Source organism: Megascapheus bottae, chromosome 1, assembly GCF_031878675.1.
Source record: "Megascapheus bottae isolate mThoBot1 chromosome 1, mThoBot2.hap1, whole genome shotgun sequence".
Lineage (NCBI taxonomy): Eukaryota > Metazoa > Chordata > Mammalia > Rodentia > Geomyidae > Megascapheus > Megascapheus bottae.
The window spans coordinates 99,421,141-99,709,498 of NC_143509.1; positions in this window are offsets into that span (position 1 = coordinate 99,421,141).

Sequence of the window (288,358 nt, forward strand, 5' to 3'; positions counted from 1 at the left end):
ACACACGCACACATACACACAAGCTGAGCTGAGCTTTCTACTAAATTTTAGCAGTATTGTTAAAATGGTTCAGAGAACAATATTCATTAGTCTTTTATTACTGAGATAGTATTCAGATTGTGCTGACTTAGATGATAGACTTTGATCAGAATTTCAGTGAGGAAATTCACAAAACATTATTTCTATTTTTTATTGTAATTAATAGATGGGTTACAGATAGAAGGTGCCTTACTTCACAAACATTGATACCTCTTCTCATGTTTTTGACCCCATTTCCTTTCCCCATCTCATCCCCTCATCTTGTTTTCCCCCTTCCCTTTCCTATCTCAAATAAACAAACATATATACAATATACCAGAGAACAAGGTAAGATACTGTAACAATATGAGAATAACCAAGGGGCAACAAAAGAGATGAGAAATAAGTACATTAAGAGCAACAATCACACATTTTATGGCTCTTGTTTCCATATCTTAGAGGTCCTTTCATTTAGCCTCATCCAATATGGCCTTAAATATCGAGGTTTTTGCCCTACTGTAATCTTCTGCTAGGAGAATCCAAGGTTTATACTAATTATGACAAATGAAGGAAACTATTGAGCCTTTTCCTTTGAGTCTGGCTTACTTCACTTAAAAAAACATTATTTCTATTATTGTCACTAATTACCATTTTAATCTAATTCCTTATTTTGTTTTTATTTCTGGACTTGAAATACTTAATATGGATTACGTTAATATGGGAAAAAATTTAACTGCTCTCTTCACTCAAAAACCTTTAATAATATGGAATTTAAAAGACCCAATCATTAAATTGGAAATTCAATCTTCCTCCTTTACCAAGAGTTGTTACATATACGGGCTAAGAAAAGAAAACTTCCAAATATATTTATATTCCTCTCCTTGTTAAAAAAAATCACTCAAATAGCCATATCCATTGTCCATTCAGTTTCCAGAATATACAATCTTATATAATTTATAGTTCTAAAAATTTTCCCCAAATGCCACCATCAAGCAAACTAGTAAATATCTATTAAACTGAAACACACATATGAACCGGGCACGGATAGCTCATTCCTATAATCTAGCTACTCAGAAGGATCAAGACTCAAAGCCAGCCCAAGTAGAAAAGTCTGTGAGACTCTTATCTCTCAACTCTCCAAAAGGGAAGTGGACGTAGTCCCAGTGAATGCCTGAACCCACAGACACTACTGAACATTATGCATGTTATTTCTTATACAAACATACTCAGAATAACATTTACTCTACAAATTAGGTACAATAAGAAATTAGTAACAACTGGGAATATAATAAGACATTTAAAACATAAGTAATAATCTAACAGTTGATCAGGTAACGGAATGATGACTCTTAAGTACCTAATGGGCAGATAGCATATGAAGAATGTGACCCTCTCCAGAGAATTCCCCGGAGTGTCAGATGCCCCACACCCAGTGAATGCGTTCAGAAGAAACCCCGGTGAGTCAGGGGTGCAAGAGAATGACAGACAAATTCCACTCCTCAGCTGGAGAACAAATTGCTGTTTCCAGATCCCCTCACATCCACATCTCTCAATTCTATTTCCCACTCTGTTCTTTAAAGCCTTGGAACCGTCGAGAGTCACTTTCTTCTTGCTCTTTCATGCAACGATAATATTCTCCCCATTTTTCCTCCGCACATCTATGTCTCGTTGCATCTCTCATGTTAGACGTGGTCTAGAAAAATGCCTCAGAACACTCCACATAACGCCTTTTTGCCATGTGGAATCTACATGCCCAAATATTTATCCTCAAGCTATGACCCAATCAAGCGCTGGGCATCATCAGAAGGCTGTCAGTACTTCATCATAAGCACCAAGTCCTTGCATTCTAGTGCCTATTTCAAGCTGTCATTCATCTAACCAGACAGTGTCATTACCACTTCATGGCTACCTGTTCTAACTTTCAAGCTCCACCTCTCCTTTCTTATCTACGTGACAGAACACAGGAGAGCCTAGAGCACTGACGAGCCACAGCAGTCATCTCGCTCCAGCATCCATGGTCGTCCCATGAGGATACCAGTCTTGAGGGTAGCCTGGGGAGGAGGCATCATGGCGGATGGCAGTGTTGGGAGCATTGTAGGTAGCAGATATGACTGGCAGACGTGAGGGACATTGAGGAATAGAAAAATGTCTAGAGTATGTGAAAAGTATCGATGTATCCATTCTCACCTGCATGCTCACGCGCGTGCGCACATACACACACACACACACACACACACACACACACACACATCTGGGATACGCGTATACAGAAACAACCTGGGTACTTGTGAGCTGAAAACAAGAAGACAGTAAAGTCTCATCTTTCTGCCCATACTGAGTCAGCCGTCCTTCCTAGAACTTGGCCTCCTTCCTAGAACTCAGCCCGGGGGCATTTGCTGCAGGATTCTTGTCCATTCTGGCCAATCAGACATAGCTGAATTTGCATATGCTCCTGGAACATAGGTGAAGCTCTGTTCAGAGTCGCCTCTGATCACAGCCCTGTCTGGCAATACCCATTGGCTCCTCAGCGCTGGCCACATTCTGTTCCACCTCCTGGCATTCCTTTGTCCATAGGATGCATCACTGCTGACGTCAGACGGTCAGGGTTCACTAGATGGTGAGATTTCTGTCTCTCAGTCTGCATTCCCTCCCCTGCTCTGTGGAAGCACTGCTCATCTCTGGCTGTCCTGTACACCTACTAGATGATGCTGGACCTAAATTTATGGAACTCCTTAGTTAATCTGTTTACTATACAGAGTCGGGGGAAAGGCCCCAGAAGTAGAACAGCCCAGCCAACGTTAGTCAGACAGTAGTAAAAACTGAATCTTTTATTGAGTCCATAATCCTCTGCCTTCAAACATTGGCTCAGAATTGTTTTATTTTGTTTCCCTGAAAGAAATATTAAAGTAATTGATGGAGACTCTCCCCCCCCCACCACCAAGGGAATCTCAGAAAAAAGCAACTGTAAATCCTGCAAAGAATATAAACATTTCTTAGTCAGGAGCCAGAGATTGTCCAGTAATTCTCTGGAATTCTCAAGGAATTCTGGGTTCTGACCTTCCTCTTCCCATGTTGAGGTAGACTGTGGGGAACAGAGCTTTGATAATGAAATCTGAGGGTCCTTTTCTCCATCCAGCCCTGCTACTCAGCTGTGCTTCCGAGAGACTCACAGGGAAAACCTACACTTGGATTCCATCCTGCTTTATCCCACGGCCTTTTCTCTGAAGGCTCTCACACTCTTCTGTCTACTTTCTATTCATGTTTCTGGTTCTTCAATGAGCCTCCAGTGTTCCACCCTCTTGCTGGGTTGTATTTTGGGTGTACATAAAGCGGGCATGCTAGATTGGAGGACTAACCACTGATGTTTCAGGTTACAAAGTTGAGTCATTTAATCATCCCAAGAAAACCCTCTGTCAGTATTTGTCCTCCAGTTTTAAAAATTAGAAAAACGAAATCTCAGACAAATCAAATAATTTGTCCCTTGATAATACAGCTTGCCACCGCATCCTGATCCAGGAGGGAAATCCTTCTCTTTACTTCATGCACTTGCATGAAATGTAAGTAGAGGGAGATGAGAAACCAGGGAAGAGACAGCACCAGCCAGGAAGGGGTCAGGGCTGAACTTTGGATTACATTTTCTTTTTTCATATCTTCTTCTTCTTTTTTTTGGCATCCCTAAATAGGGTCAGATGGAGTACATTTTGATTTGAAGCTTTGTAAACTGTTGGCCAGGTAACACTCCAAGTCTTACAATGAAAGAGACAGACAGAGAATAGCATTGCTCTTGTACGGCTGGTATAAGATTAGATGAGACAATATATGAAAAGCTCATTCTCCCTGGGCCTAATTAGTTGGTGATACTGTAAATATGGATTTCCATGTATGCTATGGCTAAGTGTTTAGAAGTTCTGGTGTCAGGCCTGTGAACCTCTGTGCAAAATCTCTAAGCTGGTTTGTTCTTGGGTCAAATCTTGGATCTTCAAGTACAATATTTGTGAATCCCTTCAGACCCAGCAAGTCCCAGACATTGAGAGATAGAATGTCTCAGAAGCTATGCACTAAGGATCTGCAGTAGCTGACAGCAGGGACAGGTGATTCAGAACATTTCCAAAGCCAGGGGAGAGCAAGTTCCATCCTTTCTATGAAAATATTTTAGGGAGTTTTAGGGGCTGTACTTGATTTTGAACTCAGGGCCTGACATTTTCTTGGCTTGCTTGCTTAGCTAGTGCCCTACCACTTGAGGGACAACTTCAATTGAGCCTTTTTGCTGGAGATTGAGTGAGTCTCAAGGACTTTCCTGCATGGCCTGGCAGATCTTAACCTCCTGGGTAGGTGGGATTATAGACACGAGCCACCAGCACTTAGCAAGATTTGAAGAGAAGTCTTAAAATCCCAACTCTCTCCAAATGTAAATTATTTCCTTTTTTCCAATAAGTAGGATTGCGGGACTTAGGAAATAAAAATAGTATGGCTTGTTACATTCCAAGATTCCACAAATGCTGACTCGAGTTTTACTATAAGTATCTCCATGTCCTATCTGGCAGGTCAGCTCTAAGCAATGCAGTATTAGGATCTCTACATCAGCTCAGCCACTGTCCCCAAGTTCAGAGTAGCAAATGTGAGGGGTGACCCCTCCCACGGGGAACCAGAAAAAGGTTTATGAAATCACAACAGCTTTGCATAATTTGCCCTGCAATGGTGATGGAAATCTCTTCATCTGGACAATGTGAACTATCTCTTGAATATAAGTTGTTAGTTGTCTTCCATTTTCCAAACTACATATTCTTCCCATTAAAATACCAGACATTTGCAGAGGTTGTATTTCTTTCTGCTAAGTGAATAAAATAAACATTTCTATTTCTGTTTTTAATCACTCTATCTCCATGTAGCCTACTGACGCATCCTGGTTGAAATTTCCCACAGAGCCAGGGTTGTCCTGCCTTGTGCTATCAAAGCTTCTCGGATGGCCTTCAAGGAATTACAAATATTTAAAGTTTTAGAAGCACTGTAAGTTCTTAAGGAGTCTGCAAATTCCAGATCTGTACAAAAGATTAGTTTGAACGGTTTGAAATAAGTGTCTCTGAGTCAAATATTATACAAAGGAGTCAGAGCAACTCGTTTGAACAGGAGAATACTACTGCAGTGGTCCTCTCTGCCATCAGCAAAAGCCTATGGACCTGGAAAAATAAAAGCCAAGTGTAACTGGAAAAAGCCAATGAGCAACATGCATTGGGGTAGGGGGGTGATTCTTACTTCATCTCTGTTTCCAATGCACATGTGAATTCCATGTGAAAAGACTAGCTCCCATTCTTGGCAGGAAATTAGTGATGGGTGCTCACAGACCCAACACTGGCCCATCACAGGAGCACTCAGCCAGAAACACATTCGAAATTACGATGAACCAAAGCTTGTGTCTCCACAGACTAGCAAACCTTAGAGTTCCTTTGGACATAGTGCAAAGAATCGTTTGAGTTGAGTCACTTAGGGCTGATCTTCCAGGCCTGTTCCTAGCTGAGCTGATTCATTGGGTGGGAGAAGAGAACAGAACAGGAGCCCATTAAACAGCTACCCATCTGCCCCAGTGCCAGAGGCCCTCTAAGAACCAGTGCTGTCCCATCTATTAACTGCTCACACATCCATAAAGATACTGGCTAACCTCCAGGGACAGCTTGCACCATCTCAACAGGAAGATCCCAACAGAACTTCCATCCAGAGTGAAAGAAAAATAAGAACGAAGTTCAAGAGTTAGGTTTCAGGTGTAATGAGCTAGGATCACTTCTCATGTCTCTCCAATGCCTGAGTTTTGCAGTGAATGGAAAAGGTGAAGCTTAAGAATTAAAGATGGATCTTTGAGAAACGTTGTCCCTTTGGGGCCTGCAGGTGGGTGGGACTCACCATCACCCTGGCTCTACACCCTGGCCCCAGAACACAGTGTGTCTCCTGGATGAGGCGTGACATCTAACAACACAAAAATCCCCCTTGCATTTGATCAGATCTTTCCAGCTCTGATGCTTTCTGCAATCAGTTTTCAACCCCTCTACTCTTTCAGTGTAAAGAGATGACTTACAAAACCACCAGGGCAGCTTTGCCTCACCACTCACAGAAGAGCTGAGCTGCTGCTGGCTCAACAATAGCAGAGGCAGGACCCCACTCAGTCACCTGCAGTCTTCAGAAAAGTAACGTCTTCTATAGAAGACACAGCTTATGATTTGGTCCCAATAGAAAACCCATCACCAAGGACAATAAAAGCCTTGGCTTCCTTCAAATGGCAAAAGTGAGATGAGAAATGTATCTTCACAACTGACTGTACTGGCATAAGGGAATCAACCCCTCTGTGCTTCCATTTTCCCCATCTTCAATCCAAAGAAAGTCCCAGTACTTACTTACTAGAGATGCTCAGTAAATATGCTCAGTAAATATTAGGTGCTCAATAAATACTGGCTATCATTATCACCACAGGAAGAGAATATTCATAAAATATGGATGCCTCTAGCCAATCATAATAGTGGCTGTCTTCTGATGTCCCACTGCTGTCCAGGTGCCATCTCTTTTTCTCTCCCTAGAACATGACCATATCTCTGCTTCTGTGTGGACCTAAACCACCTCTGAACCTCTCTCTGAACCTAAGTCAATCCAGGCACCAGTGGCTCACACATGTAATCCTAGCTACTCAGAGGATTGAGACCTGAAGTTTCCCAGTTCAAAGCTAACACAGGCAGAAAAGTCTGCTAGACTCCATATCTAAAATAGCCTGCTAGGTTTATGGCTCAAGTTGTAGAGCACCAGCCAAACAAGCAAGCAAGCTGAGTGAGGAGAGGGCCCTGAGTTCAGCTCCAATACCAGCAGCCAGAGAAACAAAAGCAGCAGGAGCAGAAGGAGGAAAAGAAGGAGAAGGAGATGAGAAGAAAAGCCAAGTTAAGTCAATAAACAAACTATACATATATTATAAACTGGAAATTAAATGTGTAATGTGTGTGTATATGTGTGTGTACTTCAAAGCAACTGTTTTACCATAATTAAAACCAGGATTAAAAATTTCAAATTTCTCCTATCACCTCCACTCTGATTATTCTACTTTACCTTTCCCATTTTCTCTCTTATTTCTCTTTCTCTTACGCTATTTTTTAAAAATATAATGTCTAATAATTGCTTTACAGAAACATTCTCTAAATCAAACATTTCATTTTATTTCTTGGACCACCCATGCAAACAGAATTGAGAAACTATATCCCCTGGAGTAAGTTAAATTATCAGAAGTGTGCACACAATTACCAGTCTTACAATTTATCCTTTTATTCCTTCTCTACTTTTTGTCCCTTCTCCCTAAGCACCAGACACAGTACCGACCATCGTGAGGGCAGAAAAAGAGCAAATCCATTGTTCTATGGAGAAGCCATGCTTTCCCCACACCTCAGTTGTGTGCAGGTACTTTAAGGCCAATATTCAATGGAACAAGCTCATGACTTCCCTCCCTCGCCACAGCACCCGCATTTCTGTGCCCTCTGCCAACAAGGAAGGAGATCTGCAAAGGCATCCATCCATCCTTTGGCAGGAGCTGCACCTGTACACATTGGGCCTTCTACATGGAACCTCAAAGGCTCACAGTGTGGGGTGGCAGGGAGAAACGCAGAAGTCATCTCCAGATGCCGTGAGAAGGACTGGGGAGCCGCAGCCTACACTGAGCTTGTTCAGAGGGAAAAAGCAGTTGGGGAAGAGAAAGAGGAAGAGAGAGAGGCTGAGATCATAAAGTCTCATTCCGCTGAGAACAAAAAACATTTCCTAGAAGTCAGGATGGGAAGTCGGTTTTTGCAGGTTCTAGCATTGCACAACTTCTGAAGATGTGCAGGTGGCCTGAACAGACTTTTTTTCTTCAACATTAGCTGCCTGGCACGTGGACTCACAGGCCTACCAAGTCGGCTCCCCCCCCTCTCTCCCCCTCCCTCCCTCCCTCTCTCCCTCCCTCCCTCCCTCCCTCCCTCCCTCCCTCCCTCCCAAAACCAGCACTCTGGAGTCCATGGCATTGTTTTCCAATAACTAAAGAGTAGCTAAGCACTCTGAAAATTTAAGAATGTCAGAGTAATTAAAAAATTTTCTTCACTAAAATGTTCCTATAATGTGCAATGTTGAGTTTTAGAATTACAAAGGAAAGAAGGCCTGAGAATTTACATGCATATAGGAAACTAAATAAACCTTCCGTACCTTATGTTTCAAATACCCTTGAATTCTGAGACTTTGTTAGAACTTCATATGAAAAATGAAATGCTTTCCCTACTCCAACAAGAATTTCAAAAATAACCAATCGAAATAGAATAGTTCACTTACTATATCATAAGCATCTTCATATCTATAAATTTATTTCTCAAATGCAAGTTATTTATCAAATGCAACTTGCAATTCCCTCCCATGTTGGGTATTTGTAATTCCTATAGTAAGTGGAAACCTGACATTGTATGTGTACTCTAGTAAAAATCTGAGTTGAAATGAATTTAACTGAAAAAACCAAATGCAACGTTAGGAGAGATTTATATTTGAATTGTTTCCCTAAGACAGTAATCTGCTAGAAACTTCTAGAAATGTAATAGTTGGAGGAAAATGTTGCTTGTTCCTTAACTTGTATTGTCAGTTCATACTGCATTGAAAATGGTAAAACACAATGGATGTCAGCTTCACCAGGTGGGGGTGGGGGGTCTCATGTGGAATGCCTGGCTGTCCCCAGGACCTGTGAAATTTGTAGCTGAAGAATTTCTCTCTATATAACAAAGTCCTCCAGTGAGAGAGAGGTGAAGACAGGCCACAGAGAACAAAATTGGTTGGCTTTGTAGAGGCAGACAGGGTTCTTTTACAGTTGTTTTACTTCCTGCAACTTGATGAACTTCCCAAGCTCTTTGAGGAAGTCAGGATGCTGGGTGATTTCAGTGACATGTGATGAGCGTCAGTGTTCTCTGCCTTAGTCACTGCACGGTGGTGGGGGTGTGACCAGAGCCATCCTACCCCCCACGCACACTTCCCACCACACTCATCTTGTTCACTGCCTCCGAAGAAGAAAATTCCCTTCCCTCCTCTACAAAAAATAAAATGGGCCACAGAGCAGAGCTGTCTGTGGCTTTGGTAAATGTGTTCGTCTGGTGCAATTTTTACACACTTCAGTTAATTCATTGTACTCTTAAATTTTAAAAAATAGATTATACTTGTGGTTTACTTACTACTTTAAGCAGGAAACGAATGCTACCAGAATAGTCAGACCTTTATTCACAACTTTAAACAGCACTCTACTTCCCCACCCCCCAAAATGTACAGAACACCCAAACAATTTACCCACAAATTGAGGCCAAAAGTGGTGGGTAATCTATGTACTACTTATTACTTCATTGCAAGAATTCATTGCATATTCTACAAAAATAAGCAAAGTAAGGGAAAGAGTGAGACAAAGTGGTGAGAATGTTGATAGGGAGTGATACTGGTCAAGAAGTACTGTATGTATGAAGTGCTTTGTTTCATGGCACCTCCTTTGCACAACTGCTTAAAGGTAATAAAAAGAATTTTTAAAATAAATAACTAAGACCTAAGAGGAATTGTTACAATGCAAATGAAATTTTGAATAAATATATTAATTTTTAAATGAATGAATTATGCCCCCTCCAAAACATATATAAAATTAGACAGTAGCAGTAAAGAAAATATTATAGAGATAATATACATGGGTTGGGGTGATTCTTTTTTTCCAAAACTTTACAAAGAAAAGAGACTAGAGGATTGCCCAATCCTGGTATCATGTTTCCAGCTGCGACAGGAAGAGATAGATCATAATAGATAAAAATGGAAAATGTTGTGTGGTGGGCGGGGGTGGATCAAACACTTCTGAGAAAGTCAAAATGTAAGATCAAGCTGTGACAAATGTTAAAGGAAGTAAGTGTCAAAACTAGATGAAGCTCAAGATATATATTTAAACATGTCTTAATGGAGGAACAAGGATGCAGAGAGAACAAACTAAAGAAAGCCAGGCCTCATGCTCTTCTCATAAGCCCAGCAACTGGGTAGGCAATGTGATTTCCAACACACCCCTCTAGGAGGTAGAAACTATATCCCCTTCTCTAGACTATCGGAGCTTCATGGAAATGAAAATAATTCTTTGTGCCTTCGGTTCACCTCTGAGTGGCCTGTCCCGGGGAGCTCAGTTTATGAAACAGCCATCCGCCTTCCCAGTGGAGCCATTCTCCAAATCCTTTTCTTGCACACCAATTTTGATAATCAAGCCCCCAACAAATACATACAATAGCTGGATGCTGGGGGCTTGCTCCTGTAATGCTAACTACTTGAGAGGCTGAGATCAGAGGCTCGGGGTTGAAAGTTAGCTCAGGCAGACAAATCTGCAAGTCTCTTATCTCCAGATAACTCGAAAAAGCAGAAAACAGAAAGTATGGCTCAAGTGGTAAAGTTCTAGTCATGAGTGGAAAAGCTAAGCAAAAGTACAAGGCCCTGAGTTCAAGGCACAGTAATGGCATTTAAATTTTTTGCATATATTTTTATTGTAATTAATAGAAGGGTTACATGATATTTGTCAGATAGATGGTGCATTAATTCCCATACATTGATACCCTTTCACATGCCTTGATCCCCATTTCCCTCTCCCCACCCCCACCCCCATCTTGTTTTCCCCCCTTCCCTATCCAATTTCAAATAACCAAAATTTTTAAAAAAGAAAAACTCAGATATACCCCCCAGTTCTTCAAAAGAACATAGAATATTTAGTAACAAATCAAAGATGATTCAAGTGCTTATTTGCTTATGGTCTTTGCTGGAATTTATCCGTCATAAAAACACGAAGTTGCTGGGTGCTGCTGGCTAACATCTATAAATCCCAGCTACTCAGGAGGTTGAGATCTGAGGATCCCTGTTCAAAGCCAGCCCAGGTAAGAAAGTCTGTGAGACTCTTATCTCTAATAAACTACTCAAAAAAGCTGTAAGTGAAGCTGTTGCTCAATGATAGAATGCTAACCTTGAGCACAAAGCCTAAGACACAGTGCCTGGGCCATGAGTTCAAGCCCCAGAAAATAAAATGTCTGCCTGTCTCAACAAGGCTAACCCAAAGTAATCACTGTATAGATATTTGCTGTATGTCTGGATCACAGAGTAAATGAATGAAACAAGAAACGTTATGTAGGTAGAATTTGCTTTTTTTTTTTTATAACCCTGTTTCTTTTGTTACCACGGGGCATACACTTCCCACAGAAGTAGACAAGTTACTATTGGGAGCTAGGAGAGAATGTGTTCTTGGAAAAACATGATAGTGGCAGAGGAAAAGGAAATGTGGGCATCATTTGCTCTGAGGGAACTAAGCCTAAATCAAACATGTCTGAGGACCCAGATGGGCTCCAAAAACAAATACAGACATATTTATTACTTGAGTTGTTAAGACAGATTTAGGACAAGCTGGCTTGTTTAGGCTGCCTTTTCTAAGTAGAGTGAAGGACAATATGCTTCTTCAAAAATACATTTAAAAATGGTCAAGAATCTTGAGATGGTCCGATAGGAGCAAAATCATTTTTAGAAGTAGCATGCCTCGGGACATGCTGTACTGTTGACTCACAATTTCTCATCAAAACATTTGGGGATAAAATAAATTAACATTTATTTTTAAAAGCATGTGTGCAAGGGGGGTGGGGGTGTTGAGGTCGAGGGGAATGGAGAGAAGACTGAGGAGGGAAGGGAGAATGCAGTGAAAATATTCAATTTTTATATGTCAAAATGGAACTAGGAAAATAGAGGTGATGGGTAGGTTTGGGAGAAATGGAGGGGAGATTAAAGGGTGCCATTGTCCCTGTAAGCTGACTTTTGGAACTGACCCTCCTTGCTATAACTACTCAATTTAAAACAGAGCAGGGAGGGGCACTGCTCTTATAAATTGACATGTTGCATTGAAACCCCTTTGTACAGCTACTTAAAACTAATAAGATAAGGCCAGGAGTTTGGCCTAGTGGTAGAGTGCTTGCCTAGCGTGCAACTCCTCGGTACCACATGCATAGAAAAAAGCCAGAAGTGGTGCTGAGGCTCAAATGGTAGAGCTCTAGCCTTGAGAAAGCCCAGTGCTCAGGCCCTAGGCTCAAGCTCAGGCCTGGCAAAATAATAATAATAAAAAAATAATAATAATAATAAGCAAACAAATCAATAAACAAACTAAATTATGCTCATCCACATCCAGGCAAGAGTCAGTTCCCTGAAGAAAGTTTGTGATGTGGGACCAGTGACAGATGAAGAACGGGGCATTCGAGATCACCTTGCTAACAGAGTCAGCAGCCACTTCCCACCTGACAGGTTGTGACCTTCCAGTCATAGTCACCTCAAAGGTAAAAAGCCATCCAAACACCCTCCAGTATCCATAACATCAGGTTAGAGTTTACAGCTGAGAGCGAGCACCCACAGTTCCTATTTCCCTCCCAGACTAGGCCTGCCATCCAGAACCAAGCACTCCTAGACCTCAGAACATCTTACCCACGCCGCAGAGGACTGTCTTGCTGGGACCTCCGAGGACTGGGTGTGTTACCTATGTCTCAGAGAACTGAGCGTCTTAGTGGGGCATCAGAATTAGCCCCACAGCTTCATCTGGCACTCTACTAAAGATACCTACCAGAAATTAGAACCTAGCTTATCCCAATTTCAAGTAGCAAAAAGTCAATTAAAAGCTGGGCACTGGTAGGTGATGCCTGTAATCCTATCCACTGAGAAGCCTCAGATTGGAGGTAGGAAAACTTTTTGTTTCCAACTAGACAGCAAACACCTGGAAATGGGATGTGACTCAAGTGGTAGAGTACCAGCTTTGGATAAGAAAAATTGAGGAAGAGCACCCAGGCCCTGAGTCCAAACCTCACAGTACACACACATGAAAGCCAATCGTTTAAATGAAACGTTAGAGACAGAAATAGTGCCTGGTGACTGTGTCTCAGTTTCCCCATCAGTTCAATGGCTAACTCTGCTGCTGACTGTACCTGTTGATGGGAGGTTTACAGATCACAGCAGCCAAGAGCAGAGTAATCAAAGGAGGCCAGCGACCTCCCAGACAGGCTCACCAGGCCACTGAAGTAATAGATGCTTCTGTGGCTTTTCCTTTCTATCCAGCCTGAGGTGAATCCCAAGCCAAAATGGAGCAATGATGAAGAGAGCGACTTGTCACCACGACCATCAGAGGGCTTTCCTAAAATTACATACAGATTTAAAACAAACCTGCCTTGAAAAATCGCAACTCCTTTGCATAACTACTTAAAGATAATACAATCCTGTTAAAAATGGAACTAAAGGGCCGGGAGTTTGGCCTCGTGGTGGAGTGCTTGCCTAGCATGCACAAAGACCTGGGTTCGATTCCTTGGTACCATATGCATAGAAAAAAGCTGGAAGTGGTGCTGAGGCTCAAGTGGTAGAGCTCTAGCTTTGAGAAAGTCCAAGGACAGTGCTCAGGCCCTGAGTTCAAGCCCTGAGTTCAAGCCCAGGACTGGCAAAAAAAAAATTAAACTAAGAAAGAATGAAATCAGGGGCCAGGAGTGTGGCCTACTGGTAGAGTGCCCTCATAGCATGCAAGAAGGACCAGGTTTGAGTCCTCAGTACCAAGCCAGAAGTGGTACTGTGGTTCAATTGGTAAAGTGCTAACCTTGAGAAAGCCCAAGGACCATGCTCAAGCCCAGGACTAGCAAAAAAAAAAAAAAGAACAAAAGCTGGGCACATGCTTGGAATTAAATGACAGTATGGCCCTAAGAACACAACCCCTGAGCCAGGCACTGGTGCCTCATGCCTGTTATCCTAGGTGCTCAGGAGACAGATCTGCGTGTCACAATTTGAAGCGAGCCCAAGCAGGAAAGTCCATGAGATTCTTCTCTCCAGTTAACCAGCAAACACCAGAAGTGGAGCTGGGACTCAAGAGCAAAATAGCCCAGAGACAGCAGCCAGGCCCTGAGTTCAAGCTATGGGTCTGGCACTAAAAGAATGGAAGGGAGGGAGGGAGGGAGGAAAGAAGGGACGGAGGGTAATCTGTGCTACTCCTTTCTGGATTGAATCAGAGAAGCTCGGACCTTATAGACCCTGCCCGATATTCCCTATCCACTGCAAACTAAGACGTGATGTGTTCCTACTTCCCTCTTTGTTCAGGAGTGATGCTAAAGGCAGCTCCTTCCTCTTCTTTTCTGAGAAATCTGGCAGAACAGAGACTTGCTTAACTCGGTTTAACCCCTCCCTGTCCAGAAGGGCATAAACACTTAGTTTAGTTTCCACAAACAGTCTTGGAGTGACATCCCAGAGTGCAGAATGCACTGGCAGGCAGGATCTTCTAGGATGCCACTGAAAGGCGACACTGCTAAAGAAGAGACATTTCACTGACAATGGTCTTGTAAGAAGCCCAAAGCTGGTTAGTCCCTGACAATGTGGAAAAAACCTTAGACCCAATCTTCACTCAAATTTGCCATTAGAATCCTCTCAGTTAATTCTAGTTCTGGCGCCATAGGAAACCAATACATTATGGAAACCCTGATGGAATGAATTAATCAAAATGCTAGCTAAAATAGCAATATGAAGTCAAAACATAACTCTACACACAAGACAAAGAGTCAAATCAAAGTTTCCAGAAATGAAGAGGGAATTGAAATCAATGTCTGAAACTGAAACTGGCTGTCTTGCTAAGGAAGGGAAAGAAGAGAGCTCTGAGGAGAGATCTTGGTGACATTCACATGAAAATGCCCAGGATTTCAGTACCAGAGCTTTTGGCTCACTTGATATAGAACATTGCTGCTGAGACATTTGAACAAACCTAGAATGATCCAGTTGTCCCCACTCCGATTTCTCCTTAACCACCAACTGAAGACTGCAAGAAAGTTATCTATGTTCAGATTTCTTCAATGAAGATAAAAAGTCTACATGCAAAATTCAAACTTTAGCTGGTAAGATGCAGAGGTTGAGAGACTGCATTCATCACCTCTGTGGTACACAAATCCACGGAAGGAGAATGGAACAAAAAGTTTTCCCCAGCCCAGTGAGATTCTGGCAGGAACAAGGACAAAACTACACCACAGAGACTTTCCTTCACTCAGCCTCAATAGAAAGTTGTTCTCACTAAAAATGAGTGTACAATAAAGAACTTTAAAATAGGAACTAGAAGCATGGCTCAAATAAGAGAGCACCAGCCTTGAGTGAATTAAAAAAAAAGCCAACAGAGAGATTAAAACCTTGAGTTCAAGACCTAGTACCAGTACAAAAAAATAGAAAAGAATTTTCAAATACATCAAGAAATGATCTAGTATAAGCAAACTCAAAACATAAATATGTGAATTCAAAACACAGCTGGGGGAACATCAGAGGAGAACTAGAAGTACAAACCATTAAAATAGGCTAGGAAAGAGAATGAATAAATCAAATAAAATAAAAACAGAATCTTATTTATAAGAAAATATAAATGTTTCATGAACAAAGGAAAGCAAATCGAACTCCAGACATTGAAATGAATTTAATAGATAGATTAACCTGGAATTAGACAAAGCTTTAAAAAAAAAAAGAATTAGTGTCATAAAAGCCAACACTGAAGAAAGTAGAATGATAGAAGATTGATAGTCATGAGAGATACAGTAAGGTGAATAAGTACAGCAAGCATGAATCAGGTGAGAATTTTAGAAGGAGTATACAATGAAGGAAAAGTCATATTTGAAGAGTCAGTGGAAAATTTTCAGCATTGACAAGAAATGTGAGTCTTTAGATGAAAGGAATCCCAAGCAGAGACAGAAAACTGCACTTGCACCAAACAGAGTGAAACTAAAGAATAGCAATGGTAGAATGTGTTTTCCAAAAGTGCATAGCTAGGCATATTGGTACATGCCTGGGTCTCAGCCACTCAGCAAGTGGAGATCAAGACCGTCACGATTCAGGGCTAGCTCTGGGGCAAAAAGAAAGTATAATCTCACCTATGCAAGAGATGTGACTGGAGGTATGGCTTACATGGTAGAGTGCCCACTCAGCGAGTGTCAGGGACAGACGCCATCAACCCTCAACCATTAAAATGTCTACCAAGAGGTACATGAAACAAGTACACTTGGAGATTGTGATTAAGCTCTGTGGCTCAGAGAATTTCCTACAGAGGATGGCCATACTTAAATATCCCATCACCATCATCTAAAGTCAATCTCACAATGTCCTGAACCTGGGCGAGATTTCCTATCAGCTTTAACCAGTGGGAGTTCACAGGGAATTCTCAAGGCTCTGTCAGTTCCCAAGTTTACTCTCCAAAACCCTCATGCACTTCTGCTTTGGTGTCTTGTGAGGTTTGCTCCAGGAGCTCCAGCCATGTGCAGAGGTCACACGTGGAGTTCCCAATTGATAGTCTCCAGTTAGCCCCTAATCAATAGCCAATGGTAGCTCTCAGATACAAGGATGAGGGAGGGAGGAATTGAACAAGGATTTTGTTGACCTTGGCCCCAGCCATATCTGATTGCCCCCACATAAAACACCACGTGTGAGTCTTCTAACTCACAGAACCCACGAGGAAGTAATAATAAAGTCACTTATGGGTTGTGTGAAAATAATTTGGTCGCAATTTGTTGTATAGTAATACATAACTGAATTGCCATCCAAAAGTCAGGAAGAACAATACGAGGAAGTCAATAGAAAAATGGACAATAGATAACAACAAGCAATTCACAAAAGAGGAAACACACATACATATTTAATTCTCATTAAAAATCAGCCATGCACAAACTCAGCCAATAACATAAACCCATTTTAGAGCATCGGATTATTTAAAACGTAGGCCTCTTTGAATTGCAAATGTTCTCAGAAGCAATCTGTAAACTGGTGGGAAGGCAGGCTGAATGGTAGGGTCACCAATCATCTAATTTCAATTTCATGGAGAAAACAGTATCTCAAGCTCCTCAGCTAGAAAACAGGATTTTTCTGAAAAATAAGTTCAAGCTCCTTAATCATACCTTTCGTGGGAAGCAATGATGACCATGATACAGGAGACCAGAAATCATGGACAGCTCTGGGGACTGAACTAGAAGTTACTATAAACACGAGTTAAGGAACAATTTGCCTCTTCCCTTAAGTTTCAGATGTGGATCCCATTCTAGTGAGGTATTCCACCCTGGATCTCTGGTGTGGAGACATAGCAGAACAGATATCCTAGAAGACATAGACAGGTATTTTCCCTGTGGCATCTGCTCTATGACAATAAATCAGGGAACAACCTGGGGGAACACAGCAGTTTTTAAGAATAGAGTTGTGGGGACCAGGAGTTTGGCCTAGTGGTAGAGTGCTCGCCTAGCATGCACGAACACCTGGGGTTCGATTCCTCAGTACCACATACATAGAAAAGCCAGAAGTGGTGCTGTGGCTCAAGTGGTAGAGCACTAGCCTTGAGGAAAGTCCAAGGACAGTAATCAGGTGCTGAATTCAGTCCCCAGAGTTGGCAAAAAGAAGATAGAAAAAGAAAAAGAATGGAGTTGTGTGCATTAGTCCCAGCTTCTAGAAAAAGGAGTCTCTGACTTTGAGAACATCATTGGGTTTTAGAATGATGACGGAGTTTGAGGCACAGAAAGGTAGTGGGGGCGTAGAACCAAGTGTGCGCCATTCAGTGGTCTCCTGGGATCTCAGGAAGAGGAAGGAGAAGAGAGGAAAGGGTGATAGTATGACATCAGGGATCACAAGACCCTTGGTGGAAAGCAGAGTGGACAGGCTGGGCCTGTGCAAGACCAGTGCCAAGCAGGTCAGTTCTTGTGGTCCATGGCTAGTCCACCCCATCCTGTCCTAGACTTTCTGTGAAATGTGTTTTATACATTGATATGGAAAGGTACATGAACCCTACATGTGAATCATCATTGAGTGACATGTAGAAACCACCTTTAACCCTGTCCTTCTACTTTCTATGGTCAGAGAGCCTCAGCCAGGGGGTTGAGTCCTGACATAGGCCCTCTAGGTTTGTTAGTAACCAGTATCCCAAACACATTGCCTGTCTGGGTGCCAGCACTTTGAGTTCAAAACCCAGCTATGCATCTCTAGTAGGTGAATTTCCTCAAAAAAGGATAATTATAAGGGTCCTATTCCAACTCCTCTAAGCAAATAACAAAACTGTTGTTAAATCCCCCAATAAACTGGCAAGTCAGCAGCAAAGTTTACCAATATGCCATGAGAGAATCCTGGCACCTCTGAAAACCAGCAATTTCATATTCATTACGATACATAGATGTATATTTGCAGATCACAAATACCAATGAATCTGAAAATGACTCAGTATGACCTGAGAGTATGACCCATTAAAAATTGTACATAGTCCTAATTTTTGCTCCACACAAAATAAATCTCTGTAATAGTCATTGGTCTTTGAGCAATAGAATTCTTAAAGCAATAGCATTAAAGCTCTTAAAGCAATGGAATTCTTAATTAATTCAGTGCAGAGTTTATCAGTTGAGGATACAAAGCTTACTCAGGTCCCACTACATCACCCATAGTGTGTAGAGTTGGATAAAGTCAACTCCCAACAGTACAAACCTTATCTCTTATCTCATGCCCTGAAGTTTCCAGAAGCAATTCTTCCAAAGCTGGAGATTTGTTATCTGCTAGTTCCTTTGTAATACATTTCCTGGAATAGGTCAAGAGTAGTTGAGTCAAAAGCTTCTACCGAATTAGCTGGCTACTAACAGAAAAGTGGGGTGGGGTGTGGGGGTGGGGGTCACTCTGCCTCCAGGACACTTGCAAATGTCTGAATGCCCATGTTGAAACTAGACCTGTAGTGGTTCAAAAAAGGACATCATAATTAAAAGACCATTTTTGGAGCATTTGTTCCCTATGTTTAAAAAAATCTGTAGTGCCAGAAGCGTTACATAGGGTATGTAACCATAGCAAAAACAAAGACACACATATTTTTCTAAGTAATAAAAATAGACCTATATAATTCATTTTCATTGCATAGCATGTGTTTCCAGTTTCAGTCCATGCACAAATCTAGCTCCATGTAGTGAGTTTAGAATGTTTCAAATGCAGGAGATGTTACATGCCCTTCTATGTCATGTAACATGCTCTCCTGGAGAGGGAGTTGGGAATGGGGCCTTAATTCGTTACCTAGACTTGGACAAGCTCATCCGCTATGTGTCATCCTTTACTCTGCCATCAATCCTTTGCGCTGCTTCAATTTTTATAGGAAAACTCAAAACAAACAAATGAACCAAAAAGCTAGGATTCTCCAGAGAAGGTTATTACCATTGGTGTTTGTATTGATCATAATATACTTGTTTCGTCTGTCTAGTATCAGTTTCCATATCTCCTCTTACCCCACTCCTCTTGCCCAGGCTCTCCCTGGTCCCAGCACCCCAGAGAAGACCTTACCTTTCTTTTAACCAAAACCCACACACCATTACAGCCTCCCCATCTCTAGTTTCCTAGCTCTGATTGTACCCGAGTATTGCTCACTGCTTAGATTTTGAGTTCTACCACTTGAGCCACATCTTCACTTCTGGTTTTTTGCTGGTTAATTAGAGATAAGAGTCTCAAGCCAGGTAGGTGAAAGTGGTTCATGCCTGAAACCCTAGCTACTCATAAGGCTGAGATCTGAGGATCATGGATCAAAGCCATCCAGAGCACTAAAGTCTGTTAGACTCTTTTCTCTAATTAACCACCAGAAAACCAGAAGTGGTGCTGTAGTTCAAGTGGTAGAGCACTAGCCTTGAGCTGAAGAACTCAAGGACAGCGTCCAGGCTCAGAGTTCAAGCCCTGCACCCCCCTCCCAAATAAAAGAGTCTCTTGGATTTGTCTGTTCAGCCTGGTTTTGAAACATGATTCTCGGATCTCAGCCTCCTGAGTAGCTAGGATTACAGGCATCAGCCACCTGCTTCTGGCTCTACCATAATTAGATTCCCTTCCTCTTTTCCACAAGACACACCATTTTAGTAGATGATACTTCATCCAGGCCCTCGATTTTGCCCTTCCCATTGCTTTGCATGTTTTCCTAGAAACCAATCCCTCCTGCCTTACATCTCCATTCTAAGGCAGAGGCTCCCACCAGCTCTTCGTCTTCCACCTACAAGTCCTGTTCGCCTTGTCCACATGGTATTTTAACCATACTTTATGTGTGTGTTTGCATATATTCACACCCGGTCACCTCTCCTTTTACAGGCCCCAATCCTGATCTGCCTCTCTTCCCACATCTGCTTCAGGAGGCCATACTTGAGAGAGACTGTACAAGGCAAAGCACGGGAGGAAAACACACTTGCCTAGCAAAACATTCTCCTTTTGTACATATGTAGCCAGAAGTAAATGCTACCAAGTCTTCCTGTCTGGATTATTTTTCCTTTCCTCTTCCTGGGGAGTGGTGGTTCCATCTAAAGCCCAGGACAGTGAAAGGAAGCTGCATCTCACTGACGACCCCAGAAGCATTCAAGGACACAAATATATCCACGGAGGAATGTTTAGGGGACTTTTGTTGACTTTCAGCATAGGAGGAAACTAGAAAACTAGAGTAGGAAGTTGTCCCTCTTGTGAATTAAGAATTAAAATTGGTTATCTAATAATCATATTTGTTATTGACAACTGTTATTAAACAACATAACAAGCTGAAAGTTATTAGAGACATATGATGTACACACTTTTTTAAAATACACTCCTTTATAACTTCAGATATTTTAACTCCTCAAATGACAAATTTGCAGTGAAGTTACCATCTCCATATGAAAACAAATTGACTAGTAGTCTGTATTGTCCCCCTGCCGAGGAATAAAGTGTTTCTCTTTCCACATCTGTGACAAGTTGGATAAAGCTGCCATGGAAGTGCAAACAAAACAGATTAAACTAAATTCAGATTAAACTAAATACAGCCAGAACCTCCAATATCGTGTCTCCAGGGATAGCCAGTGCATGACAGCCATGAAGGGAGACCACTTGGGCCACCCACATGCAGTAACACCACTCCAAGACAACCACTGATGTGCACCTGACCTCAGCAAGGAGCGTTTTTCATTTGTCAAGCATTAGATTTATTCGCCCATATTTGTTTACTGAACCCGGCTTCCTGAATGTGATCAGCCGTTCTCAATCCATAGCAAAGGCAAGATGACCGGCCACTGACCAACGCAACTCAAAACCCAGTCAGGACTCTTCCTTTCCAGTGTGACTTCCCCCGGTGCTGATGACATGGTGTTTCCATGACAACAAATGGCAGCACAGCCCTAGCTTTCCAAATACATCCCACCAGTCGGCTTCTTCCGGAAAGTCAGGGAAAGGAAATGATTAGGACAGATGGACAGATGGTGGGCAGGTGAGTTCCTGCAGTCTTCATGTTCTTTCTCATCAAAGTTCTAGAATTAGATGCTTCAGCATTCCAGAGTCAAAACAGGACCCAAAAGGCAAGAAGTCAGAAGGAAGGGCAGATGTAGCAAAGGAGCAGCCATATCCCATTTATTCCATTTCAGTGTTTTCTTTTCTTTCTTTTTCCTCTCTTGAGTATTAGAAAATGAGAAAGGGGCATGTGGAATGAACCCCTGAAAGATGGATTTTTAAGTGCTCTTCCCCCCTGAGAACATGAGATGGAGAGGAAGAAGAGAGTGTGCATATGTAGTGAGGGGTGGGCCTGGGTGGTTGGCCATTTAAAAAGTGATTGCTTGTCCCTGGGTAGCTGAGTGATGTCAGGGAACCAAGAAGAAAGGCTAAAGGGCAAGCTAAACATTCAGCCCCAAACTCTCTCATGTGAGAGAAAAGCTCTGGGGTTACTTCATGAAAGAATCAAATCAGGATTTCCAAATGGCTTCCCATTTCCAGTGTATCCCATTCAGTCTGAAAACACATTTTAATTGCACTAACAATTAATAGGGAACATTTTCACCGGGGAAACTTAAATTTTTAATCTTTTTTTTTCTTTTTACCTGGGAACAGAACTAAAATAACATCTTAATTCTTTTTTTTAAAGTGCTCAAGACCTCCTGATGCTGGCCTTTCACCTGGGGAAAATGACCTTTATTGGTTAGGACCTTAAGAGCTTCCCACATAAGGTCTAACACAGAGCAAACACTGAGTGAGTGATCCTTGAAGGAACCAATGAAGAAATAAGCTCAAGGAATCAGCCAAGCCAACCCGGCTTTTATCACATGAGAACTATGAGTATCATACCAAAGCCATTCTTACTGCAGAATTCCTCAAGGAATCCCCATACAGTTCCTCCAACTTCACGCTGCAGCAAAAAGCAGCTTTCCCATGATGCTTTACACTCTTTCTCTGAGAAAAATGATCAAGAGAAGAATAAAACGAAATGGAAGCGATGGATGCCGCTTAGCTGGGGAAGACGGGATCCTATTATTTTTTTAATATCTTAAGAAATCATTATGTTGCATTGCTGATTAAGACAGGGTATTTTCTCCTGATCTCTGCTATGCTCACCATATCCATGAAATCCTAAGAGGCCATGGCACCCTCGGAAGAAGAGTGGGCTGGCTCCAGTGGCCGGCAGCACACACCATTAGAGAGAGCGCTGCGTAGCAGTGGCCTTTACGGCAGCTGGTGTCATTAGAGGATGAGATGGTTCCTAATTGTGCTATTGATTTTTTTTTCTTCTTTAATGGATTATTCTCCCAACACACTCCAAGTTTGGGATACTACACATAACACAGACACATTGCCAGGATGTGTGTGAAACTGTGCAGTCAAAGTACACGCTTTGTTCAGGGGTTTCACACACAGTGCTTAACCTGTCAGTATTATTTGACTCATTTTGTCAATGTACAGCTGAAGCCCCGAAAGGTAAAGACACAGGCTCAGGGTGATACAAGGAAGAGCGGTAGCCGGAATTAGAATCACAATGTTTGGAAAGCAGAAGGCAGAAAGCAGTCTGAAACCTGGACAGCTTTCAAATAAGAATTTTTTGAGTGTTTCAATGTTCACATATGGCCCCAGATTCTTATACTGAAGAATTACTAACCTCAGTAACTGTCAGTAGAAATAGCCATTTGGGAAGAAAATGAAGGTTATAGTCAAACATTGGAGTATATCTCTGATGATACCGTTAGTGAACTTATAAGAAGAAAGAAAAAAAGAAGAAAGACATGGGCTCTCTCTCCTCTCCTTCCACACAACAATGCAATGAGCAGAGCGGTCATCTGTAAGCCAGAAAGAGAGTTCATAAGAGAACCTAGACCTGGTAGTATCCTGATCTCTGCCTTGCAACCTCTAGAAATATAACAAGTAGATTTCAGTTGGGTAAGACATTCATTCTAGGATCTTTGTGACAGAAGCCTGATCAAAGTAAGAACTCGCTCATATTTATAGGAATGGCAGGACTTTAACATGACCCCTACTGCAATAGCTGATTATCCAGTCCCCACTCATTGATCTCATTCTACCTTGCTGAACATATGTAAATGAATCTCATTAGCTTCTCTTCTGCAGAGAGAAGAGTGGACATTGACTTGTGAACTTTGAACAAGTTGGCATCAAATATGAACAGAATAGATTCCTATGTTGTAGCAGCAAAAGAAAATTCCTACAACTCAATTTCCCTCTGTTACAATGAAAGGAAAGGATAGAAAGGAGAGTGAACAAGGAACTCACCAATTTTATACTGAGAAACCAAATGTATGGTATAGTTAGATATATAATTAATCATTATAGTACATTTCAGTTATTATTGAAATTAAGAGGATTTATCTGAGTTTTATTCCATGGCTTTCTTGTGTAGAGGTAGTTTATTTATAAGACACAAAAAGAGGAGGATGAGGCAGGAAGGAAGAGAAAACCAAAGCAGAATGATATTGAACTTAATCTCACTGTGGATTTCAGGGGACCCTCTGAGGTACCATTCAGAAGCTGCCCAACAGATTACTTTGAAGGATGTAAGGTAAAGATATTTAATAAACCCCTGCCTTCCATGCCTGTAAGCCATAGTACCCTGGAAAGTATAGCTACCCACATTTCAGAGCTGCCTTTGTCTGGATCATGACACTCCTGGCAGCAGAGAAACCCCTGAGAGAAAGAAGTCCAGAGGTATGGGAGGTGGCATTTTAGGCAGGATTCTATCTGCCCACCAGCTGGCCAGTCCAGCTGCTGCTAAAGTCAGAGGTGGACCACATAGCCACATGGAGCTGACATAGAAATGCATCTTGAAGCTTGTCCTTGTCTTGAAGGAGAGCTGGAATGGAGCCAGTGGGAAGATAACCAGGTCCTACACGGGCCTGGCAGACTCCTGGGACATAATGTAGATCATAAGTCGCAACACAGACTATACCTTCACTTACTTAGGCCATGTTCATGTTCATGTTCACCAGTTTTGGGGTACTCAAGGCCTTAATTCATTTGGCTTCACTGTGTGTCCTTCTTCAGTAAGAACAGACAAGGCTGGGGGGCAGAGAGCAGGCGAGAGTCCCACTTCCTAGGAAGGAAATGAAGACTTAGAAACAGTGAGCAGAGTCCCATTGAGACGGCACAGCCCAAGGAAACTGAAGACAGGCAATCAAGGAGAGGACGGACACTGTCTCCAGGACAGAGTGGGGACTTCAGACTGTCACCAACTACAAGGCTCTTACACCCACAGAGACTCTAGGGGTCGAGCTTAGCACCTGCAAATTCTTAGCCTGCTAGGCAGTTGCTAAGATCATCACACATAGAAAGCACACCAAGGAAACAGAGAAGGTCAAATTCCAGAGCCCCCCCACCGTTCCAGGGGACAGTGCTTGTCTACAGCAGGGTGCCAATGGGGCACTGAGTGGTTGAACCTCAGCTGCAGTGTCTCCTCCCCAGTTCCTCAGTCAAATCGTAACTGCCTAGACCTCACAAATGGGCCTGCAGACATCTCTTGAGCTTCGATTTTTGATATCCAGGATTGGGAAAAAAAAATAAAATAAAATTTTTGTTCTTTGGCCACTCAATCTATGATATCTTCTTAGAATAGCCCTAGTAAACATTTTTCATACACTGTTTTTAATAGAAAAAAGAAATAATTGTAATTAAATTTAACAATATATTCTTAATCTAATATACCCAAACACTTATATTGACCTTCATCAATATAAAAATTATTAATGAGGTTGTATTATTCTACTATTCAAAGAAATACATCTAGGCAAAGGCTTTCTAAAGAAAAAAGGTAAGGACAAGTGGGTAGCATTGGTCCAGCTCTGGTGAACTTCTTACCACCAGAGTTGATAACCCAGTGGCCTATGCCACTGTACGAGATGAAGAGATCACTTGACAAGAAGGCCTGGAGGGCAGGCTTGAGTTCAGAAGGAATCTATCCCTCTAAAGACATGCCCCAATAACCTAAATGCCGTTCATCTCCTCTTAAAGATCTCAAGGCATTAACATCTGAGAACCAAGCCATCCAAACATGAACCTGGAAGATCTCAAACTATAAATGATATCCAAACCATATCAGATATTTTACATTCTTTTTAAAAACATATACAGTGTGGGCCAGGAGTTTGGCCTAGAGTACTTGCCTAGCATGCACAAAGACCCAGGTTCAATTCCTCGGTACCACATACATAGAAAAAATCTGGAAGTTCTGCTGAGGCTCAAGTGGTAGAGCTCTAGCCTTGAGAAAAGTTCAAGGACAGTGCTCAGGCCCTGAGCTCAAGCCCAGGACTGGAAAAAAAATTTAAAAAAAACATATACAGTGTTCAAAGTTTCTTGATTTCCTTTCCCTTCTCTTCTTAAGGTGCTCAGCTTGACTCCTCTCATTCTCTTAGTCCTCCATCACTGTAGACACCCCAGTAAGAGCACAAGTCTGAGAGCCAGGTAAAGACAGTGAACATCCTAAGTTCACTAACATTTAATATTGACCATTCCCAAAAAGTTTAAACTGTACAGAGGCAAAAACAAGCCTTTCAATTTTAGTAAGTGGAAAGAACATTGATATGAATTTCTCTAATGCAGGAAAGAATGAAAATTTATAGATGAATGAATGAACCCAGGCTTCTTTAGCATCCCACAGTTAAGCTAATTTAGAAATTTAAAAGACAGAAACTTTTACATTGAAGTACAATAATAGCTTTTTCCATGCATGAGTTTCTACTTGAACCCATTAACTTAAAAAAAAGAAAATTGAAACACTCTCTTTTATTATTAATATCTTATTATTTTACATTTGTTAAAACTAAGCCAATATACAATAGTTAACTAAAATCTACATTAGGTGAAGAGTCTCTATTGGTGAAGAGCCTTCTCTTGGCTATGATAAACGCACACTGCCCTACATATCCTCTTACAGTGCCATTGTGTCTTATGCAGTCGTGTCCCTGCCCACACAATATCCTCGGCTCCATTGGTTCAGCCATCTCTCACTCTCTTCTCATAACCACTGAACATTTTTTGTGTGTATGTGTTGGTACTGGGACTTGAACTCAGGGCCTGGGTGCTGTCCTCTAGCTTTTTCACTCAATGCTAGTGTTCTTCCACTTGGGCCAGTGGTGGAGCCAACCACTGTTTAGTTCCAGCCAACCACTGTTTAGTTCAAGTTTTTTTGGTGGTTAACTGAAGATAAGCATCCACTTTCCTCCCTTAGACAATTTTGAAGCAAAACCCTCAGGATTACAGAGGTGAGACAAACTTTTTATCATCTCCCTAGTTTTGTGTTTTCCAGGAACACACAGACTTAGAATAAGACATTATGCGGACTTTTATGGTTGTTTTTTTTGACTTAGAAATGTATATTTAATTTCCTCTGTGCCTTTCACAACTTAATAACTTCCATAATAAAAATAAAATTCAATATTGCACGAATGGATATACTACAATATATACTACAATTTGTTTATACATGGGAGGACATCTTAGTTGCCTTTTAGTTTGGGTAATTGTGCCGAAGGATGTTATAAATTTTATGTAGAAGGGTTTTTGTTGTTGTTGTTTGTTTGTTTGTTTGTGGATGTAAACTTTCAGCTCATTTGAGTAAATATTGTTCCAAGGAGCATCATAACCAGATCTCATGGTTAAGACAGTTGAGCTTTACAAGAACCTGCCAGAACATGAAATGTATTAAATTGCCATCATCATGTTGTCTCCTCTTTATTGGAGTTACGATGTTTGTGAATTCATCAACCCCGCCCCCTACCCTGGTCTTGTTATACCCACAAAAACAATGCTGTGAGACAGAAGTTGGGGGGGGGGGGGGGGTTTATGGGAAGGGAAAAAAGGAGCAGCCATGAGAGCCTGAGCTACTTCTGTTTCCAGCCAGTTTGGGAGGGGTGAGGGTTTCCTGTTTATCTCCCTGCCTTGCAGACCAAATGTCTCTGGTCTCAGAATCACAGAGAAAGGGGAATAGCTGCCAGGACTATGGCCCAGCCCTCAGTGAGACACACACACACACAGCACTCACTTGGGTAAATCCAACTACTCTGTCCAGAGGGAGGTGTGGACTCTCATCCGTCCTTTCTTTTCTTCCTTCTTTTCCTCCTTCTTTCCTTCTTTTCCTTCCTTCTTTTCTTCATTTCCTTCCTTCCTCTCCCTTCCATTGTGTCTTTCTTTCTTTCCTTTCTTTCTTCCTTTCTTTCTTCCTTTTTTTTTCCTTTTCTCTTTCCCTCATTTCCTTTCTTCTTTCTTTTACTTTGTTCTGGTACTGGGATTTGAATTCAGGATCTCATGTTCTTGCTTAGTTTTTCCACTCCAGGCTGGCACTCTACAACTTAAGCCATGCCTCTGCTTCCAACATTTTACTAGTTACTTGGGCACAGGATTCTTGATTTTTCTGCTTGGGCTAGCTTCAAACTTCAATCTTCAGATCTCAGCCTTCTGAGGATCAGCTAGGATGATAGGCTTGTGACCTGAGTAGGAAACGCCTTTGTTTGGACCCAATGTAGACCCTGCAGGAAGAGTCTTTTGTCTGCATCTTGGTTGATAGGCATTTTCGTACAGGTCTGAACCCATGTCTGTGAGCCACAGGGGCGTGTGGAACCAGCTAGCCCTGTTCATGCCCCAAACTTGACAGCTCCAAAAATCATCTTCCCTAAGCCCCTTGGGGATAGAACTTGAAATTCAGGCCCCATACTGGGAGAGGAGGGCAGAGCACCAGCCACTCTCAGTTCTGGGGTGGCTCATCTCGGCCTCCGAAGTGCCTCTCCTGCCCACTCCATCAGCAAACCACCTTAAAGGTGAAGAACACTGAATCCCGTGTGAGCCACGCAACAGCCCTCCAGTTACCATTTTTCAGTCATAGCCAGGCCACACAATGTCCTTCCAACACATACTTTCTCACCTTTCCCGATCCCCATTAATAGTCAATCCACAGAGACATTGCAAAACCTTAGCAGCAAACAGGATGTAGCTCCCAGCCCAGCGCTGTCTTCTTGGTATCAAAATGTGGTTTATGGTCTCAGAAAGGTTCTTTCCAAGGGACATGGGCAGTATGGCACATTTAAGGCGGCGACAAAAGCCTGGTTTACAAGGGTCCCTTCTGTGCTGTTGATGCTGTCCTAAACACCTGAACACCCACCAGGGTTTTAAAGGGCATAGTCAGGTGGCTCCTGAAGACTGAGTAGAAATTAGAGACAGATCCCAGGACTGTGTGTCTTACCTCTCATCTCTTTTGTGAAGACATTGTCTTTACATTAAAGACTAAAATATTCCTGTCTTTTTTTCCACGTGCCAGTTCTAGACCTTGAACTCCAGGCCTAACCCTCTTGCTTAGCTTTTTTACTCAAGGCTGTTCGTCTACCCCTTGAGCCACAGCTGTACTTCCGGCTTCTTGCTGGTTAGTTGGAGCAAAGAGTCTCACAGATTTTTCTGCCCAGGCTGAATTCAATCCTCAGAAGTCTGTCTCCTGAGTAGCTAGGGTAAGAGATGCAACCCATGGGTACTCAGCTTAACTTCCTGTCACTTTTGGTTTTGTTTGGTTGTTGTTCTTTTGGCTGGTTGTGAAGCTTGAACTCTGAGCCTGGGTGCTGTCCTTGAGCTATTCAGTTCAAGGCTATCCCTCTACTACTTGAGCCAGAGTGCCACCTCTTCCTGCATTTTTATGTCTGGAAAAATCCCTGTGAATTTTCAGAAAGACTTCCACCCTGTTTCTAAGCTACAAGAAGCCCAGGCTTTCTTGGTGGCCACTCTCCATCTGCTGGTCTCAGAATTCACAGGCAGGCAGATGATGAAGATTCATTTCTGTCTCTCCTCTTCCTCTACCCTTTCCCTTTTTTGTTTTTCTTTTAATTTCTTCTTGTCTGGAGCTGGAAGGAAACTATATAGCCTGGATTCCATGACAGCGAACACAGAGCTTCTGCACTGATTCATTTCTACTCTATAAGAGAAAATACAGTTACTGTGTCCAGTTCACGTGGGTCACAGGGACCTGCCATCCCCCAGGGAACCATGCACACACAGTCTTTTCCTAGCAATCCCTCTAGGTCCTGGGACACTGGAGGACCTGCCAAGCTATTTCCTAGCTCAAAACTTGCCTGGGGTTTACCCTACTATATCTTCTTTCTCTGCTCACCTAAGGTCTTGTTCTACTCCTAATAAATCCAGTAACATTCCAAAGAAGTTGCTAACATTCAGTATCTCTTTGCACTCTGAATCTTCAGGCTCTCTATCATTAGATTCAACTATACACCAACCAAAACTCAAATATATTTGCTGAAAGAATTTATCCATCCTTAACAAAATGGACTTTTTCTTGTCATCAGTCCCTGAGCAATACAGTATAGCATCTATTTATGTATTGCTTACATTGTATTCGAGATTATACATAATCTACAGATGGTTAGAATAGAAGGGAAAAGGTGTGATGATGTAAATACTATACTTGTTTATGTAAGAGACTTGAGTAGCCAAAAAGGTCCTGGGATCAATCCCCCAGGGACACTGTGGGCTAATTACATCAGTAATTTGTCATCACCAAATGTAGGCCACAATGCTGATATTGTGCAGACACATAATTAGCATAATATATTGTTGTAATTAGTGTAGTTATCAACTCCTCTTAGTAAATTGGGGGCCCGAAGATTTACATCAGATGGCCTTTGAAAAATAATTAGGAATGCACCTTTATTTAGGGTTTTTGAACATGTAACATGATTGGACCATTGTTTCTGTGGCCTACTATTTGGTCAGCCTCCATACACATGGGTACATTTATTCCCTATTCGAGACCTATATATTTCAATCTTCAGCTGAAGCCTTTGAATTTCTTTATAGACAAAAATAAAAGCACAGCACTTTGAGAGTTATTTTCCCTTTACAGCCTTGGCAAAGCAAGTGTCATTGATTAAATGTCTAAATTCCAGGAGAGACAAACTTGGCACATTTGTTGCTTCCCAAAATGTTGAACTGGTACCAGCGAAAGCTGAGATTCCAAACAAGGCTGCTTCTTTTCATGCTTATCCTTCATGCTTTTCAGGCTTATCCATAGAGTCTCAGTGGCAAAATACAAATACAGAGGGCAGTGAGCAGAAGGGGTGCAGGCCTCTCTGAGGATTGTGGGTAGGAGGGAAAGGATGCCTTATAGACAAGAGCTGGCATTTTTCATTCCCATCCTATATAGCCAGTTGCAGTGGTTCAGCCCCCAAATGTCCCCAAATTATGATTCACTTGTTGCTTTAGAGCTTCTTGAAAGCAAAGGGCCAAGTCTATGACTTAGGCCAAGATCAGGAGGGGAAGTCTTTTGTGTTTTGACATCAGCATATCCAGATGGACGTAAGGAGATAGCACCCTTCTATAATTCCCACTGCCATCCATTGCAGTTTTGATTAATTTACTAGCTCAAGGTTTATGGGGAAGAGGGAGGGGGGAGGGCAGAGGAAACACCTGAAATTCTTTGCTTGCCCACTTCAGCTTTGGTCTGCTATTCATAAAAATTATTGAGCCTTGCATTTCCCCTATCTTTGATTGCCAGCAAAGTCAAAGATACTTTTCAAAGTGTTTGAAAACAAGGTGGAACAAATGAGAGTGAAATGTATTTCACACCTGTGCATATGCGCATACACACACACACACACACACACACACACCTTACCCATTACTGATCCCAGCCAGTATTGGCATCCAGAGGCTGACAGCTCAAACATTCCCTCTGACCTCCTAAATTATGAGAGGTGAAACTCCTTTTTCAATATGATACATAGCTTGGGAGCTTCTTTGTAGTGTTCGTCCTCCCTGGCCTAACTGTGGTACAGAAGTGTCAGTTTTATGGGTTGTTGAAATCTCCCAGGACAATTTCTACACACATTGCTTTTTAATTTTTTTCTCCAGGAAAGCATTTGCAAATGTTTAATAATAAAAGTGAAGTAGGTGCAACAGGCAATAATAAAGACCTCCTCTGACAAGAAGCATACAACTCTTGTTTTAGTAGGGTCATCTCCCCATCATCACAGAGACCCCTGCCCCTACTCTACCAGGGAAACAATGGAGCAGACAAAGCTATATCTGCTATGCAACCACCAAAGGCCCAAACTACTATCTCCCTAATTCAAGTCGTCAAGAGGCCATCATTTTCTGCTTACACCAACTCTCCCATAACTGGAATTTCTCCCGGGAAAGATAATATTAAATTAGAAGGAATGACTGCATTTTACACAGAAAGTCTATACTATTATGGTGGCATAACTATGTACTATATTTGGAGAAACACTAAGCCTATGTGTATCAGCTCAGTCCCTAGAAAATTCCCCTTTGCAAAAAATAAATAAATAAAAGATAGGAACCTAGCAGGTTCCAGTGGCTCACATCTGTAATCCTGATTACTCTGGAGGCTGAGATCTGAAGATCACCATTGGAAGGCAGCTCAAGCAGGTAATTTCGTGAGAGTCTTACCTTCAAGTAACTAGCAAACTGCCAGAAGTGGAGCTGTGGCTCAAGTTCGTAGAGTGCTAGTAGCCTTGAGCATAAAAAGTTCAGGGATAGTGCCCAAGCTCTGAGTTCAAGCCCCAAAACAAGCACAAAAAGAAGTCCTGGGATATAAATTATTTGGAGCGATGTGGGAAATTAAGTTAATTGCACATTCCCTGGGCAAGTTTTTGATTTTGTTTTCAAAGCATTGGCCCTTAACCGACTGATACAAACTATGCATTAGCTTAGCAATAATGGTATTTTTATAATACAATGAAAATTGATCAGAAAGCAAGCATGTTCTAGCATTTTAATTCTTTCTTGGCATTATCAAGTTGAAACTTGGAAACCGAAAAAATTCTAATCAGCAAGGCGCTAGTGGCTCATACCTATAATCCGACCTATTCAAGAGGCTGAGATTTGAGGATCAAATTTCAAAGCCAGCTTAGGCGAAAAAAATCAGCGAGACTCTTATTGCCAATTAACCCACAAACACTGGAAGTAAAGATGTGGCTCAAGTGGTAGACAGCCAATTGTGAACAAAAAGAGCTAAACAAAAGTACAGGTCCTCAGTTCAAGTCCCATTGTAAGCTTTTTTTTTTTTTTAAGCCATGACCACATTGTAAAATAGCATTATATTTCCATCTCCTCTATGGCCAAAAGGGATCATTAAGAATCTACCTTGCTACGTGAACTTGAAGGAAATTAAGCCCAGGGCAATGGGTAAGAAAAGTTGTTCCATTCTAACACACAGGTAGCCCATGTCAGGCAGAGACCAGGAAAACTCCACAGTGTTTCGAACTGCTCCATACAGCACACAGTTGTGTGAATGCAGAATTCCAATCAGACAATCAATCAGAAGGAAATTCAAAAGTCACTGTGTCAAACCAAGGTGACATCCTTGTATAACCCTACCCCAGGCCACGCCTCCTGAGGTCTGATGGAATGGTGCCCTCTTGAGGTGTGCACACAGAGCCTGTGCCACTTGACAGACCAACGTCCAGGTGAGCTGACGCCTTTTATAAAGAAATATAAGGCAGCCAGAAACATATATACCTGCATAAAGTAAAACAGTCAGACAGATTTTAACTCGATATGATGAGATATGCCTTTGAAAGAGGAAACTATCAAAGATGGAATCAGATGACTTCAAAGGTATGAAGAGTGGACGAAGTTTGCTCCTGCTTCTCCCTCATCTCACAGGGACCTCCAAAGGAGGTCTCAGACATGGACGTGGCTGGGCTGGCCCCCTCGGAGGCCAAGCTTTTTCTCCACTCTGGAAATCAGGAAGGATCCAAGGCATAAAACCAAGTCAAGATTTGCGACACCTGAATATTAACCTTAGAAAGGAATTTTGAAAACGATTCTGTTTCAGTGTGACTTTTCATCTATTTACTTATTTTTATTATCTTAAGCAGTTGCACAGAAGGGTTTCAATTCAATATGTTAGTTTGTGAGTATAATGTATTTTGAGCAACGTCTCCCCTTTGTGTACCTGCTTCTATTTTCTCATGTGTCTTGAATACTATGACCGCTTTTGCCCACCTTTCCTCACTGCAGTAGTATATTTCTCTCTCTTTGATCCCCTCTCCCCATCACTCAACAATACAGGTGCTAGCTTTCCGGTATTCATTTGGTTAAACATCATTAGAGCTTTCCCTGTATATACGATCCTTGAGTTAATATGTTGATTATATGTGCATATGGACTTGTATGAGTTTACACAAATATTTATAATTTAGATCTAACTTCCACATATGAGAAAAACATACCTCTTCTGCCTCTCTGAGGATGACTTAATTCACATATTCACATCTACATTACATGATAGCCAAGTTACGAAACTGGCCAGATGCCATCAAGAAAATGTGAGATGAATAGAAAAATGCATGAATAGGGAGATGACAGATAGATAGATAGATAGATAGATAGATAGATAGATAGATGATGACACGAATAGATAGATGATAGACAACAGACAGAATTTTACTCATCTATCAGGAAGAATGATATTTTGTCATTTGCAAAGAAATGGATAGACTGCAGAAAAAAGTTACCATTCGGGGTACGGAGGGAGAAAATGGGGTGAATGCACATCCCGTCCTGCACCACTTTCTCAGTCCTTCCAGGCATCACACCCTGCTCTCCCCACCCCAATATCTCAGCAGCCATTTAATGACCACGCCACATCCACATCCCTTAGGAGAAACTCAAAAGGTCCCAGCCAAGACCTAACAGGAGACAGAAGTGGTCAAAAACATCAAACTGCGTGGGGATTGAGAGGTCACCTAGGTACCCAAGCTGCCTTTGCAGAGGATAAGAGGTTCTTCTAATGCCGCCAGCATGTTGGCTGCCTCCACACACTTCAAACTAGACACAAAGACACAGCCGGGAATGGCATGTCATGCGGACCCCCGTCTGCTCTCCTGCTTTTCCTTGCCACAGGAAACGGGAATGACTGGAGTGAGGGAATTGTCTCCTGGCTGCGGATCCCCTACAAACCCTTCAGCCCTGGCCAGAGGACCAGAAGGACAGTGGGGCCTTTCTAAAGGCCTGAGTCCCAAGTTCCAATCCAGTCACGCTACCTCATAGCCATGAAAAGTCAGCAAGTCCATGTAGAATGGGGAAGAAGCTCCTTCCACCCCACCTCCCCATCCCACCCCCACCTTCGCTGCTGTGGTCTTTGTGAATCAGTCAGGTGAACTCTGCCTATCAAGGGGAGGCAGGTACAGGGCTTTGCACTTTACAGCTGCCCTTAAGTCCCCACCTCCCCCTGCACTTACCCACGTTTGGTTGCCTCTTTGGATAAAGAATTCACTCAGTGGTATCACGAAATGAAAATATCTTCACACTCACACCCCTCCCCTACCACCAAATTGTGCAATTCATCAGAGACCGTCTCCAGATGCACACTTATAAAGTGAAGCTATTTCCTGGCTAATTTAAGCATGCAGTGAGTAAAACTTTAAAAACCCCAAAACATTAAAAGGCACAGTTTCCTACACATGACAGAAAGTCTAACTTGGATCCCAGCTCAAATATGTACACAGGCTTCCAGCCTGCCATGCCACCTAAGTAAACTGTGCCAAAGGGGACAAGAGTAATCCATAAAAAGTAACTGGTTTGCTGAGCAAGCCAAATGAAACAGCATTCCCAAATTCCCATGATAGAAGATGTCCTATACAATTCTTTGCAGTGCCAGTGAGCTAAATTCTCCTGGAGATACAAAAAAATGTGCTGTCCAGCAGTCCTGCCCAGGACAGGGGGAGACAGGCCCTCAGCGGGGCTGCCAGGCCAACCTCCAATTCTTCCAGGAAGCAGGGCCCCAGTGAGCAGAGCCTGGGGTCCTGTGGTAAAGCTGGAAGGATCAAGGCAGGGTGTGGTGTCACGTGACTTCAGGGTTGTAGGCTCCAGGATGGGAGAAGACAAGAGTCTAGAGAGGAGGGAGAGTGTCAGGAAGCTTCCAGAACAATGAGAAAACAAATCCACCTTCTCCCCCCTTCCCGCCCCCACCCTCAGCTGCCTTTATGACTGCAAGAGGAAAATAAAAGGCAATGTTTCCTGTGCATGGTGAAGTGGATTCCGCTCATTTTCCAGGGTAAGAAAACACTAGGTCCCTGGGAACCCCAGATGTACCTCTTCTGATGGAACCCCTGGGAAGTTTTCTGAAAAGTGCTCATAACAACTTAGACACTGTCAGCAACGGGAGCTCCATTAGGGTCCCCTCCCTCCCCTCTCAGCCCTGGAGACACATGAAGAGTGGATCTGCTTATTTGCTTGTTGGGGGGGGGGGGCAATGTTGATCCATTGAGATGTGGGTGGGCTTGGGCTCTGGAATGTCCTATAGCAATTAGTCCTCACTCGGGGAATTTTTATCCCCCAAGATCAGCCTTATAATTCTCCTGTCCCTGCTACCTCCTCCCATCCAGTCTACTACATTGTACAAATAATAGCCTTCCTTCTCTGACTCATGATGAAAAATGTGAGCCATTCAGGGAGGTATGAAGACATCTACTAACCCATGCTCAAGTTTAAAAACTTTTTTTGCCAGTCCTGGGCCTTGAACTCAGGGCCTGAGCACTGTCCTTGGGTTTTCCCCAAGGCTACCACTCTACCACTTGAGCCACAGCACTGTTTCTGCCTTTTTCTATGTTTGTGGTATAGAAGAATCAAACCCTGGTCTTCATGCATGCTAGGCAAGCACTCTACCACTAGGACATGCTCCTGGCCCTAAAAACATTTTGTTTTAATGTTAAACAATGTACTTCCACACACAACCCAAATTGTCTTCTATATCTTTCTAGATACATTTATACAGCTAAGCTCCTGTTGTGTATATAGATAGATAGATAGATACACACAAATAACTTTTGAATGCTTTTCTTTCCATTATCACTTTATTAATCAATTTTTTCTCTTGTCACTAGACCTTGTTTTCTGTTTGTAATGATACTGAGGTTTGTGTGTGACATGTGTGATGATTTAAATAATGCCTATAATAACCTCTTCCTTTGTTCATGACAAGAAAAGCAGCACTTACAATTGTCTGGATCAGACATCAGGGAAGGGCCAGATCCCAGCACAGGACCAATGAGAAAACTAAACCTGGAAAAATCTTTCTTGATGAATCTAATAAGCAACTATATGAAAAAGCTACATGCATATAAACATGCAAAAACTCACAGCTGGATTTTCTGACTCCTTCTCTGAACAATGTGTAAAGTAGATCCTTGAGTCACTGAGCCACCATGACAAGGAAAGGAAAAGCTCTAGAAAAGGATATACAACCTACTAAAAAGCTGGAATGACTCAGGCACAGATAAAATGCAAGACTCTCGCCACATCCATGGCAGATATGTTTTATTGCAAAGTACAATCTTAAGGAAAGAAAAGAAAGCTTCCGAATAAAATGATTTTATGATTGGTAGAAGACAAAAATCTCGGGGCTGGGAGTTTGGCCTAGTGGTAGAGTGCTTGCCTAGCATGCACGAACACTCGGGTTCGATTCCTCGGCACCACATACATAGAAAAAAGCTGGAAGTGGTGCTGAGGCTCAAGTGGTAGAGCTCTAGCCTTGAGAAGAGAAAGTCCAAGGACAGTGCTCAGGCCCTGAGCCCAAGCCCAGGACTGGCAAAAAAAAAGAAGACAAAAGTCTCAAAATTTAGAAACTGATGATCTGTAGTTATATTATTTAAAGATAATTATCGAAGAATATTAATGGTTTTCATTGTATCTTCATATGCAAATTTGAATCACAAAACCGTATTGTGACTAAAATTTTTCACAAACTTTGCTATAATTATTGCAAAATATTCCATCCTTGAGTATGCACAAGAATTGATGCTATCGTGTTGAGGGGTTTTAGACAGCTTCATAAAATACCAGTATCCCAATAAGTTTGAGATTCTCAGTACTTCCATATAATTCTGGCAGAGGATTCTGGGTAAAGGGAGGACACTTAAAGGTTCTAGCAAGACAACTTCCAGAAAGATCACTTTAGCACCTTGCCATGGCTAAGAATCTCTACCTCAAGATACCCTTGCTAGCCATGGTTTAGCAGGACTGATCTTCTATAATTTGATATTCAACATGTCAAATTATGGTTTTCATTTGCATTTCTTTAATTGCCGTCTTGGTTTGGATTTACAAGTTTGAGGGAAATTTCTTTTTTCCCCTGTAGTTCTCTGCTATTTGAGTTTGTTGTTTTGTCTTGTCTTGTTTTTTATGACTTGTCTGTATACCTTGAGTCAATATTGATCTTGGGACTTCCATGCCTTTTTTAGGAATGGTATGCATTGGTTTTTGTTTGTTTGTTTGTTTGTTTTAAATAAGAAAGGTCATTAACTATTATGTTTGTTACATTTGATGTAAATAGACTGCTAATTTGTCTAATAATGTTTAGAGTATTTGTGGCACTCAAATGTCTTTTTTTTTAATTTTTTTTTTGGCCAGTTGTGGGGCTTGAACTCAGGGCCTGAGCACTGTCCTTGGACTTTCTCTTCTCAAGGCTAGAGCTCTACCACTTGAGCCACAGCACCACTTCCAGCTTTTTTTTCTATGTATGTGGTACCAAGGAATTGAATACAGGTCTTTGTGCATGCTAGGCAAGCACTCTACCACTCGGCCAAACTCCCAGCCCTCAAATGTCTTTTTACCAATCTGGTTTCTGATCATTTTTTTCTATTAACTGATGCTTGGCTAAATCTTGGGTAATCCCAACACATGAGGCTCATGTCTTTAATCCTAGCTACATGGAATGATAAAATCAGGAGGATTGAGGTTAAAGCCAGCTGGAATAGAAAACTCTGGAAAACTCTATCTGCATTTAAGGAAGTTGAACTGGAGGCATGTCTGAAAAGGTAGAGGCCAGCTTGGGAACATACACAATATCTCTTCTCAACCCAAACTGGTTGTGATGGCTGGCTCCTTAGAAGTTGGTTCGCTTAGTTATAGTTCTGTTTCTAGTGTAGCACATGAACCTTCAGGAGAGGCAATTTCCCAGATGATTCTCTGGGATTCTTCAAGACGTACCATGGAAAACTGTGTAGAGGTGCTCTGGGGTCTGGAAAAAGTCTTTTTCTTTTCTTTTCTTTTTCTTTTTCTTTTCTTTTCTTTTTTTTTTTGTTGTTGTTGGTCATGGAGCTTGGACTCTGGGTCTGGGCACTGTCCCTGAGCTCTTCAGCTCAAGCCTACCACCCTACCCCTCGAGCCACAGTGCCATTTCTGGTTTTCTAGTTAGAAAGATTCTCCTGGTCTTTAGTGCCCGGGCTGGCTTTGGACCGTGATCCTTAGATCTCAGCCTTCTGAGTAGCTAGGATTTCAGGCGCAAGCCACCACGCTCGGCTACTTCCGTTAATTTCTGAGTCAACTATTGAGTCTCTCTGGTGATACTGTACTTGAAAAACAAACATTTACATACACAGAAGCCTGTGGGGCCAGATTCTGAAGAAGCCCTTCTGCCTGGGAGAAGACAAAGTCAGAAGACCCAGGGACAAGTGTCCAGGCAGCCTGCAGAGATCAGTCTTATCTACAGGAAGGGCTACTTCAGCCTTACAAAGAGCCTTGCTGAAGCAAGTGGCTAGCAAGTGGCCAATGTGAGATAGATAAAGAAAGCCCAGAGGTTGAGCTGCAGGCACAGGCATGCGCAGTTAGACTATAATTACAGAAGGTGGCTCTGGGAGAATTCTCTCAGGCTGTAGCATTCCAGAACACTGGTCTGGATGAGGGCAAGTTACATTTATAAATAAGAATAATGGAATAATAGTAATAAAATAATAAGCCTGCTTGGTAAGAAGGACAAGTTGCCAGTGCAGGAGTGGGGCATGGTGGTGTTGCCTGAGCTGGTGGAGAGCAGGAATAAAGTCCAAGGCTGAGTTCTGAAGGATGTTGCTGTATTGTCCCACTCAGGACACAACACAAGCTGTGGAAGGCAAAGGCAAGGGAATACTGAGATCCCTGTCACAGGAGAGCCACAGGGAGGAAGCTCAGAGTGGAGATGTGAGACCAGAAATCTGGGAAGAGAAAAGGAGGATCTCAGGGAGAATGAGGAAATGCAGCCTTTTCCAGAACCCCTGATCTGGCCAGATTAAAAGCAGGAAAACTGAATCCATTTTAATGGAAAGTCAACTATGGATAATCTCATGGTCTAAGTCTATCCCACACAGTATGTAGGACATACTTACATACACTCACACACATACACATTCACACACACACACACACACACACACACACACACACACACTTTTTAAGGATTGGGCACTAGTGGCTCACACTCGTAATCCTAGCTACTCAGCAGGCTGTAATCTGAGAGTCACCATTCTAAGACAGCCCGGGCAAGAAAGTTTGTGAGGCTATTATCTCTAATTAACTACAAAAAGCTGGAAGTAGAACTGCTCAGGAACAGTGCAGAGGCCATGAATTCAAGCCCCAGGACCACGGGAGGAGAGGGATAAAATAATGGGTGGCCCTGCCATTTTTGTTCCGTCTGGAAACCGTCCATTGGACATCCCAAGAGCCCCCAACGGAGGAGGAGGTGATAAAAGAGACTGAGATATAACATTTGATAGGAATGGAAGGAAACCAGGCTGGTGTTTTCATTTTTTGTGTGTCAGCTGGGCTGAGGCACAGTGCCTGGATATCTGGTCAAATGTGAGTCTGCATGTTTCTGAGGGACTGCGGGGGAATGTGATTAACATTTAAATCAGTGATCTTTGAGAACACAGATGCCTTCTACCTTCCTGTGGGTGGCCCCTTTCCAATCAGTCCAAGATCTAAATAGGAAAAGTCAGTTGATTTCCACTAGGAGAAGACTTTTGGCCTTTGAACTGTAGTATTATATCTGCTCCGGTCTGAATTTCCATACTGCCATCATGAAGGATTTGAGCTATCTAGCTTCTACAATAACAAGTCAATTTCTCAACATGTCTTTCTCTTCTTTATCTTTTAATCAGGAAGGTACTCTCTGACAAAAAAAGAATCACACAAGCAATTTTGTGGCTTCTACTTATATACTTATACAAATGAATATACTTATATAAATGAAAACAATGTCAGCAAGGCATCTCATTTTCTGAAACCAGTCACCTCTGCAGCCTTCCACTCACTGACATGTATGAGGCATGTGTCTGCTCAGGTTCCCTCACTCTAACATTTCAGCCTGCCCGGTCTTTTTTTTGCATTTAGAAACCTTTTCATGCCTGGTACTGGTGGCTCACGCCTGTAATCCTAGCTACTCAGGAGGCTGAGATCTGAGGATCATTAATTCCAGGCTAGCCCAAGCTCTAGGCGGTCCATGTAGCTGGAATCATAAATGTGAACAACAGCACCCAACTTTTTTGCTGTTGTTGTTGTTGTTAAGCTGGAGAGTCTTACTAACTTTTTGCTTGGGCTGGCCTTGAACCAAGTTAAGATTACAAGTACACAATGTCACACGTGGGTGGACAGATGACTTTAACACTCTAAGGCTGGTAAATAGCTGCTGCGCTAGGTAGAGAAAAATATTCTAATGGAAAGCAAGATGAGCAGAAAATGACCAAGAAAAACTTCTATTGCACACAGTCATCTGTGACGAAGGGACATCTGAAAAAGACCCAAAAATATAAAGCAATGAGGGATGCCCTATTTGGGGCAAGATGACCATCAAGCAAAGCAGAATGGGGCAGGAACATTAGGCAGGCAGTGTGGACCTTGCCATCTGTCAGCCGCGTTCGGTGGAACAGCTTCTTCTCTTCTTTCTGTACCCATTTCTTGATCTGAAAAGTCACAGGAGAGGGCAAACAGTCCTCACACTGAAATGCAGGCCATGTGCTTCTCATCTTCATTTCTGCAGTGCCTTCCACTTTGCATTTTCTGCCTACTTGCTTTTGCCAACTGTGAACAGAAATTCTTTGTTTTGAGGCTGAATCTTGTAAATCTTGGTAGTGAAGGACTGAGCTTTCCGCTGCACAGATGGGAAGGCGGGCTGTCTCAGCTCACTGCACTCTCTGTGTATTCTCACATATCCTACAAAGGGCTGGACCCAAGGAGGACTGGAAATGTTTTCTCCCAGAACAACCACTAGACTGTGAGAAAAGTGTGGAGCCACACAAATTATGGTGGAGTCCACATGCAAAGCCAATGCCAAACAACCCATTCTCATAACAACGAGGGGATCACAACCCAATTCTTCTCCTGCATCATTGCACAAATAGGAGCTATAGAGGAAAGCCAAAGGCACAAGTGCTTTTCATTCTATTTTATGTTATTTTTTTTTGGTGCCAGTACTCAGGCTCAAATTTAAGGGTTTAGTGCTGTCCTGGCATTTGTCTCTTGAACTATAGTTTTTTGATGGTTAATTGGAGAAAAGAGTCGAGAACTTTTCTATCTGGGCCAGCTTCAAACGGTTTGATCCTCATAGCTCAGCCTCCAGAATATCTAGATTTACGGGAGTGAATAACTGACACAGCCTTTTTCTTTCCTTCTTTTCTTTTCTCTTTTTTCTTTCCATTCTTTGTTTTTGGGTGTTTGAACTTAGAGCTTCATACTTTCTAGGCAGGCACTCTTGGCATCAAGGCATGCCTCCAGCGTGTGGGGGGGGGTAGGTTGGGGGTGGTCCATGTATTTTTGAGATAGGATCCCACTTCCATTCTGGGAATATCTACACAAAGATTCACCTATTTTAAACTTCCTGTCATAGCTGAGTTGACAAGCTCATGCCACTTCTTCTGGCTATGGATTGAGAGAACATCTCATAACACTTTTCTGCTGAGGCTAGCCTCAAAGCTCAGTCCTCTCTTTCTCTGCCTTCCATACAGATAGTATTACAGGCCCAACCCACTAATACCCAGATCTCAAGTTCTTTTTAAAGACTGCTACTTGAATCTCTTGGCTTTGTTCTATGGTCCAAAACATTTACCAAAACACTGTGGATTTTTTTCTAATTTTTAATGCTGCCAAGGTTTAAAAAAATAAAGAAAAGTATCCTCACAGGAAAGTTCTCACAACTAATTTTCTTTCATGAAGTAATTCAGAAATGTAGAAGATACACGCAAGTTGTCAGTACGTGAGAAAAAATGTATTCATACCATAGGGCAGACAGACAGAACAGCAAAATCTCCACCTTCCTCTAGGCCCCACACATTCTCTTTAGTCAAAACCTGATGACGTGACCCCAGGGAAGAGCAACATCAGTCTAGTGGTCTGACAAGTTCGGGTCGTGAGGCAGGTCCAAAGGCAAGACAGGAGGGGTCTGTGGATGCTCAGAAACCTGGCTAGATACTGCGAGGTGATTAAAGACTTAAAATTTGCATGCCAAGCAGTGGATATTCAAGCCCTGCCTGACCTCCTCCTGTAACAGAGAAGATAAAAGCTGTTGTTCCTATCAGAGCTTCGGGTTGAAGATGGGGGAATTCACCAGTGTGTAATCCTATAGCAGACACTCTGGAAGGGCTAAGAAAGGAGACCAGCTGATATCACAGTATCAATCTGTGCTCAGGAAAAAAAAAAAAATTAAACCCTGGAAAGAAAGACTCTGGAAAGGCAGGAAATGTCACTGCCTGAGGCAAAGGCTCTCAGAAAAGGAAATAATTATTTTGTTCCCTGTGGGAGCCCCTGAAGGTGACGGGGACATTTTGGGTTGTCATAAAGAGGAGGTCATAGGTCAGGGCATTTCTGGCATCCAGTGGGTGAAGGTGGCATCTAAAGGGTATCAAGGACCTTGCACAGGGCAGTTCCAACAGCTGGGAAGGTTGAATGTGTTGGAGTTGAGATGCATGGGTGGAGAACTCCTGTTTCTATCCATTCATCTTCCCAGCCAACACAGCCACACTCAACAGACCCCAACCTACCCCAGGGCTTAATCCAGCCCAGCATTAGCACTAGACCAGCAGCTACTGTGGCCAAGGGTCACACATCCAGGGCTAATTGATGTCCCCAAAGAGCAGAGATTTGTACCCACTGTCTTTGCAGCCCACAGGAGAGGATTTATTAAGCATGTTAAAAATCTGTCTGTCTTTATAATAAATTGTTTAGCGTGTTCAGATTTCCATCTCAATAGCCGCAGACTCTGCAACTATGTTGTTTCAAATAGTATCTCCCTATTATCAATAGACGTTTGATTTTAGAAATGAGACAGCCAGAAACCATTTACCCTCACTGAGTCAGGATCCACTGCTCAGGGATGTATCAGGAGGTGCTTGACTTTACGTTGTCAATTGTATTGTTCTGGTTTGGTTAGTTTTGCCTTTGTTTTTCACTATATAACCTCACTATATACCCACTCTAATACCTCACTGTCTGGCCTCACACCACCATGAGCCTTTGGCCTCAACCTCCAAACTTCTGGGATTACCAACATGTGTCATCATACCTAGCTATGTTTCACTTATACTTTTTAAGTTTATTCTTCATGGAGCTTTGTAAGAACTATAGGGAAAAAATTAATTATCTGCTACAGAGATGAGGTACTCAGAATTTGCCTGTTTACTCTAGTTTTACCTGTGGATAATATTTATCCACAGGAAAACTTTGCTGCCTTTACTTTCATTTGGAACAATTTTTTATGCCATTCTGTACATTTTCATAGCCTGTTTCTTATGGACTCACAATAGTTCATCATAATAGAAGCTATCATTGGAGGTAGGCTATTAAGTTTAAACAATGGGTTTCATTGACTGCTTGAGCTGATCTATCCCTATTAGAAAATCTTGAAAAGGAATCCAGCAAGAGTAAGTGGTTCATTCCTGTAATCCCAAAGGTGGAAAGCAGGAAGATCAAGGTCTGAGGCCAGCACAGGGAAAAATAACTGAAGTAAAAATGGCTGCCTAGCAAATGTAAGGCCCTAGTTAGAATGTCAGTTGTCACATATGTATGTTTGTACATATCTCAAAGAATAGCTACGGTAGATTATTAGGGAGTTTTGGGGTCTTCTTTTAAGAGAACAAGCCAGTATTTAAATGATATATTATTAAATGAACCATTAAACAAAGCAAATTAATAGACCTATGTGCTTGTGTGTGTGTGAGTATGTGTGTATGTATGCATTCTCCTAATCTACACTTCAATTCAATACATTGCTTAAAGCAATGTATTCTTAAGTGTGACTCTGGGAACATAAATTTCTTACCTACCCCATCAGACAGAAAGCCTCAGAGAGGAACACACACACACACACACACACACACTTTCACAGGCTCTGTTATGCATTATGCTAATTTACTCTTCGGCCAAAGTATACCAGAAGTCCCACAGGTAGAACAGTTCGGTTCCCTGTGGGATCACATAAATAGGTTCAAGTCAGCTCAGCAAATTACCGTAAGTATTTCCTCAGAGTCCTCTCCCCACCCCCAGAATGTCCCAAGTTCCATGTGGTTGGCACATATCAGGAATAGAGTCTCCCTTAAATCTGTAGCTTGATCACAGTTTCTATTTGGAAACATTCCTGGAAAATCCTTTATTGGCTTTCTCAACTCCTCGACAATCTCACACAGGAGGAATCAAGTCTAGTCCAGACTCCCAGAACGTGATCCCTCTAGCCTCACCCCCATTTCTGTGTGTGCATGTGCATACATACACACATGGATATGTGTGGCCAGTACCGGGGCTTTAACAAAGGACCTGGGTAGCATCCCTTAGTCACGTCACTGAAGGCTAATACCCTACTGCTTCAGCCACAGATCCACTTTTAGATTTTTTGATGGTTAACTGGAGATTAGAATCTCATGAACTGGCTTTGAACCTCAATCCCCAGATCTCAGCCTCCTGAGTAACAGGATTACAGGCATAAGCCATTGCAATGAACTCATTTCTTTTAAAAATAGTTTGGAAAGAATACATTCATTCTATTTCTATATATTTCTTAAGTACCATTCAAATCTAAATATTTGCAATATTACAACTAGATGGCTGCTTTTAGCTATACACTCCTGTGGGTTGTAATTACATTCTCCTGCTGTCAGTGGGTGAATTTTGTGTCCAAGTTATATGTACTTGTCTGTCAGTTAACGTCTACCTGGGCATTTCTAATCATCATGATAGCGACTGTGAAAATAATTCCAGATTTTAAACACCATTGGACACCTCTGTTAGTGTCTGAAAATCAATGTCTGTTGCTTAATAGACCTTGGTTATGGTAGCCCAAGAAGACTCACACAGAAGAGTATTTAAGGGATGGAGATTTAGGCTTACCTGTGGCACCTGAATTGTCAGTGAGTTTACTGACTGTCCAGATTTATTTTTCCTTTTTTCTTTTTCTTTCTTTCTTTCTTTCTTTCTTTCTTTCTTTCTTTCTTTCTTTCTTTCTTTCTCTCTTTCCTTTTTTTTTCTTTCTTTTTGCCAGTCCTGGGGTTTGGACTCTGGGCCTGGTCCCGGAGCATTTCACCTCAAGCTTAGTGTTCACTGTTTGGGTCATAGACCTCTGAATGTTCTAGAGAGGTGGCAGGCACTGGTTCCAAATTGTACGTGACATGAAGTCAAAAAGTCATCAAACCTGGGCTAAGTACAATAGTTCATGCCTTAAATCCCAGCTAAGTAGGAGACAGCCCCTTCAATTTGAAGCCAGCCCCTTCCCTCCACTCCCCCCCCTAGAGAGAGAGAGAGAGAGAGAGAGAGAGAGAGAGAGAGAGAGAGAGAGAGAGAGAGAGAGAGAGAGAGGGAATGAGAATAGAGAGAGGGAGGGAGAGACTACCTTGAAAATATACTGAAGCCAAAAAAACTGGGAACATAGTTCAAATGACAGAGCACCTACCCTGCAAATGTGAATCCTTGAATTAAAATGTCCAAAATAAAGGTACTGAAGGCTACCATGGCTGCCATGTTGCTGAACGTGGGCCAAAAGGATCCTGAGCTGCAACATCAGCTCCCAAACTGATCACTTCCAGCTTTGCAATCATTTTCTCTAGAGTCGTTGGTATCTAAAAATGTCACCTCCCTCCTGAGCTTTTTACCCAGTTAGGCCGATAAGCTACTAAAAAAAAAAAGGAAAGAGACAAAGTCGTTGAGGTCCAGAGCCAGAAGCTGGGGTTTTGATGTGAGGCTCTGGTTCTGGTTGAGCACCTCCTGTCAGGATGTGAAGGCTGCTGTCCCCCAGGGCATGGGCAGAGGGGCTGGATGGCCGAGGGGTCTCGGCAGCCAGCCTCCCTCCCGGTTGGGCTCATTTATAAAGCATCTCCAAGAGGCAATCATGGGGAAAGAAGACGTGCAGAGTGACGACCCACATGGAGCCAGTTCTCTGCAGCCCAGGCAGGATAGGGCCTGTCAGCTCCCTTACCCTTCCTGGGGGGGGGGAGTGGAGCTGGTGAGAGTTCCCCCACAGGGTGTGCTGCAGGCCCTGCCCCTTGCCCTGTGTGTTTGGGGGTTGCATTGCCAGGCGTGATGCACATGCTGGGGATTTCGGTTAAATGGGTCTCCAGTGGTCCAGCATTCCCAGCAAAGGCCAGACCACAACAATCAGCAGGCTAGTTATTTACCATAACTGTATACAAAACCACAAAAGCATCAGCCTCTTCTCAAATACATCCGAGATACTGTATATCTCTTCATTAAAGCCTGCAAGAGGATGTTAGGGGACAGCTTCTCCTCCAATCCCTCCTGTCCTCCTCCCGCCTGCAATCCCTCCTTTTCTTCTCCCCTCCCCTTGGAATTGATGTTTAACTACACTTATATATGGTAGCTCATGCTGATAGATGGCCGTACAATATTTCAATCATTCATAAATAAAGTATTTATCGCATGTAATTTCTCTGGTCTCCTTCACGTTAATGAACTTCACAGTGATCCATTATTATCCATCATGGTGTCAGCTTAGAAGTTCTGCGCCATCCCCTCTGGGCCTCCTAAGCCGGGGTATCCCTGCTACTCTCCCTCACCAGTCATCCTTTCTCCTCTTGGTTCCCAGGCTCTTTTTCTCAAAGAAGTGAGCACTTCTCTTACACTCGTGCCATTCTGAGCTCTGAGGCCTGGCAGTTATGAAAACAAACACTAGCCTGGCACTGTAATCCTAGCTCTCAGAAGGCTGAGCTCTGAGGATCATGGTTCAAGGAAATGTCACTAAACTAGAGCTGCCACCCAACCAGGTTCTCTAAGGCTGGGTCAGCTGCTTCACATACCCTAGGAAGCCACAGCAACAAGGAGAGAAACAGGAGGAAGACTGATTGGAAGAGTTGTTCTCCATCTCAACTGCCTGTCCACATAGCTTGATGAACTTTAAGGACCTCCGCATCTGAGCCACACCCAAACCACCAAAGCCAGGCTGTCCCAGAAGGAGATTTCCATCTGTGCGGGAGACAATCCCAGCAGCCACGCCAGCGTGGGCCTGGGGTGGAGAAGCACTGAGCCCACACTGAGCTGGCTCAGCACACACTTTGTTCCACAGCCACTCCTAAAATTCTCAGAAGTCCTCGTAACCATGGTAGAGACAGGACCCAGAAAGTCATCTGAGCAAGAAGTCTCTCAGATGCCATCGCATCATCTCTCAGGAGATTTCTCCAAAATGGGCCCCGGACACCACCTCACACACACACCCCAGTTCATATAGGGGGATATGACTATGAATCTACAAAAGAGACGACTTTGAAAACAGGTGATAAATACATCCACTCTAACGTAACTAAACTGTCTGCCTAAAATTCTGCCTTGGTTCCTCCCACAGATTTACTTAATCTAGTCTCTACGTGACAGAGGCAGACAGGAGTGTTTGGAACTGTGCTAGGAATTCTGTACATGAAGCCTAAGTCTCAATAGCCTTCTCTATTTCCAAAAAAATTAAAGATACAAAAGAACAAGTCTGTCTTGTAGAAAGACTTGCATGCCTAGCCCTTGCTAGTCTCTAAAGCAGATAATTTCATTCATGTAGGTTCCTTCTTTATTTTAAATAAACCTTATGGTTTGGACATGACTAATTTCCTTCCTTTCATAGTCACAACTTCGACAAAATAGGCAACCTTAGGAAATTCTACAATCGATTATAGGAAAATCTACAATCAGTTTCATTAAGGCATTAATAATTATATTCCTATGTCAGACCAAAGTTCTCCTTTAGGTAACGTTGAGGGAATTCAACTGGATACCATTAGCTGGCAAATAAAATAAAATATGTTAGCCAAATGTTTTAGAAAGCAATAGAAGATGACATGATCCTGTATTTAAAGAATCCTATAGACTCTACTCCCAAGCTCCTTGAGCTGATTCAAAACTTTGCAAGGGTAGCAGGGTATAAAATTAACCCTCAAAAATCAACTGCCTTCCTTTACGCCAACAGTGAGAGGAACGAGGCAATAATCAGGAAAGCAACTCCTTTTGCAATAGCCTCAAAGAAAATAAAGTACCTAAGAATTACCTTAACGAAGAATGTAAAGGACCTTTTTGATGAAAACTTTAAAATCCTGAAAAAGGAAATTAAAGCAGACCTGAGGAAATGAAAAAACCTCCCATGCTCCTGGATTGGAAGAATCAACATCGTGAAAATGACAATCTTGCCAAGGGCTATCTACAAATTCAATGCAATACCCATCAATATCCCAATGCCATTCTTTAAAGAAATAGAAGAGGCAATCCAAAATTTCATATGGAATAATAAAAGACCCTGTATAGCAAAAACACTTCTTAGCAGAAAGAACAGCGCTGGAGGAATTTCAATACCAAACTTTAGACTCTATTACAGAACTATAATTATCAAAAAAGCTTGGTACTGGCACAAGAACAGGCCTGAAGACCAATGGAATAGAACTGAAGACCCAGATATTAAACCATAGACCTATGGCCACCTAATCTTTGACAAGGGAGCCAAAAATATAGAATAGAAGAAAGATAGCCTCTTCAACAAGTTGTGCTGGCAGAACTGGTTAAGCACCTGCAGAAAACTAAAGTTGGATCTTTCTTTGTCACCCTGCACTAGAATTAACTTCAAATGGATCAAAGACCTAAAGGTAAAAGCCGACACACTGAAAACTTTACAAGAAGGAATAGGAGATACACTAGACCTCCTTGGCACAGGTCGAAACTTTCTTAATAAAGACCAAGAATCACAACAAATCAGAGAAAGTCTGCATAAGTGGGACTGCATTAAACTGCAGAGCTTTTGTATGGCAAAGTACATAGCTAGTAAACTAATCAGGAAGCCTACAGAGTGGGAGAAGATCTTCACCAACCATACAACAAAGGCCTCATATCTAAAAAATTGAATCAATCCAAAACTAATCTCCAAAGTAACAACCATCCCATTAAAAGATGGGCCAAAGCTTAAAGAGAGTCTTCTCTGAAGAAGAAACAAAAATGTCCTATAGACACATGAAGAAATGCTCAACATCTCTGGTCATAAAAGAAATGCAAATCAAAACAACTTTAAGATCCCACCTCACTCCAGTTAGAATGGCGAGGATCAAGAAAACTAATAACAACAGATGCTGGAGGGGATGTGGCCAAGGGGGATCACTACTGCACTGTTGGTGGGAGTGCAAACTCGTTCAACCACTGTGGAAAGCAGTATGGCAGTGCCTCAAAAGACTAAACATAGAGCTCCTCTATGACCCAGCAATTCCACTACTTGGCATTTACCCAATCATCCAGAAAGAAGGACATACTAAATCCACAAGCACCAACAATGTTCATTGCAGCACTATTTACATAGCAAAGATGTGGAACCAACCTAGATGTCCCTCAGGTGATGAGTGGTTCAACAAGTTGTGGTATTTGTACACAATGGAATTCTATGCTGCTGTCAGAAAGAATGACATCACCCCCTTTGTTAGGAAATGAAAAGACTTAGAAAAAAATCATATTAAGTGAAGTAAGCCAGACTCAAAGGAACTTAGGCTCAATGGCTTCCCTCATTTGTCATAATCAGTAGAAATCTTTGGCTCTCCTAGCAGAGATTTGCAATAGAGCAAAACCTTGATACAAAAGGCCATATAGTAGGACGCTAAATGAAAGGATCTCTAGGATATAGAAACATAAGCCATATAATGACTGATTGTTGTTCTTAAGGTACTATGTTATTTCTCATCTCTTTTGCTGTCCCTTGGTTATCTCATATTGTTACAGTATCTCACTTTGTTATCTGATATATTTGTATTTGGTTATTTGAAATTGGATAGGGAAGGGGGGAAAATCAAGAGGGGGGTGGGGGGGAGGGAAATGGGGACCAAGACATGTGAAAGGGTATCAATGTATGTAAATTAGTGCACCTTCTATCTGGCAAATATCATATAACCCTTCTATTAATTACAATAAAAAATATATGAAAAAAAGAAAGCAATAGAAGAGAACATCCCTCCTTCAAAAACAATTTCCATAAACACTAGAAAACATCAAGAAAGCCAAACCCAAAGCTGTATTGCGGCAATGTCTACAGCTTTCTTGTATCGTCTAGATCTATAAGTGCAAAGCACTCATTATTCAGAATTGTCTCTTTTCTACTAGTGGCATCCAATTAGATTTTCTTCCTGACAGGAGTTGGTTCCATCGAATAAATTCATTAAGTGCTGTCAACACTTACAAGATAAGATTTGCAAAATCCCCCGAGGACTCCCATTATACCTTGTCAGTCCTCAAGAAGAAAAGAGATGCTCAACAAAAACACAAAACCCCAAGCTTCTTTTCCTAAGAAAAGGAAGTTCACATTTCAAGAGTCAGAAAGATTAATATTTTTCCTGCTCTTTTGTAGCTGGTGTCACACCCTAGGGGCCTCATTTTCAAACCAGCTTTAAAAAAATTCAAGAGATGCCACAGTCCACACGTGTGCACATAATTAGTCTAGATCCTCTGCCATGAGACATTAAAAGTCGATAAGCATTGTTGCTCGTAGCTTCTCTCTATAGATGGCAGAGCAGGAAGGCTCTGCAGGGCCAGGCCTGACAAAGAGATCACGCTGGCTAGCTACCTATCTTCCAGGATACTTTAGTGTGTAACTGAAAAGGATGTTTTGGGGTTTCAGGAAAGGGAAATCCTCTGGTTGACATAAAATACCTATGGGACCCATGGCTATTTGTTAGCAAGCTCTGGATTTGAACTCTAAAATTCACACATGTACTAGTTCTTTGTTGTCTTCTGTGGATCTTAAGTGCTCTGGCAGCTCTGCTCTCCTGCTGTGTACCACTGGACCTCTGCACTGTATCACAGGCTCACGTGCTGGTGTATAGCCTAAAGTCTGGATGTTCCAGATAGACAAGTCTGGTTCTTGGGAGGGAGAAAGCAGATGTATATTGCTCAGTCTATGCTTAAACCAGACACAACTAACCAAACTTCTAGGCCCTCAGTCCATCCCTAAGGCTCTAACATGCCCAGTCCAGTCACTGAGCCCAAAACACAAATAAATAATTAATAAATAAATGAAGCAAGCAAGCAGCAGTGGCTAAGGATAGAGAGATTTATTATGTGGCCCAGGGTCTGTGCAGGAATAAGAAAGTAAGCATGTTAGACATCTTCAGGATCCACACATCCCTGTTAGGTTTCAATAGATGAAGCATTGGCTGAAAGCAATGCCATGCCCTTCAATTTCCAGAAGTATGATCTACATGAACCTTTTTTCTTTATAAAGTATCCAGCTCGGGGTGTTTTATGACAGGAACAGAAAAAAAAATTATAGAAACATCAGTATCCCTGTGGAGGTTCTAACACGATCTTCTCTCACTGTTGGAGACCCATCTTTCCTGTCTACTTCTTTTCATCTCCTCCATCATTGGAAGGGGAGGGTGGAGAAGGGGTAAGAGCAGTATTTCACTTTGGACTTAGGGCCTCCTACTTGTGCAGCGAGCACTCTACCGCGCAGCCATTCCTCCAGGCCTACTTTTGCTTTAGTTCCATTCCGGATATGGCAGACCTCAGATTGTGGTCCTCCTAGCTATTCCTTGGATACAGGTAGCGGGATTGCATGTGTGTATCAGCAGGCTCAGCTCTTCTCTATCCATTTCTTACTATCTTGCTACCAATCTATGTGTGATGTTCTCCCTGACCAAATTCTTTTTCTCTCAACATGTTCCAGAACGACGCCTAGCCTTTGCTCAGTAGGTCCCATTCCCGATGTGTAATATTTCCAGCCATGTCTTCTCTTTATCTACTCTAATCCACTCTTTGATATTCTTCATTACAGCTTTTATCTTAATAAAGGCCAACTTCCCCCAATCTCCATGCTTGTCACACTTCTTCTTGAGTTCTTTTCTCACAATTATTCCATATTTTCACATCAGAAAATCAGGGCAATGCATGGTTATAAGGAAGGGAATTCTTGCGACTGGCATAGAATATGTATAGTTTTTATGGCCAGTGAATGAATTACTCAGGTGTCTCGGAGCCTCTATTTTCCATACATACAATGAGTCCAGAGATCACATTCATCTACTTAGATTGCTTTGAGTTCTAAGCAGGAAAAATCTAAGTGAAATCGTCAGTGCAGCCCTGTCAAACAGAACCCTCTGACGTTACAACACCACAGAACAAGAAGCCCCCAAACTCCCTCAAAATCACTCATGGTATGATGTGTGCGTCCCTGCTATCTTTTTTTCCCTTCCTCCAAGTTACAGAGTCCAGAATATTCCCCCTTATACTGTGCATTTGACATGACACCTGCCACACCATTAAAATGTGCCTGGTCTGTGCTTCATTCCTCTAGAATCATACAATCTAATCAGCTTGTTAATTAGAAAAGAATGTCGGTGGCCTACCCTGCTAATGTGAAATATCAAACTACTAATGACAGCCAAGCCATGTGAACAAAACAGGCCGGAAGGTACAGGACAGGGTGGGTCCATTCGAATAACTCTTAAAGTATATCATTTTGCAGAAAAAGACCTCCCCCAACCCACAAGTTTCTACAACTATATGTGTCTATGGCGCGGATGCATTTTCCATATGATTTTAAGCACAAGGGTAGATTTAATGTGGCCAGTTCCTATGGGGCACGTCACATCAGGGAAATGGGCTCATTTCCTGGTTTGGGGACCCAACCTGCCTGTCCCCTGGTTGGAAGGCTTGGCTGTGGTTTGTGAGGTAAAGTAAGGCTGCCTCTGGGATTGGCCCCGAACACTTCTGCCCTCTCAGAGAGCACATGATTCCCTTCTTTACCTGCCTCCCCCTGCCCTGACCACCTTTGTGCTGATAGGCTCCTGCATCCCCTACTAGGTAATTGTACTTCCTCAATAAACGAGTTCCTGTCTTGACGGGTCTCCCTGACGCGTCTGATTGTCCTCCAGCGAGGGAGGGCTGGGGGCGGTCAGTCGGCCCTCTCCTTTCTCGGCCTCGTCTTGGTCAGGGCGTGTTCTCTCTATCCCTCCTGCAGGTCGGGAGGGACGAAGGACTAAAAACGCTGACAAGTTCACATGTTGTTAATTCTATCCAATGATGCCAGGAAGTGTTGAGTCACTATCATTACCGTCATCATCACTAACACTATCATCATCATCATCATCATCATCACCATCACCATCATCACCATTGCCAGGAGAAGCTCAGTGATAACAGGCACCTCTCCTTATCAATATCTAGATAATGCCTGGAAATTTTACTTAAACCACCCTTGAAAACGTGGTGAGATCAAGTGGAAAAAAAAATTGTTGCCACTCCTACCTTGCAGAAAACGTCTAGATTGGCAAGCTGGTCTTCGTTATGGAGTAGGAAATCACATTGGCCACATGGTGATAAGTAACCTTCCAGGCCTTAGTGTAGCCATGGCAGCATCATTCAGAGTCACCCAGGCTTCTCACCTGTGAGAACGCATCAGTATGAGCTCTCAGCTGTCCACAGTTCTAACAGAGCGGCTCAGCCAGGGATGTTCCACCATGTAAAGCTGGCTGAGCCAGCGGGCCAGTTAGTCTCCTACTAGACTCTGAGGTGAACTCCCAAAAATGGGATGGGAGAGGGTGAACCCGCAGCCACACACGGTGTGATCAACTGACCTTAAGTCTACTCACAGAGACTTCACCCACGGAGAACCCATGTCTGTACAGTACTAAGATGTTACAGTTTAACTGCAGCACTAGTCCAGAGTCTTTGTCTGACCCTGCGCCAGGCCCCCCTTGCCTGGTAAATGGAAGGATGATGCATGCCCAGTGCATTCTGCATGGGCTGGCACACAGGGTTTCCCACAGGCCTGTCAATTCTTCCCTGAGGGATTTAGTGAGTCATTTTAACAACTGAAGAAAAGGATGCCAATACCTGACTTATAAAACCAGGCCTAGAGGTCTATGTGGGAACTTCAGACTTACAAATAGCATCTGCAGTGCAAGCAGTCTAGAGGAACTGGGCCCTCAATCAAGAATGGGACAGGATGGGATGCAATTGTGGGACCCCCAGATTGGGTCGTAGGACATGCAGTTGGTATGGAGAGACCTGGAAATTTTGTTGCTCTTGGAGGTGGTGGTGGTGGTAGTGATAATTTGTATTAAGGTAAAGCATAAAAGATAGCAACACCCCCCCCAAATACTCATACATTTGGTATCCAAAATTAGTTTGGGCTGCTTGATTTTTACATCCTAACGTGATGAGATTTACAAAACAGTACACCTTGGATAAATACTCTAATCTAGACACTGCAGTGTCTATTAAAAAGTAGTTCATCCCATAATTACTAACCACCAGATATGTCTAAATAATTAGTGAGTTAAATTTACAACGTATAGAGAAATTTCAACTAAAGCTTGGCCGAAGACTAAATCAGGGTGGCACCCCATCTTGGTAAAAGAACCTTCCAGGGTTGCAGAACACAGTTCCATGAATTTCCTGGAAGTTCATCAAAGTGGCAGAAGGGCAGACAGGAAGGAAGCACGTGTCTGACTCAGACAGGGGCCCAAATGCAGCGCCACTTCAGCTCATTTGAAGACCCCCTAATTATGTGAAATTACCATCCCCATTAAGTTCCAGCCACTGCCATTAAATATCATCAAGGCTAAATTGGTTCTCTGATCACATCCTGAAGACATGGATTTTCCAAATGGGGACCTCCCAATTAAGAGAGTTGTCCTGTATCACAGGGCCTAAACATGATTCCTCAGTCGCCACTTAGTGACAATATCTGCACACTTCCACCGGGCTAATAGAACGAGTCTGGCAGACAAGTAGAGAAGAGGCTGGCTCCCGGCACTGGGTGTCGGAGATGAAGCCCAGTATAACAGAGCAGCGCTTGTTCTCAGTCCTTTTACAGAGTCTGCAGTGCTCATGGGCCCTGGATCCCAAAAAAGCTTCTGAGATGACATCATCAAGTCAGTGCAAGGCACAAACCCAACTTCTCCAGTGCTGCCTTGACTTTTGTCCTAGGGTCTTCCTTTATCCCTATTGCCAGCCCAGAGCATCCACCTAAGTCGGAAGAAAGAATTACCACAGCCTTGCCAATAAACATCTAAGTGCCAGCAAAGCAGGTGTCTGATATACCACTTCCTTACATGGATGTTTTGTTTTTCTTTTTGGAAGGGCACTAATCCTGTTAATGAAGACTCTGCTCTCATAATCCTAATTACTTCCCCAAAGATTAACCTCTTAATGCTTTCACATTAGGAGTTGAGATTTTAAATTACAACTTCTGTCATATCTTGCTGTTTTCAGACAGTGTTTTCAGTTATGAATTTCCATACAAGACATAGTTCTTACAGCTCTGGTCTCTCTTTCAACACTTAGCACTGGGGCTCGCATAGAATAAGCACTTAGCATGTTTTATGAGCGATCAGGTTATAAAGATGAATTTGTGATCTAAACCCAAAGATTTAAAGAATGTGCAAGTTAAGTCACTTTGGGGAGTGGTGTTCCATTGAGATGATCCTTAAAAAGCTGATGAAGCAGAATGAACTTTTTGACAAATCCCAGAGAAATCTTTTAAGAATGCCTTATTATAATACAGACTTGGATCTGCATAAGTCTATATAATATCTCCCCAAACACAATTAATTACTAGTAAAAGCCTAACATAATACAAGTAACTTATAACCCATGACTTTCCCTCAGACAAATGAAACTCAAGTTTCTAAACCAGTAGGAATTGTGGGTTTTTGTTTTCATTCAGACCCGTCTCTCCTCATTATCCCAGTCTTTCTTAATGAAGTTGTCATTTACCTACCATTCCTTCTCATCTCCTGTCTGTTCCTCCTACCTCTCTTCTCCAGCCCCGATCGCTCTTCACATACAACACAGTTTCCTCTGTTATCACCTCAGAAATTGATCTGGGATTCAGCCCATCTTTTCTTTCCATGCTCAGTTCAGAACTAAGGCATCTTTCATTCAGACGACTGCTCTGCCTCCTTCCCCTCCACAGAGCCGGCCCTGCTACAAACAGTTTCCATCTATCAACCACAACAAAACTGAACAGCCTGATCACCTCACTCTCCTGAGTTAAAAAAAAAGCTAGTGCCAAGAATATTGAAACCTACAGTCTTTAATCCATCATCAAATCCATTCTCAGCTCTACCAAGACAGACTCAGATATGTGTCTCCTCCTGCAAAATGGAAAGGGAGTGGCTAACTCAGTCTCCCTGATAGGCACTCTGATCCTGCTCCATCTTAAAATTCAAGTAAGAAACCTTTTTCAGAGATAGATAGGTTTTTAGCAGCAGGTCCATTTCCCATGTTTCTGCATGTTTTCCCACAGTGCCTTTACCACACATCTGGACTTTTTCCCTCCTCGTTGATAATTGGAGACATCACCCATTGATCTTCTTTGTTCACTTGTTCACTGTGAACTGGCCACGTTCCCTTCTTGGATGTGGAACAGAAGCTCAAGGTAAACAAATGCAATCAGCAACTGGCCCATCAAATTGTCTTGCCATCAGTTAAATCAATATATTCATTAAGGTCTAATTTCTTCCACTCAAATGCATATATAAGACATAATGAACTTTGAACTGTGAACATAATGAACTTGGAACTTTGACAAGAATATGCATCCATGAAACTCACACCCTTACCAAGCTAAAGAACACCTTGTAATCACAGATATTTCCCCACTGCCTCTTTGCTTTCAACCCTTTTCATTTCCTATCCCAGACAACCACTCTCCCACTTCCTATCTTAGTTTCCCCTCCCTTAGAACAGTCATACAGAACGTGATCATATGTGGTACGCAAGTGTGATACAGATGTATTAACTGAAATGTGGTAGATTCAAAGGAGAACTCAGTATAGTTCCATAGAAAAGCAAAGCTGAAGTTCAATAAAAATCACCACCAGGAAGCAGATACTTGCAAGGGGTGGGGTCAAAGATGAAGGAGAGAAGAATGAAGATGAAAAGATGGGGAGAATATAGTCAAGAATTCAATGTTTCGCCTACAAAATCAAGAAGAGTGACAGAAGTGGAAGGAAAGGGACAGATGAGTGAGAATATGAACGGGATGGCACTGATCAAAATGCATTATATTCATAAACTGCTGTTTTACCGAGCAACTCCTTTGTGCAAATACTTAGAGATAATAAAAACGATAGGTCTTTAGTGCTGTGCTTCTTCCAGAGTGAAGTGTTCGGAGGTCCACCCACGTCATTGTATGGACTGGACGTCCATTCCTTTTGTTATTCGGTGATAATCTCATGTCTGGATGAGCAGACCACATTATCCATCCACCCCTACTAAATGACAGTGGATGGCTCCAGGCAGAGGGAACTAGAAGATATTCATTTTTCTAGAAAGAGAAAAAAATGACAAATTCATGTGCTTTTCCAAATTCAAACAAAAAAAAAGGACAAGATTTTTATTTGATCCATTTACTTTCTTTGTCTCTTGATGAAAATCTAGTTTCCCGGTGCCATTAAAAATCACTTATTTCCTTTTCCTGTTATATACATACATTTTTATAATTGTTTTACAATATTGTTGACATTAAATCTAAAAGCCAAAGTACAGTTCAATGTTAACATTCTCTGCTTAGTACAGGGACCCACATAAAGAGTTCCATTAAATGTCTAAGCTAGAAACAAAATAATTTTTCTCTATGTGGTTTTATTTCATCATTTGAACCAGAATCAAAATCACTGCTTCATTATCACTCTGAATTTTTCAATTTTCTTTTCTATGTGTGATGTAGAGTTACATAAAAAAAATTCATCTAGGAGCCGGGAGTTTGACCTAGTGGTAGAGTGTTTTCCTAGCATGCATGAAGACCCGGTTCAATTCCTCGGTACCTCATACATAGCAAAAAATCGGAAGTGGTGCTGAGGCTCAAGTGGTAGAGCTCTAGCCTTGAGAAAGTCCAAGGACAGTGCTCAGGCCCTGAGCTCAAGCCCAGGACTGGCAAAAAAAAAAAAAAACCTCATCTAGTCCCCAGTCAAATCTAGATAATGAGACTGACTCAGAAAAGTCAATGTCAGCTCTTCCCACACTTTTTTCATACTCTATCATTCCACTGATTCTCTTAAGACATAAATATGTAAATAGCTACTTGAATCTCTCCACTGGTTTGCACAAAATACAAAATTCTTCATCATGGAAAGCATGAAAAAGATTGTTCCCTGAGAAGATATTCTTTTCTCCATAGTGTGAGTCACATAATGATGTTCCCCTTGATGTTCCATTGCATAAATGTGTCACAGGGTATTTCACCAATCAACTCCCTGAGGGATATCTGGGCTGCCTCCAGACTTTTGTCATTATTAGCCATACTTACCATTTTTACTAGATTAAATAAACAATCTAATACAAATGCCATTTCCTATTTTTCCAGTATCTCCAAGGCTTGTCTTCCTGAAATGGTAACATTGCTCTGTAGTATAAAACCCTATGTAGGGCTTCTAGATCCTGTCAAGTTCCCCTCTCTACTGTGTTGTATTGTCACTATCAGTAAGGAAAGTGCAGCTTAAATCCACATTTTGGCCAGTTTCCTTTTAAATTTGGGACCAAATCATGTTTTCCCCAGACATCTCCATTCCCAGCTATTGACATTTTCTCATGACCTGTAGACAATAGCTCCTACCATCTTGGACAGTAGGAATTCCCATCATCTTTCAGTATTTTCCACCCCCTTGGAAGCACCAAGGGAAAAATCACCATGTGACTCACATTAGGTCTCCCATCCATGGTGGAACCAAAGTGGCCTCAGACCCAGTTATCCTGGTGGAACCATATTCTGAGATAGAAACAATTTGAAAGGCAACAGGTCCATCCCTACCCAAGTCCTTCAGAAATGTGCCCTTTCATAATTATACATGCCATCACTTTCCCTTTATATCTACGGTGTTCCTTCTAGTACTCAGAAGATACTACTGTCACAGAATCACATATTTTGGAGACAAGTTGTCAGAAGAGAACCAGTTTATGGAAGTCAACATTCTAACACATAGACTCTGAGTTTGTTGGCCCTGAGTTTGTAAACTATGACGCATCTAGGTTGGAGTTCATCATCTATATTAGCTAGGTTCAAAAGGACATCTCCTGTTTATATTCTTTTTGTATTCATAGACTCTGAGCTGGGAGGGGAAAAAAATCTGGATTAACTATTGCAGAATTCAGCCACAACTTACCATCACGATGGCGGAATGTGAGAGTCACTGTAAATGTGAAATTTAGAAGAAAAAAAAAAACTGCCGTAAAACAAACGTCTATGCCTCCTCATTCTCGTTTTGCCAGGTCTTTCTGGGAAACCCCATTCACATGGCACAGGCCCCCTCTGCAGGGGAAACAAGTCTCTGGAGCTCTCCAGGCACTGACAGGAATTACAGGCTGACCAGAACTCCCCCCAAGGGTCCAGCCACAATCCCTCCACTCCACACATACTTGGGCTCTCTGCTCTGTCTTACACTGTCCTCTGAAGAATTTTAGACTCTGGAGACAAAACTCTCACCCTTTTCCCCACACCAGGTTTGTGATATTTTCATGTCATTTCCCTGAGCATATCGAGGACCAAAATAACAGCCACACCCAGGAGTCTACTTAAAATATCAGCAAGGAAGGCAAACATTTCACTCTCTCAGTAGCAAAATCCCATTGCACTTGTCCAAGAACAAACCAAGAAATCATCTCAGAACTAAACAAAAACATCCACAGAGAATTTCCTGTGGAGATGTTGCCCATGGTTCCCTCACAGTGGGCACAAGAGTCCAGAGGTCTGGCCTCACCTGAGCTTTGGTGGTGGGAACAAAGGAAAATGCAGGGCCACAGCCCAAGCCCGCTGGGCAAAACAGTACAATCATAAAAGCTCGGGATCAGACAGTGGGTTGGCAGCAAATGACATCTTTCCCATTAAGGAGATTGTGGGTGGAGGCAGGTCTCCAAATACTTTGTGGCTGTACCACTGAGCAAAGGCTGGCTTGTTCTTCGATTGGTTAATGCCGATAGTGACACATTTACCATCCCTCTTCTGTGAAAGGAGAAATACTGTCCTAACATTATTTCGGTGTGGATGAACTGAGACCTTTCTCTGGATGAATTATTTAATCTAATAGGTTCAACCAATATGGCCCACAGGGGTGGCAACAGTAAAGTGGTGATATTTTCATTTATTTGTGGTTTGCTCTGTTTTCCCCCAAGCCAACAGAACATTTATGACTCCTGGGAAGCCTTCACCAAACCCCAACGGCAGCTATCAGCACCAACTATTTGTCTGGACTGGGACATTCCTATAGTGGCTTCCATAGTGGTAAAATGGTAACTTCTGTGGTCAGCTCACATTGGTGGAACAAGTTACACAAGATACATACCAAAGGGACAGGTTCAATTTCCAACCACCTAATGACAGCTGTGCCCAAGAAGGACAATGCCATTAGCAGGGTCCCCTGAGAATTATATCTGATTGTAATCAGAGAATGGTTTCAGACATTTATAGACAAAAATAAGGACAGTCTGTGGTGTGACATTCAACTCAAGAGACTACAAAGTATACCCTTCCTGTATGTGTGTCACATGGGGGGTCTTGGTTGGACCAAATTTAACCAAGTCTTGCTCCCATCTCTGGAGCAGAAGCTGAGACCTTGCATTTCTAATGTGTCCCAGTGCGTGCCCCTAAGACTGGCCCACGGCCACGCTTGGAGAAGCAAGACTGGAAAAAACAGCAAGTGCATAACTCCAACATGGCAGTAATTGTTCTCCCTTCATGCTAGCCACAATTCCACAAGCATGGCCATTGTTTACAATGGCACTTAACTAATGGTCTGCTTTAGAGTTTAAAACATTTTCTCTTTTAGACACAATTTTGAAACGTTCCCAAAAATCCATTCTGGGATTATTTTTTAACCTTGCCTTTGACTCATGATGATAATGCCCAGTTGGCCTCTTCAACTCTTCAACTTGCCATAGTACCCAAAAAGCTGTACATTCAAAAACATGACCACCAGAGTCCTTGGCCTTTGAACAGATTTCAGTAGCTGTTCTGAACAAAACTGTAAGTTACATAAAATGTAAAAGTCAGATGCCTTGGTTAAATATGTGTTGGTGATTAGCTACCCTATACAAAATTACTAATGGTAGCAATAATGGCCATGGTCATAATAATAATTATAATAATAATAATACATGTAGTGCCTAATTGTGTTTTTACAATGCACTCAGCCATTGGTTATAAATATGTTCTAACAGCAAGACCCCTTGTCATTTCCAGGAAGCATCTGGGAAGTTTGGGGTGCCAGCTCAATCCAACCATGAAAAAATAATAATGGTTATGTTACAGAGAAAGCTGTTATTTATATTTAATGTGTGAGATTCACCAAGTGTCAGACATTTGAAAGCTATTTCAACATATCCAGTCATCAGATTGCCAGGGCAACTCCATAAACAAGTTACTCTTCTCCCTACGTATGCTGAGGGGACTGGCACCCACAGGACTAGGTAAAGGGGGGCAGTTCCACAGCCATCTCAGCTCAGAGCTCCTGCTGGCTGTCCCTGGGGCAGCAGCACATGCCTGTAATCCGAGCTGAGGAGGCTGAGATCTGAGGATGGACAGTGGTTCAAATCCAGCCCAGGTAGGAAAGTCCATAGACTTTTATCTCCAATTAAAGTAATAGAGTACCAGCCTTGAGGACAACAAAGCTCAAGGACAACACCCAAGCCCTAAGTTCAAGCCCTAGGACAAGAACACACACACACACATACACACACACACACACACACTCACACACACACACACACACTCACACACACCTGTTTAGTATTTTTGTGTTGGTTCTTCCAACCCCTATACCCCTTTGGCATCATTGAAAGTCTCTGCAGTCCTTTCCTTACATGGGCCCCTCTGGTGGGCTCCACAAAGCTGATCTAATCCAAGGGACTACCAGGAGGTTTTCCACTGTATCAGAGCCTCTCAGCAATCATTACCCCTGCAGAGTTCCTGGTATACATCCAAGAGGAGGAATGTCTGTTTGTAACTATCACTGGTTCTCTAACAGAAATGGACTACACCATCCACAAGCAATTCATTACAGCGAGACACTCCCCCACTGTGCTGTAGGTTAAGAAGTGACTCTTTAAATGTCAACAATTCCACACTGACTGGTGACGAAAGATATAAGCTCTTTGGAAGAGATCAAATTCTCTCCTCTGGCATTCCATGAACAAGGGTCAAATGAGTGTAAGCAGTACCACATTCATAGTCTAAAGATCTCAATGTGCACTGTATATGAATTCAAGCATTGGCATGTTTCAGAACCTCAGCAATGGGACCTACAATGTGGAAAAAAATACTGTCTCGGTGATGCGGTTCAACAACAAAAGGAGGCAAATAGGTGAGCTGCTGAGAGCACCATAGCATCATGGGCAAAAGGCAGACATTGTACATCATTCTCATTTCCCATGCCTATGCTTTGCCTATTCCATCCTTTCACCTACAAATTGGTGGCTGGTGTGAACTGTGAAGCTCACCATTGGTATCATGGCCTTGACTGCTAACCAGAGCACACAGGACAGCCCAAGGGTTATGTTACTCAAATCCACGGGGAAGGACCCACACGCCAAAACTAGCCTCTGATTTTAAATTCTGCACGTACGAAAGAATTTTGCTTTTCTCTGATAACTAGTTATTTTTTCTAACAAGAAATAAGATACTGTTGTTCAACGGCTACTATGGGTTACTGATCACTAAGAAGATTCTTTTTACTAATAATAATTTCATCAATTATTTTAAAATGAAAAGTCATTCTCTTAGAAAAATAAAATATGGCTGCAAGCCAGTTCTCAATGCTTTAAGAAGTCCAGATGAGTGAAAAGCCACACAATATTAAGAAAGCACTATTATATGTGTATGTATTTGGTTTAACCATAGTGGAGTATTGACCATTTTCATAGTGTTTATACTGAATAGAAACATGTATAAATACGACATTTAATATTTAACCAAATACTTTCAAGAATGAACTCCAAACCAAGTTAATATTCACTATAGAAGAATAAAATACAGTGAATCCTCCATTATTCATGTTCACAAAGATTCAGATGAGAGTTTTTTTTAAATTCAGATTTTGTTTGAAAGAGCATTATATGGTGATTTCACAACATGGTTGGTTGTGCTGAGACTTCCCATCTAGAACAGATGGAAAAGCATCCATATCCAGAAGGAGGAGACACCTGGGAGTGAATCAACCAACAAACTACAGCAGAGGCGTGTGAAACGGTAAGATCATGAAAACTAAACCATGACCGTTTTCCATGTGAGAACACTGAGATTCAAGGTAGGATGCTGTTGAAGACAATAGCAAATTTCCAGTACCCTAAACTACTGTTGGTGGGAATGTAAACTAGTGCAACCACTATGGAAATCATTATGGAGATTTCTCAGAAAACTGAACATAGAATTATCCTTTGATACAGCAACGAGACTCAGGCATTTATCAGAAAAACTGCCTTAGGCACTTGTACCCCATATTCACTACAACACAGGTCATAGCAGCCCAGTTATGGAAACAAATACCCTACAACAGATAAATGGACAATATATATAATATATGTATATTACACACACATAGTATATTATTTAATGTAGCCACTAGAAAGTCATTGGGTAGAATGAAACTGTATGAATTATAGGAAACAGATGAATTATTACACTGAGCCAAGTTAGCTAGGCTCAGAAAGAGAAAAGGCCATTATTTTCTGTCATATGTAGCTCTTAGACCAAAAATACAACTTCCCATATTATCACACAGACAAACATATGCTTATAGATATGATTTAATTGCTTGCAGTATAGTATATACAGGAGTGAAGCCCCATAGAGTTCTGAGTAATTAGCAGATAGTTTATCATAAGGAATATCAGGAGTATAAAGCAAGACCATGAGAGATGGAGGCAGGGAGAGGAATAGATGAATGAAAAAGGGAACAGAAAACAAATACTCAGTATACATGTGTGACAAAGAGAATGGGAACAAACATAGGAGGGGGTCAATGAATGGGCTAAATGGCAACCCACCTTGTATGACCTTTTAAAGTTCAGACAATTTAAAATTAAATTAATATATAATATACAATATTTATATAATATGTAAATATATAGCAAATACATGTATATAAAATATTTGTATATAATATATAAATTAACATATATTAAATATAGTAAGAAAGATTTTATTCTAAAGAGATGATTGCCAGAAGTGAAAGGGCCATTGAGGGAACTTTGCAATGAGAAGAGAAATTAGTATCAACATGGAATATGGCATATCAAGTGGAAATCTTTAGCCATTGAGAAGGGCAGGAGATTTTGGTGTGGAAAATGACCAAGACAAAACATCAGTAGTGATAGGGGAATTTCAATTCAACCAATCTGGCAGGAGCTTGGTAAAGATGAGCCAGGGTGATTTGACATTACCTGATATATTCAACACCTCACATTGACGATGACCGGATCGTGGGACAGCTTAATTCTTGCCAAAACTGGACAACAAAGGGACAAATACTGAAGTCTCAAAGTCAAGCTTTCATCAAGTAGTTTAGAAAAAGAGACAATCCACAAGTGGTCAAATCTAAAACCCATTTTTTACTATTCCCAAGACTGCTCTCATGTTGCTTTTGTTTATTTTTCTTTAACAACTAATTCATTTAGTGCTATGTGCACAATGTAACAAGTATAAAAGGGTATATTATAGATGTAAGGGGCTTTTCTATATCACGTCTTTTTATTGAACCTGCAGAAGTTCATCATGGGACTAAAGACCAAGGAACCCCATAACCTTCCAACATTTTCACAGCTGTAGGTAATGGCAGAGGCACAGAATGAGTTCAGATCTTGTAGATCTGAGGTTTATACAATTTAGGGGGTTCTCTGAAAGAAAAAATAACGCAAAATTACAAAAAAAAATTGGGCATGAATTTTTAACAAATAATAAATAAGACTTTGGTACCTGGCATATTGTATATATGTTTGTTTATTTGTTACTGAGTGAGAAGCGAAAGGGATAAATGAGAAGATTGGGAGGGGGTGAGGGAAAAGTAAAGAAAAATGTGGGAAGGCGTATCAATGTTCAAGAAGTAATGTACCCACTACCTGACAAATGTAACTGTAACCCTGACAATAAAATACAATTAAAAAAAGAAAGAATAAATGACTAGATACTCAGGGATTTGTATTTCTGGTGAGATATCAAGTCAACCAACTCAATTGTTTGATAGCTTCTATAGCAGAATGACCCCTGGAGCCCATGAGTGGCAAATGCTTGAACAAGAACCTCTTTGTCTTCCCAGGCGTTGACTCTGGATTTGCTATCCACCCATTCCTGGCATCTGTCAACTGTCCCACATGGTGATCAAAGAGTGATTGATATCTAACTTCCAATTCAGTACCGTAAAACCATGGCTGTTGACTTTGCTAGGCCTCTCCCTGTCCTTGGACTTCCCGCCATCTTAGCCTGCTAAGATGACCTGTTGACCACCTACCACCTTGTCCTTGAGCTCACAAAAGGATAGCCTTGCTTTTTCTTCTCTGGTCTCTCCCAAGAACATTTCCAAACTTCAAGTTGTGACTCATCATTAAAACCCGACTGAATCAAAGGGAGAGGGGGCCAATCCATCACTGTCGGCCATGATTTGAGCAACCTTCTCCTGCTAATTGACAGCCCAAATGTATTTTTTTAGTTAGCATCCACTTTTAAATAAGTCATCAACTTGCTTACAAGAATTACTGTTTTTCAGTGTGTATATTCTTTTAAATGTACAGGAAGCATTCATCAAGAAATATATATTATAAATCACATATCAGAAATCTGCTGGGAATCGAATATGTTCTCTGACAGAGGATTAAATTAGAAACCAAAAGCATTAAAATATCTACAAAATACTTAAACATTTGAAACTTGTAACACACTGATAATGAACTCCAAAAGGAAGCCACACATTCAAAAACGTCCTTTGTTTCAGCAAACAAAATGTATTTGTCATCACAGATACATGTGGACATAGTTGGTAGATTTATAAATCTTTCCTTATTTATATCATAGCCATTAATCAATGAGCTCTAAGTTACTGAATGAGTAACTCCCACCTAATGTACTTCTCTTGTAATATATATCTTGTAATTTAAAAAGACACAAAACCTTCATAATGTAAAAATGGTGAAAATGGAGTACGCCATTGTGCATGTAACGATATCTGCCCTAGACTCTGTATCAACTCTACTCCTTACATTGAGCATTTAGACAACCCATCTGAACCTAGATGCAATCAAACTAAGAATCTAAACCTGCACACGTTGCTTACCACTGATCCATGCAGAAGATCAGAACCTCACTCCTGTAACTTCTGTACGGTTCTTCATACAGTGCCTTTCACAACTGGATGTAATGAAGAGGTGCACAGGGGAGGGCAGTGACCTCTTTATATAAAGGCAACCATGGGCCAGCTAGCCCAGTGTCTAGCTGGGAAGATCTAAGACATAGCTCCCATTTCTCACCTGGCTTCCAAAGCTCACAGCACCAGACAGCTCTCAGCCCTAAATTGCAATTCTGCATACTTGCCTGCTACTTCCTAGGAGTGGCTTTCAGATAATTCGATGGGAAATCAGAACAACAGAGAATGGAATTCCTTTCCTGGACATATTCTATGATGCACTGAACCGTGTTCCTTGTCCTTGTGCCTGAGAGTGACATGGCACTTGGTCACACCTCTGCTAGATAGGACTGAATGTGATCACTTCCAGGGATCATAGCTATGCCATTTGCCAACTCCACTGAATGGAGTAGCTTACCAGTCCTACACGAAGATTGGATTGGAGCCACCTTAACCCATTAGCTCAGAAATGGCCATATTAAAACATCTTAAACTAGAATGTATGGGCATGAAGTCAATAATCCATAGTTTTTTAAGTTTAGAGAGATGTTTTACATTGATAGGCAGTTAATCTCACCACAGAGCAATAAGGAAATTTTCTGCTGAGTTATAGTCCAAAAGAAAAAAGACCTATTTTAAAAATCAGCTCATTAGCAAAGGATACAGTCTGTTTATACAATTGGCTCTATAGTTTCTGTATAGAGAATAAGTTCAGTGTACATTACAGAGATTTCTGAAAGCACCATATGTGGCCACATTTAATTTTCTGATCAATAAATCTCATAGGGTGCATTATCTTTCTTGTTTAATATCGTTTTGTTCTGTGCTAGGATTTAAAATCAGATCCCCATGCTTTCTAGGCTGGTATACTCACACTTGAGCCACGCTACTGGCGCAGCATTTTTCTGGTTATTTTGAAGGTGAAGCCTAAAATTTTTCTGAAAATTTGGCTGAAAACTCCTGTCTATTCCTGAGATCTCAAAGATCTTAGCCTCTTGCATTGCCTCATTACAGGTGAGACAATATTATTTATAATATTTATTATTGATGTGCACGCCACATCCATCTCAATGCCTCTGTATATATTAGATACGCACAGTTGATTCCTATGGTATGAACAAAGATCCAACTTTCTTTCCATTGCTAATTCCAGTGCTTTAGACAAATATCATGAGAAATATTCATCCTTGGAGCAGATAGATTTTGCAGAAGGATCTGGGTTCAAGACAGTCCCCCAAGCACTCAAGCTCCGTTGCTGGTGTTATAGCAAAACTCCATATGGTGTTAGTGAATGTGGATACTTTATTCCTAAAGGGTAGTTCCAAAGTAATGGGTTATGATTTTCCAATTTCATTTAGAACTTCACAAGCAGTGAAAATAATCAACATCTGCCATATTATTTCCATGCATGTGAACACTACCTGAACAGTCTCCACACTGTCCCTGAGGCATCTATAACAGAGGCTGAGAATTACATGACATGGGGAGGTCATGAACCAGGAAGGCTTAGGTGATGTCATATCCTATACTCCCCATAAACTCCAGCCCCAACACACAAGTTGGTTTTACTTATGTGTGTGTGTGTGTGATGCTAGGCATTGATCGAGGGACTTCACCAAACACACCCTCAACCCACAACCCACAGTTTTGATAGAATTAGTAATTCTTTTTTCAGATGGTCCTCTTGGTCCCCTCTGAAGGACTCTGCCCTTTTTTCCTCGTTATCTTCCTACTCATAAGTCATGGGGGTGTAGGGTATTATTAACCACAAAGAGTGAATTTTATCAATGGAAAAACTAAAAGAAGAATCAGATTTAAGGGCACTTAATTTAAAAGAATAAATAAATAAAGCCAGGCACAGTGGCTCACGCCTGTAATCCTAGCTACTTAGGAAGCTGAGATCAGAGGATCAAGGTTCAAAGCCAGCCCAGGCACAAAAGAACCTGAGACTCTTAGCTCCAATTGACCTCTAGAAAATGGGAAGTGGGGCTTGGCTCAAGAGTAGGGTGGTATCTTTGAGCTGAAGAACTCAGGGACAATGCCCAGGCCCAGGGGTAGGGTGGTAGCCTTGAGCTGAAGAGCTCAGGGACAGCATCCAGGCTGAATTCAAGCCCTATGAACCACAAAACAATAAAAAAATAAAGACCATTCTGAACCATATATCATAAATGCTGATAATAAAAAATTAAAAAATAAAGACTATTCTGAACCATATATCATACATGCTGGTGATATATAAGATGTATTAGTGGAAATGGTTTACAGTGAATACATTATGCTATGAAGTTAGGAGTCATGTTAGATGTTGTGTTATGTCATGTTATGCTGTATTGTATTCAGTTCCTTGTCAGCATCAAGGACCACTCCTTTGAGATAGAAATGGTGGCATGTGCACAAATGGAGTTACAACAGTCATAAAGGACCCCAGCAAGCTAACAAGGCCCTGGCCACCTCCTGTCCACCACTCTACAGCACAAGCCAGAGAGGATATTATTGCTTATGCTAAAACCAAACACCCAGAGCACTTGACTAAGCAGTGTTTTGAGGAGCAATGTCTGGAATAAGTCCATCTATCTTCTGGACCTCTTCATTTACTTATCGGTTCTGAAGAAATTGGTCGTATATACTAAATTCTCCCACCATGACAGATATCTACCCTGCAGAATGGGCAACAGACAGAGGAGCGCTGGGGACATTCAGACTGTATTCAAGGGAAAAATGTAGAATATCTAAACAATGATCTTGAAAACCAGTAGCAAATTATCTTTAATTAATTTTTTAAAGGAGGCAATCTACCATATGTCCTTTAACTCTATCTCGTCTGACAAATTGCCCAAGTATCTTCCATGTGTCTAAAGAGCCCGTGCACGGGAAGACTTGTTTAGCCCATCGCTGGAGACTCACACCTGAACCAGCACCAGGACTGGGAGACGTGCTCAGGAAGTATCTCTGATTGAATATGTCCATAACTGTAAGAAGACTTCAGGATGAAGGGTCATGACAGCAGACCCGGAGACAAAAAGGAGTGGAGCAGAAAGGAAGTTTGAAAGAGGCAGACACAAGGAAAGAAAGCCTGGGAAAAGAGGAAGGGGAAGAAAAAGATAGAGGACAGGGAGAGGGAAGGGTAGAGAAGGGGCGTGGTCTATGTGCAGTATATACACTACTCAAAACAATTGAAGCAAGAGTTTAACAAAATACATGATAGACTAAACTTTTTATTTTCTTGATATGCATATATGTATATATGTACATATATATACACACATGTGTACACACACACACAGAAATAGTCTCCCCTTTGAAAAGCTGAAGAAATAAAGCCTGCTAACTTGATGAAGCTTCCAGTAACCATACGGTACAAACACTAAAGTAAACTTTTTGCTGGAATGAAAAGCAGACTCCTGCTGTTTTCTGTGCTACTGCTCACCACAAACTCTCACCAGTGGGCACACAGTAAGGTCTTCCTTCATCCGGTCTGTCTCCTCCCTGCCTCTCCGTCTTAGTGCAGGATCACTGGGCATATGTCACACTCAGAGACTTCATTGTCATGGAAGCAGCCAGACCTTCAGCTTTCTATGCCCAGCCAAGGTCCTAGTTAGGCTGTAGAATTCCAAGGAAGGGTCTCACAAAGGCCAGAACCATATCTTGGAGCCATGGTGCCTAGGGCTGGTTTACCAGCCTTTCCTTCTGCCGTAATGAGCCTCCTCATAGGCTTGCACATCTCTATAGGCTGCAATACCCTCTGCAGACAGCAGTAACTCAAGGTCATTAGCATGTGTCTTGTCCTTGAACTACCTTGGGAAAGTTATGGAAAGTTATCTCATCCCTTCAAAGACCAAAGTAAGAAAAGAGCACTTGGCTTAATGAGAAGCCTAGCAAGAAATTTTCTCATTACCAAGGGTAATTACTTGTATTTTCTTTTTAAAGAAAAGAGGGATAGAGATAGAAATCTCTCAAGTAAAACCATGTCAAGTGAAACTGGGTACCAGTGGTTCACATCTGTAATCCTAGCTATTCAGGGAAGCTTGAAATCTGAGGACCAAGGTTGAAGCCAGCTCCGACAGAAAAGTCTATGAGACTATTATCTCCAATAAACTACCAAAAAGCCAAAAGAGGAGCTGTGACTCAAGTAGTAGAGCATCCGCCTTAAGAAAAGAAGTCCAGGGACAGCACCCAGGCACTGAATTTGAGCCCTAGGATTAGCGGAGCGGGGGGGGGGGGGAAGCAAAAAACCAAGGTCAAACGACTCTATTAAAAATAAGCCCAGGGGAGTGATGAAGGCAAAAATGGGAGAAAAATTAAAAAATAAAAATAAAAAATAAGCCCATGTTACTAAAACTAACAGATTCCTATTTGTAAGGAAAAAAATACCCTAGACTAAAATATTTGAGTGCATGCATGCATACATATAAGATTCCAACCCTTTGATTTTTGCCCAAGACACATTCCTAGGACAACAAATATTCATAAGTATGCAAGTGCTGTCCAGTTGTGGTTAGTTATACACAGTAAGTAACTGTGGTTTTGTTCTGATCCTTAAAAATATTATTTCTAGCCTATCTTCCACTTAAAAAATGTATTTCCACATTCGTACCATTCAAATACTTTGAAATGCTTCTCTAAAGATCGACATCAAAAGTGTCAAAATAAAAATGATAATAAGAGTACTGGGAAACAAAAATGAGCCCTAATGGAATAATGTTCTGGCTGGAAAGATTGCGTCAATCTGTGTGCGTTTCTTCCAGACCTATCCCTAAAATCTCCAGGATGGGCTTCAAATAAACTTAGATGCTGAAGGACCTGAAAGAATGCATGTAAGCGGTCATCTCATACCCAATGGCTCTACCACCATCCATCTACAAGTGCCGGCATTGAAGGCCTGCGATACTATATAACTTTTTGCAATGTATTAACCATTCTGCTTGTCAAACATTCAAACTTGTCAATAGGTGTCTACGCTGCCCTTAACACAATGTCAACACTTCACACAAAGATGAGCTCAGCCAGCGATATTTATGGTCATTTCTCCTCTCAAGTCCTCCTTTCACCTCTCTGCCTGCCCAGCTTCTCGCAGTCCTGTCTGCCTGCGAGGCCTCACTCTGGAGTCTGCACACGCCCGCATCTTTTATCCCATGCATGGAAAGCAGATGTGCCACAGCAAAACCATTTGCAGCAGTGTCACTGAAACCATTCCACCCAGCTGAGAAGCCGAGGTCAGCATCCCGTGGGGGGCTTCCACACAGGATGCGTGTGTTGTTACAGAATTCCTCTCTGCCTTGTTGCTGCCTCCCTAATGACCAGTTAAGCGAGTCCCCGGAGGATGCTTGAGTCAGCGCCAGCTTGAAAACTGCCGAGGAAACATCCTCTTTTACTGGAAATGATTTCCATCAAGCTGCCATGGGCCATATTTAGACTCGTGGCTTAGTAACACCCAACAGAAGGAGCTAAGTCTGCAGGATGAGAGGCCTTGGTGCTGTGAGAAAAAGAACCCACTTTTGTCTGGATTGATGACCACAGGGGACAGAGCTGGTGAGTCTGGGGTGGCCTGTGACTCGAGGGACAAAAAAGCTCCTTTCTTTCTGGGTAGACAAGCTTCCTTTCCACAGAGACGGGTGACTCTTCCCATACTGCCTGGCCTACAAACCCAAGCTGGGAACGGGAGGCAGTGCTCTGAGTGCAGACAGCATCTGCCAGGACCAACGCTAGGGTACAAAATTACACAAAAGGAGGGAAATCGGTTCTGGTGGTCTAGGAGTCAACTATTGACTTCGAGTTATCAGGAGTCGATGATAGTTAACCAAGTTATATTAGATATTTCCACGGAGCTGGAGGGGAAGACTGTGAACGTTCTCACCACAGAGGCATGATATTTCTAATTGAGGTGATGGGTATTCTAATGACCTTCACCTGAACATTATTACAATGTACACACAAACTGAACATTATACACACAAATTGAACACTACTACAATGTACACACAAATTGAAACATCTCGTCCTACTTTTGGAAATAGAGATATAGTTATGCATTCATTGGAAATAAAAGTATAAGAGAACAATAACTGTGGATTTGAACAGAAATCACTGCCTTATGAATTGGTTTTTGAACAGCATTATGAAAATGAGCTATATAATTTCAATAAATAAGTAAAAAGTGGGAATCACTAATAAAATAAATAAAATATAAAGATTCCTGGTTCAGAGACAAAGGACATAACTACTTGACGGCAGCTTGAGCAGTGTGTGTGTGTGTGTGTGTGTGTGTGTGTGTGTGTGTGTGTATGATTGAATTTAGGTCCTGGACCCTGTCCCTGGGGGTTTTGCCCAAAGCTTCATTCCACCACTTGAACTACAACTCCAATTCCAGTTTTTTTGGTGGTAAATTGGCGATAAGAGTCTCACAGAATTTTGTGCCTGGATTGGCCTTGAACCATGAATAGCTAGACTTACATACATCCACTGGCACCTAATTTGCATACCCAGTGGATTGGGTCACAGCTGAGAAAGCACAGGATTAGAATTCAGGCTTACAGTTCTTCTAAGCAAACCTTTCCAACTTTTGCTCCATCAGGAGATTCTACTTCTATTATCCACAGTGTTCACAATATAAACACTCAAGTTACATGTGTATATTAAATATAATGATTATATTTGCCCACTCTCCTCTTGGTAATATGGGTAAAGTTGGGCAAATTGGGTGAGAATAATAGAGTGGGTGACAATGATGGTGATATATTATACTTATAAACTGACTTAAATACTACTTAAATATAATAATTTCTTTTAAAAGCTATGTATACAAATTAAAGAGCAATAATGACTATGTGATGTTGCAAGATACTGCTGAACTTCAATGAACAACTGTGGAAAAAAAATCAATTTAATTCATGGGCTCCTTTGGACATCCAATGCCACAAGCTAGAATGCAGAGACACAAAAATGTAGATCCTTGCAACTATTAAAAATGATAACTCACCATGCACGAACATATTATTGCCCCAAATTGAAGAAAGGAATAACAATTCTTTGTTTCTTTCTCTTAACCCTCTGTACCCATCTCCAACAATGAGAGCCAGAGTCACATAGAACAGACAGCTAGTAAGTCACAGAACATGTGAAACACAACACACACACACACACACACACACACACACACACACTCATCATTCAAGCTGGGGAACAATGTCTCACATCTATAATTCTAGCTACTCAAAGGGGCTGAAATCTGAGGTTCATGGTTCAAAGCCAACCCAGACTAGAAAGTCAATAAAACTCTCATCTTTAGCCATCACGAAATTTAAAAGTGGCTAGCTAGGCGAGGTGGCTCATACCTGTAATCCTAGCTACTCAGGAGGTTGAAATCTGAGGATCAAAGCCATCCCAGGCACAAAAGGACCTGAAACTCTTATCTCCAATTAACCTGAGGAAAAGGGGAAGTGAGGATTAGCTCAAGGGTAGCGTGGAAGCCTTGAGCTAAAGAGCTCAGGGGCAGCACCCAGGCTGAGTTCAAGCCCCATGACTCACAAAAAAAAAGAAAGAAAGAAAGAAAAGAAAAGAAAAGAAAAAAGAATTGAAAAGTGAAGCTGTGGCTTGAGTGGCAGAACACCAACCTTGAAGGGAAAAAAGCTCAAGGATAGATAGTATTCAGAATCAGAGTTCAAGCTCCAGGACTGGTGCCAAATAAAACACCCACATTTATTAACCACTTCTGGACTCTGTTATATTTTGCTTTTTTTCTTGAGCTCAGGGCCTGAGCACTGTCCTTGGACTTTTTCAAGGCTAGAGTTCTACCACTTGAGTCTCAGCACCATTTCGGGCTTTTCTTTCCCTATGTATAGGGTACCTAGGAATTGAACCCAGGTCTTTGTGCATGCTAGGTAAGCACTCTACTACTAGGCCAAACTCCCAGCCCTCTCTTTTACTTTGAGCACAACAAGAAGAGACCTGGACAAGTGTTCTCCTGGGACCTGAATGATACTCATTGCTGAAGATGGCATTTTAAAAATCACACCTGTGCCATGTGCAAGATTTCTATAGTCACAGGTTTCTCACTGTGGCAAGCTTTCTTTCTAGTCTCTACAGGAAATAATTTCCATTGTGTGTATCCTTCTTTCCAGTAAGTCACCTCTATTCTTCCTCCACTTCTTATTTCACTCACAAATATCTACTGGGAAGGCACCAAGTGTCCAGAGCTCCATCAGGCAGAGGAGGAAGACAAGAGACGAAGTATAAAAGAGCATAGCTCTCCACGTCCATCAGGACAGACAAAGCCCACCTCAGATGGTGGGACCAAGGACAAAGGCTGTGTTTATGGAGCTCAAAGAGAGAGGAACTTTCTTCATTCACCTTGTGTGCGTGTGTGTGTGTGTGTGTGTGTGTGTGTGTGAGTGTGTGCGTGCATGTGCGTGTGCGTGTGTGTATGTGTGTGTGTGTGTGTGTGTGATGGACAGAAAATGGTGAACATTATATGTAAATACAGAGGAAGAATCATCATGCCAAGTTCTTACATCTTAGAAAACAAGTTTCACAAATCCTCACAAGTTATTCTGCTTTCAATTTAGTAGTAGAAGTTGGTCATAGTTCCTTTAGAGATACTGACCACAATTATACTACAAACTGCTGGCGTCTCCTATCTCTAATCCTAGGTACTCAGGAGGCTGAGATCTGAGGATTATGATTCAAAGCCAGTCTAAGTGGGAAGTTCCATGAGACTTTTATCTTCAATTAGCTAGCAAAAAAAAGCTGAAGTACGGTTCAAGTGGTAGAGCACTAGCCTTCAGTGAAAAATATGGGAGAATATGAGGCCCTGAGTTCAAACCCCAGTACCAACACACACACACACACACACACCAACACACACACACACACCAACACACACCAGACGTGAGTGAAAAATTCAAGTGACATAGTGAGTCCCTGAGTTCAAGCCCTAGAACCAAAACAAGGAATAGGCAGTCCCCTCAAGAAGCAGGCAGTCACAACATCTCTACTTTTCCAACATCAGATCGATCAGGAGACTCACTCTGAACACGGGCAACGAGGGATACACTGCAGAGGCCTCTTCTGCCTGGGGCGCAGATGGCATTGTGCCTTGGGCTATTAAGCTGGAAATGCAAACCACTTTTTGTGGTTCAAATAATCTCCAGGAGATAGTTTCCTGGAAGTTTTAAGTCCTGTTTCTTCTATCACCTCTGTCTAAATTGATGATTTCTCTGACCTTTTCATCTAATTACACTAGTATTTTGTACCTATTTTTATTAATGGTTCCATTACATAACCCATTATGGGATAGTTCCTACTTGCTGCTCACCTAATGAGCTTACTCAGTCGCTCCTTCAGTTTCCCATCAGGAACCATGTTCTTAATTTGTCCTACTTGCTAAGATGTTCACAAAGCATCTCACCACCACAGAAATGAAGCTAGATACCCAGAATTCCACCATTCCACATACTCCAAAGACAATGGGTTAGAAGCCAAGGAAGATGGGAGCACAAGAAAGCAGCGAGGAAAGGGGGAAGGGGTGACACTATCCAAACAGAAATGTACTCATTACCTTACTTACCTAACTATAACCCCTCTGTCTATTACCTTTACAATAAAATTTAAACTAAATTTAAAAAAAGAAAAGAGAAATACAGAGGAGAAATTTTTAATGGAAAAAGTAGGCAGAAATTAGGGAAAGGATAGGAAGAAACTGAGTCTGTCATCAAAAGACACTGTAGTGAGAACTGTGGGTAATTCTAGCCAGTCCCCACCCTCCTTGTAATCATAAGAAACCACATGACACTAAACGAGTGTTCTCCTGGTGTATATAACAATTCTGTTGCACCCTAACAAAAGGTGGGATTGAAATCAACAAGCACTATTTAAGGGAGACCTGGGCTGTGAATTATCGAGAAGTGAATTCTTGTTTATAATCGTCTCCATATTGTCATAACATAGACTGGCTCCTTCCTGCTATGGCTGAGCGATAGCATACTATTTTGATTTTATAGTCTCCCTCAGTCTGCTAAAGTCACTGAATCACCTAGAATAGTTGCCATATTTACGACAATTATCCAGAGTCATATAACAAAATTGCATAGCAGCACGTGTGGCAGTTGATGACATTGCTAGACGCATCCATGGAGTCCTGTAACGAAAGTCAGCCCATCATGGCACCCAGTATCTTCCTGATTTTAAAGGAGAGTTTTCACTGAGGGCATATTAACAGCAATTGCATTACTAATTGCATTTAGCATTTGCATAATCATTATGTATTAATTACCACAGTGAGGCCATAGCAGGCTCATATCCAAATCTGACAAAGTCAATTCCCTGAACACATTTTGTGGTTGCTGAATGATTATTGCTCAACAGTTTGTTGCTTTGGATAAACCCAAAACAATGCAAGCTTCCCAGGACACAGGACCCGTCTGTTGGCACAGACTAGACTAAAATGAAACCACAATGCCTTCAGACACTTGAAAAGAAGAAAAGAATGGTTGCTGAAAAGGACGCATAGACACATAGACTTGATGATTCTTGTATTCAGTATTACCAAGTTTATAGAAAACAATCCATTAACAAAATGGACCAACCAGCTGCACAGTATAACCAGTGAGAAGATTCAGAGAGCTGTTAGTTGAAAAGAACTCAAGAATAGTGAGCTAGCTGGGTGCCAGTGGCTCAGGATCAGTGCCCAGGGCCTGACTTCAAGCAAAATTAATTTATATTTTGTATTATCCTTAAGTAGTTGTACAATGGGGCTAACATACAACATATTATATTTATGAATATAATACATCTTGATCAATGCTACCCCTTTCATTTTTCTGTTTTATTTTTTCTGATAGTATCTCAAATTTTGGTCTATGACCCTTCTTCCTACATCTATTGCACTGAGAGCTAAGATGACATGTGCACATGACTCTGCCTAGCTTATGAGACGGGGTCTCATAAATGTTTTGCTCTGGCCTAGCCAGGAACTGTGACCTTCCCAGTCTCCACTTTGCAATCTCCAGTTGCTGGAGTGACAGCAAGAACCGCTCAGCTCAGCCTCATGATGCTTTCTAATCACTGATTTTCATTGTATCTCAAAGAAGTGTATGTTCTCTGTAGATTCAAATTTTTTAAAAAATAGACTTTCACTCAGAAAGCAATGATCTAGTCACTAATTTGAAGTTCTAAAAGCTCATTTCCATTCCAAGATGATTGGGAGGGGCTGGAGGAAGGGAAATGGGGACAAAACCATGAGAAGGGGTATCAATGTGTGAGAAGCAATGCACCCACTATCTGGCGAATGTGACTGTAAACCCTCTCTATATATTACCCAGACAATAAAAAAAAGCTCATCTGCCAATTGACTAAAGTTCCATCTATACTTTAAGTCACATACAACTAGCATGCAAACCTTATAGACAGAAGTACATGGCATAAGTACCTAGAATAGAAACAAAACAAATACCTGCCATCCTCCAACTCTAGACTATTACCCATAGAGATGACAATATCTACAAAGCATAGTTTTATACTAACATCTGAATTGGAGAGTAATTGGTTTTCTAAGAGAAAACAATTTATCCTACATACACGTGTGCATGTGTGAATCTCCATTGCAGGAACACTTATCTTCTCATATTTATTTTTCATCTAAATCTACTTTTTAAAGTTTCTTCCAGGGGTAAGTGGCTGAGCCTCTGGAAAGAGTCTTTTGTTAATAGTGAAAGCATTTTGACTCATTTCTTTTGAGGTGAGGTAAGGGAAAAGTGAAAACTCATAGCTCTTTATACTAGAAAGCTTTATTTTGTCCCTAGAGAAAAGCAACCTGTTTAAACTCTGAACTTATTGTTATTTATTATTTTATTGAGCAATAAACTAAAGTGTGATTGAGTCACCAGTGCCTCTGAGATATTGTTACCTCTAGAATCACATGGTTGGCCTGGGACTTGAGTAATTCAAAGGATGCAGAAGACAAATGAGCCAGGAGCAGAAATCACCCAAACTGATGGAAACCAATTAACTGCAACAAAATCCTGTGAAATTTATTGTTGCCTGGCCTCTGGAAACAGTGGAACCAACCTTTTTCCTATGCCTGAAGGGCACATTCGTTAGATGGAAAATGGCACTTGTTAATGTAAACAAGGGGGCAGTGGCTGGTCCACAAGACCTACGGTGTCAGCCTGGAGTCTGGAATGAGGGAGAGAAGTACTGGCCTAAGGTGACAAACCTGTGAGGTGACTCACAGGCAGAAACAACGTCTTGGAGTCCTCATGCAGGAAATGACATAAAACAATAACTATACTATTTTATAAGAGAGAAACAGACTGAGAGACAGATTTAACCTGCGGGTTGAAAAAGACCCCCATCTTTTATGCTGGTTTGGATTTAGGGCTTAGAATAACTGATTTGGGCTGCTAATTCAATGTCACCTATGTTCATATCTGGTGTTGGTGTTAATTGCCCAAGTGACAAATCTGAGCGTGAGCGATTATGGAAGGAAACCAGCCTCACTGGCCCCCAAAGTCATCACCCCAACATTCTCACTTCCAGGCACTGTGCCACGCCCACCCCTGAAGCATCGGTCATTTGCTTGAATCTGAAATGCTCTAGAGCAGAAGGACATTATTGTCTACGGGGTCCTGGGATGGCGCCACTTCTGAGATTTGACTGTGACATGTGTTACCCCATTGATGGTCAGGATGGCAATAACTCATGCAGGACAGTTCAACAACATTCCCCTTGTTCAAATGGGGATGATCAGTATTGAAAGGACAATTTCACAGAGGGTTTTGTATGAAGAGACTTCCCCCAAGGGCCATTGTACACACACACACACACACACACACACACCACCACTACCACCACCACCACCACCACCACCAAACAACCAAACAGCATAATCATGGATTATCAAAGAAACTGTTTTCTCTCACAAAGTCTTATTCTGAATTCAATCAAGACCTTAATGACTAATGTCATTATTAAAATAATGTCTCTATAAAATAATAAAAAAACCTATTCAAATGGCATCCCAAACACAACAAATGCCATGCGGTCAGCACTAAAAAATGCCATATTACCTCACTGTTTGAATCTTGAAAAGGAGCATCACTTGTTGATGAAGCTACTTTTTGTTGTACAAGTTGCTGGCCATGGCTGATAAACAGTCAGCCAATGATCAGGGTGGATGGGTTTGTGCTGCTCAGGTCTGTTAGTAGAGCATGTATTTCTTTGTGTGCTTGTTTATTCTCTTTCCATTTTCAGTGTGACCATCACTCTGAAGGTTATCTTGGAGAGAATGACAGATTTATAGAAGAAGGGTAAAAAATATCTGCTTGAGAATGGCACCCAGTTGAGATGTAAAAGATGATGGGAATTTGAGCTACTCAGTTCCAATGTCTTCGCATCCTTAGGTTTCCACTGAGTCTCACAGAAGTCTTTAGGGCTAAGAAAAAAATTAATGAAAAAATAAATAAATGAGGCCTGGTACTGATGAGTCATAACCATAATCCTAGATACTCAGGAATCTGAGATCTGAGGATTGTAGTTTGAAGCCAGCCGGGGCAGAAAAGTCCCTGTGAGACTCTTATCTTCAAATAACCACTCAAAAACTGGAAGAGGCACCATGGCTCAAGTGGTAAAGCTCTAGCCTTAAGCAAAAGAGCTCAGAGATACCACCCAGATGCTGAGTTCAAGCCCCACAACTAACATAAACAAACAAATAAGTAAGTGAGATTCTGGTCATTTTTTAGCATTCTATGCCAAGGGGCTTCAGCTATATAGACCTGGACTAGGAAAAATGGGAAAATAGTGGAAATAGGGTTGGAAACAGGAGAGCTAGCTAGCAGGCAAGGAGAAAGAAGGAACAACCACCTAACACACATCCATTAAGACATTAGAGACAAAATGAAGGACTTTCTAGTCTCATCTCCATATGAACCTGCTTGGTGCCCTCTTCCTGTTGTCTTGAACTCCTGAGCCTTTATTGTCCCACCTTTTTCTTTCATTTTACATTGTTTCACTGCTGATTTTTTTTCCATATTGCTTGTTCATTCTCACTCTGGGTACACTTATTCATGATTATTGTCAGTGGCAAGGAAACTAACTGCTCAACTCCTTACCAGCTGATGCAGACTCATTAGCCCCAGGAATGCAGATCAGCTTTTCCAAAGGAGAGCCTCTGTCCTGAAGAAGTGACGCAGGCAGGGACCAGGAGGGTCTTAGGAAGGTGAGTCCCACACAAATGACATATCACAAACTGGGGTCCACTTGCTGCCTCTTGGCACTAGTATTCTCTTGAATCCTAGAAAATGAAGAAGGACGGAGATCAGATTTGACACTCACCCAATGTCCTCTACCTCCATCCTGGCATAGCTGGGCTCAGCAGCCAAGGTGTGTATCGGTTCTAAATGAGAACTGTCATTGAGATTGGCCTGTGGTCAGGGATGCACAAAGTAAAGCCAGAAGGAACAATGTCAGAAGGACTGGAGAAGTATCCGCAAGTCACATCAACCAAGAGGGTGACCGTGGTACTGTACAGTAAACTTTCTCTTCTATAATTTGTTTCATTTTGGATCCGCCTTTCAATTGTCCCCAAGACTTAAAGGAGCCTAGCTGAGGCCATGCTGAAAATTCATGAGGTGAATGCCCCAGTAAGGCATATGCATGATTATTACAGGAAAAGGACCATTGGGAGTGTTTCACTCACATCTTGCATTTCGCAGGAACTGATGCAGAGACACAGAAGGGGAAGAGAGACAAATTGGGATGGGGAAAATTTTCTAATCTTAATAAAATCGGTTTGCCTTTTCCAGTAAGTAAAGAATTGAATGATTACATGCCTGGTGCTGCTTAACATAGTGAGAAAGACCTGAAAAAAAATAATTAGAAGGAAAGAATCTATATTATACCATGCCTGGGTTATGCCTTAATACAGTCTCTCATTAACAATAAGCCAATTCTCCATAAACAATGTTTTCTCCACAGGCAACAGCAAGTTAATAAGGTATTCTTGACCCCTATTGAAGCACACTGGCTGCAAGAGCATAAAAGGAAAGTGTGGTTTCCTGGTTCTGGGTACATATGTCCATGGGGAATAAATGCTAGTATGTGCTGCTCTAAGGATCAATTTCTCCCAACCTGTTCCTGTGCTCAGTAACAGGAAGATGTAAGCAAAACAATCACTTGGAATAGGGCACCCTATATCTTCAAACAAGGTATATCTATAAAGATCTAGTGTAAGTTTTTTTTTTCCTAAATGACTCTTTTTTTGTCTGTCTTGGGGCTTGAACTCAGGTCCAGGGCTCTGTTCCTGAGCTTCTCTGTGCTCAAAGCTAGCACCCTACCACTTGAGCCACAGCACCACTTCTGGATTGTTCTGAGTAGCTTATTGGAAGTAAAAGTCTCATTGACTTTCCTCCCTGGGACGGCTACAGACTGCAGCCCACAAATCTCAGCCTTCTGAGTAGCTAAGATTACAGGCGTCAGCCACCAGCACCTGGCTCTAAATGACTTAACACAGAAAGATGTTGTATGTTGTTTCTTCTAAACACATGTCACTTTAAAGCATGCAGATAAGCCATGTAAGTTTAGAAACACTGTCATTTTCAATTGACTTAATTGTCAAAGATTTGACAGACTTCCAAATTGGACACCATTGCTTTTTTTTTACCTTGCCAACTTCTCAATCAGTTGGAATGATTTGTTGGAACCACAATTTCTCTTTCCTTGTCTTTCTCTATTTTTTGATATTGCCATGAGAAAAAGTGGTCACCATTTGCAAGGACCAAGGAAATCCCTTAAATATTTTCTTGTACGAACTTGACATTTTTACCAACAACACTGAGCCTGAAAACTCATCACTAGTTATTGATTCTTTGGCTTAGACTGGTTGACATTACCAGTACAATTTCATGACTAAGTATTTTGGAATTAATAAGAGTGATGATTTTGGAAGCCCTTTGTAATGTACTGTAATATGCAGATCAAAAGCCAACATTTATAATTCTGTACTCCTCTGAGAACTACATCAGGTTAGCTACATTTGTAAGTGTAAACACATGTAATCACCATAAATAAACAACCTAATTGGCACACAGGACATCAGTTACCCCCTCAAATCATTCAGGAATGTTTCTTTTGTAAAGCTATCTACCGTAGGAATGCTTTCTGCTGATTTAAAATAGATTCCATAACAGTTGTTCATCTACATCTAAATTTACCTTCTGTTTTCTGTTTCTTACAAAGCCCCAAAATTATTTTTCAACAAGAAGCTGTTGTTTCTCATACTTTCCTAAATAAATCTTAATTTCAAAATAACAAGCTCAAATTTAAAATTTTTCATTAAATTAGTAAACAAATTCACTTCTCAATACATTTTACATATTAAAAGATTATTTTTATATCTAATAAAATGAAATTAATGAGTTAACTTTCATCAAATTACCTTTTCTCCCTCTTAAAATATTGCTGCTTCTCTGTCTTTTATGACATGCCATACTCTGGTATTATGTATGTATTTTTAACCTGAATAATACTAGAGCACATTTTGAAAATTGAAAATCATGTCCTTCCTTTAAAAAATTCAATATTCTCAAGTATGTCACAAAATCAGGATTAGTAGCTATTAGTCTGGGGTCATCTTATTTCCATCATTATCATTTTTTTTCGGATAAAGATCTATATCATCATACAAACTTAACGAAGAAACACATATTTTCATTATTATACTTCCAGTCGTTAAATAATCTCAAACCCAAAGAAATACTTGAACTCATGGATCAGAAAATGGAGTTCCAGTAATATAACTTGTTAAAAAGCAAGCAGGTAGCCAGCTATTGATAGCTCACATCTATAATTCTAGATACTTCAGAAGGCTGAGATCTAGAGGTTTATGGTTCAAGATCATCACAAATTTGAAAGTCCAAGAGGTTCTATCTACCCAAGTAAAAGTCTGACTTGAGGTGTGGTTCAAATGGTAAAGCACTAGAAAGTAAGCAATTGGAGCTAGTTTAAAACCTAGAGTTTGATCTCCAGTACTGCTAAAAGAAAAGAAAGAAAAAATATATCTTGATAGTCTTTAAATTTACAATAAGTATGTTAAAAAAACAATACTAAAACTGTAAAATGCTGAGAATATTGGCAATGCATACACATACAAAAAATGCAATGCTTTTGAGGTAAAATAAGTTTATTTAAGCTACCACAATTGTTCCTTTTTTATCAGAAGTAAGCACTGTAAGCCAGGAAGTTATTTCTAATCATACTTTTCCAATGTCTCCATGAGTCATAAGGAAGAAAAACTTCACTTTGACTTAAATATTAATCTACACATTTGGGAAACAGTAGTTATCCAAAGAAAGAAAAGGACAAGGAAGTTACTGTTTTTTCTGTCAATAACAATAATTTTAGAGTCACACAATTTATTTTTATTTTAGTTGATTTTATTTGTCGTTCGTGAGGCTTGAACTCTGGGCCTGAGCCATTGCCCTGTGGTCTTTAGCACAACACTAGTGCTCTACCACTTGAGCCACAGCACTACTTCCATGTAATTTATTTTTTTAATTGGCAACACTGTAGAACAGATATTAGACGTTCATTCCAGTGATGTCACCTCTGTGCTGTATGACCTTAAGCTTGACCTCGCTTGACCGGTATCACCTAATCTGAATATAGGAACAGTTGTACTGATCACAGAACATTGTTCTGAATCTTCTCTGTAATAAATATACAAAATCATGTTTCTTCATGCTAACCCCACTGTGAACTCTGCTGAAAGAATACCTATTATAAAAGACAAAAGCAAGAGACTGAAAGTCTTTAGAAAACATGAGTTTTATTACAGAAATGGTTGGAAGGATATTCATTCTAGAATAAAAATTTGAAAAGAAAAAGATCTTAAATATTAACATTAATTATGAATTATGATAGTGAGGTCAATCTCAACACAGCCCAAACAATCGAGAAATTGAGGCTGTCTGTAGATATTTATGGTACTAGTCTCCTCTCATCCTATTAGAAGTTCATGATCTCTCTCTCTTAGGTTGCAATGTACTCTGGAACTTTCTAATGTTCAAGTTATCATCCTATATTTACTAGTTTTAAAAAATGGTCTTGGAGTTTCTGCACAGTATAATTTAATGCACACCTCCTCCATTTTTTTCAGTAGGATTTTCCCCTGACTTTCTTGTTCTATATATCATTGTGTTTATTTTACACCCCTCCAGTGGGTGGGCCCCACTGCATTTTCTATTAACAAGTTCTGTATTTTCAACACGTTTCAGATCTTATTTACCAATCAGAAGAAAGCACTTCAGCTCATTTACCTTTCAGCATTTTCATTCCTCATCCAGGAAGAATATTTGCTATTATATCTTAAGCCCCAAGACCTGGCTAATGAGTTTCTTTATTTATTTGAATATTTTCTCCATTTTGGTTTCATTTGTTTACATCTCAGATAGCCCCTTAGCAACTTCTTTCATGTTTAAACAGTGAAGAGAAGGCAAAGGTAAGAATATATTATAAGGTATAGATAGCAAAGAATAAACTTTCAAAGGTATCGTAGAGGTTGGGGCCACAGAAAATCTGGCACTGTTCCTCCACTGGTAAAAATCCTTTATGAAGATGACACAGTTACTTTTACCCCTGATCATTTTATCTTGACTATTATTCCAAATGTGAATGAATGGCTCCCATTCCCTAAGTCTTTTAGTCCAGGACAAAAAGGGAGACTAAGTCAGTGAATTCCTCCACTGCCACTCCCTCAAAGACAAGCACAATACACATTCAGGTTCATTGTTCATGGAGGTCAGAGAAGATAAATGAGCAGAAAACACTGGAAATATCTCTATGGAAAGGTACCAAGAATATCTATATATTGTAACACAAAATTTTTTTCAGGTCCTTTTTTTCTACCATTTCCAGACCCAGTGAAAATTCTCATGCCAACAAAGTTCAATGCAAAAAAATTTTTTAAAATCACGTTTATGATGTCAGAAGAATTTTTAAGACTAAATGAAACAATAGCATTAAGCATGATTTACAATAAAACCTTAATGAAACTTTTTTAAACAAATGCAAGCAGGCTTTAAGGAAATTGGTTGTCTGAGTGTGTTTACTCTTTGAGTTAAGTGTTAAAGGAAAACAGAATAATAATGTAGAAAACACAGGGTTCCTGTAACTACAATAATTATGATAACTAACATCTGTATATGGCTTTACAAGCTGAAGAAGGCTTCCTCACTTAGTGGATTGAAAATGTTTAATGATCTGGAGTCTTCAAATGCATTTCATTAATAGTATACATTTTATATTAATAAGAACATCTAGAAGAAACTATAATCATAGGGTTTTGGAGCTAAGCATGAACCGAAGGCTGACTGGGAGATGCTGAAACCCAGTCTGAACCCCATAAATCAGAGGCACATCAAATAAAATCTGTCAAACACTTCATAATGTTATGTGCATGTCATCAGCCTCGAGGAGAGTCCTGCTGGGTCACCTCAGAATGATGAAGAGGAGGAAGGTGTGAGAACATGGGGTTAGAAGTTTCATTAAAGCCTTATTTACTAGTTCGGAATGAATTTACATTGATCTTTTAAACTATTGCTAACCACAAATGCATTAAACCTAAACAGTCTTCATTTACTGAGAAATAAACGTGTCAGCAAAACCATGACTTTTGTCCAATGTTGTTCCGGCATTTAAGGCATTTAATTCACAAAGGCTCAGTGTTAAGCTTTTTATTGCTTGTTGTGCTAAAGCATGTTCGTTTAATTGCAAATATATTTCCTTCCTGCATCATTATCAAAATTGTTATCTTAAGGAAATATTGTTTTTAAATAATCTGGTGGAAAACCAGAGCAGTACTGTGGGCTTATGCAGAATAATTGTTTCCTGCTACAGATGGGCTGGCAATTAAGTTGCAACATTGCTTAAACAACTCTAATAAGAGTTAAGTAGAAAAGGAATGGGACTGTGCTAAGCAGGGTTATAAGGAACACTGGTATTTTGGTTTTGGTTTTTTTCTTTTTTGTGTGGAGTCAGTGTGCACTTGTGGCTGATTTAGTCAATAATTTACTATTTACATTTTTAAAGATATTTGTTAATGGTTCCGAGGCCTAATCTAGTAAATAAGTCATTGCACTGTATTTTAAAATTTGTAAGACAGAAATCATCTCAAAGATGACCTTAGTATTTCTGTCTTTGAAAATGGAGACAAATGTCGTGGCTTTTAACTTTGACCTTGACCTTTGCCTATATTAACTTAACAAAAGAAAACAACAACAACAACAAAAATGGATATTCAGGCTTTCAGATAAAGGATGCTAGTAACACTGTCACCAGCTGACCATACAAAGAATGAAGCACAGAGACACTATATTAAAATACAAAATAACAGAGTAGTGTTGGGCTCTGTCATGCCAGAACCAAGATGTATTTCTCCACACCCTTGCTTTCTGGTAGCTAAATACAATACGCATGACATTTCCACATCCCTGGCTGCAAACTCAGCAGTGAAAGCCACAGCCACACTGCTCGTATCATTTTGTCCATAAAATGGGACTCGGTTTTTAAAATGCTCACTAGATGACTGGCTTAAATTCTCAAAAACCAAGAACAACCCAAGTTTCTTTACTGGAGACACAATGATGAGGATGGAAACATGCTACGAGGGTTCACCGTTCCTGGAGTCCCCTAGATTGATAAGAATGTGGGAGGGGAACACCGTTTCTATCAAGGCAACCACCACAAGCTGTAGCTTCCAGGAGACAGCTGCCAAGATCACATCACTACTGGAGGTGAAAAACCAAAGATGAAACAGAAAAAAGGAATCCCACTGCATGGCCAGTCCTTGCTGTGTGAATAGAAGTGAGGGCCCCTCCCTGACCCACGAGGAAACCTGCCTCAGTTTCTTTCAGAGGTGAAACAAGAAGAGAATAAAGGAGAGTCAAGGGCCCCGAATGGGTGGAGCCCTGCAGCAGGCCAATGAGAGGTTAGCCGGGCCCCCACCCAGGAGTGCGGGCACAGGACACGCCCGGGCACGGGAAGAGACCAGAGCGCACTGCCCTGCGTCCACCCTGTCCTCCCAGGACAACGCCCTGCCCACCCCGGGGCCACAGGCAGGCCTGGGCCCCCCACCTCCCCACACCCACCCAGGCCCTGGGCCCGCGTGTGGCTGAGGGCATCTGCATGGAGAGGGGGGGCAACCATTAGGCAGACCCAGAATGGAAAGCAGGAGGACAGCATGTCGGTGTCCGCAGCTGGCCGCACCTGAGGCGCTCCCCGAGGCTGGGTTTACCTGGACAAGATGGGGACGTCCACTCGGGCCCTGGCCGCTGTCCCCCTCCGCCTCTCCCAGGTCGCCCTGGCCACCAACATTGCCATCGCGGGGCTGTGCGCGCCCTTCCGCCCGCCCCAGCACTCTGGCTTCGCTGGCTCACCTCCGCACACCTCCCATCACTTTGTCCAGACACTACCTGTGGTTTTTCCCTCGTAGTTTGCACCATCCATTTAGGTACTCCAAAAGGCCTGGGGTGATTGTCTTAAATGCCTTCTTAAAATCAAGGTCTGATGCCTTTCTGAGGTCAAAGCTCAGCCTTCGGGTTTGCCCACAGTCACCTGCTCGCGGGCAATCTCCGGCCCTCCAGGAAAGCAGACTGCCTTGCGCTCCAGTGGGTGGTGGAGGAATAATAACGCTTGGCTCCTTCAGAGCTGCTTGGAGCCGGGCTGGGACGCACCTGGCCTGCTCCAGGCTTCCTGCGATCCTGGAGGGCGTCCGCTGTGTGCAGGTCCAGAATCCAAGTAGAGAAGCATCAAACCACCTATCCACCCTCGAGAGCTGCTAAGTTGGGAGGTGCAGCCAAGCAAAGGCTGGAACTATTTGGGTAGGTGGGCAGGTGGGTGGGTGGGTGGGTGTCACTGTGTCTGTTCTGAACAGGCATCGTTTGCTTGTCATGGTTCCCTCGACACTACAGTATAACAGCTATTCAACACAACTGATATGTTCTTAGGCACTGGGTATCATCTAAGTTAAACCACAAAATAAGATTGAGTCCACTATATGTGCAAACACTGTTCCCTTTACATAGGGTATCCTGCGCTGTTCAGATACCGTGTGTGCTCCTTCAGGTTTCTGAAATCCCAGCTCATTTCTCCTGAAGGCTTGTTAGTGGATTTGAGGTGGGGGGGAGGTGGGGTGGGGGAGGAGAATGAGTCTCCAGTTACTGAGACTGAAATTCAGAGCCTGGGCACTGCTTAGCTTTTTTCACTCAAGGCTGGTCTTCTACTACTTGAACCACAGCTTTACTTCTGTCTTTTTTGGTTATTAATCAGAGATGAGAGACTCATGAGCTTCCCTGCCTGGAATGGCTTCAAATCATGATCCTCCAATTTCAGTCTCCTGAGTAGCTAGGATTATAGTCATCAGACACCAGTGCCCATCAGATTTGAGTTTTTCAAACCCTGGTCCATGAACTTAATTAAGGAATATTTGGATAAATGAAAGTCAATATATTTTTAATAATGAGCCATTTTAGTGTGCTAACTTTTCAGTTCACTTTTTTTTGTATTCTCTTGATATCCTCATCTACATTATGTTCCTACATCGGGCTGTTTTTACAAATGATAACGTGACTCCTTTGTTCTACCTGGTATCTGAAAGAACCCACGAGCATGCCGGAAGGCATTGAACTCCAGCCTCACGTGCCCTGTATGAGTTAGGGGTCACCAGTTGACAGAGCTACCCAAGTGTTGGCCCATAAACAGTGCCATCATCTTGAAGATTACAAAGTGTGATTAAGCACAAGAAACCACAGGCAAAAGCATCTTCAAATATCTGCCAGCCTCAAACATTCATAAGTTTATGTCTTTGTCAACTTGTCCATTTGGCAGGCATCCATTTTTTGATGAGTTTAGGATGCTTCAACCCCAGAGCTTTTTATTCTCATCTAGAATATATATATTTCCAGATGTAACATATCTAGACTCTTCAAATATTAGCACTAATAATTTTATAAAAGACTTACATCATTCAGTGGAACAGATCTCACTTGAGCAAGACTAGAAGAAAATAATAATGGCCAGAAGACAAAGATGACCCAAACAAAACATCCTAACATGATAATGGCCATTTGTTAATGAGTATAAACCATACTTATACATTAAATCATTCTATTAACTTTCAGTGAATGCATTGCTGTAATGCTTCCTTCAATACTTTACGTTCATGTGATGCTTCTTTGCCCTCAGAATTCCTTGGGAAGGCATATTCTTTGACAAGACAAGGTCAATAATATCATCATTTCAACTGTGCTTTCATTTTCACGGGTCCATGTTGAAATGAAATCAATTATGAGAACAAATAGCCCCCATTTTATCACTAATGAATGGATTTAGCATTGTTTTCCATATTCCTACCACTTAAAATGGAAGAAATAGAGCAAATGAGGTACAGAGAAAGCTCAAATAGTCCAGGCTAATGGTGGAAATACTTAAGTATCATCGGTATACAGCTAATATAAACCAAAGTGGTTTCTCACCACTCTTTGGTGATTTATGACTCACATTATGACTTTATTTTGAAATGGTTGCATGAAATATTAATGTGTGGTAAAAGTACACACAACAAGAAGTAGGGGTCATGCTTTATCAGATGCAAGGATGATCCGTGATTTATTCTTCATAATAATACTGAGCTCAGGTCTGAGCTTCCTATCAGCTCCCCATTGTAATCAGCCCCACATGTTCAAACTTTTCAAGGTGAGGTAGCTCTACATTTATGTACTGTTAATTTTTAAATGGCTAGAGTCTTTTATAACAAATGTGAATAATTTATAGCAAATGTTCTCAGCATTGATTAGTGTTCTTTTGAAATAGAATGTCTTCTTGATATGGATCATTGCACTAATGTCTTATGAAAAGTCAGAAAACCTGTTACTGCACTGCTTAATGGAGAAATCAACTTTAATTTTAATCATATGTAATATGAAAGATAAGTACCTATGTTTTCCCCGGTTTGGAATTTGCCAGGCATTAACACTGAACATTAGCTCAACACAATCTAAAGAGAAGTTAACAATAGAATTATTCTCTCTTAGAATTTACATTTTGTTTCTCCAAACTTTGTAGTCATTGCTTCCTTCGTCTTTTAATGCACTGCATTTTCGGTCCTTCCACACCCCACTTTGCAAAGCCCCAATCTGGGTGGATTTGTTTAAGTAACAAGTTCTACCACAACTTTACTGTACATAAGTAACTTTATACCAAGTTCTTTAATTTGATTGGCTTTTATCTGATGTGTGAAAATGGAGAACCATTCACAATTTCAATGAAAGATAATATGTTTCATTGCTATTATGCTGATTTCACTAACCATGACCTTAACACACTGTTAACATATTTTGGATGTCAGGAGGTATAAAGAAAATGAGCACAAAAGTTAGAGCTCTCCTTCTTATTTCTATGTGTGTGATGTACACTTTCTTATACATATTATGTACACTGAGCTTTATGCATAGTAAACCTACTTTATTTTCTCAACATACTGTAACATGCATACTATTCTAATGCCTAGTGTATATTCTGAGCTTGGTGACAGCCCAATAGGTGTTGAGTCAGGATGAAGAACCACAGTGGTTTAGCTTCAGAATATGGGCTATCATTTCTATTGTCAGAAACATTTGCTGTTGAGGCCCTAGGTATAAAAACAGAAACAAGCAAAGGTCCTTCAAATTGCACCTCAAAAGTGCAAAGTCTACCTTTATGAAGGACCAATGGCTAGAACTATCTGTCCTATCTTGTTCCAATCTGTGGATGTTCCGATGATGAGGTACTGCACCAATGTTCCCTGAAATGACTTCCTGTGGAGAAACCTCTCCTGACGTCCTCCAGCAACGGTAAAATGCAAAGCAAAGAGTACTTGGTCAACTACTTCTGACTTGGATAATCCAGAGAGTGTCACTGAACTTCTTAGAGTCAAGATATTTGTTTCCAAACTGAGCAATAATATCCATCAGTAGAAGAGTTGCAAGATAAAGATTATAAGGGGTCTGGCTTCATTATGATAGATAATAACCATTATCACTGTGTTGGCTCCACCATGGTGACTCTGCAAGTTTTACCTTCAGAAGGAGTCACTGCCTGGGCACAGGAAACGCTGTGAACATAGTTCATCATGAACAGAGTACATAATATTATCTCTTTAAGGACTTCAGTCGACAACCTTGTCTCTCACTTGTGCCATCAGACTTCGGCTGGAATTCATAGAACTAAACTCATATGCATTTTTAGCTTCTGTCATTGAGAAAACTGAGATAAAAAGCATGACATTTTTAAGGAATCAGTAATATGGCTCCACACAGACACACCCACTGAGTGAAACTCGTTTTATTTCATTCTCAATTGCATGGTTCAATTTATAAACATACCACATCTGGTATTCCCAATCTGTTCACAAGTCCATTTCTATTAAGATAATGGCATGGTGAAATAAATGGAACAAAAACTAGACAGGGGACCACCTCAGAATCCCCACGGTTTGTGAAAACAAAGGCAGATGGAAAGAGAGTAAGAAAAATGAAGAAAGCTTTTTTTTCCCTTTTAGATAGAAAGCAAGTTAATTGCAGACAGTCCTGTAGAAATTAGTCATGGTGGAAACAGAGTGGAGCCTGAGCCAGGGTTCTTTAGTCTTCCTGGGACTGGGAGATAGTAAAGAGTGGGATCAACAGAACTCTGTCTAGACACCAAATCCCTCAGAGCACAAAAGCATAATTCCATGGAATCCAATATGGAATGGGTAACTTTTTTTCTATTTTTTTCAATGACATAGCGCATTACATCCTAAGGACCATTTAGGTTCATAACTTGATTGTTCCAGGATAAGTAGAGAGAACAAAAGCGCTCCCCTTGGCATCAGAGATGGAGAGAAGTACAACACACCACCCACCTGCAAGGCATTATTCCAAACACAGAATTCTCAAAGTCATTTCCACTTCTTACAATATCTTCATAAAGTAGCCAAATGTTGGTGCCTCATGCCCATAATCCTAGCTACTCAGTGGGCTGAGATCTAAAGATTGGAGTTTAAAGCCATCCTGGACAGGAAAGTCCATGGGACTCATCTCCAATTAACCAAAACAAAATCTGGTAGTGGAGCTGTGGCTCAAGTGGTAGAAGACTAGCATTGAATGGTAAAGCTCAGGAACAGCACATAGGCCCTGAGATCAAGTCCTAGGATTGGCATGTACACACACACACACACACACACACACACACACACACACACACACACACACACAAATGTCTTCAGAAGGTGAAAACGGACCTCCTGGGAATAATTGTCAAAATGCTGATAGTTTTTTATATCTAACATGAATGTTATATTTCTCTTAATTTTTAACCCACCTGGGCCACACCTACTGTTGTCATGTTTTTCAAATTCAATTCCCACTTTTCCCTTGTCTTTCTCTTCCCAATTTCCATCTCCCCTGACAGTGGCATAGTGCCTCCGACCAATGTGTGTATCCAGCTCCCTTCAGCTCTCTCTTTATAGTGATCTACATGCCTGGCTATGACATAAGTAAATATATCACATAGAGGATAGAAATAGCTATTCACATGCGCTCCACAATGGAAAGCCTTAAAACACCCAACAAGACTATCGCATATAGAATCCAACATCCATTAGTAGACATGCTGTTTTCTAAGCACCATCACTCATATATGACCTCAAATACTAATTCTGTAGATGTGGTTCATATGTTTTTATTCTGCTATCCCTAAGCAGGACGTTGTTAAGTATTCCCAGTTGTCTTTACATCACCCACACACAAGTTGCAATCAGGCGAATGTATATCATCTCCTAGATGATATAGCTACTTTTAGACTTTTGCCTTTGAGTTATTAAAAACAGAGATTGACTTTTGTAGAGGAAAGAAAATTTGCTAGGATAATTGGAATCGCATGCATTCTAGACTTCGAATGTAGTTCTACATTCCACTAAAAGTCTAGCAGTTAAATAGGAATCTAGAAAAGAAAAAAAAAATTCCCAATCCTGTGGCTTGAACTCAGGGCCTGAGAACTGTCCCTGGGCTTTCCTCAAGCTCTACCACTTAAGCCACAGCACCACTTCCAGATTTTTTTTCTACATATATGGTACCAAAGAATTGAAGCCTGGTCTTCATGCATGCTAAGCAAGCACTCTACTACTAGGCCAAACCAGTTACACCAGGAAGTTCTACTTTCTTGAGAAGAAGAAAACATTCTTAAATCACAATCACAAGACCAAAGCTTGAGTTTAGGGACAAATTTGGAGTTGAATTACAGAGATAGTCTCATTGTACAGAAAATAAAATAAGGGAGAGGCAAAGAGAAATATATATACATAAAATACCTACCACCTAAATTTCAAAGATGTTGGTATCATTTTTTAATTAGTTGAGCAATTCTGGGAGATTCTTCATTGGGTTACAAGGAGACAGAAAGTCCTAATCAATTATCAATAGCATCTAAAGTTACTATTGGAGGAAAAGAGATTGCATGGCTCTGTTTATGGCTTCAAAGATGTCATTCCTTAAACAAGAGTCAGATCAAAAATGTAGTATTTGTTTTGGTCATAGGAAATCACTGTGGTCAGAGGCAAAGCCCAAGAGAGAATTCAAACTTAGAATAACTTTATTCTTTGCTGGATGACTACAGGAAATAAAAGGGCTACTATTATAGATATACTTCTCCAATATATGTTTTCTTCTATTTTTTTCTTTCTGGATACTACATGTCTTTGTAAACTTTCCAGCCTATCTACTTCTCTCTCAAATAGCTTCCAAAAAGTAAACGATGGCTATACACCAAAATTGTCACTTTACCAAGTAGCACCACAAGGGTTCACAACCAGCTGCTTTGAAGTACAATGCGCAGAAAAAAATACTTTTCTGATGGTTCCCTGTAAGATTTATATCCCTAAAATGTAATTAAAAAGTAGATTTTGAAATATACTCAGCAACCAAAAAGATTAAATATTAATGTGAAATGTAATTAATAAATTATACATCTCTTGATTACTAATGGCTTATTGACTGTAAAAGCAGAACATTATGGAATATTAGGGCAAATGAAGGCTTTGGGGGAATATTGCTCAGCTTCAAAGAGGAAGCTACTGCTTCTCTTAAATGTTCGGGAGAAAGACTGATTTGGGCAGAGAAAACAAAAATGGGCTCAACTGTTGCCCTTTGTCTTTATTCATGCATTCTGTATGATTCAAAGTCTGTTAAGTTCTAAAGTCTCTTAAAGATAAAGCAGCCTTTCCACTGTATGTGAGTTTGGAGTTCTTTTTCCAGGTGTATAACATGGCATTCAATGGCAAAATAGGAGGGATAACTCAAGCCTTCCCTAAATGCCATTTCAATTATTTTTTCCTTTAGTTTATGTAATTATTGAAAGACTATCTAATGGTCAGATTTGTCAAGGATCTTAAACTACGAATTCTCTGATTTCTAAGTATTTTGCTAAGAAGTTTAATCAAAGTGTGCATAGGAGCAAGCTATGTCCAAACAATAAAACTAAACCTCAAACAACCACTTCTTTCTTTAGGATTCCTTCCCCAAATTGACTCCCAGCATTGTTTAGTTTAAGACAATTAATTCTTTATGCCAAAGCATCTTTAAGGGAAGAAGAATGAGACCACAGATCTAATCTCATACCTGCTTTCCTGAATTAAGCTACAACATACCATTATCACTGTCCTCAAAAGGACAGGGGAGAGTTGATGGTTATTGGGCAATACTGTATAACTAGGTGTTCAAAAGGACAGGGGAGGAGGTGGGGCAAAATCTTCAAGTTATGGGCATAACTTCAAGTCAATCTCAGGTTGAGGACATGGCTCTCAAGTCAGTATCCAACGCAATAAAAGAAGGATTTGACAGGAATAATATCTTGACAATGTTGCTCAATAAGTTTTGCTCATGACATTTCCAGATACTGTGAAGTAAATCCTAAAGAAAATTAACCTGATTCGTTATTCCAAAAGTGGACTCCTTCCTAGGACAGAGCTCAAAGAGAAGGAAATCTTATCTCCTATCTTCCAGAAAGCCCATAAACTAAGGTAAATCTTGGCTCTTGCCTCACATTCAGTAATTCTTTGGCAGGCATCTCTACATACACACTGTCCTCACAGCATGCATCCCATCTATATTTACCCTGTGTCTATTTGTCTAATAGTCTTCTGTATCTATTGATTTATTTTATCTACACAGGTAGTTATTTAATACTTTTCTCTCTTAGAATTGACTCTAAGCTCCATATGGGAAAAGAGGTTTCTCCTTGAACAACACAGGATACCACCAAACTACAAAAGCTGAATGTTCCATATATAGTTGCCAAAAAAATAAGAGAAATAGCCAACAAAGACTTCTAGAAAAACTCCAGGCCTGCATTAGCCCTCTTATAGCAATATGCTTCCATCTCAATAGTGGAATAGCTTCCATTTTCCAATATGTGAAAGAGAAGATGGAAGACCCCCCCCATACAAATGGATGGTTATCAGCAGTATGAAAAATTTTGTGATGAAAACAAGGGTGCTATGCCCCAGAGCAATACTCAATTTGCAGGATTCCTTGATTATTAAATTTTTAAACCTTCAATGTAAGTACAAAGTTATACTAACTGTTAAGTAAGGGGAAAAAAAGACTAGTTTTGCCAGCCTGAGATCATGTTCCTTCTTGAAGGGTGTTCCATGGTTCATTCATTTTCCTCTGAACTATGTTTTAGTAGCTTCCCTTCTTTCACTCTTAGTTCAATAGCTGACACAAAACACTCAGAAAACAGCCAGGCACGGTGGCTCATGCCTGTAATCCTAGCTACCCAGGAGGCTAAGATCTGAGGATCATGGTTCAAAGCGAGCCCAGACACTCAAAAGTCCATGCAATTAACCACCAGAAAACTGGAAGTGGCACTGTTGCTGAAGGGGTAGGGAAGGAACCTCCAGCTAAAGAGCTCAGGGACAGTGACCAGGCCCAGAGTTCAAGTTCCAAAATTGACAAGAAAGAAAATTGTAAAGTTTGGGCAAATTCACATGAACTCAAAACCTGCAAAATACTCACAGTTACTCAGCAGTAAAGGACAAAAATATTGTTAGTGAGACTTTATCTTAAAAAACAAGTTTAGGGACTCTTCAAGATGGTGACACCCTGGTAGGTAAATCCCCGATTTAGGGGCTAAGGGCACACCTTCTACTAAGTATTCCCCTCCATCAGACCTCCAAACAGATAAAGACTTAAGCCAACTAAGACCTAGCGCCTTGGACAGCCAGAGAAAAGGGAAAAAAGACAAAAACAAAAAACAGATAACAAGCAGACCCCTGCTCTGCAGCAGCCATATGTTTCTGGCAAGCCACTCTGAGAAAATCCACCTGCGAACCTGAGTCAAACAAGTAGAAGGAAACAAATTATTAAAATTAGACCAGAATTAAATAAGAGTTCAAAACAATGAAAGAATCAATAAAGCAAAGAGTTGGTTCTTTGAAAAAAATAACAAAATCGACAGACCCCTAGCAAATAGGACCAAAAAAAACCCAAAATCATGGGTGAGAAGGGTAATATAACAACAGAAATCACCAAGATCCAGTGCATCATAAAGGAATATTTTTCAAACCTTGACGCAAACAAATTTGAGAATCTAGACGAAATGGATGAATTTCTACCAAATATTGACATACCCCAACTGAACTGAGAAGATCTAAACCTACTAAATAGACCCATTTCAAGTAATGAAATCAAAATGGCATTAAGAGATCTCCCATCCAAGAAAAGCCCAGGGCCTGTTGGATTCCCAGCTGAATTCTATAAGGCCTTCAAAGCAGAGTTCACACCACTACTCTCAAACTCTTCAGTGAAACTGAAATCAAACGCTCTTTGCCAAACTCATTCTATGAAGCCAATGTAACTCTCATCCCAATACCAGACAGGGACTCATCAAAGAAAGAGCACTGGACATCCATTTCTTTGATGAACATTGATGCAAAACTTCTCAACAAAATACTGGCCAATCATCTTCAAAAACTTATCAAAAATTTATATACTATGATCAAACAGGATTCATCACAGGGATGCCAATCTGATTCAATATATGACAGTCAATTAATATAATTCATCACATCAACAGAAGCAAAGACAAGAATCACATGATCATCTCAATAGATGCAGAAAAGGTATTTGATGCGATCTAACACTCTGTTATGCTAAAAGCTCTGGAGAAACTAGGAATCCATGGAACATTCCTCAGTATAATAAAGGCTGTGGATGACAAACTTACAGCTAGCATTATGGCAGAAAACTAAAGCCATTTCCTCTAAAATCAGGAACGAGACAAGAATGCCCACTCTCTCCATTCCTCCTCAAGATAGAATTTCTAGCCCGAGCAATAAGGCAAAAAGCAAACATATAGTGAATCCAAATAGGGAAAGAAGAAGTAAAACATTCCCTCTTTGCAGATGACATAATTCTTTACTTGAAAAACCTTATACACACTTCTCCCAAGTTACTTGAGCTGATTCAAAACTTTTGCAACATAGCAGGGTATAAAATTAACCCTCAAAACTCAATGGCTTTCCTATATGCCAACAACGAGAAGAGTGAGGCAGAAATCAGAAAAGCAACTCCATTTGCAACAGCCTCAAAGAAAATAAAATACTTAGGAATTAACTTAACTAAGGATGTAAAGGACCTTTGTGATGAAAACTTTAAAACCTGAAAAAGGATATTAAAGAACTAAGGAAATGGAAAAACCTCCAGTGCTCCAGAATTGGAAGAATTAACATCTGAAAATGGCAATCTTGCCAAGGCTATCTACAAATTCAATGCCATACTCATCAATATCCCAGTGTCATTCTTTAATGAAATAGAGGAAGCAATCCAAAAATTCATATGGAATAATAAAAGACACCAAAACAATCCTGAGCAGAAAGAACAGTGCTGGAGGAATTTCAATATCAAACTTTAGACTCTATAACAGAGCTATAGTAATCAAAACAGCTTAGTACTGGCACAAGAACAGGCCTGAAGACCAATGGAATAGAACTGAAGACCCAGATATCAACCCACAGACCTATGGCCACCTAATCTTCGATAGCATGTAAGAAAGCCTCTTAAACAAATGATGCTGACAGAATTGGTTAAGCACCTGCAAAAAACTAAAGTTGGATCCTTCTATGTCACTCTGCACCAGAATTAATTCCAAATGGATCAAAGACCTTGAGGTAAAAGTAGATACCCTCCAAACTTTACAGGAAGGAATAGGATATACACTAGGTCTCCTTGGAAGAGGTCAAAATTTTCTTACTAAAGGCCCAGAAACACAACAAATTAAAGAAAGTCTGGACAAATGGGACTGCATTAAACTGCAGAGCTTCTGTATGGCAAAGGACATAGTTAGCAAGTTAAATAGAAAGTCCACAGAGTGGGAGAAGATCTTCACTCTAAAATATACCTACAGCTAAAAAAATTGAATCTCTCCAAAACAAATCTTCAAAGAAACAACCATACCATTAAAAGGTGAGCTAAAGACAGAGAGACTTCTCTGACGAAGAAATAAGAATGGCCTATAGACACATGAAGAAATGCTCAACATCTCTGGCCATGAAAGAAATGCAAATCAAGACAACTCTGAGATTCCACCTCACTCCAGTTACAATGGCCAGGATCAAGAAATATAATAACAATAGATGCTGGCAGGGATGTGGCCAGGAGGGATCACTACTACACTGTTGGTGGGAGTGCAAACTCATTCAACCACTGTGGAAAGCAATATGGCAGTTCCTCAAAAGACTAAACACAGATTTCCCCTGTGATATAGCAATTCCACTCCTTGGCATTTACCCAATTGTCCAGAAACAAGGGCATACTAAAGCTACTAGCACAAGGATGTTCATTGCAACAATATTTACCATAGCTAAGATATGGAACCAACCTAGATTCCCTTCAGTGGATGAATGGAGCAGGAAGATGTAGTATTTATACACAATGGAATTCTATGGTGCCATCAGAAAAAATGACATCACCCCATTCATAAGGAAATGGAAAGACTTGGAAAAAATCATATTAAGTGAAATATCAGTCCCAAAAGAGCATAGGCTCCATAGTTTCCTTCATTTGTAATAATTAATACACATGTAGGACTCTCCTAGCAGAGGATTACAATAGCTCAAAAGCTGTGTAACATAAGATGGTACAGGATGAGTCTAAACAAAGTGAACTCTAGATTAATGAAACAAGAGGTTTATCTTTGTGATTGATGTATTTAATGTACTATGTGAAGTTATTTCTTTTCTTTTCTTTTTTTCACTTATGATTAATCTCATGAGGTTATTGTATCTGAATTTGTATACTGGTATACTGTATATATACTTGTTTATTTGAAATAGAGAAGGGAAGGGGAAAACAAGATAAGTGGGGGGAGGAGGGGAAGAGGAACAAAAACATGAGAAAGAGTATCAAGGTTTCAGCAGTAATGTACCCACTACCTGAAGAATATAACTGTAACATTATCCCGACAATAAAATTCAATGTAAACAACAAAAACAAAAAACAACAAAAAAGCCCAAGCTGAGAATGCTGGTGCATATCTGTAATCCCAGTTACTCTGGAGGAAGAAATAGGAAGGGATAGGCCCTGTCTGAAAATAACTAACACAAAATGGCATAGACTGTGGCTCTAGTGATAGAATGCTGAGCATGAAGCCTTGAGTTCAATCCATGGTACTGCAACATATATGTACACACACACACACACACACAGAGAGAGAGAGAGAGAGAGAGAGAGAGAGAGAGAGAGAGAGAGAGAGAGAGAGAGAGAGAGAGAGAGAGAGAGAGAGAGATACATGTATACAGCAAAAAAAAGCCAGAAAACTTGTTAGTATGGCTCTAATATATAATTTTAAATTATTTTATTTTATAAAATTGTATTATGGCAAAAGTTTCCTGATTAAGAATTATTTCTTTGTTTTCCTTTGTTCTTTTGGCTTATTGCTGTTCAATTTTGTGGTGCTTGGGACTGAACTAGGGCCTTATGCATGTCAGGCACGCTCATGTGACATGAGAATTAATTTCTCTTGCTTATTGTATTTTTATGTGCGTGTTTCTCTTGGTACTGGAGCATGAATTAAGGGCCTGTATGCTGTCTCTTAACTCAATCTCTCAAAGCTGTGCTCTACCACAACTCCACTTCTGGTGGGTTTGTGGGGGAGGTATTTATTTGAAGATAAGACTCTCATGAACTTTCCCATCCAGGCTGGCTTTAAATTGCAATCCTCAACCTCTTGAGGAGCTGGGATTACAGGTATGAGCCACCAGCCTTGGCTCTGCTTTAAATCTGATTTCAAAAGACATTGCATAAAATAACACTCATAAATAAAATACATAGAAAAACTTCAAATTTTAAACATCAAAAGATTGATGTCTACACTTTTAAACAGGTTTAAAGAAAAAAGCACGAGCTTTTGTTCTCGTCTGTTAAAAAGCTCAAATAGTACAATTGTTTAGAAAGACAAAATCAAAGTCTAACAAAATTAGCACCAGGACATGGGTACTTGCCTGGGGGGTGGGGCCAAAGGGAGAGACACCTCCTTTGTACAACTACTTAAAGATAATTTTAAGAGAGCACTGTCTTTCAAATTCCTACCAGCACACTATTAGTCCAAAAATAAAATGATTTAACACACTTAAGAACACATTCAAGGCTGACCATTCTGAACAGAGATTCTAAATGCTTTGCCCAGTTGTCCATGAAAAGTACAAAGACCTGTGCACACTCATCGGGCTTGCACACTACAGGAGAATCACCAAGGCAACCACAGAGCTCTCTGGAGGAAACTACTCCTGGGTAACTCACACATTTTGGGTAACATATTAGCTCTGGAAGCTTCTCCAAGGCTATTTAGCATATTTAAATAGTAAGTCAGGAAATCAACATCAATTAATATTTTCCCTGTGCCCACAGGGTACTTGGCACCATCTCTTGGACTCGGTGGGAAACAGTCATTAACTGTCCCTGTCTCCAAGGGCATTTTCCAAACAGGAGAACACCCATCGGGTTCTTTACCAAACTGCAGAATGCCAGTAGAAAATGCACTGCTGGCAAATTAAGAGACTTGAGTTGGTTTGTTTTTCTTAGTGGCAACTTCACATCAGCTGATTAAAATCTGTGTCCTTGAGGTGGCAAGATGGGGAGAAACAAAGCGAGGCAGGGAACTGGCAGGAAAAGAGAAGGCAGGGCGGGGCAGGCTCTGGTTCCTTGTGTCACTTCTTTATCAGAGCAGCCAGGAAATCCTGCGCCCATGCGCCCACCATGCGCCCTCACCAGCTCAGCTCCGCCCCAGAATGCGCCCTGTGAGGCCCACTGTCTTGGTTTCTGGATACAAAAGAGGACGCACATAGCCCCTGTCCTCAGAACACCAGGGGGGCCTCTCTGGGGGTGTCCACCTGTTTGAGTGGTTGTGACGCAGTCAGGGTGCTACCCTGTGATATTGCCATTGCAATGACGTTCGGCACACGTGCGATCTTTCTGGAGAAGGGGCTCCTTGCAGGGTGACAGACGATGCTGGGAAATCAGAGACCCCTCTCCCCCCGCGCATTGTGATGGGCAGGTCAGGAAGGGGTTCCTGCAGCCTGGATGCTCCAGGTTCCACCCCCAAGCCTGAGAACCCGAGGCCAGCACAGCACTGGGGCAGGCTCCCGGCCCAGGGCCCTTCTTCGTGCATCTTGGTCAGTGTCTCCCCATCAACGTTCTCAGCCATCCCTCCTCTCAACCCATCCCTTCCCTTGCTCTTCTTCACTTTGTGGTATATACAATGAATTCTTAATGTCATGCCTGCCCCCCTGCATTCCTCTTCCCCTCTCCTCTTGGCACAATAACATTATATTTTAAGAAGGAATTAACAATCTGATTTTTTATGGAAGGGCCAGATCATCAAAGGCTCCAACTAGGAAAGTTTCTACAGCTTACCAACTGTTGCTTTTACTGTTGAAAGAAAAGATTTAAGGACAAGCATTTTGCTGATGATCAATAAATCAAGAACCTGGAAAATGCCATCATTTCTTGGCATTCGTTTCAATTCTTGCATTATGTGTAAAAAGGTAAAAAAACACTATGCAACTATGCTCCCAAGGCATGTTAGTTGTCTACTGGTCTGAACTGCAGACTGCTTTTCTGATTCGAGTTCCTGATAAAACTGTAGATAGGTAACTGGGGCAAAATCACATACCACCAGCCAGGCCATTTGTGGTTCACACCTGTAATCCTAGCTACTCAGAATGGGAAGCTGAGATCTGAGCATCACAGTTCAAAATTATTCCAAACAACAAAGTCCATGAGTCTCTTATCCCCAATAAATCAGAAAAGAAAAGCCAGAAGGGTAGCTATAGCTCAAGTGGAGCACACCAACCTTGAGTGTAAAAAACCCAGGGACAAACCCTCAGATCTGGAGTTCAAGCCCCAAGACTGGCACCAAAACAAAACAATAGCAAAAATAAACACCATCCATGTCACTGGTTGAAAAACCAATGGGCTAAGTCAGTGATACATTCAGGGTTCTGTTCAGACCAAAGAGAAGAAAAAAAAACTTTACTAACCACTGGAAAATATTTTCTCCTTAGCAAATGAGATGTGCAAAAGATAAAGCCCTTCAGTGCCAGCTCTCCCAGCACCCTGGAGGACTGTCATGTGAGGACACTGCACATATTCAAAGGACGACAGGATCAAAGAGAAAACATGCTATGTCATTAAAAGCCATTAAATCTACTCTGGGACCACTTACTTCCAGATTTTGTTTTTAAACATAATTAAGGTTTCTTATGGCTTATACCACAATCAATAAGTTTCCTACAAATCAAAATCATCCCAACTTATAAAATTATGAAGTCAAATCAAATGACACTTTTTAATTATTCTCAAAATAAAATTAGAGTGGATTGGACTACTCACTGAGTTCTTGGTTCTGAAGATGGCTCTGGTTTTCAAAGTTATCTCAAAGAACAATCTGTGACTTAGAATTCTGACTCATTTTCTTTTTCTTTCTTGGTTTCTGTAGGAAAGCAAAACCTTTTCCTCTACCATCTCATGTCCTGTCAGAGGCCTGTGAATTAAACTGAGGGAAAATCCGCGGGAGAAAAGTATTCAAGATGTATTTGTCGTGAATGTTTTCACATGACAGAATGAGCTTTGGGCTTTACAGAAACAAAGTAGAAGCCCAAAGGTAATCAGGGGCTTTGTCACCCATGTGAACAAAGGGTGATAAATTCGTAGAGAGATGACAAGATAATGGAAAGGAACTTGAGCTTATGGGGGCAGTAAATTGTGGGAAAGTGACTTGAACATACATCCAGAGCACACTGGAACACATGGGTTATTTTCACAACGTTTATCTTTGCATGTTCACCTTGGCTTCAACTTCCCATCTCTGGTGATAAGAATTGTCTCTTTTTCTTCATACTGAGGGCACCTTCCTTACAGGATATTTATGCCTTGCTTGTAGGCAGAAAAGATAGCAGATAGTTCTACCTCCAGTGGCTTGTTCTTAATTGCTTTCCGCTCAAAACAATATGTTAAAGCAGAATATTTGGGAATGGTATAATGATTCCTTTCACTTCCAAATAAATATCTATTATTTTGCTTTTATATTTAAAATATAAACAAATCAAACTTTATGTATGTCACTTATATATGCATAAGAATATTCAGTTTTATAATATTACAACCTCACTAGCATTTGCTCACAGTGCTTATTGCGTTTTACCTTTGAATTTTTAAAAATGAGCATATGGCTACTATAATTTAATGTTTAAAGCCACCAGTAAGAATGGTATCTGTCCCAGAATAGCAATGTATTGAAACTTCTTTCAATAATTGCATAATTCATTTCCAGTGTATCTGAGCTTCCACTGTGTTGTGTGTGTCAATCATCTATTTCTTTTTATGAATGAGAGAAGTGTAATTCACCATACACATGTATCACAATTCTGTTATTGATACTCAGGTGATGAATATTTAGGGTATTTCCAATATGAGGGTATATGAAGAATGCTGCAATCAATACTCTTGTACAAATGGAAGGTGCTTTTTCTGGACCTTGCAAACTAAAAGCCCCCTAACTTTATATCTGCATCCTGTGCTCTGAGCTATTCTCAGCTCTGACACTTTGCAATCACCTTGTGCCCCAGGAAGAAAGAAACCTCACTGATAGTTCACCCTGTGTAGAAAGCGAACTGCCCCTCAGATAGGCTGTGTCTTCCTGTGGTCTTAAAGAAAACAGCCCAACACTCAGAAAAATGCCTTGTTCCTTGCTTGGTTCTGCTCTGTTCCTGTTCTGTTCCAATGGTAAAGTGTTAACAGATTTCCAGAACTCTTCAAGGACAAAGACTGAGCTACTGGCCTATGGAGCCACGCCCCTGTGGTTTGGGGTTGTTGCAGTGGTGCATACCTTTCTCACTCCTTGCCCCCAATTCTCCCCATTTACCTTGAAGCCAATGTCTGGACCCTCAAGAGAGCTTAGAGATGTATAGAAGTGCCGCCTGTGCATGGCTACCAGGTACCAAAACCTCTTTCTCTGCCCTTTCCCAGGTCTCCTTTGTGGGCATAAAGGCTTGAGTGGCCAGAGCCAATGTGGGACACCTGAACTTTGAGCCCAGGGTCTAAAACTCTGGTTTCACAAATCAGGAAGAAGAATTCCCCCTCCACACACACACACACACACACACACACACACACACAGATGCTGTGCAGCCACTAACCTCACCACTCTGAATCCTGCCTGAAGAGTTCCACTAGTTCTTCATATTCCATAGCTTTATGCACGATTTGCACAAGACAAGCGAGCAAAGACAGCTCCCACTACTCAGAGCGCTGCCGATGAGAGCAGGGCCTTGGGAGATGGGAAGAAGATAAAATAGTCTCTAGGATTTATCTGGCTTGGCATGGAGATTCTCAGATCTCAGCCTTGCAGGTAGTTATGTTCACAGCCAAGAATCATCAGCACTCTTAAGGATTCTTCAAATGGGAAAATGATCATAAGAGGAAAATCTTTTTATAGCAAAATTGTTACTTTTATTTCAAAAAAAGTTTCATTTCTAATGAAACCATGTGTTTAATATCTTCCAATTGCCCAGCCTGGACACCAGTTCTTAAAACAACATTTATTTCTTCTATGAATTGTTCTGGGAACCAAGACAATGAATAAGAAAGAGAAAAGAAATTATATAAACCAGAAATTGACGGACAACTAGACTACTTCATTCATTTCATTAGAGGAAAATCTCGCTCCTATGCCAGCTTAATTGAAAACTTATGTCAACATTTGTACTTTAAATTTCATTTATTATTACAAAGGTAATATACAGAGGGTTTATAGTCGGGTAAAGAGTACATCTCTTTTTGGGCAGTGTTAGCTCCTCCCCTGTTCTCTCTTAGGTTTTCCCTCTCAATTTCATTTTTATTAGCATCACCTGCACAAGGGGATTCATGTCGACATGCCTGTTTATGGATATAATATTTATGCATATAATGCTGCTTAATCAGATCCATTTCCTCTATGTCCTCCATTCCCCTACTCCCTTCCCCAAACAATCTCAACAAGCTTCCTTATTCTATTTTTCACACGTGTCTACAAAATATCTCGACCAGATTCCCCATGCTTCATTTACCACCCATCCTCCCACACACCCAACCAGGACACCCTCCATCTGCTCCATGTTCACTTCTGCTAAAGTGCACATGACCTGTCCAAAAGGGCTTCACCATGGAAGCTCACACGTGCATATTCCCTGCTTAAATCAGGTTACTTCTATAAGTGAATATGTACACTCACACTCATACACACGCATACGTGCACAAAGTCTTGTGTGTGCTTAAGTATGTATTTATCTGCATATGGAAGAAATCAGGAGACCTGTGTCATTCTGAACCTGGCTTGCTCTGCTTAATATGATGGTGTCCATTTCCCTGCAAATGACATAATTTCATTCATCATGGCTGAATAATACTCCCTTGTGTGTACAGACCATATTTTATTGGTCTGCTCATTTGCTGCAGGGCATTTGGGCTATTCTGCATCTTGGCTGTGGAATAATGCTGCAGTGAGGATGAGTACACAGGTGACTTTATTATTTCCTGGCTACCAAGAATGATATCACTAGATGATGCATTAGTTCTATTTTCAGGTTTTTGAGGCACCACCATATTGGTTTCCAGAGTAGTTTGCACTCATTTGCATTCCCACAATTGTGAATAAAGGTTCCTTTTCCCCATACCCTCACCAGCAGCGGTCATGGTTTGCTTTCTTGATGGTGGCCATTTTGTTCAGAGTGAGATGAAATCTCGCTGTTATTTTGATCTGCATTTTCTTTATGGCTAAGAACATTGATCATTCCATCATATATTGATTATTCATCTGTACTTTTGAGAAGTATCTGTCAGGGGTTTTTTTTGGCCCATTAAGTGAACTGGGGGTGATTTAATTTTTTTTTGGCCTGTCCTGGACCTTGAACTCAGGGCCTGAGCACTATCCTTGGACTTTTTCAAGGCTAGAGCTCTACCACTTGAGCCACAGCACCACTAATGGCTTTTTTCTATGTATATGATACCGAGGAATCAAACCCGGGTCTTCGTGCATGCTAGGCAAGCACTCTACCACTAGGCCAAACTCCTGGCCCAGATTTAATTTTTTTGCGTTGTAATGACCACAGGAATACCTAGTAGCTCACATTGCCATAAACTTATCACTTCTTCCCTATGCTATAGGTGATGGGTAGATAATAGATGATAGATTCTCTCCCCCTCCATGCCAATCATGCTCATGGAAAAGCAGCAGACAAAGGTTCCACCCTCTACATCTGCCTCAACGAGGCAGCAAGACCTTGCATGAATTCTATTTTGTCCCTAGATCTCTATTTCTGCTTCTCCTCATTAAAGATACCATGCTTCCACCCTAGTGTCACACATGGGTCCCTGTGTGCTATCATCTTCGATGACAGCATAGAGACTGGGGAAGAACTCCTAAGTGTTAGGCCCTGAGCCCGAGGGACAAGGATGAGTAAGAAGCCAACAATGGTAGACCCTCACAAGAGCAAGAAACCCCCACCTCCAGTGTTTTCCTAAACTTTTGAGAAAGTTAAAACAAGTCTCTCCTTTCAAACACTAGCTGGGGAGAAACAAAGCCTGACTGTCTGCCGGTGACTAAATATCAACACACAGTGCAGTAAGCCTCATTAATTTCCCTTAATTGGGTAGAAAAGTTTTGAAAAAGTCTAGAGCAGGAAAAAAAAAAACATTTTCAAAAAATTCAGCTTCATTTCAAATTCATGTGGTAATAAGGATGACAGGCCCCCAAACAGGAAAAAGCAAATTGTCCTAAAAATTCTTAAGGGTTTTAATGATATTTTTAAATGAGGAAGCAGAATGTCCATAGATTTACAGAAGCATTTAAATACAAAGTGGTTATATAAGTACTTAGAAATATTTTCATAGGGCCCTCACCCCCATTTGCCTGTTTATATTTTTAATATGCTTGGTAATCCCTGTCCCCACTTCTAGCCAAGATGCATCAATATATTTCTCCAAGTACTGGTAGCTCGGGCCTGTAATCTTAGCTACTCAAGAGTCTGAGATCTGAGGATATCAGTTCAAAGCCAGGCTGAACATAAATGTCTGTAAGACTCTCATCTCCGATTAACTACCAAAAGGCCAAAGTGAAGTTGTGACTCAAGTACCAGAGTACGGACCTTGAGGATGGAGATTAAAAGGTCAGTGACAGCACTTCAGTCCTGAGTTCAAGGCCAGGACGGGCACCCCCCAAAAATCAATACATTTCATTAGCACATTATGTGTATTCCAGATTCTGGATTAGAGGACCACTTCTGAGCTAGCTCTTTTCTAAATATGTCCTATATGCTCCCAGAAAATGTACCTGTCAAAGTGGCCTGGGCATTCTCTCATTTTCTTAAAAGCAGGAACTCAGTTTCATTTTTCACCCTTCAATCTTAAGTAGTTGGAAAGCTTGAAAGAGAGGAGGGCTGACCAGGGAAGCAAATAAATCTAATCGCGGGGAAAGGTGATGAAAGACCTGTGCTTACATTTCCTCAATTTGTTCTTAAAATAATCATTGACACACTCTTTGATTGAGAACCCGCTCTTGATTTTCCAAGGCTGGGGTCATAGAGATTGCCAACAAAAGATAGAGTTATTTTAAAGCACAAATGTGAGCAATTAGTTCCCACCTTTTCCTCTCAATATTTTCAAAGATGTTAATAAGTAGCTAAATGGACTTCTTTGAATTCTATTTTTGTTCCTTTCTCAGGCCCTCCCTTTAGGATGCTTACAGTTGATCAGTTAATTGGCCAAGAGGAATGGCATGAGCAAAGTTCCTGAAAGTATCACCACTAGCCCTGAAGACCTACCAGTTAGCCAGGCACACTGGTAGCTCACACCAGGAGGCTGAGGATATCAGTTCAAAATCAGCCTGGGTAGAAAAGACCATGACACTCTGATCTTCAATTAACCAGCAAAAAGTTGGAAGGAGAGGTATGGTGCCTGCAGTGCAGTGCCAGTATTGACCTAAGAAGCCTCAGTGGATTCCTCGGGGCCCTCCTCTTCCAGCATGAAGGCCAGAAGGGCTACAGCTGATGTTTGTGGAGTGGCGGCCAGCCCATCACCAGTGGGGTTGGAGGATAAACATTCATCTTTTCTCCCAGCTAGTGAGCAGGCTCTGAAAGCGTGTGTGTGTTCTGCGCCACCTCTCAAAGGCATGTCTGGCCAATGAGTCTCTGACCACTCTGCCTGGACCACCTTTGCTCTTGGAGATGGAGAAAGAGCTCCCTCTAGAGGACAGGGCAAGCATGCTTTCTGCCCACTGCATAAGATTTGGCTTCCTCACACACAGCAAGCCATGCCATAGCAATTGTGCTGACAAAGTCAAGGTCCAGCTGCACTGTGAGCATGAGACCAAGGGACAGGGCTGGCGATGGCAGCGATGGCTGTTGATGGTGGTGTTTGAAGACCTCTGTCCTGGTTGTGCTTGCATACCCCCCGCCAGCCCCAGGACACCATGGCAGGCCACCTGGTGGTAGGCAGAGTGGGGATCTCAGACCCTAAGCACCCCCACTGACCTCACACCATGGATAATGATCAACTGCAGGACTGGACTTAACACTTGGCCCACAGAGAATAATCATTTTATAAATAAATTCTCTCTTAAAACTTTATTTTGTCCTATTGTATAGCTTAGGATTATAAGTAAAATGGAATATTTTGGTAACTAAAGCTCCAGTATCTCTGATGCTAGGGATCCCAAAGCTCGACAGTAAAGCACCCCAATCCCCAGCATTCAGTGGGTGTATTGAGGGTAACTAGGAACTCATTGTCTTAGCAAAGTGCTTCAAAGATCAGGATGGTAATAAATACAGTTCTTTCCCCCAGAGGACACATGCATCCTGAATGCCTGAACCACTGGGTTCCTGGGTCCTCTCTGATGGCTGAATCATTTTGATTTACTTTCAATAAGAGTTCTCAGGCCAGGAGTGTGGCCTAGTGGTAGAGTGCTTGTTTAGCATGCACAAAGCCCTGGGTTCAATTCCTCCATACCTCACACACAGAAAAAGCCAGAAGTGGTGCTGTGGCTCAAGTGGCCCTGAATTCAAGCCCTAGGAGTGACAAAAAGGAAAAAGAGAGTTTTCATATATGGTAATTACCAAAAGATACTGTTTTTACTCTCTAGGTATAAGAATAAACTCTATTATCACTGTTTCTCTAGAATCTGCTTACATTCCTCTCAAGCATATCAGTAATAAAGCATAGTGAAGACATGATTGAAAAAGAGGAGGGTGTTTCTCTGTGGATGCAATCACGTGCGTTTCAAATCAGAGACCAAAGAGACCTAAAGTCAGGAGGATAATTTCCTCTTGTTTACTATGCTTTTCAGATTAATCTCAGAATGACACCAAAAGGCCAAGATAAGAAATGCAGGCACTCACTGAAGCAAACTCAGTTTTGAAACAGCATTTTGATATCAGATACTAACCTACTCACATAAATAATAAAATGGTAGGTACCAACAATATCCTAAACATGTCCATTTTCCATCACTTTGTTTGCTTAAGAATTTTTAGTTTCAAACAAAATTAAAATGAACTCCCCTCACTAGAACATTCATTGACCTGATTCTGACACTGAATCAGTGAGTTATTTGGACAAGGCCTAACATTGTCAGACACAGTCACTCTCCGAGGGCCTGTGACCCATCAGGCTTTATGCTTGTTGTTACTGATTCAGAGAGGAATAAGCAGAGCCTTGAGGAGCTCAAATTTGGATAGATAATTTTTCCAAGACAGAAAATAAATAGGTGACTTAGGATTTTTTTCTCAAAGTCTCTGTAAATTGGATCTTTTTCCCAAAAATTCCTTACAAAGTAGACATCCAGTGAAAAATTAAGGCAAAGAGAAGACTTCTATTTTACTTTGCTTTGTATTGTGCCAGTACCAAACAGAGCTTGATTTCAGGGCCTTCAGCTCTCCTGTGGCAGTTTTTGCTCAAGGCTGGCACTCTACCACTTGAGCCATGGCTTCACTTCTACCTTTTCCGCAATTAATTGGAAAGAAAAATCTCATGGACTTTTCTGCCTCAACTGGCTTTGAAGCATGATCCCAGCCTGCTGAGTATCTCGAATTACAAGCTTCAGCCACTGTGCCCGGCGCGAGGCCAGGTTTGATTTGGCATATTGACTACATTTGTCAACCATGGTTGGAAGCTCTTTGCTCACTGGAAGGGAAAAATCCTCTTTCCACACACTTATTTTAGAGTCCTTCCACTTCGCTTGCTTTGTTTCTTGAAGTTATTCTACCAGAACAAAGACAGTTTTGGTTCTACTGCTTAATTGGGTCTAGATGGAGCAGTAAAAGTCAAAAGCAAATTAAGGGTGGGAGTTTAGACTCTTCATGCCTTACCTAGAGGCCAAGGACAGAAGGCTGTGGGCTCTCGGGTACCAGACAGCTCACCTCACCCGTGGTGTCCTTAACGGACAAGATATGTGAAGCACCCTGTGAGTCTTCAAAGTCTAATGGCCATCCATCATCTGCAGGAGATGGGAGAAAGACAAAGAATCTCCAAGAATACACAAGCTTTCTTCAAACCTTTACAAAACTGGGCCACTTTTCACACAAAAGAAGATATATATTGGATCTGTCATACTTGGCAAAAAAAAAAGTCACAAGCGATTGTCAGAAGAGCCGATGAGTCTGGCTGATAAATGTTAAGCGCACTAGCAATTAGAGGGATCTAATTGAAAAACAAGAGAGAAAATGCAAAGGAGTCAGAGAAAAGAGGAGAAAAAGATCACTGTATCATCACTGGACTGGAGAATAATTCTAAAATTCTTAGTAACTATGAAGCCATCTCAGATCTCTCACAAGCTTCTCATATCCAATACACTCAACACTAAGTTGAAAGGAAAATATGTTACATTATGACTTTGTCACACAGAAATAGATTAATATTCAAAAATCAAACATTCTAATCACTAACTTAAAGTTGAAATTATGATGTGACCCTTGAAAGAAAGGGAAATATTGAATCAAGTATCAAAAATTTAAAAAAACGAAACCAATAAAAAAGAAAGGAAAGAAAATATGAGAAATACTTCAACAGACTTATCAGTCAATAAAATGAGCTTGGAATCAAAAATACAAAAGAGCCCTAACAAGTTAGAAAGAGGGAGCAGAACCCTTCTGAACCTATAAAGAAAATCTATAACCAATCATATACTTTACAGTAAAGAACTGAAAGCTTTCCTTGGAAATCACTAACAAGTTCAAATGCAGGTTATTAAAATTTCCATCAAGCAGTTCAATGGAATTTCTAGGAAATGCAAGAAAAATAAGCTAAATGAGGACAGACTGTCACAAACGGAAGGGAGCTTTCATTATCTCAGATGAACTGATACATATTAATGTCTGTCTTACATTTATGCGTAAATTTGACTCATGACTTTCCTGTTATTCTTGTTAGACCAAACTTTCTCCGTTCTTTAGGACAATTCAGCTTCCTCTCATCATTTCCATGTGCTGATGTGGTGGTGCCTGGCACTTGCTAGCCCCGGAAAGACCAGCCCTCGAGCTGATCCAGAGCTTGCCAAAGTCTACAGGCAATGATCACTTCACACACACACCATGGAATCCAGAGCCCACACCCCAGCTTCCTTCTTTATGTACACCGACACACTGAACCACGATCCATCTGCTCTAATCACCCCATGGCTGAGTGCCAGAAAACTATAGAAAGTTCGGTGCCCCAGAATCTACTGAAATTTCAAGCTAGCCAATTCCAAATTGCTTTCCCATTTGCCCGTGACTTTCTTGCAGACAGTAAGGACTCTGGAAATCATTCTTCCCCTCCTAATTAGTCCATCCATGTTTTACTGCATGGCCCTTGCTCTTGGAGTGGTGTGAGCCACAAATGGACTCTTCACTTTCACTCATCTCCTGGCTTGCCATGGTCAAAGAATAATACGAGAGTTTCAACCAAGAATTTATAGAAGTTGGTAGAGAGTTCCTCAAAGAACCTGCACTTTTTTTGGTGAAAGTATCTTAAACATTTATTTTCCAATGTTTGTACCATTATTCAAGTGTTCCATTTCTTCCTGAGACGACAGTCAACAATATTGTTCCATTTCAGTGGCTTCTTCCGTTTTTATTATGGGGCCTGCAGCTTGCATTCTGTGTATCCTCCATGTGACAGTGCAAACACACTGATCCTCTTCCTCCTGATCCCACATGGCCTTCTCACCTGAGCCTCCCTTAGCCTCAATGTTGTTTGACCAGAATTTTCATCTCAAACAGCTCTTCCCTGGTAACTCAGTCTAAAGTCAAATTCTCCAGTGCAGTCTTCTGCTTTCATTATATCTCTATTGTACTTTATGTGCTTTATTTTAATTTATATTATATCTTTTATTACAATCCTAAATTGTCTGGTTTCTTGTTGTTGTACTTTCTTTTACTGCTGGGGGAGGAGAGGTGAGTTCTGGAGATAAAACCCAAGGCCTTGCCACATTCTACCACTGAGCCACATTCTAACCCTTTTTTACTTTCTTATCTATTTTCTTATCAGTTATTAGACAGAAATTCATTTTGCATTGCACTTGTTACATGGAACTGTTCATTATCCTTTTCTGAGTAAAGGATGAATAAATGGGCACAAGAATCTGTAACTCTTTGAGCAACTAAGGGGCTGTTTAACAAAATGGATACTACTCTATCTGGCGAATGTAATGTAACCCTTCTATTAATTACAATAAAAAATATAAGAAAAGAAAAAACAAAATGGATACCAGGAACATGTTCAGCAGGGAAGCGGGGAAGGGGAGTTCCACAAATGAAGGGAGGAAGGGAGAGCAAATGCAGTCATTATATTCAATGTGCAGTATGTAAAACTATGCAAAGAGAAGAGAGGAATGGGAGGAGAAAAGGGGGGAAAGACGGAAAGAGTGACACTGAACAAGATGCATTGTACTCATAACCTAATATATGGAATTGCAACTCATCAGTACCACTTAATAATCATTATTTTATAAAAGAGTTATCTAAGAAGCCACAAGCTCCATGTATCACTGAGAACAACAACAACAACAAAATAGACTTAAGGCAGACCACAGGGGAATTGTGAACCTGGTTTGGGAAAACAGAGAGAAGACAGGAAAAGTGTAGCTTAAGAAACAGGGGGTTTGCAGGTTCAAAGCTGTACCCACCAGTGGGTGAATCAGACACATAGAAGTACCAACACTCTCAACACCCTTTTAACAATACCCCTTTTTTGTCAGTTGTGGGGCTTGAACTTGGGGCCTGAATGCTGTCCATGAGCTCTTTTGTTCAAGGCTAATGCTCTACCACTTTCAGCCACAGCACCACTTCCTGTTTTCTGGTGGTTAATTGGAGTCATGAGTCTCATGGACTTTCCTGCCCAGGCTAGCTTTGAACTGTGATCCTCAGAGCTCACCCTCCTGGATAGGGAGGATTACAAGTGGAAGCCACCAGTACCTAACAATTTTGAAGGAAGTAAAAGCACACAGGCTGAAAGTCTGAATACATTTTCCATTCATCATTGCTTAGTCACCAGTACTGTAGGATTCAAATCACCAACTGGGACTATTGTTTAAAAAATTGATTATTTTAAGCTCTAGGGAGCCTCAAATGTGACTTCTATTCTTCCTCTTTAAAAAGGCATCTTAGAAAATGAGGAATTTAAGATAAATATCACTATGCGTCAATTTGGGCACTATATGAATTCTGTCATTACAAGTGAAAACAATTTCAATTCCACTTAAAAAGATGTCAAATTCAGGCAATTTTACAACAGGAAATGGGGAAGGGTCATGGCTTAAGCTTGATTCAGATGTCATTTGATATATACACATAGGAAATTAGGTCACTGAAAATAACTTTTTCCAATCAAGAAATTTACAGCCTGGAATAAGATGACATTTGAATCCAGTTTAGCCATGCTTCTCCTCAGTTACACTTCACTTTATCCCACACAGCAACTCAAAAGCTACCAACAGAGCTAAGTTGAAAGGCGTCTTCCATGCTTGTTTCCCTTGCTCACACTTTAATAACAGTAAATTGAACTAAAGGCAGTGGACACAGATATGTTCATGAAATAGAAAATCAGAGACTGACATCTGTACAAAAAAATTTAAAAAGCCACTGTTGATGAGATTCACACAGGGAGATCTGGCAGCATCCATCTTAAGCAGGTTCTCTACCAAAGTAGCTCAAGGTAAGCAAGCCAGAAAAGTGTATAGGAATCTGGCTGTTTCTACTATTGCTTTACAACAATCTATGCAAATATTGCCTTCTAACACAAAACTTTGCCTGTCTCTTTAAAAAATGGATTGATAAGGCTGGGAGTTTGGCCTAGTGGTTAAAGTGCTTGCCTAGCATGCATGAAGACCCGGGTTCGATTCCTCGGTATCACATACATAGAAAAAAGCCAGAAGTGGTGCTGAGGCTCAAGTGGTAGAGCTCTAGCCTTCAGAAAGCCCAAGGACAGTGCTCAGGCCCTGAGCTCAAGCCCAGGACTGGCAAAAAAAAAAAAGTGGATTGATAAATATTCCCTCTTTGGTATCCACTGTGCAAGTCTCTATTCTTAGACATTGTGTAGTAAGTAAATAGATTGCCCCCCCAGCTCAAATTTACATTTGTTAAAAAGACAAAATGGAGTGAGTGTGCATGCACGCACAGGAACACTCACCCAAAAGAGCACACACACGTACACTGATCCAAGGGCTTAAACTCAGGGCTTAGGGGTTGTCCCTTAGCTTTTTCTGCTCAAGTTGGTACTCTATCACTTGAGCTATATTTCCACATCTAGTTTTTTGCTAGTTAATTGAAGATAAGAGTCCTGTGAACTTTTCTACCCCAGGCTGATCTTCAGATCTCAGCTTCCTCCTAAGTAGTTGACTAAGATTACAGATATGAGCCACCAACACCTCTGAAATTCTTTTAATCAATCTTAAATCCCTAGGCCCAGTATTCAAGAAATATGTCAAGATGTCAGCATTCAAAAAAGAGTTGCACAAAAAGGAAAACTAATATTTTAATTGAGGACTTCTTATATAATAAGTATACATTACAATCTACTTAATAATAATTCTTTTTTTAGGAATCTATTTTCCTTTTGCCCACAAGTGCCTGATATTCTGGTGGTGGAGTTTAAGAGGAAAGGCTTGCCTTCTATTTCAACAGACTTCACTCACCTCCATTTTTCAGGCATATGAGTGATCTATCTGCATCTTTTTCTGGGGGGACGGGGAAAGCAAAGCACAAGGTTCTTATACTCATTCGGGGTAATTTCTAATCCAAATGTCTGATATCCAAATTGCTCCACAATTCAAAGTGTTTTCAATACCAAAATGTTTTGTGTTGCCACAAATGGAAACCTCACAGCTGGTGCCAAGTTACAATCACAGACAAAGGTGGTATTCTAAAAATTTTGTATAAAATTAGCTTTGGGATATATTGGTATAAAATAGCTTTAAAACATAAATAAGCTTTGTGTTTATACTTCTGTTTTATTCCCTAGACACCTCTATATCTATATACAAATAACTCAAAAACCTAAAAAAACTCAAAGCCCTTTCACTCCAAAGCATTTTGGTTGAGGGATATCAACCTGTATCCATATCAACATACAATAGTCACAAGAAAAACATATGGAATAATTTCTAAAAATCATCTTTACACAAGAATATTCTGACAGTCCCTTTCAAAATTAAAGAAAAGTATGAAATTCCTACATGTTTTCTGAATTAAATTCTTGGCTTAAAAAATGTTTGGAAACCACTTGTAATATTTCCAAAGTAAGGACAAAGTTTAAATATAACATGTGCAAGTCACTATACTAATTTCCTTATAAAATATATCCAGTAAAGAGCTGCTTCTAGACATAACTTATACATTTAATATGTCCAGCCATAAATCACAAGCACTCACCATGGGCTTTTCTATTGAAATTCTCCCACTCCCCATTAATTTTGCTGACTGGAATTTCAGTCCAAGATTAAGCAGTTAATTTTTCAAGCATTAACCCAAGTTCTTTTTTCTCTTAATGGGAGATGGTGAGAGAAGAGAGAGCGTGCTCCATGCGTCTAGCCCCCACGTGGACAAAGAGCTCTTTTTGTACCAGATTGCAAAGGAATGACTCCTGTTTGAACAGATTGTATTTATCAGCCTCACAGAATGGTTGACTATCTTTCTTACTCAAATAAGTTACAGAATACATATTTTAATGGACATACTCTAGGACACTAGAAATATGAAAGTCATATCTCATTTGTGGGAAATAACTGTGCTTTGAGACTTTTTGCTCCCTTATCCAAACCTATCACACATTGAGTTTGCTCTTGGGTCTGGATAATAGACTGTAATAATCACACTTGATCATCCGAAATGATATAGAATAAGTGTGCAGTGACACAATCCGTGGCAATTAGTCCAGTTCTCTAATTCTCCAAATTTATTAACATGCTTCAGTCTATTTTAACTATTAAAAATGATATGTCACTACTTAATAATAAAATAAGGTAAATTTTAAGTATGGATCAAATATTCCCCACTGGATTGTCTTAAAATGTGACTATAAAGTGTTCCACAACACAAAACTTTATGGCAATATTGTTATATGTTTCCTAATTCTGATCATCTGGTAATGTCATTAAATGATATTTATTAAATATCAATCTTCTGTATTTAACACTGGCTTTTCACAATTGTTTTCCTAATTTATATGAAAAACATTTTGAAATGATGTCTTACGGAAACAAGGGACAAACCTACAACGTACAAGTAAATATTTATAGTCTGCTTTTTACCTGTCCCGAATACACTGTTCTCTTCCAGTCTAAGGAGAGAATGATTACACTTTCAGTTATCTTGAAATAATTAAAAGGTCATCAATTTCCTGTCATGGATGTGATATGGTTTAATTACATTCTATGACTGTATCGACCAGGCCATCAGGGAAAGGCTCTCCTGCTGAGAGATTATTATCTTAACAACAATCTCACATGCATTGAGTGGAGATGAGTATGTAGGTAGAGATTTGTGCATATGGGAGGGCCCAAAAACCATCACAGAGAAGAATGGCAGTTGATTAGAACAAAGAGAGCTTAAGGTTTGCTTATATTTTCCCAGTCAAATATTTATTCAGAGAAATACAGAATGTATATTAATCTGTAAATGTTTGCCTTGGTAAGAACTTTCACCCACATCAGTGTATTAAAATTAGGCAGAGAAATAATACACAAAACTTCTCTTCAACAGACTGTCTCACAGTTAGTTATCCCATCAAGTCTGAAGAAGGGAAGGGAAGTATTGATAAGAGCACTGGAAGGCTCAAGGATGCATTCTACCATTGCCTAATCCTGATTCCACAATGGCTAAGGGATTCTAATGTAGTTCATGTTGTGAAAAATCTGCATCAACTGCCTACAATGTCAAAATGTCATGTCCTCGCTCAACAGTTTCATTGCCACCAGTAGTACAAGAGTGTTCCAAGCAAGGTTAGAATGTTAACGTATGATTGCCAGCTCATGAACTAATGTGTGACAACATAAACCTCTCTTCCCTGCACAGATCCATGTCTGCAGGCTGTCAGGTTCCTTGGGTGGCTCTGCAGGAGCCTTTTGTTCCATTCCTCTGCTCTGGACCATCAGCCTCTGCCCTCCTCTCTCCCTTATCCTTGATCAAATGTATATATTCCACTCTCACACTCAGCCCATGTATTAGCATTCATACTGAAGGCCCAGAGTTGGGCATTTCTTCTAGTACTTTCCATGGTTACTTAGAGCCATGTCTCTGTTGTTTAGAGGCAATGACACTGATAAACGCTCGACTTCCTGCTTGTCTACCTACTGGCTTTCTGGTCCAAGGGAGCTTCCCTGAGCTTTGGTTTCTTACCTGTAAAATTGGAGTTAGAGGGGGCTGGGAGTTTAGCCTAGTGGTAGAGTGCTTTCCTAGCATGCAGGAAGACATGGGTTCGATTCCTCGGTACCACACACGTAGAAAAAAGCCAGAAAGGGTGCTGAGGCTCAAGTGGTAGAGCTCTAGCCTTGAGAAAACCCAAGGACAGTGCTCAGGCCTTGAGCCCACGCCCAGGGCAGGCCAAAAAAAAAAAAAATTGGAGTTAGAACATGTAAGTCAAGAAATCCTGTAACTAAACACGAAACAGGAAATCTATTTCATCTGCATTCTTTCCTGGCTGTTCCCTGAAGCCAAATATATTTTCACATATATGTCTATACACAGAGGCACACATATGTAAAGGGTAAGCATGCAATTCTTCTTGCGCGTTCCCTTTCTCCTCTTTGTTTATCTGAACTTCTTACTTGATTCAGATAGAATGCAGGTGGAGATCAGGGCATGGTCGACTCTGACAGCTGCTACTGGTAAGATAAAATGGAATGAGGCCGTGGTTCACTCCTGTAATCCTAGCTGCTCAGGAAGCTGAGATCTGAGTACCATACTTGGAAGCCAGATCAAGCAGGAAGGCCCCTGAGACTCTTCTGTCCAATCAGCCAGCAGAAAACAGGAAGTAGAATTATGGCTCAAAGTGTCAAGTGCTAGCCTGTAGCATAAAAGCTCAGGGCCCTGAGTTCAAACCCCAAAACTAATAAATAAAAATTATTTAGTAATAAGAAATAAAATTGAAAAAATAGAAATAAGAGTAACTGCAATAGAAGGCAGCAAGTGATGCCATTTTCCAAGGTCAGATGAAACCTGTGGAGAAAAGAAAAGGGACAAGCCTTTTCCTTCTAGAGGGGTCAGAAGGCTCTGGGAGATGGAGGGTGGCCTTGATCGGGTTTGAAAAGTTTGAAAAGAATGTGATCAGAAAAAAAAGTCATTTTTCAATAACCCTCCCATGGTAAGAAAGAAAATGAAACACTTTTATGAAAAAGAACATCACTGGCAACATAGGAGTATTTTAGATCTAACAGCCAATATAATCAATGACAAATTGATAGTTAAGTAAAATATCGAAAGGGATTTTTAGTTTAGCTAAAATAAAAATAAGCATCAAAGTAATCAAGAAAGGGGCTTAAATTGAAATTTTTAAGAAAATAAATATAATACATACTAAAAAGATTTTTTATTCTTTAAGAAATATTTTGAAGATGAAATCTGTCATTTCATAAAGAATCTTGGAAAAATTGATTGTTTGCCAAAATATTTTTGGTAACACAGGTATAATCATTTATGAAAATAATCAACCTAAGGAATTTAGAAGTAAAATGTAGATATCTATATGTAAGAAATCATGAAGAAAAAAAGGAATATTTACCATCACTGGAAGATATATAATTTTCTAAATTCAGAATAAAAACATTAACAGGTTTTTTTTCTTCATTAAAAATGTGGTATACACATATAAGAAATATTATTCACCTATCAGGAAGAATAATATTACATCATTTTGCCAAGAAATGAATAGACCTCAAAAAAACATGTTAAGTGGGCTGGGAGTTTGGCCTAGTGATAGAGTGCTTGCCTAGCATGCATGAAGACCCAGGTTCAATTCCTCAGTACCACATACATAGAAAAAAGCCGGAAGTGGTGCTGAGGCTCAAGCGGTAGAGCTCTAGCCTTGAAAAAGAAGTCCAAGGACAGCGCTCAGACCCTGAGCTCAAACCGAAGACTGGCAAAATAATAAAACAAAACATGTTAAGTGAAGTAAGTCAAACCCAGAGAGACATAAGGTGGGACATAACCACATACCAAAGTATGATATGTGGAGTGTAGAATTCAAATGGTGTAATTCTTTAGAGAAACCATCTCATGGTCCAACAAAATGAATAGTAGGAAGTCAGTACTTGAGATGGGGTGGTGAGTGGCAAAGGGAGAAGGGAGAGAAATGAAGAGAGAAAGCGAGGAGAATGCAGTCATAATGTGTGATGCACATCCTACAAAACTAGGAGAAGAGGGGAGGGCTGGGTTGGAAGGGGCATGATGAAGGGGCAATATTGATCAAGATGCATTATTCTTTAAAAAAAATCATCTGTGGATACTGGCCGGGTTGTGGAGAAAAAGGAGCCCTACTACATTGCTGGTGGGATTGTAAACTACTTCAGCCACTCTGGAAAGCAGTGTGGAGGTTTCTTAAAGAACAGAAAATAGACCTTCCTTATGATCCCGCCATACCACTTCTGGGCATCTGCCCTGAACATCATAACCCAAGATATGATAAGGACACCTGCTCAGCTATGTTTATCTCTGCACTATTCACAATAGCCAGATGATGGAAACAACCCAGATGCCCTACTGCAGATGAATGGATACAGAAAATGTGATATATATATATATATATATATATATATACACACAATGGAATTCTACATAGCCAACAGACAAGATAAAATAATGGCATTCACAGGGAAGTGGATGAATCTAGAGCGAATCATGTTGAGTGACACAAGTCAAGACCTAAGGATCAAAAGGCTCATGGTATCCTTAAGATGTGGCTATTAAATCCAAAGAGTACAAGAGCAAGGACTCAATATTTGCATACCCAGTGCTATGGACATGGTAAAAGAAATATAAACACAACTATATAGACATAAAAACCTATGACTCTATAGACATGTTTTATTACATTGATTAATATGTATCTATGACATACAAACCCTTAGCCTAATTTTGATTATGTTCTAAAAACTAAGTGCCTGTGATTGTATATAGAGATTCCCTTCCTGAATACTTGTTTAACGCGTCATTTGAAATATGATGTAAAAATCAATGTTAATAAATTCTTTAATAAAAAAGGTGAAAAAATCATCTGTTGGATCCCTTTGTATAGCTACTTAAAGATAATAAATATATAATAATTTTTTTAATGTCCAGCTCATCTCAAATACATAGAGAGAAGATAACTAAAGAGGAAACATTATACTTAAGGGGAAATCGGCCCAGGAAATACTACATAGAAAAAAGTATATATTACCTTTATTTAGGAAGAGGTTCATGAAATTGAATGTTAAAATAGTAAAGCCCCAATAGATAAATTGACAAAGGAGGTGAATAGGCAATTTCCCAAAAAGAAATATAACTAATCAACAAATGTGCGGAAAATGCTTTCTTTCACTAGTAATCACAGAATGGCACATTACAATAACAATGCAGTAACATTTGACCCCTATCAAATTAGCAAAGATTTTTTTAAATAATGATATTCCCTACAGATGAGAAGTGAAAGAGGCTCTCCTATATTGTTGGCATTTGGGCATAATCTTTTTGGAAAGCAATTTGGCAAAGAGCCTTGTAATGTATATTCTCTCTAACTCAGTAATTCCACTTTTGAGAATGGAGCCCAAGAAAATAATCCTGAATATTGAGAAGCATCATTTATAATAGCAAAAGAGAAAAGAAAAAACAATAAGCAAAAATCTAAACCCCAGACCAGAACATGATATCAATTATATATATTCACTCCATTCATTATGTGCAACTTTCAAAAATTATATGTGGAAATACAGATATAAAAAATGCAAGTGTTATAACAGTAAATATAAAAGCAAAATAAAAATATGCATGACATTTGCATTTAGATGGAAAACAAATAGAATAAATTTGAAAAGTGAAATGAAATATTAACCTCTCTGGTTAGCTCAATCATAATGTACATATATGTATACACAGGTTTCTATCATACATACTTTTATAAATTTCATTTATAATTCAAAGACCTTCTCACTATAAACTATCTTTTTTTGGCATTGTCAACATCTTACAGAATGCCCCGTAAAATATTACTAAGAATTAAGTCTCAGGCCAGGCATGGTGGTTCATGACTTCATCCTGCTACTCAGGAGGCTAAAGTCTGAGGATCACAGTCTAAGGTCAGCCTGGACAGAAAACTCTATGAGATCCTTATCTGCAATAGAAAAAAGCCAGAAGTAGAAATGTGGCACCAACCTTGAGAAGAGGAAAAGAAAAAATATCTCAAGAGAGTTCCTTGCACTGGCACCAAAAATAACTGTTAAAAAAAAAAGAATTAAATGCTCTAATTCCCAGCTGTTTTATTCTCTTTGAGATTTGAAAGAACTAATCTTCCTTTAGTACAATAAGAATTGGCTTTTTGTTTCTAATTTTATATTGTCAGTTCAGTATGTTAACAGCCCAACAATGACAGTTTTAGCATTTTTCTCAAGGGCACTCTCATAAGATACAGTTCTCTGGTAAATCATTCATTTTCACAATCACTACAAAGTGTTTCTACTTTCTGTTAACTTCTTCCCATGAACTTTAAAATTCAAGTGAGAAATGATGTTGGTTTTAAAACATTGTAAGTTTCTGACATATACCCATTTAGAACTAAAACGCAAATTGATTTCATGTTTATAAAAACTCTCAAATATCAGGGCCAGGAGTTTGGCCTAGTGGTTAAAGTGCTTGCCTAGCATGCAGGAAGACATGGGTTCGATTCCTCGGTACCACACACATAGAAAAAAGCCAGAAGTGGTGCTGAGGCTCAAGTGGTAGAGCTCTAGCCTTGAGAAAGTCCAAGGACAGTGCTCAGGCCCTGAGCTCAAGCCCAGGACTGGGGGGAACAAAAAAAAAACTCTCAAATATCATACATGCTCTCATCTCATTAGCAAACTAATGAACTAACATTTACAAGTCACATTAAAAAAATTTTTTTTCCAAATTATCCTAAAAGCCAGGATCTGGTGGCTCACACCTCCAATCTTAGCTCCCTAGGAAACTGAGATCTAGGGATTTCAGTTTGAAGCCAGCCTAGGCATAAAAATTCCTGAGACCTTTTGTCCCGTTTAACCACACAAAAGATAGAACTGCAGGTATGATTCAAGTGGCAAAGCACCATTCTTGAGCAAAAATGTCAAGTGAGATTGTCCTGGCCCTGAGTTCAAGCCTCAGTATTGGTAATAAAAACAATAACAAAAATCATCTAAGCAACCTATTAAATGATTCCTTATTGTTTAATTAGGCAAAATGGAGTTTGAGATTACATGAAGGGATGAAGAAGAGATAAAAAATTTCAAGGATAGAGCCAATTCTTGCACCAGAAATAAACAGCCCAAGAAGAGGCACTGGTAAGTCCTGATTCTGGAAGCCTAGGGGCCATTTGCAGGTAAATGAGCCATTGGGTCTTAAAAAGCAGCTCTGGCCGAGCACCACTGGCTCATGCCTGTAATCCTAGCTACTCAGAAGGCTGAGATCTGAGGCTTACGGTTGGGATCTGGCCCAGCTAGGAAAGTCCATGACACGCTTATCTCCAATTAACCACCTGAAAGCTGGAAGTGGAGCTGTGGCTCAAAGCAGTAGGGTTCCAGCCTTGAGTGAAAGAGCTCAGAGCAATGGCCAGGCTTCGGGTTCAAGCTCCATGACCAACAAGAAAAAAAGGGGGAAAAAAGAAAAGAAAAGAAAATATCTCTGGATGCAACAGAACAGCTGACCTGGGTGTGTGTGTGTGTGTGTGTGTGTGTGTGTGTGTGTGTGTGTGTATTAGGAACAGTACCATGTGTGGCCCAGGTCCTGCTCCCTCTTCTGCTCAGGTTCACTTCACCAGAGCCCAGCAGTCAGGTCCTCACGCCCATTGTAAGATCAGACTCTCATGGCCCTGCAAGGCCACTGTAGTGAAGCCTGCCACCATTGCCTTTAGGATGTAGGAAGCCATTGGCTATCACATTGAACTTCAGTGGTTTGTGGCCCTGGTTTGGATTAAGTGAAAGAATGACATCTTTGAAACACAGTGTACAGCTCTATATGATATTTCAAAAAAAAAAATCTCAATATTCTCAAACTGGGCTGCCCAATTTGGAAGAAACTAGCCACCGATAGCTCATTAACTTGACATGAAGTAAAATTAAAAGTTCAGTTCTTCAGCTGCTCAAGGCACCTTTCAAACTTAGCCACAGGTATTTCTTGGCTGCCATCTTGGACAGACAGTGAACATTTCTGCCCTCTGGAAACTTTCTGCCAGACAGCACTCTCACAGAACTTTTTTTGCAGATAGTTTCATGCCCATAATCCCCTCCTCCACATCTCTAAGACAGAAATCCTCAGCTGATCTGATCAAAAAAAAAAAATAACAAGAAAATGAGGCAAGAGACATGAAGATTGAGAGCAATTAGTATTAAATTAATTAAAATTTATCTTGAGCCCCCCCCATATATATATAATATATACCCCAGACTGTGGTCAGCGGTTGCCCATGCACTTTGTCATTTTGCTGACAGACCACACATTCTCATTGATCAATTCTAAATTGGATTATTGTTAGTTTTAAAAGCGCCTGAGCAGCAGAAAGTGTCGGTGGTGGCAGGCAAAGAGGAGATTGATAGCAGAATGAACCGAGAAAGTGACAAGATTCGCGGCTGAATTGATCACTGTCAACGCGCCAGCGGTCAACTGTCTGCCCTTTAGAGCCCAAAGTAAACATCGGAATAATGTTTAGACAAACACATTTGATTTTGGAGGTAATGGGTATGTCAACTAAATGACAAACCTTAGAAAGGTCAAAGGGATATCTATTTTTCTTGGACTTTTTCAGCCATTAATCGTTGATTTTTGGTAACGATGCAGTTTAGGCAGAGTGCGGGGAGAACATTGGCTTGTGTGAGATTGGCTACTCACAAGCAAGCATGCATACACACACACACACACACACACACACACACACACACACCTCCAAGGATTCACCCATCATCAATATTTGTTTCTCCATAATAAAATTGTGATCTAAGCAGTGAGTTCATTCTCTTAAAAAGGCAGCTTTGCCACATGGAGAACTTTGTCTGAGGACAACTGCACATGTACCCATCACTCAAATCCTTGAAAGAGACAGAATCTCCCAGCAGCCTTTGCTGCCCCTTGTCTACAGTAAAGCAGAGCATACAAAATCACTCCATAACTATCCATTAGCTCTAAGGGATTTATGTTGTTCCTAAAGCAGGATAGCATTAAAACACACACACACACACACACAAGTATGCCAAATTGTGATTTAGTACAATTTTCTATTTTCTGGGCAGTATTTTTTACGGGGTGGGGAAAGAGATAGTACTGGGATTTGAACTCACAGCCTTAAGCCTCCTAAGCTGACTCAATACAAAGGAGCCCTGGCATGTACCTGAACTCAATCTGGCTTATTTTAGACTTCTTCCATCCTGAGGATCTCATGGGTGTGCTGCTTCATCCAGCTTCCTTCCATGGGGGTGGGGGTCCCACATGCCTTCCCGCCTGTGCTGGCCTGGTAAGCTCAGTTCTGATCTCAGCCTCCCTGTAGCTTGGATGGCACATGTGGACTAGCACAACTTATGGGTCAAGAAGGGGGTCTCAAAAACTTTTCTGCATAGGCTGGCCTCAAGCAGCAATCCTCTATATCTGCTTTCCAACTAGCAAAAATGTTTAGGCACAAGCCATGGGTGCCTGGCTTGCTGAATTATTTTTTTTATGTCATTTTGTTTTTCTTTTAGCAATGTCACCCATTAACTTTAGCCCAACAATGATGGTAACTGTATTAGTTCCAAACTTAAGTTGGCTTTTCCTATCCTATTCAAGGTTTGCTTTTTGTCCCAAGAAATGTGACAAATAAAACCAGACAGGCATAGAATTTTGGTATAGAAATCACCCAGCCCGAAGAAGAAGAAGAAGAAGAAGAAGAAGAAGAAGAAGAAGAAGAAGAAGAAGAAGAAGAAGAAGAAGAAGAAGAAGAAGAAGAAGAAGAAAAGAGGAGGAGGAGGAGGAGGAGGAGGAGGAAGAGGAGGAGGAGGAGGAAGAAGAAGAAGAGGAGGAATCAATGTTTTTGTTTCCTACAGACTTTCATGGCACAATGGACAGCTGCTTCTTCTGTATCATAACCTAGCAGTGTTGTGATCACGTCACTCACAACATGCTGAAACTATCCCAAGGTACTAAACACATAGATACACCCTGGGGGTCAGCATGTGATGGGTAGACTGGATGTCAAGGCTCCAGAGTCACCACTGTCCCTGGAGAAAAGTGACAGAAGACCAGGCAAACCACACAATTTCCCAGCTGAGTAAATTCCAGCGGACTTACAGTACTTCCAAATAAGTCTCTGATGGCACCTGTACATGAGAGCTGTCTTCACCCCACTGACACACACAACACCACAGACAAGGTCTGCAGCAGAGTCTTTGTCCTCCCAGTTCTGAATTGTGAGAGTTTAAGCTGCTGTCATGGCCTCTTCTTCACCCCATTCAGCCCCCATGGGCAACAGCAGCCAGGGAAATCTCAGAGCAGGGAAATGAAAGAAAACATCAGCCAAATGGTTCATACCACCTTGTCCCCCGCCTCCATCCAGTGGCCACCACTGGGGAAGATGTCACGTCCTGCCATAACTCTGGCCAACCCTCTCAAAAGTCACCATTCTGGGGCTATCACACAGTGCAGAAGAGAGTTTTGCTTGTTTCAAATAAACCAGCCAGCATCTGACAAACTGCCAAAAAGGGAGGAGGAAAGGGTGGGGAAAGAGTACAAATAGCAGGCCCGACCATAGGATGTGCAGCCAGGTCCTGGGTTCCCTGCTCACTCTCCTAAGCGGTCTTTTCTTTCTCTTTCTTAAATAATCTCTTTACAACTGTGGGAAAAAATTAAGATACCAAGAGCAAGACTGGTAAGGAATCGTCTGTCTTCCAGAAGGCCGTTTTCTCCCTTTTTTAAAACTTTTATTATAAAGGTGATATACAGAGGAGTTCCAGCTGCATAAGTGAGGTAGAGTCCATTTCTATATGGACAATGCCACCCCTTCCCTCCCTCCCTCCCAGATTTTTCCTCCTGGCACCCCCCCCCCACACACACAAGTTGTGCAGTTCATTTCAACATAGCAGACAGCAGTTTTCTTGCTGCAGTCTCATTTGACATGGAGAGAAAGTGGCAGGAACAGAAGCCAGTTCCCTGGGGCCTCATCTTAAATACAGCCACTCATTCTATCATGAAGACCCTACCCTCATGACCTCATCCAGCACTATCCAAATATTATTACAAGGATGTAGGGTAGAGACAGAACACATGACTGTAGTTACCAGCTTCCAGAGATATCCAGGAGATTCATCCGTTGCTACTTCTTATGTCTAGTGTGGTACTACCTACACTTTTCCACAGCCACAGACTGACCATGTCGGAGTGAAGACTGCCACCTGAGGTGTGTCTCTTGGGACATTTTATTGCTGGTGCTCAGCTCATTTGCCAGCCCCTGGTGAAGGAGATTGTGTCATGAGACAACATCTTTAGTCACATTACCATGGCTGCAGAATAACTAAGCAGATTGGGCTTCATGGACCAACACATTATTCTCTAGTTCAAGCTGCTGCTTTACATGGGAAGACTGACTTTGGGTGCCTCTAAGGCTGTCTTTTGAAACATATGGTCTGACAGACCATACAAATTCCACAGTGACTATCCAGACTCAAACAAACAGACACTCACTCATTCTCACGGAAGAGTGAGGTCTGGTAGGCACTGGTGGCTCACACCTGTAATCCTAGCTACTCAGGAAGCTAAAATATGATGATTGAGTTTGAAGCCTGCCTGGGCAGGAAGGTCTGTGATAGCCTTATCTCCAGTTAACCAGCAAAAAGCTAGACTTGGAGGTATGGCTTCAGTAGTAGCATGTAAGTCTTGAGCAAAAGACTCAAGTGAAAGCACATGGAAGCCCTGAGTTCAAGCCCTACACACACACACACACACACACACACACACACACACACACACACACACACACAGAATGAGGTCTGTAGAGAAGACAGAACCCACAAGATCTGAGTCAACTATAGTATGTGCTTCTCAAAGCTAATGGGAGAATGTGGGGGGGGGTGAAAGGGGAGTAAGGAATGACAGCTGACTGAAGATGAGGTTTCTACTGAATGGTGAGAAGGTTCCGGAAGAGGAAGAATGGTAGTGATGGTTATGCAACACCGAGAATGCACTCACAGCCATTGGCATGCACATTGCTTCATGATGAAAAGGTAAATTCTACATTATGTTCGTAAGAAAGCTAATATGCCACCCAAACATAGTACAGAAAAACAGCGCACTAAATCAAAGAACTACCACCTGATACTTAGAGCCCTTAATTAATATTATTGGGTAATCCAATTACTGGCTACAGTGGAGTTACAAAACACTAAAATGACTGATTGAGAAATTAAAGAGCAATAAAAATAATGAAAAGCCTAGAAAAGGGCCGCCATGCCAGAAAGTGACTAGAGTCAGAATGATGAGAACTCGTGGCTGGCCGAGGAGATGACAGATGTGATTCCTTGCAGAGGCCCTGTGATCGGGACAACAAAATTCAGTTCTGTGTAATTCTTCACATGCCGCCTATCTCAAAACCACTGGGACACTCTAGGCCAATTAGCAAAACAACTCCGTTTTCATTAGTGTTTTTTTAATATATTTTTATTGTAGTTAATAAAAGGGTACATGATATTTGCCAGATAGAAGGTGCATTAATTTGTACAGGTTTGATCTTGATACTGTATTTTCCCCAAACGTAGGGAAAGTGGACATTTCGACCACTTGGAAGCTAGTCAGGAAGGACAGGTAATTTTTGGAAAAGAATTCTCACCCAAGGTCATTTCCCAGAAGCCGTGTGCAGAGGGGAGCTGCCACCCACAGAGAATTCTTGGCAGTGTAGGGAAGCCCTATAGATGCCAAGGACAAGCGACTGACTACACACCTATCAAGACACAAGCGAGCAACTTCCTACCTCGCCTCTGTATACCTCCCTCGCTTCCCCAATCATGTGTGTGCAGCCAGCTTCCCGATGCTGACGCTTCATCCATGAAACACTGAAAGCTATTACTCTACCTATATCTACGCTAAAACGTGACTGGAGCTAAGATCACTTTTTAAATGTTTGTCTTTGAAAGTAAGAATTGACTTTTTCCCCCTTTGGTATACAGTTTAGCTTGAACTCAGGGCCTGAGCACTGCCCTTGGGCTTTCTCAAGGCTAGTGCTCTACCACTTGAGCCACAGCAACACCACTTCTGACTTTTTCTGTGTATGCAGTACCAAGGAACCAAACCCCGGTCTTCATGCATGCTAGGCAAGCACTCCACCACTAGGCCAAACTCCCAGACCTACAGTTCCATAAACTTTAACACATATATCAGTTTGCATAACCACCATGGTAAGTAGAGTACAGTACAGTCTCAGCTTCCAGAGGAATACATAGTTACTATCCATCTATGGTAACTTCTTTCCCGTGTTCCTCTCCTTATATCTCTGACTTGTTCACCAGCTCTAGTCCATTCTCATCTAAAAAAAAAATCACATCCCCATAATCACACAGTATGCATCCTTTTGAAGCTGGCTTATTTTCATCTCACACGCCTTTGAAGATTATCTAACTTGTGTCAATGTTCCCTTCCTTTTGAGTGCTGAGTAGTATTCACCAACATGGACATACCACAGTTTAACAATTCACTGTTGAAGGACATCTTGTATTTAAATGAGTGGTCACTACAGGCCCAGGTGCTAGAAAGGCTTCTGTGTGGCCATGTTGGAGGTGCTATGGACCTTTAAGAGATGGAGACTAATGAAAGGTCCTTAGGTCATTTGGGGTGCATCCTCTAGGAGACAATTTTCTCAGTTCTTCCTCATGAGTGATTTTCTGCCATCCATTGACTTCATTAGAGGCCCAAAGCAAGACTGGCATTCTGATCTTGTACAGGTACCTCCATAACCATGAGGGAACGGAGCCTTGTTTCCTTTATAAGTCATTCAGGAATTTCACTTACTAAGAGGAAGCTGACCAATACATCTGGTTTATTTCTAGGTCACAATGAGTATTGACACGCAAGAGTGGGTTGTGTGTTGAAGTGAATTTCTTTCACTCTAAGGTAAACCATGAATGACTTGAAAATACCAACAGCTCAATAGATGTCATTGTTAAAACAGATTAGTATCACGATGAATATTCATAAACTAAAGTGTGTGACTTTCTCAAAACTTTCCAGTTTTGATGTCTGTAATATTTACATTTTGGTGATTCCATTGAATCTTTTCCATTTTTGTTCATGAAAACATTATTTTATCAGTCATAAAAACATTTCAGTGGTTGTATCAAGTTAATCTTATCAGCTGAGACAAATTTAATTTTCCAAAAACAAAGGAGTTGAGTAGGAAGAGATCTAGGCATGCTAAACAGAGCATATCATCATCCCTGCCCATAGCGCCCCCTACAGCGCTGGTGGACAACTGGGCTACTGGCCCAGATTCTGCCTTTTCGGTTTGTTAAACAGTCCTACAGAAAACACCTGTCATGAGAGATCTGTGAGACAACAAGCAACCAGCTCCTCACAACCTGACCATCTGGAGTCTCATGGGCTCTGGAACAATCTATATTCCAGAGCCTAGAGATGATAGCATAATGTCAGTATACTTAAAATTCAATTTCACCCTTTCTAATCTATGCTCCATTATGCAGGCCTTTGAAATCATCTCCAAAGCAGGTTGACTTTATATTGATTCTCATTCTCCTACATGGCAACTGGTGGGTAGCAACGAATGGTTTCACAGGAGGGGGAGAAATTATTGATTCTAGGAAACTTAATATTATTAAAAGACAGTTGTATTAAATCTCTTTCCTGGACTTAGCTGAGCGCTTTTTTTTTCCTTTCCCATTTTCAGAAAAATCAATGAAGCAAATACTCTTGTTAGTTTCAGAGTTTCTATAGCAGCAGGTTCATGTCATCGTAGGACAGACGGGAACTTTGTAGGCTCAGCACTTGAGGCCTGGAGCCCTTGCTGATAATAGCGTTTCTTCCATTATTCCCCAGCTTGATGGAGGCATGTTGTGTTCAAATTTCCTTTTCCATGTTATCTGCTTTCTTCAGTGTGTAAAAGTCTCAAGGGACTTCTTGCCTTAGTTATACAACACTTAAATACACATGATATAGTTCATGTCACAAATGCAATTTTCAGTTGGAGAGAAATCTAAAGAAATAGAAATCAATGTGAATCAACTCTGAAGGCCCCACAGTTTACTACTGAAGACTATAAAATACAATTTCTTTCCTAAGGACCACCCAAACTTGAGCTTCCCTTTTTATAAGGAGCTCTGCTTCTGATTTATAACAAGCTTAAAACAAAGATTCTGATTTGTAATAAGATTAAAACTCTTATACCCCCAGATATCCAAGTTATGATAAAATGTCTGTGACATCATTATCAAGTGTGACAAAGATTCGATATGGATACAGGAGTCAATGAACCAAAGCCTGGAATCTTCTCATTAGAGCATATAAAATTTATTTTACTTCTGATGCCATGAATTTGTGGTACAGAGAGATCTCCTAATGAAAGAAACCATGTTACCATATTGAAGACTTCTGTGGGCTTAGCACTGCCTGTTAGAGAAAATAAGTGCTCAGCATTATTCTAGGAAGGCTTGGAATTAAGAAATGAGGCAGAAGAGTGGTCACCAGGGAAGAAATACCTAGATTATATTTGAGTCATGATAAAAAAAATTACCTTAAATGGATTTTTTTTCTAAGTGACAACAATAGAAGGTAAGAAGGCATAGGCCAATAGAGAGTTGAAAGCCTGAGACCTTTTTCTACTTTCTACTTCTAGCTACTTTGTGAGCAGAAATGGCAGGTGAAAGTCAAGTCCACTCTAAAGAAAAATCAATTCAAAATGGATCAAAGATTTTAATGTAAGATCTGAAACTTTGAAACCACTCTAGGAAAAAGAAGGAAAACATTGGAAGTTGTAGGCATAGGCAATTATTTTCTGAATAGGACTCCAATTGCCCTGAAAACAAGCACAAGAATTGACAAATGGGACTACATCAAATTAAAAGGTTCCTATATATGAAAGAAACAAACGGAATCAAGAGATAACCCCCAGATTGAGAGTGAATAGCTCTGCCAGCTATGCCACAGATAAAGACTGAATATCTAGAATGTATAAAGAGCTCAAGAAATTAAACAGCAACAAACAAATAAAACCATTAATAAGCCAACAAGCGAACTGAAGAAATACAAACAGCTATTAGAAAGATGACAAGATGTTCAACATCCTTAGCCAGAAAGGAAATGCCAATCAAAACTATGTTCAGATTCCATCCCACCTGTCAGAATGGCCATTACCAAGAACACAGAGGACAGCAGATGCTGATGAGGATGTAGAGAATAACAACCCTGATAAGTTGGTGATGGGGATGCAAAATGGGATGTCACCCCTGTGGAGATCAATACGGAAGTTCATTTAAAGGCTAAAAACACACCTATGTCATGATTAGCTAGACTGCTCCTAAGCATATATGTGAAGAAATTTAGAGCAACATTCAAGAGGCACACCTGCATAGCCATTCTTAGCACAGCTCCATTTGCAATAGCCAAACTTCGGACTCAACCTATAGACCCAAGAAACAATGAAGTATTACTCATCCATAAAGAAGGATTCAACTGTGTCATTTGCAGGAAAATAGATGAAATTGGAGACCATCCTGTTGAGCAAGATAAGCCAAATATGATGTTTTTCCTCATAAGTGCAACTTAGACCTAAAGTAGTGATGATGATGATGATGATGATGATGATGATGATGATGCTAATGAGGATGACGAGAATGATGAGGATGTTAAAAGTAGCAGCAGGGCCAGCAGTTTGGCCTAGTGGTAGAGTGTTTGCCTAGCATTTATGAAGCCCTGGGTTTGATTTCCTGGTACCATATACACAGAAAAAGCTAGAAGTGGTGCTGTGACTCAAGTGGTAGAGTGCTAGCCTTGAGGAAGGCCGAGGACAGTGCCCAGGCCCTAAGTTTAAGCCCGAAGACTGGCAAATAAAAAGCAGCAGCAGTAGTGGGACATGAGTGCAAAAAGGAGAACAGTCGAGGACAGAAATCAGTAGGAAGGAGAGGAAAAAATGGTGAAGAGAATCAAAGGATGTTATACACACATATACCTAAGTATGAAGATACATATATATGAATACAGCAATATGAGACCAATCTAACACTGTCTGAGAAAGGTGGGCAGGAGGCAGGAGGTGCTAAGGGAGTCCACTTGAGGGACCTCACTTTTTCTTTTTTTTTTCCTTTTTTGTTTTTTATTGTAATTAGTAAAAGGATTACATGATATTTGCCAGATAGAAGGTGCAGTAATTCACGTACATTGATACCCTTTCACATGTCTTGGTACCCATTTCCCTCCCCCCCAAACCCCCCTCCCATCTTGGTTTTCACCCCTTCCCTATCAAATTTCAAATATCCAAATACAAATAAACTCAATATATCAGATAACGAAGTGAGATACTATACCAATATGAGATACCCAAGGGATAGCAAAGGAGATGAGAGACAACATAGTACATTAAGGACAACAATTATTCATTATATGGCTTTTGTTTCAATATCCTGGAGGGGACCTCACTTTTTCAAAGGACTCTGTACACATCAATGAAATTATCACACACTTCATCCTTCAGTCTCCTGAAATGCAGTAGCGCCTACATCCTTCAAAGATGTTTGCTGAGTTCATGCCATGCTCTTCCCTCCAACAAAATGATCATTTACAAATTGGCTTTTTCATGTTCCATCGGTGAACAATCTCAACTTCTTTCAGCCCACTCCTTCATTTTAGGGTTTTAATATACTCTTCCTAAGAGTAAGTCACTTATTTACATTCAGAATTGGGTGCAGGATTTTGCCATCAACTCAATGCGTCTGGGGAATGCAAAGAATAGAGAATGCAGGGCCTGCCACAGAGCACAGCTGTGTGAGGGAACACCTGGACACTCGTGGAGACTGGAGACTGTGACTGATAATCAGCTGTGGGAAAAAATTAACAACACAGTACCGAGGTTATCGCTCCTCAAACCAACTAATCAGCATTCGTAAGCCCGTACCTACCTGGTTCCAATCAATTACCAATGTGGAGAGAGCAGGAAATGAACATCTCATGGCTTTAGGCATCAATAATTTAAATAAAAGAGTCATCTAAAGCCATCCTTCTTCCTGGAGTGTAAATGAATGTGATTCTAAGTGTATAGTAAACAGGAGATAATTGCCAGCAAATTAACTCCCAATGAAGATGAAGAAGGAAATCCATCTCTGTTGGCTGTCACTATTTCCTTCCAAAGGGATTTTATTGCACTACATTAGAGGGGAAAACTGGGCTCTGGGCCTCATGCCTGGGGTGGAATGGGACCCCCTACAGGCATCAGGGGCTTCTCTTCTCCTTGGTGGAGTTGATGGCGGTGTGCCCTCTGCAGATATGATTCTCACTAGGAGAGGCTGGTCCAAAGGTGACTTAGATTGCAAGGAGACCGCTCTTCTCTGCCCACATTCTCTTTGCCACACTGATTCTTGAGAATAGGGTGCGGAAAGCTTTGACTCTAGGTCTAGGAATGGAATGTATTTGTTCAAAGAGTCCCCAGAGAAGGAAGTTCTCAGAATTCAAACTACAGGCAGCCCTCCACTAAACCTCAGGAGGCTGTCTCACTGTAAGTGGAAGCATCTCTGGACCCTACATTTTTTCTAAGACTTTTACACCAAAGTAATTTTATGAGACAACCTTGTTCGAACTACGATATTGTGATGCTATGTATAATACTCCCCATTTGAGGGCATCATTTAGAAATTACTTAAAATGGAGTTGGTATATATAATACCAATTTGTTTATGCACCTCTATGATAATGGAGGTGGATAATAATAAAAGTAATGAAATACTGATATATGCTGCAATGTGGAAGAATGTCAAGTTCATTCCACTAAGAAGGAGAAGCTGGATACAAAAGGCCTCCCCTGTATTATTCCCATTTATAAGGAAGTGCCCAGAAGACGCAAATCTACCCAGACAAAATGTAGAAGGGTAGTTAACAGAGGCAAGAAGGGAGGGAGTTGGGGAAAGACAGCTTAGCAAGGTATGTCCTTGTAGGACAAAGAAAATATTTGATACTAAGTAGAAATGGCAGTTGCACAATATTCTGGACCTAAAGATACCTTTTTTTTTTTTTTTTGGTTCCAGTCCTAGAGATTGACCTTGGGCCTGGGGCACTGTTCCTGAGTATTTTTTCTCAAGTCTGGAATTCTACTACTTGAGCACAGCTCCATATCTGCTTTTTAAAAGAATGTAGTTTATTGGAGATATTTTCACATACATTCCTGCTAAGCTGGCTTCGATCCTCAGAACTCAGCCTCCTGAGTTGCTAGGATAAAAGGCATGCTGCCTTGTTTCTTCCCTTTTGAAATGACCAATTTTGTCATGCAAATACCACTTTAATTTTAAATAGCAGGGATAAAAGAGAATCTATAGATAATCTTGTGTGTGTGTGTGTGTGTGTGTGTGTGTGTGTTTGCATCTTCTTTATTTTCTTACCCCTGGAGCAATTAAGTGGCATGAAGCTAATTATGCTTTCTTTGAAGTCTTAGCAGTGTAGTACATTAAATGTCTACAGTCAGTCTATAGATAATATTATATATATATATATATATATTCCTTTTGTGAGGAAAGTTCAACAATAGAAAGAGAGGTTTCCTATAAACTTCCCAAAGTTCTCGGAGTCAGTTGAGAAAGAAAGAAGGGGTGGGGGAAGGAGAAAGGGAGGGAAGGAGAAAGGGAGGTAAAGAAAGAGAAAGGCTAGAAGGATAGACGAAGAGTGGAGAGAAATTTGGGCATCTGATATCAAAGAGATGTTTTTAATTAGCCATATGGGTAAATGCTTTCTTTCAGGAGTGGGCTCAAAACAGAGTCCCAGCACTTAACTACACTTCACACAAAGCCACATCTTCAGCACTTATTACATCTCACTGGCACTGGGTAGCTAATCTCCTCATCTGTGAGCAGCTAGGTCTCCCTCACAACAGCTTCTTCACCCACACCATCTGCTATCTCTGGGTAGCAGAACTCAGGTCTGCAGGATAGACCAGAGGGACACCTAAGAGCCATCTTTGTCTCCAGCCAACACAGGTCAGATAGAAGTACCAATTAGTAGTTGAGAGCACGGAATCCACAGCCAACTTTCTAAGTTCCACACAGCTCCACCAGTACCAAGCAGGCCAGATTTCTTGATGTCAGTATCTTCACCTGTAAAATGAGTCCCTTGGAACATATGGCCTAGCTGTGGGGCATTTCAGGGTACTCAGTGAACCCCCAAAGTAGCTAATGTTCCCCCTGAGATTCAGTTATTTCCCTTTCAGATATTGGGACCATTTAACTCTTTCCTGCCAATGCTGATAATTTAATACTAAATATGCATAAATTTAAAATAAATTGTATTTTTCCAGTCTGGGTCAGTCTATCCTTCCATTCATAACTTCCTGCTCATCCTCTACCCCAGGACCACACTCAATCATTCTAAACCATGAAACAAGTAGAAGTGACGTCTCAAATGGAAACTGTTTCTTGTCCAAGAAGGAACGAGTGGATGGATTTAAACCAGAAATTAGAAAGTCCATCAAAATACGAAAAACTCAGGAGAAACAGGGCAAAAGAATGCCAGAGAGAAGTTACACGTAACCAGCTCCAGATTGTGAGCATTTGAAAGTAAATATTGCTTCTCAAACTGGCATCTGCTCTTGTAATAGTGATTGAAAATTTGATGCACAATTTTTTCATATATTTTTATTGTAATTAATAGAAGCATTACATTATATTCACCAGATAGAAGGTGCATTGCTTCACAAACATTGATACCCTTTCTCATGTCTTGGTCCCCATTTTGCACATTTTTTTGTCTTTTCATTTTTTGGTATTGGGGATTGAATCCATGACACTTGGTAGGCAAACACTTTGCCACTGAGCTACATTCCAGCCCTACAAATCTGTTTTTTTTAAATCGTTATTTTTATTGTTATCATAAAGGTGATGTACAAGGAGTTACTGTTTCATATGACAGGTAATGAGTACATTTCTTTTTGGATAATGTTATCCCTTCCTTTTTCTCTCTCAGTTTTCCTCCTGGGCCCACCCACAAATTATATAGTTCACATCATTTCTGAGTATCACTGCTACACTTGTTCACCTTATGTCTCTCCATTTTTGTTGGACCCATAAGTTTCTAAAATTAGTTTTAAAACATGCACAGACAATAAATCTTGCAAATCCATAAGACTTCCTGAAAGCTATCCCTCTGTTATAGAATGTGCCGCTCTGGTCATGGATGCATAACTAGCCCTTGCCCTGCTCCACTCTGCATCTCAGGTGCTAGCATCCTCTGTTGGGTAGCTTTGCCTAATGTGAACCCAGTTCTGAGCTCTTCATCTATACTTGTGGGGGACCAAGATGGCAGCCACCAAACCTATGTGACTAGCAATAGCTGATAAATGGCAGCTTTACATTGACTTATGCCAGACCCAGGGTGACAGGAATCTAAAATGTCTCATTAGTTACTTGTTTTCTATTGATTACATTTTTAAAATTGTAATATTTTGGGATAATCCATTTTATCTGCCTCCTTGTACTATAAAATTTTATATTTCATCATCTGATTGACTAGGCCACATGATTCTAAAATTTAAGGAAATTAAAAACTTAAAACCATTTCTACCGTTCTCCACCTTTACCAAGGGAATCTTATTGAAAAACAACAATACTGACACCTTGATGGTTAGGGTGAAGGATGCAGAATTTATAGAAAAGATGGATGTGTTTGAGATTCAACTTGCTGATACCCAAAACAAGTTCCTGCCTGTCCAGAAAAATCACAAAGACCCAACTAATTGTGTTATATGCTGAAGACAGCATTGTTGTATAAACAGCTTTGATTTTCTTCAGAAATTCAAAAGATAGGAACTTGAAATATTTCATTCTTATTGACTGAAACTTGAAGAAAATAAGGACCTCAGGCTTATTCCTTGCTCTCCTGTCTCATTACCATTGAAAGCCTTCTTACAACGTGACAATGAAAATGGACTTATCAGGATTTTAACCAAGTGAACATTATACAGCTCAGTTGATTCAGAGAAATTATTGGTCCATCTAGTGCTGTCAGTTGTGTTTAAATCTTGTGTGATCTGCTGAATATCTCCTTGCCCTTCACTCTACAAAAATGCATAACTCCCAAAAAGCAAACAATACTGTAAGAAGGCAAAGCAAAGGTTACTGTGCTTCATGGAAGTGATAAAAATGGACCTTTTAACTTAGAAAAAATCATAGTAAGTGAAGTAAGCCAGACTCAAAGGAACTTAGGCTGGTTTTCCTCATTTGTCATAATCAGTAGAAACCTTGGGCTCTCCTAGCAGAGATTTGCAATAGAGCAAAATCTTGATACAAAAGGCCATATAGTAGGACGCTAAATGAAAGGATCTCTAGGATATAGAAACATAAGCCATATAATGAATGATTGTTGTTCTTAAGGTACTATGTTATCTCTCATCTCTTTTGCTGTGCCTTGGTTATCTCATATTGTTACAGTATCTCACTTTGTTACCTGACATATCGGAAATATTTGTATTTGGTTATTTGAAATTGGACAGGGAACGGGGGAAAACAAGATGAGGGGTGGGGTGGGGGGGAGGGAAATGGGGCCAAGACATGTGAAAGGGTATCAATGTATGGGAATGAATGCACCATCTATCTGGCAAATATGGACCTTTTAGATTTGTTGGAAGGAGGTATGGATTTAGTGGAAGGGGGGAAATGTTGCAGGGAATGTGAATCAAGTATATGCAATGCCATATTAAATGAATGCTCTACCTCCTAAGCCTGCATGGTTCTTCCTCATGTCGTCTCCGTGGAGCTCTATGTCCACAAATGCCATGGGCCTTTTGTACACAGGACTTTAAACAGCTAGGAAGGTCAGAGAAGATTACATGTATATGCCAGGATGTTCACTGGACAGAACAAATGAGCAATCACACACACGACAATGGCGGCTGGGACTTGAATCTGTTCCAGTTGTTTAAAACAAGAAAACAAAGTTAATTTAATTTTTTAAAAAATAGTCACTGCAAAAACAATCAATAGCAATGTCACAACCAAAAGCAATGTCTCAACTACTGACAGGATGAAAAGATGGTCCAGACTCAGCGCTCTGGTTGTTGCTCCAACAACTGGTATCTTGAGAATGTTGTGGTGACCACCTCACCAATTCTCTATAAAAGTCTCCCTATCATCTGGGTCTACACTGCTTCACATTATTTGGACCAAGGATTCTGTGCTGCTTACAAGGGGAAAAGAATCTATCTAAACTTCCTAAAGTTTCTTGGAATGAATGTGAGTACTGACGGGTCTCAGGGCTTTGGTTAGATAAGACCAATAACAGGAATTGCTAATGTGGCTTCTATTGGCTGAGATGGATCTATTAGGCAGAAGCATTTGATAAATCAAGAGTAGTACATTTTGGCTGCATTCACCATGCCTTTGGGGTTCCAGGATGACACAGCTGACAGTGCGGCTCCCCCACCAACCTTCCTCAAAGCTGCCGGCTCAGGAGCAAGTACTGCAGTGCCTGCTTGGGCATCTGCAGTGCTCACTCAGCACCCTCAAGTCACAACTAACAGACTTCACAGATGTGCCCCCAACCTGCCCCCCCCCCAACAAGCTACAGTGATAAGCCCCATTTCTTTGGGCATTTCCTCTCTCCTTCCCATGAACCATAATTTGGGTACAACTGATATGGTCTATTAAAAAAATCCCATGACACGGTGTCCCCGCCCCACAAAGTACATGTCTGAGTCCTGTATATGTGACCTTGCTTATTTGCAAAAAGGGTCTCTACAGACATAAAGGTAAACATGAGATTATCCTAGATTTAGAGTAGGAAAATAATGACAGGTTTCCTCAAGGAGAGAAGCAGAGGGCGTTGTGATACACTGTGGTGGTTGGCTTCCCACTGCTAGGATGAAGCACCTGAGATAATTCACACCTAAAATGGCTCAGCTTTGAAGACTTAGGCCTATCACTTGACCTCACTCTGCTGGGCCTGTGGCAAAGCAACCCCGTAGCCAAAGAGAAAGAAGGAGACCAAGTCCCACAAAGCCCTCCGGGTACCTAATAGCCTCCCCCGGTGTAGGTGAGGGGTGGGCCGAGGATGGAATGGCAAAGGCAGGCGACAGTGACAAAACCTAGGCGGGGGAAGTGAGGCTGTGGCTCAAGTGGAAGAGCGCCAGCCTGGAAGGAAAAAGCTAAGCCAGGGTGCAAAGCCATGAGTTCATGCCCCAGAAACTGGCACAAAAGAAAAGCTGAGGAAGAAAGCAGTCGGGGCCGGGGGTTTGGCCTAGTGGTTAAAGTGTTTGCCTAGCATGAATGAAGACCCGGGTTCGATTCCTCGGTACCACATACATAGAAAAAAGCTGGAAGTGGTGCTGAGGCTCAAGTGGTAGAGCTCTAGCCTTGAGGAAGTCCAAGGACAGTGCTCAGGCCCTGAGCTCAAGCCCAGGACTGGCAAAAAAAAAAAAAAAAGAGTCTGACAAGTGTGCAGACAGACGCCTCCTTCTCCACTTCCACAGTCACCAGGACGGTAAGAGCGCCTCAGCACAGCCTGGAGGCCGGATGACTGCGGCCTGCACACCCAGGCCGGGCGGGGCCGCCCCTGGCGGGTGGTTCCTTCCCGACAGCCCCAGCGCTCCATGGCCTGAGCCACCGAAAGGTCATGTCCTTGAAGATGAAGCTGAACAAGTCGGGAGTCCAGTGTGACATGTCCAACGCATGCGCAATGTACACCTGCGGGACGCACGCCTGCGCAATACGTGCCGGTGCGATGCACACCTGCGCGAGGCATTCGCACGCATGCGCGAGTCACACGCACGCATGCGCACACTCCCCGACTGACACACTTTCCTCCCCGGCCTCCCTTCAGCCCACGCCGGGTATCTTCGTTCATGTTCTGATGCTCTCTAGAATGCCACTGACGGAGTCTTTGAAATGGGTAGGTAATTGATGGTGGATTGGGTGGGCTTCGAGGCCCGCTTCCCCGTGGGGCGTGGGGCGTGAGGTCGCGGGCCGCCCGGTCTGCCCCGGAGAGCACAGGGCCCGGGCCTCTAAGGCGCCCCTGTGGGCTCCTTGCTTGGCCTTTGCTCTTGGAGGGGAAAATTTTTCCTAGGCTAATGACTGACTGCATCTTCCTAAAAGCATCTTCTTCTTTTCAAAGAAGCTGGATCCATCTTAATAATTCCCCTGCCACAATTGCCCCAGGCCAATTTCTCCTAAAGGAATTAAAAATGCAAATCTAATAGTCTAATTGCATCATAGGATAATCTTGGCAGGTCGATCAATACAGTCCCCCCCCGCTGTCAATAATATGGCGGGAAGGCGTGTATGTCAGAGCCACCGGTCTCACTTTATCACCGGCCCCGTGGCCCATCCACATCTATGAGATGTGACATTTTATTAGTGGCCTCTCATCCATCAGCTCTAATCTGTGCATCCTAGACATGCATTCCGTCATCTCAGCATCCACGCTGCCCTGGGTCCCACACCGGGCTCCAGCACGACGTTGGATGGCAGGCCTGGGTGGTAACCACATAGAGATGCTTTTCTGGCTACTCCCCAATAGAATTAGAAGCAAGGACCTACAATGACTAAACTCAGAAGAGTTTAGGGAATCTGGAAGATTCCACCCAAGAAACGCACAATGCAAACCTGAGGTAAAAAAGCCCTCCCTAGCTTTGAGGTTCAGCTTAGCTGTGTCTCTCAGGGTCACCTTGAGAAAGTCACTACGTCTCTGTGTGCCTCAGTTTCCTCTTCTGTAGAACCTAAAATCAGTTTTACTTATACAGTAGAAAAGACCATACCCTGTGTGGTGTCGATGATGACGTTAATTAGTTTGACTGAAATCAGGGTATCCCTGCTACTTCTGGGCAATATGCCAGTTAGCAATAGGAACATCATAATTAACACTTATCACCATCCAAACAACATTTCCACTGAGAAGAGCTTTTCTAATCGTTTTTCTCCACGCTAAGTAAATGTTTTACTTAGAGGCTGAATTTATTTTTTCAAGTTTCAAATCTCATACTGTTTCATCCAAAATGATATCATTTAGTTTATCTATTTACCCAACAGCAAGCCCTTGTGCAAATCATTCAATAATCATAAATTTCCGTAAGTAGAATGTAGTCATTTGGAGGTAAGAAACATTATGAGTTCTATAAATCTGATTTATTTTCGGGAAACTAATTTCAGAGTCAAGCAGGCAAAAGATTGAACTCCGATGAATACTTTTCTAAATTTATGACAGTAACATTGGAAATCTGAATGTGCTATTTATTTGTCTTTATAGAAAGTATTTTATATGCAACTCCCTTGTAATTATAGTAAGATTTTTTAGCTTACATTGGTCTTTGTACTTTCCTCAACTAAAAATTATCCATGAGGTATGAAGTATTATGTAAAAGCATACAGACATATTTTTAATTGTTGTGCCAGTGACCTGGAGTTGGTGAGATTAGGATGATTGTCCCAGCTTAAAGTGAGCTGGAGTCATCCTAGAAATTCAGTGACAGGAGATTGGAAGATTATTCAAAAAATAGCAAGAATGAGAAGTATTCTTGAAAACTTGAGCAACAAGGTCAATTGTAAAAGAGTAAGAAGGCTTGAAGACAGGACAGGGATGAAGAACGGAAAGGAAGGAGTACTGGGTGAACTACAGACCAAGGATTTCATATATTGATCCTTGGCAGAATAGGAGAAGTAATCACTGCTGGTTGATCTGTGAGCTCGGGGACAAGGAGACAGCGACTGCCAACAGGCCAGCTGCCCCTCCACCAGTCACCCTGCTCTAATCTTGTTTCCTGTCCCCATGGGGTTGTTAGGCTGGATGATAGGTGGGTCTCGATTTCAGTGAGACACTTGACAGAGCTGTTCAGGAGATGCCTGTGGACACGATGGAGAGGCAGGGATGGGACAGAACACTCTTAAGTGGATTTGTAACTGGCTGAGCAAGGATATCTTACGTGTTGATGACTAGAGTGATGTCAACCTGACAGGAAGTCAGTCTTAGGCCTCCAGGCTCTGCATTTGGTCCTGTCCCTTGGGACAAGCTCACAGGAAGCTCTAGGCTTGCCAGAACACTGACTGCCACCGAGATGGAAGAAATCAGTGCTATGTTAAACCAACGAAACAGAATCCTTTAAGGTGATGGGGTGGAGGAATGAGGAGAGTAAATACAGTTGTAATAATCAATTTACAGAGGTGAAACCTTGAGCTAGGTAATTGGGGGGGGGGAGTAGTGATGTTGAGATAGATAGAATGATGGAAGGGGCAAGCCTTATCAAGATGTGTGGTACACAAAAATTGGCACGTGGAAACACTTCATACAACAATTAAATATAGTTCAAAGATAAATGTCAAGAAATTCCTTTGAAATAGCAGAATCCTAAAGGCTCTAATCAAAAAGAAAAGTAATAGGAATGAACGTGATGTCATTTTATTGATTGCAAAACATAACTAGGAAGAGAGTACAGAATTTTTGGCTGAGGAGTAGTTCATGGAAAGAACTTCCCTAGGTTCAATGTGCCCCCCCTCATGCCACCAGGTGCTATAGACAATATCAAGGGTCTTTTGGGCAGAGCCCACTCTAAAGGCAACCTGGATCCCACTACATACTGGGCTAATAAGTCTTGGGGGAAGTCAAGTGCTGCATTATAGAGCACCGTGGAGAAGTTTCAGGGGAGAGGGGTACAATGAAAGATGATGAGACTGATGGAAATGGCTGATGATTGTTAGGATTTGAATAGAGTTTGACTACTCCCTCACAACTTTGTGTGTTGAAATTTAACCCACATTGTGAGGTATTAAAGGTGGAAGTAAAATGATTATGGCATTTGTAGGTGGGGCTTTGGGGAAATGATTAGGATTAGATAAGTAATCAGGATCCCCCTCCCCACATGATCTAATCTGAGAGATTTAGGGGCACAGAGACACTCACATATAGGCATACGTATGTGCATTCCCCATCTAGTGCCATGTGATGTTCTGGCCAGCTCCAGGCTGCTAGCAAGAAGGCCACCGCCAGATGACTTTGCAGCTCCTGCATTGTGAGCTAACACAACCTTCTTTTCTGTTGGTGTGGTTGCTTTTGCTTTTGGTTGTTGTTGTTTTGTTTGCTGGGCTGAGTTTTGAGGGAACATGATCCGACAATGCTGTGATTCTGGACATGTGCTTCCTGTTTTCCTTATGAAATAGCAAGATCTGGTCTTTTGCTGGGAAATAACAAAAAATAAATAAAACAGATTAACGTAGTAATACTTAACATGGGGAAAGGCCAGGCTGCCATTTCACAGTACTTAGAGAACTGACATAGGAAGAAAAAGAAAACAGAACCAGAGCTCTAAAGGAGTTACAGAAACTTGAAAGAATCTCATAGTGACCCAAAGAGCAACTTAGTGTTCAGTACTGAGGACTCAGGCTGGACTCTTGCGGAAGCATTTCTTTTTCCAGAGTGAGACATTTGTTCTATGAAATTCTACAGGAACACCTGACTTTGATGTGTACAGATGTGTTGAAAAGAGAATCACAGGGGCTGGGAGTGTCGTCTAGTGGTGGAGAGCTTGCCTGGTGGGATTCCTCAGTACTACATACACAGAAAAAGCCAGAAGTGTTGTGGCTCAAGTGATAGAGCACTAGCCTTGAGAAAGCTCAAGGACAGTATCTAGGCCATGAGTTCAAGACCCAGGACTGACAGAGACTGACAGAGAGGGGATGAGGGAGAGGGGAGGGGAAGAGTGAGCAGGAGAGAGAGAGGAACAGGGAGAGAAGGAGAGAGAGAAAGAAAGAGAATCACATACTCAGAACTTGCTGATTAAACTTGAGACCCAAGAAGCCTGGTCAATGGATGCTTTGAGGTTCTTTGTATACACAAATGAGTTGTATACCCATCAATATCCCAATGTCATTCTTTAAATAAATAGAAGAGGCAATCCAAAATTTCATATGGAATAATAAAAGACCCCATATAGCAAAAACAATTATCAGCAGAAAGAACAGCACAGGAGGAATTTCAATACCAAACTTTAGACTCTATTACAGAGCTATAGTAACCAAAACAGCTTAGTACTGGCATAAGAACAGGCCTAAGGACCAATGGAATAGAACTGAGGACCCAGATATTAGCCCACAGACCTATGGCCACATAATCTTTGACAAGGGAACCAAAAAGATAGAATGGAAGAAAGATGCCTCTTCAACAAGTGGTGCTGGCAGAACTGGTTAAGCACCTGCAGAAAACTAAAGTTGGATCTTTCTTTGTCATCCTGCAACAGGATTAACTCCAAATGGATCAAAGACCTTGAGGTAAAAGCAGATACACTGAAAACTTTACAAGAAGGAATAGGAGATACACTAGGTATCCTTGGCTCAGGCTGAAACTTTCTTTTATAAGGACCCAGAAATACAACAAATCAAAGAAAGTCTGAATAAGTGGGACTGCATTCAACTGCAGAGCTTCTGTATGGCAAAACACACAGCTAGCAAACTAAATAGAAAGCCTACAGAGTGGGAGAAGATCTTCACAAACCATACAACAGACAAAGGCCTCATATCTAAAATATATCAACAGCTCAAAAAATTGAATCATTCCCAAAATCTCCAAAGAAACAACCATCCCATTAAAAGATGGGCCAAAGACTTAAAGAGAGTCTTCTCTGAAGAAGAAATAAGAATGGCCTATAGACACATGAAGAAATGCTCAACATCTCTGGCCATAAAAGAAATGCAAATCAAAACAACTTTAAGATTCCACCTCACTCCAGTTAGAATGACCAGGATCAAGAAATCAAATAACAACAGATGCTGGCGGGGATGTAGCCAGGAGGGATCACTACTACACTGTTGGTGGGAGTGTAAACTCGTTCAACCACTATGGAAAGCAGTATGGCAGTTCCTCAAAAGACTAAATATAGAGCTCCCCTATGACCCAGCAATTCCACTACTTGGCATTTACCCAATCGTCCAGAAACAAGGATATATTAAATCCACTAGCATAACAATGTTCATTGCAGCACTATTTACCATAGCAAAGATATAGAACCAACCCAGATGCCCCTCAGTTGATGAGTGGATCAACAAGATGTCATATTTATACACAATGAATTTCTCTACTGCTGTCAGAAAGAACAACATCACCCCATTTGTAAGGAAATGGAAAGACTTAGAAAAAATCATATAAAGTGAAGTAAACCAGACTTAAAGGAACATAGGCTCAGTTATTTCCCTCATTTGTCATAATCAGTAGAAACCTTCGGCTCTCCTAGCAGAGATTTACAATAGAGCAAAACCTGGATACATAAGGCCATATTGAATGATGCTAAATGAAAGGACCTCTAGGATATAGAAACAAAAGCCATATAATGAGTGGTTGTTGTCCTTAAGGTACTATGTTATCTCTCATCTCTTTGCTGTCCCTTGCTTATCTCATTTTGTTACAGTATTTCACCTGGTTATCTGATATATTGTATATATTTGGTTATTGGAAATAGTATAGGGAAGGGGGAAAGACAAGATGAGGGGCAGCGGTGAGGGGAGGGAAATGGGGACCAAAACATGAGAAAGGGTATCAATGTTTGTGAAGTAATGCACCTTCTGTCTGGTGAATATAACGTAACCCTTCTATTAATTACAATAAAAAATATATGAAAAAAAACAAATGAGTTGTGTCTGGAAAATAAAAGGGACTACAACCTAGTATGTCTCTGGAGGAGCTTAGCATCTGAAAACAGATAAGTAATTGATTTTCAGTAGAAGATAAAAAAAATATGTATTATGATAGAGGCATACAAAAGACGTGTGGGATAAAGGATAACCATTTTAAGTTGGATTGGATGATGATCAAGAAAGGTTTCACAGAGCAGGCACAACTTAACGTTTCATGTCTACCAGTTTCCAGCCCCCAGGCAGCTGGGCACTGCCTCTGAATCTTCCTCCCTACTTCATCTTGTCTATGCTATTACTCAGAAGAGATTTTGATCTCTGCCCACACTCATCATCTGGACAGTCTAGAACTTTGCCTCCCACTTCCCTCTTGCCTTCATGGTTGTGAACGGCAACCCTCCCATTCTTCTGTGCCCTTCCCTTTTTTACCTGTCAACACAATCAATCTTACATTTGCTTCATTAGGGAACCGGATCATAGCCTGATCTCAATGCCATTCCCACACTGGAACATCCTCTTTGCTAGAAGGAAATCAGAATCTCTCCCAGAGTTAAGAAGGGGATTGCACAGTGTAACGATGAGGTTACTTTAAGGTCTGTCTGACGTGTCAAACAAGAGTCAGTTACATATCAGAAACCAGATATGTGGCCAGTAGAAAGGCAAAAGGGATAGGCCAGAAGAGGACTTCCTGCCCTAGGGAAAGGCCACATCTGCCTTTGTGTTTCTCTCTGCTCACTTCTGGACAAGTAGCTGTCCTGGAGCAGGGGATCAGTTTAGAGCCCAGGTAGTCCCTCTAAGGACATGGTCAGTTCCTGGTCATGAAGTCCACCTGACAGTTTAGGTAGGAGTGAGTGCCTCCTAAGTCACTGTGAGATCAGACAACACTCTCAGCCAACAAGGCTGACCTCTCCTTTTCTGGGAGAGACCCTGCTAATGTCTCCTCAGGACACTGGTACAGCCCACTGCAATGGCTAATCCCACTGGGATTCACTAGCACCAGTCACAACATAGGCCTCTCAGCCTACAGTTACGAAATTATACCCCAAAGCCATCTGCTTATATGGAAGAATTCCTGGACATGACCATCTGCTGAGATGTGCAATTTTATTTCCAGCAATGGAAACTTTGCATTCACACAGAGCTTATCTCACCAGAGCCTCTCCTTCAGCTTTATTATAATGCAAGGTGTCACCTCCCTTGAGAACCAAATGCTTAAGAATTAATTGCCAAATCAAGTGCTCCCCGCAGAAATCCCATTCCATTTATTTCATCTTCAGACACACCCAGATGGCAGGTGTGCACTCACCTCACAGCCAGGCTGCCAAAGGGAGGACGACAGAAAGGAGGAGCCTGAGCTCCTCTAATCTCCTTCAAGGGCATGTTCCAATGAGGTAACATGGTCATACAGACCCCTTTAGTGAATCCTAAAGCTTCACGATACCTCCAAACAGTACCAAGCAAGAGACCAGCCTTTGGGAATGATCCCAGATGCCTACTTTGTGGCTTCTTCCCCTCAAGAAGTTGCTTGATCTTCCATGTGCTTTGTTGTTGTAACTTGTTTTAGACCAAAAAAAAAAATGCCATGAAAGTAAAGGTATGTCCATTTGAGGCCTAGATATCAAGAGCCCTTACTCGCTTCCAAACTCCTACTTCTGAAAAATTTTCATCTCCATGGCAATAAGGCCAGGCTACCCTGCTAGAGGCTGAGAGAGAGCATATGGAGCAGGGACTACCCACTCAGTCTAATGCCACTCTCAAGCAGCCAGCCTTCAGTTCACCCAGCATCGCACTGCAGATGCGTGAATAAACCCAGCTAAGATAGCCACACTGCTAAGCTAAATCCAGTCTGCTAAGCAACATATTCAAGTAGTTACTACTTCAAGCCACTCCATTGTAAGGTAGTTTGTTACCCAATGAGAATTAACCAAGACAGGCTCCAGACTTTATCAGCATAACCTTCCACATCGCCAGTGTCAACGGTGTCGCTCCCTGGCTCATTTCCAATGTTCACCTTCATTTCTTCCTTCACTTGATCTTTTGAAACCAGTCTCTCCAACCACAAGGGTTGACACCTAAAACTGAACTAGAAGGTAAAGGCCTTAGGGGATGGATTGAGTTGCTATCTGTTTCTCTCTCACAAAAGCCCTTGCAAAGCATATTTCTTTTATTTCATCGTTGGATGGTTGCCTTCAATAACTTTGTTTCATATGCTTCTATTCTCCCAAAGAGCCACCACAGCATTGATTGCAACCTGTGACTGCCAGTGAAATATTAAACCCTATTGATTTGAAGTTCAGGATCCATTGCACATTGAATACTCTGCATATTCTGAAGATGGGCGATTTTACTTTTTCAGGCTAAAGAGTAATTGCAGCTACACAATTTGAAGGTTTTTTTTTTTTTGCAAGTCCCGTGCTTGTGCTCAGGGTATGAGCACTGTCCTAGGGTTTTCTCAAGGCTAGAGCTCTACCACTTGAGCCATAGCACCACTTCTGGCTTTTTTCTATGTATGTGGTACTGAGGAATCAAGCCTGGATCTTCATGCATGCTAGATAAACACTCTACCACTAGGCCAAATTCCCAGCCCTGTTGAGGTTTTTTTTTTTATGTAGTCCTGCAAATCTGCTTTCTGTTTTGTCTTCCCCCCAAATTGTATAATGTGCTGTGCTGCTCTTCCAAAAAAGCCATTCATTTTTTTTGCTAAGATGAATGCCACTAGAAAAATTGCATATATTTCCTCCATTTTCTCTACATAAAATACTGTCACTGGGATTCTCCCACATCCCAAAACACCAACAAAAAGCTCACTGGCTACAAATAGACATAGTGTATTTTGGAGAAGTCAGTAGAATCACTTTGATTTTCATGATCAGATCTTGTATCATTAAGAAAATGCCATTGTGGCCAGGACTCCCACAAGCCTGAAATTCAACCCTGTATCACCGAACTAAAATACTAGCAGAAAACAACTGCACACTGCATATGTGCCACAAGTTCTTCATCCCCAGCTGTTATTCGTAGCTTCTCCAACATCAAGCACTTGAAGTGGAAATCATCCTTCAGTAGACACTCCTCTAGATCACAGTTGAACTCCATTTTCTCAGTGTTTGCCCTGGTATCCTCTAAATAAGAACAGATCATCTCCTTTCTTGGTGACATCCACTGTGCTCAGAATCACCCCTCCCTCAGAATCATCCTTTCACTGGATCACTGCTCCCCTTCCTCCCCCCCCCAGCCTCTGGTAGAGACTTGTCATTTCATGCTAATGTTCATCCAGGAAAGGCCCAGTGACAACTCACAGTCTCATACTGTGAAGCAAATGGAATGACAGAAAATACTGTGGAAGCACCACAACCCCAAAGCTTTAGTCATCTTTTCCTCTGCCCCATGCCACAATTGCATCAGCCTTAAAAGCTCATTCCACTAGAATGTAGGTCCATGTAAAAGTGCTTGCCTTGCAAGTATGAAGCCCTGGGTTTGATCCCTAATACAAGGCAAAGGGAAGAGAAAAGGAAAGAGAGGGGAAGGGGAGTGAAAGGAAAGAGAAAAAGAAAGGAGAGGAGAAGAAAGGGGAAGAGAAGGAAAAGAGGAAGAGGGAAAGGAAAGGGGAAGGAGGAAAAGGGTGGGGAAGAAGAGGGGTAGAGGGAAGGGGAGGGGAAAGAAAAGGGAAAGGGGAAAAAAGCGGTAGGGGGCAGGAGAAGGAGAAGGGGAGACAACCAGTTATTAAGTAGTCTCAAGATACATATTTCTAGTCTCTTAGATTTCATGTGATAACATTTAGGATTCTCCTAACAGAGGATCATAATAGCTCAAAAGCTGTGTAGTTGAGGTCATACCGGATGAGTCTAAACAAAATGAACTCTAGGTTAATGAAACAAGAGGTTTATCTTTGTTACTGTTGTTCTTAATATACTATGTGAAGTTATTTCTTTTCTTTTCTCTTTTTTTCCACTTCTGGTTAATCTCATGAGGTTACTGTATCTGAATTTGTATACTGGTATACTATATATTGGTTATTTGAAGTAGGGAAGAGAAGAGGGAAAACAAGATGACTGGGAGGGGGATGGAGGGAAGGAAAGGGGGACAAAACATGAGAAGGGGTATCAAGGCTCAAAAAGTAAGGCACCCACTACCTGACAAATGTAAGTGTAACCCCTATACAATATCCCAACAATAAAATACAATTAAAAACTTCATGTGGTAAGAGTGAATGGTGGACTAGTACAAGATGCAGCCTCTGTCTTGACATCATTCTCACACCTACTACGTAGACGAGATCTGAGAGTAGACAGAGAAGCTGCTAGTAGGACTGACCAGCTTGGTAATGCTCACTGCCCATGCCAGCTGAGCTCCCTCTCTGCTGGGAGGGGGTAGGGGTGACACATTTACTTGCTTTTATGGCTGTTAGAACATCCTCTCTCACGTGCCTCTCACAGCCTCCCCTCCAAGGACCAGCACATACACATTGCCCTTCAGAGGAGTACACATCTGAGTCTCTGGCATGTCCTTTCTCTACTGCCACCTACCACCCAAGTGCCTGGCTCTCATGTCACCTCCCTCATTCCTCTCCTGTGGATCCCTATACCAGGAACAAATCATGTAGCCTCTCCCTCCCTCCTTCCTTGTGCCCAATGACATCCTCTTAGTGGGTGCCAAGATGGCTCAAGCCCAGTTCTTCCAGGGTACCCGCTGGTCCCCAGAAACTCCAGCCTCTGCTTTGTAGAGTGGTGATGAACTTGTGTGGGACAGTGTTTACCCCAGTGTGATCATGTGACAGAAAACGTGCTTGGTGTTTCCAAAAGGGACAGCAGAGTCAGATGCTTGGAGACATGCATAACTCCTTGAAGAGCATCAAGGCAGCACTGAGCTCTGCACACAGAGGGAGGCTCGGGGAAGAGACCTGGGCAGTACTCAATTACTGAATGAAAACCTGACCCCTGGAAATTAAGAGCTAAGGAATACATGTGGCATTAGGCTACAAAGATCTGCCAATTTCTTATGCAGCTTAGAAACCTAATAGACACAAGGAAGTGAAAAGGAAAGGAGATCCAATGAATCCCTGAGCAGACAGAGCCAGAGAGGACTCAGAAAGAACTGGTTTGAGGTGCTGGACAAGTAACACTTATCTCAAGCTACTCCATGCGAATGCCTGTATTAGAGCAATATAGAACTTAAGCAAACTCACGACATACAACTATATAATTGTGCACTGCACAATGGAACAGAATATGGAAGATGCCTGCATGACTAAAGTCAATCCAGTATTCCTTTGTCGTTCTTCCACATCTGTGGCACAAATACCCTGTGCCCTCTGGAGGATCTTGAACCATTCCTGGTTCAAGCAATTTATAAATTGCTAAATGAACTGTTTGAGACATTATTGCGTTTTGTTGTTGTTGTTGTTGTTTTGTGTTTGTTTGGTGCCAGTACAGTGGCTTGAACTCAAGAGCCTGGGCACTGTCTCTGCGTTTCTTCACCTAAGGTTAGCCCTCTACCACTTGAACCACTGCTCTACTTTTGGTTGGTTAACTGGAGACAAGAATCTGATGGAATCTCCTGCCCAGTCTGGCTTCCATCTTCAGATCTCAGCCTCCTAAGGAGCTAGTTTTAAAGGTGTGAGTCACCAGTGCCTAACCATCAGTCTAACTTTTTAGCAATCAGGTCTGTACAAAACAGGAATCTATCCTGCAAGGCAGGCACCAGGAGGCAGGAATCTAGCAGGGGGCTCACCGCAGTCTAGGGTCCTGGTTTGCAGCTGACTGCACCTTGAAGAACAGTCTGATCTGACTCTGATCATGCCAGGAATGCCGACACCCTGTTTAACCTTCCATAGATGTAAGGCCACATGAGAAAACTCCAGAATTTTCTCTTCATGTCCACCTCTGCTTCTGTACCCAGGAACCCTTGCTCCAGCACTTCCTTCCCTGAGTGACTGATACTAACCCTGATGGATGAAAATTAGTTTGGAGGCAGGACAAAAACATCTTTCTATGCATGCAGCACAGCTATACATAGAAACAAATGTAATCTGTAACGCTATCATGTTATTGGAAAACATTTGGAAAGCAAGGTAACACATTCTGATCCAAACAAAAGGAAGATACTGTGAGTACTCTGTCTTGTCCTGATTGATAATGATGTGGGTGTGCTTGCTTGTGAAAATCCACGAGGACATGCTACATACATGCTTCCGTGGATTCACCACACGCTCCACCAAACAGCAAAACATTCCAACAGTTAGAAGACTAAAAGGCCAGAGTTCTAACATCTCTAACTGAAGATGCTGCTGTGCAAAACACATAGACTCCAGGAAGTCTCTGCAAGAGACTATACCAATTCCTCCTTTCCATGTGATGTGACAGTGTAACACCCCAGAGATTCAGAACATGCATCTGGAAATTGAGCGAACCATGCAATCTACATCAAAAGGGAAAGGTATGAAATGGAAGGAGAGGTTATATGTGCAAAGTACTTAGAATAGGGTACTAAAAAGCAAGAAAAGTCCATTTTACTGTCTGATTTTACTGCAGATCTTTCTACCTTCTCTCTCTCTCTCTCTCTCTCTCTCTCTCTCTCTCTCTCTCTCTCTCTCTCTCTCTCTCTCTTTCTCTCTCTCTGTTTCTCTCCCTCCCTCCCTCTTTCCCTCTGTCTCTGTCTCTCCCTCTCAATTTTAAATTTCTGAAAAGCAAGAGGACAAGAGGAAAACCACCGTGGTTTTTTTCCCCCCGTCCTCAGTATGGAGTGCAAACACAGCTAGCAGTTCTGTGTGTTGTGGTTGGAGTTGTGGAATCATTTACTTTCTTTGTGGCATTTTGATACAGTTCAGAATTATTGATCTTGGTTTCTGGGAACAGTATGGTTACATATTAGATACTCTCGGGCCAAATTTTGTTTTCTCCTATAGAGATTAGATAAGCGGCCAGAGCCTCCTGGTCTTGATGGAAAGCAATGGCCAGCTAGGAGTTAGGAGCCAGGGTTTCTCAGTCCCTCTCCCTTGGCCACTATTCCCACTGAGCCCTCTCTTCCTCCATCCACACGATGCCAAAACTAGACTAGATGACCTCTGAGGTAAGGACAAACTAGGCATGAGCCAAATGATTTAGAATTGTACACTCCTTCAGTATTCAGAACAGAAATACTAGATGCAGATGCAGTGTTCTTAACCATTACCCCTTAGGTGGGATCTAAAATGCAGGGGAAAAAAAGTATTGTGCTTCCTCAGAGCCCAGTGTGTAATAGTCCCCTATGGCATCCCTAAAACCATCCTCAGCTCACCTTGCAACCCAAAGTACAACCTTTTCCAGAGCCTCTCTGGATCTTCCTACCAGCAAGTCCCACTGCAGTTATGCAGCTCAGCTCTGGACTCCATGTCAGGCTGTGATCCCCCATGTCATGTTGGCCACGGTCCTTGTTCCACCTCCCCCACAAGTCACCCCAGGCCTGGCTCCTTCTACAACATCTCCCTGCGGGAACACCTGGCAGAGTTCAATAGATGTGCTCACACTGCACGTCTAATACAATCTACAGGTCCAGCCACAAGGATGTGGGAGGGGAATGAGAGGAAGGCTATCCCCCACCTCCGGGTTCACCGTTGAGGAATGGCACTGGCAAAGGCAAACATGTGGGCAGGGAAGACAAGAGTAAAACACAGATGTGAGGCCCTTGTACCAGACCTGTACCCTGTTACCATGGCAAAATCCCAGAAAACCCCTTCCTCTTCCCCCAGCAGTCCTCCTGGAAGAGTGATGCATCATTAGCAATGTCATTTCCATGTCTACCTTCCTGAATTATTAACGACCCTGTCTTCCCTCTGTTGTGCTGACCCTGGACACTGACCAGATCCCTAGAGGACGCAGGGCCACTGCAGATGGACTCAGAGCCCAGGATTGAAATTCCATCAGGTCTCTGGATCAATGGAAATCCTTTATGCAGTGACAGTGATGTGGGCTGAGTTCTCCCTTCACTTAATTCCAGAGGCTCCGTGGAAGTTCCACTTCAGTTCTAACCCCCGCCATGGGAAGAAGGCTCACCCGCCCCATCTGCTGTCTCCTTGAGCAGGCCATTCACTGCCAGCGGTAGCTACAAGTCCCACCTCCTGACCCCAGCTGCTCCCAGCCCAAATGCATGAGAGCAGGACTGAGATTTACAACAAACATCCCACATTTTTTTAAAATATTAAACTGTACTCGAAGCTATCTTGGAGGCAGAAGATCACAGTTTGAGACAATCCTAGGCCAAAAAATAAATAAATATTAGTGGTACACTCCTTAGCATTTACCCAAATGTCCAGAAATGAGGGCATGCTAAAGCTACTAGCACAACGATGTTCACTGCATCATTATTTACCATAGCTAAGATATGGAACCAAAAAAAGACAGCCCTCTTGAATGGATCAAGAAGATGTGGTACTCATACACAATGGAATTCTACGCTGCCATCAGAAAGAATGGCATTGCTCCATTCATAAGGAAATGGAAAGACTTGGGGAAAAATCATATTAAGTGAAGTAAGCCAGACCCAAAGGAACATAGGCTCCATGGTTTCCCTCATTTGTAATAATTAGTACACATCTAGGATTCTCCTAGCAGAGGATCACAATACCTCAAAACTTATGTGCATATGATCATACAGGGTGAAACTAAATGAAATGAAATGAACTTTAAGTTAATAAAACAAGAGGTTTATCTTTGTGATTGTTGTTCTCAATGTACTATGTGAAGTTATTTCTTTTCTCTTTTTTTTTCCATTTACAGTTAATCTCGTGTGGTTACTATATCTGACTTTGTTACATGGTATACTGTATATACACTTCTTTATTTATTTATTTGAAATAGGGAAGGGAAAGGGGAAAACAAGATGATTGGGAAAAGAGGGGAGGGAAATGGGGACAAAAAACATGAGAAAGGGTATCAAGGTGCCAGAAGTAATATACCCATTTTCTGATAAATGTAACTATAACCCCTCTATACATTATCCTGACAATAATATACAATAAAAAAAATCTGTGGGATATTCTCTGAAAGAACAAGCTGAGTGTGGTGGTTCATAGACAGACTGCCAGCCATATGGGAAGAACAGGTAGAAGAATCGGAGTCCAGGAATGGCCTCGGGGGACAAAAACACAAGACTGAAAAATAACTAAAGTAAAAGTACTAGCAGCATGGCTCGAGTGGTAGCGCACTCACTTGCTTAGCAATGTCAAAGCCTTTAGTTCAAACCACCAGGAAATAAAAATGGAAAATCTATTTCTGACTTTGTCACCTTGAACAGCTGAATCATACTTATTCTCAAATTGCTTGGACCTTACTCCTATCTCAAGTTCTGTGCGAATTTTTCCATTGGGTGCAGATGTATTCTCCCCCAACCCCCACTCTCTATCCCACACACCTTTGTGTGTTAGAATGTATTTCATTATTTGAGAAAACTAAGACTGAACAACCTAAACTGGGTGTGATGATTGACACTTTCTCTCCAGCTTCTGGGAAGGCTGAGAGAGGCTGATGGTGAATTCCAGGTTAAACTGCACTATATTATGAGACCTTATCGCAAAAACCAAATGAAGACAAAACCAAACAACACAAATGTATAACCTTGCACAGGGTGTGAGATTTAAGTGTATCTTTGGAATATGTTGGCTCATGAAGAAATTGAACCAAAATTAGTGGCAGTTGTTTAATTTCGGTTGCTGCAGACCCAGAGATGCCCACCAGTTCCAGGCTGCATTTTACATTAATATCAAGGTTAGAGTGGTTCCTTATGGGATTTTCTGGTTTGGAAAGTATCTAGGTGAATTCATCTCACACTCACAGACTGCCAGCTTGAGCAATCTGATTTCTCTTCAACAACTCTTTTTTGAATCCAAAGTCCAGAGCACAAAGCCCTTGTGTGGGACTGGTTGACAAAGCTTTTGTTCCCTATTTCAACGGCAGGACAGCCTGATTCTGGGAGCTTAGGCCTTCCTCACCCTGAGAGACCTCAGAGTCATGATGGCTTCCTATTCCAGCAGGTCAACATCTTTTCCTGATCTAACTTGGCCTTTTTTTCATATATTTTTATTGTAATTAATAGAAGAGTTACATTATATTCACCAGATAAAAGGTGCGTTGCTTCACATACATTGATACCCTTTCTCATGTCTTGGTCCCCATTTCCCTCCCCCACCCCTATCCCTCATTTTGTTTTCCTCCCTTCCCTATCCGACTTCAAACAACCAAATATGCATATATATACAATATATCAGATAACCAGGTGAAATACTGTAACAATATGAGGTAACCAAGGGACAGCAAAAGAGATGAGAGATAACATAGTACCTTAAAGACAACAACCACTCATTATATGGCTTTTGTTTCTATATCCTGGAAGTCCTTTCATTTAGCATCATACTGTATGGCCTTATGTATCTAGGTTTTGTTCTGTTGTGAATCTCTGCTGGGAGAACCCAAGGTTTCTACTGATTATGGCAAATGAGGGAAACCATTGAGGCCATGTTCCTTTAAGTCTAGCTTACTTCACGTAATATGATTTTTTCTAAATCTTTCTGTTTCCTTACAAATGGGGCAGTGTCATTCTTTCTGACAGTAGCATAGAATTCCATTGTGTATAAATATGACATCTTGTTGATCCACTCATCAACTGAGGGGCATCTGAGTTGGTTCCATATCTTTGCTATGGTAAATAGTGCTGCAATGAACATCGTTGTGTAACTCAGCCTTCTTACATCTGGTACCTGGAGATCTTCCATTCTGCCTAAGCTCACCTGTGGAGCTGTGGATTTTTATCTGTGGGACTTTCCAATTATCTCATTTGGCCATCTTGACAAAAATCTAAGGTTACTTTAGAAATGTAGAGCTACTAATTCATAACCAGTGATTTCCCCCCCAACTTTTAGTTAGGTGGCCTTTCATTCACACATCTCCACAGTTAAGTCACACTGTGCAAGCCAGACAAAAATACATTCCCTAAGGAAAAATTTCAACCTTGTAGAAACTTCTTGGGAAAGGAATGCCCCCGTGTGCATAGCAAGTCTTCTTGAATACTAGTTTCCTTGCTGTGAGCTCACAAAACCTTTCGCTAAGTAAGAGGCAACTTGGCATCTCTGTTTTCTGCCTCTTCAGTGCCAGGACTCATGTTATAAGAAGCCCCAGTTTTCTTGGAAATTCAATTCTGAAAAAAGGATTCCTTCTTTGCAATCTCTCATACTCACCCTATTCTGCTCAAAAACTCAGAACAGTTGTGTATATTCAAAGTTGAATGAGCCTCAGATCCAACCATTCAATAACACACAATAGAAATGTTAACTGCAGTATTGATTTTTTTATTCTATTTGTATTGCTTGTTTCATTTTCTTTGCTTTGCAGGAAATATTTTTAATCAAAAAATCCAGTTATTGAAAAAAAGCTTCACCAGCTATGTGTACTGCTTTTCAGGAAACATAGCCATTCAATCTCTTCTAGCTGTGCTGTCTTCTACCCTGCCCACCCCCCTCCCAAAGAGATTTCAGAACTAAAATCTTCCCCTTTCCAGCTGAGAGTAAATGCGTGTGACCTTTGGTTCCACAGAGGTTAACCTACTCTGATTAACTTTTCCATGTTATTCCATTAAATAAAAACAGTTTTGACACCCAGAGACTAAAGCATCCTAGAGATAATACAATAACCCTATGCAATCATTTCAAATTGGATTGTAATAATTCATTTAGGTGACCATACATATTTGTTATATGTAATATGAAACATCGCAAAATGAAATCAATAGAAATGTTTCTTGTTAATGAAGATATACTGGGCTGCTGTGTGTGGGTTGGGGACTTAGTACCACTGAAATCTTATTTGTATTATAAATTTCATGGTATCCTAAGCGTTACAAATGAAGATAGCATTTCTTAGAGAAGTGATGGCTGGTCATTTAGAAAATTATATCATAAATTTCATGTCATTTCTCGGTCTTTCAAGGTCTTTGCATAGTAACATAGTCTTATAATTCAGGTTTAAAAAAAAGCTAGCTGAGTATTACACTCAATTTCTTGCAAGTGAACTTTTACCCAAACTTCCATTTTAAAATTTTATATTTCAAAGGAATTTAGTGTTGGTAAGTCTGAGTATTTTACCCCATAATATTTTAATAGCTGTTTCAGAATATTCCTTTCTGCTTAACATAAAAGCTGAATTTGTTAAAGTAAAGCTAGATAGATAGGTATTGGTATTAACATTGGTGTAGATTTTAGGTTTATATATATTACACGTATATGCAAACATATATACAATATATACAGATCCAGATCAATCAATGAAACTTGCTAGAACCTCAGTAAAATGTGTGCTAACTTCACATATGCAATATGTGCATATGCACATGCACACACACACATACACACATACACACATACACACACACACACACACACACACACACACCATAAAGTTTTATAGTAGAGCATGAGTCTGAAATTATTCACATTGTGCTGATTTGTGGATATGGGTTGGAGCAGGGAGGAACTTGGCTACTCAGATAGGATGATGGGAAATGCAGGAACTAAAATCTTCTTCTAAGTGGCCCTGGCTCCAAATGACCAAAGTCAGTTCCCTGAGCTCTTAGTGTCTAGAAGGTAAGCCTTCTTTTCTATCGTATAAAAAAATATTGAAATCCCCTACTATTTTTATATAGTTACTGGAAGATAAGCTGTTACTTATATTAATAAGCTTTAGCTCATGATGTACTAAAACTGAGTAGTTAGTATGACTTCTCCATAGATTCCCATGTAATTGGCTTATTCTTTGTTCTCTCCCAACTCCATTCTCTGCCTTTCTCTTCCCTGATTGGTGCCCTAAAATGCTAGCCTTATGAATGTGTCTAACAAGCCTCCTTGCCCTGAGGCCCAGGGTTGGTTCAATCAATAGGAAGGGCTGACAGGAGACTCGAGCTGGCCAGTGAAAGACCAGGGCACTGACTACTTTCATCCTCTCTGACAACTCTCAGCTCTATCATGACTACTTGCCTTGCCTCCCATACATCTCCTTGCAACCATCTCCCTCCCCTTCAGCGTCTTTCTGATACTCTCCCTGGATGCAACATATTTGTGATTCCTTTACCCTTTTCTCTGAAATAGTGTCTTCAGTGAACCCCCAGAGTAAGCTATCTGTTTCCTGCCAGGAACCTGGAGAAACCCTCCTGTGGGGCTAGAAAGCCCATGCACATGTGTGGGACAGTTGTGTTTGGGGCTCTCTCTGCCTGTCATTGTTAAGCCCTAAGTCTCTCCCTCTGTTTATTGGTCAGGATTCTCCAGACACAACTGACAGAATTAGTGTATATGATTGTGGGGAATGATAAGACTAACCCCAAAAAGGGAAGTCCACAGGCTTAAGTAACCGTGATGCCATCTTAAATCTGAAGCCTGAAAACTCAAGCAGAATTTCTGTGTTGCACTCTATACAAAGAAGCCCTTTGACTGAGAACCTCCATCTTTGTGCTTACAACCGTCAATGAATTGGATGAAACCTCTCCAAATTATGGAAGACAACATGCATTTCTTTTTTTCTTTTCTTCTTTTTTTTTTTTTTTTTGCCAGTCCTGGGCTTGAGCTCAGGGCCTGAGCACTATCCTTGGACTTTCTCAAGACTAGAGCTCTACCACTTGAGCCTTAGCACTACTTCTGGCATTTTTCTATGTATGTGGAACCAAGGAATTGAACCCTGGTCTTTGTGCATACTAGGCAAGCACTCTACCACTAGGCCAAACTCCCGGCCCCCAATATGCATTTCTTAAAGTCAATTGATTGCAAATGTCAGTCACATTTAAAATACACCTTCACAGTAACATCTGCTCTTTATGTTTGACCAATAAAACTAATCATCATAAACACCTATCATACAGATTGCATTTCTGTTTCAGGAAGAAGGTTTCTCTTTACCTTAAAATCTAGTGAGGAGCCAGCTATTAGTGGCTTATACCTGTAGTGGTTGTTACTCAGAAGGCTGAGATCTGAGGATTGTGGTTTAAAGCCAGCTCAAGCAAGGAAGTCTGAGATTCTTACCTTCAATTAACTACCCCCTAAAAGCTGGAATTACAGGTGTGGCCCAAGTGATAGAGTGCTAATCTTGAGCAAAAAAGGTCAGGGACAGTGCTCCGGCCCTAAGTTCTAGCCCCAGGAATAGCGCACATGCACACCCAATTCTAATACGGGCTTAGAAAACATCTGTGCTTAGTTTTGGTCTATGTTAGAAAGGATGAAGAGCAGCTACCTTCATGTCACTGAATGTGACCATCTAAAAAGCCTTCAGTCTCTGCCCAAAATAGAATCTTGCTTAGTTTGGTTATTTTCTTGATTGACACTGATTGGCGTCTGCTTGAATCTGGCCAAGAAATTCAAAAATATAGACAATAGAATTAGGAGGAGTTTGAACTATGACCCAAAAGATCAAACTCTGACAACTCGGTATGTTAAACTCTATTAAAATGTATGGCTTTGGAGGAAGGAATCAATAAATATTCCTTTTCTGCTTGTGGAAAGTCTACACTAAATGATCGTGAGAAATCAGTCAGAACACATAGCTGTAGCCTCGGAGCCCCACAGCTCATGCTCGCCCAGGTAGACCGTCTACGCAGAGAGGGAGGACGCGCAGCACTTCCCAAAAGAACAGCCAAAACACCTGTGTGTTTATTGTTAAAACCAAGACAGCATTTGCTAGCCACCTGAATACCACTGGGAGCCCAAGGGTCTCAGACTATGCAGCTCAAGAGGACTGGTAGGAGGCTGCAAAATTGGAGGTAAAGTTTGGGGTGCTCATTCCTGCCTCTGTAGGCAGGGCTCCCACTCTAAACTCTATCTGGAGCCCCACCCCTCCTCCAGGGGCTCTTCCTGCCACCATTCCCATCCCTTCCCATACCCAACCTAATCTAAAAGAAACAAGGCACAGAACAGAAGGGCCTTTTAAGTACTCAGAAAAATCAACATTATTAGTCCTTTATATATTTTTTCCAATGTGAGTTGGAGCCTAAATCCTCCCTAAACCAAGCTCAACCAGGAGCTATGTGGTTATGCTCCAGCAGTGCTTCCTCTGAACTGTGGTCATGTCCTCTCACTCTTGTTCCTACCTACCTCCCATCCAGATTGCTTTCTGCCTCGGTGATCATCTAATCTTCTCTACAATTCTGTGATCTATTTCCTTTCTCTGTAGACAAGTGTTTTTCCTTAGTGAAACCATTAACTGAGGTCAAAGGAACCTGCTTACCATGTATATCTACTGAAGCATCACCAACTCCAGTGAAGAGAATTCAACTGACTTGTACTACTTAAGAACAATAGAGTATAATAGAGAACTCTCTCTCCATGAGTTCAAGGCCCAGGTTCCCTTCCCCAGGGACAACAGCAAGGGATATCTGTTCAAAAGCACACACTGAAGGGACTGCTAGGAAGTGGCTCAAGTGGTAGAGTGCTAGCCTTGAGCACGAAGATGCTCAGGGACAGAGCCCAGGCCCTGAGTTCAAGCTCCACAGCCAGTAACAACACCAACAAAAAAAAATGAAGGAACTGCTAGGGATGGATAGGTGGCTCACACCTAAAATCCTAGCTACATAGGTAGCTGAGATCCAGAAGGTCAAGATTTGAAGTCAATACAAGCACAAAAGTTCTCAAGAGTCAATCTCCAAAATAATTGACAAAAGCCCAGGCTGCAGATAGGACTCAAGGTTATAGTTTCCATTCCCCCCCCCTCTCTCTCTCCCTCCCTCTCTCTCTCTCTCTCTCTCTCTCTCTCTCTCTCTCTCTCTCTCTCTCTCTCTCTCTCTCTCTCTCTCTCTCTCTCTCTCTCTCTCTCTCCCTCCCCCTCCCTCTCCTCTCTCTCTCTCTCTCTTTTCCTGTGTATGTATATGGGGTTTTTGTACTACAGTTTTAGTTTGTCCTTCAAAGTTCATGTGTTAGAAACCAAATATCCAGGCAACAATGTTGGGAGAGGAATTCTAGTTGCAGCTGACCAGATTATGAGAGTTCAGAAAAGAGTTAATGAGGGGTTAGGAGTGTGGCCTAGTGTAGGATGCTCATCTAGCATGCATGAAGCCCTGGGTCTGATTCTTTAATAGCACATACACAGAAAAAGCCAGAAGTGGTGCTGTCACTCAAGTGGCAGAGTGCTAGCCCTGAATAAAAAGTATCTAAGGACACTGCCCAAGCCCTGAGATCTGGCCCGTAGGCCAGGCCCCAGGACTGGCAAACAAAGAAAGAAAAAAAAAGAGAGAGAGAGAGAGAAAGAAAAGAGTTAGTGATCATAAGGTTGAATATTGCAAATCTGAGCTTCTTTGTTCATTTGTTTTGTGCCCAGTCCTGGAGCTTGAACTCAGAGCCTGGACACCCACCTTAAGCTTTTTTACGCTTAGGACTAATGCTCTAGCACTTGAGCCATGGCTCCACTTCCTGGTCTTCTATATGTTTTAGGTTGGTTTGTTGTTGTTTGGTAGTTAATTGGAGATAAGAGTATAAGATTTTTCTACTCAGGCTGCTTTTGAACTACAATCCTCAGATCTCAGCTCCTGAATAGCTTGGCTTACAGGAGTAAGCCATTGGTACCTGGCTTGAGCTTCTTATAAAAGCAACCACCTTTCCCTTCTACCTTCTGCCATGGTTAAGAAAACCCACACCAGATGCTAAGTTTGCACCAAGACTTCCCAGATTTCATGACTGTAGAAATAATCATTTCTTCTGTTACACCTGGCCTTGCCTGTGGCACTTTGTTATAGAAGATAGACAAGCTTGTTGTTTCAGCTTGCACATCATATCATTTTCACCAATCCCTCATCACCAAACAAAGCCAGGATGGACTCTCCATAGAGTGCATGAGGGCATTGTGGAAAGAAGGTAGACCGTCCTTTACTTCTGCAATGAGTTAATAAACAGGAGCCAGCAAAGGGAACAGAGAGGTGGATGAAAAATGGTACTTTGGGACTAGAATCTTCCTTGAGACATACAGAGAACTAGTCAAGGAGCAGGTCACCTCCCTGGGTTAGACCCACAGATAATGGTTTTGCACGTAACTTTGTCCCATGCAGCAACATGATTAGGCTGACCCAGGTCCAGAGTGTCTATTTGCTTTCACCCCTAAATGGGTTGTCTAACGTGGCTGAGAAGAAATACCTGTGTGAGTCAAGAACTGGGGAAGGGGTGCTGTGTCCTTGGTCCCTAGCAGACTGGCTGCAGATAAGCACATGAGCTTCTTCCTTAGTCACCTGCAGTCTTCCATGGTCCTGATAAGGCACATCCAGGTGTGAGCTCCCTCTGTGCCCTCAGAGTCCAGGAGAAAGAAAGCCTCATCAAGCTATCCTTGCATTCATGCCTAGCAATAGTGGCTGTAGCTCCCATCTCCTAGAAGTACTTCATCTGCTCTTTGCCCTCCTCCCCTGCTCCACATCTCCAGCCATCTTCTCATTCACTCTCACGTTAATGCCAGCCAGAGACACCTTAGAGACCAAACAGACTCTGCGCCAGGCTTCCCCGAGTCCCTGCTTCCTTGTAGGCCTGTACATTCTAACTGAATTCTGACAATGTTTCCATTTCTTTCCTAATCACTTGTGCTCAGAGTGCTTTCAAGAGCATTTTCTACTCTGTCCCTTTTTTCCCCCAAAGTGTTTGTTCAATATTCCCATTTCTCTCAGAATCTCTTGAGGTTAGCCTTATCTCATTGGCTCACAGCTGGGCAAACAGAGGCCTTATCTGACTTGTCAAGAGTCACTCAGCCACATGGTGACAACCCAAACTACAGATCCTTTATTAAAATTTCCCATTTCAACTATATAGCCACTCTTGCTGGTGCTATGGAAATACAAATCATTTTGATAGATTAGCAGTGGTATGTGGTGTATTATATATAGGTTGGTGCCTAAATTCTCACTGTTAGCACGCCACAGATATATTTCCATCTGATTCATATATGCTGTGGCTGGAATTTAACATATAGCTGATAATTTACTTAACATCTCTGAACCTTAATTCTCTCACCATTCTACATAAGAATAGCTACAATCATCTCCCAAAGTTGAGAATTTAAAATAACAAAACTGTCAATCCAGTGACCACACAAGATGAATTAGCCCAATAATAGTAAACATCACTATTAATTTAAATGAAGTGGTTACATAGCTGAGTTTACTTGGATGTTTCAATTCACAGGCATTTGATAGCAAATGCTTTAGAAGCTACATTCTCTCTGTCCACAATCTCTGCCTCCCACATCTCCTCCTTATCACCTCAATCTTCCCTAATTCAAGCCCAGCTCCTCTCCTGTACCCCATCCCCCATAATTACTTAGAGGAAGAGTTCATGTGCCTTAAGAGTTCCATTCTTGGACCGGGAGTTTGGCCTAGTGGTAGAGTGCTTGCCTAGCATGCACGAAGACCTGGGTTCAATTCCTCAGTACCACATACATAGAAAAGGCCAGAAGTGGTGCTGTGGCTCAAGTGATAGAGTTCTAGCCTTGAGAAAGCCCTGAGTTCAAGCCCCAGGACTAGCAGAAGAAGAGGAGGAGAGAGGAAGAAGATCATTTAACAAATCTCTTTAAAAAAAAAAAGAGTTCCACTCTTTTTGTTCTTCCTGATTAAACTGCACAACCAACATCTTCTTCCTACTTTTTAAGATATCTTTGTATGTGGCAGTGTTTCCCCAAACTATTTGGTTACAAACATCACAAAGTGGAGACAGGAAGACACCTCTTGAAAGTCTCTGAACCCTTAAGTCTGCAGTATGTTTGGAATTCTGGAAACCTCCAGGAACCCAGTGTGAGTTCATTATTATCAGAGGCAGTAGGAACCAAACAACTCATTAAGCATAATGAACCCAGAGTCCCAGTCCCACACCAAGTTGCATGACTAATAAAGGAATTTTGACTATTTTTAAAAGGAAATATCAAGTACCTAGCAGGTGAGAATAAAATTTACATACAATTGGAAACTGAGGACATAGATCAAGTGATAGACACCTCTCTCTAGCAAGCATGAGGCTCTGAGTTCAATTCCCAAAGCACTGCAAAGACAAGGAAGCTGGGTATGGCAGCACATTCCTATAACCCCAGCTACTCAGGAGTAGAGGTTGAAAGGTCACTGCCTAAGACCAGCCCAGACTATGACCTTGGCAAAAAATGCAGGACATGTTCTGAAAAACAAATGAAAGGCATAGCCAAAGAAAGGCTGGACATTGATGCCTCACACCTTTCATTGTGAAGATCACAATTGGAAGCTAGCCCAGATAGGAAAGCCCCAAATCTCTTATTTCCAGTTAACGTAAAAAGCTGAAAGGTGTGTGTGGCGGGGGTGCAGGGAGGAGCTGAAAGTGGAGATGTGGTTTAAGGGTAGAGCATCAGCCTGAGCCAAAAACTAAGGGACAACACCCGGGCTAAGAGTTCAAGCCACTGTATCAGTACATGTGTGCATACACACATGCACACACACACACACACACACACACACACACACACACACACACACGGACAAAAGCAAGGCTCAGGTAGCAGACTGCTTTCATAGTTAGCACAAGGCACCAAGTTCAATTCTTCAATTGTCAGTCTCACCAAAAATGAAAGTAACTAAATGAATGTTGTGCTATTGGAATAGCTCATGAAGGCAGCAGGAGAAACTCTTAAAATTGGAATTTTCTTGATGACTATCTCAAACTAGTCATTTTAATTTTTAATGAATATCAAAATAGTAGAAAATGAGTAAGTATTTCATAGAAAGAGAAAAGGGGCATAAAAATGGTAAATGGGGGCCAGGAGTTTGGCCAAGTGGTAGCATGCTTGCCTAGCATACACGAAGACCAGGGTTCAATTCCTTGTTACCACATACATAGAAAAAAAGCCAGAAGTGGTGCTGTGGCTCAAGTGGTAGAGCTCTAGCCTTGAGAAAGTCCAAGAACAGAGTTCAGGCCCTGAGCTCAAGCCCAGTACTGGCAAAAAATAAACAAATAAACAAAATTGTTTAAAAGTCTAAAAATGGTAAGTGGTATATTGTATATACATTAATTTGTTTATTTGAAATAAAAAGGGGAAGAGGAAAAGCAAGATGATTGGGAGGGGGAGGGAAAGTGGGAGAAAAGTATGGTAAGGCATATATCCATGTTCAAGAAGTAATGTACCCACTACCTGATGAATGAAACTATAACCCCTTTAATATGTTATCCCAACAATAACATTTAAAAACAATAACAATTTAAAAAATTAAAAATAAATAGAATAATAAAGGAAAAGAAAAAATGGTAGAAGCATAGCAAAAAGCAAAGAAAGGTGAACCTCAGTTCTCTTAGCAGTGGTCTGAAAATTGGATCTAGGATTTATAGTGGCCAAAGTAATGAGTGAATTAACTCTAAGGACTGTGGGGAATAAGAGAGGACCACAGTTCTGAGACTTACTCCTTATTCAGTATCCAAGAAACTCCTACAAGAGATGAAATGGGGAGAAAAGGAAAATTATTTTGTTGGGTATTTTTTGTACCAGTCTTGAGGCTTGAACTCAAGGTCTGGGCACTGTACCCCTGCCTTTTTGCTCAAGGCTAACATTTGACCATTGGAGCCACAACTCCAATTCTTGCTCTTTTTTTTCCACCTGTGGTGCTTACTTGGAGACAGGAGTCTCATGGACTTTACTGCCCAGACTCATTTCAAACACAGTCCTAAGATCTCAGCCTCCTGAGTAGCTAGGGTCACAGGCCTTGAACTACCAGAACCCAGATCACTGAATATTCTTGAAGACACATAGATGGCCTAACTTGAAAGTATGAATTTCAGTATAAAAAAAGCCATTTTCTGAGGAATCAATAAATTTTAGCCACGAGTAATGAAGGAAGCAAAATGATGTCATTTGGCTGCCTTTCTAATTCATAACTTCATGAGTGGTCCATTTTTCTCCTGATGAGGGGACACACATGAAGGTGCCTCTTCAATGCATTTTTTAGAGTCGTCTTTTTTTAATCGAAGCTAGTAACTACTGCTAGCCATCCCCTGCTACCCACCATCCCAACTCCAAATGTAGCTTGAATAAGAAAGCTGTCAGCAGCCTCTACAAGTCCCTGGCCACAGGAACAAAGAGTTCCAAAGAGCAGCAGAAATTCACGCTGCAGTGGGCATCTACTCTCCTTCTCTCTGGGCACAATGGAGGAACTGGGATTTTTTTTTCTGGTGTCTTTGCACAGGTGCTTTTGTGCTAGGTGTTACTTTAGTCTAAATAGGCACACGTGTGGCATCTTCTGTCCAGTACAACTGGAATTCCAAGCTTAAAAAGTACTTTAGGGTGACTGTGGCTAATCACACACCACATGAGTTCAAGTCTCCTGAGAACATGCTAATTCCCCTGATCTGATCATTCTGAATTATATACATGTACCAAATAATTATACTATACCTCCTAAATAAACATAACTCCTCTATGTCACTTAAGTATAAAATAAGAAAATGAGAACAGTCCCCAAAACTAAGTCTACACTGGCTAAGGGAACTCAAAAGGCAAAGAAAGCTACCACCAGTGCCCAGATTTTTTTGCCTATAATCCTAGCTACACAGGAGGCTGAGATCAGAGGACTGTGGTTCGAAGCCAACCTAGGAGGAAAAGTCCATGAGAATTTTATTTCCAACTCATCACCAAAATCCCATAAGTAGATTTGCAGCTCAAGTATTAGAGTATTAGCCTTGAATGAAAAATTCGAATGAGAGCACAGACTGCTGCGTTTAAGCCTTAGTTCTGGCATACATACATACACACACACACACACACACACACACACACACACACACACACACACACGCAAAGGATTGAAACATCTTGTCTCTAACTTTGGACGGATGATTTATCTGCTTGAGGTCAAGGGTACAAAACTCTCTCGAAGAAGCCACACAAAACTGAATCAAATGAAAATCAAAACATGAGAAACACAGGATTTCCCTGCTGCGTTGAACAGATAGATTTAGCAAGTAAACTTCAAGTGGGACAAGGAAAGAGAAGAATTATACAGATTTTCAAAGAAAGGAGTCTTTCTCATGTGAAGTTCAGCAGAGCTAAAACATGAAGGCTAATTACTGTCCATGCATACGGAGCCTGATGCACACTGACTCAGGGGACAAAGGTAGGCCATCAAGGGGAATTATGGGAGAGAAATCTCAGGAGATAGGTTCAGTGTAAACTGTCTATCCCCCACTTGCTGTAGTTTTGGAAGATTCACAAAGGGTGAAATCAGCATGCACCTGATAGCCAGCCATACACCAAGAAGACAATGCAAATGTCTCATGGATCAAAAGTACTTTGCCCAAATTATTTTTGATCTATGGGCACATCTCTTGTGATCTACTAAAAAATTAAATTTTTCATTCATCTATTGTATTCAACAAGCACACGTTTCAAATCCAGATTATTAATGATGTCAGATCTTGTATTACTAAAACAAATGCATAAGGGGGTTCCATTTCTGATGACAAAAAGAGAGTCATTTGTTTCAATCATGGAGGACAATCTTATTAAACATTGACAACTTACTGCCAAGCTGGCTGGTCACCAGTGCTCAGCTGCAGGACAAATGGAATCAGAGGACTGTCAATCTTCAGAGAGTGTCACTACCCCAAAATAATAAACTTAGAAGGAGATAAATCTGCCATGACTTGACTACCTTGGCTTTCTTAACTCTGGAGACTTCAAATGGAGCATCTCATCATAGCTTCACACGCAACCACTCTGTTGGGTAAATGTGAGGAAGAGCTCAGGTGATCCCCCAGAAACAGATTCAGTCTTTTCAGGGAAGTACTTTAGTGAAATAAATAAAAGGGAAAAAACCTGGTTTGGTAAAATAGTACTGGTCAAGTTTTTCACACCTCTTTTTGTCATAGAGATATTTTATAGAAAGACTTTGCTTGTGCCTGAGTTACAAAGTTTCTCTCTAGTATTTTCTTCTAACATCTCTACAGTGCTGCCTTTTATATGAAGGGGTTGTTTAGTTTGATACTGTTTTGCTTTCATTTGGAGTGTGTGTGAGTATGTGTGTATGCACACATGTGCAGTACTGGAGCTTGAACACAAGGCCTGGGCTCTGTCCTGTAGCATTTTCACTCAAGGCTCTTACACGATAGCTTGAGCTACGCCTCCATTTCTGGCTTTTTGGTGGTTGATCGGAGATAAGAATTTTACAGACTTTCCTGCCTGAGCTGACAACAAACTGTGATCCTTATATCTAAATCCACTGAATGGCTAGGATTACAGGCATAAGCCACTGATGCCTGGCTTATAATTTAGGTTTTCCAATGACCTGGAGCCCATCTCTATATATGGTATAAAGTTTAATTCTCTTTCATAAAGGGAATTTGTTCAGTAACAATGGAGGGAAAAAACAGCAATAGCTCTGCATGAGGTGGTAAAGCTGAGATAGGTGGGGGGAGAGGCATAGCAAACAATTCATAGGTGTATTATTCAGCAGACAATTAGAGAACAGAAGGAGACAGACGAAGTGAAGGAGGGGATAGGACAGGGATAAGAGCTTCTCATGTACGTTCTTCTTATACTTTCAATTATCTAATACATCATAACTAGTGTTATTATAGATAACTATTGTTAATATTGCTGACTACACAAATATTTATTGTGCTGAGGTTGCACTCCAGAGCCTCACACTTACTAGGCAGGTGCTCTACCACATGAGCCAAGCCCTCCAATGCTTCTGAGACAGGATCTCTACCTCCCAAGGAGCTGGGATTCTAGATGTACACCACCACGCCAAGCCCCCAGGTAAGATCTTCGGAAGCCACGCTTGGTACGACTTCTTCCCGTGCTGACTCTGGTTTCTTCAGCTGAAGTCCCGTTCGAGCTCCAGTGACAGTTCCCAGTGACTATTCTTTCTGTCTGGGGTGACGATGCAAACACACACCTCACCCTCAGACTTCCTTGTGGCTTGTCAGGGATAAGAGGTCAGCTAGCAAAGTCAGGAACAGTCTCCCAGTCGGAGAGGTGACATGGCTGGCAAGGGTGGGGCTTGCTACGGGTCTTCACATCCCTGTGTCTCCCCGCAGTGATGCCACTTGCAGAGCAGGAAAGAGCACATCCTTGAGCTATTCTGCAATACTTAATCTGAGGATCCATAATCCTTTGTGCCACCCCCTCAAAAATAGTTTTAAGCCAGGCATGGTAGCTGATGCCTGTAATCCTAGCTACTCAGGAGACTGAGATCTGAGGATCATGATTCAAAGCCAGCCCGAGCATAAAGTCCATGAGACTCTTATCTACAATGAACTACCAGAAAACCGGAAGTGGTGCTGTGGCTCAAGGGATGGGAGGTAGCCTTGAGTAGAAGAGCTCAGGGACAGCACCCAGGCCCAGAGTACAAGGCCCACAACCTACAAAACTATCACAACCTACAAATACAAATTACCCAGAACTATAGCTAGAATGGAACACGGATGCACTTCACTGATGGTGGGAAGGGACTCATGTGTCCCAAACAAGGGAAAATGAGCTTCATTTTAGAATCTTTTCTTTCTCACTCCCTTCTACAATTCAGATCAGAAGCACCCCTCAAAGGCCCATGAATGAAAGGTTTGGTTCCCAAGCTATCACTCTTGGACAGAGAAGGAATCCTTAAGGAAAGGGATCCTTGAGGGTATGTCCCTGAGGAGATCCTGCCATCCTGATCTTCTTTTTCTCTTGTTTCCTGTCCTTGAAGACAGCAGATTAGCTTCACTGCCCACTGCTGCCACGCTGTGCTCGCGCACAGCCAGTCCATCATGGGCTGGACTGCAGCCTCCCAAACTGAGCCAAACCAACCTTGAATCTCTGTGTGCTGGTTGTCTTGGGTAATGTTTGGAGTGATGGAAAGATGGCTAGCATGCTACCATATGGCTAGCTGGTTTATATATACATATAAACATACAGGTATATATGTATATACGTAAAGTATTTATGTATACATGTATATGAAGGTTAAGTATATACATGAACTCAATCAGTGCCCCCTAGGGAAAACATCAGGTGACTTACAATCCATACTGCAGTGAGTCATGATGATTGAGAATGTTTTTAGAATATGATATAAACACATACATAAAACAAATTCACAGTAACCTAAATGCCCATCAACAAGGGAATGGAAAATGAATTCTACTATATCCATATAGGAAAACCATTATCAGAGTCACAAAAATCTGCCATATGTGAGCTTTTTTACACTTTATACATAAACTATAAACTAGGAAGAAGACACACCAAATATTTAAAGCCTATAGCCACCTGAAGAATAAGACCAAAGAGAAAAGGTTGCTTCTTTTGCTTTTAGTATTTTTCCCCATTTCTGTGCCATTAATTGTAAGAGCAAGTAAGAGATTTTTAAATATTTGAAGTCAATAAAAATATAAATGTACTTGTTACATTTGAAGACTTTTGTTAAAGACTTGTTTGAAGACTTTATTTAGGAATGTTTCCATTCTACTTCATAACATTATAAATATATATGCCTAAACGTTAGCAACATAGCATAATGTGCTCCTTGGCTATGTGCTTACAAAAAGCAAAATCTATAACCAATTCTTCATATTTTCCAGAATGTTTTGCGTAACATTTACCATACATCAGGATTACTTTTTATTTTAAATTCCCATAATTTCTTCCAGTCAACAGAACCTAATGGAACATAGATTGGCTCTAGAATCATCTCTAATGCCGTCGCTAGGCATATGTATTACTATAGTTTTTCATACTTGTCCATGCAAATATGTATGCAGACCACGTGGCAGATGGTCTGCACTCTGTGCCATATTGTCCGAGAAACCTGACATGCCCCCCGCTGTGGGAAGTGAGGACCACCAAGTGCGTTCAAGGACAGAGCTATTTTACAGGGCTTGGAACGCTGTTCACACTGGCATGAGCTGCTTCCTGTGAGTCTGCCCCATTCTGTGGGGAAGGGGGAACCCCATCTCATCCAGAGGCAGAAGGTTCTAGGAATCTTCACAGGTGAGGAGGCAAATGTCAGAACCTGTTTTCTCAAAGAGAGTGTGGGCTTCATCTTTAGGCTTCCAAAATCCTGCCCAGTGAACAGCGGGCGTGAGGTGGTGCTTAACTGAGTACTTAAAATGATATAGAGACGAAAGCAATCACCAGAGAAAAGAACAAAGAACAGCAAGCTCAGCCTTTGCCCCAGGGCAGTTGATTTCTCTCCTAAACCCAAGTCTAGAAAGAGAATCGACATGTCTAATCTCTTTTATAACTATGTTCTTACTCTAACCCATGTCATCAGGGGAAGTGGCTGAAAATAGTGACAAATACAACATCAATAAACATAATAATAATTGATTTTTCAGGGATGAAAAATTTGAAATTAGTGACCATTTCCCCCCAGAGCATTGGTTGATTAATTTAATGTTCACCTTAGTCTTTGAATGACATCCTCTTACTGTCTCTTACTGATGATCTGCCCAGCCAGACTTGTGATGGGCTTTGTGGTTTAGGACCCCGTGGTTAAAATATATTGCCAACTTCTGCAGTTTTTCCAGAGAATCTTGATAGTTCAAAGAAGCCCGCAGACCACCACAACAACAAAAGTTAAGACAAGTAAAGCAAAGAAGTTTCTAGAAATGGAAATTTGAGTTTTCAGATAGAAATGGAGTTCAGGGACTGTACCACTCAACATTTCCTATCTCATATATTAAAGATACAGATTTGAGATATACTACATATATGCCCCCTATTGTACCCTAATTCCTAGAACCCCGAAAGACCACCAGAGGCCACAGTCAAAGCTAAAAAGCAAGGGTCATTTATTACGAGTTTAAACTCGGACCTCCACATACCTGTAGCTGGCAACGCTAAGAGGTCCTGAACAAGGATTTTACACAGCTTTTATAGGGGAATTCCATAGTTAAAATCACCTGATTGGCTGGTTGGTAACTCAAACCATTTAAGATTAATCAGGTGTCTAACCACTGAGCATCAAGCTGTTGCCACCTGGGGTTCAAGTACATGGGCCCTGAGCAAGGGGGGGAGGGAGTCATTCCCAGAACATGGGACAATCTTGGCACAACATTCCCCCTTTCCCATGATACTTTTAGAGCCAATCTTGGATCTATCTAGTTAAAATCACACAAGGGCCTAAGGGTCCAGCTAAGACAGAAAACAGGGTTGTCAACCAAGGGGAAAAATTCCTTCACTTTGCTCCCTTTCCTGTTTTAACACCATTAGGTGGAAATGCACAACTATGAGTATTTGTGCACACAGAGTCCCTGTCCAGATACTACCCATAACTATTCCTAGTTTTGGCGGCACAACTTAATTTTTAACGGGCTACTTTTGGTCTGATCAATCTTCCAAGTTGTTTCGACTGAGGGTTCTATGAAGTCTGGAAACGGGTCCACTGGCTTGGCGTGGGTGTAATGGATCCAAGAAGCTACTCGGTCTACCTTGAGGGCGGTGGGTTTTGTCAGGATGACCTGAAAGGGTCCATCGTGGCTCCAGATTTTCTTGCCAGTGGTGTTTCACGAGTACCCAATCACCTGGTCTATAGCGATGAGGCACCAGAGGTGGTTCCATCTTGTACAGGTCCCTCAGCCTGGGCCAGACTTCTTGGTGAGCCCTTTGCAGGGCTTGGAGTGAAAACAAAAGTTCAAAATCACCATCCTCTTCTTTTTTAACAAGATTTTCTTTAAGATTGAGTATTATAGGGGGAGGTCTAGCAAACATTATTTCATAGGGGGTAAGTCCTAGTTTAAAAGGGGAGTTTCGAACCCTGAACAGAGCACAGGGGAGAAGAGCTACCCAGTTTGTGCCAGTCTCCATGATCAATTTAGTTAGGGTCTCTTTTAATGTTCTATTCATTCTCTCTACCTCTCCGGAACTTTGTGGTCTATAGGCACAATGTAATTTCCAATCTGACCCAAGTATGGAAGCCAGTCCCTGACTTACCTCTGAAACAAATGCAGGTCCATTGTCTGAACCTATCATTACTGGAAGGCCATACCTGGGTAAGATATCCTCAAGTATCTTCTTGGCCACTATCTGTGCAGTTTCCCTTTTAGTGGGGAAAGCCTCGACCCATCTTGAGAAGGTATCTACAAAAACTAGCAAATAATTATATCCATACTTGCCTGGTTTTACTTCAGTAAAGTCAACCTCCCCATAGGCTCCTGGCTTGTCCCCTTGCTGCCTTGCCCCTAAATTTTGCTGATTTCTCCCTACATTATTTAGCTGACATACTCTGCAACTTGAGATAATCCGATCAATTTTGATGGCTGCCTCCTTAATTCGTAGTCCGGTTTGTCTTATTAAGTCTTGCATCTTTCTGGCTCCCAGATGAGTATTATGGTAAATTTTTTGTAGCATCTTTGTCCCTAATTTTTCTGGGAGTACTGTGTGACTCCTGGAATCTCTCCACCATCCATCAAGGAGCTGTACCATAGGTAGTTTCTCAATCCATTGCAAGTCTTCCTCTGTATACCCTGGGATCAGTGGTAAGGCTCTGGGTCCTGGGTCTGGGAATTGGAGGGCTAGAGCTGGAGTTGAAGATAAAGCCACCTCCCGGGCAGTCTGGTCAGCCAGATGATTGCCCCTGGACACAAGATCTACAGGTTTCTGGTGTCCTGGGCAATGGACTATTGCCAGTTTCTTTGGTTCCCAAAGAGCAGCCAGGAGTGCCAATATTTTGATAGTCTTTCCTTCTGCTGTGAGAAGGCCCCTCTCTCTGTATATTGCCCTGTGTATGTGGGCGATGGCAAAGGCATACCGACTGTCTGTATAAACTGTCAGTCTTATCCTTACCCAGTCTTAGAGCTTGGGTTAAAGCCACCAGTTCCACTCTTTGTGCTGACGTTCCTGCAGGCAGGGACTCAGCCCAGATTACTTCAGTCTCAGACTACTGCAGCCCCTGCATACCTCTGTCGTTGGTGCATAAAGCTGCTTCCATCAGTGAACCAGACAGTCTTGCAAATCCTCTCTTACTCCATGCACTTGGGCCAAAACCTCAGCACAATCATGAAGCGGGGCTTCCAGGTCTGGATTGGGCAGTAGCGAGGCTGGGTTAAGCTGGAAGAGAATCTTAAGAGGGTTTAACAATAGTCCTTGATAATGAATAAGCCGGGCGTAACTGAGCCATCGGTCTGGGGGCTGTTTGAGAATGCCCTCGATAGCGTGAGGTGTTGCGACCTGTAACTCCTGCCCCAGGGTCAACTTATTTACATCCTTTACCATCAGTGCCGTGGCCGCAATCATTCGGAGGCATGGAGGCCATCTAGCAGCCACGGAATCAAGCTTTTTAGATAGATAAGCAATGGGTCGTCTCCAGGGACCCAGATGTTGAGTCAGAACTCCTTTAGCTACCCCTTTACTCTCATCCACAAATAACTGGAAGGGTTTGAGAACATCTGGGAGTCCCAAGGCTGTGGCAGAGAGTAAAGCTGTCTTTATTTGTTGGAAAGCCTGTTCAGCTTCTTCTGTCCGGCAAAAAGGTTGCTGATCCTTAGTAGCCAAATACAGGGGCTTGGCCATTTCCACAAACCCAGGAATCCACAGCTGGCAGAATCTGGTTCTCCCCAAAAATTCCCGCACCTGTTGTTGTGATTGTGGTCTGGGGATGTGGAGCACGGTCTCTTTGCGGGCAGCAATTAGCCAGCCACCTTTGTCCTCCTCTCAGTAGGTACCCTAAATAGGTTACGTCAGTCTTGCAGATCTGTGCTTTCTTAGCTGAGGCTTGATAACCCAGCTTTCCTAAAGTCTGTAGGAGGTCCTCTGTCCCCTGGATACACCCCTCAAGAGTCTGTGCCGCTATTAGATCATCGACATGCTGTAAAAGGGCCAAATCGGGGTGTTTTTGTCTGTACTCACTTAGATCCTCATGGAGGGCCTCATCAAATAGTGTGGGTGAGTTTTTAAATCCTTGTGGCAGTCAGGTCCAGGTCAGTTGTCCATTGATGCCCTTCTCTGGATCAGTCCACTCGAACGCGAAAAGTTCTTGGATTTTAGGGGCCAAAGGCAAACTGAAGGAGGCATCTTTTAAATCCAGTACCGTATACCACTGTTTTTCAGGGTCAAGAGTACTCAGGATTAGGCACAGTTGGGTGTATGTCCATAACCCACTTGTTAACCTCTCTTAAGTCCTGCACTGGCCAATATTCTCCCGTGTGAGGCTTGCGTACCGGCAGTAATGGAGTGTTCCAAGCTGACTGGCAGGGTCATAGCACTCCCTGATCTAAGAGTCAGCAAATGTGAGGAGTTATTCCTACCCGAGCCTCCAGGGACATGGGGTACTGTCAGACTTGAACAGGGTCAGCCCCAGGTTTTATTTCTATGTAGAGTGCTGACCGGTGCTTAGCTAATCCCATCCCTCCAGTTTCCGCCCATTCTTCTGGAAACTGTTTGAGCCAAACATCAATCCCCGAATCAGGGGATTCTGCTGCTGCTGAAGGCAGTACTCATCTTCTAGTGCTAAGGTCAGTATTGTCAGTGGCCCGCCCTGGGAGTTTGTTACCTTAGGTCCGCCTGGCAGAAAGTAAATCTGAGCCCCCAACTTGGTTAATAAGTCTCTCCCCAATAAGGGGTAGGGGCTTTCAGGGATGACTAGGAAGGAATGTGACACTTTACCAGCTCCCAGGTCCACCGTCCTTTGAGTTGTCCAGGGGTATTTCTTTATTCCTGTAGCCCCCTGCACCCACGATGTAGCTGTGGAGAGTTTTCCTTGAGGCTAAGAACGGAATGCTGAGCACCTGTGTCCACTAAAAACTGGACAGGAGTCCCCCCCACTTGCAAAGTTATCCTAGGTTCGGGGAGGGGATCCGAGCCCCGTCTCCGCTAGTCCTCCACGTCATGAGTGACTAACGCAGAAGTTTTTCATTGCCACTGGTCCAATCTGTTCTTTTTCTTTTTCGGGCATTCCCTAGCCCAGTGACCAAACTCTTTGCAGTAAGTACATTGATCGTTGCTCAAATCTCAACCTGAAGGCCTCGAAGAAGATTGTGGGCCACATGAACCTCTTTGTGGTGGTCTTCCCTGTTGAACTACAGCAGCCAGTACTTTAATCATTCTCTCTGTTGCTCTCAGCTGTTTCTCCTCTGGAGCATCCCTATTATTAAACACTGAGCAATCCTGAGTAAATCTTGGATACTTTTTCCTTCTAGGTCCTCTAATTTCTGTAGCTTCCTCTTAATATCTGAAGCCGCCTGGTTAACAAAGGACATGACCACAGCTGCCTAATTTTCCGGTGCCTCGGGATCCATTGGGGTGAACTGTCTAAAGGCTTCCATTAGTCTCTCTAAATACTCAGAGGGAGTTTCTGCTTTACCTTGAAAAACTGAATACACCTTAGCCAAATTAGTGGGCTTGTGGGTAGCAGCCCGGAGACCCGCCATTAGAATCACCCATAGCCTTCCCCTACCTTCTGTCGTGTTGTAGTCTCATTTATCCTGGGGAGGTCTAGTTAAGGGAAGAGTATCATTAATCAAATCTGGATTGACAGTGGGCTGCCCATCGTCACCAGGGACCAGTTTCCTGGCCTCCACTTGGATCCTTTCCCTCTCCTCTGTGGTGAACAGGATTCAGAGGAGCAGCTGACAATCATCCCAGGTGGGCTGTGAGTGGACATAACACTGTCTAGAAGACAGATCAAATCTTTGGGGTTATCAGAAAAATGAGCACTCTGGGTTTTCCAATTATAGAGGTCACTGGTGGAGAAAGGCCAATACTGGAACCTAGGATTCTCAGTGTCATCTGGAAAACCAATTTCACACAGCGGGAGGGCCACCATGGAATCGGGAAAGCGTAGGCTCGCTGCTCGTTGGGCATGTCCCCGCATCCTGCCCACTGGGACTTCAGCATTACTCAAGGCATATGGAGCGGCCACTTTCACCTCCACCTCGCCCAAGGAAGGAGCCTCTGCTCCTCCTGCTGGCATAGAAAATTGTGGATTGAAAGGAGGAGGAAAACATGGAGGGGGTTCAAGGAGTAGAGGGTCTGTACTATAGGCCAGGACCAGGTAAAGGGGAGCTGAGGGCTTAGGTCGGGGGGCATCAGCCTGGCGCAGGGCCAAGACATCACTTGTTGAGCGAAGAAAGGGAGATAACCAGGCAGGGGGATTTTCTACCAAATCCTGCCAAACAAGAATATAAGGAATCTGCTCAGGGTGGCCAGACCGTTCTGGTATCTTTTCCCTTACCTTCCGTATTATGGGGAGGCTAAAAGTGCCCTCTGGGGGCCATCCAACATCAAATGCCGGTCATTCCGAATTACAGAGTAATTAGTTTGTCTTTACTCAAATCAAAACCCCTACTTCTAACATCCTTAAAATTCATCATTAGAAGAGTAAGCAGAGTAGTAGTCTGTATCTGACCCATCTCGGAGAGAAATACCCAAATCAAAAAACAAACAAATACCCAAATCAAAAGACACACAGAAATTGAATGAACAAAAACACAGACCACAAGTGTGCTTCAGGCTAAATCCTGCCTAACCACACGGGTTATTATTCCTTACAGATAGCCCCAGATGGGGTCCGGAGGACGTCTCCCACTGGCCCTGTCAACAATCCTATAGCGCGTCCGCCAGGACTCTTCGTTGACCCAGATACAGAACCTATAGGCAACTCAGATTAACAGATTAACAGATGAAATGTAATACACAGAGACAAACGAAGCTGGCTTATTTACCGTGGTTTTTCCACGACCCATGCACCAAATGTTCCCAGCCCATGCTGGGAACCAAATGTTGTACCCGAATTCCTAGAACCCCGAAAAGACCACCAGAGGCCACAGTCAAAGCTAAAAAGCAAGGGTCGTTTATTACGAGTCTAGGCTCAGACCTCCACGTACCTGTAGCCAGCAATGCTAAGAGGCCCTGAACAAGGATTTTACACAGCTTTTATAGGGGAATTCCATAGTTACAATCACCTGATTGGCTGGTTGGTAACTCAAACCACTTGTCGCTGTAAGATTAATCAGAGCTCAAGTGTCTAACTACTGAGCATCAAGCTGTTGACACCTGGGGTTCAAGTACATGGGCCCTGAGCAAGGGGGGGAGGGGGTCATTCCCAGAACATGGGACAATCTTGGCACAACACCCTCCATGACACTTATCTTTCACCCAACCAATTGGCTTGGTAACTTCACCAAAACTCTGATATGGCTGCTGAACCCCAGTGGCCTGGTCCTGTCCCTTTATGGTGACCCTTACTATCTGCAGCCTTAATTTCAACAGTATTAGTCCTCCCCCTTCCCCCCGATGGATTTACCTGTGGAAAGTAGCAAGAGATACCTGGGAATTGAACTTCCCTTTGACACTTAGCACATGAATCAAGGTGAGATGCAGCACAGACTTGCTTTAAGCTCCAGCCTGATTCAGGTCACAAGGAGGCATCTATAGACGTCAATAAATAATGAAGCCATTCCCCCAACAAACAGGAAACGATCACTTCCAAACAATTTGTTTGTAAGCTTTTCTTATTAAGATTTCCTAAAACCTATCAGAAACAAGGGGTGGGGTGGGGGAAACCTCCTTGCTGCGTTAACCTGTGTCTTTCAGAACGTGTGGGGCACAGTAGAGCTGGGAATCTTTGGAGGTGAGGAGGGCTGAGGAATCTAGTTAGAATGACAGACATGGCCCAAGCCACTGAGTCATGGTCCCCAAACACAGGCCCCATTTATAACCTGTTCTTTAACTTTGTTTGTCTTGGTAGAAACCCGCAAAAAGCATCTTATTTTCCAGAAGTTGAGGCCCTATAATCATTACTTGTCTTTGGAGAAAATGTGATTTCATGCCTTTAATTCCTCTTCTCAGAAAGTTGACGTTGTAATAGATAGCTGCTCACTGACCCCCTCCCTGAAGCGGGCAGCTGGGTTACACATTTTGGCCCTGGCACTCTGAGAATAACCAACATACATGGCATCCTTCATCCTTATTCACAGACAGAAAGGGAACTGGGGGTGAGGGGTGGTGTGGGGAGCCAGCAGGGCTCCCCTCCTCTGACGAGTGGGCCTGGTTTCCTGGAAGCTATACACTTAGACTCTGTTAGGGCTATGATAGCAACGGACAATGGGCCAGAAAGCCAAAATTCCAGGCACACATTTACACATTGTGTCCTTGAGACCTTAAGATCAAGGTGTTGGTTGGTTCCTTCTGGGCTGTGATGAAGAAATCTGCTTCAGGCCTCTCTCCACAGCCCACAGGAGTCCCTCAGCTCCTCTGACCATGGCCCAAAGAGGCCCATCTGTTCCCCTAGTTTCCTTATATCTCTGCATCTTCCTTCTGAGCCCATTCCTCTCGGTCCCTTACTTTCTGTATAAAGACTGTTTACCTGTTTTAGGGAGGGTAAGGGATGAGCACAGAAATAGTGAGAGAAAGGATGAACAAACGCAGCAGTGATATCACTAGTCACTATGTTGAAAATGAACTATACAATTGTGGAAGGACCAGGAGAGAAATCTGGGGAGAAAGTGAGAGAAGGGGTCACACTGTTCAAAAAGAAGTGTACTCATTATCTGACTTGTATAACTGCAACCCCTCTATACAATAACAATATTTTTTGCCAGTCTTGAACTCAGGGCCTGAGCACTGTCCTTGGCTTTCTCAAGGCTAGAGTTCTACCACTTGAGCCACATCACCATTTCTGGCTTTTTCTATGTATGTGGCACCAAGGAATCGAACCTGGCTCTTGGTGCATGCTAGGCAAGCACTCTACCACTAGGCCAAACTCCCAGCCCCGATACAAAATATTTTGAAGACCATTCCTCCTATCGTCAGAAGTCTGTTGAATTAGTAGTGTCTATCTTTCTTTTGACATGATTTTTTTCTATGAAGGACCCAGAGCCAAAGCAGGTCCCATTGGGATAACATTTCCATTTGGGAGAACATCAGTCAGTCCAAACATGGCTTAATTAAACCATCCCACGCTCTATGCTCAGATAAACAATGTTAAAGAACAGGTTATAAACAGCACCAGCATTTGGGTTTTAAAACGTTTTTCCCCCTAGGTCAGGATGTGCTGTTAGTCTCCTGGGCTGGTTTTACTCTGCCGTCCTCTCTCAGCTGCTAAGGGAACATCTGGCCATCTCACATGGCCCCAGGCCCGTGACATTAGAGGACAGCACCCCTGCCAGGGAAATGCTTTGCTTTGTTAGAAACTGTATCCCAGGCAAACAACTTCATCACCATCAGTGAAAATCCTGTGCAGACAGGAGCAGGGCTTCCAGAAGAGATTGTCCATTACAGCCTTCAGTAGTGGCACTAACTCCTCCCTGTTGTTGCATTCCTTGGCTCATGGCCGCTCCTCCTTTAGTCCTCAAAGAGAGTAGACTAGCATCTTCAAGTTGTTCTCTGACTCCAACCTCCTTCTTCCATCTATGGCCTGTGTGATAACTGAGTCTGACTGAGATAACCTAGCCCATCTCTTCCTCTCAAGGTCAGCTGATTAGCAACCCAGATCCCACTCCACTATGTAATAGGAAATAGCTATGGGCTCAGGAGGTTAGGGTGGGAACATCTTAGAGGAGATGGAGCATTATTCTGATCATGCTAAGTAAGCAAAGACAAATCCATTCCTATAAGGACTTTCTGGTAGCAAACGGAAAGGGAATTCTGCGAACTAACAATGCAAGACAGCAAGCTGCAAGACTTCAACTTTCAGTGACCTATTTCACACACCACAGGTCCAAGGAATGAAAAATTCTTCACTCCACAGTCCTCACTGATCAGTATTCTGGAGAGATTTGACACAGAAAGAGGCGAGAGAGTCAAGGGTCCACAGTCCCCTGGCGTGCTTACCAGGGATTGCAGGCTCATTGAAACTTTCCTAGGAACTCTCTGTTCATAGCCCCATGATCCGAACCCCCCAGGGCCTGGCTCATGTGCTCTCCTCAGCCCCTCCCTACTGGGCCACATGCTCCCAGGACATCTGCCATTGCCTGGCTCACAGACTCTGCTATGATTTAGCACTAGCTCAGGGCCTTCACGAGGGAAGGTGGGAGTTCATCCAGATGGGGCTCTCATTGTCTTACAAGGGACTGAACTCCAGCATTGTCTCCAAGCAAAGGACGGGGACAGTCCCAGCTCTTCCCAAGGGATTTGAAGGGGTAGGCTAGAACTTCTGCCACCCTGACTTCAAGGTTTTGAGGGCACCAATTTAGATATCTCCATCAGACCAGGCTGGGGCCAGAATGAAGTCAACAAGACATCTAGGAAACAAAATTTCAAAGAAAACTCTCCTCATATGCATGAATCCAAGAGTGAGCACTTCCTGACAATGTCTACCCTGGCTGCCTCATCCTCGGTGTCATTTTCCACCAATGTCACAATCCAATCTTTCCCAACCAGGAACATGACCTACGCATGGGAATGGACCTTGCTTGGAATTTAACTTCCTTCATCTAAGAATACTAGGAGATTGAATAATTGGATATTATGATGGGGCCTTGACTCATGAGAAAAATAACACACCATGGACTGTGCTAACTCTCCTGCCCTCTGTCCTGCTGGGTGGTCGATGTAGTAGCAGACAGCCAGGCGTCCCACAAAACAGCACGCTGATCCACTGCACGCTGCACAAATGGTACCCCTCCTGATCAAGCCAGAGGAGCATTAGCTGACTAATCTATTGAAGGCCTCAGCCCAACATCCCCATTTCAGAAGATGAAATGAACTCCGCGAATCTTCAGGGACTCACTGCTTGACTAAAAACAAAGCAAAGGAACCAAACATTACACCTTTCCTCTCCCACTACAGCAAAGGATTTGAAAGGTGACTTTAAGACTTGACCTATACTGCTCCCATGGGAATAACAGAGGTGACATCAACAACGCTGGACTTTCTCAACAGCCTGGTCTGAACTGATGCTCTCTAGGGAACAAAAGGATCAGAGAACGTGAAAGTTGCTCACATTTCCATGTTAGAGTATCACTTCACTATTGTTGCATTGAAGCTACCATATGGCTTTTAAATAACCACTCTATATTGAACTCATGACTCAGTCAGCAATTTTAGCTAGGCGCTACTCAATTTTGGCTGAGCTTGAGCCTACGTCTGTAATTAGCTGCAGAGTCAGCTAGGGACGGCTGGTCTGGGTGTCTTAGTTGGGGTCAACTGTGTTTACACATTGTCCAGTGAGCAACTCTGGTCTTGTCACAAGGCACCTGGGCATGAATCTAAAAGCAATAGCAGTTCATACGAGCTCTCGTGGAGCTCTCAGAAATGACACATGATCACTTCTGCTACTTTCTATTGCACAGGTTACACAGCCAGCCCAAAAGCAAGAACAGTGAAGAGTGACTCCTCCCACCACCCCCAGAGAGTGAGAAAGCCACAAGGCCACCTTACAAAAAGAAAACAGAGGCCAAGGGAAGAGTTTGGCAATCTTTGTAACCTACCAATCTGCTAGGTTACCATTTGTCAAGGCTCCCAAAGAGAATCCCTTAAGACGGTGAAGAGAACTGGGGACCAGGACACATGTGTAGGCCAGTTATTTCAAGGCAAGAGGCAGAAATTCCTAAGCAGATCTGATGTTTCCTCTGAGAGACCCAGAAGGACAAGGAGCCCCAGCCATGGCCTGAGCTTACTGCCCCTCTCCCGGAAGTGACCTCTGTGTGCCCTGTCTTCTTGGAGAATCAATTTAGAAATGACTCCGTGACTTCTGCCTTCTGAAGAGAGCAAATATGTAAACATGTTGAAAGGGTCAGACAATTCACTCATGCTAAATAGGAACAATCGCCTATCATCTGCCTGCCCTTGCCCTGCATAATTTCTATGACGAGGAGTTATTCTGATGCATAAATGGCACTGCAATGCTATTATGTCTGAGCACATAAAGAAAAAAACAGAAAGAAGAAATCCCAAAAAGATTGAGGTTGGGGGCAATCATAGCATATGGTTTGGGAAGTCCAGTTTATGCCACAAAGCCCCCAGCCAGCTGTCAGAATGAGTTCTATGGGGAGGCAGATGACTGGACAGGAAATGGTACATGTCAGCCTCTAATCCTGGCTTCATTACTCGAATAACCCTGTAAGGGTTGCCATCACTCTCCTTTAAACTCTGGCACTTAACAATTCAAATTCCAAAGCCCATTTTTTTTCCAGTATTGGGGCTTAAACTCAGGGCCTAGGCACTGTCCTTGGACTTTCTCAAGGCTACCACCAAAGTCACAGAACCACTTGCAGGTTTTTCTGTGTATGTGATACTGGAGGAATCGAACCCAGGATTCTGTGCATGGTAGGCAAGCACTCTACCACTAGGCTTCGCTCCCAGCCCTCTAAAATCCACTTTTTACTTTTATTTCCAAAGTTCTATGTCCTATGTTCTTTCACTTTTTCTTGTTCCCCCTTCTCTGTCCTTTTCTTTCTTCCTTCCTTCCTTTCTTTCTCCCTTTCTTTCTTTCTTTCTTTCTTTCTTTCTTTCTTTCTTTCTTTCTTTCTTTTTCTTTCTTTGTGGGTCTTGGAGCTTGGCCTGGTCGCTGTCCCTGAGCTCCTCAGCTCAGGGCTATCGCCCTACCCCTGAGCCTGGATGTTGTTCCTAGTTCTTCATCTAAAGGCTACAGCCCTCTCCAAGCCCACTTCCCATCTTTTAGAGCTGAATTGGAGATAAGAGTCTCAGGTCCTTTTGTGTCCCGGCTGGCTTTGAATCTTGATCCTCAGATCTCACCTCCTGAGTAGCTAGGCTTACAGGCATGAGCCCCCATGCCTGTCTCTGCCCTTTTCTTAAGGAACAATGGTTTTTCAAGCTATGATCTCTTATCAAGTTAAAAGTTCAAAGAATCAGCACATACACAGGCCTTTTGAATTCCTTCTGTTCACCCTGAGGCTGAGCTGGATGTGGTGAAACACACCTGGAATCCCCACTCTTCAGGAGAAGGAAATAGGAGAATCACAGTCCAAAACCACCTTGGACAGAAAGTATGAATCTCAACCTGAAAATCGGCTAAAGTAATAAAGGCCGGGTATGGCTCAAGTGCTAGAATGCTTGCCTATCACATATGGGGCTCTAAGTCTAATCCTTGGGGCTGCAAGGGAAGGGAGGGAGAGAGGGAAGGAAGGAGGGAAGGGAGGAAGGGAGGGAGGGAGGGGTGAGGAGGAAGGGGAGGGGAAGGCCTTCTTTCTATCTGTAAACCAGCCTGGTCCTCCTAAGGGAAGCAGGCCTGCATCTGAGCTCAAGAAGTTGTTGTGAGCAAGGGCATACACACCAATGGCAGCTCTCGGATAAGAATCAATAAGAAACTCCTAAATTGAACTTATCTGATGAGCCTGTACTCAAGGACAAAAGATATGAGTGGCACAGAAGGCCATAGGAGCATAGGCCTCAAGCCAAATGTCCTGGTTTAAACACGGGCTCTACCAGTGTCACAAGTTGGATGGTATCTGCCATCTCCAAGGCCCCCACCACCTTTGAATGTGGTCTTGTTTAGAGACAGTGTCTTTTACAGAGGCCACCTCGTTCCACTGAGGTCAGGAGAGTGGGCCCCAGTCCCAAAAGACTGAGTTCCTCATAGAAGGATAAATGTGGACGACACACAGGAAGGATGGCCCGTGAAGACAAATGCCACCAGAAGCTAGGAGAGAGGCTCAGAACAAAATCCCCTAACAGCCCTCCAGAGGACCAAACCCAAATTCTGCCACTCGAAACTGAGACGGCACCCAGGCAGTGGCATTTCATCCAGCAGACCCCAAGTTACCATCTTTCAATCCTCTACCCCGTGCTTCTCCTTAGCGCCTCTGTACCTCCTCCACTCTGTTTGGCTGCTAACCATGGGTCTAGCTCATCTGATGGGTTAGGAGGAATTAAAATGTACCCAGGTCCAGGAGTTTTGAATAGATATTGATGCAAAGAAAAGGGGATATGGATATTTGTTCACTTGACAGGTTTTTATCCAACATCTGCATGAGTTGTTCTAGGAATGATTGATTGCTATGACCCGTCAGCCAGTCTGATATTAGAGGAGAAATAAGAAATCCAGTTAAAAGTCTGAATGTTATTACTTATTCCAAGCATTGTCCATGGATTGTTATAATTAGAGATCTATATTGTTTTCTTCGTTTTTTTTCACTCAATAGTGTGATCTGGCAGTGCCTGGGGCCTTTAGGCTCATAATCAATTATTAATCTGGGAGTTAATAATTCATGTTAATTGGTGCTATAAGCACTTTCTCTGGCAAATGTTGAGCAAAGGTCACCACTTTTTAACAGCAAAGGTGAACTCATTCTAAGTTTCTTTTTCCATGGCCTATCATGTAATGTTAAGATATGGAAGACAAAATTTAACCAGAGCTGGGAAAATGAGATAAGTTCAAGGGTAAGAGTCTAGACTGCCAGTCCGACCACATGGACAAGGTCTTCTCTCTGGCTCCCCTGGAGAAAGAGGAGATCTCAGGAGAGGTAGAGGACTCCATCTTCCAGACCCCAGGGAGGGAGGAAGCTACACAGGTCTGTGAATGTGTAAGTGTTGACTCCTTATTGATCAGCCAAAAAAAGGGGGCGGGGGAGAAGCTTTCCATTTTTTCAGAAAATAGAAGGCCTTTGAGAAACTAGCTCCTTATTGAGCTTTTTCTAAAGAATGATAAGGTTTGGGGTTTTTTGTTTTACATTCCAAGATGCAGAAGAAAGAATAGAGGAGATGCAGAAAAGGAGGGAGGGAGGGAGAGAGGGTGCACAGAAGCAATTGTGCCACTCAGCAGAGACTGTGGAAAATGAGAGGGTGAGAGCAAAAGACTGGGGGAAAGCAAAGGAAAGGGTAACATTATCCAAAAAGAAAAAAGAAATGTACTCATTACTTGACTTATGAAATGGTAATCTCTCTATACAATATCTTAATAATAACCATAAAATCATTTTTAAAAGAATAGAGGGAAAAATAAAGAATAGAGGAGAGCCATTCCCTCATGGAATTCTAAGTAAAATCCTAACACTATGGACTTCTTTGGTTTTAATTTATGTATTTGTGTTTTGTCAAGATTTTTTTTTCATTATTGGAGTTTGGGTTGAGGGTAGGGATAACCTGACTGCAGACCATAGGGAAACAAGAAATAAAAGGCTTCTAGCTTCAACAAATTTGTGTTTCCTGTCCTGAACACAGCTCCTTACCTGGGTGTGTGAGGCAACCCCAGTGGTTCAGGTGAGCTTGGCATTTATTTCTTCTTTCACCTTGATAAGAAGGTAAAAGATTAATGTCAAGTCACAGAGGGGATGATACGATTTTTTTCCATTTGGAGAATAAAATATTCTTTGTAGCTTTTTCAGCCTTGATTAAGATAGACATGAGGCCAGGAGTTTGGCCTCGTGGTAGAGTGCTTGCCTAGCATGCACAAAGACCCAGGTTTGATTCAGTACCACATACATAGAAAAAAGCCAGAAGTGGTTCTGTGGCTCAAGTGGTAGAGCTTTAGCCTTGAGAAAGTTCAAGGATAGTGCTCAGGCCCTGAGTTCAAGGCCCAGAACTGGCAAAAAAAAAAATAGACATGAACTATGCCAAGAATGAGCCTGAGGACGGGATAAAGCTTAAACAGAAGCCACTGATTTGAGGGTTTGGGGGCTAGCAGTCCAGTCCATCCACCCTTCCTTTGCCAAGGCCAACATGGAGATCATATGGTCTTCATTGTGCCCTTTGCAAGCTACTTACAGACTCAAGAAATGGATATTTGGCAACATCTTAGTTTTAGGAGTCCTTGAAACTCGTCCTTTGAAAATGTTTTCATTTCTGGCTCATATGAATGTTTTAAAGCAGAATGAAAACACAAAGAGAAAGTAAAGAAAAATGTGCACCGAAATGATTTTTCCAGCTCCCAGTAGCACAATAAGAAAGCCATCATTCAGGGGTGACTTTAAAAATGGATCTTTGCCTAGAGTTTCCAACTCTCCTTCTAAATGACTGTTTCTCTACAGAACTGAACTAATGTAAAGAGACCAGTTGTTCTGGTGCCAGAACTGAACAAGCATGTGAAGGCCTGAGGTTGTATTTGCAGTGGAGAAAACTTGGCAAAATAATGCCTACTCTGTCTCCTGACCGCCTCTGAGGCACTTGCACCAGAAGGGACCAAACGGCACCAAAGTGCAGAGCAAGCTTTCCCAGCCTGACCCTTGAGCACCGCTCAATTTCTATTATTTGCAGTCAGTAACAAAGATTCATCCTTGTGTCAATCATGCAGCAAGGGGAGTCTTTGTCACTCAGTGTAACTAATAGCCACACGGCACATAGGCATACAGTTAAATGAGGTTTGTGGGGACCTGGGAACCGGGGTGTGCTCTGAACAGGCTTGGTGGGTTCTGGCTACCTTTTGAGGAACACAGCAGTGGTAGGGAGAGGATAAGCAACATGTCCCTCCCTTTAGGCCCTGCTGCTATAGGCCAAGAAAGGTCCCTTACATCCAATCATATTTCTACTCCTCTGTCCCCACTTCATCAGCTCTACACATGGTAGTTCTCCTCGAGTATCCTGGCTTCATCTCTGAAGGATCTCCTGTCTTCGTGACAGGCTGCAGCAATGACTAGTTAGGGAACCTAACCATTCACAATTCTGTTTTGGTTTTGTGCCTAAGCTCCAGAGTACACCAGCTACTATGAGCTTGGTGGCACTATGGTTTCTTCTCATGGTAAAAAAAAAAAAGATATTTGCTGACTGAATTATTGCGCAAATTAATTAGTTGGGCATTGTGAGATAGACCTTATCATTTGCAATGCATGTTGATTTAGTTATGATCTGTCTTTGTACCAGGGTGCATTAATAAATATTGCTTAATAAGGAAGAGCCCATAATGCTTGTTTGTATTTTAATTTGTGTCTTATGAAATTAGTCTTAACCAATTTTAACCTAAAAAATACCAGTCATAGAGAACCTAATACATATGTAAACGTGTGTGCATATATATTATGCACACATATAATCAATTGTTTGTAATTTAACTTGTTTTGGCCAATTGTGGGGCTTGAACTCAGGGCCTGAGCATTGCCCTTTGGATTTCTCAAGGTTAGAGCTCCACCGCTTGAGCCACAGCACCAATTCTGGCTTTTTCTATGTGGTACCAAGGAATTGAACCCAGGTTTTTGTACGTGTTAGGCAGGCACTTTACCACTAGGCCAAACTCCCAGCCTGTAATTTTTTATTTACTGACATGTACGCAATTAGTTCTATAAAGAGTTTTAAAGCAAAAGGTCAAACATGATGAATCAGCATGATTACATAAATATCAATCTATATTTTATGAAACCAGGGAAATTTCATCACTGTTGTTAATCTGTGAATCACAACAGGAAAAATAACTGATGAGCTGATTAAAAAAAAAAAAGGTCCATTTCACCTGTCCTTGAAGGAAACACCCCCTCTCCTCTTTCATGAATTATTAAAGTCAAGAGGCAGAAGTTGCCATTCTGGAAATGGAGGTATGCTGTCGGAGCTCGTGAAACATGTTAGATCATATGTACTTTTAGCTCATAGTTTCCTCTGGCATACATTGGAAGACTGAAAAAAATCCAGGGATCATTAAACATCACTGATTGTGATGGTATCTAAGCCTTTAATGTTTACTAATCCCATATTTGATGTTTAACCTTTAATCTCATGTTTTACATATTAAGGAAAATGTGAGGCTGAATTCCAGACTCCAAGTCCCTATGAAGTTGGTGTATAAACTAATCCAGTGAAGCTGAAAAAGTCGTGCAGGGATGGTTCAATTGCCAGAGTTGCTTAGCTTATTCCATGTTACACTTGACTCCCACAACAGGTCGGAGGCACTAAGAGCCATTTGTTGCAAAGTTTTAGAGGGAGCATGCAGAGGTGTTCTCAAAATTACATCAGCCTCTGAGCCCCTGGAAAGGAGATTCAAAGTCTTAGAATACTTTGTCCTCCAAGGTAGCCATTTTCTAAGGCAAATATCAAGTCTGCCAGACCAAAACTTATCAGTTCAAAATGACCACTCACAGAATTAATTAAAAACTACCATTTCCTCCAGATAAAAATGAGTTTAACAGATAAGAATTCACTGACATCTGCCTAGCAAGTGTGAAGCCCTGAGTTCAAAACCCAACAATACTAAGAAGATGAAAAAATTTCACAGCTGAGAAACTAGCATTGTAAGGAGTCCACATGGTATATTACAGCTTTCTCTGCCTCATCCTTGCCTCAGCCCCACTCCACAGCCAGGGATCAAAGAAATTCTCCATACTCTCTCAGACTACGAATTCCAGAACTTCCCTTGATTCTAAGACTATCTTCATCTTGATCTAAGGTTCAGATACCAGTTCAATGCCCTGATGCTTTTCTTTTTAATCTCCAAAGTACTTTCCTGATTAGTGACTATGGACTCCACTCATTCAGGAGAAAATGCCACACAACGTTTTCCCCTTTGGATTAGTTATTTGAAGACTGAAGAGCTGTTACAGCTCCATTCTCTTATAAACTAACTGATGATAACTTCCAAAAACATTTAAACTTTGAAAGGTTATAAAGAAATTTTCCACTTCATATGTGCATGCATGCACATGCTCTCTCTCTCTTTCTCTCTTTCTTTCTCTGCATCTCTCTGTCTGTCTCTCTGTCTCTCTGTCTGTCTCTCTGTGTCTGTCTCTCTGTGTCTGTCTGTCTCTCTCTCTCTCTCTCTCTCTCTCTCTCTCTCTCTCTCTCTCTCTCTCTCTCTCTCTCTCTCTCTCTCTCTCTCTGTCTCTCTCTCTCTCTCCATTGCTCCATTGCTACCATGGAAACTGATTAAGCCAGCTCACTGCCTGTCAATCGCAGAAGACCGTGTAATAACTGCTCCCAGGTCTTCACACACACCTTTTCATACAGGGAATTCATAAAAATGCAAAGCCAGCTGACTCTAAAAAGTTCAGGGAAAAAGGCAAAGGAGTTTCCAGCCATTACTAATGACAACACAGACCTCAGCCCTTACAATCATTTTGTATAGCTTTGTCCCATTCTTCAGAAGAAGATTTGAGTGACTTATTTCACAGAAATTGAAAGGTACTTAAAACTATTACTCGATTGTTTTTGCATAAAGAGAAAAACCTGAAAAAAATGTAGATTTCATCCTATCTACACACTGAAAGATTTCCCTGAAACTCACTTCATTGTTACCTGAACATCTCTCAAGCTAAAACTGAGGAAGGAGTTCTTGTCCTCAAGGTCATGGGTACCAGGACAGGCCCGCTGGCTAACTAAGAAAACTGAAACACTTGCTTCTAAATGGTACCTAAACAAGTAAAATGTTCTAAAGAGATGGCTGTGTTCTTGCCTTTCATTTTAGCATCAAATATCAAGTTGGATTGCTCCTGTGATGGAGAGGAAAGATTGACTTTGTCCTCCACCCCATGCAATGTCTCATGCCTGCAATCCTAATCACTGGAAGGCAAAAACCACAGGCTCCTGGTTCCAGGCCAGCCCAGGCCAAACAATTTCAGAACACAAACATCTATGGGGAAATCCAGCTGACCCTGTGGCCATGCTAGAGTTCATGTTCAACCTGTTGGTTTCCAGGAGTGCTAGCACCCCTCCCAAAGGAGCTGGAACAACCAGATAGCATCTGCCACAGATGACTGCCCTCTCCACCCACTGTGACCCACCAGGGGACCTGGGGCTGCCGTCTCCCTTCACCCCGAAACACCCCTTGCACAGTCATTCTTCTGTGATATTAGCTGGCACATTTCACTCAGTGCCAAGCACTAAGTACCTCACCTCATTGTATCCCTTTGATGCTATCTACCATCAGTACCCATTTCATAGATGAGCAGTCGAGGCAAAAATAATGAAAGTGTATTGACATTCCCAGCCACTTGGTATTGGTCAGCTCATTTAACCACTATGACACATAGCCCTAAACTCTAGCAGCTCCACTTAGTGATGGTTTATTCCCTACCCACGTCACAATCTGGTCAAACATTCACACTGCCTCTCGCAAGATGATTCAGGGATCGTGGTTCCTTCTTGTGTGGCCCCACCAGCCTCTGGTCTTCGCAGTGCTCCTTGGACCAGTGGGTGGAAGAAATGATGGCTGGACCATATTAGAACAGAGCAGTGGGGTGCACACCTATCTGTGGTGCCCCAGGGCCCCCCAGAAGCATGGAGGAAGTGTGGATGTAGGAAAGGGCACAGGAGGAGAAGACTGATCTCTGCCCGTCTGCCCATGTGGCAGGTGACCTTCCTGCAGCCTGCTCCATGCTGAGAGGCAACCAAGACTCACACAAATCAGACTGTGATTCAGAAGGCATCCATCCTCTCAACCTTCTAGACGAGGCTCCCTTCCCACAAGCAGGGGACAGGGAAAAAACAGGGTAGGTGAGGGCCAGAGGTACATGAACTTTCCCTGACACACCTGAGCTTTGGCCTGCTGGGATCCAAGTCCTGACATGCTGTGAGGCCCTCACAAGGCAGGGCATGGTTTCAGGTGAGCCTGCTTCTTAATGTTAAGACAGGCATTGGCCAGTCCAAGTCTACCTGTGGCTCCCATCACACACCTTATTTGTTCACAAGGTCATAGAACCTTCCTGAAGCTAAGCCAGGCACATTAGGGCTTATCTGACTCTGGCTACAGGCATCAGGAAGCGTGGGGGAGTGAGAACGGTACTGTGGAAGTTGAACAACTTCCAGTGTATTTCAGCCTGTTCCTTCTGGATTGCCTTTGGCTCATCGGCCAGTCGGAGTCTGAAGACACTAACTGGCCTTAGGACAAATTTCAGGTGTGCAGTCTCCCATTGGTCCAGACACAAAACCTCATACTGCCTTAAAATAGCTCTTAAGAGTCTCCCCTTTGCCAATTTTGTTGTCGGAGAAGCTACCTACATAGTCACACCACATCTAAAGGTATCTTTAGTGGTACTTCATTAATTCAGACTAATTACTTCTCTTTAGAAGCTCAGAAAGTCAAGCTTCCTTCTTGACATCTTTGTCTCTTATCAGGATCGGCCAGCAGAAGCAAAGTTAAACTGGGATTTTTACTGTTGTCAGGACAGATAAGCTGTCTCCTTAAACTCCTATGCTCTTTTCTTCAAGTTAAAGATACAACTTGTTTGCCTAGGAAAAATAACAATATTTAAGAACCACCAGTTCAGGTACTGTGGCTCTTGCCTATAATCCTAAGTACTCAGAAGGCTGTGGATTGAGATTCAAAGCCAACCAGAGAACAAAAGACTAGGAGACTCTTATCTCCAAGTAACTAGCTAAAACAAAGATGAAAAGTGAAGGTATGGCTCACATAGTAGAGCACCACTGTTAAGACCAAGCAAGAATGTGAGCCCCCAAGTTCAATTCCCAAGCCAAAAAGGAAAGCTGTAATGCTTGCTGCAAATATGTACCACAAAATTCTAAATACTAAGCAAATGTAATCACTCCGTCTTTCTCTCCTTCTCTCTCTCTACCTTCCTATCTTCTTCCCTCTTATCAGTGTCTCATCAATTTCTCTTTCTTTCTCTACCTATATCATCTCCGCCCTTCCTCCTTCTTAGAACTTTCAAGGAATTGAGGGAGAAAAAAAAAAACTTCCTAAATATAACCCTACAAGAAAATCCATAAGGTTCAGTGTCTGTGTGATTCCATGTGAAAAGCATCAAGCCTGACTATGTTAAACAGTGTGCTAGATATGCAAAAGGAAGGAAGTGAAGGAAAGAAGAAAAGAAGGAAGGAAGGAAGGAAGGAAGGAAGGAAGGAAGGAAGGAAGGAAGGAAGGAAGGAAGGCAGGCAGGCAGGCAGGCAGGCAAGATGCTTAAAGACTGGAATGAAATCTTAAAAATTGATGTTATAGGAGTAATGGAAATACAGCCATGATTAAACTAAACCAGAACTGTAGCTCAGGAAGAAGAAACTTAAATCAGTATGGCTCAGTTCCATCCTGGTACTAAGTATCTTCTAAAATGGGATGCTGGCGGGGAGTTTTGCCTAGTGGTAGAGTGCTTGCTTAGCATGCACGAAGACCCAGGTTCAATTCCTTGGTACCACAGACATAGAAAAAAGCCAGAAGTGGTGCTGAGGCTCAAGTAGTAGAGCTCTGGCCTTGAGAAAGTCCAAGGATAGTGCTCAGGCCCTGAGCTCAAGCCCAGGACTGGCAAAAAAAAAAACAAAACGGGATGCTGTGCTGCACACTGACATTGGAGAAATCAAATCAGAAGTGGTTCCTGGCCTTGAGGAGAGGGACAGGCAAAAGATCCCGGTAACATAGTCAATCTGGTGACCAAGATGGGTAGGGAAAAGGAGAGAATGGAGGAGTGCTGGCCTTGGGAACAGGGAGGGGATCTGGGACATGTGAGGAGAAATCATCACAGAGAAGCAGAGAGAAATAGCAATCAGAAGAGGAAGTGCTGCAAGTTGTCACAGTGGGAGCAGATGGGTAGATGAAAGGCCAGGGAGTAAGGATGGAAGAACCTGGATTGGTTAAATCAAAGGGCACACAGAGTTAAGGGCAGGAGGCCTTCCTGCAGCAAAGCATTTCAGAAAAGACTTCCACACTCCTCCCCTGGCTGGAAATCTTGGGCATTCCTACCCAGACCACATTCCCGTGAGTCAAGACACACTGGGCCAGTGGAAGAAATAAAAACCCTTTGTGGATTTTTACAGCCCTGTTTTAAACACCAAGAAAAAGAAATTACATAGAATTTCTTAAATAAAGTCATAGGGTTGGGAGAGAGGGAGATCATTCCAGAAAAATTCAAGGTTCTGAAAAGTAAAATTGTTTGCAATAATATTATCAGAAGAACTGTCAGGTTACTTCCTTGTATTAAAACATTTTAAAAATTAGAAAAAGTTGTAACAATGAAACTAAAAACAGTCAGAATTCCATTAACCAGATATAGTACATTTTCTGTAATAAGTGTACAATAGGGAAGTAATATACTGCATCCAGTTTATTCCATGTAATATAGTAGAATAATATTCCCATTAATTTTGTTTTCTTGGGAAATCTGACTTTCCATACCTGAGAAGTACCTATTATGTGGTTGATTTTAACACTGGTTTATTGCTAAAATTGTCATTAGTAATTTATTGCTATTATAGCATGACTGATAGCTTGTGTCTATAAAACTAGCTATTCAGAAAGCTGAAATCTAAGGATTGTAGTTCAAAGTCAGACTGGGCTGAAAAGTCTGTGAGAGTATCCCCAATCAACCAGCAAAAAGCTGGAAATAAAAGCTGTGCCTCAAGTCATAGAGTACTAGCCTGAGTTAAAAAGCCAAAAGGGCGCTCAAGGCCCCAAGTTCAGACCCCAGAGGACTAGCACGTGCACACACACACACACACACACACACACACACACACACACACACACACACAAAAATAATTTATTGCTACTATATATAACACTGTGCTTTAAGATTATAAGCGTCTTTTGTTCTTCAATTTCCTTACAGCCTGGGCTGTTCGTAAGTTCCTCTGTGCATAAAAACTGCCAATTTTCCTACTAGGACTACCAAGAAAATATTACCAGCTGACTAAGGCATTTGTCTTAGAAAAACATCACAGAATTTTCTTTCAGATATCCTTGATAATGAAGGGGGAAAGGAGATGGAAAACAGGTCCGATTTCATGTACTTTATACTTTGCCTGAAAATGCACAGGCACAAATCCAAATTCCTAGACACAGTGGGTGGCTTTGGAGGGCTATTTTTACAATAACCAAGTTGGTTCACTTTTCCTTTAGACCAATTGGAAGCTTAGATGAATCCGTTTGCTCCTTCTCCATTAGTCTGAGACACTGGATGTGTGTTCTAGTATCTACAGACTGCTTTTCTTTATACAAATATGAGTAAAGATATAGACAAGACATAGAAACACCACTCATTTTGTTCAACCCTTAAGTTTGCCAAGCCCAGAGGAAAACAAAAAGCATGGTTGGGCAAAAAGGCAGAACTGAGATCCAGGAGATTTGGTGGTATGTTAAGACAGTTGCACGCCCAAAAAGGATTTAGATAGTTGTAGCAAAAAATAAAAAATGCAGCCATAATCAAGAACACAGATGAAGATGGCTCAGTTCAACAGTCTGTGGGAGGGACCAAACTCTGTCCCCATTCTGTACCTCTTCTGAGGCAACTTATCTACAGCTGGAAACTTTCATGAGACTACAAACTGATCTCTAAGGAAAACATGCATGGTAAGCCGACCAAAACCTTCAGTGAATTGCTGTCTGTAATTCCGGGCTGTGGTTCACACAGGTTGGAGTACATTATCATTGGACCTCACAGAAAGAGGGCCCTGCTTATCCCCACACACCTCCCACTTAGCTTGGGTTCCTTCGAGCCCAATAGAGATCAGAGTCCTTCCCAGTAGTCTTCGGGCTGTCCTGCATGGCTCTGAGATGGTGGGCTTCCATGAGCAGGAACAGACACAGAGCCCCGACCATGAGGAAGTGCACTGTCCAGGTGCCAGATGCATGTCTCCAAATAATGTGATGTCTTCCCAAGGAGAAGAAAAACCACAGGTGAAGGGAGGGAGACTTTGAGCTGTCTGGCTGTGCAGGGAGAGAATTGCCTGTGCAGACAATTTGCCCATTTGCCCCCGGAGGCCAGCGGGGTACCATGGAACAGCAGACCACCCCCTGGGGCTATGGGGTGAGCATCCCCGGGAGAAAAGACAGAGCCCAGAATTGGAAAGGAGAGACAGAAGAACGAGCAGGCTCAAGTAGCAGCCTGCTCTCTTGGCTCAGGCTATTGCTTTTTTTTTTTTTTTTTTTTGGCTGACTCTCACTACCTGTCTGAAAGCATTGCAAGGCAGGAAGGAAATTTTTCAAGAGATTAAACTATTATTGTTTCCTGTGTGGCTGTCTTCACTGGTGTATGAAAAAAGGCTTTAAGGGCACTTGAAAAGAGATTTGTCTGAATAGCAGGGCTGTTGGGGCTCCCGGGCTCCCTCCCTCAATCCCTCCCTCCCTCCTTCCAGTCAGGACCTGGCCAATTTCCTCAGGAAAGTGGTTGGTTATTAGGACCGGGATTTCACCGTGGCCTAAATATAATATGTCGTAAAGGTGGATAATAGTGATCTCATCATCAGAGAGAGTGAAGAGTTTATAAAACGCTATTTTTAACAGTTTGGAAGGAAGGGTTAAAAAAAAAAAAACCTCATTTGTCATATTGCCAACGTGTTTTCAATAGTTAAAACCCTCTTTGGCACAACCTGATCGTTCACGCTACCCACTCTCAATAGTGGGTGTGTTTTCTCATTTAGGAAGTTTGTTTGAAAAGCAGATTCACTGTGTTTCAGTGTTTATAGAAAAACACATGAGGGAAGGAAAATACATAAAATGCCTTTCTACCATGATGAGTGACAGGCTCACGGTGACACCTATGTACAATAACCTCGTTTCTTTTTTTCCACTCTGCCTCTGGAGAGAGAGAAGTGACCTGGAAGTATATAACTCAGCTGTATAAATAGCAATGGGTGGAAGGTGTCTGAAAGGACAACATCTAACATGGTTTCGACATGTCCCATCACCAAGAGGTACTCTAAAACATTCCTTTATTATGTTGACAATAGCATAGACTCTATCCACGCTTATAATACTGCCCTTTCTCCCTAGCCACAAACCAACTCAGTTGACAGGAGCAGATGATTAGTCTGTTCTTGAAAGCTCCATTTCCTGCTAAGAGATCACCAAATTCTTTGTACCTGTATTGTATGTAATATAGCTCAGTAACACTGATGGCAATTCGTTATGAATATGTGCTGACTACAAAAGGTTATCGCTGTTGACTGGAGAGCTGGGTGTTTTGTGGGTCCTGGATACAGGCTGGCATCGGTGCATTCTCCAACATGAGGTCTGATATGGGAAGGACTTGGTGACTGAAATGCCATCAAGTGTTACCAACAAGTGTGCCACTGGCATATAGGAGATAGTCTCTGCGGTGCAGTCTCTGCGGTGCTTGAGATGTTGGAAGACAACTCCAGTGACCACAGGAGACCCCATGTTGTGCGGAGTATTCCCCTAATTCCTTCCTTTATTTAGCAAACAATTATAGGATCCTCTAATGCAGCAAGAACACTGGTGACTGGAGTGGTGAATGTGAGTCAGACTCCAGGAATCCTGGCAGACAAAGGAGACTCTTGCACAGCAGGAGATACTAGATATGATTATATATTTGTATGCACTGCTTCCCTGGGGTCAGGGAGAGGTAAAAGTTTTCTCCTACAGGGCCTACAGAAGTGGAGAAGTGACCTGCGTAGGCCCTCTCTCCAAGTCAGTATGAGCTTCTTTGTTCAAGCCTGTAGACTTGAAGCTAATTTCCTCCCCTTTTATTCTTCTTGCACTTAAGAAAACAAACAAACTAGGACGTTGGGGAGAAATCCCATTTGGCTTTTATTGCTGTTGACCTTAAAAGCAATCTAATTTAAAATTAGAAAATAATTTTAAAACATATATATGAGAATAAACATTAAATGCTATTATAAATATCTGCATATTCACACTGCACAGAATTAAAATCAAGTTTAACTCAAAATAACAGCAAAGTTATTGTTGTTAAGTAGGCACTGCCCCATGCAGCTTGTGTGTCCCCCAAAGCCAATCTCCGTTTTTCCATTTAGTAATAGAAGTTCTATTGTATTGGGATTTGGGGGTGGGACAATGCCTGCTCAGCTAGAGACTACATTTCCCAGCTTCCTTTGCAACTAGGGGCACCAATAACTTCAGGTCAATGGTTTTTGGAAGAACACTATTCTGTGTTCCCTTGAGGGGAAGCTACAAGTTAGCTATTATCACTTCTATTATCTCCACTTCTATGGCCTCTTTGGATGTGGGGCTGCATCTTATTCCCTTGGGTGACCCCAGCACCCAGGAAACTTCATCTCCTGGAACTTTTTACCAGCTCTTGTTAACACCAGGGAGGGAGGAAGAATGCGTTACTTGGGTCTTAAATGACAGATAAATGTACAAGGTCCATCTCTGAGGGACCACTTGGTGCTGAGTTGGTCTCACCATCACAGTCTTGTCAGTCTATAACTTTAGTCTCATGCTGCATGGCCAGCCACCAGGGTGTCATACAATGAACTCAATCTCATGAGCCCTATAAATATAAGAGGCAACTTTTTAAAATGCTTTTTCTGGATCCTTTTGTAACTAAAAGTCCCCCTAACTTTGCATCTGTGCCCTTTGATCTGAGCTATTTTTTTTGGCTTCAGGCAACTTTGCAATCACCCTGAGCTTCAAGAAAACCCAGATTCAGTGCTTAAAAAGAAAAAAAGATTCAGTCTGAAAAGCAAGCTGTCCCTTAAACAAGCAATGTCTTCCTATTATTATCTTAAAGCAAACAGCCAAACACTCAGGAGACCATCTAGTTCCTGGTCTGTTCCAGTAACAAAATAATAACTTCTCCAGAACTCCTCCAAAGACTAAAACTCAACAAATGATCAACCAGACCACACCTGTGACTTGGAATTGTTTCAGTTCTGCATGTGTTCTTTATCTCTTGCCCCAATTCTCCCAGTTTAACCTGAAGCCAAGGTCTATACCTCAGGAAATGGCTGGAGATGCACTAAAACACTGTCTTCCAATGGCTGCTGCAGAACTGATCTCCTTTCTCTGCCATCCACCAGACAGAGCAATGCTGTGCCACCCTTCCCCTGCCCATCACCACCACCAGCACCACCACCTCATTTTCTATGGCCCATCCCTGGTGCCTCTGAAGAAGCACAGATATCATAAATGAGAAAAGTGGGAGGAGGAAATTCTGGAGTGGAAGGGTAGTTCCTAGATGCACAGGAGCCATGAGTTAGAGCTCACCTTCCCGAGATCCCTCATGTTTGTGGACATACAGCCCATCGGCCATCAGAAGCATGGTGCATCCCCACTCCCCTCCCAAAGGCAAGCGCATCTCTTTACAGAGACAAAAAAAAATGTATCTTGGACAAGGAGCTTGTTTGGATAAGTCAGTTGTTTCCAAACATCATTTCAGTAGCATTGAATGGATTAAGTGTACATTTCAACTCCTTGGTAAACCCAATACTTCATAAAGCATTTGGAACAGGACAGATGGAAATGAGTGTTCGAATAGGAAAAGAATGTGCAGACATTCAAGAAAGGCTTTTATTTTGTGAACTGACTGAAAAACTGATAGAAAAGTAGAGAAGGGAAAAGACATGTCCCTAGATGGGAAATGTTTGCAGGCAGCCTGGAACTAGCCAGCCAAACCCCAAATAGTCCTCTTCTGTGGTTCTGTGGTCTTTCAGCAGAAGCTGAGTTTTCTGGCTCTGTGTTTATAACCAGACTCCAGTGTGGAATATTGAAAAGAACATGACTACAGAGGCCCTATTTAGACCTTCCTGGCAAGAGCCAGTTTGGAGGCAAAGAGGTGTAGGTCTGTGTATCCTGACAGAGGATTTCCTTACCACAACGTGGAAAACATTCTTCATGTCAAATATGGTTCATAGTCACCCAGCAACACAACGAGTGGTTTCAGAAGCTTGACATCCACTCCAGGCAACTGGAAGCCATCGGACCCGGCCCCCAGTGAGCGGAACATGAGCTAACGCATGGCCATGCCTTGGACAGGGGGTGTGCTGTTGATGAGTGCATAGAAATATCATTACCCAACACTCTTTCCACCAAGGAAAATGTTGTCACCTACTTAGTAGGGGATGGAGACCTGCCCAACCATAAGCAAAGCAGCAATAGTAACTCAACCTCAAAATGCCTTGAAAATCCCAGCTGCCTTTTCAGAAGGAAGATCGGGACAGCCCTCGTGTGAGCCGGCTGGCGGGAGTGGCCAGCTGTGGCAGCATTTTCGACTGAGATCCTACACGAGGCTACTTATTTATTTCCTAGGAAGGTAGGGGCTTTCGATGCAAAGCTTCTATGATGTAGGAACAGGTGAGGACAGACATCTTGCATTTGAGACTCCATTCTATAAGGCTAGTTCTGAATCTGCTACAGGTGATCTGGGTTTCCCAAAATAATTCTGAGCCTTTCTGAGGTGCCTTGTAACTCCAGCATATAAAAGATAAATCCAGAGAATCACAAAGTTCCTCAAAGTCCATCTATTTTAAAGGCAAAGGATAACCTGCTAGATTCAACCACTCAGAAAGAGATGACACTCTTGTTTCATTCTTCAAAAAAATGTCATCATCAGTTCAAGGTACAGTTCTATATTTTATTAGCCTTTCCTTCTATCCATACTCCTATACCCCTCAAGTCAGTTTCTTTTCTTTTCTCTCTACATGATCACCAATTTATTTATTTTTGTTTTATTTCTTTGCCAACTCTGGTTGTGGGCGTTGTCCCTGAGCTCTTTGCTCAAGGCTGCAGTCTACCACTTGAGCCACAGTGCCTCTACTAGCTTTTTCTGTAATTTAATTAGTGATTAAGAGTCTTGTATACTTTCCTGCCTGAGTTGACTTTGAACTGCCATCCTCAGATCACAGCCTCCTGAGTAGCTAGATTTGCAAGTGTGAATGACAGGTGCTCAGTTCAGTCCCCAAATCTGATTATATATATATGTATGTATATATATTTATATATGTTATTCTTTTTTTTTGTCCATCATAGGCTTTGAACTCTAGGCCTGGGCAGTATCCCTGAGCTCCTCAACTCAAAGCTGTCACTCTACCACTTGAGCTACAGCACCACTTCTGGTCTTCTGGTAGTTAATTGGAGGTCAGAGTCTCATGGACTTTTCATGCCCAGGCTGACTTTGAACAGCTATCCTAGATCTCAGCCCCCTAAGGAGCTAGTATTATAAGCATGAGCCAACGGTACCCAGCTTAAAATAATTATTCTTATTTTCAATTTTTTGGCATTCTCAATCCTGTCATCTAACACCTTGGATCAAAAAGATGTCTTCCAGTTTCTCCTTTCAAACTTACACAAATCCTTAGAAGCTTTTCTGTACTTTCTCTGAGAAATTCAGATAAATGATACTGTGATGTATGGGTAGATTTATTTTTCTGGAGAGCTGGGCAATACTAAGCTAATTTTGAATTTTAGTCATTCGAATAACAGAAGCTAAAGGCAGCAAACTCCAAAATGGTGCTAACAATTTGGTGGCTTCATGCTTAGGAAAGACTGGTTGCTAGTCTGGTAGATTGGGAAATATTTTCAAAACACTTTGTAGTTTTTCCCATAAAGAGGAGTCTATTTTTATACCCCTGTAATCTAGTCCCGTGATTTGCTTTTACAAATAGAAAGCAGCGAAGGAGACATTCAGCCATTTCTCAAACTAAGCCTCCAGAGGCCTTGGGAGCTTCCATTAGTGTGTCATATATAAATCCACCACACAAACAAACCTCCCCACCCCACTGGAAGGTGTATCACCCTCTACCCCAGCCTGGAGCAAGCCAAAAGCCAGCCTTATAATGGAAAAGTCTGGTACAAGCCAGCACATTGATGATGCAGATACACAAGGAAGCCTGGACAAGACCACAAGCTCACACCAGACCAGAAAAGTCACCTGACAGAACCAGGAGCTGAATATTAGGTATTTAAAGCTCTTTGATTTTGTTGTTGTTATTCAGCAAAAGGTAACTGATAGGACTTCCTCCTCTCTACCCAAATCTAGCCTGAATACTGTTCTGTATGCAATCCAACACCAGTGCCTCATTTGCAATCCAGTGAGAGTTCCTTACCGGGTCTAGAGCTAAGGGTCTTGCTGTGCGTCACTATGGAGATGGTAGGCACGAGGGAGACTGTCGAGAGGATGACGTAAGATCGTGCACGGGAAGTGCTTGACCAGGCAAGAGGCGCGCATTCAGGACAGCACTTTGCTCCCCCTCGTCAATCAGTGAACGTTTGTCTCCTCAAGGCAAAAGTGAGAGAGGCGGAGCCATGTCTGCGGTGGCTGCTGTGATGCTCCACCCGGACCCCCTTCAGCAGAGGACTACTTATCCCACCTATCCCCGCTGCAGGCAGGAGTGGCCCTGGGTGGCCTTGAGCGGATGGCACCTGCAGGAGAGGCCTCCGTCATACTCTACCTGACCAATCAGAAAAGGACACAGAGGCTTGGCCACCTCAGGTCCAGTGAAGGACGATCCACAGGACCTGAGACCACGATCCACACCTCCCCCAGGCCACCTGCCTCACCCACCCCGCTTCCATCAGCAGCCATCTCCTTACAAACAGGGACAAGGTGCATTTCTATTACTACAGACATCAAAGCCTGTCCCTGTCTCCATTTTACTTTCCACATCCCAAAAGGAAGGTGGGCAGACCTCTCCATAGTTCTCAATCTCACCAACTGGACAGTCCTTTGGGAGGCACAGAAAGGACTTAAAATGGAGGGACTCAATTAACACTGCTCTGGCACTGCAGAATGCATTGTAATGCTGAAGCCAAACCATCTCTTCCTCTAGTGACAGCCTTCCAAAACTGGACGGTTTCTCTCCATAGGGAGGTGATGGGCAAGACGGCTCGACTTCTGTCATCCTGTCACACTTGGCTCTGTGCTCCATGGCTACATGGAAGCTACAGAGCACCAGTGCAGCTGACCCATCTCTTCAGCTGTTACCTGAGCAACTTCCCACCTGGACCGTTCCCTAAGTCCACTCTGACCCCTAAAACTCCTCCCAGTCTTGATAGGGGATCAAAAAGACCCTTGTGATCAGCCAAGGAAGGCACCAAGGCTTCCCAGAGGAGAAACAGGAGTTGTAATGAAAACTCTATCACACACAATCAGAGAGCAACCATGACTCTCAGAGCCATGTGGCCCTGCTCTGTGAGAGAGCCATCGTTTTCAAGACAGAGAAGAGAACAAGCATGAGGAGGGGGAGGAGGAGGAGGAGGAGGAGGAGGAGGAGGAGGAGGAGGAGGAAGAGGAGGAGGAAGAAGAGGAAGAGAAGGAGGAGGAGGAGGAGGAGGAAGAGAACAAGCATGAGGAGGAGGAGGAGGAGGAAGAGGAGGAGAAAGAAGAGGAAGAGAAGGAGGAGGAGGAGGAGGAGGAAGAGGAAGAGGAGGAGGAGGAAGAGGAGGAGGAAGAGGAGGAGGAGGAGGAAGAGGAAGAGGAGGAGGAGGAAGAGGAGGAGGAGGAGGAGGAAGAGGAGGAGGAGGAAGACGAGGAAGAGGAAGAGGAGGAGGATGAGGAGGAGGAGGAAGAGGAAGAGGAGGAGGAGAAAGAGGAGGAAGAGGAAGAGGAGGAGGATGAGGAGGAGGAAGAGGAGGAGGAGGAGGAAGAAGAGGAAGAGAAGGGAGAGGGAGGAGGAAGAAGAGGAAGAGAAGGGAGGGGGAGGAGGAGGAGGAAGAAGAGGAAGAGAAGGGAGGGGGAGGAGGAGGAGGAGGTGGGGGAAGAGGAGCTGGTGAGGAAAAAATAAAGGAGAAGAGGAGAAGGGAGGGGAAGTAAAAGGAAGAGAAGAAAAAAGAGGAGAGAGGAAGAGATGAGAGGAGATGGAGGGAGAAGAGGGGAAAATAATGAAGGAACACAGGGAAAGGAGGAAAGTGGGGAAAGGAAAGAAAGAAGGAAAGAGGGAGGAAGAGGAGAAAGGAAGAAGAGGGAGGAAAGGGAGTAAAGTGAAGGGAGTGAGGCATCAGGGAAGAGGAAAGGCAGGTGGGAGGAAGGAGAGAAGGAAAATAAATTAAAAAGCATAGATGTGGGTATCGTACTCACTCCTGTAGTCTTAGCTGCATGGTTGGAGACCATCATGAACACAAGAGCTCACGAGCCCCTTTCTCAGCTCCTGTCTGGGCACAGTGGTATATGGTAGGATCTAAGTTCTAGTCCAAACCAGGTCTCAACAGAGGAAGCTGAACACTTAGTGTGTGTCTGTTCTCATAACAATGATGGGGATCCCAAAACTGACCGACAATGGTCCAATCCTTGAACCTAGGCTGGCAGTAAGATCTCATCTGAAACATAACTCAGCAGAAACTAGGGCTGTGGGCATAGCTGGGCAGTAGAGCACCTGCTTAGCAAGTATGACACTCTGAGTTCAAGCCCCGATGCCACCTAAAAATCTGAGAGCTTCTGAACCAACCCAAGACCCATCAACCATGATAGCAGAGGCCATCCAGCCATGCACAGAGGCTGTGCCTCCCTCTCTGTGTGTCCACATACCTCTCAATGGCTTCCCATACCAGAGAGAGATGGGGGAAGCAAGAAAGAGCAGAGACTTGTGGAAAGTACCCTGATACCAGACACCAAGAAAAGACAAAAAAGAAAAAAAGCCTCAAAAACACGCATTAAAGCCTGGTCCCTTTGTCTACAAAGAAACACACCATTTGTGAGATTCAAGGTAAACTTTTGTTCCAGAATGGAACATGCACATTTATGAACATAAATGGGCTCATTTCTCCAAAGGTCTAAGTCAATGGCCCCTACTGTTTACTTCAGAGCCAGTCTCCAAGGGAAAAAAAGAAAGTTTACAAGCTGCTAATGAGGCCTTAGCACCCTGTGAGAGACAGATAGACCTTGCCAGCAGCTGCTCTGGGGGCAATGAGTCCTCATGCCAAGAAGGCAGTGGCTGGAGCCTAGCACCGCATAGACTGCAGGAACTGGCAGCAGCATTGCCCCATAGGTGAAGTTCACATTTTAGCCTCCACTAAATTCCCCCAAAAGGAAGGCAGCGAACGCAAAAGAAATTCATGACGGTCGTCACTGGCTACTGCATATTTTCACCATCTAATACCAGGTCTCCTGTCTGACTTGGGGAAATCCTCCCTTTAGGGAGATTGAGAAGGAGACACAAGGAAGACTGAGTGTCGTGTTCTTTTCTTATTTATTCCTCTAGCAACTACTTCCTCTGACTTTGCACCAGATACTAGTTAAGTCCTGTATGTGCAATATTGAAGAAGGTCTACCAAGTCCCCGACCACCTGCAGTTCTAACTGCACTGGATGAAACCAAAAATAGACCTGCACACACACTGGCAGAATGTCAGCCAGCAGTGGGTGATCTGTAGACAAGTGAGACAGATAGCCACAGAGAGAAGGGAAGGGAAGGGGAGGAGAAGGGAGGAGAGGGGAGGGGAGGGAGAGGGGAAGAGGGAGAGAAGGGAAGGGGACAGATATTAACTGTGATACCAACTAAGTATAACCATGCCACAGTACTGTAACATATATGTAACCACTTAATCTCAATTTAAAAGAAAATGCTTCATAGAACACCAGAGGGGGGGGAGGAAAAGAAAGGAAAGGAAGGAAGAAAAACAAAGAAGGAAAGAATGAGAGAGAGGGAGAGGAAGAGAGAGAGAGAGAGAGAGAGAGAGAGAGAGAGAGAGAGAGAGAGAGAGAGAGAGAGAGAGAGAGAGAGAGAGAGAGAGAAATCAAGGCAGGCAGGCAGAGCCTGACAGATGGGCTCCCCGTGCCTTCTGAGTATCTCCCTATCTCAAGGTCCCATTTGCCTTCCAAGCCAGGATATAGGTACTGGCTTTTTCTTCAAGTGTTGGAAGTTACTGGAAGGTTCTATGTGGTAGAGTGTCTGATCTCTCATGCTTTTGAATGACTCTCTGACTTCTACAGAGAGAACATTCATTCTGGGAAGCAGAAGCTCTGGGAAAGGAGAGGCCAGGTATCTGCAGGAAGGGACAAGAGACTCACATGCACAATCACAATTGGGGAGGACGGAGCGGTCAGGCTGTTAGGCACTGGTGTACAGATTCTGAAAGCGCAAAAGGAACCAAGGATGCTGATTTTGGTTGCGCCAACGTAGTTGGTGGTACCATATTCTAGAATATTCCTACCTTCTCATATACAAAGAGCCTTTTTTTTTTCACCAGTCCTGGGCTTGAGCTCAGGGCCTGAGCCCTGTCCTTGGACTTTCCCAAGGCTAGAGCTCTACCACTTGAGCCTCAGCACCACTTCTGGCTTTTTCTACATATGTGGTACGGAGGAATCGAACCCGGGTCTTCGTGCATGCTAGGCAAGCACTTTAACCACTAGGCCAAACTCCCAGGCCTGCAAAGAGTCCTTTTTTCTTAGCGAATTTCCTGCTTGTCATCCAGAGCAGTGAGAAGTCGCTTGGACAGCTTTCTAGGTAGGATGCGATGGCAGGCCTCCTTGTTTTATGTGGGCCTTTACAGCTTGTCACTTTGAGTGCCCACAAGTCACAAATAAGTTCTGCATGATCTCTTTACTTGCTACATTTTCCATTGGATTGAAATGCTGAGCCTTGCCTCCTACTTGGACGATGAATCTTGCTTGAAATTTGTCTCCCTCATTCAAGACTAATATGGTGTAATCGCATATAAGAAATGAGTGAGAAGTCACTCCCCCAGGACGGAGACTCACTCAGGCTCGGCTCAGAGGAAGCATTCAAGACATAAAGAAACCATTGGGACACAAAAACACCTTGGGTAGAACTAGAAACTGTCTAGTTTTCCCCCAACATATTTACAGGCAGAAGTCGGAATAAGGAAACTTACACAGCCAGCTGTTGTGTTCCAAAGGTGACTTTTCTTCACGTCTTTCAAGGGCACTGAACTTTGGATAAGCCATTAACCAGCTTGATGATTTCATCCACCTAATAAACATTGATGGAGACACTTCTAGCTTCTGAGTGGGGTAGAATGGGGAGCAAATAAACCTGCCCACGTCCCCCAGAGAATCCTGTGGTCTGGTAGGAAAGGTGGCATTAGCGAAGTGATTCTAAATCTGCTTGCCACAAAAGTGCATTGTGGGAAAGCAATCGGGAGCTCTGGGGACAGGCAGGATGAGTGCTGGCTGTCTGGAGACAGAGAGGAACCACCAACAACCAAGGCCAGGAGAGAAGGAGTGGTTCCTGGGGCTCGGAGGAAAGGGGCCAAAAGAAGAGATGCTTATAAGAGAGGTAAGGCGAGAAGAGGCCAAAGAGGTCAGCCAAGGCTAGACCAGGCAGTTAAGATCTTTGAAGTAAGCCTTGCTCATTGTCTATTCTACAAGCAGAGGAAGCTTCTAATAGCTAAGTAGAGAAATGGAGAACTGGGTTTTGAAAGATCACTCTGGGCCCAGGGCAGAAGAAGATGGTCTAGGACAAGAGCACTCCTAGAAAGAGAACGCGGCTGGAAGAAGGGCTGCCATGGGTGGGAGAGCTGGGAGAACAGCTCAGGATTCAGCTGGAGCATGGAGAATGGATGGGCTATGTGGCCACATGCAGGGCTGGGAAAAAGCAGGGGCTGTGGTGGGCAGAGGGATGACAGGGGAGCAGCGATCCCTAGTTCCCTGGCAGAAGCATTTTTAAAAATAAATCTCAGAAGTTTGCAGCAGTATCCATTTCCATTCCTATCCTCAGCAAAGGGGATGCAGTCAAGAAGAGAAGCTACAATGAACGTCAAAGGAATCCATTTCAGAGCCTAGTAAAAGCCAAGCACCAGTGGCTCATACCTGTAATCCTAACCATCCAGGAGGCCGAAATCTAGATATGCACAGTTCAAAACTAGCCTGTGCAGAAAAGTCTGTGAGAGTCCATCTCCAAAACAACCAGCAAAATTCAGGGCTAAAGATAGGACTCAAGTGGTAGAACACCAGCTGAGCCAGTAAGATAAGTGAACACAAACCCCTGAGTTCAAACCCCAGTATGAAGAAAAAAATCCTTGCAGATGTGGAAAATAAAACAGAAGGAAAATCAAAAAATATAACCAAAGGGTCCCCGCTTCATGAGAGAGAGAGAGGTCATGAAGAGAAAAGACTATTGCAGTCAGGGACCCTATGAAGGTTAGAGATACAGTAGCTGGTTGGCCTGGGTTTCTAGCTGGATGGCATTGTTCCAGCTCTTCCATAAAGCCCAGGCAAAGTGGCAACAGAGGACAGACATCCACGCTTGTGTCTGGAAGGGAAATGTACTCTGTGTTGAGGAAAAGCTTTGGATCAAGATCAGCTCAAACATAGAATACTACAATCATACTCTCAACCATCATTGAAAACAAATGAAAATAGCAATGACTGGTGATGAGGTGAAGAGACTTTGCAAAGAGATTCATGTCCAGTGAGTGTGAGTGTGTATGTGCGGGGGCGGGGGTGTGCTCGTGTGCACGCATGTCCTACTTAATGACTGGTCTTTGGACAAGACAGAGCATTTTCTTTGCCAGGAATTTGGCCCAGCCGGGAGTTTGGCCTAATGGTAGAGTGCTTGCCTAGCATGCACGAAGACCCTGGTTCGATTCCTCAGTACCACATACATAGAAAAAAAGCCAGAAGTGGTGCTGAAGCTCAAGTGGTAGAGCTCTAGCCTTGAGAAAGTCCAAGGACAGTGCTCAGGCCCTGAGCTCAAGCCCAGAACTGGCAAGAAAAAAAAAAAAGACAGAGCATTTTCTGTTTACTAAACCTCTGAATGGTGAGAGAACGGAATTTCATTCCAACTGCAGACATTCTCAGCAGTGCTGGCAAATGGTGTTGAAATGCAACATCCATGCAATTTCGTGGAAACATTTACCAGGGAAATTCATGAAAAATTTTGCAAGTGATATGTTAAAACTAAAATTAACCTCTTTGTCCCTCCAGTGTGTCTCAGCCATCTTTGCAGACAAACCTCCCAGATGGAGAGAAAGCAGCTGAGGCGGATTTATCCTGAGAGGTTGTATTGCTTCATGATGGTTTCAGTGAGTGATCCAGAACACCATATCCCAAGTGGCATGTTCTCAAAGGAAAGGTGGCATCATCAGAATGGCAAGTCATTTTTTTTCCAAAGGCTGTAGGGAATGAAATGCAATGGAATAAATCTCTTCCATACTAGCTAAAGGCTTCCCTTTGTATTTTCCTATACTCATGGATATTGTTCCTCCACACAGAGTTAAAAATAGCCCTGTGCCATGAGCTGGTGCTCAAGTCTATAATTATAGCTATTCAGGAAGCTGAGGTCTGAGGATCAAAGTTCAAAGCCATCTTGAGCAGAAAAATCCACGAGACTTATCTGCGATTAACCACCAATGGTTCAGAAGTTGAGGTGCAGCTCACCTTAAGTGAAGAAGCCAGGGGAGAGTGCAAGGCCCTGAGTTCAAACCCCATACCTACACACCACACACACACACACACACACACACACACGCACTATAGATTATTCCATCATTGAGTCAGGGAACAATTTTAAAATGAGAGATTACTTGGAATGTCACAGCAATGAGATACTAATAAAAGCTAGATGGTCCCATTCAGGATAAGGAACGCCAGGCAAAGGATAGAAGAAAGTCAATGGAACACAGCTGGCACATCATTGATTTTCTTGATCATAAACCAACATGATCCCAACCATCTGGATAATCCTAAGCCCAGGAAAGTTGACACTTAAAACTGACCAGCCAGGATGACAGCCCAGAACAGGGCTGAGGGGAAAGCCACAGCCTGTTCCTTATACAATTATATTTTTCTATTTTAAACATTTTTTCCATTTGTTTTTGTTTTTGTTTTTTTGCCAGTCCTGGGCTTGAGCTCAGGGCCTGAGCACTGTCCTTGGGTTTTTTCTCAAGGCTAGAGCTCTACCACTTGAGCCTCAGCACCACTTCTGGCTTTTTTCTATGTATGTGGTACCGAGGAATCGGACCCGGGTCTTCATGCATGCTAGGCAAGCACTTTAACCACTAGGCCAAACTCCCGGCCCATTTTTTCCATTTGTAAATAAAGTATGAATCATGTTGAGTGAGACAAGTCAAGACCAAAGGAACAAAAGGAGCATGGTATCCTTAATATATGGATATTAGATCCAAACAGGACAAGAGCGAGGACTCAGTATTTGGGCACCAAAGTTATGGACATGGTCTTGGAGATAGAAACATAACTACATAGACATAAAAACCTATGATGGGTTATATACTGTATAGACCTGATGTTTTATTACATATACTAATATGTATCTATGACATACAAACCCTCTGCTTAATTTTAATCTATGTGCCAGTCATTGTATATAGAGATTCCCTTCTGGAACACTTGTTTGTTAAACACGACTTTTAAAAAAAAAGAAAAGAAAATGTATATACAGTTTTCTCATCAATATGCGTCATATTATGTGGCAGTGTGAAAAGTTAAAAATGTGAACACCAGACTGAAAAGACAAGGGTTAGCCAAGGAACCATCCCAGGCAGGGAAGTCCGTGATGCTACAACCTCCAACCAACCATCAAAAACCAGAAGTGGAGCTGTGGCTCCTGTGGTACAGCTCCAGCCTTAAGTTAAAAAGCTAAGAGATAAGGGCCGGGAGTTTAGCCTAGTGGTCGAGTGCTTGCCTAGCATGCACAAAGACCCGGGTTCAATTCCTTGGTACCACATACATAGAAAAAAAACCAGAAATGATGCTGTGGCTCACGTGGTAGAGCTCTAGCCTTGAGAAAGCCCAAGGATAGTGCCTAGGCCCTGCGTTCAAGGCCCGGGACTGGCAAAAAAAAAAAAAGTAAAAGATAGTCCCTAGGCCCTGAGTTCAAGCCCCAGCTCTAGCAAAAGGGGATGGGGGAGGTTTGCATATCTTAAACTTCTTTCTGGATGGCCATAAAACGTTCATCTGTGTCACATGTATTTCATAGTGAAGGCTGTCCATACAAAGTCAGCTCAGTTAACAACTCTGAGAATGAGCAATCTTCCAGCAGCTAACTGTGCCTCACATGATAAACAGGATGTCTCATTTCTACTTAGGACTCTTTATTCTAGTCAATCAAATCTCTTCTGAAAAGAGAAATGTTTTAAAACTAATATTTACTTGTTCCTCCAGAAACACTTTAATTGGCTTTGTGAAATCAATGGTTCTCTTGATAATTGATAAAAGAGTGCCTCTTTTCCCTGTGCTGGCAATATCTTGGTTTGAATAACAGGACAGATAATTCTTTCACAAATATGAAAAACAGATTTTCGGAAACAAGCTTATTTTATTAAGCCATGTTATTTAATTTTATCTGACATTTGAAAGTCGTTTTTGCTAGTAAGCACTCTACATTAATACCTTGAGTTCACATAGAGTTTAACAATATGAATTTCCTATCAGAGAAAAGTACAATATATGTTTGGCAGAAGCCAAGTTCATGAAGAATTAGCAGTTATCACATCCCAAAGGGGAAGTAAATTCCCTTTGCTCTTCCTGGGCCAGTGTCAAGCATCTCATCTACACTTTTGACATTCTGCCTCTTAATTCTGGATCCAGAGAAAGACTGGGAATTTGGCATCTCTGTGCCCAACCCTATGAAAAATTTGAACATAAACAGCTATCACATAGGAAAATTGTAGCAGCTTAGAAGGCGCTATAGAAAATAAATCATTTCTGTGTTTTAAAGTAGGTGTGATAGGTACCCAGCTCAATCATTGGCTCTCATTTTCCCACTGTGAAGACTGGTGTCAGGGTTTGGAATATGAATAACAACTTGTAAATAGCAAATGTCCAACAATCACAATTTATTTTAATGAAAGATGTTTTGGTTCACTCAGACGAAAACACAACAGAGCAGAACTTTAGCCATCACTGGTCTCCTAGGCCTTCAGAAGGTACTGGGTCTTCGTAAAGCTCTGTCCATGTGAACAAAGCCACCCTGACCAGAAATCTAAGTGTTTGCACTCAGTGGCCAGGTCTTCCTGTTCTGTCACCCCAAGGAAAATGCTGTCCTGCCGCTGTGAATCCCACTGCAGAATTACTATACCTCCTTTCTCTCCTGGCACCAGGGTAGCATCAGAATGACTCAGAATTTGGGGTCGCTGCCAGGATACCCTACCTAATAGTGTCTCCATCAGTAGGCTTTCTCAGCTAGGGTTCAGACAGAGACAGGACTGAGCACAGCCATCTTGGACAGTGCCCTGAAAGCAAGTGGGAAATGAATGCCTTCCGGGCTATTATCCACCTACCAGTCTCATCCACCCCTTAGGACACACAAGAAACCTGGACAGACAAGTTACAGAGCAGAGATGGAAGTCCACGGCAAAGAGCAAAGCCAGCCAAGAGCAATGGCTTTTCTGCTGTGCTTTTCTGCTGGCTTGGGTCTGGAGTGTTAAAGACCATTTTATATCACTGATGGAATGGCTCCCACCATGAAGATAAAGGCCTCCAGCTTCTCCAGGGGCGGCAATGAGGCAGCCAAGTGGCATGCTTCATGGGGTGTGGGGACGGGGTGCAGAGGGGTACGGGGGAGACTAGACAATCACCAAGGATATTAGATAAAAGATAGGCAAGCACTTTTCCTTTTGCATATTTTACGTTACAGGTTTATGAACCTGAACACTTGAGAATCTATAATCCATATCCAGCCTGGTCTTCAGTCTAGGGCTCTTAGAGTCTTCAAAACTCTGGAATGTTCTTAACGAACCCAGTGTGGTCAGAGGGAGGGGCAGGGGGGAAGAGAAGAAATAACTTCAGAAAGGTAGACTGGTAGACATCAGAGGACTTGTCACCTGCTCAGTGCTGTCACTGCCAGTGGCTTTCCCTGTATCTGAGGGTTTCTAAATCCCCAAGATGGTCAAATATGCTGTATAATGCAGTGTTCAAAATGCATCAGTACTAATCCCCTTTGAACAACTCTATAGTAAATCTTACTTGCAGTATTTATCTGAAGATGCCTTATGAATTTCTATTCCAGTTAAATGAAAGCTTGTTATTCTTTGCTTCTCTAGTCATTCTTCCAATCTGTTTGTAGTTATCCAAATTCCTTAAAGCACTGTATTGCTTACCATAACCAAATGCCATTATCCATTGTCTCTTCCAAACAGCAAGATCAAGATTTTGCAAGCTCTGCGGAGTTAATGGTATCTGCAGAGATTCTTAGCACAGTGAATACAAACAAATGTTTACAGTTGGTTTTATTGATTCCACATTGTGCTACATTGTCCTACTATTTCATCTAATGCACACAACTAAAACCTGGCATTACATAACTTACTAAGCTTTTTATTCTGGAATTTATAACTTTATTCCTCCTCCTTACTCCTCCTCCTCCTCTTCCTCCCCCTCCTCCTCCTCCTCCTTCTCCTCCTCCTCCTCCTCTTCCTGTCCTTTAGACAACATCTCTGTATGGAGCCTCAGCTAGTCCCAAATTCATGATCCTCAGGCCACCACATTCTGAGTACAGGAAGCTCAGATGTGCACTATGATGCTTGACTCTAATCATTTTTAGTAAAATTCTCCAATGTTCAGACCAGGAGTTTGGCCTAGTGGTAGAGTGCTTGCCTAGCATGCGCGAAGACCCAGGTTCGATTCCTCGGTACCACATACATAGAAAAAAGCCAGAAGTGGTGCTGTGGCTCAAGTGGTAGAGCTCTATTCTTGAGAAAGTTCAAGGACAGGGCTTGGGCCCTGAGCTCAAGCCCAGGACTGGCACACAAAAAAAATTCTCCAATGTTCAAGTAAAAGAAATACACTACTCTCATACAAAATAAATGTGTATGTGTGTATTTGAGGCTGTGAAAAGCAAATAGAGTACATCTTAAATAATAAATTCATCCTGATGCCAGAATTCCTAGGAAAACTTATATGAAGGTAAATGGTCCTTTATTTTACCTCATCTTACAATATATCAAAGACTTATTTCAATGACCTTCCTTAAAATCTTTTTATTTCTCACACATAAATACAAACATGAAAATATGCATGCTTAAGACTTATCACTATAAAACTTGCCATTTTTCCTCTAATCATAGGACGTTCTACAAACCTATATTTTGTGTCATGTTATTGACATTCAGGTCTTAGCATTTTTCACTCATTACTATAAATTAAAACTCTAAATAAAAGTCTAGAGGTAATACAACAACTCAGTACTTTTAGCCAAAGATAAAGTAGTCAGGGTTGAGCAGGCTAGCTGAAGGTCTTGCAGTTTTCCTGGAAATCATCAGTGTCTCCCAAGGACGAGGAAATTTAACCTCAAAGGCCATCTCTTTCTGTCTGGTGGCCATGTGAGAACATGTCTAGCTGGTCACAAAGATAATGCTCTATCAAATTCCACTATCACACAAGTGTTTTCCCAACCTCGTTTTCTTTATGTTCATCTGGCTTATTTCTACTCTTCAGTTCAACGTCACTTTAGCCTTCCATGACCCATCAGACTCCATTCACCTCCGGTGACACTCTACCTTGCAGGATCAACCCTGCTCTTCAGGCTCATGAGGATGCCAGCTGGCCATCTGCTTTAAATGACTCCCCAATCCACACGCATCATCTGAAGACATCGTTAGATCTAGATGGGAATCTGTCCTGGCTCCATCGCACGCCATCTAGTCTTTGTGGAACTGGGTTGAAGGGGGTTAAAAGGTAGGCTCAGCGAACACAATTTTTTTCTTGAATGAGTCACATTCCTTTCATCCTTCTTAGAAGAGACAGAGAGAAAGTTGGTGATGGAGAATGGAGAGACAAGGGAGAAAGAAAGCAACAGAGACAGAGATAGAGACAGGCAGAGACACAGAGAGATAGACAGGGAGAGAGTGGAAGGAGGGGGAGGGAGAGGGAGAGATCCTTGTCTGCATCACAACAATACAATGCCATGGGGCAATCCAGGCTTTCACACAGTATCTCAGTGGAACAAGTCTTTCTTCTTAAAGACATGTCTCCAAAGCCAAGCTAAACAAGTCAAGGCACACGTCTAACATCTGTGATGTTTTGATCCTCATCCATTTCTTCAGAGATCTGCTCTGTGTGTGGTGGTATTGATGCACTTTGATCTTCTGTGTTGGCCACATGCTCTCTCAAACCAAGGAAACAAGCTTCCACTGGGAACTGGTGACTTGATCCAAATATAAAACAGAAAAGTCCGTTTCTAAACTGAATCCTGTAATTTAGTTCTCTAAGGGTGAGATAACAATGACCTCACATGCTTAATTCCTCATTTTCAACAAGACAGCATCACCACAGCTTCCAAGAAGGCACAGAAAACAACCATAGGCAAGGAATCACATAGGCATGATTATCTTAAACTGAACATTAAAATCACTGGAAAATAATTAGTTTGGACCCAATGGAAAAAAAAGGGAAGGGGTGATAAAAAGACATAAATGCAGTATTGATGGTATGCTTTTCAACAAATATAAAATATGTCTATATGTATATGTACATGCATATAGCAAATTATATATGTATATCAATTATTTTCCATCAGAAGTTCTCTCTTGAAAGCAGCTTGGGACTGGTTGAAGGCCATGAACTTGGCTCTTTGTCTCCTACTAGGGGCATTGTGCTGAAGCCACCAGCAAGTGCGGGAACCCACAGACATCTGCCTCAATGTGGTCACATAAAGCAACACAACAACAATTTTTGGCTTTGCTGCAAATGTGCATAATGGAAAGCAAATATTATTAAAAAGACAATCATTTTTAGTGATTAAAATAATCCAAGGCAGAAAAAATTTCTCCCAGAAGTTTCCAAGTTCTCATTTATCATCGTTTTGCCGCAAGAAGCCAGAGTAATTTTATTTTTCCTGACTTCTATTAAAAAGATCAATACACATGATTCCAAAGAGTCTCGGCTCATGAAAAGATGGAGCAGGCCTGTAATCACATATGAAAGTATTGGTTGTCATTAGTAGAAAGATTGATCCGAAAGGACAGCCATTCCACAGTGAAGGGACTTGAAATTTTCCATTGGGCCACCCAGTAACTTTCATCTCCCAGATAATGAAATACAATAACAGATTACCAAAGGAAAGGAAAGAATTGGATTGAGAGTATTCAGTAGATACCCATTTTAACAAAACAATACCAAATTTCTCAATGATAATTTTTTAATCCAAAATAAAGAATTAATGCAGCCCCAACATACAAAGTCATTGTTCAACCTGCATGTAAGCCAAAGTCATTAGCTGGAATTTTCTACTCAGTTACCCGTAATCCCAGAGGCTCTAATAAATGCATTCTCCATTGCTACTTAGAAGCCATATTAAACATAGGCAACACTTCAGGTGTGTCCCCTGAGCAGAACATCTTTCAGCTTGCTCTAAGGAGTTGCTGGCCTTTGTGGCGAATGTATAAAATTCACAAGAACTGCACTCGTGAGTATGCAAAGGGCTTTCTTCACTGTACTGCCTACTTTCCAGAGAGCTACTTAAAATGTAGGCTTTAAAAATGCTCCCTGCAAACCAAGATGGAGAGCTGAGCTTCAATGGCTCCCTTCCTATAATCCTAGCCAACGAAGAGGATGAGATTCAAAGAGCATGGTTCAAAATCAGTTTGGGCAGGGAAGTCTGCAAGACTCTCTCATCTCCAAGAAACCATCAAAAAGTTGAAAGTGGAGCTGAGGGTCAACCTGTAGAGTGTTAGCACTGAGTGAAAATAATAAGGGAACAGTTCCCAGGCCCTGAGTTCCAAGTCCCAGTCCTGGTACATACATACATACATACATACATACATACATACATACATACATACATTACACACATGCATGCATATATACATAGCCAGGATTAATTGGGAGAGGGCTGTCTTGGAAAGGGAACAATAAGTTTGGCAATCCAGAGTGCTTCAAAGATTCTCTAAACTGCAGGTCATCATTTTCTTACCATCATCCCTGTGCTATTGCCAGCCCTGAGGATGGCATGCTCATGCTCTACTGTTGAGACTAAGAGCAAGAAAAACATCCTTAACCAAACACTGGACTGTACATTTTAAAACATCTGAATATTTTATTACTCTTCAACCCTTTACTTATCTCCTCCCAATATCTGTACATCTTGTAATAATCAGAATGGCTTATCATTATCCATCACTGTAATAACCTAAGTGCTGGTATTTTTAAAAAGCTTAGCATCCACTCCTTGGAACAATAACACCATGTAAGAAGGCACTGAATGTTTGTGAAGCACCATTGTCTCTGATGGAGACCCACAGAACTGGAGAAGTATGTCAGCTAACTGAGGTGCTATCACTTCTGTGAATTCTTAAATGCTTTCATTATCTAAATGCTGCACAAAATCACCTTTTCATGGCACCTACTGGACACTAAGATGCATACAAAGCAAACAGTTTTCCATCATGTCCAAATTAAACAAAACCTCAACACTTCATTGTATGAAAATGCCAGAGAATGTTCACGCTTTTGGAATTTCCTGTCATAATAGTATCAGGAGCAAATGCCTCTAAAAAAAGAGGACAGGAATAAGAAGAGCCAGGACTTATTTTTAGTTTTTCAAACTTAGTAAATTCCTTCCCACTTTCGGCTGAAAGGAATATGTTTTTTCTTGAAACTAAGAAAACATCTCCATTTGACTAATGAAGTCAATATTTTTTAAAGAAAGAGATACATAATTTTTTCCATGTGTGCTTTCTATGGACTCTTGTGGAAGTATAATTGTATGTTTTATCCTGGTAATGAAGGCATGTCTTTTGAAAACCAAGTCTCCTCTTAATAAAACCAAAGTAATTATCATGCCAAGATAGTACTTCAACAATGACTAGTGGTGGCTCTTCATGACTGGACTGGAAAAGGGAAACTGCCCATGATGGTTCTAATAAAGGCCTTAAAAGGATGAGTCTCAAGTCACACACCACTGCCAAACACAGTTACAACTGTTCAGTGCCCTGGTCATCCACTACTAGGACCCGACCCCTTCTCCACCTGTCCTTTCTTGTCCCTATCTTGATGGAAGATTTACGTGACACGTGTATTGACAATTCATCCCAAGGAAGATATAGCTTACATGCCATTCTAAAATATGGATATTGGACTCTGACTTGCACCAAGGTGGAGAGAAGGCAAGACAGGTAAGTGGTATCTTGTTCTTCTAATCTATACACAGTGTGTCAAATAAAAAGTGGCCAAGGCACAAAACATGGTGTAAATGGGCCCTTTCACATCTACCTATTTGAACCCCAAGGAAAGGACAGCATTTAAAAAAAAGAAAAAAAGTCTGTGGCTGTGTTAGTAAGGATTCTCTAGAGAAACTAGTAGTAGGATATATCTATACAGATAAAGGTATTTATTACAGGGAATTAGTATAAGGGTATGGAGATTAACAAGCTGAGTCAGAAATCTGGAGAGCTACAAGAGCTGATGTTTTTGTTTCAGTCCACATCCCAAGGTCTGAGAACCAGAGAAACAAATCATACAAGTTTCAGTTCAAACATTTGCAGGCTAGAAACACAGGGTGATTTGACATTTCAGCTCAAGTCTGAAGCAGGAAACAGCCAATATCCTTACCGCAATATCATCGTGCAAAAGAAATGAACTCTACCTCTAGGAAGGAGAGAATTTTGTTGTATTACAGCCTTCAATGAAGAAAGATAATTTGCTTCCCTAGTCTATCTATTTAAATGTTAATCTCTTGGGCCTCAGGACCCGGGAGTGTGGCCTAATGATAGAGTGCTTGCCTAGCGTGCATGAAGCCCTGGGTTTGATTCCCCAGTACCACACAGAAAAGGCCAGAAGTAGCCTCGTGCTGGTGGCTCACACCTCTAATCCTACCTATTGGGGAGGCTGAGATCTGAGGATCACAGTTCAAAGCCACACTGGGCACAAAATTCCATGAAACTCTTATCCCCAATTAACCACCAGAAAACCGAAAGTGGCCCTGTGGCCCAAAATAGTAGAGCTAGCTTTGAGCTGAAGAGCTCAGGGACAGTGCCCAGGTCCAGAGTTCAAACCCCACAACCAACCAAAAAAAAGAAAAAAAAAGGCCAGAAATGGTACTGTGGTTGAAATGGAAGAGTGCTTGGCTGGAGAAAGTGTGAGGCCCTGAGTCCAAGCCGCAGGGCTGGCAAAAAAAAAAAAAATTATCCTCACACAAAGACAAAAAAACTGGGAAACTACTTATGGCTCAGGCAAGTTCACACCAAAAATCAACAATCAAGAAATAACACAAAATGCTAAAAAGGTACAGTTTTCCTTTTCTGTGTTTCATTGCAAGGGATAAGGCAAGTTCTGCTCATCCTCACTTTAAATTATTTCTTACATTCCTTTGGCTTAACAGAAAGGAATGTTTATTTCTTCTCTTTAACAATCAGTAGTCAGTAACATTATACTGAAAACTCTATTGCTACTAGCTAAAGGAACTCGCAGGGAATATTCTTAATAAAAAAGAGAACATGATTTAATGTAATAAGAAATCAATAAAATTTTTATTAGAAGCAGGAGCCAAGATGTCCACTTGTCTTGGAAAGAAATTTGGTAGGAACTTGAGGTAGTAAATTTAGTAATTGTCAGGCTGGTGGGTTGGGGGGATGAGAAGTGTGAGAAACGCATTTCATTTACATTCCTTTTCCAGGCCTAGTAAGCCCAGTATTTCCCAGAGATCCCCAGTGCTGCAGCTCCAGCTCCATGTGGGAATTTCTTTCAAAATGTAGATGACAAGACCCAGGAGTCAGCTGGAAGATGCTTATCAGGTGATTCTTGGGCTCACTAACATATGAAAAGCTCTACACTAAATGAAAGTTAATTTCATTTGTGGAATCACAAATGTCACAGGCTAAACCAGAGAAACTTAGCACCATCTTCTAGTAATTTATTAGCCAAGTAGATCCATTCCATATTGATTTGGGGGAAATTTATGTTTGGTTCATTCCTTCTAAATGAGGAAATTCATTTTCATATATGGACTAAATACAAACTATGGAGATGTTATGGTACTAAAACTAAATTCTAAAACTTAATCTGAATTCGAGGCTAACATTAAATATAAAGTTTATTTTGCATTTCACTGCCTTAAAATAGCCCACAGAAGAAACTTTAAATAGCATTTTTCTGTTCACATGTTCAGCAGATGTTAGGCCTAAATAACAGGCTTAAGTGAGGTGCTGGCTGTAAACAATTGTTCAGACCAACACTGGATGAAGGTAGATGACCTATTTCTTATGGGTCCTCTGTTAACTTTCATTTCCCAAGTCCAGAAGTACAATGAGAATGTCCTATTTCTAGCCTTTAATTGATCCAGATTCACTCCTTGCAATAAATACATTAAAAGAAGCTACCATGGTTTTGGATATGACCCCCAGAGAGCAGGTATTGGAACCTAAACCCCCAATGCAATACAGGGGCCTAGTGAGAGGTCATAAGACCTCATCCCCACCAATGGACTAAGGTCACTATTAAAGGGCTTGGGGCTGGAGCTTCATTTCCCTATTTCCCGTGGTATGCTACAGCAATAAGTCCCTCAAAAGACATGGCCTCCACCCTGGGCTTTCTAACTCCAGAACCATAACCAAATAAATTTTATTTTCTTAATAATTTTCAAAGTCTAAATATTCTATTAGAGTAGTACAAAACAGACTAAGGAAGAGACCAAACTTTGAGAGAATGGAGCTTTCCTTCTCTTCCCTGGCCTTAAATCTCAAGGCCTTCTTTCCCGTCCCACCCCACATGGATACACAGCACCCAGAAGTTCATTGTGTATAGGCTGGCTTCCTCTGCTTGTGGGGTTCTCTCCCCAAGACCATCTCACCAATCAAACCCTGGTCTCTGGCACCTTCTTCTCCAGCACTGTACAGAAATGAATAGCCATAGTGATCCAGAAATGTTAAACAATTTTTTCCATTTCTATAGGGGTAAACACACTGTTGTTAAATATTTAAGGTCTTATCTACATGGGTTGATTATAGAAATTAATAAAATATTCTCTAAATAATGAAAAAATGTATCCTGTACCATTTCCCTTTCCTAAGAGACCCACCACCCATATGTACTCAGAAGTTCTGCTTAAAAGAAAATGTGCCAGAAAAGGCCTATGCTAGCCAGAATATAGGCCTAGCTCTACAGAATATTGTATGTAAAATGCCCTAAGAAATCCCATAAACCAGAGAGAAATGAACTAAAACCATTAAATTTACTTGCAAAGGTTAAAATTCATATAATTTAATAGATATATTACATCCACTTAATAACATATTATTTATCCTGCCTCTAAAGGACACAAAAATAAACACTATTCTGTCTTTATAGTGAGCCATCTTCAAATATAATCTTAACATATGTGTCACGTTAACAAACCAGATTATTAGCTGATCATTTTTTAAAGTATGTCAGTAGGTTCCTTTAAGGAAGCATGAATAAATACATAAGTGTAAGAAATATGCTAAACCAAATATTAAACACTGCCAACAATTCACAACAGAATGAATAAAACCAGCTTCAAAGTCCAAGCTAAACCACAGATTTAAAACAGAGGCTTTTTTCACTTGACCTTCAAATCATCCTTTGGTTTTCTCTCACTATTTTTAAATATCAGACAATTCAGAAAACATAACCATATTTATAGAAATCTAATTTTGCTATTTCATGTAATTTGGATTCCAAAGCAATGTTAGCAACAGTCTGAGTGAAAGAAGAGAGATTCCCTTAAAAAAATGAGATTTTTTTTTATGAGTAGAATATCAGCAAATAATTTGTGGAAATTAGAGCTTGAGATAGGGCTGAATGACAGTGGCTCAATCTCCTGTAATTGTAAGTACTCCGGAGGCTAACATCTGAGGATCTTAGGTGGAATCCAGTCCTGGCAAGAAAGCCCTTGAAAGTCTACAATTACCTATCAAAAATGCCAGAAATGGAGCTGTGGCTCAAGTGGCAGAACACTAACCTTTAGCACAAAGCTAAGGGATGATTCCCAGACCCTGAGTTCTAAGCCCTAGGACACCACACTCACACACACACAGCTTGAGATATCGTGAACCAGAAAGGCAGATAGGAAAATGTGTTTCCAAAATGGTATGGACAGTTTCTTTTTATTAATTTGAAAAGTGGACATTTTATGTAAAAATAACTATTAAATAAATATTAAAGCAGCTCAATTATGAGGCCCTCAGAGAGAAGAAAAGTAAATTAATAGCCATTAAATTACCCTTTCCCTCAGGGAACCATTAACATGCAAATATGCTGTATCTTACAGCTTAAGCTAAATTCGGGAAACAAATGGAATAAAATGTGCCTATGAAGGTAAGTACTCACAGCTCACATAATCCCCTCGATTCAGAACTGAGACTTATTATCGGGATCTGAAGACGGCAGTTCAATGCCAGGCTGGGCAGGAAATGTCTTTGAGACTCTTATCTCCAATTAACTAACAAAAAAAGTAATAATAATAACTGGAAGTGGAAGTGTGGCTCAAGTGGTAGAACAATAGCCCTGAGCAGTAGAGCTAAGAGACACTGTTCCTGCCCTGAGTTCAAGTCTCACCCTCCACAGCTTGAAGGCCCTGTGTACTGCTGACCCAGCAAGGCATCCTTCCTCCAGGAAGAGTGAGGAGGTGTCCAGAATTCTCCCCGAGACCGGCTGAGGAGGACAGCACCCCACGGGCCTCAGAAGTGGGGTCTGTAGCTGAGTAATGGTGCCTCTGGCCAAGACAGATGCTCTTTGGGTCTCAGTGCACCCCCTCCCGAGAGCCCTCCTCATGCGCACGTCCAGATACCATTATCACCTGTGTATTTACGACTTCCCAGAGCGAGGCCTGAGCCAAAGCCTTCTGCCTGTTTGAGAATGACATCCAGATTCCTCCTGGAACAAAGCGCAGGCAGCCCCACTCCACGTGCACCCCCCCCCCCAATCTCCAGGTTCACAGTGTCCTGAACAGGAGCCATGAGGGGCCAGGCCTGGCTTGTTGCATCTGAAGAAAGCTCATCCTCGGGGTGTCTACTCAGACCGAGGTTTCAGAGCTGCTGGGGTTACTCTGAACAGGCCTACCAAAGGTGGAACAAGCAGGCAGGGAAGTGCAGTGGTGAAGGAGAGGAGGTCCCATGGAAGGAGAGAATGGGGTCATGTGCCACACAGCCGCTCAGAGACCCAGTATGGTAGGGCTGTGAGCAAGAGGGCTTCTTTTTGCCCTCATCATGATCCAGGTGTCCCTGGGCCTGGATGGATATGGAGGTCCCATGCTATCAAAGACGCAGGACTCTTTTTATGGGGAGGGACAGCAGTACTGGGCCTAGGTTTGTCCCAGGGCTGTTTTGCACAAGGCTAGCACCCTACCATCTGAGCCATGGCTCCATTCCTGGTTTTCTGCTGGTTAACTGGAGATAAGAGTCTCACATACTTTGCTTCCCAGGCTGGCTGCCAATCTCAATCCCCAGATCTCAGCCTCCTGAGTCGTTATGAGTAGCCAGGGTTACTGGCTCTGGGCTTTTGAGACCCAGCGTTCTTCTTTGTTGCTCTCCCATCCCTAGATCGCGTCTCTCCTAGTTCTGAGGTGTTTCAAGATAGGTCTGGGATAGCTCTGGACTTGGTCCTCTCCCAAACTGGAGGAAGAAAAGAGGGGGCCTCTTTCCAGGAAAGGAACAAGCCAGTCCCCATCTCTGACCATGTTCCATGTAGCTCTACCCCAGACAGAAACATGGGGGGCGGGGCGTGGACAAGTCTGTGGACTTAGCTAGGAGGAAGAGCTTGCGAAGGACTACAGAAAGAGGAGAAAGACAACGGAGTCAACCTGAAGACGGTCACTTGGGACAGAAAAGATGAGGGAGGAGCGTTACAGGAGGCAGTAGATATCTGGAGGGAATCAAGAAGAACTTTTTAAAAATCATATCAAGTGTAGTGGCTTTCTCAAAACCTCCACCCCCGTGTATCCATCCACTTATGGCCTGATGCTTCTGGTTTTCTGGGCTGCTTTCATCTAAATGGTTGAGCCTCTTTTACTCATCCCCCTCTAGCCTCAGACATTGATTATGATTAGAAAATAATACGCTGCAAATGGTTCCAATATCACGGGCTTGATGGGCTACAGACACAACTGTTTCTGTTTTATATTCCAAGTCACAAACTCAGAGATGAGTTGTAAGCGGGACCAAGTCCCTGGCTTGTGGTTCAAGATGGTGCTGTGTGCTCGGTCCTGCAAGAGATTCTTTTAGGTGAGCTCAGGGGACTGCATAGCAAAATTGAGCAATATTGCCACTATGTCCTGAGTGTGAACTGAACTTCCATGTAAATAGTGATCCTCACTCAAAAACAGGTGAAAACTGTCCTTTGATGGCAGTCCGGTGGCCAGAGGAAAGCTAAGCATGAAGGGACAGTTCCTGGGTTACTCGTACACACTAACCACCTTTCCTGCCAAGTCAGAACTGCCGTGGCTGAATGCCCAGAATGCAGCTCTCTGTAGAATGCTCCCCCACCCCCGCCTTTCCTAGGCCAAAGATGAACCATGTGACATTCATTCCATGTATCAGACATCAGGTCAGATGGTATTGCTTTTGGACAGTGGCCACTGAGTGATTTACAGGGCGAAGAATAGGTACAATAGAATCCTCAGAGTATATTGCAGAGCTGAAAATATGCAACATTTCAGGGCTAATATCACACAAAGAGGCATCAGACCAATAGATCACTGTCCCCAGTTAACTGTAATCTCTAAAAATAACTTCAGCTCTCATTTTTGAGAGCAAGAGTGAAACACAAGACGTTATGCTCATGTTTTGAGGAGCCAATACATAACACAACTTTTCCAAAAAGTGAACTTAAATATAATGGAGCTAGAATTACATCCCCCGAGACCCAGATTCACAAAGCAGAGTACAGGACACTGTGGTTTTACTCTAGCGCTTGCACTTAAACACATGGCAACACTCATCATTCTCCAAGTTCTACCCACCTCATTTGCTATCCAGGGCCAAGTGGCTTCTATAAGAAAATTACATGTGGTCAGAAAATGACAGGAGGCCTGGTTCCTTGGGGTAAAGATCCATTCATTTGATAATTTGCTAAATGCTTACTCTTTCTACTCCTCATTTTCCCCCTTTCTGGTTAGCACATCATGCACATTGTGAACAGAGATAAAAGAATGGAGCTGCTCCCGGAAAAGCAAGTCAAAATGGTGACAGAAAGGTGATACAAAAAGTCTTTCAAACTAAACCTAATATTTCTTTAAATGTTCTTGTGGAAAAAATTGATATACTGTTGGGGGCCCCAGACGTTGATTTTGAAGATGGTGGTGGTGGGAAATATACTGAAAAATATACTGGAGATGGCCATGGGACCTCAAAGAAGCTTTTGTCCATCTACACACCAAACGCCTTCATTTATGAAGACTTCTACAGGATCTTAAAAGTGGAAAGCTAAGCTAGGTGCCAGAGGCGCGTGACTGATACTCAGGAGGCTGAGATCTGAGGATCAAGGTTCTGGCAAGAAAAGTCTATGAAACACTTTATCTCCGATTAATCACAAAAAGCTAGAAGAGGAGCTCAACAGGTAGAGCTCTAGCCTTAAACAAAATAGTTCAGGGATAGATAGACCCAGGCCCTGAGTTTAAGATGCAAGACCAGCACTCAAAAAAAAAAGTGAACCTATAAGTAACCAAAATCTATAAGTTGTTCATTATTCTGAGATATGTTTTCTCCCCTGTTGCCACTTCTCAGTGGTCACGGATATGTGGCAGCAGTAGGGAGACCTGAGACAGTTACTGTGTTATCATTTGAGGTGTCTGCTGCTATGTCCTGACAAGGAGAGAAACTAGAAGCCAAGGTAGCTTTCTACTCCACAGTACCAGAGGCTCCCTGGCGAACAGGACAGTGGAAACATGTCCACAAGGTGACATCAAGTTGAGAAAGTCAAACAGATTTTTAACATGCCTCAGACAAGGGTTTTCAACCTGTCAGTTCTTTTTGTGTGATTTAATGCAGCCTACTTAAAAGAAAAAAAAATGGAAAATCTATGTGAACCATTTCCAGCTGTCAGATCTAATTTCCCATGATAGCCCACGACAAGGAGCTCATGATATTATTGAACAATTCTGACCATAATCAGAAAGGGATTCGTTCTTGGTCTTCTCTTCTTCCTCCATAGCACCGAGATCTTTCAACCTTCTCTAGCCAAGCAGAATGGGCAAGAAGACATTTATACTAATGACTACTAAAAACATTTTATACTAATGTCAACCTTCCTGGAAAACAGCTGTATGATACTCTGCTATGAATAGAAGAAAGGAAATAGTTCTTCAATGATACCTTGTGTTCATGAAATCTCTCCTATCTTGGACTACAGTGTTACGTTCTTTTCATGAAATCAATTAGCTACAAAACTGCAAAGTCAAATGATACGATATGGCAGTTAATTTCTCTATTTACCTTTTGAAATCTTAGAGAAGATAATGAAGCACAGAGAAATACTTCCTAGGCTGTCAGATCAGGAGACCAGACCTGTGATCAAGACAGTGCAGAGGACCAGAGCCAATGCCTGGCACATAACAATTGTTCATTGCATTTCTGGGCTCCATCTTGAGTAATTCTGCTACTCAAGTCTTTAAAACAATATTCTAGCCGGGCACTGGTGGCTCACACAAGCAATACTAGCTACTCTGGAGGCTGAGGTCTGAGGATAGTGGTTCAAAGCCAGTCGGGGCAGGAAAATCTCTTATCTCCAACTAATCACCAGAAAATTGGAAGTGGGGAGTGACTCAAAGAGAAAACATCTCAGGGACAGTGCCCAGGCGCTGCATTCAAGCCTCACCACCAACCATATGTATGTATATGTGTATAAATATATTTTTAAAGATTGAGTGTATTTAATAATTTCAATTCAAAGATTTTATTTAATTTCTAAGAGGTCCCATCTAACTAGAACCCTATTTCTATATTCCAAAGGCTGCCTTAGTTAGCATAGTAACAGAGCACAAGGGCTTTGAGTTCATGTAGATATAAGTTCAAGTTCTTGGTTCTGCCACTTCCTATTGTGTTCCCCAGTTGCTTAATTTACCTAAGCCTCATTTTTCCCCAACAGAAGAGTATCCTAATACTTATTTCCCAAGGCTATCTGTGGCTTGAATGGAAAATACGCATAAAACAACAGCAATCTCCTCATGATAATTAATTGGTATCATAATATTACCATTTCTGTCTGCTTTAAACTTTGTGTATGTGTGTCTGTGCTGGTTCTCAGAGCCTCCTGCTCTTGCTTAGATTTTTCTATCAATGGCACTCTACCATTTGCCACACCTCCACTTCAATACTTCTTTGCTGCTTCGTGGAGCTAAGAGTCACTCAGATTTGTTTGCCAAGGCTAACTTCAACCTTCAGTCCCCAGATATCCATTTTCTAAAAAGCAGGAGCCACTGGTACCCAGCTTGGTTCCCTCCCACTTTCAATTCAGAAACGCCATCTAAGCATCGCCAGGGGTGGGACACAGTGCATGCAGTGAAAGAAACAACATGGCAACCAACAAGCTGGTGGAGTCGGGTGCTAGAACAACTTACTCATGGTGAGAAGAGAAGGCGGAGGGATGGCTTCATCACGAGCACACAATGCAGCTTGCATTCTTTCTGAAGTTCTTGCTTGCCCTCAGTCAAATTACTTAGCCACAGTGTATTTCTTCTGGGAAAATGCTATGGCTAGACTGGACACCAAACACTAAGCTATTCACACACCTTGCTGGCCAAAGAAAGGCAGCTATGGGAAACAACCTGATAGACCACATAGTATGATTTTAACTGATTCTTCCAACCAGTTTCAAAGGTATGTATCACAAAAAGAAAAAAAAAGGTATGCATCACAAAAAGGAAAAAAAAGGTAGACATCACAAAGTGCCACCGTCCTGCTAAAATATTTCTTGAAACACAAAGAGTGTTTTGTCCCTAAACCAATAAGACACAAAAAGGGAGTACCAGATGCTGTACCTGTTTTGTAAGTTAAATAGGAAAAGTATGACACTGACATGTATGGTTGATATCTCTTAAGAAGAGAAATTCATCAGTGGGGGCCACAAATTCCCAGTAGCTACACAAAGAAAGCACAGTCTCCAGGAAACCATACCATAGAGAATGAAATACTGGGAACAACCCCCCCCCCTTCACTCATGACAGGTCACTGTATCAGAAATTAAATATGAATTATTGTGTGCCTTCCAGAATTGGCACAAGATGAAAAAAGTGCTTTTCTGTTACTGAAAAGTTTCAATGGCTGCCTTCAATTTGGCTCCGTTCAAAATAAGCCTATCTTGTGTAAATAGAAAGCATTTATTACTGAAGTATTACTTTCAACACAGTCATAAGTCAAAAGAAATCTCCTGAATTTTCTCGGTGTTGCTGTACAGCATTGGTCATTTTAAAGAATACTAAATGTGAATACAACTAGATAAGCTTTAAACAAGACTGCATGGAGCATTACCTCAGCCTATGAAAATCTCTTAAGCTCTATGAAATACTTATATTAATTCCAGATGATTTTCGAATCTAAATGCAAGAAGGGAAAAAAAATGAAGCTTTTAAAGAAAAAAAGAGCACATCACTATGGCCTTGGACTGTAAGGATTTCCTTCAGTCACCTACTCACATTCACACACACACACACACAACACACAAAAATCTTTGTGTTAGCTTCCTATTGCTGTAACAGATATGTGAAATAAATTAAGTTGAAAGAAAGGAGTTCAGCCTTGGATGTGTGGCCCACTGCCTTGGGGCTGTGGTGAGGCAAAGGCTCAGGGCAGGAGAGATGGAGAGGAAGCCTCTCACCTCATGGCCACCAAGAAGCAAAGAGCAAGGACCCAAGAAACAAACCGGCCTGGATCCCAGCACCCCTTCAAGAACACACCCAGTACCTTCCTCTCACCAAGCTCCACCACCCAGCCTCTCCACCACTTCCTCATAATGAGACAGATCAAGGACTTGGACATTTGGTGGACATTCAAGATCCAAACCACAGCAATTATTTAAAACAAAACAAAAGTGAATTTGATTGTATGAAAATAAAGAGTTTCGCTGGGCACGGTGGCTCATGCCTATAATCCTAGCTACTCAGGAGGCTGAGATGGGAGGATCATGGTTCAAAGCCAGCCTGGGCACAAAAGGACCTGAGAATCTTATCTCTCCAATTAACCTCTAGAAAACAGGAAGTGGAGCTTGACTCAAGGGTAAGGAGGTAGCCTTGAGCTGAAGAGCTCAGGGACAATGCCCAGGCTGAGTTCAAGCCCCAAGACCCACCAAAAAAAAAAAAAAGAGTTTCTCTTTCTTTCTACTAAAAGATCATACAGGCAATTCACAGAGTAGAACAGGATGCATGCATGCCATACATATCTCCAACAAAGAACTGATACCCATAATATAGTTAAAAATCATAAAAAATATATGAAAAAATCATATAAACATTTGATTTAAAAAAAAAGAAGACAGCTCCATAGGAAAAATAAACCAAAACTAAGAAATTAATATGCTTTAGGGAGACTAAAAAATATCCAAACGCCCAACAATATAAGGCAAAGAACTCAATTTCATTAGTCACTGAGAAAATAAAAATTAATGCAAACAAGAAGACACATTCCCACCCACGTGGCTAAAGCAGAAAACATAAACAAATACCAGGTGAGACAAATGACTCTCACACACTGGTGAAAATTTTTCTGGAATATCTCTGGAGGACTTTTAGGCAATCTCTGCTTAACAGACAGTTTCAAGGAGCGTCAGGTCACCAGGAATTTGTCAAAGTCTTGGGATCCCATCCTAGAGACCCCCTGAAGTGGGTCACAGCTGTCTGTATTTTCACGAGTCTTCTGCAAGGTTCTGATGGAAGTGAATCACAACATAACATTTCACAATCCACCTCAGTCACCTAGGAGTATCATTCTGAGGTATGTCCATCAGAAATGTGACAGTTATCAGAAAGCATGTACAAGAATGTTTACAGTCACACTACTTCAAAGAAACAAAAACTAGAAACTATCCAACTGCCTGTCACCTGTAGAATGGGTAAGGCCACCAGGACAGAGTCACATAATCAAGGTGCATACAGCAGTCGGGACAGCACACCCACAGGTCATGCAACAGTGACAGTGAATCTCCCACACATGAAAGCCAGATGCACAGCCATGCCTCTCGTATAACTCCTTCCACAGTAAGTACAAAACCAGACGCCGTCAGACGTTGCTGTGACATAGCAAGGCTTGGGAGGGGTCGGCAGGAAGCGAAGGAAAGGGGCAGGAGAAGGTTTCTGGATGTGGCCAAGATTTTGCTTCATGAGTTGGGGTTACAGTGGTAGTAAGTTGCTGAAAATACAATGCTCTATACCTTTGCAATATGGACATGTCTCTGTATGGGTGCCCCCCAAAACCGGTTGAGTAATTCCTTTCAAATTACATGCGAAATAAGCATTGGTTTAGAGTATCTGCACTAGGAAAATTGTAGGGCATGGAAGAGCAGTGTTCTAATAAATCAGCCTGTCAGTGATATTGTAAAAGGAAAGCAAATGCTTCGGAACTCAAAACCAGTGGATGTCTCCCTGAATGGCCGCATGTATGTACAAAAAGTAGCCCCTGGGGCCTTATTGGGCAGTGAAAACCCACCAGTGGGCAGAGTCCATTGATAAATCAACACTTTTAATAATTTAAATGGAAGCACTAAGTTTACACAGCCTTATCTCTATAGGAATTTCCAGTGGTTATAAATGTGTGAACTATCCCCTGGGACCTGCTGAGAGCCTTCAGAGGAGTGAGGACTGATGAGGAAGGTCAAGTGGCTGACTAGCAGAGATTCGCTTCTGATTGAGGTTTGTTCATACTTTTATCAGCAGAGCCAGGGGACATTAAAAGACAGGAGTGCATGCCTCACCAGCCAGGCTTTCATGTCACCTCGAGTTCTCTTTTGAGTAGCTTCAGGACTCACTGAGATCAAGATTCAGGCTACCTGGGCCAGTTACATCAGCTAAGTGACTCAATAGAAATCACATCATTTTACCTATATTGTTTTCCCTTCAAAAGCCTGCCATAATCCTGATATTTTTATATTGTTTCAATGGGTAATATTCCCCAGGGTTCAAATCAAAAGGTAGTCAAAGTTATAGGGAGAAAAAAAATGTCTCCCTCCCAATTCTTTCTTCATGTGACCTAGTTTCTGCTCTCTGAAGGCAACCAAAGTTGGTGGATAATGCATATAACTTCCCAGGGACTTAATACAAATTGGAAAAAATTTACAACCTGTGTCCATTTATTCCATTCTACCTTCTCCACTGCCCATGCTAATGGAAACATGCCAACACTACTGCACATGTAGGGTCTCCATATTCCACTGGTTAAATACAAACACCTACATTGTTTTCCTGGCTGCATACCTGTCCACTATATGAATAAGTACACCACAGATTAAGTAGTCATATACTCACAGACATTTGCAACTACTGATCTCTTCTATTTGCACAACTCACTGGCATTACTATAACTTCCCTACCCTTCTATCCCTACATTTGTACCTCCTTTTTTCATTTTCTCTATTTTTTTGTAATTAATAAAAAGGTTACATGATATTTGCCAGGTAGAAGGTGCATTAATTCACATACATTGATACCCTTTCACATGTCTTGGTCCCCATTACTCTCCCCTTCACCCCCCCCTTCTTGGTTTTCCCCCCTTCTCTATCCAACTTCAAATAACCAAATACAAATAAATCCAATATATCAGATAACAAAGTGAGATACTGTAACAATATGAGATAACCAAGGGACAGCAAAAGAGATGGAGAGATAACATAGTATATTAAGGACAACAATCATTCATTGTATGGCTTTTGTTTCACTATCCTGGAGGTCTTTTCAATTAGCTTCATACTATATGGCCTTATGCATCAAGGTTTTGCTCTATTACAGATCTCTGCTAGTAGAGCCCAAGGTTTCTACTGATTATGACAAATGAGGGGAACCATTGAGCCTAATTTCCTTTGAGTCTGGCTTACTTCGAGTCTTCTCTGAAGAAGAAACAAAAATGGCCTATAGACACATGAAGAAATGCTCAACATCTCTGGTCATAAAAGAAATGCAAATCAAAACAACTCTAAGATTCCACCTCACTCCAGTTAGAATGGCCAGGATCAGGAAAACGAATAACAACAGATGCTGGAGGGGATGTGGCCAGGAGGGATCACTACTACACTGTTGGTGGGAGTGCAAACTCGTTCAACCACTATGGAAAGCAGTATGGCAGTGCCTCAAAAGGCTAAACATAGAACTCCCCTATGACCCAGCAATTCCACTACTTGGCATTTACCCAACCATCCAGAAACTAGGGCATACTAAATCCACTAGCACAACAATGTTCATTGCAGCATTTTCTCTATTTTTAAGACAATAATTATAATTATGTTTAAATTCTTGTCTGCTTATGTTAGTATTTGATCATCTACCAGTCTCCTGATTGGTTTTTAGGTTTTTTTCCCTTTGACTCATCCATATTGACATTTGTATGCCTTGTACTTGTTTTTTTATTATATACAGATATTAAAACTGTGGAAATGGAAGCAATCTTATCACCCATTAGAGAGAATATCTCTTTCCTCTGTTAGGTAGATCACGTGAAGGACCAGTTGATTCAATTCAGCGATGGGGTAAGCTGGGAATCAACTGGGATTTCATCTTAGGCGGACTCTTGCTTATCTTGTATTTCTGTTCAGAGTGTCCAGGTTTCTGTTGTGATCCAGAAGCCTTTGTGACTGCAGCTTTCAAAGCTTCTGCCTATTTAAGCTCTGTTCTGCCAACAGAGTCTCAAAGTCTGAGGAATGCCATGGGCAGGATAGACGTCATTGAATACAGACCCCCTCCTCCTGGAAAAGTGTCTGCTGCCTCTCACCTAGAAGGTACTTCTTCAAGTTTTGCTTAGCCAGTCCTCATTGCATCCACAGCATGCTTCCTATAAATTTCTACAGTATCCGTTTCCTTCCCATCGCGGAGGCCAGAAGTCTTGGCCAGAACCCTCTGCATCCTGTCTAGGAAACTCCTTTCTTTCCTTTGTAACTGATGCGAGACCTGATAGTCTCGAAAACTCCTGAAATCTTTCATTAGCAACAGGGTACATGGAACTAAGAGGAGATTGTGAACAACCTAAGGGGTTGGTTTATTGAACATGAGGGGTGGGGTCCAACACTGGGGTTTGAACTCAGGGCGGCATGTTTCCATCAGCACCCCTCTATACTCCTTTCTTGCATTTGATTATTTTCAAGATAGAGTCTCACTTGATGCCTGGGACAGCCTGAACCATAATCCCCTATGAACACTTCCCCACATAAGCTGAGATAAATGGTACATACCTCCAGAGGCCAGCAATTTTATTCATTGAGATGAAGTCTCATGAACTTTTGCTCCCCAGCTGGTATTGAACTGAGGTCCTTCCAAGTAGCTAGTATTAGAGCCTGAGCTATCATCCCTAGCCTTGTAGAATGTTTAAGGGCTACCTGTTTCATTCTCAGATCTGAAAAACATCATGATTAGGGGGGAAAAAAACACCTTCTGATGAATAGACCTGGTTGACAGAATTTAAATCACTATTTTGAGTTCAGATCCAATTTAATCACTTCATTTATGTAAACCACAAATCAAAATTAAGCCATTATGACAGAACCAGTTTGCCCAAATGCTCTACTCTGTGATTAAGACATGCCCATAATAAATTATTTGCAACCTATTACAATGATATTGGTTCATAGCCACCTCTAGTCAAAATAGGCTTAAAACTGGTGCAATAGAAAAAGAACTGATTTTTTTTTTCATCTGGGAAATAGATTGTTCCTCTGATGTATAAAAAGGTTTTAGATGTGGTTATTGCAAAAAAAATTCCTCTAATTAAATGCATGTACAAATTGCTGAATGGAAAAAAAAGATCGAAAGATGCAAATTAACCCTTTGCCTGTTGCCTATAAACTTAATGAACACTCGGAATACCGGGAAATGCCCCAGCACTGTGGAAGACTTCTGTGAAGCACCCCGCCTTTGTCTCTGGAAGGAAATGACTGTACCAAAGGCTTTCTGACTTAACACTGTGAAAAGGCCGTCTTCAGTCATGAATGATGTAATGCTTGTCTTAATTTCTCTACCTCCCCATCTTCATGGCCATTCGTTCTTTGCAGAGCCCTCTCACAGCCACCTAAGCAATGCCTTCTTCTATCCTAAATGGCTGAGGTCCTCTCTCAAGACCGGATCTTTAAAGATGTACCACCTCCACCTTCTCTATCCAGCACTGCCTCCCCTCCCACCCCACTCTGGTAATACACCTTCACAGGTAGAGCTGTGCAAGGAGAGTCCAGTGAAATTTAGAAGAGGTATTTTAGCGCCCTTCAAACCTAACAGGGAGACACAGCCCACTGTGCCTAATGCATAGAGCAATTGAGGAGACCAGGGAGGGGGGGTCTCCATATGGAAAACCATTTCCTGCCCATTCTGTGGTCATGCCATCTCTCTCCTGTCACAGCTCATGAAAAATTTAAAGGCCACGTCTAGTTTTTCAATCAACAGCCCAATAGGACCCCATAAAAATACAATCCCTTTAATGGATAGGTTAATGCTCTGACAAATTGAGGTCTAGGTGCCCAAACCTAGTACACATGAAGAAGCCCTTTCCTGAAACAGCTCTTCCCTTCCCATCAAAGGATATGAATTATTTGTTCAAATACACTCCCACTCTAAACTTAATACAGCAGCAAGGTGGGTGTTGAAATCTGGGTGGGGTCTGCCAAATCTAAGGCTCTATTTTTCAATAGGGTGGGAAGGGGGGGGAAGCAGGTGCATAACATAATAGATCAAATGAAACCAAAACACTGTGGCCTGCCAAGTGTTCCCAACAGTCCAACAGCAGGCTAGCTTGAGCTGGATGGCTCAGACTTCACAAGGTCAACAAGAGATGTTTCTTATAGAGCTCTCAATACTGTTACTTCAACAAGTGGCCAAGTTCTGAAGCCATTTCAGGGGCTTAAATCATGGGAGTTGTTTCTTTGATACCTTATTTTGACATAAACACATTCATTCATAATTATATTAAGTACCTTGACATATTGGGAAAGATACTGGATTTTTTTCAGGTGCTTTGAAATATCTGTGGAGAAGGCTGGACTGAAATACTTTTGCTCGAGTACATGAATGAGCAGACTGCAGAGTTGATGAGAGTCCATTCTGTCTTCGGTATGCAAGCTCTGGCCAGGTGTCTCGCTACTTACCAGGTGCCCAGAGCCAGCTCATCTCAACAGAGAGGTAGATGGAGTCAAGATGCTTCCATCTCTCAATCATCCAACTTGTAAACCACAATTCTTGTCTTTCCTCTTAATTCTGAGAAATATGTGAATAGTTCCTCCACAACTTGAGAATGCTCCCTTTTGCAAGACACTCAGCCTCTGTACTCTACAGCCAAGACCGCTCTGTGCCCTCCTCTTAACCTGGGCATGTGCCGGCTCCTTGCCTATTGTATATGAAATTCAATAACACATGGATTCAGAGAGAGTCACTCATGACCCTGCCCACCCAAACATAACTACACACAGAAAAGTCCTGTGTGACAGCCTGTAACAAGGGTATTAGTTTTGGCTCCTTATTCTGGCTTCAAAAAATCATATCACCATAAAATAACAATGGTTTGCTTTGCAAATCACCACAATTTTACAAAGGTCTTTCACAACCAGTATATTACTTGAGCTCCACTGAGCCCAGAGAAGTCAACAAAGCAAACATTGTCCTTATGTTAAACATTATGAAATTGGGACTCAGAGGGGTTTATTATGTTCCCACAGCAGAGTCCTGGTGTCCACCCAGATAAACATCTCCTGAAACTAGGCCTCCTGGATGCAATGCCAACTTATCACATAAAGACCAACCCCACTCTGTGTGTGTGTGTGTGTGTGTGTGTGTGTGTGTGTGTGTGTATGTCTTTCGCTCATTTGCCTTCTTTTTTGGGGGGGGATAGTACTGGAGTTTGAAGTCAAGGCATTGTACTTGCTAAGTAGACACTGCTGAACCATGGCTCCAGCCCTGATTTTTGCTCCTTATTTGTGACTTAGGGTCTCATTTCCTGCCTGGGTGCACATTTGGGCATCTGTGTTAAACTTTTCAGCAGCTAGGCTTTTCACAGCCTCACACCAAGTGTCTAGCTTGCCATTGTGGACTTGTATTTTCTCCTTTTTTTCCATGTCTGTGTGTAGGTTGGCACATGTCTGCCATCCCAGATGTGTGGGAGATATAAATAGGATTGTTGTCCAGGACTGGATAAAAAAAAAGGAAAAGATAGGGAAAAAAAGAGACCCTATTCAAAAAAATGACTAAAACAACCCAGGCCAGAGATATGGGTCCATTGGTAGAGCATTTGCCTAGCAAAACGTAAGGCCCCAGTCCAAATCCTAGTATCAAAAGAGAGGGGGAGAGGGAGGAAAGAGAGGGAGGAGGGGGAGAGGAAGGGAAGAGGGAGAAAGGGAGGGAGGGAGGGAGGGAGGGATCCCTCTGCCCCTACTTGCGGGCCTACCACCCCACAGTGAAGAGAATTCCTTCACAGAGCACAGTAGAAACCTGTCACAAATGACCGTCCACATTCCTGTCTTCAACCAGTTTGATTTCTTGCTGGATTCTTTCACATCACCTGGGGTGGCTTCACTTCATGGCTGAAGCATTGGTTAAGAGTTCTCCAGAGACCGAGAAACAACAAGTCAGATGGAGATAATGGAAATAGAGGTAGAACAGATGTTCCTTCATTCTCCCAGTGCCAGGTTTTGATCTTAAAGCCTTGAATTTTCTTAGCATGCTTGCTTGGCTGGTCCTCTACTACTTAAGCCATATGTCCAGCCTAACTTATTCCTGGGTATACTGGAGATAAAGTTTTCTCTACCTGGACTAACTATATTCCAGATCTCAGCCTCCAGAGTAGCTAGTATTTCAGGCATGAGCCATTGGCAACCAAGCACGCTTATTCTATGAAAGTCTTCCATTGTCATGGGTCCTGGCAAATCCAAACCCCACAGGGGAAGGTTGGAAATGTGGATGAGAACGAATGCTACAATCTTAAATTCAAAAATCTGTAGAACACACACACTCAGGCAAGGTTTCCACACTGCATCCTTGAGGAACCCAGAAAGCCCTCTTTGAAGGAGACCTCAGTGTTTGTTACAAAGGCCTTCAACTAATGGAATGAATGAGGCCCACCCACATGAGTATTCTTGATAGCTGCTCTATGATTTAAATGATAGCTATGTCAGAAAAAAATCCCTTCATAAAAATACCTGAACTGGTAGCACCGCTTAGCCAAGACAACACAGAATCAATGATCACTGCACATGAATCAAATCTCAATTTCGAAAAACATCATCACACAACAAACCACTTTGTTATTGAAATGAGAAAAATATTTTGAGCATACCATTCATACAACACACACACACACACACACACACACACACACACACACACACACACGTACAGCCTGCTTAATCTTGACAACAATATATAGTCAATACTACTGCTATCCCCACTGACAAGGCAGAGGTATAGAAATCTTTACTCAACTTCCCCTGACTCTTTCCAGGCGAGGTGACACAGGCCCCCCAGACACTATTCCCTGCTAGCAGTTCAAAGCTTTTTAACCATGCAAACGTTAATCCTGGATTCCTGCTTCTTCCAGCAGCACAGATCAGTGTTGGTGACTCGCCCAGCATCTTGTCTGCATTCCCTGCCTGTCTTTCAGTCCAACCTTGTTTTCAAAAGTCATTTGTCATCCATGTGACACCGATCTAGGGTACTAGGATACCAGCATATTAGACAACCCAAGGACTAGCGACCTGTGAAAGGCTTGAAGAAGGGCTCTGGGGGTTTCTTCACCTCTGCCTGTTATAACACCATAGCTGCCACAGGTGAGACACAAGACTAGGCATGGCTGTGCTTGAATAAAACTTGATTTACAAAGATGAGTGGCAAGCCAGATGTAGCCCATGCATCTTTATTATTTTTTTTGTCAGTCTCAGAGCTTGAACTCAGGGCCTGGGCACTATCTCTGAGCTCTTTTGCTCAAGGCTAGCCTTCTACCACTTTGAGCTACTGCTCTACTTCCAGTTTTCTGGAAATAGAGTCTCATGGACTTTCCTGCCCAGGTTGGCTTCTAATCCAAATCTTCAGATCTCAGCTTCTTGAGTAGCTAGGATTATAGGCATGAGCCACTGTGCCCAGGTGAGAAGATCTTAAAAGGGCACAGAAACACCCTTCCTCTAAGATTTCAGCATAAATAGGATCCTGCCACCCATGGATTGTAGACTTCTGGCCCCAAAATCAGAAGTGGATGCCTGCTGGTCTCAGCCAGCCAGTGTGTGGTACTCTGTTCTAAAGGGCCTCATGTGAAGATTTAATAAGGCTGCGAAAAGACAGCGCACAGCCTAATGGCTGACACACAGGGGATGCCCCAAAACATTGATGGAAGGCACGAGTGTACTTTGCACAGTCTAGGTGCCGGGTGCTGAATTCCCAGTGGATGTTCTACTTTGATACTTGGCGTTTATTCTCATGAATAATTCTTTCAGTGATTCTACACACATCCAGGGAATGGTCAGTCTTGCCCACAAATGTAGGTAAGGAAACTGGACCCGCAGGGAGGTTGAGTACCTCATACAAGGGACCAGAGCTAACAAGGGCTCACTGAGAATAACAAAGGCACAGGAGACATGGAGTCATCCATCTGTCCCATGACCCTCCCCACTGGACATGCAGTCCACAGGATTCATACAGTTCTAACACACTTGCACCTCATGAGTACTTCTAGACATGTCTGTCCTTTAATTCTACTAAAAGGGGTCAGGACAAGGGTGGCCATGGTGAGGCCCTATGGCCAACACCTTCCTCCCCAGAGTGCTGGCTACCCAGTCCTTGACTCCATAGCATTGTCTGAGCCATCGAGAGATCCAGAAGCAACATCACAGGTTCCTAGCAGTCAGCATCCAAGCACTGAGCAAGAGCATCGATGCTTTCTGGCCAGGGTTGACGAGCTGGAGGGCCTGCTCACAGAATGCCACACACACCCTGTGCAGCCCAAGATAAAGAAACACCAGCCAGTGTCTGCTGTGGCCCTTCCACTGCATCTCACATGGCAAAGGGCAGGAGGATAAGAGAGCTGTGGGTTACAGGAAGTCTCTGGTAAAGGCCTTAACCCCAGTCACCCCCAAAGAACTCACAATCGCCTCTTACAGTCCTCATCTCCTAATGTGGTCACATTGACCACACTAGAATTCTTTTTTTGTCTGTAGTGAGGCTTGAACTCTGGGCCTGGGTGCTATCCCTGTGCTCTTCAGCTCAAGGCTAGCACTCTACCACTTGAGCCACAGCACCACTTCCAGCCTTTTCTATATATGTGGTACCTAGGGCTTCGTGTATGCTAGGCAAGAATTCTACCACTAGGCCAAACTCCTGGCCCACACTAGAATTTGGAAGGGACACATTCAAACCAAAGCAGGCCTGCCCAATTCTACTTCTCCCTTCCCTTCTCTTTTTCTCTTGAAACACAGACTGTACCCCAAACTCCATCTCCAGATCTGCTTCCAGAGAACTTACTAGGTTTAATATCTTTCTTCAGCTGATAAGAAGCAATATTGGCCTAGTCATGAGACCGGTGTGATATGCAGCAAGCAAAAGACCATGGCATCTGGGCCCTCTGGCCTGTGTCCAGGAAATGCAAGGGTAGAGCAAGGGTCTTACGTCTGTCAAAACCCTCCAGTTTGTCTGCCAAGCCACTTTGAGGTCCCATTGACTTGACCTGCAGAGAAGCAAGCTCCATAACAATTATACTAAAATAGGAGAAACCAGCTTTCTGCAGGGCTTCAGAAAGAGTCCGTCAGCTGCTTACAAAACAATCCACAAGGCCAGATGACTGTATCTTTGGAAGAATGTGCAATTAGGAACATGGAAATTTGATATTTCAGACTATACAGATCAATTCCCCAAAACATCTATGCTTCACTAGCAACAGCCTATTCAAGTGACACATTAGATTCAGTCCGTGGGAGAGAGAAAATATGGAAAGTCTTGTGATTTGTGCAAAAATTCCTTGGCATATGGTAATTGTTTCCTAAATAATTACATTTCCACTTAGGGTCAAGAGAGTTCAAAAGAAGCTGAGTAAACATGGGAGCAGGAAAGGTCTAACTGGTTCTATGCAAATTTGTGAGCTGATCAAAACTTTATAGAGGAAAATCAAATCTGCTGCCTTCAGCTCTAACTGCCTTTTAGAATTACCCTGATCAGTGGCCTTTAACAATCTGATGACAGCAATCACTTTGTCATTCAGTGTGAATGCCTTAAAAAGAAAAAAAAAATCGGGACCGGGAGTTTTGCCTAGTGGTAGCGTGCCTGCCTCACACTAGACCCAGGTTCAACTCCTTGGTACCACATACATAGAAAATAAAAAAGCCGGAAGTGATGCTGTAGCTGAAATGGCAGAATGCTAGCATTGAGGAAAAAGGCCAAGGACTGTGCTCAGGCCCTGAGTTCAATCCCCAGGACTGGAAAAAAAATCTCCAGCCAGGCGCCAGGGGCTCACGCCTGTAATCCTAACTACTCAGGAGGCTGAGATCTGAAGATCGTAATTCAAAGCCAGCCCAGCCACTACAAAGCCTGTGAGACTCTTATTTCCAATTAACCACCAGACAACTGGAAGTGGCTCTGTGGATCAATGTGGTAGAGTGCTAGCCTTGAACTGAAGAGCTCAGGGTCAGTGTCCAGGTCCAGAGTTCAAGCTCCATTACAAGGAAAGAAAGAAAGAAAGGAAGAAAGAAAGGAAGAAAGAAAGAAAGAAAGAAAGAAAGAAAGAAAGAAAGAAAGAAAGAAAGAAAGAAGGAAAAGATAGAAAGCCAAACCAAAGCAGCTTTGAAATTCCATCTCACCCCAGTTAGAATGGCCATTATCAAGAAAATTAACAATAACAGATGCTGGTAGGGATGTGGCTAAAAGAGAATGCCATTAAACTGTTGATGGGAATGTAAACTTGTTCAACCACTCTGGAAAGCAGTCTGGAGATGTCTCAAAACACTAAACACAGACCTTTCCAATGACCCAGCAATCCCACTCTGTCCCACTGGCCATAACCCAGGCTACACTAAAGCCACTAGCAAAACCATGCTCATTGCAGCATTATTTACCATAGCCAAGATATGGAATCAACCAAGATGCTCCTCAGTGGAGAAATAAAGAAAATGTAATATATATATATATATATATATACACACAATTCTATGCTTCCATCAAAAAGAATGGCATTGCTGCATTCTGAAGGAAATGAAAAGACTTGGAAAAAAATTCTAGTATATGAAATAAGCCAGATCCAAAGAAAGATAGGCAGCATAGCTGCCCTCATTTGTACTTTCCCTTTTTCTTTGATTTATTCCCTTCAGTCGCCGTTCTTTATTATTATTATTATTTCTGGGCCCTTTCTTTATTATTATTATTATTTCTGGGCCCTTTATCTTGTATGTGAGTTTATCTGATTTGGGGAAAGGAAGAGAAAGCACAGGAATGGTGGGACAAAGGATGAACCAATTCAGCAGTGAACCCCACTAGACACGATGTTGGAAATCAACTGTACAAATGGGGGGGTGAAGGAATTTAGGAGGGGAAAAACAGGGAGAGAATGAGGGAGGGGTAACGCTGCTCAAGAGGAAATGTACCCATTACCCGACTTATGTAGCTGCAACCCCTCTGTACAGTAAAATTTAAAGAAAAAGAAAGAAAGGGAGAGAGAAAGGCTGAGGGCCTGGCTCAAGTGATTGCCTAGAAAATGCAAGAGCCTGAGTTAGAAACACAATACAACAATAAGAAAAGAATAAAATTATGGAGCCAGGCACTGGTGGCTCACACCTGTAATCCTAGCTACTCAGGAGGCTGAGGTCTGAGGATCATGGTTCAAAGCCAGCCGGGGCATGAAAGCCTGTGAGACTCTTATCTCCAATTAACCACCAGAAGACTGAAAGTGGTGCTGTGGCTCAAGTGGTAGAGCACTAGCTTTGAGCTGAAGAGCTCAGGGACAGCTCCCAGGCCCATGGTTCAAACCTCAGTACTGACAAGGAAGGAAGGAAGGAAGGAAGGAAGGAAGGAAGGAAGGAAGGAAGGAAGAAAGAAAGAAAGAAAGAAAGAAAGAAAGAAAGAAAGTTATAGGAAAGTAGATAGAAGTGGAGATGATATATGTTCATGGAAAATACTCTCCTAAAGACAAAGACCTGGATCCAAAAAGTAAGCCACCTTGCCAGTCCACAGTCGCTGTCCTAGGCTCCTGTCACAAAGCAACTACATCTTCTTTCCCAAAATTCCTTTGATGAAATGGCACATGAGATTTATAGCAATCATTACCAAAAGTAAGAGATGCCAGAGGCAACAGGGCTGAGATTTCCAAGGCCCGCCTCCTCCTTTCACAGACCAGGAAGCAGAAACCCACAGGCAGTGGGGAGGGCTGTGGAGAGGGTGGTAGGGAGGGCCATAGAAGTTTAGTTTAAGTTGCCTCTTTCTAGCCTAGGACTTGTTTCCTGGACTACAACTCACCACCCACTTTGCGTCACTCCTTCCTACAATCGGATGCATGCCGGGACTGTCATTTCATCTTTGCCACCCTGTGCTTTGTAGACATTTTGAAGAGAATTCTAATAAAGATCCATCCTCTGAAAAGGTAACAAAGAGGGGAAAATGCACTTAGAAATTTAAAAACTTCTGTGGAACTTAGGTTATGGTTTCAGAGAATCATGCCCTGGTCCCTATTTAGGAGGAGAGAGAAAAAAAAAGCTACAGAGAAGATACATAAAAAGGGAAACCACACAAGGTTAGTGAAACTGACTGGCAGACAAATTTTTACCAGACTATGAAAGGAGATGCCACTAATTACAAAGATAAATCCAACACCTGGCCTCTGGAACTCCAGTCTCCAAACTAGGTCGGCTTGCACCAGATACCAGCTCAGCCATGCCTATGCTGTGTGGGTGCAGGGTTTAGGGAGTTTTAATCCCCCTCCAAGCCTCACCTTATACTTTTATCTTCAAGAGGAAGCTAATTAACTGATGGAGGGGAGAAGAGCGGCGGAGACAGGTAGGGATATTACAGCAGGAGATGGGATGCTGGACTGGCTGGGAGGGAGACATACCCCTGGTGGGTTCTTTCAGCTCAGAGAGTCATGAAAGCGGTGACACAGACCTGGGAGAGAAAGCCAGAGGTAAATGTACATGAAGTAGGGGAAATGCAGAAGGTTGCTATCAAGACTTAGAAGAATGGCACGGAAATCTTCTCTGCCTCCTTAATGAACCATCCACTTTCTGTCTGGTAAGAAGCAGCCTGGATCAAGTGGAAGGAAGGCAGAGACTGGATGAGAGGCAAAGCTGAGAAAAGATGAGACACATAAACCAAGTTGAAAGGCTATGAATTAGCACTCAGGTCCACACAGCTATCTTGAATACCTCTCATCCTTCTTCCTCTTCTTCTTTTAGTGAAAACACATTCCACTTGTATTTTCACCTCCGTTGGGAGAGAGACAGTGCTAGCCAAGTACTAGCCTTGCACCCTGAATCCATACCTCCAAGCCCTTTTAAACACACTGGATTCTTGAGAAGGAAGCCAGAGAAGTTGAAAGGAAAGCATCAATATTAAATAAATGTATGAAAATTTGGATTCTTTCAAAAACTAGCCGAGAATGTGGAGGGAAAGTCCGCTCACCACTTACCCTCCCTCCGAGAGGAGAGAGCCCCAAGGGACTGCCACCAACAACCCCAAATCTGTGCATGGAGAAGAAAGGCAGGAACTCAGTCAGCCAGAGCAGAAAGACATTATCCACACACACTCAAAAAGCCCCAGCTGTACTGAAAACTAAGAGAAAACACAACAACAACCTTGATTAAATGAAAGCCTAGCCAGACACTAATAGCTCACTCCTGCAATCCTGGCTACTTCGGAGGCCGAGATTTGAGAATCATGATTTAAAGCCAGCCTGGTTAGGAATTCTACGAGACTCTCATCTCCAATTAACCATCAGAAAACCGACAGTGTTCAAGCGATAGAGCAATAATAGCTCAAAGGCAGGACCTAGATCCTAATTTCAAGCCTGTGGATCAGCACGTACAAAAAAAAAGGTCAGGAAATACCTCATGAAAAAAATAGGCTTTTGTGACAAAGAAGCACCAGTGGTAAACTCTGGAATTTACTAACCATAGTTCTAAAAACGGTGACCAACTGAAATATAAATGTAAAATACCTCTCAAAAATACAGAATTCGGCCTAGTGGTGGAGTGCATGCCTAGCATGCATGAAGACCCGGGTTCAATTCCTTGATACCACTTACACAGAAAAAGCTGGAAATGGTGCTGTGGCTCAAGTGGTAGAGGTCTAGCCTTGAGAAAGTCCAAGGACAGTGCTCAGGCCCTAAGTTCAAGCCCCAGGACTGGCACAAAAATACATAGTTTGTAATAAATAAGAAAGGGAAATAAAGTCTTAAATTACTTACTTGATTGAATGCACGCACACACACACACACACACACACACACACACACACACACACTTGTTAGCTCAAGGAAAAATGTTCAAGAGACCTCCTCTCAATCCGTAGGTAGGTCGGGTGCTGAGTCCCTGACAAGAGGTCCAGGCCAACCTCAAGCAAAAAGTGAGACATCACACCCCACCCACCACCACCACCATCACCAAGTAACCAGAGCAAAAAGGGCAGGAGGCATCCTGCAAATCATAGAACATCTGCCTACCAAGTGTAAAATCCTGAATTCTAATCCTGCCACTGACAAAAATCTTTTCTAAAAACGTAAAAAATAAATATGCAGATATCCAGAAAATCCTTTAAGAAAAAATTAAAGTCTAAACTACCCAGATACCTGAGACTAAAATAGTCATTAATTTAAGGACAATTTCATCTGAGGGTAAACGATACCTGCTCAATCAAGTCCCCTTTATTGGAAAATAACATGAACTCATGTTGTATCAAAACAAACAAACAAAAGGCCCTCCAGAACTCTAGTCTTATTGTCACTGGCCACGGGCTCCGGTAACTCTGTTAGCCCAGAAACATCACTCAAATCCCACTTCATCCTCACCGCCTCTCTATAAATTGCTGCTAACCCCCTTTCTTCTCCCTTCCTTGTGACTCCCCAGCCAAAGCTCTCTCACAACATTCAGTCCTGGTCGTTATTTTCTGGACCATCTCGCTAACACCACCAGCTCTTGCGGCCTGGGTTGTGTTTTATAATTTCATTACCCTACCCCACAACACACAGTGAGTCCTCATTTAATGTAGATTCTTTAATGAAACAGCATACTAAAAAAAATATTTCTGCGTGTTGATTTCTGTATAGAAAAGCAATTTTAAATTCCTAAGAAAGTCATAGTTTGCCCCAATAGATCTTTTCAAAACAGCCATGCATACACACACATACACACACACACACACACACACACACACACACACACACACACACAATCAAGTAACTTTCAAGGGATTTTTCTGATTGTAGCTTTCAAGAGTAGAACCTGACGAACAAAAGCTTAAGAAACTTTTTACTGTCGTTTCACTTCCTACTTCAGTTGCCTCTAGGTAGACAGAAGGTTAATACAAGTTTTTCCAGTTGATCTGGGGTAAAGTTCCAAATTAGACCTTTAAACTAAAGACCCTAACTAATTTTGCTAATGGCCTGACTTGACTGTCTCCTTTAACAGAACCTAAGCAAATTTTCTTCTCTTTTAGTAAGCCATTTTCTATTTTTTTGCATATCTTGTACCAACTTAATGCTAATCAAGACTTCATTACCAGAGCCACCTTCCATTCACCCACCACTTTACCAGTCTTTATTAGAACAAACATAACCCTACAAATCACAAACAGTGCACATTTTCATTGGCAGGGGGGAAGACTGTTTTACTTCATTATTCACATACACACACACTGAAATTAAAACATCAATAAAACCTCTGGAATCCACCAAGAAATTGACTGAAATATTCTAGACAAGGGCAATAGAAAATTGGTGTGGTGTGTGTGTGTCTGTGTGTGTGTGTGTGTGTGTGTGTGGCAGTCCATTGTGCATGGTTCTAAAGAGGGCTGCTCTGTTCTCTACATGAATTTTTAAATAGATTTTTTTAAAGAATCAGTCCAGTCTTAGAAGTTCATGTAAACAGCAGAGAGGTTGAGGTAGCTTAAAAGGATAGGACTGGATTGTCTGGAGGAAAAGTACAGCAGACAGACGAGATTAGTGTTAACAGCAAGCCTACGTCTGCCTCGTGCAAAACGAAGAGGAGGCTGGCAGGGAACCAGGAAACCTGAGCTATGAAGTCTGCAGATGCAAATTATTCAGGACAAATCTGCTTTTGCAAAAGACAGGCTAGCAGTTTAGAGATGACTCAACAAACTATACATAGAATACCCTATGATCCAGCTGTATCACTTTATCTAGACGATTACAGGTCAGGACACAGTAAAAACATTTGCACAACTATGTTCATTGCTGCACTATTCACCATAGCCAAGGAAAGAAAACATCTCATCTACATGCCCTTCAATGGACAAATGGATCAAGACAATGAGAGATAGATAGAAGGATAGATAGATAGATAAAATTTTATTCACCCATCAGGAAGAGATGTTATGTCATTTTGAGGAAAATGGATGGACCTGGAAAATCTTTGCTAAAGTGAGGTAAGTCAAGCTTATAGAGACAAAAGGACACATTTTCTCCCACATGTGGAAGTTAGATTTAAATTAGAAATCAATATAAATATATATATGGGGTCATACACATCTATTCACAAATGTATTAACCAAAGGATGGCATACGCAAGGGAGAATTCCGATAGTGCAACTCCCTTCAACTATCTTCCAGTTTAACCTAATGAGTAGCAGGAACCTGGAATGTGCTGGGGTGGGGGGAAGAACAGAATGAGGAGGGGTAGGCAAAAGCAGTCAGAGCATTAAAAGTATACATGTAAAAACTGCACTAGGAAAACTAAGATGACGGTCAAGTTGAGAGAAACAGGGAGAATACTGGAAGGGGTAACTCTCACCAAGATGGCTCACACTCATGAACTGCCATGTTGAGCTGGAAGCCTGTGGTACAACTACTTGAAAACAATAAAATTAGAAAGGGGGAAAAAAAAGATGGCCAGTTCTATAAATATACCCATGAGCCAGTCAGATCAACTCATAGAAACTCACATAAATATTTAAATGAAACAGTACAATATCCACTGAATGAGCCATTTTTACCATCATTTTCTGCCACAAAGCAATGATTGTTCGGTTACCATTTTAATTTGTACTGGCATCCAAATGTCAGATACAACCAAAGAAAACAAATGAAAAAAACATAGAATATTTTGTCTCCTAGATGATATATGTTTGTGCCAAAAAAAGATTAGTTAAAAATCCATCTTCCTCCACTTGAATTCACAGTATGTTTGAAGGAACTGTCAGTAAAATCATTACTAATGAAGTACCAGACTACGTGAAACACTGGTTAGAAAGGAAATTTAAAAGATAAATGCAATTGCAGATGTCACAAATTTTTCATTAGTGCAGGAAGATGCTGGGAAATGTCACATTTTTTGGAACAGCCTGTGAGCCAGAGCATCGAGTCTTATCCGGTCTCTGTTCCTAGCCATTTCTCAGCCTTCTCCCAGCCTTCAACTCCTTCTACTACCTTTTGGCACTAGACCATTCCTATCAACGTGAAAAGGAGACAGACAGAGCCTTATTTTCTGGCTGACATTATCGGAGGCATTAATAATCCATCCATCTCTGAGTTACTCACCGTGATCTGCCAGCATGGAACCCCTCAGAACTCACCTCCCAGCATGGGGGTCCATGGGAGCATACCTTTGCTGGGGAACAGAGCATCCTGGGTCTACACATGTACCCCAACTACACCATGAGCCACTGGGTTCCAGCGTTCAGAATTAGCTGCGTTGAGTATCAGGAATGGGCCTAGTGCAGGAGCCGTGGCTAAAGTAGATTGCAAGGTGGGTTCATCATCCCTTTCATTTCTAGTCAGGTAACTTGATGGAATTTTGTGGGGTTTTTTCTTTTCTTTTCTTTTGTCAGTCATGGAGCTTGAGCTCGGGGCCAGGGTGCTGTCCTTTAGCTCTTTTGTTCAAGACTGGCGCGCTCCCACTTTGTGCCATAGCACCGTTTCTGGTTCTCTGGTGGGTCTATTGGAGATAAGAGTCTGGTTTTGAATGGTGATCCTGAGTAGCTAGGATTACAGGCCTGAGCCACCAGCGCCTGGCTAATCTTGTTTTCTGTTAGATTTTTGCCAGGGCTGGGGCTTGAACTCAGGGCTTGGATACTGTCCTTGAGCTTTCTCAAGGCTAGTTCTCTACCACTTGAGCCACAGCACCACCTCCAGGTTTTTCTGTGTATGTGATAGCAAGGAATTGAACCCACGGCTTCATGCCTGCTAGGCAAGCACTCTGCCACTAGGCCACGCTCCCAGCCCTAACGTGATCTTTTAACTGAGGCAGGAGCCTCACTCTTCTTTCAAGGACTAGTAGGAGATACTTCAGAATGAATAAAGAAGCAAGAACTCACATCCCCCTAGACTTTCCCTGGAACAGTCTGTCTACATTGTTTTTACTGCCTACTCTGTCTGAGAAACCAAATGAACTTCCAATGGCTCCATCTACCCTCTACTTCCCCTTCTCCTGAAGTTCAGACTGGTCATTTGCTCGGAGCGAATGAGGAGAGCGTTTCCACTTGCCCTTGGAGTGACAAATGAATGAGTCACTGAGAAATGGTTGGCTCTGCGTCTACTATTTCTGTGAAATGTACTTGAAAAACAAAACACTCCACAATCTAGTGGAAGCCTTCAGGGTGAGGGCTGTAAACCTATAAGGCAGCTCAAAGGCTCCAATTTCCATTTTATTGCAATGCTCAAAGTACCACAAACCAAAACCCCACAGTTGCCATTTGCAAATCCCGTGGTGGAGAATGAATCTTCTTGAAGCTGCAGGAATTAAGATTGCTTTGTTCTGAAGAAACATTATAAAGGAAAAAGAAGTCAGCTCCCTTGTGTAGGAGGGAGAGAATGCTGCCAGGTCCTAAAACTGAGACCTAGACCTGAGCCAGAAACAGGAGGATCGCTGTTCCAGGGCATCCAGCCTGCTTGAGAGTCTAAAGTCCACAGGGACAAGACTGGGGCTCGAATCCCGGGGGGAGTCAGGGTGCAGACCAGGGGCTGAGGAAGAAGTGATATCAAGGGACTGCTCCTCCAAAGATGCTAAAGACAGAACCAGGGAAGGTAGGATGTGGAGTCCAAAGTGGTGACCCCTTCACCCCTGCAAACAGATGCTGGGCCAATAGGTCAGGACAAGGCGCAGGACTGAGCAGGCCTGAGCCTGCAGGCAGATGTGATTTCAGCACCCACAGCTGTGCCCAGCTGGGCTGCTCTGGATGACGATGACTCAGATATCTTAGGAGCCATGTGCACAGAAACCCAGGTTGCTTTGTGTTCCTATGGCAGCTAGGGAGCTCACCAGCCTGGAAGCGGTGCCCTAATTACAGGAGGCACAGTGGTTGTTAAATAGAGATCCTACCTGAGCTGGGCACGGTGGCTCACACCTGTCATCCTAGCTACTCGGAAGGCTGAGATCGGAGGATCAAGGTTCAAAGCCAGCCAGGGCATAAAAGGACCTGAGACTCTTATCTCCAATTAACCTCTAAAAAACAGGAAGTGGGGCTTGGCTCAAGGGTAGGGTGGTAGCCTTGAGCTGAAGAGCTCAGGGACAGCGCCCAGGCCAAGTTAAAGCCCCATGATCTACAAAAAGAAAAAGAAAAAAGAAATCCTGCCTGAAGCTGGGCCCCCTCACCCCTGTGTTCCAGAGGCTGGCGGGGGCTCGGAAAGAGCCCACCACAGTGGAGGACCACAGCCCTGCCCCAGCCTCCTTATGTGGACCGGGGGAATCACAGCTTTGCACTAAAGCGGACTTTGACAATAGCCCTCCTAAGTTTTGTTTGGCTTTTTTTTTTAAGTTTCATTATAGTTGTTCATATTTAACTAAATCTTATCTCTGTGCCTAATTTTTTATTACTATATTTTCATGTGTGGGTGTTTTTGTTTGGTAGATTTAATGATGTATTTAATAAAGATTGTGCAACATGTGTGTGTGTGTGTACATGCCATTACTGGGGCTTGAACTCAGGGCCTCATGCTCTAACTTAGCTTTATTACTCAAAACTAGTGCTCTACCACCTTGAGCTCTACGTCTGACCTTTTACTAGCTAATTGAAGATAAGAGTCTCTCTGATTTTCCTGCCTGTGGGAAGCAAGGCCTGGTCCTTACCTGGGGGATCTCTGCTCCGAGTATAGAGGCACAGTTCTGTCTGCACTCTTGCTTTGAAGCCCATCGATGTCTAGCTCTACATAAAATGCTGCCTTGAGACAGGTACCTAACTGGAATTTATTTCTATTACCAATAGCACTCAAATATTTTCCAAATGGTTTCTGAAGCCAGTTGCAGGCACTTCTTCAACACGCTCACTGTTTCTTACTCTCTTTTGAAATTTGTAGTGATTGATACAGGTTTTTAAGTTCCACATTACTGTTCATGTCACATTTTCTCCTGATTTCCAGACTTTTGTAGTACTCTTGATTGGTAAGCCATTTGATTTTTATCTTTTATTGAGGGCCTTTGAATTTAGTAAAATGTTGAAATGGTTCATCAATCATAATAAAAAACTTCAAAGGAATCCAAGTGAAAACTTTAGGATTCTGAAATGCATACCGGACAGTCAACTTCTTGTGTTTCAGGACAATGAGCCCAGAGGAGAGTTTTGCTTAGAAGATCTAATGAGTATGTTAGCCACATCCAAAAACTCATCTGCTGCCCACATGTGCACATCCATATATATAGTGTGTGAGTGTGTACACACAAGTGTATGTTTCATCCAACATCCATTTATTATGTAGCAAGGTATGTGTTAGACCATTCATTTCCACCTATCTGTTCCCTGAGCGCCTCAGGACACCATAAAAGAAAAATAAGGTGAATTCCCGAGGATAGATAGCACATCTGAACAAATCCAGAGAAAACCACACAGTCCTAGATTCGGGCTCTGTCCAAGAAGGTTCCAAGGTCAGAATTCATCAAATGATTGTTCTTTAGAAAATAATTCAGAAATTTCTTTTTTCTTTTAGGTCATGGAGCTTGAAATCTGGGCCTGGATATTGTCCCTGAGCTCTTCAGCTCAAGGCTACCGCCCTACCCCTTGAGCCACAGGGCCACTTCCAGTTTTCTAGTAGTTAATTGGAGATAAAAGTCTCACAGACTTTAGCACCCAGGCTGGCTTTGAACTATGATCCTCAAATCTCAGCCTCATGAGTAGCTATGATGACAGGCCTGAGCCACCTCAGCTGGCTTCAGGAACATTTTTTAATCACACTTGTATGAATTCAGCCAGATGTTTTATTTTTAGTGATTAATTGGAGGTAGGAGTCTTACAGTTTCATACTCTGGCTGGCTTCAAACCACAACCCTCAGCCCTCAGCCTCCTGAGTAGCGAGGCTTCTAGGTGTGAACTACACATTTTTTAAAAGAATATTGTAGATATTGTATGTTGATTCTTTAGTCCAGATTTTAGAACTCAACAATAGTGAAAAAGGGAATGTATGGTCCAAACTAAAGATCTTGCTGTTAGAGCAGGCAAGGTAGCTCATATCTCTTATTTTGGTGACTAAGGAGATAGAGCTCAGGCGCATTGTGATTCAAGGCCAGCCTGAACCAAATGGTGGGGTGTACCTATGCTCCCAGCCATGTGAGAGACTGTAGGGTAGAAGGATTACTGTCCAGGCCCACCAGAACAAAAAAAAATGTGAGATGTGAAAAATAAGTGAAGTAAATAGGACAAGGATATAGCTCGAGTAGTGGAATGCCTGCTTGGCAAGCATCAGGTGGTGCCCTGAGAACACTGGCACAGCCAAAGAGCTCACTTTGGGAAGGTGAACGGGAAATTCAGACTTCCTTTGGTTATGAGGAGGATCACATGGGTGTATTTAAATGGATTGCTCAGGAATGAACCACAGTGGACCTCCTCCTTAAATCATCTAAAAGCAAACGAGTACCTAAGCACTCCTGAGTTGTCCAGACTGACCAGCCGCAGCAGGGGTGAGAGATGGGGCACCTAAGAAGCACGCATGCAGAGGTCAACCTTACAACCAAGCATGGGACAGGCTCGGGACAATGCTGCAGCAGCCTGGAACCCGCAGCTCTCCTTCCAAGCCTGGTGTCAATAACAGAGAAGGGAAATAACATCCCTTCCGTGGGTGTTCTCTGCGGAGCTGACACCAAAGAGAGGACAGCACAACTCCAGGCCCACCTCGTGTGATCTCACCTCCTGGAGCAAGCTCTATGAAATGACAGCCATGGAGAACCACTGATCTGGCCCCCAATGGCTTCGTGGAGTTAACCAGAGCTGATCAACCTCGTGAAAGAGACAGCCAGCTGTGGCCCAGCCCAGGCTGTGAGGAAAAGAAGTGAGAGAGAAGAGAGAGATCAGAAAGCTAGTCCACACTCACATGTAACTTAGGCCTGAACCACACACAGGACAGGGGCTCATTCATAGCTCCCATCTCTCCCTGCCTCTGCCTGCCTGCCAGCTCCCCCGGGACTCTGTGTCCTTCTTTCATTTCTTGTGTCAGGTTTCCGGCTGACACGTGATAATTGATTCCGTTGCTGGTTAGACGGGTGTTAAGTGGGAAGGATGGGGTTTCAGTGAAAACAAATCGCACTCCATGGGTCTGACCTTTCCTCTCCCAGCTTCTGTTGTGGTCGTCTCCCGTGCACTTCAAACCTGTGTAAGCCGGCTGTGTCTAGGTCTGCACTTCCTGATTCACCTTCCCAGCACGCCATGACAGCCCGATGGTCTCACTGTCACTTCTAGCTCAGATGACAGCGCGGGGACAGGTGGAGGCTCTGATCCACCCTATGCCAGCAGGGGCCAGAGAACTGACATGGCCGAGTGCATCCTGACCAGTCCAGGACAATGGCTTACAGGTTCAGGGAATAAGAATGTTTCTTCAAATGACAGTACCCGGGGCCCAAAAGCGGCTTCCACTTTGTGGCATAGTTTTCAACACTTGGCTCCACTAAGCAAAGGACGCAATAGTACTGACCTTGAACCACATACGCTCAATTCACTCATGATTAAGTCTTTAGATTGGCTTTGTTCCTCTCTGAGATAACGAACGCCCCCACTAGCCGTGCAGTGTCACTGACTTTTACCCCGGGTCTTCCCTGTGGACGTTGTTCATGTCCGAACTGTCCCTCGCCAAACCCCACACTTCATTCTGGGCCAAGTTTATTCTTTTCCTCCCCCCGCCCCCCCCCAAACCTTTGGTCTATAGTTATGCTGCTGTCTGCATTTCCTAGACACACTTTCAGGACTAGAGGATGTACACATCCCGGCTGGAGATAATATGGGAATCACCACCCCAGCGGGCCCTTTCCTGCAACAGCTGCCTTTGCTGACTGGTCGACAGGTGAGGAACATGACAGCCTGGCCCTCCCCACCCCCCTCACCATGACACTACAGGATACCCTGTCTCCCAATGGTGACAGCATTGCCACCCAATGTTTCTTCTGCCCACTCCTGCTTGCTCCTCTCCTAGAGTTCAGGAATGACCCCTATAGCACTCAGCAGGTTAACTGTCCCCCAGAATCTGCCTCCCAGGACCACAGGATAGGGTTGGGGATTGGGGTTTGAAACACCCTTTTCCCAGCCGGCAAGTGAGAACCCTTTCACAAGGCAACAGTGATCTTGCTAGAGCTTTCTCCACTGTGGACTGGGGTCGTCTGTTACAGGCCAGAAGGCACAAACCCCATGCTACACAGCAGCTGTTGAAACTGTGTGGCTATTGCCAAAGGTGATCTGTGTCTGAGAGAGTGGCAGAGCAAGGCTGAGGACACTGGCATTGCTATGCCAGGCTGCATGGGAAATGCAGGTGTCTGCATCACTCACTGTTCAAAAGACAAGGAGGAGGATCAAAACTCAGTCATATGCCAGCAGAGCTCTGAGAAGCTTCAGTGTTCCTCATTAATGTACTATGACTGAGTGTTCTTCCTAAAACCTAATCCTATGACAACAGTGTTGAGAAGTGAGGTGTAGACTAACGTCCTCACCATGCGAGTTGGTCCAGTGGAGTGGGAACGGGTTGGTTATAAGCAAGAGCTCCCTGCCCTTACTCTCTTTCATGCTTGTACTATCCTGGCCTCCTTGGGTCTTTGGCTATGAGATGACAAAGGACAAGACCCTCACTAAATACCAAGACTTTGTACCTTTGTACCTTAGGAATAGTAGTAGTCCTACTGTAGGAAATCTACCTATGATTTTTTTATAAATTGCGGGCCAAGTAGTGTGTCATAGCAGCACAAAGCTGAGATAGCTTGAGATGTGGAATGGAGACACAGGGGCGGAAGGACTCCATGCTTCTACACTTTTATCAACTCACTGCCTCAGAGGTGACAAGTCCATAATCGAGTGCATTAGCAAGGGCTTTCAGCTAAACAGAACTAACATATATAAATATATATAAATGCAAATGAAGCTTTATTCTAAAACTTGGCTCACAGAATTGTGGAGGACATGTTAAACACTTTGCCCCAACAAGCTAGAGACCCAGGAAGGCAGCTGGAGCGGACAGACGTCTGAAAACCAAGTAGGACTGAGTGGCAGGGAAGAGATGGATGACATAAGCTCTGGGATTCACAGACTCAAGGTCCAGGTACATGAGCAATGCCCCGAGAGGCCCCAGAGAATGGAAAGCACAGCTCAGAAAGAGAGAAGCCACCCCGCCTGAGCACTGTCCTTGGACTTTCTCAAGGCTAGAGCTCTACCACTTGAGCCTCAGCACCACTTCTATGTATATGGTACTGAGGAATCGAACCCGGGTCTTTATGCATGCTAGGCCAAATTCCTGGCCCCACCACTGAGATTTTGGGTGGAGCTCTACTCTCTCACTAGCATACTTGTTGCTTTGGTATATGGAGTACAAATCAGAACTTCCCACAGAACAGTGTCCCTTAGGGCCAGGCAAAGCAGAAATCTAGGTATCATTCCATCAGTACAGCCAGAAGAGTCCATGTGAGATGATGGGAAACGTGAAGACGCCCACACCAATGAAAACTTGCCGGCCGTAGCCCGGTTTCCACATCTGCATGCATTTTCAGGTGCGGAATGCTCAGCAGTGCTACTCAGAGACCTGACGTGTCCCCTTGGCTCCCAGTATATGCCGCCAGAACCTCTCAGGCACCGAGCCGCCTCTGTGTGGCTCATAGGAAGCCGCTGAGTGAACGGACCTGTCCACAGTCACTTTCTCCCCTTGCCTCCAAATATGTGAGTGGGAATGGCAGGTGGGGTAGTTGCACAGATACACATGGGGGAAAGGAGCAGTCAGGAAAGCCAAAGAGACATTTCTAGAACTCGTCAAATCAAAACAAATATCCTATCCTGGAATCAGGGCCAGGGATCAGAATGTTAAAGCTCAGAACCTAAAGGATGCTGAGGTATGGGCCCTGTCCCACTGCCAGTTAATCAGCCTGGCCCTGCAGGATCTACAAAGGTCCTGCAGGATGACAGACTCCCTCCTATTCAAAACAAGCCGCAGCCCTCAGCTGGCCCCAAAGCTTTCTCGCCAGATGTTGTGTCTTCACTAAAACGCAGGCTCAGGTACACACTGTGCAGCCTTTGATCTGGGAACCATGTTCTTTTCATCTCCATCAAAAAGAAGGATCAGAAACGATGCACATTTGCTGGGAAAAGACAACAGTATTCACTTACAGTGTTGCCCTGGGGCTGTGTTAACACGCCCTTCTCTGTCATAATACAGCCTGGAAGACCTGAGCCAGCTGGACCTCTGCATGTCATCACCGGGTGATGACATCCCGGAAACCCAGCCATGGGCAAGGAGGCAGGTACACTGGTGGGCCTTTGTGAGGGGGATTCACACAACACAGACACTGGAAATAACCTTTATAGAGGTTCATACACTGATAGAGGTTATGGATCTAGGACATGCTAGAGCATGAACAAGTTACTGCACCTGGCCTCTCCTCAACTGAGAATGAAGCATACCTGGTAGGTTTCTTTGGGTCCTGGAGACAGCGACTCCAGGGTTAGGATTCTGTTCACACCCAAATAACAAGGGCTACAAAGGTTGCCACTTCTGAGTGCAAGACCAGGCTCTACAAAAGGTCCAGGCTGCAGGACAAGTGGCCCTGTCCCTTGGTCATATAACCCAGCAACCTTCATGGTATTCAAACTATTAGCAAGCAGGGCGCCAAGTGGCTCATGCCTGTAATTCTCACTGCTCAGGAGGCTGAGATCTGAAGGTCATAGTTTGAAGCCAGCCTGTCCAGAAAAGTCTAAAGACTCTTTTCTTCAATAGGCTAATTGGCGATAAAAGCCAGAAATAGTGCCAGGCGTGGTGGCTCACGCCGGTCATCCTAGCTACTCAGGAGGCTGAGATCTGAGGATCAAGGTTCAAAGCCAGCCCAGGCACAAGCACTTCCAGATCAAGAGCATAAACAAGCTACAAAAGCAGAGCCCATGCTGTTTAGCCCTGTCCCATCACTGCCTCTCCTTAGCTCTGTCTTGGACACCTCAAAGGTATGTTAGGACCAACTGTTGTGTGAGGAAAAAGCCCAGGCTTGGTTTACCATGAGTCATCTGAGTATAGATAGCCATTGCGGAAGCATGAGGACTCAAGGTCACTTCCAAGTGACCTTGAAAGACAATGATAAGAGGAAATTCTCCCTGTGAATAGAGCTCTGGACAGGATGCACTTTATGTTCAAGGACACTGGAAGATGACAACGTGAGACTGTTAGTTTCTTATATGTCAGTGAAACTTTAATAGACAGAAAATAGCTATGGATGACCTTATGTCCTCAAATCTAATTGAACATTAAAATTTCCTGATTGTAAAGAATTGTACCTCCCTACACTACACACCAAACATACTGGAACAGTATCAGGATTGCGCATGTGATTGAACTTGAACCAACAAGGTGGGCAATGGAATATTTTTTTTTTGCCATCCTGGGGCTTGAACTCCAGGCCTGATCACTGTCCTTGGGCTTTCTCAAGGCTAGCATTCTACCACTTGAGCCACAGTATCACTTTTAACTTTTTTTCTGTGTATGTAGTACCGAGGAATTGAAACCAAGGTTTCATGTATGCTAGGCAAGTACTCTACCACTAGGCTATGCTCTCGGCCCCACAATGAAATATTTGTCGACATTTTGTTTGTTTGTTTTCCCCCCTGAGGAAGCTTTCTAAATCGCAATTACGTTTTCTTCCAAATTCATGGATCTAGGTACCATCATCAGCCTCTTCTTCCTTTCAGGAAAGATGGAATCAATGCCCAATGCACAGAGAAGGGAAAAGCCAAGAGACTCAGTCAAATAGAGGTAGAGTGTGTGGATTATGTCATATCTGAAAGCCACTTCTCAAGCCTGGACTAGTGCTTATGTGTGTCAATAAATGTTCTGATTTTAAAAGAAAAAATACTAAATTGAAGCTCCAGATATGGATCTCAGAAACCTTCATTGTAAATATGACCTTTAGGTTATTATGACACTGCTAGACCTTGAACTGATACAAAAGGAACATTTGTCTAAGTGATTAGAGATGTCATAATAAATAACAAAAATGTTACTTATAAATGCAAATACATATACACTATATGCTTTAATACAATAAAACATACTCTGTGTGCCTTAGTAGATGTCTAGTTGTTTGCTTGCTGTTTTTTTTGTATTCATTTTGGGTTTGGGTTTCAAGGGCCTTTTGCTGAACTCATTGCCTCAAGTTTGCCTGACTTGTTCATTCTAGTGATGCTCTTCTAACACCTGAGCAATGCCTCCATCCTAGATTTTTTGGTTCTGTTGTTTTGTTTTGGTTTTTTTTTTGCCAGTCCTGGGCTTAAGTTCAGGGCCTGAGCACTGTCCTTGGATTTTTCTCAAGGCTAGAGCTCTACCACTTGAGCCTCAGCACCACTTCTTGCTTTTTCTAAGTATGTGGTACCAAGGAATCAAACCTGGGTCTTTGTGTGTCCTAGGCAAGCACTCTACCACTAGGCCAAACTCCCGGCCCCATCCATACTAGATCTTGCTGGTTCTTTTGCTGGAATCTCAAGGACTTTTCTACCCAAGCTGGCTTCAAAGCTCAATCCTCTGGATTTTAGCCTCCTGAGTAGCTAGAATTACAGGGATGAGGCCACTGGCACCTAACTATATCTAGTTTTTAATTCTCACAAAACTTTAGGAATTATGTGTTATTAATAATCTCAATTGAAATGAAGTGACATAACCAAGATCATACTGCAAAGTGAATGATGATGCAAATCTGAAGTTAGACTAACTCTAGAGACATCACCCTAAGAAGCCATGATGTCAGGACAAAAAATTTTAAAAAGGTAGTAAAGGTAAGAGAAGAGTGCTGAAAATATGCAAATCCAAAATTCATTTATAGCTTCTTGAACCTATTTCTGTGTTTACCTGAAATGAAGATAAATCACTTTTCCAAATAGTTTAACTTCAATATCGAAATCCATTAACAATAGCCTATTAGTGCCACCTTGTGGCTATATTTGTTTGGGTGTGTGGTAATTCCTCTTTTAGATAAAGTAGAACATTAAAATGTAACAAACATAGTTTTCAATTCCAGGAGGATAGTTCTTTTTTGTTGTTGTTTTTTTTACTTCTGGAAAGACGTCCTAAAATATAATGATAGTTAAAAATAAGAAGGATCAAGAAATCATAGAAATTAATAATAGGGTTCACTTTTTTTTAGTTAAAAAAGACAGCAGTAAATCATGAGAGAAAAAGCTATAGGCAAATCATTTTGGAGTTTATAATTTGGGGGATCAATACTGGGGCTTAAACACAGGATCAGGGTGCTCTCCTGGTCCTTTATCACTCAAAACTGGTATTTTACTACTTGAGCCATGCTTCCAGGACCGGATCTCAACCCTGGTCCTCAGACCTTAGCCTCCTAAATAAGCTAGGATTGTAGGCCTGAGCCACCAGCACCTGGATCTTCTGTAAGGAAGTTGTTACAATCATACTCGAAACCTTGTCCTGGCTAATTGCCTTTTCCAGGAGTTACTCAAGCTCAACATCCATTTCCCAGCCTAGATCTGAGGCCCTGTCTGCTCCCATCAGTACTCCTAAGGCCTCGGGGCCACTTAACAATACAGCCAGCGCTGAGGATGTAGGTTTCCCACCTCTTAGATTCCTGTGAGATTCGTTCTCTCTCATGGCAAGGCCCATGTTAAGTCCTGAGTACATTATGATGTGGAGCCACAGATGGAAGAGGACTGGGAGAGGAGGAGCGGGAGCCCAAGGACTCACAACTGCATCCAGGAGTAGGATGCCACAGGCTGACGGGCAGTTCTGTGAATGGTCCTCCCAGGCTCTGAGGGTCTGCCCAGGAACTCAAAAATATCCAGATCCAGCCTCTACTCAGCCTAAGTAGAAGAAGAGTTACTCAAACCAGTGATGTAAGTGAACGGCCCTGGATAGACACACACACAACCAACAACCAACATTAGAAAAAGCTCTCTACACGTACATGTACGTCCACATACTTCAGATCTGCCTGCTGAGACTCTACTCTGCTTCCATGATGCCACCTATGCTGTCCCAGCCGCTAGAGCTGATTCACGTGGCAGACAGCAGAAGTGTGTGTGCGTGTGTATATGTATGTGTGTGTGTGTGTCCTTCCACAACAAATCCAAGAAGTATAACAAATTTATATATATATATATATATGTATATATATATATATATCCCTGTCCTGAGCTGTTAGACCAGAATATTTTATTTTGTCTGTTTTGTCGTTTGATTTTGCTTTCTGCGTTTGAAACAGGACTCGTGCTGATCTGGAAGTCCCAGTCCTCCTGCCTCAGCTTGCCAAGCCCTGGGGTGATGGTCATGAGCCACCACGCCTAGCTCAATCAGGTTACTTTCACTAGTGACTCCTGTGATGGTCAGGTTGGTGCACCATCCACTTGACTGCCTCAAGAGACATCTAATAGCCAGCAAAGCACTATCGGGTCCTGGTTCTGCTGAAAATGAAGCTTGGGCTGTCTATGATTCATTCCACGTGGTGGATCTACCCACAACAGGGGCAAAAGGTGAGGGGAGGGCAAGTGCAGAACCAGGCCACCCTTCTCGGCCCTTGGATGTCACAACTCCACCTCCTCTGGTCTTGGAGCTCTAGGACTCACACTGCTGGGTTGGTGGGAGATCCTGGGTTTTCTGCATCCACACCATCCACTCCCCTGGTCGTCAGGCAACTGGCCTAGGATTGGGACACACTATCAGCTTCCCCACTCTGCCACCTTGCAGATGGTTTGGTGTTTTTATTTGTTTGTTTGTTTGTTGTGCCTGTCCTGAGGCTTGAACTCAGAGCTTAGGTTTTATGCTCAAGGATAGTTCTCTACCACTTGAGCCACAGCTCCATTTACAGCTTTTTTGGTAGTTAACTGGATTTAAGAGACTCATGGACTTTCCTGCCTGAGCTGGCCTGGAACTGAAATCCTCAGATTTCAGCCTCCTTAGTAGCTAGGATTTCAGGTGTGATCCACTAGTGTCCACCTTTGTAGATGATACATTACAGGAGCGAGGCACTTCTCCAAGTAAGCCCCTTCTCATAGTCACAGCACGTTCTCTCTCCCCGCTCTTCCTCCTTCTCTACAGATGGATGACAGGCAGACAGACAGACAGACAGACAGACGGACAGACGGACAGATTGACGGATGGAAAGATAGATAGATAGATAGATAGATAGATAGATAGATAGATAGATAGATAGACCGTGTTCGTGTATGTATACATACACACATACATAGACACAGAGAGAGGGGCAAAGTAAGAGAAAGAAGGTGGAAGACAGCTACATCTCCTGAAGATCCTGGCAAAAACAACCCGCACGTGAGAGTGCTAAGCACTAGGAAAAGGATATGGGGGGAGAAGAGGATTCTCTGCCAATGAGGCTTAACAGTGAACAGGAGACAAAAGAAATGATGGTTGGGCTACCAAGAAAAGGCGAGCTCATCTTTAGCAGTGAAACTATTCAGAAAAAGCAACTAGAAGGGGGTGGGGGGAGGGTAATGGGTACCAAGACATATGAAAGGGTATCAATGTATGTGAATTAATGCACCTTCTATCTGGCAAATATCATGTAACCCTTTTATTACAATAAAAAATTTAAAAAAAAGCAACTAGAAACCAAGCTGCTCACATCTCAGCTCTGGGGTCCGTTCAGGGAAGTGGGGTAGGGTTCCTGCCCCAGAGAGGGGTCACCCCCTCTCTGGGAAACCTCCAGCTTCCTGATCCAGGCATGAGAAACCCGAGTCTGGCAGACTGGGGCATCATCTGCAGACGTCGCTCTCAAGCATCAGAGAGGAATCAGCAGTTAGCCAGCAAGCTCACATTCCAAACACACACCCAGCTAATGAAAACCACACACAGGAACACGGGACATGTGTCGTTCTACCTGCCCGAGAGGATCCGCAGCAGAAAGGCAGATGGAAAATGGCCTTGAGAACTTGATTCTGAATTTGCTACATCGAAAAGGGAGTTGGGTTTCATTTAAAAATAAAGCCTTTCTGTTTACAAACATACTGTTTTTGCCAGAGAATTCTTTATTTTAGGTACTTTGGGAAAACTGCAGAGTCCTCGGGTTTGGGGCCAAAGACGCCCAAATGTTGCAATTCTAAACTTTTGGCAGTGACAAAAACATGTTTGCAAGTGGAAAGTTTTTGGTGTGGGGCTTCTGGTGGTGTTTTGTTTGGGTGTGTGTTTGCTTGCTTACTTGGTGCCAAGGATTTCCTCTACGTCTTCCCAGAAGTAGAGAGCTGGGGTCAGCATCTCACTGGCGAGGCTGACCCCAAGCCACCTGTGACCTCCCTTGGATATCGTGTACAGTTTAAGGCAAAGGGGGGGAGAAGGGCTTTGAACTTAGGGCCATTTTCTCCCTACCTTCAAGTCTTAAAGGAAGCCTCAAGTGGTTCGATTATTTCCTGAGGATCAATTTCTGCATTTCAATCCCTACACTTTTTTTTTTTGCTTCTGTCCTGTCCTACCAGGTCACATTTCCATTTGATCCTGAAGACTAAAGCTTTTGCTTAACAAGCTTCAGGTAGCTTAGAAATCAGAAGCCAAGCCTAGTCTGCAGGTCCCAAACTGTAGCCATATGAAAATAGAGAAGGAAGCTGGACACCAATGGCTCACACCTGTAATCCTAGCTACTCAAGAAGCTGAGATCTAAGGATCTCCGTTCAAAGCTAGCCCGAGCAGGAAAGTCTGTGACACTTTTATCTTAACCAAAAAACAGAAATGACACTGTGGCTCAAAGTGGTAGAGTTCTAGGCTTGGGTGAAGAAACTCGGTGACATGCCCATGCCCTGATTTCACCCTCAGGACCAACAAAAAAGAAAAGGAAAGAGAAGGGAAGGGAGGGCAATGAAAGGGAAGGAAAGGGAAAGGAAAATAAGCAAGCAGAGAAGGGGCCAACTGTTTCCTGCACCAAGGTTAAGGCACAAGGAGATCTGAAGGGGTAGGAGCAGATGAAGGACTCTGAAAAATAGTGGACAAAGCCAGAAGGCACAAAACCTGCCTGCCTCCAATCCAGAGAGAACTGGGAGGAGATGGAACCAGTCCTGAGAGTCTAGCCTCATCTGCGTTCAGTGGGCAGTGGGACAGCGGAGAGCTCCAGGGCTGTGGCTTGATTTTGCCCATTCTCTCCTTCAGAATGTTCATCCCAGCCTGCATCTGCCCTGCGTCTCAGAAATCCCCAAGTTGATGGTGATCACATCCATCCCTCCCTCACCCCGCCCAACTAAGGCCCCTCCATCTGCCGCTGGCTTCCAGTGCTGTGAGCGTCTTCTGCGAGCCTTGGCACTGTTTCTGCTCTCTTTGTCTATTGCCACACACCATGGGCTCTGCCTTCCTGGTATCTTTCCCATCTCTCTCATTCTTTATTACCAGTACCAAACTAACATCCTCCTAACTAAAATTTCTGTAGCTCCTACATAGATCCTCATTTCTATCGTCATTTCCTAAAGCATCCCCTCTTTCCTTGCACCCTTCAAAAGTCCTCTTTTATTGACTAAAATCAGTTCATGTGTCTGCATCTCTGCCAATCACTGGAAATTGGTGTGGTTTGATCAGTGTTAGCTTACTGGACTGTTGTAAGGTCTGGTCTGCGTTCTCCCCCCAGGTGACTGGCTACCAGATCAAAGCCAGATTCCACTGGGAAAGGAGTAGAAAGCCACCTCCCCTCAGTGACTCCATCTCCTTTCTCTTAACAAAGACACCAGTTGGTGGATTTGACACTGTGCCTCATATGCCAAATCTAGGATGATGGCTTCTGGAGATTGAGTGGTAGAGAGAGGAGAGAGATACAGAGTGAAGAGGAAGAGGAAGAGAAGAAAGGAAGGGAAGGAGGAGAAGGATGATGAAGAAGAGGAGAAAGACAAGGAGGAGGAGGAGGAGGAAGAGGAGGAGGAGGAGGAGGAGGAGGAGGAGGAGAAAGGAAGAGAAGGAGGAGGAAGAGGAGGAAAAAGAGGAGAAAGAAGAGGAGGAGAAGGAGGAGGAGGACGAGGAGGAGGAGGAGGAAAAAATGATGGAGGGGCCTGTAACAACTTTTACACTACCAAGGACATTTTAGTGATTCACTTCCTCAGACTAGGCCTGACCTTGTACACTTCACACTATATCCCAATAGCCTCTTAGGTGATTAATCTATAAATGAATTAGTCCACTGATGAAGTTAGAGCCCTCAAATTCCACCACCTCCCCATAGCTCATCTTTGAACTCTGCTGCATTCAGGGCCAAACTTTCAATATGAGATTTGGGAAGCTACTTCACATTCAAACCATGACATTCCAAGGTAGGAGATTTTTCAACATTATCTTTTGGGAGGAGATTATTCTATTATCCATTAACTGTATGGTGTTCTATTACTTATCCATGCCTGATTTGATATTACACAGAAGGACCATTCAAAGCTTAAATGTTTCCTCCCTTTTTATTAAAAAAAAACCTAGAGTTATGTTGTCAACTTAGCCAATCATTCTTAATTTGAAGATAAAGAGAATTTTTAATTCTTCTGTTTGCTTCTGGAGATACTGGCAGTGAGTCTGTCTCCAGCTTTGAGAAGCTGATCTTGAATACCACCTGTGTGCTACAGGATTATTTCTTTGGACTCTCAGTGGTGACTCAGCAGGTCCCCAGAAACAGCCTCGAGGCCCTCAGAGTGAATGTAGAGTCCCCTCATCTCCTGATGCCTTAAAGTCCCAACGATGAGCAATAGGACCCTCAGAAGAATTTCAGGCAGACCCCCTGTTTTATTGAGCCCCATTTAAGGGGAAGCAAATCAGTCTTGCAATAGCCACTGGTGACCAGAAGCAGCTGTGACCATATCCCTCCATATCCCTCCATATCCCCTTCACGTCCTACAGAGCTCTCCTAAGAGTTTTGTAACCCAGTCCCACAGAACAATTCTGTGGATGGATGAGGCGAGTCCTTTGAAGATGAACAAAAGCAATCATTTCCCATCTCCAGGAGCGCATGCCGCAGGCTTCCTGGCTGACAAACCAATCCTATAGAACCTGAGTCCTCAGAGACAAAGCCCCACCAGGAAACAGGCCATGCAGTGTACAGCTCTTACGTTATGTCTCTTTCGAAAGTTTACTTTGGCAGTGGTATTGACCACTCGCACAATGTATCTACCCCCACAAAAGATAAGCAGGGAGAGAAATGTATCCCTGCATTTGCTTTAAATTCTCACTTGGAAGCAAATACCTTGGCTTAAACAGAGAAGTATAAAGCCTATTTCAATCCTGATAAACTAGTTGGAGCACACCATAAAGAAAATATTAAGGTTATAAATAATCCATTTTTAAAGAATCTGTGTGTTATAAAATCTCCTGACTGGCAAACGCTAAAGAATGTAAATCTCAAGATTATATTCTATCTGAGGCAATGGGGTTTTTTTTGCAGAACTATTAGAATGTGTCTAAATAATGAAATACACTCATTGATTCTTTTTTCTTATTATATATTAATTATAGAGTATATATTAGAATATATTAACTGTACAAAGAGTATATAAATGTATATAATGTACTTTGATCAAATTCACCCTAAGAGAACTTTCTAGCATTTTCCTTTCCTTACATTTTGGATGAACTATCACTTATCTTGTGATTGTTAGAACTAGGAAAGGAAATAGATCAATCTAGAGGTATCATCAGAAACCCAATTGAAGAGGAGTATTCTCCAAAAGACAATGGCTATAGCTCACTGCACAAAACTGTACCTGGGGCACATATTATTTAATCTTTTGTCTAAATAATTAGGAAGTTTTCAGCTCAGTGCCAATTTATTCTATCCTTTATAATTCAATGAATGGGTATACATGAGGGAGCAGGAAATAACTGACCCCTTAACAGGTGGACCCTCAAAGCTCACCTAAATCACCATTTTCCTAGGATCTAGCCCATGTATGCTCTGACTCCAAGAAGACAGCCAGGCAAGCAGTGGACACTTCCCAAAAACATGAAGATGAGCTTGTGCTACAGCACCAGGATACCTAAAACACAATCATTGTGTAAAGGCCCTGCTGTTTTTCACTGATACTTGGGGTGTCAAGGCAGAGCTTGAAGTTGTGTAAATCATCCAAGATGAGGACGCTCTACCACCAGGACATTCTGCTTTAAATAATTAGGAATGTCTCCACCTCCTGCCTTTCTCTCTCTCTCTCCCCCATTCTCTCTCTCTCTCTCTCTCTCTCTCTCTCTCTCTCTCTCTCTCTCTCTCTCTCTCTCTCTCCCTCTCTCTCTCTCTCTCCCTCTCTCTCTCTTTCCCATTTACAGTAATGAATGGGTAGAAAATGGTTAAGTTCATGAAGAAACCATACTACCTTTTCTAGTATCTGCATTTGTCCTACATCAAAACACCTTCAAATCTCCTCTTTTTACACTCTTGGAACAAAATGATAAAATTTAACTTTATAAAAGTTAATGAGACCAAGCTTGTTTTTGAGGTTCAACAGTATATTTTTAAATTATTAATGCGAATTTTTTCCATGCTGAAGTGTTGTGGAATTGGGTCACCAGATAAAAAAAGACACAGCTGTAATAGAAGCCCATATCTGGAGAGAAAAAAAAGGAAAAAAGAGGCCCTGAATAATCATAAAGTGATGCAAATTTGAAAGGAAATACTTAGATTGTGTTTTTACCCAGCTGAGTAGTCAGATGTTTGGAAATGCCCAGGATTTTCTAAATATTTCCTGCTGCTAATAGCAAAAGGGCTGAGATAGTTCAGAAACAAAAGAACAGACTTCAAACCTTTTCGTTTCTGTATATGCTTCTTAATTACAGCTGTTCCATTTCTGTTACGATATGAAGCCTATTGGTAAAGACTTGAAAAGTAGAATGTGTACCATAGGCTGTCACTCTGAGTTATTTTTGTAAAAAATTCCTAGGAACTGTGGGTCTGGGAGCACACAGAGAACTTCAAATGAGAAGCTGGAAAAAGAAGGAGGTGATGAAGGACTTAGCACATTTTCAGTTTGTTTCTTACAATCTGTGAGAAAACCCAGACATTGCTGGGCTGCAGGAGAAAGCTCAGAATGGCTACACTCCAGGGAGTTTGGCCAGGACCTGGGTGAGGCCCATAGGCCTGTGGTGAGCTAGCCTCTGGGGGGAGAATGTGGTGACAGCAGCAGCAGCAGATTGACATGGTGAGAGAAACTGGAGGACGAATTCTGGCAACCATGTGAGAACCTTGTGGTCTTTCCTTCAGGAGTAGAGATAGAGGCATCTGGTCAACCTCAGGTGAGGTGGCAAGTCAGGGTAGTCTGTAAAGAGCCAACTTGGCCAGTGCTAATGAGTCCCAGCACCCAGAAGTATGTGCAGACTCAGCAGGGATGGCAGTGAGAAGCAGGGTTGGCTCCTCTTGCACCACCACTGGCTACACAGGGCAGCTGAGCCCTTACAGAGGGCACCAGTGTCCTCTAGAGCTCCCTGAGTGACAGGCAGCATTAGAGGTGCAAATTCAAAACAGGCTATGATGGTTGCTGCCAGGTTCTGCCCTGGGTGACTGCTTGGCCCTCTCCCCAAAATAGCACATGGGACCTGCAAAATATGTGCTCTGGCTTCTTTTAGACCCCAACCCTGAGGACATGAGGGTGGGAACTAGAGTGAACTTGCACACCCTCACTCTTATCGTCATTTGCTGGCATTTGTTTCCAGGCTCAGATCTTGTCCCTAAGGAACTAGGGAGCCCCCCCCCCCACAATGGCTCTCAGCAGTAGAACCAGAGAGCTACATTCTGGGACCCTCTAAGCCAGCACCCCTGGTAAAGACATGCAAAGGAGCATGTCTACCGAACTCCATTGTCTTGTCCAAGGAGAAGAGAGCATTTTGAAGATGTCAAATTCAGCGACAGATTACTAAAAAGTAAAATTAAAATATAAAAGTAATCTAGTCATCTGCTATTCAAAGTTAGGTCAAAAGTAAAATGTTCCGATCAAATTCCACAACATCATTTTCCACAGTGCTCTTGTGAGAACACTCCACTAACAAAACTGGTGTCAGGAGCTGCTGGCCATTCACTTTGCTTCTTGGTAGGGGAATTGTGAAGACTTGGAACCACAGATAACTGTAGGTCACGTGACATCAGCATGACTTCTAGACTGCTGGTACCAGAAGGAGGCAGGATCACCCCCAGGAGTTCAAGGTCCCTTGCCTAGGCTAGATTTCCCCCCACCACGAATTCATATAGTGAAGTCCCAATGTCCAGCACCTCACAATGTGACTTAAATTGGAAACAAGGCTATTACAGATGAAATTAGCTAAGATAAGGTCATACTGGAGTAGGGTAGCCCGAAACCAATATAATCAGATTCCACATAGCAAGGAACACCATGTGCAGAGGCAGACCTGGGGGCCAAGAGGTTGGCCTAGTTTGGCCTAGTGGTAGAGTGCTTGCCTAGTATGCATTAAGACCCAGGCATGATTCCTTGGTACCACATACATAGAAAAAGGCAGAAGTGGTGCTGTGGTACAAGTGGTAAACTCTAACCTTCACGAAAGCCCAAGGACAGTGCTCAGACCCTGAGTTCAAGTCCCAGGACTGACAAAAAAAAATAAAAGAGGCAGAGCTGGTATGTGCACAGAGAAGACACAGGGAGAAGATGGCCCCCTACTGTAAGGAGGCCATCCTAGAACACAGTCTCCTTCATGACCCCCAGGAGGAAGCAGCCCGGACAACACCTTGATCTCGGATTTGTGGCCTCCACAACTGTGAGATTCTCCTCAGATGTAGTATTTTGTTATAGCACCCAAAGACACTAACAATTACATACAACTTTCATCAGCACACCCTTTCATTAAAAATACTCAAAATCTCTCTACAACTTTTTTCCTATAAACCTACATAATATCCAGGATTGAATCATATCCGTTTTTATCTCTCATTTTAAAAGAAATGAAAACATATCCATAGGCCTCAAAAAGTCACCCAAGCATTGGGCTTTGTGGTACCTGAGTCTTTGGAGATCCCATAGAAATCCTCAGATGGAGCACAACGATGTTCATTGCAGCACTAGTTACCATAGCAAAGATATGGAACCAACCCAGATGATGAGTAGATCAACAAGATGTGGTACCTATACACAATGGAATTCTATGCTGCTGTCAGAAAGAACGACATCGCCCCATTTGTAAGGAAATGGAAAGACTTAGGAAAAATCATATTAAGTGAAGTAAGCCAGACTCAAAGGAACATAGGCTCAATGGTTTCCCTCATTTGTTATAATCAGTAGAAACCTTGGGCTCTCCTAGCAGAAATTTACAATTGAACAAAACCTAGATATATAAAGCCATATAGAATGACCCTAAATGAAAGGACCTCCAGTAAATAGAAACAAAAGCCATGGGCCGGGAGTTTGGCCTAGTGGTAGAGTGCTTGCCTAGCATACACGAAGACCCGGGTTCCATTCCTCGGTACCACATACATAGAAAAAAGCCAGAAATGGTGCTGAGGCTCAAGTGGTAGAGCTCTAACCTTGAGAAAGTCCAAGGACAGTGCTCAGGCCCTGAGCTCAAGCCCATGACTGGCAAAAAAAAAAAAGAAACAAAAGCCATATAATGAGTGATTGTTGTCCTTAATGTACTATGTTATCTCTCATTTCTTTTGCTCTTCCTTGGTTATCTCATATTGTTATCTCATATTTCACCTTGTTGTCTGATATATTGGATATATGCGTATTTGGTTATTTGAAATAGGATAGGGAAGGAGGGAAAACAAGATGAGGGGTGGGGTGGGGGGAGGGAAATGGGGACCAAGACATGAGAAAGGGTATCAATGTATGTGAAGTAATGCACCTTCTATCTGGTGAATATAATGTAACTCTTCTATTAATTACAATAAAAAATAATGTGGAAAAAAAAAAGAAATCCTCAGATGGGATCAGGTACCTCCCTGAGCCTCCTCTGTCAGGTTGCCATGTTGAATAACTTGTTATGTCTAATGGCCCCTCCCTGGTTTTGTGCTCCCAAGGAAAAAGACTCTCTTTTCTCTTTGTAGTTCTAGCCCAACCTGGCATATAGTAAGTGCTCAATAAATAACTGGTGAACCAACTTGAACTGAACAGATAGGGATCTAGGGTTATTCGAGGTCATAACTGACACATGAAGCAGGAAAAGAAGGATGTGTTGGCAAGAAGAGAGATTTAACAGCTGGAGCCTCAGCTCCTGGTAGCAGAACAAGAGATCTGGGAGCTCGGCCCAGAAAAGGTTTTGAAACTGAAATAGGAGTGTTTTATAACTCTCCATTCTGTTCCATTTTCCCCCTCTCTCACTTTATCTAAATCTTTTCTTCATTCTCCACAGATTAGAGTGGGTTTCTTCCATCAGAATTATTGGCTTTCTTCAGGAACCTTCATGAAATTTTCTCAGATTCTGACTTTTCTATGGAGTTTCACTCACAGTGAGTAGACCTGGCCTTTCCAGACCCAACCTCACTTCCAGCACAGGACAAGTTTCCACTCATAAGTCACTGTCTCCTCAGGACAGTTTCTCCCTTTCCTGCTTGACCAGGCTTCACCTTTGCCATATGGCAGCATGGCAAACGTTCTTGCCTCTACCAGGAACCCCTTTTGTCAAACAAATAAACCCTTTTTAGCCTTTTTGCTGCCACACACAATTTTTTAAATAGTAAGAAACAATCCACTGAATACAGAGGCCATGTTGAGATATAAATCTTATAGTTTAACTGGAAAGTTGAAGTTCCTAAATGTCTAATTATATCTCATGAACTCAGAACATTCTCCCAAAGGCATTCTGTAGGACACTAATATTTTCACCAAGTGAAGGAGAACACAAATTTGAGAGGTGTGGTGTTGAAAAGGCTGAGTCAGGAAATTGCAATGTGGCTCAAAGAAGTAAAGTGCTAGCCTTGAGCACAAAATCTCAGAGACAGTGACCAGGCTTCAGACTGTCACCAACAAAATGGCTAGACTAAGATAATTTGATAAGATGGCTTTATTTCACACATACACTTGGGCATGCACACACGTGAGCCCGCACACATGCGCACGCACGCGCAAACACCCCCCCCCCACACACACACACAGGATGGGCACCAGAGTCCCATATCTATACTCCTATCTACTCAGGAGGCCGAGATCTGAGGATCTCAATTCAAAGCCAGTCCATGCAGGAAAATGCAGGCAACTCATCTCAAATTAGCCACCAGAAAACTGAAAGTGGTCATGTGGCTCGAGTGGTAGAGTGCTAGCCTTGAATGAAATAGCTCAGGGATAGCGCCCAGGCCCTAAGTTCAAGTGCCATGACTGACAAAAATAAAAAATTCAAAAAAGCAAAAAACATTTTAAAAAATATACAAAGGTCACCAGGTGCAGTGGCTCAAGCCTGTAATCCTAGCTACTCAGGCAGCTGAGATCTGAGGATCACGGTTCAAAGCCAGACCATGTACTAAAGTCTCTTATCTCCAATTAACCACCAGAAAACCAGAAGTGGTGCTATGGCTCAAGGGGTAGAGTGGTAGCCTTGAGCTGAAGAGCTCAGGGACAATGCCCAGGCCCAGAGTTCAAGTCCCACAATGAAAAAAAATTATATATATATAAAAATCAATACTATTTGCCAAATGCTGGTGGTTCATGCTTATAATCCTAGGTATTCAGAAGGCTGAGATCTGAGAATCATGGTTTAAATCCAGCATGGATAGTAAAGTCTATGAGACACTTATATCCAATTAACCAGAAAAAAAAAATGCCAGTGTGAAGCTGTAACTCAAATGGCAACACACTAACCCTGAACAAAATATTTCATGGAGAGTACTCAGGCCTGAGTTCAAGCTTCAGGACTAGCAAAAGCAGATAAAAGAACAAAGGAGAGGAGAGGGGGGGATAGGAGAGGAGAGGATGGGGAGGAAGAGAACTGAGTCAGCTGGACACCAGTGTTTTACATCTATAATTCTAGCTACTCAGGAGGTTGAGATCTGAGGATCACAGTTCAAAGCCAGCCTAGGCAAGAGAGTTCATGAGACTCTTATCTCCAATTAACTATCAAAAGCCTGAAGTACAGTTTTGGTTCAGTGACAGAGCTATAATCTTGAGCAAAGAAGATTAGATATCACACCCAGGCTAGTGTTCAAACCCCAGGACTAGTACCAAAAACAAAGACACACCTGAGCCAGCTGCTATAATGAGGGAATCAGCTTTTTTGAAGCTTAAGGTGCTAACATGTAATATGAATCCCTTTAGGAGGTAGGACAACTGACATCTTACAGGTTGACTCTGCCACAGATACATCCTACAGGGACCAGCATGAAGTTTAGGGGATGCATGTTCAAGAACTACTCAGGTAAACACTAGAATAGCAATGATCTATACTTTCAGAGGACACAAGCCCTGACTTACAGGCAGAAAGTTTGGGGCATAACGACTATTTGCTGTGGGCTGAAATAGTTGACGATGGTGTCTTAAAAAATAGAATGATTTGAGATGGGGCTCCAGCACCCAGAGGCTCCCACTTATAATCCTAGCTACTCAGGAGGGTAAGCTCTAACAACTTTGAAATCAGCCTGGAAAAGAAAGTTCAAAAGACTCTATCTCCAATTAACCAGAAAAAATCCAGAAGAGGAAGCATGGCTCAAGTTGCAAAGTACCAGCTGTGAGAGAGAAAAAAAAAAAAAGCTGATTTGTATTTCATTTCAAAACGTAGACATGCCTTTCCTTGAATAAGAGAGAGACTGCTGGTTCTGTGGATGGCACCACAAACCTCAGGGAGGAGGAAGAGGTGGGTAGGAAGGAGCGACCAAGCCCATCCAGAAGGATCCCATCCACACAGTGTATGAAGTTGTGAAATTCACACATCTGTGCAGCGCATAGCAGAGCTAAAGCAACAAGGAAAAATTTTGAGCTCAGATGCTGCACTCTGATCTCCTATTGTGAACTCAACAGTGATTGTCTGGCCTCTGGTGTCCTACTGTGAACTCAAATGTGATAGGCTGGCCTCTGGTGTCCTGCTGTGAACTCAAATGTGATAGGCTGGCCTCTGGTCTCCTGCTGTAAACTCAACAGTGACAGGCTGGCCTCTAGTATCCTGCTGTGAACTCAACAGTGATAGGCTGGCCTCTGGTCTCCTATTGTGAACTCAACAGTGATAGGCTGGCCTCTGGTCTCCTATTGTGAACTCAACAGTGACAGGTTGGCCTCTGGTATCCTGCTGTGAACTCAACAGTGATAGGCTGGCCTCTGGTGTCCCACTGTGAACTCAATAGTGATAGGCTGGCTCTGTTGTCCTACTGTAAACTCAACAGGGATACACTGGCCTTTTGTCTCCTACTGTGAACTCAACAGTGATAAGCTGGCCAAGTCTCCCTCCCAAGGGAGAACAATTGTCCCAACCTGGGTCGTTAAATATGGCTGCCTATGTCATTTGGGCAAGGGATTGGCATCTCCTTTGTCTTCATGAGGCACAGTTGTGAGAGAACCAAAGGATCATTTATTAGGGTGGCAGTAGGGCAGTGGAGTTTCAGAGGGCATCTTCTTCCTTTACAAAATCAAAATGAATCCTAAATGATAGTCTGTCCACATCATGTTTTCTAATTCCCTAGATACTTCCCCAACTAGCAGGAATCAGGTAACAATCTGTGAGTCTGGAAAATTAAGAAATTAGTAAGAGCGTTGTAGTTTCAAGGCAGATTGAATGGCAGAGATTCTATGAAATGGTGGGAACCCTGGGGTTGACGCGAAGAGACAAATCAATAGATATTCTCAGCTGGAGAGTCTACATGTATCACGCTCAAAGCTAATTCTTTCTCAAGATGTACCCTCAATGGATCACCTCCTCCCTCCAACACCATCTGTCTCACCTCTAACATTGTTCCTGCCATCTGTGGGATATGGCTCCTGCCTGTAACATCTCCCTGTTTTCACAATGCTACAATGGACGAAAAGAGCAACCCCAAGACTGTGTATTCCCACATGTGCATCTCAGACTCCTCCATACTTAGAACTGACATGATAATTTTAGCTAAAATGTTGGCATCATTTTGTTTTCCATTATTAGCATGATTCACTGCGATGAAATATGATTTCCTTTGGTTTAAAGGCAAAAATAAATATCCAATATGTCATAAGAAATGAAGTAATGCCTAGTAACCTTGGTTGTTTTTCAAAACCTGCCCCATCTTCTGCTTAAGGGAAGGTTATAATGTTGATCCATGCCACAATATATTTGCTTCACTTCCTCCTTCTGGCTGACCCGTTAATAAGAGAATTAATTGAGTAACATGAGTCAATTAATCAGGGCCCATAGTTATTTTCGTGAACTCTGCCAGTGCATTAATTTATGACTGTGTTTCAAAAATTGGAGAGAATAGCTAAAATGTAAGGATAGATTGTTTTGTGATTTATGATTTTGAAACTTAGACACTGAATACTGCACACATTGAGGAAGTACTAATTTAGTGCCCACCGATAGCCATTTGTGGTTCCAAGCTTTGAACGTAACAGATGAATCAAGTCAATAGAAGGAACAATAAGCATGCAAACACATTCTTGCACACACCTTAAGGAAGGAGATGCGGTCAGACTGAGTGAAGTAGGGCCACACATGGTCAGGTCAGCCAAAGTTTCAAGGGGACAACACTGAGCTAAAGCACACTTCAGGGGTCTGATGGCTACCTGGGGATGTTTCTAAAACGTCCACGAGAGTGGAAGTTTCCTATGAAAAATGCCCCAAGACACCAAGGAACAGAGTGGTTCTCTAGAACTCTCTAGAACGATAATGCTCTCGAATAGTAACGGCCAGAATGCGCAGGCTAAGGAGAGACAGGAAATAACCAGCAGTAGCCATCAATGAACTTCAAAGTCCTGAGCATCACCTGGAGAAGCTGGGCTTCATCTTGAAAGCAACGCAGAATTTCTGAAGAAGGAGGGTCACTGCAATCTGATGTTTACAAGATCACTTAAGTAGCTCATTTTCCATAGTATAGTATACTATGAGGTCAGGTGGCTGAGATCAGGTCCTTTTTAAAGGAAAGATATTTATTTGGTTCATGGATTAAAATAGCATGCACCCACTGACAGGAACCTGTGCCGGCTTCTCACCAGTGATGGTACATATGGTAAGGCAGGATGCCAGAGACGAGAAAGGAACCAGGATCAGCCTTTGTTAGCAACCTTCTTGAAAGATCTGACAGGATCCCCCAAGATCTACACTAATTTCTTCCAAGTCAACTAAGTACCCAGGGACCCAGGCGCTCTCCCCACATCATGAATGAGACTGGAGGCTCAAACTTTCAACATACATGCCCTTGAGGAACAAACCACAGCTAAGACATAGTAATCGCTCCAGGAACAGTGGGGGTGCTGGATTGAACAGAGAGAAAAACAGAGAATGTGGTGGGAAGCTAGGATCAGGAGAAATGGGGTGGGGCACACTGGGAGTGAACCATGGTACCAGGGAGAGAAAATCGAGTTCTGGGGCCTATTTAATAGGATGAGATCGGCAGGGTTCATTCATGATGAGATGAAGAGTCTGGAGTGGGGGCTGGGTGAAAGGCAGCACCATCAACTGCAGTGCAGGGAAGAAGAGAACAGTGGGGGAGAATGAGGAGCTGTGTAGCCCTTCGACTTTGACGTCCCAAGGTCACGTCTGATGCAGCCTGTTGCCCAGGTGAGGCTGAAGCTCCTGAATGAAGTATGGGTTGGTGCATATTATTTGAATACTATCTTTCTAAATGAAGACTCATTGCCTACTGACGCTTAGAGTAACCGGGAGAGACAGGTACTAGCAGGCTTCAAGGTTAGTTTAGTCACCCAACTCACATCTATTTTGTAGACATCATGGACTCAAAACAAGAGAAGCAGTTCTCATGAGTTGGAGAATAACCTGCATACTTAGGAATAATCCTGAAGCATGTCTCTCGCAGTAGCATATAAAAATCCAGAAATTTCTGCCAGCACCAGGGGCTTACACCTGTAATCTTAACTATTCAAGAGGCTGAGATGGGAGGATCACTGTTCAAAGGGAGCCCAGGCAGGAAAGTTTGTGGTACTCTTATCTCCAATTTACTGCCAAAAGAGCCAGAAGAACTGTGGCTTACATGATTGAACGCTAGCCTTGAGCAAAAGAAGCTCAGAGATACCTCCAAGGCCCTGAGTTCAGGCCCCAGGACTAACACACACACACACACACACACACACACACACACACACACACACACACACACACACACACACACACATCCAGAATGTGGTTCAGTCAAGTACGGAAACAACGGAATGGTTCATCTCAAATCTAATGTCAATCTTTAATAATAATCCACAAATACAAGGAACATTTGCGAGAGAATCACGCTGGGACTGCCAAGACAAGGTCTCAGATGCTTCCCTGTCAAAGACAAGGCTTAAGATTCCTTACGTTAGCAGAGCCCGGGATAGAAATCTTAGTCCAACAGTAAATATTATTACAGTGATGTACAATTTTAGCTGGCCTGATTAATTATGTGCCTGAAGACTTTCAGTGACTTAAGGTTGCCCTAAATGTGAGCTCCAAGTTCTGTAATTGTTACTGTCAGGTTCAATGCTCTCCTCACATGCTAGCAAGGATTCCCCAAGGTTTTAATAACAACAAGAGGCTCCCAGGAAGAATGAGTCCTCATCTTTAAAATAGGAAAAGCTAGTAAGCGTATATTAAATCAGCGCCAAACAACACATTTTCTGGCTAGCTGGAATTATTAAGGGAAATGAGGCAACAAATAATTACCACAAATGTCTGGTAATTACTATGTTCCCCAAAGTGCCATTGCACAAAGGTGAGGGTGATAAAGGCCTACACAAATTGGCACACGCTCCCCTTTCTTCTCTTCTGGTGTTAGTAATCTACACCCATTGCCAGCCATGGCTTGTGTGCTCAGAGGAGTGTCTGCTGAAAGAGCAGGGGAAGAGAAGTGCAGGGAATGCACAGCCATTAGCCCCATAGCTCCAGGATTTCTTCCTATGACAGAAGGAAGATAGCATGGGTGTCCTTCAAATCAGAGGGACTTCCCACACTCAAACACTGAGGTAGGATTCCTCTCACCTATGTAATGAAACCTGAATTGTTTACAGTGACAAGCAAAAGCTTTTCTACCTCGCCTTTGTTCCCTGTATTCCTTCTAACTGCCCTTCCCCACCCTCCACTCTCTCCCCTGCTCAGCCTCATTCCCCCATACTCACACGGCCTCCTGCTTTTCACTGCCCAGTATCTTTCTCTGCACAAACTCAAGCCTCCAGCACAGGCTCTTCTTCTCTTTCTGCCTAACGAATGCCTCTGTCTCTCAAGACTCAGCTCAAATAGCACTACCTGGATAAAAATATCCTGATAACTCTGGACAGATTGAGTGGTCACTATAAGGCCTGCTGTTTAAACCCCTTTTAATAACAATTACCATGGAATATTTGTCCAATTGCCCATCCAGTTCAAAGTCAAGGTCAGAGAAGATTCTCAAAGACAACTGTTGGATCAAATGAATGAATGTGTCATAGATGGATGGATGGATGGATGGATGGATGGATGGATGGATGGATGGATGGAGAGACAGGTAAAGACAAGGAAATGAAAAGGAAAAGAAGAAGGGAAACTGGACTAAGGTTAAGAGACCTCTATTTCTTTATCTGTTGATTCAACAAATGTGTATTAGAAGAACTGTTACATTCAACACATTATACTAGAAACACTGACAGGAGACAAAAATTGGACCCCCACAAAGGCCCAGCAAGGCAAAAAAGTGACACCCACATACAGAACCAGATTGAAGGTGGCTTGTGCAGGATGCTATGAGATCACACAGGAGAAGTAGCCATATCACTCTAGGAGACTCAAATTGTAAACTCAGCCCTAAGGCATGAGTAGGGCTGAAAACAGTTTACACCTCCAATTGAAAGGTAATTTATGTAAAGGTGTGAACGTAGAGGAAAGCTTAGACAAAGAACCGAGAGAGAGTGGATGCTTTTCAAGTGCATGTTCGCAGGTCGTTCCTCTGAACTAAGGTACCAAGGTATCTAGAATAAGTGTCTCCCAGAGGACAGACAGAGTGGACACCCACCAAACCTTGGCTTCTCCATGTGATCATCCTTCTACTCAGAATTTACTTTCAGGACCCTGTCACCCTCCAGTCAAGAGTTCTATACTTTCCCATTATAACATTCATCAACATTGGTTGAAAAAACTCTACATCTGACTGTTTCTGCAACCCAGAAGATTCACCAGGATCATATGGTATCTGTTTTGTTTATCACTGTATTCCAAATACCTAGAAAGTACCTGACCTAGAGTGAGCCTTCTTTAAACACTGGTTAAATGGATGGATACAAGGAATACATGCTCTGCTGATGAAATTCTTCCCCTCTAGAATCTATGAGAGAGTACTCGGAGTCCCACTGAGGAAAACATCGGAGGAAGTGAGGAAGATGGTGGCAATGGGTGGGACTTTTCAACAAGTCCCATCAGCTCGTCCTGACTTGGTTTGTGTGTCACATGGAGAAACCGTACTGTACCACCTCCAAGGATGCCTCCAATTCTTTCAGTCAACAATGTTTACATTGTAGTAGCTCCAGAGTGGCCCAGAGAGAGGAGTTCTATGGTGATGAGGAGAGGTAGGAAAGAACTCAGTGCTATCCATTTCCAGGTCTACAGTCTCAGCATATGTGTGTGAAAGCCTGGGCCAAGTAGCCTCTTGATTCCCTATGAGAACATTGTCAGAGATAAAGGAAGAGGCCTTCCCTCCAGCACGAATAAACTTTCTTATAGTGAGTCTAGAGAGATGCACTGAAGACTCCTAAAGCATGAACCAGAAGGGCCCAGGTACATCACACAGCCAAGAGCCAGGGAGCCTGCTCTATGCCCAGGAGATTCAAGGAACTGAAAACCAATGAAAGCCATGATTAAAGTAATCTCATCTACGTGTTTCCAGAGATTATATTTATTGCAGCTGACACCAGTCAAGGGTAGCAAACATCTTTTGTGAGCCTTACAACAAAAGTTAAAAAGCATTACTCCTAATAGTTGATGTTGCTTTATTACATCTGACTCAAAGCCAAAGGTAGACAGCACTTAGTGCTGTCCACAGATATTAATGTTTGAGAGCAACTGAGACAGTTCTCTACCCCAGCTTCTTACCAGAAAGTACCTGCCCGTGTGCCCACCCCACTCACTGCATATGTGAGGGATTTGAAGGATGGAAGACCAGTACCTGCCAGATCTGGGGTGCAGTTGCTATATCTAAACAACACTGCAAGGCATTACCAGACCCCCTCAAGGGATGTGTGAAGAATGGCTCGCTTCCCTACCAAACAGTGCTCCACCAAGATGACCTTATGCCTCTAGGCAGATAAATTGATCACTGACTGAGACTACAGAGTCACAAAGGAAAAGGCAAGCTCTCCTTGCAAGCAATCACGAAAGCAGATGATGTATGGGGATGAGCAAGCAGAGAAGAGGTGTCAATTATGCACAGACACAAATAGAAATTGGATTCTGGATTTCAAGAACAGCAAGCAAAGGAGGGAAGTGAGGAAAGGAAGAACACATTCCAACAAATCTTTGGAGGCCGTATTAGTATGGAAAAATAGAACAAAATGGAACAAGAATGATGAATCTGGTGGCTGAAGTTTTTAGAGGCTACCTGAAGAATAGGTATATATTTGGTAGCTAAGAACCATGCATGACCTTGATCCAGGAGCAAGATGAGAAGAGCTACATAAAGGGCAGGCATGTGCCAGAGTGGCATCAGATACTCGGGGCCAGCAGAGCCTGTACAAACTAGTCTGGCCTGGCCTGGTTGAGAGCCAGTGCAGCACAGCAGTGGACCTGGTGTCAGAGTCAGTGTCATGCTGCAGAAGGTAGCCTTCCAGCTGGGTCATGAGACCCTCACACGTGTGTTCCCACACACTTGTGGAAACGCAGTGCTTCATTTCATTTCACGCACTGCAATGTCCTGGAAACAAGTTTTCTAGACAATTTACCAGCCTACTAGTGAGAAAGTTGTGCTTCCCACCTTCCAGGGACGCTTTCCATCTTAAGGAAACTCACAAACTGTGGACAAGTTGAAAGCCCAAGAGCTCTAGAAGCTTCCATTGTGAAAGGGTTTACATTCCCTTCCCCTCAGGTTGGAAGATAGAACACAACCCTTCAGGGAATGACTTGTTCATATAAGCCCTGAACACAAACTCTCTATCTCTCTGTGTCTGTCGATCTCCCTCTTTCCTCTCACCCTCCCCTTACTTTGTATCTCTCTTGCACACTCTGTCTTTCTGTCTCTGACTCTGTCTCTCTTTCTTGCTTGTTCGCTCCCCCGCATCGATATGTCTTTAAAACACATAAAGTCCTCACAATGTTCATTTTACTGGAAAACCATTCTCTCTTCTTAGAACATTAGTCCCTAAGGGCAGAGTACAGGGGGAAAGAAATGTTTTCGTGAACTTGTCTAAGAAAATTGTTATACCCCAAGGCCCATTATAGTTATTACATTCCATTGCATCTATCTCTTGCTTTATTTACTTTGAAATCACCATTCAAAACCTATCTGGGCAACTCAATGCAAAATAACAGTAGTTTGTTTTCATTTGGCTTTAAAGAAAACAAAGCAGTGGAAGAAAGACAATATGACAAAAGTTAGCATGCATGCATACACACACACACACACACACACACACACACACACACACACAATGAATCAAGACCGAATATCTGTTTCTGTATTGTCAAAGGATCCTTGCTACTTCCTGAGCAAAACTTTCTTCCTTAATATTTCAGAATCCATGATCAGTATTCTATATTTTATCATGCTTAAGACATAAAAAATATTTCCACTGCAATTTGAAAAAACCATAGCTCATTATCAACAACAAAGTTGCCGTAAAATTATAGGTGCTAACATAAATAGGCATATTACACAGTTATATATGTAAAGAGAAATGTATAGTCATTCAAATGTCTTCAACTTTTCAACTTCAAGTAACTTTTACACATATGCAAAAGTCAGAGAATGCTATATAGAATTAGAATTCCGGTATGCTTTCACCTCAAATCCACAAATGTTACTATCTATCGTAAGTATGTTTAGATGGATACATAAGCGATAAACATCATGCCCTTTTATCCTGAAGCAGTAAAGGGTGGGTCTCCTAAAAATAATGCTGGCACTGGTGGCTAAAGCCTATAATCCTAGCTACTAAGGATCTGAGGATCATGGTTCAAAGACAGCCGGGGAGGAAAGACTGTTCAATTCTTTGACTTTGTGTGTGAGTGTGTGTATGTGGTGGTTGTGGGGCTTGAACTCTGGGCCTGAGCGCTGACCCTGAGCTCTTCAGCTCAAGGCCACCACCCTACCCCTTGAGCCACAGCCCCACTCCCGTTTTTTTGGTGGTTAATTGGAGGTAAGAGTCTCACAGTCTTTTGTGTCCGGGCTGGCTTTGAACCGTGATCCTCAGACCTTAGCCTCCTGAGTAGCTAGGATTACAGTCATAAGCCACCACGCCTGGATGATGAGATTCTTAATCACCAATAAACTACTCAAAAAAAAAAAAGCTGAAAATGGAGCTGTGCCTCAAATGGTGAAGCATTAGCCTTGAGAAAAAGAAACTCAGGGACAGTATTCGCATCCTGAGTTCAAATCCCAGAACCAGTTTAAGAAGAAAAAGAAAGAAAAGAACATTCTCCTAAGTAAACACAACATAAATATTTCAGTGAGAAACTTAGAATAGTATTGTTTATGCCCATTATGCAGGCTTTATTTGGACTTTGTCAATTGTCCAAATAGTATTTCCTTTAAGCAAGAAAAACTCTATAACTCACATTTTAATCATTTGGCTTGTGTTCAACAAGTTTTCTTATATAAACGGTAGAAACAAACTGCTACATCATACAAGAGTCAAAAAACGACATTCTGGAGAATGGGGAATCTATGATACAACTTACTTCAATCAAAATGACCCAAGATAGGTAGTGATCATTTTATCTTAGAATCACCTATAGAACTAAGCCTCAATAAAAGTGAGATCCTATAATACAGATAAATATATTCATGAAAGTCTGACGGTGTGGGCATAGTTCAAGCCATGAAAATTGGAAGAAGTATCCAGTATCACAGGAGTCAAGTCCCACCCCACACACACACATGCAAGCCACACATGTTCAAGTCCCTAAGATAAAATTCTGCTATATTTGTACAAAGCCTCTGTTTATCATCACAAAGAAAAAAGTCAACATGTTCAGTACCGATGCCAGCGTTTCACATTTTTTAATCTCTTGTTGGCTGATATGGATCCTGTATCAACTGTACACACAAAAATAAAGTTACCTATTGCCAGCAATCACAGTGGTGGTAAGAGTTTTGTAGTGTTATTCTGAAACTCTTGTAGGTGGGTTGTGGGAGAAAGCAAGTAAATTCTAGCATTTTGTTCTGTGGTCTTGAGAAATAAGATTCTTAGTGTGAGAGAAAGGAGATGCAGATGTCTTGTGGAGGAAGAAAAGTCTTATTCTTGAATTTTTGAGTTTGAACTATTAGAAATAAGTATGTGTTCATGAAGTATTTTATATTTAGAGAAATATAATTGATAGACAGGTGGATAGATAAGATAGATTATACATCATTATATATTTTCCCACTGTTCTCCATTGAAAAGGCATAGAATAGGGACAAAACACATAGCTGTACTCATGCCTGGTACCAGTAGTGCAAAAACGGCACTTCTCATTTAAGACTAAAATCTCTTAGAGAAATGGGGAACAGTTCCAAGTCTGGACCAAACTTAATTGAGGAGATGAGCTGGAGATTTAGGTGTAACAGCAAAACTGTGACATCAGGAAGATCCAAGTGCAAATCACAACACAATTCAACTTGAAGACCTCTCACCGATCAAAGACGTTAAAATCCCATGACAAGAATACGAGTCCACTGAAAGGCACTAAAAATATGTTTAAATGCATGAGCTCATATTGATGAACATAGTTGATAAAGTATGAGCATGAGGGCTGGGAGTTTGGCCCAATGGATAATAGTGCTTGCCAACTATGCACGAAGACCCAGGTTCAATTCCTCGGTTGACTGCGCATCACAAGTCCACAGTCAGCAAAACAAGACTGTGGGATCTCTGTGGGGCTGATGCAGAAACCTGTGGATTAAGAGAAACTTTTACGTAATATATAAATTATATATTAATAATATGTACGTATATGATTCTATATTTTAATTGTGCATGTAATCACACATGTGCATACACTGTGACATTTTAAGTCTATGTAGTTTTGACTAATCCACAAAAGTACAAAAACCTCCTTAACATAAAAGCTAGAAGACTATTTTTTGGCAGGATTGAGGAAGATTCTAGAGTAACAGGCAAAATAACAAACACACACCAAAAAAAAAAAAAACTTTTTCAAGGACAAACTTAAAAGTCAAAAGGAAAAGCTACTTCTAAAATATGTTCAGAAAAGATTAGGATTATCTATAATCATAATCAATTATGATTTAGATTTGATATGAAGAAATCCTTAGGCTATACATCATAAATAAAAATGGCTTCAAATAAGCCCTTCCTAGCACTGGCTATTTACCAAGCACCGTACTGCGTGTTTCACATAGCTGCATGGTAGAGCTCTACGGGGACATCTTGAAGCTTGCATAGCAGAGGACCCCTGTGTATGGAAGGGAAGCACGGAGCGATTGGAAGGTGGCTAGGGAGGGATCCAGGATGCTTAGCGCAGGGACTTTTCGTTCAGTGTATAGTATTTACTGTGTGCATTTTTACAAGCCAATTCTCATGTATTATTGACACAGATTAAATGATCCAATCAGTTGAAGAATGAGTGGATAGGAGAGAAACAAGTACTGATTGGGAGAATGAAGGAGGAAACTACCACCTCAAACACTACCCCAGCCTGGTGGATGCCACGCATGGAAAGTCTATGAAATAACATTGATGAACTACATTTAATACACACACACACAACATATATATATATATATATATATATCTCCTCCTGCCTGCCTTCTAGTACCCTATCCCACCCCCCACACACCCTGAGATCCTACCAGAAAGTCTCACTGTCCCTTTAAGTTTCATAATCACAAAATATTCAAAAGTACATCTCTGCATCCACCCAGAACCAGTTCTTTGCAAAGATTCCTTTTCAAAACAGAACACAGCCTCTAATCACTTACCACCCAGTTTCCCAGAGCAGAGGAGAGCAGCGTTCTTTCAAAAGTGAAGCAATCTAATCACTCTCCTCCCAAGCAAAAACATCATCATAATGAACTCTGGGAACCCAAGTTTCCAAAAGACTCCTCAAAGGAAGAACTCAGTGTTTAACTTCCCTTGGCCTCTGTCAGGGCCCTCACCTATGAAATACCGCCCAGCTCACCATGAAGTTACACAGAGGAAGTGAAATCCTTTGTAACATGTGACTTGGTATTGCACAAGTGCTCAGAAGGTGTTTGTTATGGATTTAACATGTTTCCTGGAGGTCTGTTGTAAGCATATTGCCTTGGCAGGGCCAGGTGCAGATGAGGTGAGAAGAGTTTGGTTACTCACAGCTGCTGGGGAGGACAGAACATGACTCGCTGGCCAGGTGGGAAACCCTGGGCCCAGTCAGGTTAAGGACAGAGTCTGGGCAGGGGCCTGCACTGGGGTTTCTCCAGGAAGGCATGGGGAGGCTCAGGAAGCTGGTTTGGGATTGGCTGATTTCAGCAGGCCCTGGAGTGGGGGAACAGGGTTTGGCTCTAAGTGATGATGGCTGGATCAAGGTCCCAGTGTGAGAGCCTCACATGGGAGGTCACTGAGCATTTGAACTTCGTGACCTGTTCAAGAAGGGGGACCTTCAAGCCAAGGCTCAAAACTGGGTCAGTATGGAATTTTTCAAGACAAAACTTCTACTACAAAGTAAAAAGCAGCTAACATAAACGTAGCCCCTTCAAAATTCCAATGAAAGCATTTATTGTACTCACAATGCTGTGCCACCACACCTCTTGTCCAGTTCCAAAACATTTCCATCACCCCAAAAGAAACTCTGTTCTCATGAAGCAGCTAGCCTCACCAGCTCCCAGCTCACCCACCCTACCACCTTTTCCCACCCCTCGGTCTGCTTTAGATCTCTCTGGGTTTTCCTAATATAAATGTATTTAGATAAATGGAATCATCAGTTTGGGACTAGCACTATTGTTAGCTGAATTATGCCTCTCCAAATCTTCAGATTTTTAGTTTTCATTGCAGAGGTAGGTCTTTTGCTTCCTGGGTTAGGTTTATTCCTAAAATATTACTATATTTTGAGGCACTTTTTTTTTTGCCAGTCATGGGATTTGAACTCTGGGTCTGGGCGTTGCCCCTGAGCTCTTAAGCTCAAGGCCTTTATTATGTTGAGGTATTCTTCTATTCCTAGCTTCTTCAGAGCTTTTAACAAGAGTAATGTTGGACACTATCGAAGGCTTTTTCTGTATCTATTGACATGATTAGGTGATTCTCATCCCTGATTCTGTTAAGGTGGTTTATTACTTTTTTTAATCTATGTACAACAAACCAGCTTTGCATCTCTGGTATAAACTTACTTGATCATAGTGTATAATTTTTTGATTAACTATTGAATTCTGTTGGCAAAAACGTATTCAGGAGTGTTCTATGTTCATTGGAGAGATTGGGCTGTAGTTCATTTTTGTGGGATCCCTAACTGGTTTGGGGTGAGTACAATGCTGGCTTCATAAAATGTGTTTGGTTGTGATTCTTCCATCTAGAGTTCATGGAAAAGTTTGAGGCATGCTGGTATTCATCTTCAAAGATCTTGCAGAATTCAGCAGTGAAGCCATTGGGACCTGGGCTTTTCCTTGTTGGAAGACTCTTTATTACCTCCTCAATTCCATTGCATGTTAGGGACCTATTTAAGTGGTTTCTATCGTCATGCTTCAGCTTAGACAGCTTGTAAGTCTCTAAGGATTTATCTGCACCAGTTATATTTGAGTACAGAATTTGAAAGTATTCCCTCCTAATCTTTTGGATTTCTTAGATGCTTGTTGACATTTCTAATTTTGTGGATTTAAGTCTCTTCTTTCCTTAGTCAACTTAGCTAGGAGTCTGTCAATTTTATTGTTTCAAAGAACCAGCTTTTTGTTTTGTTGATTCCATGTATAATATTTTTAGTCTAATTCATTCATCTCTGCCCTAATCTTTTACTTCAATTTAGAGTTTGCTGAGGCTATTCCATTTAAGTATTCAGTTCTGTGTGATGGAATGCACTTTACTGAATGCCTCTGTGCCCAGCAGCGTCCAGCACAGAGTGGCATGGACAGTCTAATGGGTCCCTGCCAGAAGTTATACCCAGCTGTACAGAGAGACACAGGCCATTTACTGGGGCTTATCTGGGTACCCTTCCTGTTAGTGGGGTGCAGCAGGCTCCCGGGGGTCACTAAGATGCTGGCTCTGGTGGCTGCAGGTGAAGCAGGAGATGGTTTTTGAGTGGGAAACTCACCACTGTCTGGCATTAGAGGTGGCACCAAGTGGGCTGTTTCTG